The following is a 233,115-nucleotide window of genomic DNA, read 5'->3' as shown; positions in this document are numbered from 1 at the left end:
ATTATATGCCTTGTTCCAGGCCGTAGCTGCAGTGAGATATAGGCTAAGAGAAAAGCATGATGAAATATTTGGCATTTGCATTGAGAGGCCTGTGGAAAACTCCAGCCTTAAAGAGATGGTGCATTTGTCCATAGTGGAAAACCATGCGTGCGTCATTATTTCCCTATAATCTCCCTACTTGCTGCAGAGCCTAATAGCTGGCTTCCCTGCGGGCTGCCTCTGTTTCTAGCATTACCGCTGTGTTAAGAGCTAGGTACCTTCTGGGCAGATCTTAGTACGGGCCTGAACAGGTGCCAAAAAGATGTACCTGTGCTGAAGGGAATAGGGGAGAAGGGGATTAAGAAAGAATTGTAGAAGACTTTAATTTCCTATGGATAACTCTGGAAAGCAGGGAAATAAGTCCAGATACTGAGGGAAGTGGTACCGAGGGGAACTGCAAGTTTAATTGATGCCTATGATAAAGGTCTGCTTGGTCATATTGGCAAGGGGGAGTTGAGCTTTTCAGATTCCTTCTTTCTTATACTGATCAGTTTGATGTCATGCTTAAAATAAAGGCTATCAACGGGAGAAGTAGGTTAGGACATCAGTTCCCAGCTTAAGGTTCAGAGCCGCTTCAGGAGTTAACCATATGTTACCGCCTGATTGTGGACCAGTCACCTATGTGGCATGAGCTTGAGGGTAGTTTAAGAAGAGTACGTGGTGTCCTGGACCATATGGAAGAGCACGGCATCTCATTTTACTAAACCGACCTGCCCCTTGGAGTGCCCTGCTGCATTAGCAGAAGTTGATTTCCCTGGGAAAGGGTTGAGTGAATCCTACTGTCTTGGTGTGAATGGTGATAGTCTCTCTTAGGATCGAAGAGTGAGAGAGCCTGGTTCTCCTGAGGGTGTCAGCCAAGTGAGTGGGCTGGGTATCTTTTGGGAGAAGCTCTGTACAGCTGAGTCCTGCTGGAAAAGATGGTCTGGAGATCGTATTGCTCTTTAGGATCTCTTTAAAACAAATTCATACCAAAATAGGATTGTATCTTTGTCCCTTGCAGCCTGTAGAGTCATACATGCAGCATCTAAAGTATTCTGTTGCTTCCAGCTTTGATGCTGCAATTCCTGTGGTTTAGATGTATTTCTATGTGTAAAGTCTGCCTAAAATGTCTGGCCTCCTATTTTCTAAGCATCACTGGTTGGTGCAGACAGAAAGTGTCTGCCCTGTTTGTCCTGCTCCTGTTGTGATAGCAGTGATAACTGTGAAGCCTTAGATGTGAGGTGGGAGGAACTCTTCTTGGGAAAGACAGGTAAGTCACTCTGAAAAGTACCTGTCCTTGGAAGTTTTTAAGCTGGTCCTTGCTATCAATGCTGGACTCCTGTGATGAAGGATATATTCTGTTGGAGATCGATCCCCAAGAACAGGAAAAATAACTTTTTTATTTTTCTCCCTTAAGTTAGGGAAATAATATGAATGAACACAAGAGAGCCTACAGTTTTTACAAGAGTGAAAATTCAAGGTAAAAATTTAATGGAGGAGTCTAGATTTAAGTTACACTGATTCTAATTCTGAACAACAGCATGGAATAGCTGTGCCTTAAGCTTGCATACTTTCTCTTTTCCATGGTAGCCACCTAGCACAAACTAACACTGACTCTGGTTGAGTGCATTCCCACTCCTGTACCTACGGGGAATACCGTAAGCATTTGCGGAGCACAGAGCTCTCTGTGGGTTGATTTACCCATTTAGTCAGTATCTCTACAGTGTGCTTCTGTGACAGCAGTCTAGACATACCCATGTTGGTATAAGTCACCTTTATGTAAGTCTAACTACACACACTAGGGCTTTTACTGCTAATAAACTGTCTCTCTGTTTACAGATCGTATCCTTAACCAAGAGTCATATCACTCACGCTGTTAAAATTCTTACATTTAGACCCCACCTACAAAATATTGTGTGGAGCGTTCAGTGAAAGCTCGCTTTCTTGTTTTGTTTAACTTGAAAACTCTTTAGGCAATGCAGTCGCTACTGGTTTATTAAAGGACTTTGAAGGTGGCGCTTTAAGGTAAAACTGACAAGTGAGAATTCATGCTGTAGGACTGCTTCATGGCCAGTTCTGGTTTCCATAGAAACAGTCATGGCTGTAAAAGGCAGGTAAGTGAAATGCAGGTTTTAAAAGCAGTCAGCATTTTTACATTACGTTAAAAAGGTATGTTGCCATAGAAATGCAGAGTTTTAAATGGCCAAAGAATTTTAATTTTCTATTCTAGAAAAATGTAAGCTGGTTGTTTTTTTCCGGAGAGAAAACAAAGGACAGAATAAGGCTACCTTCAGTTCCTGCCATCTGCTTAGGTGAGGGAGAAGATAAGTTTGCTTCACGCCTCAGTTTCCTCTTTTGAAAATTGGGGATAGTGTAATTCCTTGGGTTGTAGCTCATAACCCCAATTTTTGTTAACATTAGACATTAAAAGCTCTTGCGATCTGTCAGTGGTAGCTGTTAGAGAAGAACTGTTGCTGAGTGGGAGTGAGGGAATGGATAGATGCTGGAGTGGGACTGAGCTCTAATCCAAGCCCTACTTTCACTAACTGCTTTATCTTTCTCTGCCTCTCTTTCAATGCATATTGCGTTGCCTGTCTTGTCTTTTTGGTCTCCGTGTCCTATGAGGCAATTATGGTCTCCTGGTTTATATTCATACGGAATATTTTTCCTGGAATCCTAAATGATTTCTGAGTGTTCTTGTTCTCAGATCTTTGGATTCTGAGTTTGTATTCATGAGTGCATGTATTTTACACAAACCACCTGAGAAATGAAGGGTTTCTTTCAAAGTAGTAAGTAGGGGAAAAAAGATTGGCTCTGTGACCCTAAGCTGTTACTTCTGTGGATCTGTCCATGCTTGCTTATTTCAGTGGCGAACACCATACACGGAAGAGGTTGCTAATTCATTATCCAGAACAACAATTCATTAATGAACAGCCAGTAAGGTGTGGAGCCATGTGAAGAATTAGGAGACAAAGTACTGAAAATCTGCCTGTCAAAGAAATGCTGTTTGGTTTACTTTGGGAGCGAGCCGATCCTGCGGCTTACTGGAGAAAAGATGTGCCTAGCACAGATCGTATCTTTATCCTTACCTCTAAATGGAAAGGGAGCAAGTTCAGACACCACAGGCAACCTGAATTTTGAAACTTCCTTTTTCGGTGTGGTGCTGTGTTCTTTATTGCTCTTTGAGCATAGTCTCCAGCCCTCCTGCCCCAACAATTGCAGGCTGGTGAGAAAAAAAAAAATTCACTGCAGGAGATAAGAGTAGTTATAATAATTGGATATCATCCTCTAGGAGCTCCCAGCATTACGGAAACATTTTTGTGGATGTTTGTTGGCAGCAGGGGAATGCTGAGTCAGGAATCCTGGGTTTCATTCCCAGCAATATGCCCGGTCAGGCACAGAGGGTTTCTTCCTAATTTCTGTCACCTGTTTCTGCTCTCCACTCTCTCCTCTAATTGTCATTTATTAGGCCTTTCATTGCATTCACAGTCTCAGTTCATCTCTGCACCACAGATCATGGTCAAACCTGCTTCCTCCCCACTTTGTTCCCTTTTTCTTTCCTAACTCAAATATCCTTGTTGGCCTCAGACAGTCGCAACCACCGGTACAATCCCTCTGCCTACCTGACCTGGCACGGTTCGCAGCCCCTTCAGATTCCAGTGGGCTGTTCCTTGCTTCTTCCCAAGGCACCAGAAGGGGATCTTTCCTTCAGCAGGAAGGAGCTGCAATTTCAGGAAAACAGCCTCCTACCTCCCAGGACCCCCGACCTAGTAGCACCCTCCAAGTTTCTAATTGTGGGTTTCTTGTATCCAAGTATGAAAATAAACATAGTTAAAAATTAAAACGCTCGCATTTTGCCCAAACTAGAGCAAGCACACACTGTACTTGCAGATGGCAGAAACCATCCGCCTCTCCTTGACACTTTAAAGTGTCAAATCAAGGCAGCTTTCATCACAGACATGATTGGTAAAGTTGAGGCAGACTTTCAGAAACTTGTAGTTTGCCTATCTTCTAGTTAGTGTCTCCCCATTTAGCCTTTTTTTTTTCTTGTTGTTCCCCAAGAAAGTGGCATTATGCTGTGGTGTGATGGATGTGATTATATTGTGTGTTTGGGCATTTGTCAACCTCTTCTGTCCCACCGCCTCAAGTGATTTTGTAAGCTGTTGGCTGGCTAAGAAGAGTGAAGGACCCTGTGACATTATGGGCTTGCACATTTCAAGAAAATGGATGCACAAATAGAAGCAGGAGGCCCAGATTGGTGCTACTAATAAGGGGGTAGGAAGAAAACCACACAACACCAGAGAAAACACGCATAAAACCATCTCTACCCATTTTTTGTAACTTTTACTGCCACAAGAACCATTAGTTCTTGCATTGCAGTGCTCTTTTAAGAGCTGACTAGGCTGTTTTGCCTGAAGTTGGCTAGCAGAGGTCACCCCAAGGCAGACATTCATGATGGGGAATTGCAAATGAACCTAAAATCTGGTAAAGGTGCAGCATCTGTGTCAGGGTAGAGAGTTGAATTTATGATTGTTAGGGATGCCACCAGCCTATTCCCACTAATACCTTTTAAATGTGCATTGGCAACTATACTAATCCAGTCACAGTAATTTACAAGTTGAAACCGGCCCAGATTAACAAGATTGCCCGAACATAACATAACCTGGAATTTGCTAGTGAAAGAAATAACCTAAAGGAACAATTTTCAGCAAGAGTTGAACCACTGAACAGCGTGGTGCCAATTAACCTGGCACAACATCTCCCACGCTCTTGTTTTAGCTTGCTTTTTGTTATTGATTGGAAGAGTGAGCACTCCTTTCCTACCAGCCAGAACTGGAGCTCTCTGCCAGCTTCGCCTGGCATGAGCGAGCTGTGAAGGCGCGAGCGTGTATGGGCCTAAACATCTGCTTGTCTTGCTTGAAAACTGAGGAATAGCTGCAGCTAAACTCTTGCTTTGATAGAAGAACTAGATGGCTCAGCCTTAATCTTAATTCATCTTTTTTAATTTTCCCAAATTAGAAGTAAAGCAGAGAGGAAAGTAGCCCCACCTCTGCTGGGAGCACGGTAAGATAATCACAAGTGTATGTCACTGTGAAAGAGTTGCTGACATTAAATGAAGCATGCACTGAGGCTGTTACTGAGCTGAGAAGTTCCTCCCAGTAGTGGAGACCTCGTCCAAATATTGCAGTGATCCCTGGAAATAAGAGGGAGGAATCTGTTCCCACAGATGCCTTCCCCAACAATACTCATCAAAGCCCTGCAGGCCTAGCTGATTTTAAAATGTGCTTTCTTGCCAAAATAGAAGGTGGTAGGGAAATGGAAAAGGGGTGTAGGGAGATGGAAAAGGGGTGTTTGGAGTTCGGTTTTTCTCCTATTGCCAAAACTGAAATCATTCCCAGTGAGAGCACAGGAGTTGTCCTTGCGTGTGCATAAGACTCTTCTTTGTTGTAATGTCCGCAAAGAACTGAGCCATGACAAGCGAGCTGGGCTTCTGAAACTGCTGCCTCCACTGCTGACTAATACTCTCCCATTGTTTCCTTCCCTTACCTTGTCTTTTTTTCCCCTCCAAGAATGTCTCTTGAACTTAATTCCTGGTTCAAAGTAGTTAGAGTCTGTCTCTTTGTTCTTCTGTGGGTACGGTGATCCAGGACAAACATAACAGGAGCAAAGTGATACAGAGAGGAGTTTTTGTTGGAACTCCCAATGTAGGAAAGGATGAGAACTACAGAGGAAGCAGAGGGAGGAGGATTTAGCAAAAAGATGTTTGAAATTAGTCCAGCTGAAAAAGGCTAAGAAATAATTGCCTAATGATGCTTCAGACATCTGTTTCAGACCAGGCAGCAGGTGCTGCGTGTAATGAAAGCAAGGACTTGTACTACTTTATTTTCTGTAAATAGAAAGCAAGGAAGGAAATGAGGGCATGAAAAAAAATGGAGTAAGAGAATATTTATCATAAACAGCTGGACAAATTTATCTGGAGCAGAGTAATACTTACATGCTCTTGCTGTGCCTTCCTTACACTGTCCCTTAACAGTTCCTGTTCTGCAGGGCGCTTCGTCTTTTTGAAAACTTTGATGCTCAAAGTTAGAGGCTAAAATAAGAGTTGGCCACCCCAAAATGCCTTTAAAGATCAAAATGTTCAGGACAACGTAATTGTCACCCAGATGCTGTTACTACCTGCTGGAGATGGTCCTGAAGGAAGAACCTGCCCGTGTCCCACAGGTGCTCTCTGCGTTTGGCTGCCTTTTAGAGACCTGCCTGGAGAGGAAAAGAGCTGCTTACAAACACTCTTGACAGTGAAATGGTTTATAGGGTTTTATCTTTCATGCTGCATGGACACAGCCTAATACACACCCAAATCCAAAGAAACAACTGGAATTAACCTGGATAGCATGTCAGCCAGTGGTGCTGCTCCACACTCTGTAGGTGAAAAGCACACCTACACCAGGCCCTGCTGGAGAAACCGTAGCTTTGCCTTCCACAAGAAGTTCTAAGTAATAAAATCAGTGTCGATTCAGAAGGGGTTGCACGAGTAAAAATAGTGAACAAGGAAATTCAAGTTTAAAAGGACTTGGTAGAAATCTTAAATCTATGAGTACAGAGGACTCAGTGTCCATGTATATGCTGAGAGGCCACATGGGAAGAAAATGCAAATGAAAAATGCTTCTTCCTAGTTCTAATTCGGTCGTAACAAGCCTGCATTTTCAACAACAGATTGCCAAGTTTTTTGCAGAGTGAGGCAGAAGATGGCATTGAAATGTCCTCTTGAGAACAGTGAGCACAACTGAAGTCAGGGACAGCATCTGGGAATTAGCCTGGGGAACCCCAATCCAAACCTGTGATCAGTTTGAAAAACTTCAGCTGCCACAAATGTAAGCCTGATGTTTATGTAAGACATAAGAAAAGCATGGCTTGGGCTTGCTTTATTTTATTTGTTTTAACCGTGTCATCAGATATCTACAAAACCTTCATAACAATGGAAAAGTACAAGGTGTATGTCGATGAAAAACAGTCTGCCGGCTGCTGCTACTACCCTAAGCAGAGCGTGTGATGCACCTACTGCTGTTGAAGTCTTTCATCCATCACTCCGGTAAGGGAGGACTGAAAGATAACGTTAGTTATGGACAGGTTAAATTCTAGGAAAGCTGCCTCAGGAAAAGTATAATCCATAATTTAAGTAGAGAGGGTAAAGCAGCTGTTATAGTGTAAGAAAAAGCTTTTAACCACTGGAAAAGCACGTACACTGCTAGTAGAGAGAATATTTATTTTGCTTTCTCGGTTATACTAGGCTGCACATGGGCTGATAAAGCAGCATGCTCTGCTGCAGAGGCTGGGAGGGGAAGGGGCACGCTACCAAGTTTACAGGGCTGCTCAGCCAGGACTGCAGCTGGGTTCCTCAGCTCCCTCTACCACATTAGCTGGGCATATTTATCGCAAGAGTGAACTTAATTTGAAGAGCAGTAATTTCCCAAGAAAATGAGATGCAGTTCGCTTGGAGGGGAAAAAAAGAAAAAAGAAAAAAAAAAAAAAGATTGCATCATGCTTTGTGTTTTCAGAGTTTGAGATTTGAATGCCAGACAGGCTCTACTATTCTTGTCACTCGTATCAAAAGGCATGGATGTTGAAAATGTGAAGTGGGAGAACCGCATGGCAAGCAACCCTTTTAAGAAACTGAGGTTTTGTGAGTACAGAATCTGAGATGGGAGTGTAACAAAGCCTCTGTGTTGCGCTGTTGCACATCAGAGCCAAAAAACCCCTAAGGGGCACATCTCTAGTACCATGTCTAGCAGATTATGCATGCAACTCTAGTTGCCAGTAATGAGTTGTGTGGCTAATCTGTCATGCACAGCACCGAATCACTCCTCTTCCCCCAGGAGTCTGGGCTCAGGGGGCATTTTGCTTCCGCCCAAGGTGCTGAGCACTGTTAGAGCTTCTCATACTTAATGGGACAGGAAAGCATTTGATTGTCGCAAGGGCAGACCTGGCTGCCCAGCCCTGACAAATAGAAAAGCAGAAGCAGGAAGGAAATGTCTTTGAACAGCGACTCGAGACACTCAGAAAAGGTTGTTAGGCTACATTGTGCTGGATGATATTTGGGAGGGTGGGGGTGGTTACTTATCGACAGTGATATGCCACGAATTAATAAGAAGCATTAAATGCTTAAGCCTTAATGGAGCACAGAAAAGCCTGTCCCTTGTTTTATTTTCTCACTGTTTTTATGATCCAAGTGTTTTCAATTTACAACTCTAATGCTTATTTACAAAAAAATTGCCAGCATGACAAAGTTCTCTTGCAATATAAAAACCCAAGTCATGCTCCAGCTCTGAGACCGTCACACGCACACTCTGTCATGCATCAGCTTTTTCTGTAATTGGAGCGAAATTGAGGTTGCTGGGCTGTGGCTGCATGAGGTCCGTGAGGCTAATCTGGTTACCTGTTCAGTCAAAAATAAAATAAAATGAAAATCCTTTGCCCCAGCACTCACCTAGCAAATCAGTAGAAAAATGCTTTTCAAATAGCTTTTTTATCTCAGTCTTCAGAAGTCTGAATTTCCTGGGTAGCTCCTGAGGTGGATTTTACTGGAATCATGAATGTCTAAAGGTGAATTATTAACTCAGCTGTTAATATTGACATTAATATACATATTAAAATTGAAGTGCTTGTTAGTAGTGATATTCCCATGCAGTGACTTGACTTCGGTAAGAGAGACTTTAAGAAAGAAATATAAAAATCAGGAGATTTAAGATAAAAACACTTAAAGTTAGTAATTTTCCTACAAATTTGCCATGCCTTCGTCTGTGTTTTCATGGGCCCAGTCAGGTACCAGCTCTTCAGCACATGGGCCCAGCCATCCAGCGAGCCTGCTGTGCTTTTCACTGCGTGCTGTTTTTCTCTCCTTGAGCCCCAGCAGCTCAAGCCTGGCTCTCCAGGACAAGGGCCAGGCAGCAGTGTCAGCTCCATTTTCCCAGCTGCTGCCTAAGAGAGGAGCCGATTTTCCCAAGCCTGCAGCATAATAAGGGGTTTTGGTTATTTTCTGCCAGTCTTGCAATAGCCTGGGATCAGACTCCCACTAGACTGGGTGTTGTACATATTTTAGAAGAACAATCCATGCCCCTAGCAACATACGTTTTTTTTTTTGCCTATGTAGATGGATGGATGCAGCAAGCGAACAAGGAGAGCAGAAGGTGACAATGAGAGCAAAATCAGCAGACAACAGGAGCGGAGCTAGATCTGACAAGGGCTGGGCAGGCTTTGCAGCTGGAGAAGGTTGTCTGGAACAGAGGAGAAAGAATTAAGTTGCCTCGAACAGAGGAAAGGTGAGAAAGGTGAACAGGGGACCAGATGCCATGAAAGTACAAGGTAGTCACTAGGGGAGTACAAACCCCAAAGCATCATTAAGGTATCCCTGAAAATAGCAGCTCCTTCTTTGCAAGAACAGATGAGAATACCCATAAGAATGTCAGGAAGGATGGGGCAAAGTGTTTGGAGAATGATGTATTTTTTTCTTTTTCCCTTGCAATGAAATGTTTTGAAAGCTGATTTTAAACAAACCCTGAGTGTTTTTAATGATGGGGGGAACCTTTATTCTTTTTTTTTTTTGGATAGGATAATAGGAGAAGGGAATGAAATGTGTAATGTATATTGATAATGGCTCACAGGAAAGAGGCATCTGAGACACAGAAGACTTATCATGCTGGGCATATTTTTATCAATGGGTTATTTGAACATTTACATTGTTGGGGAAGAATTTTCTTTGTTTGCTCTGCACACCAGGGACTTCTTGGCCAGTCTAAACAGTGCAGGTTTCTAATGTAAATAATTGCTATACTGCCTTGTGTCATGCATGAGGGTTAGAGGTGGGATGTCCCTCAAAGAGGAGAGAAAGGAGTGCACTGGAAGAAAAAAGTGACAGTAGAGGTGAATACTTCTCCTCTCCTATCCCAACACCAAGAGTTGGTCTAGCATGTGCTCCATGCCTCAAATGGTGCATCAGAAATTTATCTTGTTCTATCAGCTCGCTAGTTTTGGTGGACTGGGTGTAGTAGCTGAGGAGGGAGGAGGAGGCTGGGTCCAAACATCTTCCTCTCTGCAGGCTGGAAGGAAGGCATTACGCAGCATGTAGCTGCATGATGGTGGCATTGCTCACGTTTTTCCTTGCTTTTTTAACCTGCTTGTAGAAACCAGCTATGGACTTCCTCACTTTGAAACATCAGCCTTCAGGCTTAGGTAGCTGCAACTTTGTGATTCCAGAGCGTATCTTATGATCGTTCCTGAAGGGCTAATAATTCAGTACAAAAGTTGTGATTCAGGAAATGCGCTTGTAGAGCATATAGTGAAATCCCACTGAGACTGACCGTTCTGTCACTGTAAATAGGGGACTTTGTTTTGCCAAGAGCTGGGACCTTTCCACACTCCCAGACTTGCAGGTCTGCAGCTGTCAGCAGCGCTTAGGGAGCTTACTGGAAAATCTGTTCAGGCTGCGACTGGAGACACTACAGTCAGTGGAGGAAATAGAGATCTTAGTGACTTCAGTTCGTTTGGTGAATGGCTAATGAAATTCATAAAGCGAGCTGCTGGCTGGGAGATCACATGAAAGTTCCCTTTACTGAGGTAACTGCCTCCAGAATAATCATATGCAAAGTAATGACATGTTACTAAGTAAGGACACCGTGAAATTTCTAGGGCGAGCTCTTCTTGAAGTATGACCAGGGGAGGGTGAGGGTTGTTTCAGTATCTATGTATACACAAAGAGATGAAATAGGGTTATTACTCTAGAAAGCCTCTGTGCAACCTCCCTCCGCCTTTCATCACGGAGTAGGGGGCCAGGACATCGCCAACCTCCCTCAGCGGCCATAAACCCTAAGCCGTGTGGGCTGAGGGCTGGGCTCAGCCCCTCGTGTTTCTGGCGTGACCTTGGCCATATTTTGGACACTTTTAACAACGACGGAGTGCCTTGAGGGGCCGGGCTGAGGCAGCGGGGCTGGGGAGAGACGTGTGAGGGGCCGTGTGAGGAGACCCCCGGCGGCAGGCAGCGGGCGGCCGCCATCTCAGGGCAGGCCGCGCCCCCCGCTCCCCACCGCCCCCAGCCCCGGGGCGCGGCGGCTCCCGCTCCCCTCAGGCCCCGGCCCGCCGGGGGCCGCCCTGAGGCGGGGACGGCGGCCGAGCCCTGCCCCTGCCGGGACGGAGGGGAGAGAAGGGGAAAGGAGGGGAGAGGAGAGAGGAGAGAAGGAGCCGCCACGGTGCGGGGCGGAGCCGGGAGCGGGGCATCCTCCTCCTCCTCCTCCTCCTCCTCCTTCTCCCTCCTGCCCGCCCTGCCGGCCGGCATCGCGGCGGCCGGAGGGTGCAGGGAGCCGGCGGGAGCCCCGGCGGGCCCGGGAGGAGCGGCGCGATGCTGTCCTACAGCGTGCTGGACGCCAACGTGGTGGATGTGGAGAAGCGGAGGAACCCCTCGAAGCACTACGTGAGTGGCACCCCCCTCTAGGGACACCGAGCCGGGGGTGCTGGAGGAGGCTTTGCGCCTTTTCGCCCAGAAAGTTACAGCGAGACCTTCATTTTTTGGGGGTGGAGGGGGTTTGGGTGGTTATCGAGGCTCCTCGGCGTGTGGGTTCGCTCGTATCTGCTGTTTGCCTTCCTCCTTTCGCACCTTGCCGCTGGCAGAGTGGCATCAGGCGAGGTTTAACAACCTCCCGGACGCTTTGCCTGCAGGAGTTCTCGGTGGAGCAGCTTCTCCCCATCCACACTGTAAGAAAAGAGATGTTTCTTTCGTTTCCTGGCTCCGTTTCTGGGTTTTAGTTACACACAGTCCTTTATTTCTCTTCTCAAAACACGACCTGTGTTTAGACGCGCAGGTTAGGTTTTGTGTATCCTGAAGGTAAATCGCCCAGCTGCGGTAAGCAAAAGCCCAAGGGGTGCTGCAGCTGGTGCAAAGCCCCTCTCGGTGCTCTGTTTGTCCTGGCACTGCACGTCTGCCAGGCTTCTTTGGAGCTGGTCGGTGTTTGACTGGGTTACCTGAAAGGTAAGAGCAAAGATTGGACGCGAAGCTTTGTATTAGCGTTTGATATCACTCAGCTTTCTCCTCTGAGGCATCAACCGTAACCCAGCTCAAGGCTAGAGGGCACTCTGTTGCTGAGAGATGTTGATCTGTGGATGTGAAGCTGAAGCTCTGATCCGCTGTGCGATCAAACGTCTGGTGCCCGATTCATTGGGGTGGGAGCTCCAGGTCTCGCCCGTTGCCAGCTGGACCTGGGCGGTCAGGCGTTATTCATTCCCCGCTTCCTGGCGGGAGAGGCTGCTGCTGCTCTTGGAAATTGTCACGGAGTTGTGGCTGACACCGCTGCAGGCTGTTATCTCACCTGAAAGGTGGCTGCGATTTGGCAGCAGAGGCTCTGGAGCCTCTGTGGAGAAGTCAGTCTGCCAAGCAGCGAGTTATGCAAAGGACCCGGGAGCAATAGCTTCCTGATCAGGAGAAACTGAAGTTAATTTCTTATTTGTTGGAAAATAAACAGAGAGCTGGTATTTAAATCCTGTATTGTGAGGCGTGAAACAAAGTATTTCCCTTGTTCTCCTGCAGAAATGCTTCTGTTTCCTTGATGATTGTTGTTACTGGGTCTTACCAACAGTAACCCGAACTGCTACCAGCAGCTTTCCACAAGACTTCTAGTGGGAAACCTATTTCTCCCCCTTCACCCCGTTCTCCATACACTGTTTCTAATATTGCCTTCTGCACAACAGTTCCATATCCTTGTGCGTCCAGTTCTTGGCCAAAAAAATTGCAAATTAAATGGTTTGTTGTGTGAATAGTGTTGTGTCTGCCTTTCGTCCAACTGACTGATGCTGGCTGAGCAGTGTTCAGCACAATGGATTTTGGTTCACAAACAAGCATTGGCATAATTCAATTAAAAATGATCCATGTCCTTGTGAATCTTTTTCTTTTAGATGAGTGAATTAACCCGTAGGTCCAGAAGTCTTGGCTGCTTCTTTGTTTCCTAGATTACAGTTTGCTGCAGATGTGTGTGCTGCAACCTTTCATCTGGCTCTGGCTGAATAATTCACTCAGGGTGAACCAACGCTGTCAAAGAATTTAACTCCCTGGATCTGATCCACTGGCTGCTAGTTTCTGCGCTCTTTTACACCATGATGCAACTATTTTCTTTCATGATAAGCGTAAAGGTGGCTTGGGATTTAGTTCCTTCCATTGCCTGTGTATACTTGGGTCAGTGCGAAGCTTGGTGTGCTCTGCCCTATGTTGGCTCTGTAATACCTTACAGCCCTTAAGGCCACACAGCACATCGTGGCATCAGATTAATGATGTATTTCTCCAGAGGATGGTGATGTGGGTATTTGAGGCAGTTTCACCTGAGCCCCTTTCCTTTTTAACTGCGATGTTTCAGGGCCGTGACGGAGCCTGGAGAGCTGAAGGCAGATCTTAGGCAGTGTAGGCACGTGGAGAGGGCTGAATGTGAGTAGCACGTAATCCCCTGCGCCGCTTGGCCTAGATGCCAAGGATCGTTCCCTGGAGCAGATGTCTTTGATGATACTGGCATAGCTTTTGTGGCCTTGACTCGAGAAAGTATAAAGCAAGAAGGTGGCTTTGCATATCATCTGCTGTGAGCCCTGTGCGTGAAACTTCTGAAGAGATTAATACCTCGCTGGAAGAGCTGTAGGGCTCTGTGTATGGGAAGAGATGAAAATCTCTAGATCCAGTGCTATCTGATAGGAACCCAGACAGCTGTCCTCCCTGTGGGATCACTGCTAGGGAAGGGGTCTGCAGTGTCTCCCTCTGCATCCCGCTTGGCTTGCCTGGACAGCAGCATGTGGAAGGATAAGGAGGAGGCTGCATTCATAGCCACATGCCTCTTGTGTGGTGTATCGCTAACACAAGCTACTCCTGTTCCTGCAGCTTCTGATTTTCTGCATTTATTTCCTATTCTTTCTCCATGCAGGTAGTCTTTTTAAAATTAATTTGTACTTGATGATACTGTGAAAATGCTAAATCTCCTTGCTTTCTCCTTTTTTTTCTAAAAAACAAGAACAATGTCAGGAAGGTCAAGTCTGGGTTTGATGGAAAGACCCCTGGCACAGCAGGGTCGTGCATTGGCTGAGCAATGCTGTGATGAAGCTGGGTGAATTAGGATGTTTCTTTTAATGGTTGATGGTGTCAGTTAATCATTCTGAAGCAAAAAAAAAAAAAGCTGGTAACAAAATCCAAATCCCTTTTCTACCCTCTGCTAAGCTTTAAAAGATCCCAAAGTGTCTCAGTTGTGTGGAAATTTGGTCTGCTTTGGGATTGCTTCTCTTATTTTTAACCTGAAATTGTGATTGTCTGAAGTAACAACCCCAAACCAGAAACGGTTTCTCTATTTAAAAAGACCCACTGTTGATGTTTGCCTCCCTTAATTCTTCGTAGAGGGGCTTAAAGAAGCCAGGCTCCCCTCCCCTCTCTGCTTCCAGGTTATCTCCAGACAGAAAGCTCAGTTACCGCCTGCCTGCCTGCCTGCGGAGCCCTGCAGGGTGCCTCTGCCTACCAGATGTGCTTGATCCTGCACTCAGGAAGGTGAGGAGGGGTTAGCACCTTCACCTGTTCGCAGCTTCACGGCAAGCTGGCTAATGGCAAACATTCATTAGAAGCCAAATTACCAGGCTCCTCCCCAGCCCTTCCTGACCACTTGCTTTTCCACAAAGGGCTGATTAGCGATGTGCCTTATCTCAGCAGACATTTATATGCCTGAGGTCATTTCTGAGGTCTCTAAGTGTGCCTGTGTTATTCCGAGGGCAGGGATGTGCACATCAGCACAGATTTCCTCTTCCAGCACCGCTCTGCTCCTCTTGTAGTGGGGCTTTGTGTGGTTTGCAGCTTTGTTCAGCACAGAGGGAAGATGAAACGCTCTTGCTTTAGAATTGGCTTCTCCGTCTCTTTCCAGTCAAAAGAGCGAGGTGCACTGCTGATTTTAGTCATAAGATGCCTGCGTACTGCCCCAGCTCTGCTGCACGGTAATAATTTCATAACAGCACCTCTGACTGGCTTGTGATGGGCTCTCATGGGAGCCCCTCTGCTGCATGGGTGCAGTCATGGGTTTAGTGGCAAGGGTGTTTGATCCTGTGCTGGTTTTTCACATCACCGTGGGAGGAGGAGTTGGATTTTCCCCTGCTGGGGTCATCCAGTGCAGCCCTGATGCTTGTGCTGGGAGTGTCAGTGGCTCAGGGGAAGAAGAACTCAGCCTGGATTATTTTTTATTTATTTTTTTTGACTCTTAGTTAGCAGAGTTAGAGATCGTGAGCCACAGTGAGCTGGCCATGAGGATATGATGGGCCTGGAGCTCACACAGCTGGTGGCCTGCAGGTGGATGCTGTGAGGGACTTGATGTGAAGCAGAAGGAGATGTTACGTGAGCAGATGGATTACCTATTTAGGACTTTTGTTCTGTTTTCTGCTATCTCCTTTATCCCTAACAGGAAACTGTCTGTGGCTTTCTTGCAAGGGCCCACGGTCCAGCTTGACTCACTGGTCTGAATTATTACTCTTATTGCTATTATCTTTGCTTGGGGTGCTGGGAGGAAGCCAGAAAATTACGAGGCTTCTCTGTGACTTCATCATTCCTCAGAACTGAACTTCTGAGTACTGGCAAGGGTTATGTCAAAAATGGAGAGGCAAAGGAGAGCACAGAAGGCCAGCCACGTAGAATTGCCTCTCCCTTGCTCTGTATCAGGACCACCACCCTGCTGGGGCAGACTTGTGTCGTTCAAGGATGATTTCCACTGCTCTGCCTGTTGGAGATGTAAATCTCACATGGTTTTTAGGTCTGGTAAGACGATGGGAAGATAAAAAGTCAGTATTTTTAAGGCAGATCTGGAAGCTGTGGATGCAGCTCTCTGCAGGTGAGTTCAACTCTTTGCCCCTGCTCCCTGATGGCTGGAGGAGCAGGAGGGAGAGATCGAACCTCACTAGTGCAAAGCTGCCTGCACCCACGAGTGCTCAGAGGACTGCTCACTTCCTCAGCACTGTAACCACATGTTGATGGAGGTGTTACTCATGGAAGCAAAATTCTCTAACATCAGACATTGCATCCTGTTGCCTTTTTTATTATTTCTCAAACACCACTGTTTTATAATGCCAGTGTAACATCCTTTTTTTTTTTCTGTTCAGTGCCATGGAAAGTTGACTTTCTGCCCTGTCTCAGGATCCTCTTGCTCTCCCAGTGTCATATCTGGAAGATAACCAGCTGTTGAGGTCTTTCCCATGTTACCTTACCTTAGGAAGCACCCAACAGACTCACAGCCCCTTCGAGTTTGTTCAAGGCATACTTGCAAAGCAGCTGAGATACTTTAGGCACCTGCCTGCTTTTCGTCATGCCCTGTCTGGCAGTTATTACCTCGAAAACCAAAAGTTTCTCCGGAGGGCAGCCGGGTGGCCCACCAGGGTATGGGGCACTCACAGGCCTTCCCTTCAACAGAGCTGCGGGTGGGTAGCGTTCAGCCAAGAGGCAGTGATATCTAAATTCACTGGTTTGCCAAGTAAAAGGCTGTCCCTAGCCCTAGAAATAGATTAAAACTGATTGAAACACGAGGTAGTTGGCTGGCTTTGTCGTGCTGAGGACGGGCTGAGATTCTGCAGGAGGCTGTGAGCCCCGGCAGGCCTGCGGCACGTCGGGAGGGAGGCCAAGAGGAAAGGCACCGAAAAGCTTTTAGCAAGCCCGTGAGCCGTGGGTAACAGCTCCAAAAGCCTCCAAATTCCCTTTTAAAAGTGGCCGGGATGCCCCTACTGACTCCGACTGGGACGTGGTTCCCAGGGCAGTGTTGGCCTGAGGGACTTTCAGCCGCTGAGAGCTGCAGGGTGGCCTCTGCGGCTTCTGGAGAGCCCTGAGTGTGTGGGCCCTGGCACCCGTCCACCCACCCACTTGTGCAACACAACGTGCAGGGCTCGGTGGTCAGAGTTACCCCGGTTTGGCTGCTTTGAGCTGAAAGGGAGAGGAGTTGAGGGACTGAAATCATGCCCTTTTCCCAGAGGAGACTGAACCGAGCAGACATCCGAAGGAAGCGAATGATGAAATAGGGAACGGAGCCAAAGCTTCCTGCATCCCACAGCAGCCTGGCTGCCGGTCCCGTGCCCTGATCCACTGCCCTCCTCCCATCCCTGCCAGTTAGTGTGTGTGCTGGTAGTGGGCTCATCTGGGAAGATGTGGCAAAGAGAGTTTAAGTGATCGGGCCCACAGCCACCCATAAAGTGTGTGGAAGCGTTTTCTATTTTTTTCTCTGGCTGTTAAAGCAGTCTTGCACTTTATCTGATAAAAGCGCACAGCCTGAAAAAATACCCTCGTATTCTGCCATTGTCTTCCTCAAAAACCATTTCCCATTTTATGTGGATTAAACAGGAAGAGGGATTCAATGTGACCCTACCTGAGGCAGGAGGTGACGTACGAGCTCTCTAATTTAGTCAACTGGGAGGAAACAGCTGGACCTTCTAACGTGAGATGTTGATTTTTTTTATAATTTCCTTTTTTATGTTGCGTCCTCTTAATCGGAGCCCGCTCGCACAAAGGGAATTGGTTCCCAGATACCATGGAGAAGAGCAGAATTATCAGAGGGGGCTGGCAGCGCCCTACCTGGCTTGGCATTGTGAAGCTGAATGCTTTCTTGTAGCTCCAAGTGGCACCTCCTGGCCTGGAGCATGCTGTATAAATATTGCATGAAAAAGGCAGAGAGCTACACAGTAGCATACTGTTTGAAATTGGAGGTGTCTGCTGCTTAATCAGGTCAAGTCGAGACCAAAATACAGGCATGGCAATGGAAAAACTCCTGGTAGCTTCCCTGGGCTTTGGCTCACACCTTTATAGAGAGGCTTTATTGAAAGTTTGACTCAGAAGTTTGTAAATACCATGTTTGTTTGTTTGTTTGCCTTTTTTTTTTTTTTAATCATAATGCATCTCCTTTTCTCTTTACTATAAAGCAAAGCCACTCTCCAGGATCTTTGTTACTCTCTTCTGGGCAGGGCCATCATCACTTTTTGGGGGAGTGGGAAGAGGAAAGGCAAAAGAAAACAGGGCGGATTTCTTTACCTGAAAGGATTTTGAAGTGAAAATCTCACGAGCTAATTAGAGCCTTCCCACTGCTCACTTTTTCTTTGTACTGCCTTCCATCTGAATACCAACAACCCAGTCGGTCTTTCCGAGTCACGTTCACTACATGTCGGTAATATGCTGTGCTTACTGTATGTATTTATATTTTTTTTGAATATGTAAAAGCCTTTAGTACAAAGCAGGGCTGGTTTTGCTCTGAGAAGCATGCAGACAAACCTGAATGTTTGTCCTGACTCTTGATTAATCAGTGAGCACTGAATTGCAAAGGTGAAGAAGGATCACGTAAGGAAGGATAACGTAATAAGACATCAAATTGCTCCGGAGTGGAGGCAGAGCAGAGAGATCCTGCTCATTGTAATACCTGTAAGTGACTGAACGTGGTGGTGTTACCTGGTGCTGTCACGCTTGGACTGACCTTTCTGACACTTGTAAAATGTCCTTCTCCTGATTTTGTTTAGCTGCTGATTTTTGCCAGGCTACTCCATGTTCCAGCTGCTGGGAGAGGAGCTCGGTGTGTGGCTAACCACCCAACTGCCAGACCGGGAGCTTTCTACTTGTGTGGGCAGAACTTACATCCCTGAATCTGCGCCTTCATCACAACTTCTCGTACTGCTCTATAAAGCTTCAGCGTGTCCTTAGTGGTCTCAGCAGTCCCTGACATGGAGCAGAGGGTCAGGGCGGACCCTGGTTTCCCAATAAGGCTGTGATGCTGCGTAGTCACATTTGTAATCATAATGAACTTCTCCAGTTTGTGGCACTGACTCCCTGGATGGAACAAAATGTTGACAGGCTTTAAGTGTCCAGAAATGTGTGTACAGTCCTGGCTACACTGTGTTTGAAACATAACTAGCAATAACTGTGTTTTGAAATGTTGTCCTCTCAGTTTCTCTGACCAGTGGCCCATGTTTTATTTTCCCTATAAACCATGCTAGCCAAACACAGTGATGCACCAGGCTCCCAGGCCCTGAGCACTTACTAGAACACTTTTATAGGCTTGATACAAGCTTGTGTGTAAGGAAAACATCCCGATCTACGTTCATCAGGAGAAATGTGCAAAACCAGTGTTAACCATAGCCGTTCTTAAGTCCTCCACAGCTGCCCCTGAAATACTGGAAGCATGCCTACAGATCAAGCATTCCTGGATGATTTGCCAACTTCATACATTAAAGTTTGCAGTTACCATTCGGTGTGATACTGAATTCCGTGTTATACTGTGATGAATGTTATACAGTGATGAATGGGCTGATACAAAAGCCACGTTCCTCTCTGAGGACACGCACATTTAGGATGCTGGGCATGCTTCTCGGCTGTCAGCCTGCTCCTCTAGGGCATTCCCTCTTGTCTTGCATCCCGGGGTCTGCGGAAGTATTTGGGGTGATGTGAGGAAGGTGATCTTTCTGGGGAGCTGGCTTGGCAGGAGGCAGGGGGATGCTGTTTGCAGTGCCTGTATCCCCTGTCAGCGAAGCTCAGCAGCCCAGGTGAAATCTTCTGGCCACGTACCCCTCGCAGCAGAGAGCGCCTGAATTACCACTTGCCTTACTCTATGAAGACAAGGATTTCTAACTGCTTCCTCAACATGACATTTTCCATCTCCTTAGCTCAGGCTGTTCAATTATTGCTTATAACTTCACCTACCGAGGTGGTTTCGGTGTGCTGTTCGGGTGAACCTTTAGACCCCTGACACCTCAAGCAAAATATTCTGAGAAACAATTTTGCCATCTTCTATTCCCCTGCCCTGCGAGTGCTTTGTTGCACTGGTGCTGAACTCAGTGAATTTCCTTTGCCTCTGGACGTTTGGCACTCTGCCACCTGCTTCCTCTCGAGCAGGGGACCAGCAATTCGTGGGATGGATGCTGCGATGGGAGAGCCCGCGGAGCTCCCAGCCCCCAGCAGGAGCAGGGCAGCTGGCACAGCCCCTGCTCCCGCCTCCGTTTGGAGGCCTGCAGTTTCCCAGGGCTGTCACTCCAGCAACTTTCACCAGCATTAAAATCACTTAGAATTTAAAAACAAACAAACAAGGATATGTGAAGCATTTTCCTGGAAGAAAGCCACGGAGAGCCGATTCAGTGCATCTCCCTCCCTCCCTCCCATCTCCTGAGCCTGTCGCAGGAGGGAAGCCTGGAGTTCAGCGTTTCCCTAAGTGGGATTAAAACAAGCTCTGGGACTGGTTTCTGGGATAGGGAAGGCAGGAGTAGCAGGGAGACTGTGCACATATATTTGTGTGTGTATGTATCTCAGGCTAAACTATCAGGATCCCTGAACCAACACTGAACATTGGTACTAATGTGTCTTTTTCTTAATGAAAGAGCTGCTTGTTTTCTTTTAATGGGAGATCAGAGCTGTTGGCTGAAGTAGAGAAGGATAAGAAGTGACTAATGCCAGAGGAACTTCCATGCTGGTTTTCCACGTACTGAAAGGTAGCGATCCTGTATCTTCTGTATTGTACAAGCCCTGGACAACCTTTATAAGTTCTTTCCTCTCCCCAAATCCAAATATGTTTTCCTCTAATGCTTCAGCAGGTGATGTTTTATAAAGACAACACAGGTTGTTTTACTCATGTCTAGAGCAGTAACCAGCCTCCGACATGCTCTCACTTGAGGCATATGGAGGAGCCTCATCTCAGCTGTTACTGCTCCAGAAGAAATTTTCTGTTTAATCTTTTGCTGCTGTCTCTGTGATTGTAACAGTCTGTGTCAAAACTCTGGGCTGTTTTGGGGAAGCAGCTTTCCACCTGCTTCTGTGCTGGGCAGCTGGAGCTTGCATTGCATCCCTGAATGTAGACATCCCTGATTTGTAAAGGAAGGTAAGTACCAATAGTTTGTTTTTAACTAAAAAATAGTTGAGGTGAATTTGTCCTGGGTGACAACCCTTGGAGGCTGTAGTACCCATGCTTATGGAAAAAAAAAAACAAGTCAATTGTTGTCTTTAAACCTCTTGCTCTTCTCTTGGCCTGAGGATCAGTGGCTTTTTGTATCGTGCTGGCAATTCCCTAGTGGCACTGCAGAGCGATGCTGCACGCGAGAGGTGCTTCCCTCTCACGTGAAGCCTCCTTTTTTGGGGGAAGAACTGAGATTCCTGCCCAAGTGAGCAGGATCAGAGGTTGTACTGCTGGGGATGGGAGTGAGGCATTGCCACTCAGAGCCTTGGCCTCGCTGCTGAACGTGTCAGCTAGATTGCTTGTGTGGGGCAGCCCTGCTGGTGGTTTCTGCTGGTCTCAGCTGTGGGTAGCACTGTGCATCTGCGTGCCCTGGTGGTGGTGAGGACAAGCATGGGGATCACTGGTTTACGTAATTCTTCCCTTGTTGTGCTGGGGAAGCGTGCAGTTGTTTGGTAGGAACTGGGGTTTTGAGGTGAGGTTTTGTGTGCGTGTGTTGTGCTTCTGTTTTACCATTTGCATGGCTTTGCCTTTGTGCAAGAAGAGGGCATGGCCAGAGAAATGGAACAGAAAGCAGATGTTTGCAGTGGATCTTTAGGTCCTGTTGAAGCTGATCCAGCTTCAGGATCCTGAACAGACCCTAAGAATACTCTTTTACTCTATTTTTTTTCCTCCTCCTTCCAAGAAGGACCAATCTTGCCATGGTGTTGTTTCCTGTTATCTTAATTCTGGAGTTTTGGGTGACCTTCTGGTGTGGTAGAACTGGACTGAAGGGCATCTCGTGAGTGAGCACTGAAGGCTCCCACTGTGTTTGAGGGTCTGTAGGACAGAATATAGCACTGATGTGCTTCCAGCAGCCTTTGTACCTGAAGAGAGGTGGCTCAAAGCTCTCCCTGTGTGCTAACTGAAACTTCTTGACTTTTGTCTTGCTGCATGGCTAAGAGGTGTTGGCTGGGTTATGGTGAAGATTTTGACTCAGACCAAGTCAAGGATGCAACTGGCTGCGTGATTTGGGTCACAGGGGACTTGAAAGCATCCAAAGGAGTCAAACGAAGAAATGATGCCCACTGCTTCTGCTCACAAAGGGCAGAGTTAGGTAGTACTAACCCAGGACTGACAGTCCAAGCGTGATTGAACATGTCAGTTACCGGCCAGCACCCTTCTGCCCGGTCCTTTATCAATCCTTTACATCTGGTTACCATGAGCAGTAGCAAATTTGAGTCCAAGCCCCATTGCTGGAAGGCCAGCACATTGCTTTTGCCGCGTGTTGTGATAGGAAGGGTTAAACGAGTGGTGATGTTGGCTGATGGTTGCTCTCGGCGGTAATGTGGCGGTGAGTGCTGAGGTGACATGGGAACCCTCCTTAGCTGACGTCCTTGCGAGCCTCTCAGTGACATCAAACTCCTGGACCTTGTCCAGGCGCGCTTGGCCTTGCCCCAGTGACAATAGATGTTAATCTGCCGGCTTGTCAGAAAACCGTGTTAGTGGTTTTTTCACAGACCTATTTCCAACCCTCAGATTTCCCTGCTAGTAAACACAGCGTTATGTCATTGTTGTGCCAGAAGCCAAGCTCCGAAGCCAACTTTGCCGTGCTGTCGTCAGCGAATGTCCACTCACTTTGGATCATTAGCTGAGTTCCCAGGCTCTCCCTTCCCACTGTTGGCTGTGTGCTGGTCCCCGTGCCCATCAGAAGCCAACAGGAGCTTTATGGGAAACGTGTAGGGCCTAGAAGTTGTGGCTAACACCTTCAGCCTGAGATGGGGCTCCTGTATCTGCTTAGCAGATGCCTGTTTGTAAAGCCTCGTTTTCCAGTAATTTTAGCTGTAACAAATGCTTAATTTCATGACTTCCCTCGTGCAAGACGAGCTGAGGGGTTCTGCAGCCTGAGTGATAAAATAATAGCCAAGTCATAGCCAGTGGCAATCCTTCTTCTCATGCTAGCTCCCGTTTGTTTCAGACACAATAGCCGAGTTCCTGTTAAATAGAGTGCTTGTCAGATTGCTAACGTTATAAATTAACTTCCTTAGTTTTCAGAAACAACACTCCCCATAGCTGAAATAAGGCCATTCATGCCATTCTTGTAACTATTGTTCCTTGTTTTGCTCCTAGACTTGTTTCCATCTGCCTCTGCAAAGGGTGTGAAAGTAAAGATTTATAAAGTCACCTTCAGTGGTTGGGATCTAAGCTGCTCAAACCAAACAAGTCCTCCAGCCCTAGCTCTAGTTTGTTTTTCTGAGGTTGGCAGAGGTCCAGTCCTTCTCATACTAAGATCTGCCCGAAATGTTATCCTGAATCAGCTGAAGTACTCTAAAAGCAGAGGAAGGAAGAGAGGGAGAGATGCTTGTTTGAATGCAGATCCTGGGTTCTTGTGGAACAGGGACAAGTAGGTGATGGAGAGAAACAGGTTCAGCCTCTAGGCAATGTTGCAGGAATTACGGCATTCTTGGGTAGGAGGTGGGATGAAATTAAATGTATTTTTTCCCCACTATGTAATTAAGCTGAGGAACACCTTGCTGAAAGTCTATATGAAGGCTGAAAATACACATTTCCAAGTTTCTGGGGACAGGGCTGACACCTAGCAAACACGAGCTATGTTGGGATGTTGGGTGAGAAAGTCAGAAATCTGCTGACTGCCGAAGGTTAAGTAAGCAGTGTCCTCTCTTTAGCTCTTATGTAGTTAGTATCTAGCTTCATTGAAAAGCTTCATTGAAAATGGGGAGCTGAGCTTAGATTCAACTTCACTTCGGCCAAGCCTGGGTCTTCTGCTGCTTTCCTGGATGTCCCTTAGCTGTGTGGCACGAGCTCGATCTTCTGAGGCTCGCTGCATGTTGCTGATATTGGAGCTGTTGAGCTGTGGCCAGCTGAAGTTAGGAAGCGAGCCTCCCATCATCGCCCCCCGCTCCCTCCTGTGCTCTGCACGCTGTTCTGTGGATCCCGTCGTGCTTTTCTGGGCTGGTGTCACTCATCTGGGCCTTGACAGCTCGGTTTCTGCTTTCCAGCCCTGGGTCAAGTGGCAATTTATTTCTGTAGAGGTATCATGGCTGGTAGTACTATTAATATATGTTCGGGCTTTGAACTTATCTACTGCCTTTCATGAAAGTATCCCCAAACACTCGATGCATCAGCATCTCTTTGCAAGGGAGGCAGATTAAGCATGGAGAGCAGCGTGCACACAGTAACATATCTCTGGCAGAAGTCCCTTTTCAGAGCCCTCATAATATCAGTGGATAATTTGGGCTGATGGAAGAAGTTCTTTTATGGCTCAACGTGCTGTGAAGTGGGTCATGGGACTGCGGAACACGGACCTAGGACAGCCCAAGGCTGATGGTATGTGAGCGTGTTGCATTCCTGCATATGACCCTTCAAGGTGGTTGGGTTGGCTTGACTGGAAGCCTCAATTCCAATGCAGAAGCTTTTTATTCATGCCCATCCTGATTCTGGTATTGTCTTTTTGCATAAACAGGTCTCTTTAAGTTTGCTTTGACCTCCTGTCCCACTTCTCTGTTTTGTAGAGTGACCGATCCCTTCTTGGCCTTCGTTCTGCTGAGCTGCTCTAACACCCTCCTGTAGAGGAGGCCACTCTCAAAGCCAGACAGACTTCCCCACCCCACACTTCTCAGCCGTAGCAGGCTGAATACAAGTGAATTGGTGAGCTCAAGCACGGATTAGCAGTTCAGTCTGGGCAACTTCAAGCACGTAGAGGGAGAATTCACACCACAGAGCACGGCCTTGCCCATACTGGCGGCAGCCAGATGCAGCTCTGGAAGAGGTTGACCTCAAGGGGAGGTTTGCCAGCTGTAGGCAGATGTGATGTGGAGGAGACGGGCTCTCAGGACTGTCCTGGCCCTGAGCCGTGCGTTGGGTTAGCACGGAGGAGGCTGATTGTAGGGGAGCACCTTCTCTCATGGTTTCGTTTTCTTCCCTTCAGGGAATCTCGGAGAAACTCGTTCCAAAGCCTTGCAAAGTGACACTCCACTTGCAAAAGCAGCGAAGAGAAAACACGGCTGATTATGTTCCCACGTTAGCTTTAATGAGGGTAATCTTAAGCAGATGGCGTCTATTTCGTGTTCTGAAAACACAGACCAAGTAGTTTTCAGCCAGCCTCGGGAGCAGAGCGGGCGAGATGAAGGGCGTTGGGGCAGCAACCGGCAGAGCTGGAGGAGCCCTTGGGTGAGTCCTGGTGTTGGGGCACCCTCTGCTCCTGGGGGACACGTCCCCAGGGCGTCCCGCTGGGGTGAGAGGCGAGGTGGCCTGCGGTTTCTGCCTGAGCTTCACCAGCAGTAAATAATTTCCAGATTGACGTTGTGGAAGCGTGCTGCTTTTGTGAAGGGAGGACAAGGGGGGAGCCAAACACAACAAGAGCTTCTCAGCACTTGGGGAAGAGAGCCAGGGTCACGTTTGGAGCTCGTAGCGTTGGCAGGCGCGGGGATGACGTGCCGGGGCACTGGGGGAGATAACCAGGCCGACTATCAGCCAGCTGCTCCCTAGGTTGTTTGGGGATGCTGATGATCTGAAACTGATGCTGGGGTGTTTCAGACGAATGCGCTCTCTTTTCAGCTTCCATATCTGCTCTTTTTGAATGTTTTTGGCATTTGTCACTGGGGTAAGGGAGAGGCCACAGCGACCCCTGGGATGTCAGTCCCACCGAGGCCAAATCGTGCAGTTACAGATCTGCTGCCATTAAAATCAGCATCACTCGACATTGTCCCCTTTACAGAGCTGGGTGCTGACTGTGCTCCAGCAAAGCTGCATCGAGTTGTCCTCTCCCAGAGCTGTCCTTGGCCCTGGCCAGCCTTCTTGCTGGCTGGTTTCTCCAGCCTCCTTTGCTGGGGAATGTTCCCAGGCCCTGCCATGAGCATTTTTCAGTGTCCTCACTGTTACACTCAGTGCTGGTTTTTACACATTTCTTTTTTTCTTACCATCCAATTTCTTATCAGTGAAATAAGGCAGCTTTATGATGGCTGCAACTTGTTTTCATCAAAGCCATCCGACAGACTCATGTGATTCTTCAATTGTTTAACTCTGTCATGGATGCTGAGGCTCCTTTCTTTGGGAGAACCAAGAGGGGAACACCGTGCCATATATTTTAAAGCATTAGGTTTTATACTAAGACCTGTAGCCTGTTTCAAAAGCACTGGTAAAAGTAACAACTGGCAGTAATTTTGCCTTTATTTGGCTTAAATTCACCATTCTGTCCAACAAAAATGAGCAAAGACCACTTGCTAAAATTATACTTGGTAGTATAGCCCCAGCTGATCCTGGGAGCCCTTGAGCTGCCCACCCCCAAATCCCTTCTGCTCATCTCGACCAGGATCTGGTGACCCCGTTGTCCATCCCCTCTCCAGCTGCTGGACCATGCCGTGGGCTGAGGATGAGGATGGCCCTGCAGTGCTCTCAGCTTATTGCAGAACACGGTAAGGAGCAGCTCGCTTTAGCTGCTAGCCCGAGGGACCAGAAATGGAGCTCCCACACGCAGGTCAAGCAGCTGATGCCCGGCTCCCCCTCCAGCCACCCCAGGGACGTTGTGCCCGCAGAGGCATGGAAACAAAGCAGAAAGCTGGAAGGCAGGACAGCGTTGGTGATAACGGGCTGGAGGCACTGGGTCCATGTCCTGAGGCTGTGTTACCTCCCTGGCAGATGGAGATTAGCAGGAGGATTTGGAGGGATTGCCAACAGCTGTCATTTATTTTTAGAAAAAGGGAGGCTAACGTTCAGCAGTGTAACCCTGGCCCTAAAGTACTTAGTAGGCTTGTTGTTAATAAAAAAAAAAATAAAATATTCAAAGGGGGGCTAAAATTAAGACCATTCATTGCAAAACTGCTCCCTCTGCAGCCTTTTCTTCCAGGTGGTTTTTCAGTAACTGGTTAGCTCTCTGCACTGGGAGCGTGCAGCTGAGGGAAAAAAACCCATCGCCTCCTGCCAATGAACTCTGCTGCATCTGGGTCCCTGCTCGTGGCCATGGGGCTCTGCTGGGCAGAGGAATCGTGGCTCCTCGTGCCTGAGCAGCGAGCTGTAGAGCTGTAGTAGCAAGTAGCAGGCCAGGCTTTATGCATAATTACTGTGAATTAACTAATAAGTGTAATAATGTTAATCATAGAGCTTCAGTGATGTGTCTGATCACTCTGGTGCGTGGTTTAGCGAGCAGGATGAAATGGCTTCGGGGAGCGGGGGCTTTGGGTTGTGTCTCCCCAGTGTGGTTTAGTGTTTGGAAACATGAAGGGATTCATCCGGTGAGCTGAGGGTGAAGCTGAGGTCTTTCTCACAATTAATTACCGCTGCTTCGCTGAGTTGCCTTGGGAACATCTCTTAATTTCTGCCCCGGTTTAATTGGTCTTCATAAAGAAGCGTGCTAATTATGGCCCTGGCCGCGGAGCGCTGTGAATTTGCCAGCAGAAGTTTGTTATCGCAGCTCGGGGTGCCTCCCTCTCCGAAATTACACCTCATTTGATTCAGTGTGTTTGTGTTTCTGCACTCTGTGGCTTTATAATCCCCTGTTTGTTGCTGTCCTCTCGGGCTGCACGAGCATCCCTGCGCGCTGGGCGAAGGTGGAACAGGATATAAACGCTGCTGAAAATCAGCCAGCTTTCAGGCGCGTGGTGGTTTTCTCTTTGTTTTCTTTGGAGATAGGGCAGTGCTCCAAAGGATGCCCTAAAACTCTTTTTATCTGGTGTTTGTTGTTAGCTTCGCACTGGAACTTTGCTAATAAATAAAAGTGATTTATGTTTGATCAGGATGGAGCTGCGTGTTGAGCGTTCCCCGGGTAGCACGGACCGATGCTGATAAAAATGACCCGGGCTCTCCTGGCAAATGTTCCCAGCGCTGGGGGAGACGTGCGTGTATGCGTGCAGGGGACAAGAAACTGAAGCTGCTGGAGCAACTGTTCCCCAAAATCTCCCAGAAGCCAGCAGCTCGGTTTCATGGGGCTCTCGGCTATCCCTGCAGCTGTGGCAGCCCCTTCAGCACATCGCAGCTCAGCTGTCGGGGACAGGACGGGGCAGGGCAAAGCCCCGCGCTGCCTCTGCGTGTGTGAGGCAGAGGAGCTAAGCCGGGCTGCCCCAGTGACAAACTGCAGTTTATTTTTATTTCTAGAGGCTGGCTGGGTAGAGCTTTGCTCCATGTGGTGCTAAATTAAAGGAAGGAACTGCACCCAGGGCTGTGAGCACGTGTGCCTTCAGCTCCCCGCCAGGAGGACGACGGGTGGCAGTGGCCTTTGCTTCCCCCTCTTTCCTCTGAGGGCAGGTGAGTGCTGCTGGCAGCCAGGCTGTGCCTTCCCCTGCCCGTGCTAAGGCTGCTCCCAGCCTCTCTCTGCTCTCTGGAGCTCACGGGAGAAGGGATGAGCGGAGGATGGAGTCACCAGGGAAGGACCCTGCCTCTCGGGCTGCCCCTGGTCTGCAGCATCCTGCTTGGATGGCACATTTTTTGGAAGGTGAAAGCAGGCACGTTTCGTGAGCTGCTCAGCACTGAGGCAAATAGCAGGGCAAGGAAGGTGGTGTCAAATGGATGTGGGAAGAAACAGGTCCAAAATTAAGGTAGGAGAGCTAGAGACAACTACATCACATCCCTAGGCTTGGCTAAAGCTTGCTGGTAGCCAACAGAGCTCGGGGGGCTGGTGGACAGGATGCAGGAGGGAGGATCTTGGTCTGAGCCACAAGGCCACGTCTGCCCTGCCTCTGTAGGGCAGCAGTGCACACACAGAGGTCCCCTCACACTGCTGCATCGAAGCAAGGGCTGTGAGGGATCCTCTTAGGGATCTGCATACGCTGGGGGCTGGCAGCCAGAGCCTGTGGGGCTCCTGGTGCGTAGTGGCACTGGTCCTCTTCCCTGCACTCTCTTTGTCTTGGCATCTCTGTGAGACTGTGGTTAGCCAATTCAGGGAGCAAAAAAAGTCCCCAATTATTTCCTTTTTTGGAAGAAAAGCTCTTCTGTTGGTCGCTGGTAGCCTGAGGCTGTGGTCAGGGATGCTGTCCTGTGCCTGGGGTAAGATGTCATCGCTTCCAGCTACTCCTGGCCAGGGGTCACATCCTCCCACAGCTCCAATTCCTGGCAACCCTCCTTTTTTCCCCAGACAGCAGGGATTAACTCGAGCCTCTTTTCCTCACCCTGATCTTGGGGGGACAGCACACCTGGACCTGGTGGCAGCCACGGCTGGAGGAGAAGAGGCAGCGAGGAGCGGCCAGCTGCCTCCCACGCCTGCTCAGCTGCAGCCCGAAACCTCAAGCGGGCGGCGCTCGCGGCTCCGACCCGCCGGGCTCCGTGACACACACGATGTTCAAAGCTCCTCCGTGCATAGGAAGCAGCTTAACCACGGTGCTGTTCCCTGCTTCAGCAAATCTGACCAGCGTCTGCCTTCTGGAGCGCAAACGTCACGCACGCAAGTGCAGCAACATCTGGTTTAGGGCGAAAAAGGGTGAGGAAATGGGTGTTGTGCTTAGGATGAAGTCTGCATCCTGAAGGCACTCCTCCGCAGCCAGGTTTTGTTTGGAGAGATCGAATGTAACCTGCTGGATCGAGGCTCTGCTTGCGTGTGGAGAACTGGAGGAAAGGTTGTGTTTGCAATAGCCCTGGTCAGAAGCATTTTGGAGACGTTTTTCCTGTCTCTGAACAACCCTTTTAGCAGGTTCTGCTCCAGGATTCACTACCCCTTTTTTTATTCTCATGTGCAGCCCAGTCGGGATATCCTGATTGACTTTGGGTTAGGCTCCGCAGTGATTTACACCATTAGGATGAATTGACCCACTGCCCGCCTCGCATGGGGCCGGCTGAGCAAGAAAACAGCTCCCGACTGCAGACAGCTGTGCGGGGTTGGCTTTCCAGCACTGATGGGCAGCTGCCTCTCGAGGAATTTGGTGCCATGTGCGGAGCTGTCCTGCTTTTCTGCTCCCGTAGGCCAGTGCACAGGAGCACACAGATACGGCTTCTGCAGATCCCTCTGTGCTGTTATCAGCAGCTTCCAAACCGGCGAGCTTTCTCCAGATTTTTGGCCGTCTCCGGTGTCTGTGGAAAGCAGAATTTGTGATTTTGTAAGTTGTACAACATTGGAGAGGCTGCCGTGCTATGCAAATGTTTAACATCATTTCCATATGGCCTAGAAACTTTCAGTTTTAAAGCTGAAATGGGAAGCAAGTCATCTTCCTTCTTGTGCCTCCAGGACAAGAAAGTTTTGGGTGCTTGTGCATCTCTTATTAGGAACCATTTGATACCACTTTAAAGGATGCTAAACACGTACACTGATTACATATTTATCATTCAGATACAAGCCTTGCACTGCCCTGCAGGCCTCTTTTCAAGGCAGCGTTAGCTTGAAAACACAATACAGGAAGCCCTATCAATGTGGCCTATCAGGATAACCAAATATTACGCATGGAGCAAAATATTTCCCTTTCATTATGAAAATAAGTGTTCTCTGCAGTGCAAAGCTTCAAGCCTGTTGTTCAAAAGATGTGATCAAGACATCAAAGAGAGGAAAATTAAGATAGCGCGAACTGAACCAGCTGCCTCTCCTTTGGTAATTAAGAGCCAATCTCATGCATTTGCCTGCTGAAATTGCAAACTTTCTTCTTTCCCCTGAGAGCGATGTTCTGAAGCAGGAGTCATTTTAACACTTTTAAGAAGAGCGACTTAATTTTACAGTCATAATAAGATTTCAAGAAACAGCGGTGAGCCCGAGCACCGTGCCGTAACACGGCTCATTAGTCCCAAGAACACTTTAAAGGATCAGTACAATTTTCTCCCCTGGTTTGGATTGGAAGAGGTGACAAGCTGATGGGTGTGCTCGGTTTGGGAGCCACTTCTTTAGGAATTGGCATCTTCTCCGTTGCTACTGCTACGAGCTGCAGAGCTGAGGTCCAGAAACGAGACAGGAAAGTAAATGCAAACCCTACGGGGGCAGTGATCCTGCATCTCCCAGACTTGGGAGTCCCTGTCTTGGCACGTGTTTGGGATCAGCTGAAGTGGTTCTCTGGACTGTTGGATGTCAGGCTTCATGAATGCAGGATGTAGAAAAGTCATTTTGGGGGATATGTCGGTGTTTTTCTATTCCTTGCCAGGTGCTTTCAGCTTAGCAAATGGAAGGTGTCGTTGCAGGTTGATGTGTGTGGTCACAAATGAGGCAGTACTTGCAGGTTTAGATTTGATCCCTACCCATTTTCCTTGACTGGACATGGAACAGGGGTGACTCTGGGTTTCCGGAGTCATGTCTTAAAGAAGTGTTGGGATTCTGTAGATATGAAGTATGTCTGGGGTCAGACTGAATCTCCCCATTGTATGGTGCTGCCAAATCCCCTGGTCAGACCTGTGCTCTTCCTTCTGATAGCAGCTGAAGTTTCAGGTGAGGCAATTACCCCATTAAAACTTCTTTTTCTTTCTTTTTTTTTAATTGTTGCATCAGACAATCCGTAGCTGGAAGTAGTAGAGAAACGATTGCATGTGCTGTTTTTGGCAGCTCGTTAATTTATTCCTGGAAAAGTTCCTCTTTGTGTTTTCTTCCCCAAAGTTGCTTTCTGTTTTCGTGCAGACGCATGGTAGAGCTCCCTCTCTCAGACACGTTGCATCATATAACACAAGTGTCTGATGTGCTGCAAGGCTGGTGGCTTGAAAGATGTCAGGAAGGAGAGCAGAAAACACCATGAGCTGTTTAAAATTCTGACTGAGGGAAGAAGATGGATGAAAAGAAAAATTCAACGGGAGATGAAGCTGCTCAGGGGAGCTAAGGTTTTGCTCCTTTAATCAAAATTACAGCTCGCCAGAGCTGTAATTGCCAAATGATGCAAACCCATTAACTGTCATTGCGGATTACATATAATCAAGTCTATTACCTTAAAGAATAACTTTATTTCCTTGGGAAAATCAGGTAAAAAAAGGGTTTTCTTTTGAAGCACGCCCTCTGGAATAAAATCCTGCGTCTTGTGCAGAAACTGAAAAAGGCACCACTGAAAAACCCTGAATGCAACAAATAACTCATTTTATTTAGTTGAAAAAAATATTTGGGAAGGAAACCACCCTGAGTTTTGATCAACCCTGACATACAAAAGAAGAAATTATCTTGATGTGTAACATAAAAGGGAGCTCAACCAAAGGCCAAAATAACCAAGCAAAGGGAACATCCAGTGTTTAAAACAAACAGCCCGAGCTTGAAGCTTCCCTCTGATCTCTGCCATTAAAATTCCCTCTTGGAGACTGTTGGGCAGGGAAGCCTCCCGTCCCCGTGGATAAAAGAGAAGGTCGGCTTAAAGGGAAATCTGCAGCGGGCACCCTGCTCGGTGCCCACGTACCGTGGCTCGAGGCAGCTCCAGGCTTTGCTGGCACTCAGTGCTGGTTTCTGGGTTGTGCACAAAGCCCTTCCCACCCTAAGGGGCCGAAGGGGGAATCTGGCCCACGGCTTTCAGGCGTGACTGCTGCCCGTGGAAAAAAAGCAAATGTGTTTTAAAGGGCCTGCGAGCAGAGGGTCCTGTTCAGATGTGGTATCACGCTACTCACCTCAGCCTGGTTACTAATCCCAGCACTGCGTTTGACCCTCGAGCTTTTTGTTTTTATCATCTGCTTTGATACGGTCGTAAAAATAGTGACTGGCTGGCGGAGCTCCAGGGCTTTGCTTTATATTCTAGCAACTGTGAAACGAATGTGTTTAAAGCACTTTTATACTTCAGGATATTGTCCTTTTTTTTTTTTTTTCCTCCTCCCCTCAGGACTATTTTAGAGCTCCCATTTGCTGTTCTGGAGACATCCCTGCTGTCCTCTGCTCGTCGTGCAGAGCAGCTTCTGCCCGGGTTTGTCTTTGCCCTGGCCATCAAACCCGGCATATGGAAACACGGTTTTTGTGGAACCGCTGTGTTCGAGTGGCTTAGGGAGAGGAGAGATCAAGCAGGAGGCAGATTGAGACCTGGAAGCCCTCCTCCCGTGGTAAATTGAATCCTGTGCTGCTTGCCCCGTCAGACGTGACTGGCGTTTGAACTTTCTGAAGCATCCGATACCGGGATATCGCATCCCCGCCGGGCCGGGCCCGCATGTGTCTGAGGAGCAAATCCCTGTGCGTGCCTGAGCTGCCGTCTGCCCATGCCAGGCGAGTCAATGGGCTTTTTATATCCCCGAGGATTTGCCTGTTCCACGGAGAGGCTCTGGTGGGTGAAATTTTGCTGCTCGGAGGGGCGGCTTCTGCGGAGTGGGGTGCACTGCTCGCTCTTCTGCTGCGTTTTAGCAGCAGGCACTCCGTGTCGGTCTGCATTGGCTTCATTTCAATATTACTGACAAGTTGTTGGTTTAGCTATAAACGTCTCCTTGATCCTTGCTTCACAAACCTGTTCATCCTTCGCTTTTTTGAACAGCTTTTCTAGGTCAAGGTAGGGTGTAGGACAGTGGAGCTGGATGTTATCAGCCTTGGCCATGCCCCGAGGCAGGCAGCTCTGCAACACGCTGCCGGTTACCTCCTGCTCGTCCTGCAGCCCAGCCTCAGCACGAGGAGCCCAGCTGGGACCTCAGTCCTGGTCCCTCCCAGGGCAGGGACCAAACCCTGCTGGATTCTGCCTGGGGTGGCTAATTTGTTCCAAGCACTGCTAATAATTAGACGAATAAAATGATTAGTTAGAGAAGGAATTCGGTTTATTGGGAGCATGTTCCAGAGAGGTTTTATAGCTCTGAACTAATATTTGCCAATCAAATAAGGACTGTGGGGCGAAGAGGAGCACAGTAGCCAGTTTGGCAGTTAGCTGGGAGAGCCCTGCCTGCGGCCCATGGCTCAAATTAAACCTGATTGAAAATGCCATTTTTTAAAAAAAGGATTGGAGTTGAAGTCTAGTTGGCGTTTGGGTTGATCTGAGTCCTGCCTGGTTTTGTGGTGGGGAGTTTGGTGAGGTGGTTGGACTCGTGATAGACAGCCAAGCCCATTTCCACAGTTCCTTTTGGGGGGAAGATGGTTTCTTGTCAGTTGTCAAAATCACATGAACACAAAACTGGGGGGAGAATCTCAGCTCATGCCAGCCTAAAAACAAGGAAGGGTGAACAAGTTTCTTTCTACATTACTGTGTTTGTTGCCCAATAGCACACAACAAAGGAGGGGAGAATAAGAACTGCATTCTTGGTACCATGCAGCTGAAGTCAGGATTTCCCTCACCAGAACAGTCTTGAAATTGTCCTTCAGCAGGGGTCACAAAGGTATGTGCAAGAGCATTGACGTGGAGGAAGCTCTCCTTGAGCTGGGTTTAGGAGCAGATCTCCAGGCTCTTTCCATAGATCTCCATCTCTGTTCCTGGAGAATTTTTGTATGTGAGGTGGGAGAGATGCTTTTACCTTCCTGAAGGAGCTTGTAGGTGCGTGGTAGTCAGCTGCTGTTGGCTGCTGCTTTTGGAGCAGCAGCAGTGGGAGCAGCATTTCTTTCCTTCTCCAGCTCCAGGCTGGTCGCAGTAATTGAGTTTCTGCATAAAAGAAGGGAGAAGAGAAGGGGATGGGAATCCAGCTGGTTGGAAAAACGTTTGGAGCCACACATGGGCTGACTGCATCCCTTCCCACTCCCTGCTTGAGAAACAGAGATCCTTGGAAAATGTTGCTGCTGGTTTCCATGGGATGAGGGAAAACCCAAGCCTTGCATGCCAGATGCCCTTTCAAGGGGAAAAAAATAAAGTGACACGGCTGGGATATTATTGGGATTGTGTTTTAATGTCACACCTCGATGGAGTCTGGGGTTATTAACTGGGGGATTGCCTCTCAATATTGTGGCCAGATGCGGCAGTTGGCTGGGCTCCCTACCTTCAGAGCTCACTTCTAAATCATGCTTGGATAATTCACCCTGCCAGGCAGATTTGCAGTTCAGCGGTGTGCTGGAGGCAGCTTGGGGTTCAGAAGGGCTCCCGTGTCCATGAGAAAACCTCTAAGAGGCCTGGCGGGTGTGGCATTTTCCCTTTTTCTCTATTTTTCTTAGTGCAATTTCTCCCCGTGGTAGCGATTTGCCAACCTGGGGAGCCGGTGGCTCGCTCGCTTGCTGCTGCGAGTTAAGATGTGGTGCAGCTGAGAGGCTGAAGCCACGTGGCAGCCTCTTAAGGACTCCTGGCTGCCTTTGCCATCGTGGAGGGGCTGCCTCGCTGGAAATGTGGCATCCGCAGCGAAGGAGGGGCTGGAAATATGTGGAGGCTGCTGCAGCTGTGGCAAGGAGTGAGCCAACCTGGAGCAGATTCAGCCAGCTCCAGCTGAAATGGGGAGTGGGGTGTATGGGATGTGTGAGGTGAGGGTACAGGGGGGGTTTTGTGCTGGAATTGGGGCGAAGATTGGGGGGTACCTGCTCGTCTCCGCGAGGCTGGAGGAGCACCAACGTGCTCGGTCAGGCCGGAGGCCAAGCACACAGCCCTGTTTTGGGGAAAGTCCAAAATGCTGGTGGAAGGATGACAGCCACCAAGAATTAGGATTTTCAGCAGAGCCCACAAATCAACAGTTAGATGAGTTCAGGGGCTGTAACGCTTCTTTGGATGAAGTGACAAAGAGGAAGACCTGGGTGGCCAGGGGCTGCAACTCAGCAGTGAAGTGTGAGCTTCGATTCCATTGAAATCTCTGGCACTTGGGCCCTTTCTGGAAAAGTGGCCTGCCCTTGGCAGTCCGAGCCTCCAGAGGGATCGCTGTTGTGATCTCCCCAGACTGCCCAGTCTCTGCCCTGTGCTTTCCAAGAACTCCCTGTCTTGAGGAGACGACGTTTATCTGCGGGACCACAGCAAAGCTCTCATCACCTCAGTGTTTGGAGAAGGAAGAGCTGCTGAGATCTTCTTGTGACCACAAGGAAATTGAAACGCCAGAAGGTTTTTCTGTAAGACTTGCCTTGTCCTTACAAGGTGCTTACCTTCAGCAGCAATTTGGCTGCTTAACAGGGAGGAGAGGCTACGGGAGCCCAGTGGTGTCTCGCTGGCTCCCAACCCTGCGGATTTGCCATCTGGAAGAGCTCCTGCCTTCGTTGGTCTGAATTTGTCTTCCCTCAAGGCTGTGCCAGAGGGGGGTTGGTGTGTCCTATGGGAGACTTCCTCGGTGTTCCTGATGCACCCATCTGATAGCACCCGGCCTCATGTCCATCTCAGTGTTGTTCTGAGCGGCTTATATTTAAAAAGCATTCACCTAATGGTATTGAAGCCTTCAGAAAAGGTGCCCTGGGCCAAGCCCCGCTAGTTTTACTCACGTTTCACAGGGCTTAGGAGGGGGAGATCTGAGCCTCTTTGGACCTCTCTCTACTCAAAAGATGGTCGCAGGGGAATTACAACGGTGAAAAAAAAAAAAATCCTAGCTCTGCCCTGAGCCCTTTTGCAACCTGTAGTCCCATCAATGTGCTGGCAAAGCAACTGCAAGTTCGGGAGCCGCTCTGAAGCTGGCAGCCCAGCCAAACTGAAGTGGAAACATCTCTTTTTAAAAAGAAATAAAAATAAAAATACTCTGCCTCCTTCCCAGCCTCCAGGAGCGCAGGTTACAGCCTGCCCAAGGCCACGAAAGGCAGGCGCTGGCTTTGGTCCGTGCTGTGCCTGAGCAGGCCGCGGGCGCTGGCTCGGGCCTGGCCGGCTGTCAGGGCGCTGGTTCTTGGTATTATCTTTGCATATCTGCTTCGTGGTAAATTACAGCGGTGCCTCCAGCTCCTTCCTGTGTTAGCACTTCATAAATCGGAGTTTAAAATCGCTCTGGGGACCCAGGTTAAAAACTCTGAATCCTCCAAATGCGGATTGGAGCCGAATCCTCTCTTTGCAAAGGCCTCTGCCCCTGGGAAGCGTTACACCCGCGGCGGCTGGGCCCCGTGGCCGAGACCAGTCTGAGAACCCAAATTTGGGATGCATATGTGTTTTTTTTCCCCAAAAAATCCTGCCTAGCAAGTTCCTGCCGTCTCCAGATGCTGTGTGTGTCGAGTGCAGCTGTATCGGGCCTGCTGGTACAGACAGAAATGTTGCTAGGCTTTGGGTGGTCACTTAAGCAGATTTAATAGTTTCTCTCCGAGGAGCATTAATAATTCCCTTTAAGTGGCTGGGAGTGGGAGAATACTCATGTTTGGGGAGTGAAAGGAAGAGGTTTATTTATTGTTCCAAGGCACTGTAAACCCTGAATTCGACAGAAATGTAAACGTGTGCAGTCAGTTTGCTGATTCGCATTTTATTGCTGGTTTCAGGAGAACATGTAATGCAGGCATGGCTCTAAGAGGCTTATTTTGAAGGTGACACATGCTGACTTGCAGCCGCACGCTCTCCTTCCAAAAATGAGTAACTCCCAGGGTATGTGCAGCTTGTGGCCGGGTTGTGATAGGTAAACGAGAAGGAATTCGTGTGGTTGCTGTCACCATCACCCCTGACAGAGAGCAAGTTACCAACCGGCAGCATGCCCCAGAGCACGAGGGAAGCTGAACGAGGGGCAAATCCCAGCCCAGGGGCAGACAAATCTGCTGAATCCTTCATCTGGAGACACGGAGGTAAACAGTGTGAGTGTCCTCCCAGTAAAATGTATTTTCCTGCCATCTCTGCAGGTTTCCAAGGGGAGCCTGGAAGCCTTCACGCATCCTTTGCATCCCCGACCCAGCTGTGCAAAGCTCCTGTACCCGCAGACCCCACAGCCTGGGCTGGTGAATCAGCACCACCTGGAGACCTCTGGAGAGGGCTGGGGGTGTCTGCTCTGCGTGTGTGGCCCAGCTGCAAACTGCAGGAGCGGGATGTGCTGGGGCTGTCTGCGATAGCCCTGCCCGGCTGGGAAGGGAGAGTCAGAAGGCAGGAAGCCAAGCGTGGGAAAAGGAGGGGAAACGAGGATGGGTGGGAGAAGAGGAGGGGGAAAGGAAAGGGCAGAGACAATGGTGCGGCTTAGCAAAGCGGCAGAAGGGCTGAGGGTGTGAGGATTTGGCAGCGTCCTCCCGACAACCCTCAAGTTCCACAGGAAGAAGGTAATTTTGTGGTTAATTTGGTGCCGTGCCCCCACTGGTGGGAATCTGCCCTGCACAGGACTCTTGCATCAGTTTTCCTGGCTTGGCCAGAAGTATGGGGGGAAATAAGGATGGCTCTCCACCTTTGCCTTTTCTGTAGTGTTTCACAGTGTAATTGAGGTGCTGGTTGCAAAACGAGGATACGAAACCATCTTTCACAGTTCTCTCTGCAAGAAACTTGGATTTCACCTAAGCCTGAAATCAAAGGGCGCTGCAATGAAAGAAATTCTTCACACTGACTTCCGCACTTTCTGCACTTGTGGAGTTTTATTCCCTTCTAGATTTAGTTGCACATTGTCAGTAGTGCCCTCCAGAGAAGGAGTGCATCCAGTGCTGCACACGTATGGTGTGTAGACGGTGTAATAACCAAAGACCTGCATGCATTGCACGCTTGTTGAATGGTGTTTACAGTTTGAGGGTAAGTCCATTTTTCAGGCACTCCTTTAGCATTTTGCAAACCAAATGCAAATTCTCTTCTGTCGGTGCGTGGTGCTGACTGCTCAGTGATGCTCTGTGGGTTGGTCCAGGTGATTTGACCTCAAGTTTTATCCTTCAGTCACGCATGAAAACCGTAGTTGTGCAAACTATGGAAATGAGACGAGCTTTTCAGAGTTGTTTGTTCATGGATAGTAGGTCACACTTCAAGTACTGCGCCCCTCAGCTCTGGCTTTTTGAGTCTGAGGGTCTCGTGGTTTACATGAACTTGTTTCCCTCTACCCAAAACGAGAGGGGAAAAAAAAAAATCCCAGTATTCTATGGCAAAATCCCGGGAGAATTTCCATTATTTGGACTAAGAATGTCCCAGAGCTTTGTCATTGTTCTGGAAGGGCCTGGAGCAGTTTTGCTCCCTTTCCCAGGCCCTTGCTTTGCTTTTCCAGCGCTGCATCTGGGGGTCATATGCAAGGTTACGAATCAAAGCCGGAAGATTTGCATGCTAACATAAACTACATGCAAGCCCTGGTGCAGCGCAGGAATCCCTGCCGCGAGGAGCCCAAAGGAAGGTTGGCTTTTAGGAAAACCTCTTTCCAATTACAAGGCTGCCTGCAGGGAGTTTTTGGGATTGGGGTAATTCAGGTTGTGTACTTGCACTGTGCTGGTACATGAAGCAGGGCCGGCAATATCGTGGCATGCTCTGCTGGGCAGCTGTGAGCTGTGGATGCTCTGGCACTGCTCCAGAGCTGGGAAAAAGCTGCAGGATGGTTCTGCTGGGACGAGGCAAATGGGCTCTCGTTCTCAGAGCAGAAGGAAGGGTGTCCGAGAGGTTTTCCGTGGGGATAAATAACTGTGCAAAGATGTGTTAGATCTGGGAAACGGTGATTTCTCTATATGTGTCTCCTTGGTCTTGACGCATTTCCCTCCATAGCAAGCAGGTTCTTGCGAGTTCTCATGTGCCCAAACTATTCCTGTGTCCCTCGCCCCAGGAAACTCGGCAACGATCGTTTTGGCTCCAAAGGGCTGGTTGGTCTTTTTTTCTTTTCAGAACAAGTTTAACTACAAATCATTTTCCAAAACCAATTTAATGAGATGGATGGAAAATCTTTCAGTTAAATTTCCTTCAAGGACTTAAATCCAAATGTGAAAGGGTCCCTTTTGTCCGATTGTTGCTTTTCCCAAATCCTTCCTTTTTTAAAAAGGAGTTTCTCTTCTTTTACCAGAAAACTCTCATATTTTGGGCTCCTCATGAAGCAGTGATCACCTGCTGGGAAGAAAGACACAAGCACTGAGCTAAAGTAGTTTATAATTCTACTGGGATCCCGATCTGAGATGCAACAAGCTGAAAACTTTACCTTCAGATGCAGTTGGACATATTTTAGTTTGCTTGCCTTAGAAGAGCCTCTTTCAGACCCAGGTGGGGTATTTGAGAAGGCCACGAGGGAGCCAGGTTTCACAGAGAGCCTGTGTGCTCCTATTTCCATTTTATGGTTGTCACTCCTCCGTTCTAGTGCTCTGTAGGTTTTGTGTTTTCGGATGGTCTATCAACTTTTAAATGTCAGAAGCTCAGCTCTGCGCTTATTCTGCTTCACAAATAGCTCCACCACACACGGGAAGTAAACGGAGGTGGACAGAAATGGATTGGAGGCAGAAATGAGTCTGCACAGATGCTCTGTCTTCCTCATCCAAGTGTCTGGGTCTGACGGGTGGGTGTTCTCCTCTTCCCTTGGCTGCCGTGTCCTTGCAGGGAAGCTGCTGTTCTGCTTCCCGAAGCTGGGAGGCGATACCCAGGGAAGCAATGGGTCTTACCACTCCTATTTCTTCTTCTCCTTCCACAAGCTTCAGTTACCGGATGAGTTAGAGAGAAGACAGGAGCCTTGACTAGTCTTTTGTGTGACCCAGGCTATCAGTCAAAAGACAAAGCCCTGTTAATGCAACACAGATGCCAGCGAGAGGTAGGCACATCGTATGCTGCTGTAACACACCTGAGGATGAAGCTAAATGGAGCAATCAGATGAGCCCAGCAAGAGGCTCAGAAGTGGCTCATAAGGGAGCTGCAGAGCTCCAGTTCCAGTTGTGCACCTCCTGGTCAGGTTCTTGTCACTGGCTGTGGGCACCAGTTCCACGTTTTACCTTCTTACGCCTCTCATGGCCGTGGAAATGACCAAGCGAAGAAATACGATGGAGGGTTTCACTCCTTTGGCTCTGATTGCGTGGGCTTGTTGAGCATCTGGTTAGCAGGAAGGTGCTGTGGAGGCCTGGGGAAGTCGCTGCTGAAGAATCCAAATTGGCAAAAACTAAAACCAAACCAAACCAAAACAAAGAAACCTCCCTGAAATGTAAAGATGAGACTAAAGAGAAGTTTGAACCATGGACTTTGAAACCTCATCCATTCAGGAGAAAAATACAGCAGCTATTAAGCATTGTATTGCTCTGCCTGTGTGCACCCAGTGAGCTGGGCTCGTTGTTCAGACACAGCCCTGTTGCTCTCCTGCTCCCTACACGTGAAGCTAGGAAAAAAAGCAAAGCCACAACAACAACAAACTCCAGCCAGGTGTCCCCGTACTGAAATGAGCTCCTCTTCCTGTCTTCCCAGGGATGTCTGCTGGCTGGCTCGAGGCAGTTTGCTGTTCTCATTAGTGTTTAGGTAGAAGTGTTTGGGAAAGAAAACGGGATTTCATCCTGGTTCAGTCTGCCAGGAGGAAGGTCTGTGCCCATGCACGTGAACGCAGCAGTGGCGGGCTTTTCTGGACCAGAAGGGAGCCAGCTTGGTTCTCGCTGTGTGGCTGGGTTCAGAGCTAGCGGTGAGTTTATTTTCCTTGCACACAGAACAGTTTTGATGTGTTATGGCTAGAAAGGCAAGCGGCAGTAATCCTGTTGTGTTGCCTTTCACAGCTGAAACAAGACCCTGAGGAGAAGATAAATGAAGGAAAGTGCTCCTATCCCCCCCCCCTTTTTTTTTTCTTTCTCTCCATATGTTTAATTAGACTCTAAATTAGCTTGCAAATTGTGATTCAAACTGCAATTGCTGCATCCTGGATAAATTTCCTGCGTGGTGGCTGCCCGCAGACGAGACCTGGTGATCTCCAGGGCTGTCTAATCCCTTCCTTCCAGCACCCCGTGGCTCTGCCTTGCTTCCCAAACCTAGGTACGTGCAACACTCGTCCGCTAGACCCGTGGGTCGATTTTTGGCTTGTTCTCAGTTACACTTCCCCCGCCGCTCATGGAAACACGAGCCCTGCAGAGGGATGGCTGTGAAACCACATCTGCTTCGGGAGGCAGCCAGACACCCTGCACCTGCACGGCGCCCTGCCACCGGCACAGCCAGCCCACCACAGGCCTTCCCCTCCAAAGCTGCCTGCGTTTCGTGCTTCTGCTGAGCCTCCTGCCTCTGTTTCTCAGCTCACTCTTCATGTTCCTGGGGTGAGAACAGCTCTGGACTGGGGTTTTTGCTCTGAGTAGCCTCGCTCCTTCAGCTTTGTGGGTACAGAAAGCTCGCTCGGAGCTGAAGCAGACCGGGGAGCGTTCCCGTGCTGTGCTCCACCAGCCAAGCTGGGAAATTTCCAGCTCGCAGGCAGCACCAACATCTGAATACGGGGGGAAAAGGAGAATCTCTTGGTCGTGACTCACTGCAAGACAAACATCCAATGCTTTAATACAAGGCTTTTGAAGGTGCTGATGTTCTCCAGGATAAAAGGCGCTCTCCTGGTGATATCTGCATACAAATTGCACCGTATTGTTGTGTTTCTTTGCATTCATAAAAGCCAGTGTTTACTGTAATTGCTTATTAAAGATTATCAGTGCCCTCTGTTATGGGTATAGGCATGTTTCTAGTCTCTGCTCTGGAATCTTTGCCACTAGCTTAGGTATTTACAGAGATTTTTATCTTGGCCTCATCATAAGGCTGGTTTCAGGCATTTATCTTCCACTCCAGAGCAGCTGTAGAAAACAAAACACTGTCCTCTAAAGAGCCAATTGAAGCATCAGTCACATGAGAGCAACCTGAGCTCTGTACCTCTGGGGTTTGTGCCAGCTGGGGCTGGATATTTTCCATTGAAAACGAGACATCCAGGGAGAAAGTCGTGCCCAATGACAGCTGAATTAATGTGTGTTGTAGTAGGAAGTCCTCTCTTCTCATTGCTTTGTGTAGGCAGTAAAGGGAGAGCTCTAACTTCAGCTGGCAACAGATTTTCTGCTCTGTGGTGGATTGAATGGAAGTTTCCCAGCGCTAGAATTAAACAATAATTAGCAGCTGATAAAATCCCCTTGATATCCTGCACCGCCTTTCATGCAGCGGGAATATTAAGAGCTGCTCATCAAGCACAGCTCCTGATTAATATTCTCCGCTCTGTACGGGCCTGCTGCTTGTTTCCTCGAGGAAGGATTTCTTTTAAAGCACACAGACTGACAAAAGACTTGGATGTGTGAAATGAAAATGAGGATTTCTTTGTAGCCGGGGTGTCCAGTGACCGTGTAGCGAGCTGTTTGCCACTCGTACTTCAATTATTTATTGTTAAGGACTTTTTTAAAGGATTTGGGGGGCAAAACATTTACATATTGGCTGTGTTTTGACCCCTTGAAGGTCATAAATGTGTGAAACTTCCTTGGAAGAGCTTGCTCTTGGCTCTCCCATGGGTAGGAGCAAAGTGCTGGGGAAGATCTCTGCTTTGTCACAGGTGCCTCCCATCAGGGAGATCTCGCCTCCGGGCCCTTCTGCAGCTCTCTGCCCTGTGTCTGGGATACGTGCCAAGACAGTGGCTCGGGTGGCTGCGTTTTGGGGAGCCACCAAATACCACAGAAAGCCCTCTCTCGGCTCTGCGGGCAGCAGCAAGGCCGATGCACGTAGCTGAGATTTCCTCTGCCTCCTCATCCCGCGCATTTGCCTGACCTGGGGCTCCCCCAGGACTGCTTTGCTCCTGCTCCCCCGGGATAGCATTAATCGCTTTCACAGCGACCCCTTTTAAGATCTGAGCAAAAAAATATGATGAGGTAAGCTGATGTAATGTTTGCTGCTCCTGAAAAGGTTACGGGCCTGGGTAAGGCAGCAGAAGCGAACAACCATCAAACTGATCTCCGAAGGAGGGAAATCTGATCTCGAAGGGCTTCTGAAACCTTTGGACCTTGCTTTTAAAATCTGGCATTTTGCTGATCTTTTCTGAGGTCAAGCAGCTCTTATTGCCCATTATTTCAAATGGCTTTCCAGAAGCAGTGTGATTTATGCAAATAAGAATGAAAATCGATCGCCGTTTCAGGTTTTTGCACCTGCGTCCTGCCGCAGATTTTGAGCCCGTGTGTTTTTAGCTTAACAGAGCTCTGGGTTACGATTAAAGGCTCTCCTTGCTGCTGCTCTGATCTTCCCGTGAAAGAGGAGTCAATGCATCTGTACACCACCCAGTTCCTCTTTTGCTGAGTGTGAAGATACCTAAGGCTTACAGCGCTGCTGAGGGTGTTTCTTTTTTTTTTTTTTGGGTTCCTGAAGAGCAGCATGGGGAAGCTCGAAGTGCTGCCAAACTGAAAAAGCTTGGATGGCTGTGGCGTATCTTCCTTGCAAAGTTCTGGAGAAAAAGATGTGTAATTAAAAATTATAAGCATCGTTTAGATGTGCAACGTGTTCCTCCTATCCCTGTCTCATCCCCTTTGTGAGAACCCGGGGCCAGGATTACAGTATCTGAAGTTGCTTTTGGATCCCGGTCAGCTCCCATCTGTCAGGATCTGTTTTTAATCGAATGGGTTTTCCATCTGAGAGTAGCTGTTGGATAGCGAACGAGCAGAAATATTTGTGTTGTGAATTAGCCCAGAGTGAAGCTACAAACTTTTTTTTTTTTCTTTTTCTCACAACAAACACATGGAAAAAAGTATCCTTCAGTGCAGTGTGGCTGGGCTGAAAATTGGCAACAGCGGCTTCCGTCCCAGGGCCTGACCCCTGCCGGGGTAAGATCTGTAAAGGGGGCCTGAAATGCTCATGTCACTCGATCTCACTGCTCCTCATGAACCCGCGTGGTTGTCACCCATGTTTTTTTTTTTTGGTTTTGTAGGAGAAATGTGAAGCAGAGCAGGTGAATAGCTTGGATTTCTGAGAGCCGTGCTCTCTTGGGAGCAGCAGGTGGGTTGGGTAAGGCAATTCAGTCAAATTCAGGCTCCTTACCATCAGTGCTCTATAAAAGGCCCCAGATCGCCTTCCCTGCGTGTCCAGCTCTCGGATATGATGGAAGTGGGCTGGGGGGACAGGGAGCACGTGGCCTTGGGACTGAACGTGGTTGTAATGAGCAGAGAGGGAAGAGAGGCTGCAGGACCTCCGTGCTCCCAGGGCATCAGATGCCACCTCGCTCTTACCAGGAAAGAAGGGGGGAAAAATCCCCTAGTGGTCCTTGGAAAAGTGTTTTTCAACCTGGTCTTTAACATCCCTCCGGGGCTTATCTTTAAAAGCAATAACCCAGCATCTGCACCTTGGCAGATGGGCTGGTGTCCTGCTTGTCCGTCCCCCGTCCCTGCAGGCAAAGGGCAGAGCTCCTGCTGCAGGCAGGGGCTGAGGGAGGAGGGATGCTTGCCTGTTTCCTCTGCCAGATCCTTATCTCGCTCCATATGCGAAACCTGGAAAGTGCTTTAAAGACCCAGGAGCTGCCCTAACTGTGATTTCCATTAGGTTGGAGTCGTGTGGTCACCTTTAGTGACCTGTGTTAGCTCAAGTCTGGTTGTGTCTCGGGTATTTGTCAACAAGGCAGCAGGACCAGCATTCAGCTTGAAAGCTGGTAGGTCTGAGACCAGAACTTGGCTTCTTTTTGTTTTGTTTTGTTTTGTTTTTCCTCTTTTTAAAAATATTTTGGAGGCACTAGGGTCAAAAGGAAATATCTGTGTGCAGTATGTGTGTGTATGTGCGTGCACTTGTGAATCATTTTTCTTCGTGTCTTCTGGCAAAAGTGCTTCTGTAAGGTGATTGTTCAGGATGCGTAACAGGGCTGCGCAAGGGAAACCTTGGGCTTGTTCTGGGCTCGTGTTGTTTCCACAAATGTTAGGAAACCGTCTCGCCCTCACTGACCTGCTTCACATCACCTTTGAATCAGCCTGCTGGCTACCAGAGGTGCTGGGCTGAGCTGTACATGTATGGGTGTGCATCACTGGCTGTGTTTCACAGAGCTGCAATCCCGCAGCCCCCAGAGCTGGGTTCCCGTTGAATATCCTTTTGGAACGAGAGCCGTGTGTTGCCTATGTTTCAGAGCCCGTGTTGACCTGTGCTTTCTTTTCCCTGACCAGGTCTATATAATCAACGTGACATGGTCCGACCTGACTTCCCAGATCATCTACCGCAGATACAGCAAGTTCTTTGATCTGCAGGTAAGGCTGGCTTTCCTTACACAAAGCGTTATTGATGCTCCTACTCCCAGTCATATCTCCAGCTGGGACGATCTACGTTTAAATAAGGCTTTGTGCTTGTTTGGTCTGTTACATGTCACCATCCTGAAACTTTTCAGGCTCTGTCCTTGTAGGGTATGAGAGAAGTGGGTGGTATGCTCACAATGAGTAACTTGCCCTGCGAAGACGTTTAGGGCTGACATTTTCATGAATGGTTCCTATTGAAGAGGGAATCTAATTTTAAATACTTGAGATGCACTTAGACAGGGAGCTACATCTTGGGCCCCCAGAAACTACTTGCCTAAATTGCCGAAAAGAGCAGAGCTTTTGCATGCTCCCACAGCAGTTTAGTAGTGGGGATGGCAGTGGAAACCTTCTGTCCCTCCTCCTAACCACCTCTCCAGCCAGCCAGCCTCCTGGTTCCTGCTGATTTGTTTTAAATACCCAGTGTGGCTCTGTTGCTTTATCCCATGCCAGTCTATTTAGGTTTCATTGAAAGCTTTCTTGCTGGATTGATGCTGGGTGAAGCCTGAAGCCAGGAAACTAGAAAGTCTAAATTACAAAGTTTCAGTGTGGGCAGCAGTTGCTTCATTTCTAGTGCTGCTGCCAAGCACCTGTACAACTTGGGAGAGCTTTTTGGCTGCTGTCCTGTTTAGCCATAGTCCAGATCCATTGTGTCTGTACCTTTCCAGGCAGAAGCACTGTAATTGCCTGGGGTTGTAAAACCTCTGCTTGGGAACAAGCGAAAGCAAAAACTGAGGTTTACCAGACTCCTGAACTTTGGGGAAAATGCTGATTTGGGGCTGCAGCTTGTGCTTGGAACTGGGCTGTGTTCAGAATATCAAATGAGCCCTCACAGCCAGCCTGAAGGACACTCACAGCCGGCTGGGCCTTGGCCTGGGAGATAACAGGCAGCCAATTTGCTGGGATGACTTTGGAAAAAAATGGTTCCTCCCTTGAGTGCCTGGTTGGAGATACCTTGAAGAGTGAGAGTTTCATCATTGCTCCCCCTTTACACTCTGCTTGTTGTACTTGGACATCTGAAGTCTCCAGCCACCTCTGAAAGCCGTACCGGTTACGTTCTTCTGGCTTTGGCAGGGGAAGACCGGACAATTTTTATAGCCAGTCTTGATGTCCACGTTTGCTGTGTGACTGGAAGACAACAAAGGGATGTTTTTAAGCCCCTCTCCGCTTCTTTCTAGCCTGAGGCACCAGGCCTGTCAGTCCCACTGCTATGAATGATGTGTGCAATGGCTTCTCCCTCTCTGATATGCTTCCTAAAGATGCTCTGCTCTGTAATCACAAACATTTGTCGTCCGCGTGGCTTGTGCCCCGAACTGTTTCTTTCTCTCTTCTTTTTCTTTTCGCCCCCAGTTCTGTTTTCATGCGTATGTTCTTCTGGGTCTCCTGGCCTTTCCTGGTAGGTTTGAAAAGTTCCCATCAAGCGGGGAGTTATCAATGGGGTTAGTGTGTTGGACAGGAAATGATGTCTCAATCAGGGAGTGAGCCCTGAAAGGTCCCATTGATAAGTGCAAGGGGGCCTAGCGCCAGTGGAAAACTCCCGCTTGCACAACGCTTCTCCCCCCACGAGAAAATACGACAAGAAAGTAACAAAATTCCCTCCCTTAACCCTTTTTTCTCTCCCAGGGATCCCTGTCGGGGCCACCACCGCCTGAGCAGCGCCAGCCCTCTGCAGCAGCCCCTTTAGCTCGTGCTGTGAGGCACTGCGAGTTCCCAAGGCCCTCACCTGGGGTTTCCAGATCTTGCAGTGTCTCTGGAGGAGCTGGGCAGCCCCTGCTGCAGCTGCTTGCAGTTGCCCACGTTTAAGTGTTGAAGTCCTCCCGGTGCTGCAAAGCAGTGCTGCCAGGGTGTAGCAGTGGAGGATTCCCCACGTTTGCTGTCTGAACTGCGCCTGGCTTGTAGGGGGGATCTGTGCTGGGCCACAGCTCACCTTGCAAACAGCTGTATTAAGGTACCCTGAACAGAAGAGGGATTTTTGCCGTGGAAAACCCAGCTCAGAGCTTTTCACGATGAAAATGGGAGACCAGCATGAAAGCACTGAGCCCCATTCCCCAAACTCTTCAGGGGCTGAACCTCTTGGTCACAGACCATGTCGTTGGTGCTGGAGGTGCCACCAGCTTGTTGGTGATGAAGGTGGTCTCCTCAGACCCCCCTCCTTTTGCTCCCAAAATCTAGAAATCTAGAGCCACGTTTCAGGGCTCCGAAGCCTGCACGTGCCTCCTTTGCTCTCGAGTGAAGTGGAGGAACAAGGGCTGACTTGTAACAGCTTAATCAGGGCTGCGATGCCTGATGTTGGCAGTGACACCGGATAGGACCCATGGGGGAGCCTGGGGGGCTGCCAGGGGCAAAGAGAAAGGAATACAAATAATTAATTTCACTACTGTAATTTCAGGGTTCTTTAAAAAGAGCCCACCTGGCCCTGGTCTCTCTGCGACAAATGGCTCAGAGGTTTTAAGAGCTCTTGTATCATACTGTCGGATGTTGTTGCGGTGTTGCTCTTTTTATTTTTTTAATACTTCTTAGCAAATTGTGCTAAGCACTGAAGGCACTCTGAGGCTGCTCTGTCCCAAGGATTCAACCCCTGGAAGTGTTTAGCCGTGCCGTTTCAGCAGTGCGTGTGCTTGAGTTGTGTGTCAGGAGGTTTTCGAGATAAGTAATAGGGCAGTGGATCTGGACACTCTGTGGGATTTTGAAGCTAGAGTTTGCCCCGTGGCGGTGCGGTGAGTAGAAACCAGACCCAATGCAACGAGCCAAGCGTCAGCTCTGTGCTGCTTCAGTGAGGTCTGGAGATCTCTAAATGCGGGCTTAAATGGTGCTGCAACACCCTGCTTCAATTTAATTGTGCAACCAAGTCACATCTGCTGCTGCGTGTGGGTCAAATCACGGCAGCAGACTACGTGTGGGTGCCAGTGTTGCTGCAAATAGGATTGTAAGTATTGAGTTAGCTCTGCGTAGATGAAAGCAGCACGATAAATGGCTTGTCAGGTCCAATTATTTGTTGTCCTTCACCCCGAAGAGGCATTTGCACCCGAGCACCACGTGGGGTCAGAGCCACCTCTTGGTGTAATATTTTAATTGCCACTTTTGGATGCACCCTGCCCCTGGGTCCTTGGCTCTTGTGTGCAGCACAGAACGGGGGAGAGCCCAACACGGGGAGAGTGGTGTGAGCATCGCCTGCAGCAAGTGCTAAGCCTCATGGCAGGCTGGGGGCTCCTGCAGGCACTTTACCTGGCTGCCAGCTGAGGTTTCCCACCATCAGGGGTGGGTTTGGTGGTGGTGGCAGCAGAATCCTGTCCTGAGCTGGTAGCTCTGGTAGGCAGTGCTCCTGCTGTCCCTGAAGGAGCTGAGGAAGGACACTTTTATCGGGATAGCAGGGATCGTGCCTGGCATTTCCACTCCGCAGTAAAAGACACCTACAGATGTAAGGCCCCTGTTTTTGTTGCTGGAAAGGGCTTTTGCAGGATGGAGATTTGCAGTTGAGCACATGCAGAAATCTCTTAAAGCGTAAGGCATCTTACCCAGCGACTCCAAATGTCCCAGTCTGCTTTTGTGCCCGTGTTTTTGGTGCCTGGATCAGGGTTTGGACAGGACAAGAGCCTCAACAGAGGGGCCAAGCCCTGCAGTCAGGCACCAACCCCTCCATCCCTTCCATGAGGGTCTCTCTGTGTGAAGCTGGGGAAGGAGCCTTCCCTGCAATTGCCAAGTGCAGCTTTCTCCAAGACAAAGCACAGCAGCAATCCCACGTTGTGTTTCTGGTGGTATGAGAGGCGAGCGACGTCCCCGCCAGCGCCGCGGCAGGAATGTGAGGTAGGCAGCTCGCAGTCTCCGCACACAATGACCCACACAGACGTTTTGGCCACAAGGAGACATATGAAATGTCACAATTTTGAAAAGGCAAATAAACAAGGCGCTGTTCAAGCATTTGCTTTGTGTATCAGTTAGCAAAAAATTATCTGGCCGATGCGGTCTGCTGATCTAAGCAGGTTTTCTTCAAAGTGGTGCAGAAAGAGGAACTCACTAGCAGCCAATTAGAACATTAAAGAGGAAAAAAAAAAAAATGAATATCAAGAATTTTATTAGGGAGCGGAAAGAGATGTAAGTTGTTTCCAGCCTGATGATAAAACATCAAGAGCTTCGTTTGTTATTGCTAGGGCCATCCTGATTGTTTATAGTGCTGTAATGAAGTAACTGAGCACTGAAGAGCACATTAAACAAAAATGGGACTATAAAAAATCCTCGCGGTCTGTAACTGTGCTTGTTCAGACCGGAGTTCATCTGAATGCTGCTGCTATCGATCCTTCTCTGATGTGCTCTTCTGTCCCAGCGTCCCTTCTTCTGTTACCCCAAGCTGTATCAAATATTGTAGCATCCATTCTCATTCCCAGTGTAATTCCTCCACGTGCCTGAGGGCTCTGCATCTTACAGGGTTACAGGGATTCGAGGTGAGCTGGCAGCCTCGGGGTTTCGGCTTCCTGGGGCAGAGCAAAGGGGGAATCGGCACGGGGCGCTTGTGGGGTTGCTGCCTGATGTCGCCCTGATGAAAACGCTTATGTTCTCAGCATTAATTAGTTTGGGTTAATTGCCCAAGTGGCCTCACAATCACTAAATCTGGTGGTCCAGCACGGTCTAACTCAGCACCGACTGTTTTTGTAGGGCATACGGTACTGTGTGTTATAACACTCCTGCTCCTAGCTCTGTAGGAGCGGCGGATCAACAAGCTCAAGCATGCGCTGAGCTCCTCAGTGACGAAGACTGCAGGTAAGAATGCAACAGGACGAGCACGTTCCTGAGTTTGCAGAAGGCTCCCAACCACCACCAGGGCTTCCCAGGCACCCGGGGCTGCAGGCTCACCCCGCGGTGCCTGAGGGCGCTCCCTTCCAGAGCTGCCACCCCGCGAGCAGCTCGGGGTGCTGGGGAAGGGAAGGGAAGGAAGGAGGGCTGCTGGCGAGGCCCCGTGCGTGATGCAGCTTGCCCCTCTCGCCGCGTGGGAGGCTCGCCTTTGCGAGATTCCCAGCCTCTGACGAGCTCGGGGAGTGTTCGTGCGGGCTACGTGTGTGTCTGAGGGTGCACACGGAAGCAGGCAGGGGAGGAGTGGGGAGAAAACGGCGTGGTAGAGGGGTGGGCTGAGCTGTGGTGTGAATGCACCGGGGCTCTGCAGTCGAGGCGTGGGCCTCCCTCCACTCTGGGCTCTGCTGGCGTTGGCTGGGATGGTCTGAATTCTCTCAAGGATGGCATTTGTCCTGCTCCCACTCTCTTGGTGTGGGCCTCGGTGTTTTGGCCCCGCTGCAGGCATTGAGAGTGAAACCCTCCTCCGGACCAGGAGGCTGGCAACAGAGCTGACCCGCAGGGTTCAGCCCCAGGGCTTGGCTTCAAGGCCATCCCTGGCAGTCCCGGGGCTGTAGGGGACATAGCTCCAGCAGCTGGGATGCGCGGTGCGGTTCGACAACAGCTTCCTTAAGAACGGCACAGAAACTGAACCTAGCCTGGGAAAAATTGAGAGGAAATCAGAGCGTGGCTCCGTCAACATGTCTGCTCCCCGAGGTCAGCCCCGGCTCCCTGGGGAGGAATGGCACGTCCTTTCCTCCCAGTAAACACTGTCCCAAACAGCTCGTGGAGAGGCCGGCAGAGGTCTGCAGGTGATGCAGCAAAGCAGATTTCCAGGAGAAGCCCTGAGCCACCAGCCGGGAGCGCTGGCCGTGCTGCTGGCATTTTGGCAGCTGTGCTGGAGCTCCCGGAGCAGCCGGGCCCCGTTCAGCTCTCAGAGAGCCCTGCCTGCTCCCCTCCGAAACACAGCCCAGCGGCAAGCCTGTCGGGAACAGGGGAATTGAAATTCCCTTGGAAAAAAAAAAAAAAAGAGTAGCTGATGTGGTTATTGAGCTGGGAGTGATTGTCTTAGATGATTAAAGGCTATATAAATGCCTTTTTTTTTTTCCTTCTGGGGCTTAGTCAGTGCCTTAGGATACCAGCTGGCTTGGGGCAGTATCTTTGTCTTCAGTGAATAAATGGAATTGTTTATAATTCTTATTTCCATCATTATTTAAATGTTTGCTTGGCGAAACAATCTGTTTGGTTTCCAGTATTTGTTTCTAAAGAGCCCGGGCCACGTCAGACAGAGATGAGGGAAATGGCAACGCGCCTGCCCAGCTACAACAGAGGCCACGTTCGAAGCACACGGCAAATAACCAAATAAATAACCTGCTGCTGGGGAAGGCTCCCAATCCTAGAAGTAAAACGAAGTTTAATTAAGCCACTGGCTCTATATTTAGTTAGAGAAAGGAGCAGGTTTTAATTTTAGAAAGGTTGGGGCTGTCACAAAGAGGTGGTTGACTTCTCCACGGGCTCCTTGTAGATACACGGACAGGGCGTGCTCCGAGGTGGGAAATGGTTTCGAAATTGCTGCCTCTCGTGGTGCTAGGGCTGGTGTTTTGCTCCGCGTGGTTTCACGAGGCCTGGATCCCACGTTCAGCGCCCTGTAAATGTCGTCAGCCCAGGCAGAGCGTGAAGCCCCTCTCCGAGGTGTGTGATCGTGCCGGGGTGGTGACGGCTGCCGGCTCTGCTTCACGGCACACAGCCTGGGAGCTTCGGAGGGGAGGGTGCAGCAGGGTGTGGAGTTACAAACTGGCTCACGTTTCAGGTGGAGAGTGAGAGCTCATAAAGCAGAGCTCCCCCGGGAGCCCCCATCTCTGCAGTAGCCAGCGGCGGGGGGAAGTGCCGGGGTTAGGAGCCCCCAGCAAGTGCTGAGGCTGCGGCAGCTTCCTCCGGCTGCTGTCAGGCTCAAGGAAACGTCAGAAATGAGAAGAGCGACAGAGCTCAGCGGTGGTGAACTCTCACTTACTAAGATCCCAGTGGGATGTGGTTTTTAGAAGGTGTATTGTCTTTATGAGAAGGGGAGAGAAACCTGCGCTGAGGGCTCTTGGCCCAAAACTTCGTAAGCGCTGGGAGGGATCGGGGAAAACGCAGCTGCGCTGCGAGCTCCTGTGCCAGCTCCACTCTCCAGTTTGGATCTGACAGCTGGGAAGTGAAGCCACATTACCAGATGCTCTCATATTCATGGGATAGTATTTTTGGAACTGAGCAAAGACTGAAGAAGTGTCTGTGAATGTCGTTTGGAAGCTTTAACCCGATTGCTTTACCTGCTTGCTAGGCCATGCTGCCGTCTATGTGGGTTTTATCAATTACCTAGAAAGAGTTTAACTTGGGCAGATTTTTCCAAACCAGCAAAGAAAGCGGTGGAATTAGTCAAAAGGATTATTTGAATTGTTATTTTTGGAGGTCTGGTTTGTGTAAGCTCTTGTTACCAGCACCCCCATCCCCTACCTCCTGCTGACAGCAGGGGCTGTGAGGATGGTGGGGCTCGTCCGGGTACATCGGCAGGGAGGAGATGCAGCAGGTTCTCCCAGATCAGCTGAGGAGGATTCAGACCAAGTTTCCTCGCTGCTGGTTGCTTTTCACATTAAAACACACACCTCCTGCGATGTCCCACCTCTGTTCCCATTACCCCAGTGCTGGCAGGTCCCATTCAGCCCATTTGGTCTCCCCAGCAGGATTTAAAGCTCAGCCGAGGGAGGAGCCCCCTTGTTTGTTAACCTTGTGCCAGGTTTTGTTTGCTGGAACAATAAAACACAGGAGAGCAGTGTATTTCCTTTTTTTTTATTTTTTTAAACCAAAGATCAAGGTATTTTCTCTGAAAATCACATTCCTTGGCAGGATTTCTCCCTGCCCTTTCTTCCCTGAAGCACCCAAGTCCAAAGAGTTGAGGCAGTGACGGTTCCCCCCAGCTTGTGTTCACAACCATCCGAAACAGCCCTGCAAGGGTTACGGGGAGATGATTTACGTTAATGCATTTAAGTGCAAATGGGGCTTTTTGCTCCTTCCCCGTAGCACCTGAATAATTCTGCAGGAGTGGGAAGCTGGGATTTGCTTCCCACCTTATTCCCTTCCTGCCTGTTCCAGCATTTCCCTGCCTGTTCCCAAGAGAGGCGTGACCGGGTCGAGGGTCCCTCGCTGTTTGTGCCGGGGGGACCCTGAGGAGCGCTGGGTTTGGAGAAGGATCTTTCGAGGTCTCGTGTTGCTGTTTGTTTTCCATGCAGTTTCCCAAGGAAAGAGGAAGCCGCAGTGCTGGTGTCTGGGGTTGGACGAGGCCTTAAAACACAGCTGGGCCCAAGAGAGATGCTTGGAAGGGAAGCACAAACCTGCAGGGTTTGGTTCAGTGTCTGAAGTGCTTGCTGGTGCTAGGTATTTCACGGTACAGGTGATATTTTAAGGACAGGTACTAATCGATTTAGCAGCATTTTTGCAACCGGAGTGAGCGCAAGAGCCCCGCAGCTGGGTCTGGCTGCATTTGTTTGTTTTCAGGGTGTGCGAAGGAAACCAGCGCGACTTGCTGAGCTGCTACCTTCAGCCAGGTGTTTGGAGAGAGGTGTCGGACAAACCACAAAAACCCCGTGAGAGAGGAAAATGCCACATGAGAGGGAATTAGAAAGTAATAGAGAAAAGGACTGAGTAAAACGCCAACAGGAAAAAATGCTTTGGGAAAGCTAAGGTGAGCTCAGTGATTGAAGTTTTGTCTTACAGGGAAGGTGTCTTATTCACCTGGAGCAAATTACTCAACAGGCTGTTCATTTTTTTTCTGGCTAATCTCTGGTTTCTGACAACCCGGAGAGTTTTGGCCCTTGTGTGGTCTGGGGAGCCTTGAAATCCAAGCCCGGGCTCGTCCTAGTCACTGCCGTGCTGCTGCTGCCTGAGCAAAGCTGGTGCGTGGCAAAAACTAGGGGGAAAATACGTTGTGGGATGGCACATGAGGAATACCCGAGTCCCTGTAACAGATGCAGGTCTCCCTGCAGATTTTTTTTTTTTTTTTTTTTTTTTCTGTTGGGATCTGGGAATAAGGAAGATGGAACGTCACAGGGCGGTGTGCTCCACGAAGGTAGTCCCTAGCTGGCCTTATGGAGAGGGAGAAGTTGGCAGAAAGCATCTCCAAGTTGCAGGAAGCCCTACAAAACCTCAGGTTCGCCTGGGGACAGCCCTGGAGTATGTGGGGCATCAAATCCCGTCCCACTCCTAGGTCAGAACAGTTTCATTTCAGTGCGGGGATGTTCTCAGTGCAATTACGAGCCGGGAGTCTGCGGTGTGGGACGAGGAACGGGGAGCTGCTGGGTCGGCAGGGAGGCTATCTGGAAATATCTACCCATAAAACGGGGGCTATAATCAGCCGCCTGGAGAAAGTTTGTTCATTAATGTTTGTGAAGCGCTTTGAAGTCTTTGGCTGGGAGTCCTTTGAACAGAGCCAAACGTTAGCTGTATTGCAGCAGCTAAGCCAGACCCTAATGACCATGTTCCCTCTCCTCCCCCCAAACCCCCAGCCGTTCCTACCAGGGTTTGGTGAAGAAGTGAAACGTCAGCAGGGTGACCAAAGAAAAGCCAAGCGCTCAGCAGAAATATAAATAGTGCTTTTCTTGCTTGGGATTTTGTCCTGGTCCCTTGGGCTTCTGCTGCCAGGAGTACAAGTTGTAGAAGGGACAAAGGGTTTCCTTCCAGGCTTGCTCCATGTTATCCCAACGGGTAACTGGTTTAGGATGTCCAGACACAAAGCCCGTGTGCTGATACCTCTCAGCCTGGTCCTACAGCTGAAGGACGTGGGGTGGGTTTGGTCCATGCCGTATCCCCCGAGAACCTATAAACGGTCTCACAGCGTGGAGGCCAGCAGGTAGGTGGGTGCACCAGGCGTTGCGATGCGAGGACACGTCCCAGGGCTTCAGCTGCTGTCACAAAACCGCTCTCCAGACGTGTCCCCGTTTGCTCTGGGTGGCAGCTAGGAACGTGGCACCGGCATGGCCCTGATGTGTCACAGACACAGCCGATAACCTTCCCGGCCGGTCCGACACCCGGCTCGCTCTGCATCCTTTTCCTGGCCTCGCCCAGGGCTAGGCTGGGACATCTCCTGCCTCGGCTACGGCACCGCTGGTCACTGCCTGCTTTGGAGATTGGGGTTTGTCCAGCCCAGAGCAGGGACATCATGGAAGGGGGCTTGCAAAATAGAAAGGAGCCAACATTTTCCCCCAAACCCAGCCGTTTCTAGTGACCCATCCTTCGAAAGTGCCCTCTGGCAGTGGAGCTCGCATAGTCTGACCCAAAGGCTGACCCGTCCCTCGCCTCTAATCTGCTCTTTCCTCCCCGAGCCCGGTCCCTGGAAGGCTGCCTCTCTCCCAGAAGACATTCCAGGGGGGTTTGATCACTGCTCGCTGCAGCCAGGCTGAGCTTGTGCTCCAAGCACCTGCTGGGGCACTTAATTAGCAACAAATGAGAGGCGTGGGTTGGGGGGGAGAGAGAGCAGCACCCTGGTGAAGTATTTGGTGCGATGTGATGTGTTTTATTTTGGGTTCGGGAGGCAGGCCGTGAGGAACATTTTCCAAAAGGCTCCATAAACCACCTCCGTTCACAGGGTGATTATTTGAGGAGGGAGGAGGGTGTGGATTTAAATCGGTGCTGCTGATTTCTGCAAACAACCACATTATTTTTAATTCATACTCCAGGCTGCCTCCGCCCGTGGCTTGATGTGAGGAGCTGTGAATTTTCCACGTCATAACAAAGTCCCTCTATAAAAGAGAGCCCTTTCAATATATTCTAAAAAATGGATTTCAGATATGTCAGGCTCTCAAGTAAGCCAGTCTTTGGGGTGGAAAACTCGCTTTCCTTCCCTCGTGGTGACCCGTTAATTTATTTGTATTGCCACAGCACAGAGCAGCTCTGAGCAGACGTCGGTCTCCTTGGTGTCTGAGGACGGAAAATGCATGAGAGGCCGCAAGCCCCGATGAATACAAATTGAAAGAAATAATCCCTTTGTTCGTCGTTATTAGCTGAGCCCAGGCGCTCTCTGTTGAGATAAAAGCATGGCATGGCCAGCCCCGTCTTACTGATGAAGGGAACGGAGATGGGCCAGCTGGGGAAACGCTGCAGGACTGTGCTGGATGCTCGCTGTGCTCCTGCCTTGAGAGATGAGCAGTGAGAGCCTCGTGCAGGAAGGGGCACACTCAGCTTCCGTGAGCTCCAGCCCACAAGCACTGGGCCAATTATTCTCCGTGGAGAGGCAAGTTTTGCAAAGATCTCTAGTGATTCTTCCTGGTGCAAGCCATAATTCCCAGTCTGTAGGCACACAAGGTGTATTGTCCTGCATTATTTTCTTAGTCTGATTAAAGTGCTACAAGGAGGAACACTGTATGTTGTTTTTATGTTTTGTCCTCTCCTGACAAAAGCAGAAAAGCTGGCTCTTAGAGATTTTGGGTTTGGATTGCCCATTCTGTAAGAGCTTTCATGGATTTTGAGAGGATAAATCACCTTGTGACCACAAGGCATTTGGATGCAGTAGGGACTGAGGCCATGGTGAAAACTCAAGACTGATGATTTTGCTCTCATTCAGGGTTTTAAATTCAGTCCTGGACATTGGGTTCTGGCCCAAGGATGGTAAAAGGTCACAGAAAAATCTCATCTTGTGAGACTGCTGTCATCCTGAACATCAGAAATATTGTAATAGCTTCTTACTGCAGGCCTGCAGGATGGGCATACAGCATTGCTCTAGAACAAGCTGGTTTGTATTTATTTATTACCTACACAATATCTTGTATTCTCTCTTTGTTGTGGTTGTTGTCTGCACATCTCCTGGACCTGGTGGAGTCCTGCAGGTCAGCGTTTTGCTGAGAACCAGCCCCTCAGCAGTGTCTTTTCCTCCTGTTAACCTTACCCCCTTTCTCCGTACTCTGCTCTGATGTTAGAAATGGGTTCTCGCTGTGTCGATCTGGAAGCAGCACCTCGAGGGACACGTTCAGACTCAGGATATAAAGCTTGAAGTTCTTTTCCCACCTTCTTTGACATTTGAGAGATGCTTTTAAGTAGATGAGATACTATTACAGTGACAGCCTGTCACCGAACGCCTTGACGCTCAAATCATATTCTTCAGCTCAATTTCAACAGCAAGGCACGAGAAGCTGTCTGGCAGTTTGCCTTGTTACATGCCTCAATATCGCTAAGAAGGGAAATTAGGTTTCCTTTTCAAGCCTCTGTTGTGTTTGCACAGTTTAATCCTGTTCGGTCCCACGTCGAGGGCAGGGGATCACCTGCCCGGGCTGCTCCTGTACCGGAGAGCAGCCCCTTTGCTCGCCCCTTCACCTGCTGCTGCTTGCTTTCGAAACATGAGCGTCTTCCTCCAGCTTCAAATCCTTCTCCGCGCTGATGCTAATCTTCAAGGTTCAAAGCAGGGGTGAGATTTCAAAGCCTCCTTTAACCACCTCAGATCTGCAGCGTGGCGCTCAGGCTGCGTTGAAAGCTCGTGTGCCGAAGCACGCCGAGCCGCGTCTCCGCACCTGTTGGAGCGGGGAACGTTTCTTCTGAGTTTCATTGCTGTTTTCCTTAAGCCTCTCTCAGGTTTTCCTCCACCTGTGGCCAGCGCGATGTTCTCCCGCGCCTGACCTCATGGAGAGACGTGCCGCAGCCCCAGATGAAGGGCTAGAAACAATGTCTGCACCTGGCTTAGCAAAAGAGGGTATTTGTGCGTCCGCGTGCGTGCCGGCTAGCGTAATTTATTTGCGCAGTTACTCGAGCCAAGGTTTCCCCCCAAAGGAAGCCCTAATTAAGCGAGATAACTTTGCATCTGGGCTGCTGGCAACGAGCAGCTCACCGGCTCTGCGTGCAGGGCTGCCCACAGGTGTGTGGCTGCTGCCCTCCCGTGCTCTTTTCTCTCCTTATTTGATAAGGAAGGGAGATAAAGGGATCAGAGCAGCAGCATCAGGGTTCAGTGAGGCCGGCGTCAGCAGGATCCCTGCGTGGAACTTTGAAAATTAAGTTGCTCGTGTCCTGGTAGAAAGCATTTGATGTGACATTCCTCCTTCCACCTCCTCCTCACTTCTCACTTCTTTTTGGGGATCAGTTTTTGTTCTTCAGCGGAAGCGTTGCGGCTGGGTCCCGCAGATGGCTGCAAATTCCCTCGCCAGCCTGTACCCTGCTCCCTCACCACTCTGATGCTGAGGTGCTAAAGGCTGATCTAAAATACACCGAAGAGAACGAGAAACTTTGCAAAAGTTTTCCCGAGCCTCAAATCAGGCCTTGAGATTTCAAATAAATTGCCCTACAGATCCCACTGGAGGCGGGGCGGCTCAAAAAAGCAGCAGCCAGTTCTGAATACCAGACAGCTCGGGGGCTGCTGGTGAGGGAATTGGAGGGCACGATCATGGCCCTGAGCGTTGAACCTCCCTGATGCAAGTTACCGTGTTCCTGGGTGCTTTCTTTAATGAAGCATCACCAAGAAATGCATGCAGGGAGGCTGTGAAACGTGAATTCCCTGCCCCAACCAGGGGCTAGGGCAGAAGAGCTGTGTGCTACCTGCAGCTCGTTGGTTAGGACCCATCCGCAGGGGTTTTTCCGCAGTCTGGGCATCCTTCTGGTGGATGTGGACGTGTGGCTTTGTGTGGCTGGGTTGGGTTTGTCCTGCAGGACGTGGTGTCCCTCCTTGTCGTGTCACCTTGGGCACAGTCTGGTCCCTCTGCAAGGCACAGCAGGGGGGCTGTGTGGGTCCCCTGGGGTCCTCTTTCTGGGCACGGGCTGTTAGCATTCAGATGTCACCCAAATCCCTCTTTTTTTTTTGAAGAGTGACCCCACAGTGCTTTAGGGCGGCCGCTGGAAGGAGCTGACGTGGGTTTGGGCACCCAGCTAAGGCGCCCATCCTGTGTACTTGTGCTGGAGTTGTTTTGAAAGTGCTTTTGCTGAATGTTTCCCATGGATTTCACCAGAACTGGTAAATCTGTAGGTAGAAACACACCTGTGAGATGCCCCTGTGCCCCTGTTCTCATGTTCTGGGGCATAACTCCTCCCTCCCTCTGTTCCAAACCCAGGGGAGGAACCGTGGCTTGGAGCCTGTCCTTCCCAGGCACAGATGCAAGATGAGGAACCTCAGCAGATCCCCGCACCTGGCACCGGGCAGGATCTGAGCCTCAGGGCACGCACTGGGGCTGGGAACAGGGAGGTTTGCAGCTGGCTCCGAGCTGCTGGAAAGCTCTGGTCCTGCTGGCTGCCTGCTCGCCTCCCTTGGGGCCCGGAGCAAGATATCTGTTACACGCACAGCCCCGGCTGCCCGCTCGGCTGCTGGGATTCGTCGTCTGTGCTCCTTTGCTAAATTACCCCAGGGACGGGAGACGCATGGGCTTGGAACCAGATCCACAGGCAAAACATCTCGACGGTTGGAGGTAGGGAGAGAGGGAGAAAGAAGACAAAGGAGTCTCCTCCCAGCACATAGTTAAAACCTGTGGCTGTGTTTTGCTTGGCACGGTTTCTTCATTGTGCTGCGCCGAGCGGCCGCTCTCCCCGTCTCCCCAGAGCTACAAGCAGCGTCCCACGGAGATGACTAGATACTCTTGCAGATGGAGCTGCTCAAGGAAAATGTGCCATTGTGTTCGGGGCTATTGTTTCTGCTTTCAATATTAAAGTTCCTTGCGGTTTCCAGGGGACAATCTATCAAGCAGAGCTAACAGGCTGCAGAGAAGATGGAGATGATGAAAACACGGGGATTAAATTTCATACGTTTGGAGCTAAAGCCTCATCTGTCTCGTAGTAGTGCAAGCAGGGGAGTAGCCTTGCGGGTCATGAAACTACCAAATTAACTTAAGAGTGTCTGTTTAAGCAGGTTTGGTAAAAAAAAAAACAGTGGTCATTGCTGCGTGAGCAGCAGAAGCCTCGCTGAGGATGGACTCTGGGTGCGAGATGAGCTGCCCACCGGTGTGTAAGTGGTGTCTGAGAGAGGTCCCACACCAGGAGCTCAAACAAAATGTGTTCGTGTAGATGGGGTCTGTCTGTCTGAGCAGCCCTGACTCAAAACGCCGATGAGAGCAGCTGTTACATCCTCAAGAGGCAGGACAGGGCATCGCTGCGTGAGACAGATGGGATTCTCCAGCCCCTTGACATCTCAGCTGCCCTGGAGGACGGGCTGGACGCAGGGGAAGTCGCGCTGGCACACAAGCAGGCCCTTGGATGGTAAATCAGTTCCCTCCCTGTGAGGTGCTGTCCTTAGCCTGTGACACTGGGGAGCAGGTCAGGAGGCTTGTAGGAATAAATCGACAGCAGGACAGCGCTGGGCAAAACCAAACCAGCCTGCAGGTCGTGCTGACCTGAATCCTCGGTGTGTAATTAGCGCTAACAGCGAGTGTTTAATTAAGAGCAGCGCTCTGCTCATGGCTCTGCTCATGGAGTTCTCAGCCGCTGGAGGAAGCGATGATGAACAGAGGTGACCTTGGTGCTCTGCTCCCTCTGCTTTCGGCGAAGCTCCTGCACTTGCCGCCGTACTTAAAAACGGGACTTGTGCTCTGGCGGCGCTCTCCAGAAACCAGGAAAAGTGTTTGCATCCCCTCCTAAAATGATGAGCCTGCCTCAGAAGCTCAGCTAACTGACCCAGCGGGGCACAGCACCTCTGCCATCTCTGCATGACCTCGCCGTGCCATGTAACCGCAGCGTTCATCTCTCCTCTCTCTTTCTGCAGGCATCACGGCGTGGCCTCGCTTCCCAGGGATGTTGCTGGGGCAAACGCGCTGCAGATAGCGGAGTAACAAGGGATGTAAAACCTCCACGGACAGATGGCAAGGCATGAAGTGGCCTTTGTCCCGGCATCTTCCAGCGCGGTTAAGTCAGACGAGGCCGGTCTGATTTAGCTCTGGGGAAACAAAATGCTTCTGGCGGGGCACATCAATAGCTGCTCTGTGAAGGGGCAGGGCAGGCTTTCTGAGAAGCTCTTCAGCGATGCACCGAGTGGCTCTGTCATCCCAAACCAGCGCCTCTGAATGTTTTGCTGGTTTGTGTTAGCCACAAATGCCGGGCTCGTTTTGCGGAGCCCGTAGAGAAAGCTGCGTTTCTCTAAGCAAAATGCCCACTGTCAGCCGGGAAGCAGCCTCCCCTCTTCTGATGGATGGTGTTGGGGAAACACCCCCGCTCCCTGCTTCCCCCCCTTCTCCTCTCCTGGCTGTTTGAGTTGGATGCTGAAGGGCTTGTAAGATTTCCAAGGTTTCTGGTGGAAATTTTCAGACCTGAGAGAGGCGTTTTCCCCTTTGGGGATTACACCATGCTTTCAGTGTCTGTTCTCTTTATTTTATATGTGTTTTCCTGCTTTTGTTTGACTTTCTCACGGATTCCACGAGATTTAATTCAGAACATATCCTATAACGCTGTAATTGTCAGGCACGTTAGCTGCTTATCCGGACAGTTTTTACTTTAATTCTTTATTTATTTTTTTTATTTCCAAAATAAAAGGGAAGCCAGTTACTGCTGCTTCCTAGCGATCGAATAATGCTCTTCTCTTGCATGCTGTGGCACCACGTAACACCAGGGGAGAGCCAGTGTCTGTGGCTGCCCGGTGTAATCATTCCTGCTGCGTTGGGGAGCTGGTTACTGCGTTAGGAAGCGATGAGTTTCACCTCCTCGTGCTGCCTAGGATATCGGTTATCCACGTGAGTAGCTGACAGCTGGGCTCAGTCTGTTCCATGCCCTCACCCAAAGATCCCCCAGGCCTCTACAAACTCTGGCTAACTGATGCTGTGCTCAGGAGCAGCTCTGTTTCAGCTCGGTGACTTTCTGAAGGGCTGGGAGCTAGCCAGACCTCCTGCAGGTTTGTGTCTGGGGGAGCAAAGTGGCTTCTTGTTCCTCGGAGAGAGTAAGGCAGAGGAGGAACAAACACAAGCGTGCCCTGAGCTGGGGTAAGCCAGGTCCTCCCACCTGTCTCATGGATGCTCCACGGATGAGCTCTGGCAGAAGAGCTGCCCTGGAACCAAAATGTTGAAGAAGGGATCTTCCCTGACCAGGCTGATCCAAAGTGAACCTGGGGTAAGCAGCTCTCGTGTCACCCCCACTCCTGCTTGGTTTCACCTGCTGACAGAGCTCAAAATCCACCGAAATGTTGCTGTGGTACTGGGCAGGATGAGAGCTGTTTGCTGGAGCTGGGGGCTTGTGAAAGACCACCCTGGATGCTCTGGTTAACCAGGGTTTGCCATGTGCTACAGATGGACAAGCCCACAAGTGGGAGGATGAGCATTTCGGAAAGCCACTGCCAATACTTCCTCCATTTGCTTCCGTCCTGCTGATTTTGAAGGAATTCCTTTAAATTTGGCCTCTGCCTCCTGCTCTGCAGAATGAGGCTCAGAGCATTTGGTGGCTCTTGATTAGATCTCCCGTCACCTTCCTGCGATCTCTCCCAATTTTCCAGCTGCGAAAGCAGAGGCAGAGCCACAGAGAGGCTTAGCCATGGGAAAGCTCTGGCAGATGGCAGGATTCAACCTGATTCTGGCTTTGCCCTTCCCTGCAAACCACACCGTGTGTAAGTCGGGATGGAGCTGATGATGCCGTAACCATCGGTCATGTCAGCAAGCAGCACAGCTGGTTTGCATCTTCAGAAGGAAAGGAAATTGCTGCTGCTTCTCCGGGTTTAATTAATAACATTTTCTATTCTGATATCTTACCTCCCCTTCTCGCCTAAGCTTTCATTAGCCACATCAGGTTCTTTCAAGCGTTTTGGAGTGGCAGATGCTCTACCCCCATCCTGGTGAGGCTGCGAGTTTCATTATCTCCTACTGTAGATCCCTGGTAGCAGCACTGCTTTTTTTTCAGTTTCTTTTGCAGCCTTCTTGCAGAAGGGTGCACACAGCACCACACTTGTACTGATGCCTTCTGTCCTCTACCCCATGAGCTGGCTTTAGCTCCTCATTGCTTTTTGGGACTCTGAGCTCAGATGAGCCACACGAGCTCGCCCACTGTGCCTGGTGCCTACCTCTCCTCCTGTACCTTACCTTCCATCCTCACGTACTTTACTTTTCAAGTCCAGCAGTGGCTAGGCTCGTGCTGTTGTTGGCTTGCCTCGTTTTTAATGAAAAGCACGTTTCCTGATGAGCACTTGGGAAGAGAGAAGCCGATCTGCCTCTCTGCATTCAGCGTAGGAAGAGTTGCAGCCTTGGGACCACTCGAGGGATGGAGTGTAAGGTGGCAAACTTGACGGGGTTTCTGGGGGCACTGTGTCAGAAATACGCTGTTCTCGGTCTCGTGGTCATGATTTGCTTTTCATCAACTGGCTATTTTGCTGGGACAAGAGTAAATCAGACACTGCGGAGAGGGAGAGAGGCCCCATCTCTCTGCAAAAGGCTGGAGTCCCGCAGCCCTTTGCAGCTCTGGATGTTGTTTCGCTTCCCAAAGTCATGGGTTTGGATGAAAGTCATGCTCAGGGTCTCTGTTTGTTAGAATAAACCTCCTGTGACTGCAGCATTGACCTCCTGGGGGACTTTGATTTTATCTGTGCACAAGGCAAACCTACATCCACTTGAAAGGACCCAGCGAGATATGCGCTCTGATAAGCAGTTCCGTGGGTGTCCTAATTTGCTCGTTTTAAGAGGTGTGGAGAACTTCCCTCTTGTGACTGGGGGAGAGTTAAAACTGCTGCAGGGAAGGAAGGGCAGGAATTAACAGCCCAGCAGGAAACTCCAGCTTCAGTCCGTAGAGTAAGGCATAAACGGTGATCAGGTACTGCCTATGGGTTAGTTTCAGAGAGTTAGATTTGGTCACATGCTTCCAAAACCTCGAGACCAAATCAAGAATGAATTTCCACTGCCAAATGCTGCAGGATCAGGCCACTAAGCAGTTTATGTTCGTGTTCCCCTCACTAGCTGGCTTGCAGCAGAGTAAAAGTCTGATCTCTTGCAGAAGACAAGTCACCCCTTCGTCTCAGGTGCTTTTCGTCCTTACACCTAAAAGAGAAGGAGATGTTGTTTTGTGCAAGTTTAACCACGGCAAATAAAAGGCGGTAAGTCAATAATTACCAGGAAGCTGCCTGGCTTCTCATCTCCAGAGATGTTCCTTGGAGCGTCTCAAAGGAGGCTTGTTTTAGTTCGTTTGGTTTTTAATCAGGTGGCACCACCACAAGGCACGGGGAGCTGAATCTGAGTTTCACAGCACAACTGATGGGATGCGGTCGCAGAGGCCATCAGCTGGTGATGGCTGAGACAAATAAGATCCTTATTTTGAGGAGCATCTCTTTCTTCACTGCATATTCACCTTCTTGGGTAGACGTGGTCTGAGGCAGAAGAGATGAAAAGGCAATAGCAGCTTTGCTGGCTGCCTCTCCCTCATTTCCCATGCAACTTAAACATGCCAGGCAGCTTCCAGAGCTCTCTACTTTTATACCAAAAGCGCAGAGACTGCGCTATTTGTCTTTCATTTTCGTGGCCTTTAAGGATGAGTTTGGATGATGTTTGAAAGTTTATCTTTTGAATTGTAAAAGCTAGAGTGGTTTTTGGTTGTTTAACAGTGGATACTGATTCTCAAACAATTGCTCGCCTGCAGGAGCTGGGACTTCAGAAAAGAGGCCAGTCATTATGGGAGGTGATACCACTGAAAACCTTTTCCTCTTCCATCCTCGCCAGTCAAGTGATTTCACAGTGATGTGCAGGTAGTAAGGAGAGGAGCAGGACAGTGCTTGGGGACTGAGCTCATTTTAACGAGCAGCACCTCACACAAGCAGTTCTCTTGATTTTTATTTTGATTAATTACATTATTATTTACTGACTACTGCGAGTCAGAAAGTCCTCGTGTGGACCACAAGGTTTACAGCAGGTCTAACGGAGCTTAGTGCAGAAGCGAGAACAAAGCTGCTCAGAGCCCAGGGCAGGGCCCTGTGGAGGACTTACATAGGAAAGCTGTTGGCAAACCCGGCATAATTTGGGGAGACAGAGCCTGGAGAGGCGGTTTTGGTGGCAAATCATTTGTGGACACACATGTGTTGTGCCAGAAGCAGGACTGGAGTGTGTTTGTTCAGCCTGCCTCCAGACGCGCTGCCTGTCTGGGTGGGAGGCTCGTTTCCCAGTTTCCATCTCCCCTCCCTGTTCCCAAACGGATCCCCCACCCCGTGCCAGGCTGACAGATTTCTTTCTGCTCATCCCACTGTTCATGCAATCGGAGCCTCCCCGTGGTGGGATTTATGGGTGAGTGTTTGTAAGCAGAAAAACCGAGCGTGAGCTCCTGGAGGTTTGCTGAAAATGCATCACCCACTTGGTTTTCTTCTCTGCCCTAACTCCACCCATCGGGAAGCCTCCACCTCCAGGCTGCCCTTCTTTCCTTTCCCCCGGGATGCTTTTACTCAAGGCAACAGGAGGTGACTTCTTCATGCAGTGAATCGTGTCCCTACCTTGAATGTTGTGTCTCAAACAATTTGTGGAGGCTGCCAGCTCTGAACGGAACAGCCAGGGGCGATAAATGACAGATATTTATCAGTTTTATGTATATTTGCAAGAAACGTAATGATTTCCTTTCGCGGAAAACCATTTGTCACATGCTAAAGAGTTTTCAACTTCTGGATGCTGTGCAGACATCTAAGTGAACCGAAAATCTCTTTATTGGTCTTCTGCTGTTAATTATCCTCGTAGGGAAAGTGCTGCCACTACCAGGAGGAGCTTCTGTGGTGCAGCCCGCAGCTCCCTGCATTTCGGGCCATTTATCTCCACTGGTAGCATCTCTTCTGACTGCAGATGGGCTTTGGCTTTGCCTTAGGGTGCCCCATCACCTCTGGCAGGTTTGGGATGTTTCATTCAGGCTTGTTGCTGTTTATTTTTTTCCCCCACAAGCCCATCTCTTCCTTGTCTTCTGCTTTGTGTCCTTCTCCATGAGTGTAAGGGCAAGGAATCCTGCTTGTCTGGGATTTTAGATCTGATTTGCGCTGGTTTTGCACAGCAGAACCGATCAGGGAAGTGCCGGGGAAGGATCTGTGCTTCTTTCTGTTTGGCTTTGACATCCTGAAGGGCTTCCTGCCCTGCAGAGCTGCTGGGCAGTCACTGCCTCCCAGTCTGTTGCAGGTTTTCCGTGTCATTAACACTCATTCACACAGCCGTAGTCGTGCTGGGAGTGCTTTTCTAGGCATTGAGGAGAACAGCTGGGTACAGAGGCCGGGACATTACTGCTGGCCTGCTGTTATGTCCTTGCACAGATCCTTTGTAGGATCTCTGTAAGTTCCCCATCTCACGCCAGGGATTCAGCTGCTGGTTCCATCCTGACGGTCCTGCCCAGGCGCCCAGCACTGCCCCATTTCTCTTGCTGGGGCAGGGCAAATGCTCGCTCCTTGTCTTTAATTTTCCATGTTGCCCATTGGGATATTGCCCGATACATCAAAGAAGACGAGAAATCTGCCATACATCCAGGAGATTTCACCCTTGGGGCAGTCTGTGGCCCCATAAATCGCACCGATGGCCTCCGGAGAACCTGTGCCACCCCCAGCTCTGCCATCCCAGTGGAAACGAGAGCTGGGGCAGCGTCGTCTAGGAAAGCTTAGCCAAACTCTTCCAGCTGTCGCTTGGTGTATCTATTTTGCTGATATCCACCCTTTAGATAAATAGAGCTGTTGTACACATTGCGACGCTCTTGATGTGGTTAGCAAGGCTTGTGTTAGCCAAGCTAATCTAACTCCAAGAATAACCATGAGAATTTGACTGTATCGCTTCCAGCCTGAATAAGTCACTGTGCAAGTAAGTGAGAATCCTGGCTCAAAGTGGAGGAGCAGGGGAGTTTGGAGTGAATCGCTGGGGCTTTTCCCCCTCCCCTGTGTTTCTTTGAACAAAACCGCTGCCCGTGGCTGTCCTCAGACACCCGGAGCTCCATCTCCAAGAAAACAAAATTTCCCATTTTCAATAAAAATCGTGGCTCTGGAGGTAGAAAAGTGAGTTAGCGAGCAATCCGCAAAGCTACGCTCTATTTATTTACCAGGCTGGCTCCCTGATGGGGGAACATGTGGGATCTTTTAAGTTTTTCTCCTGCGCAGATGTTCCCTCTGCTCCTGAGTTTCCTCTTGATCTTTGCTTTCCCGTTCCATGTGGGGAAAATGCCGGGGATGTTGTGTGCCGCGGGAGAGGAGAAGGGCTCTGTGTGCTTCAAACAAAAACAGTAAAATAAAATAAAATGTGTTTTTTTTTTTTTTTCTGTTATAGCAAAAAAAATAATATTTCTTAAAGGAAATCTCTTGAGGTAGCAGAAGGGTGGGTAGCTCAGACGGCCTCGCTGTTGGACACACAGGGCTGAAGAGTCCCCCCCCCAGCCAGCTTTTGGTGCCAGTTTGGGTGTTTGCTTTGGGCTGCGTGTGGATGGAGCTCAGGTGAGAAGACAGGGGTCTTGCAGGAGGGCTTGGCTTCCTTCCTCAGGGGCTGCAGGCTGTGGGATGAAAGACATCGCTCCCGGTCTGCTGGGAATGGGTGACTGGGCTGCTGGGATCCCTGGAAGGTAGCTTCTGGTTGCTTGGACAGCAATTTTAGCTAGGCAGGAGGTCTGTCACAGGGACAGGTAAAATCTGCCTCTACCAACCCGGGCAGGCTGTGCAGTAGAGACAAGGCGCATTTGTGATGAAGGATGAGAGCCTAATTTTAGGAGCGTGGCAAGGCCAGGCTCAGATGTCTGCCCTGGCCCCATCCCAGCTCCTGTGCGCTGCCAGAAACTTGCCCTCCCTTTCTTGGAGTGAGCAGGATCGTATCATCGTGTCCAGTCTCCTCTGCAGCTGGGCAGAGGGGTTCCTGCAGTTGCTTTGCTTTGCTAATCCTCTTCCAAGCCATACACGGGCCAAGAAATCCTCTGTCCCTAAGCAGCCACTCTGCCTTCCCCCTAAAGCGTTTCTTCTGCTTCCTTTGCAGATGCAGCTTCTGGACAAGTTCCCCATCGAAGGAGGCCAGAAAGACCCCAAGCAAAGAATCATCCCTTTTCTACCAGGTAATGCTATGACCAAAGCCCTAAAGAAGATGGGTGAGATACTGTCTGCAAAGTTAAAGCAATGCCTCTTTGGCCTGAGCTGCTGTCCCTCTGACAGCTTTCAGAGAGGGCTAGACGTGATGGATATCCTCTCCTCGGGGTAGCTGCACGCTGCCAGCAGCGATTGCGGGGCTGGCACAGCGCGTTGAGCCAGACCGCAGCGTGCTCTTGGAAATGCTGGCTCAGCCCAGCTCCCCATTGTCTGACTGCACGATTCTGGCTGTTGGCTTCAAGTTTGGCTCGCGGCACTGAGCGTGAAGATAAATGGAGTATTTTCAGCCTGTTAAAAGGTCTTTTCTGCCTTTAGCCGTAAAAAGGAGATCCCAACTCTCCCCCAAAGGTCTGTAAAGACAAGCTGGGATGGGAGGGCTCAGTCCTCTCCAGGAGTGTGCCGCGGTCCCTGACGCTGCTCATAGGCAGAAGATCTGCTCCAGATGTGTGGCGAGCACAGCTCCGGGGCTAGCAGGGAGCAGGGCCTTGGAAAGCAGCAGCACAAATACGTGACGCAAGCGTTGGAGCCGCAGCAGGGCAGCACGGCAGCCTGGCAGCCTCCACGGGCCTTCTGGAAAGCAGCCCCGGGGATCAGGGATTGCTCTCTGCAGCTCCCGGTGCAGCATCCAGATCCTGTGCAGCCAGGGGGAGGTGGTGTTGCCCTCAATTTCCAACCTGGAGTGAGAGGAGCCCAAGGTCAGGCTCTATTTTCAGCTGTGCCACCAGCAAACTCGTAGATGAGTCAGGTTGTGAGATGTCTGTACTGTGTGCACGGGTGCTGCTTGCCTGCTCTTCTTGCTGCTGAGCATTTTGAGATCCCTAAAAAGCACCACACAGGTGTTGAAATGACATTGGGGGAGGTGCTGTAGGAAAATCTGTCTGTAGGTAAAGGTTGTTCCTCCTCTATTGACTGCCACTGGCCAATTTCTTTTACTTTGTCTTAAAAAAAGTGTTGGCTGAGCGCAGGTCGCTGCTGCTGTCTGCCTGCAGGTCTGGGTGATGGATGTCCTGGTACATGGGTGGGTGATATTTGCGGAGGAGGAGATCCATCCCATATGCCCGTTATAACACTTCCCACCCTCCCAGAACACGAGGGAGATGGTGTTGCTGTGTCCTTGGGGGGAGAGTTGGATCTGGAAAACATTTGGGTTGACTTAGTGTCCGAAAGAGAGGAGCTGCCAGCAGAGACTGGACCTCATCTGCATTTAATTTAGAACCTATATCACAGGTATTTTACCTTTGATACAGAATCTCTGCCTCTTTCTTGTCGAATTGCTGAAAAGCCCTCGTTGCTTGATCCAGCAACAAGGTGACTCAGCTGAATGGCAAACCACGTCCAACTCTGTTAAACGAACTGGCTGCTGTAATTACAACGTGCCTGGCATTTCTGCTGCCGGAGCTGCGGATCGCCGAGACAAATACCTGGCTACCAGCTGTCTTAATTAAAAAAAAAAAAAAACACACAGCAGGGCAGATGTTTGCGCTTAAATCTGAGTGTTAGGAAGGTGCTGTGATCTTGCTTGCTTGTTGTGGGCCTGATGCAGCCAAGTTGGAGGGACTGCCAGGTGCTGAGTGCCCCGGGCTCGCCATCGGCTCTGTTTTAGAAAGCCGACACACAGCAGCCCGAGGCACTCCAGCAGGTCTGCAGTGCCGTGGTGCTGTCCTAAAAGAGGTGATTTTGGGGGTTTTGCTTTACGCACAGGTGACAGCCCCCTTTGCGCTCACTGCTGCTGTTTTGCAGGGGTGGTATTGCTGCAAATGACCAGGCAGGGCTGCCTCCCCGCTGGGGTAATCAAGCCTCATTACTCGACTGTGCTGAAACTCCTGTACCTGTAGGAACAAGAAAAGTGTACCAGAGTTCAGAGCCTTGCCCTCCAAGGAGAGGCCACAGCAGGGAAGGGCACTTTTCCTTTCCTCCAGACACCTTTTTTATATTGTCTATCAGTTTATTTCTTCAAATATATTCCCCTCTTCCCTCCTACACAAATAAGGACTCTACAGCCTCGTAGCCATGAAGGGGAGCGAGGAACAAGAAGTCCCGTGGGTTATTTTATGGTTTTATTTTACTTCCTGAGGCTCACCCTGCTACCCTCAATTTCTTGTGATCTTTTTTTTTTTTTTCCTTTATCATACTGAGAGGGAAAAATTTACATTTGTATTCCCTTCTCCCCATTGTATCTTCTTATCAGTTCTTCCTTTCTTCTCTCCGATTTCCCTTTTACTGTTGGAAAAGTCTTCATCAGGGCAGAAGAGGCAGAAAAAAACCCCACATAAGAAGATCTTTGTGGAGAGGCCAGAGAGCAGGACGTATTTGCTGAGATGGTGATACGAGATTTTTGTTAGGGAGGATGAAAGGAGTTTGTGGAAGAGTTAGGATAAAATTTGCCACAAAACCCCATTTTAGACCAAAGGCAATTTGTAAAAAGGCAGAGATGAAAAGCACTTTTTGGCTGTAGCAGTGGGACTGTCGGCTGAGTCCACGCGAGGGGCATTGATTTCTCCTTCACCTCTTCTGCTGCCGTCTCTGAAGGGCAATCTTTGGAGGGTGGACTTGGAGCTTTGCTCCCTCCCCGTCAAATACTTTTCTATCTGCATCAGCAGGGAGAAGAGGCTACGGATTTGTCCTCCCTTCCTCTGTCCCCCTTGTGGCCCGACGCCGTGATGGGGTTCCCTGGGGACACACGGGGGGGAAGACGAAGGGAGCTGGTGGGCTGGAGCGGGCGAGGTCTGCTCCTCTCTGCTGCTTCGTTTTGGCCTCGTTCCTATTTTCTCCTCCTGCTTTTGCACCTGAGCTGCTACGAGGGAGGAAAGCACGGCGCTGCTGCTCCTCTCCTCGGCGGAGGCGAAGCTCCAGACGGTGCTGTTGAGGAAGAGCCCTGCTTTCTCCCCGAGACACGAAACGCCCCGGCACCATCTGGAAAGGGTCCCTGGGGCAGCGGGAGCACTTTGGGGCTTTGCCCCCCGGCCCAGCAAGGAGCAAAGCAGGTTTTGGGGGCGCGAGGCCCGTCTGAGGGCGACTGCAGCCTTGCGTGCGCCAGGAGGGCGGTGGGAAGGGCGCGGCGGCGGCCTCGGGCACGGGAGGCGATGGCAGCGCCGCCCAGGCACCTGGGGCCGGCCGGGGAGCGCGGGCGGGAGCCTCCCTCGGTGCTGCACAATGCAGGAGGACAGGACGGGGAGTAACCTCCAGCAAACGCCGGCCGGGACCTTCCTCGCCCCCGTTCCTGGCCGCTCGCAGGCTGCAGCGGGGAGGTAGAGCTCTTGCCGATGAACTGCATCCCAGGTGGCTATGTCTGCTTCTGTTTCGGTTCGGGGTTGTGGTTTTGTTGTTGTTTTTTTTTTTTTGTCTTTTTTTTTTTTTTCCCCTTTCAAATGCTGTCGTTTCTCCGGGGAGGAGGAAGCTGAGGAGAAAGGCTCGGGCCAGGTTTGCAGCAGGATTTTGTCGGTGGTGCCGAGCGGCTGGGTGCGCTCCAGCTTGGCTCCGTCTGTCTGTCCCCGGGCTGCAGGAGAAGCAGCTTCTGGTCGGAGATCCTGGCAGGTTGCTCTCGTGCTGAGGCAGAGAGGACGGGCTCACCCCACTAACCGAGCCTTTGGTGACCTTTGGATCCTGCGGTTCCCCTTCCACCCGTGTAAATCAAGACCAGGATCAGCAAAATTAGGACGTGGCCACGTATAATTCTGTCGAAGGGACTGAATTTCAGCCGTGGTTGGTGCACGCAGGGCATTTTCTGCATTTACTCTCCCCACCTCATGGAGGCAGAGCACACGGGGATTTCAAAGAGCACTCCCTCCCGGTGGTAAGGAGGACCCGTAGAAATCACAGGGGTATTCCAGTTACCGGCTCCTTTTTCCTTTGAAGAGGTTGTTGCTAGGTGGCATTTACAAGGAAATGCATTCCTCGCCCTAATTCTTAGAGGGATTTTCTGAGCGGAAATATATTTATTTAATTTCAGGCTTGTTTTTGGCTTTTGATTATCCTCTCCTGCAGCAATCTAAGCCCGAGCAGCAAGGTATTAGTGAGCTCTTTTAACTTTTCTTTAGCATCGTTTTGAATCCCTGACCCGCATTGAAAGGATCAGCATTGCAGCAGCTCCGAGCCAGGCAAAAAATAGTTTGAAGGTTAAACAAAAAAAAAAAAAAAAAAAGGGAGAGATCAGATGAAGTTTTCTTAGAGCATTCGTATCTGACTTTTTGGATTAAATTATGGATTAAGTCATCCTAAACAGCGTGCCTTTTGTACGCAGGTGTAGTCTCTGCAGGTTTGATGGGCATGCACCCAGACACGTCTCAGCTGGCTGCTTTGCTGAGTAATGCCCGAGTGCCAATAACAATCAGCCCGGGTAGGTAACCAGAGGCACTCCATGGCCTCCCGAATCCAAGGCAGCAAACATTTCCCCCAGAAAAGATCTGCAGTGCAGCAGCAGGTTCACCGAGGGAAGAGGTCCTGGACAGAGCCTGCTGTGTGCATCCAGCCCCTCGCAGCCCATGGGACAGGGGGCTCCTGGTGTAGGATGGCTTGGGAGAGCCTTGTGGAGGCCATGCCATAATGCACGATAATTTCCTTTTAATATAGAATTTGTCAGATTTCATTCCCGTTCTTTGAAAAGGAAGGATGTCTCCAGCTTTAAGATGAACTTCTATTTGGGCCGAGGCAGTGTTAGCCAGACAGCTAACGGGTCCTTGGCTGGTTTCCACTCCGGCTTATTTGGGACTGGCTGATAAAAGGGCGATGCTGTGCCTCTGGTGAGTTACTCTTCAGAAGCTCCTATTGTTCGAGAGAGCGGTTGCTATTGTTTCTTTCTATTTTCTGCTTTGCTAGGAGAGCTATTGCGGAAAATTCATCTCCTGTCTCTTAGCAGAGGAGAATGCATTTCCTGGCGGCTCCAGGCTTGAAGGGAAAGCGAGAAGTGCCGGGAGGAAGCGGCTGTTCCTGGGCCGAGCGGCACGAGGATTGATGGTTTTCAGGGGGGCAAGCGGCAGGATTATTTTCTTCAGATCCCGTGGAGATATTTTTAGGGTTTAAGTCTTTACGGTTGTCAAGCGTGAGGTCATAGGATGCCCTTAGGCTGCTGCGGGTTGAAGAACCTGCAAAAAAAGAGGAAGGAGCTGCCGGAGCTGTGAGGAGCCCCACAGGTGTACCCAGCCTCTTTCAAAGGCACCCTCAGGCCTCCTGGAGGCTTTGGGCATTAACAGGGCTTGAGCCAAAGGCCCAATTTCGTTACAAAAGGGATCAAAAAAATGGTGGAGAGGGTGAGTGAGGTTCTTCGATTTCTGAATGAAGCCGGGCACTGACCCTCTTGCTAGCTGCGGTTATTTGCTGCCAGGACTTTTCTCCCCGAGGTCCTCTGTAGCTTCAGCTATCCACTCGTGTGGAGACACAGTGTGAGCAGAGCCCAGCACGCATGTTGGAAGGGTTTGGGTTTGATTTCTGGAGGTACTTTCTGAAAGACACCTGCCCTTCCACATTTAAAGGGGAAATGATGGTGACTTCTGCCCAAGTACGTGGTCCTTTTTTACCTCTTTCAACCCTTCTGAGTTCTTTTTCAGTGTGTAAATCCCAAATCTACAATCCAGCAACTGAAATGAAGAGCCCATTTGCTACCCATTCTGGAGTAGCAAACCCCTATAGAATATTTTTCTCCTCCCTTACACGTTAAGAGCGCAAACAGAAACCACCTTTGGGCAGAAATCAGCATACGCACAACACGATGTGCCTCTCCTGGACCATCAGAGTCTCCTGATGAGGGTTTTGTAATTACCAAGCCACAGCTTCAAGGGAAAACAAAGGATGGAAAAGTTTTTGTTTGGGGTTTGCTTGAAGCCAGAGCTAATGAGTTTTTGTGTTTTTTTTCGATGCGTGATGCTCAACCAAAAAGGTTTTCAGTGCAGCGTGGCTGCCTGCAACCAGGGCAGCCTTTCAGTGCAGCAGAGCTGCCTGGATTCCTTGGGGAAATATACAGACGGTTTTGCCCAGAAATTAGTTGGATTTCGATTCTTGTTTTTAAAGGCAATAAATAAACACGATTATAGACTTGAAAAGCAGTTTGAGCTGCGCTGGGCTCGTCGTTTCCTCGGGCAGCCGTTCCAGATGAGTGTGCCCTCCACTACTATAATTACTTTTTAAAAATAACTCTGCAAGCCTGTAATCTAAAGTGGCTGGTATGTAGCAAGTCTGAGAGCATTCTGCATTCAGCCCACAGGCTGGGGAAAAGGTGGCTTTATATAAGGGCTTGCTTGTCTTCATCTCTCGCTTGAAATCTGACTTTTTCCCACAATCCATCAACAAATGACCCAGAGAATGAAAGTGCTTTTTAACGCAGGAGGCAGGCTCGCCAGGGACTGCGATGGCTTTGCAGTCCCACAGGCTCTAGAGATTCCCTCTGGATGTTTCTTCGCTGCCAGACCCTGTCTCTGTTGTATTCCCATTTAAGCTGCCTGGGCAATACAGGAGAGCAGAGCCCTGCTGAGATTCGCAGCTAAGTAATAGCCCAGAACTCTGTTTGCATCCGTTTTCATCCCCCTTTGCCTTTTGGCTGGGCCAGCTGATTTATTTAAACCCTCGCATGCTTAAAATAAGCTGCGATTATTTTTTTCCTGAGGATTTGGAAACAATGAACCTGGGAGTTCGCTGCCTGATCACAAGCGATTTCTCCTACTCCGTTTTCTCTATTTACGAAGCTTTTTGGGCGCTGATGTTCTGAAGTGCGCTGTGTTTGCAGACCTTCCTGCTCCACAATGGGGCTATTTTAAGGCTCTCACGAACACGTTTGTTCTTACACATAAGGGGATCCTTACACTTAGGAGTGGAGTGAGGGGATACTGCAGGCAGGGTGTGTTTCCATTCCAGGGAAATAACCTATGGCGGTGTCTAAGCCCCACAACTCTTTTTTTGGAGTTATAGTCCCATTTAAAGGGAAAACTGAACTGGAGAGTGGGAATAACATCGCAATTAGAAAGAGGAAAGTGAGGGTAGGTAGGTGAGGAAAAGAAAGTGAGTCCTACAAAGGGGAAACTCAATCCTCTTGAGCTTCTCCCATTCACTGAGGTGCTAATACAGGCCCCAGGCTTGTGCTCGGGATGAAGGTAATTAATGTTTGCTCTCAGATTTCCTCGGGTCTGCAGCTAAGCACTTCCACCATGTCATTTTCCATCAGGGTTTTGCCACCTCTAAATAAGGAGCAGAAAATGACATTGCTCCTGGTTTTACATCCTCACCACTGGCAGGTTCCGACCCGCAGGTTCCTTCTCCTGTCCGGGGCTGTGAGCAGCACGGGGCTGACCTGGAATAAGCAAAACATCAGCAGCCTGCTCTGGGTTTTTAGCTCGGGTGCTGGGGCTGGATATCAGGCTGGCTTCACTTCTTCTGCGTGCACTGTCAGGGTGAAAGATGCAAGTGGATGTCACCCTGCCCATCAAACGCAGAGTAGCTTGGTATCCTCTTGGGCAAGCAGGAAAATCACCGGATCAGAGTACAAGGAAAAGGCATTTGCTGCCTGTTCCCACCAGGCAGTGCCGTCACCGCTGGTCTCTTGAAGTCAGTAGCTTCCACGATGCGGAGAGGAGAAGGGAGAATATTTCTAGCCTGGTCCCAGCTCCTGCAAAACACAGAAAATGCCAAATTGTGCTTAACACATTTCCTCCTGGGAGGAGAAGTCTCCTCTAGATAATAATCCTTTTAGCAACATCTCCAAAGAACAAAGAAAAAGTCGCGAGCTCGAAATATGCCTGAATTTCCTGAGTGCACTCGCTGCTGCGTGCAGGCAGGAAGCTGTGTTGTTCTGCTATGGATGTTTGCTCTGACGTGACATAAACACAGCGCTGGGTCTCCCGGGATCCTGAACTGACCCGTGGACCAGGGGATGGGGTTTCTCAGCCGTGCTGAGTAGTTGTGCTGCTCCGTGCCTGCTTCCTTCTCCTTCCCAGCCAAATCCATCCCCTGAAGATGCCGGGTGCACGTGGGGGCAGGCAGCAGAGGCAGATGTTGGAGCCGTGGTGCACGAGGGTGTTAAGCTGCCAGCCAGCAGGGAACTCATTTCCTGCCCAATTATGAAAACAGCTGATCTGTGACATTTTAAGAAGGGGGAGAAAATCCAGGGCAGGGGAAGGAAGGCCCCGGCTATGTAAATATTTACTTTTGCACAATGTCCCAGCCACCCCCTTCTCCCAGGGGCTGGGAGAAGAAGGGGTTGCTTGCTGCTGGGTCTGGTAGGTGGTGACAGGGGACAGGAGAGCCACCAGCGGGCAGCCAGCAGCTGGAGGGAGCACGCAAGCTGCCAAGCAAAAGCTTCCCAACTGGAGCTGGGATGCTGCCCCACGTGGCACCCCTTCCCCCTGCGGCATCCCACAGCCGGGGATGTGCTGCTGCAGCACCAGAGCTGCTCAGAGCACCTGCCTGGGCTTCTTCCCACTCCACAGCCTTTAGATGGTGCAGGACTGCACCTTTTTAGCCGTGTTTCTGAGGTGCAGCAGGCTGTGATGGTTGTGTCAACGCAGGGTGAGCTGCATATGAGGAGATGTGCCCGTAACGATGGCACTGACCCGCTGGCTGGTCTCAGCATGTTCTGCTTCCCCGCTGCTGGCTGTGGCACCAGAAGGGTTAAAAGAGGCAGGATTTAGAGATTTGTTTCATGCAAGAGGTTGATGTGGTGTCAGAGATACCTCGAGCCTGTTTGTCCCCACCTGTTTCATCGAGGAAATCTTGGCTAAGCTGCCTCCCCAGGACGTGCTCCATCACTCAGTGAATAAACAGCAGGGATTTTGTGTTGCGGGCTAATTCTGCTGCTGGAAATTGTACCCCACCTGTGGTCAGATGACATCTTTTTTTCTTGGAATGGGACCAAGGTTAAGAAGACGAGGAAGGCAGGTTAGTTAAAACATGGCAAAGTCTCTTGTGTGTAAGTGAAGACTGTAAATAAAAGCTTTTCAACTTGGAAAGGGAACTTTAGAGTGATATGATCGGGTTCAATTTCGTCCAAATATTGCTTTATGCCATTAAGCTGTTACCAAGTTTTGGTTCAATTGCGATAGTTTTATGGCTTTAGCGTGGTGGGAACAGTTGCAGCCTTTATGCAACTGCACCATTTTCCCCTGAAATGTTTGCTGTGAAGACTGCTGCATTGTGCAGGAACCCGAAGGTGAAACGGCATGGAAATGAGTAACAGTGGAAGTGACCTTTCCTACCCCTTTGCATTGTCTGTTCCAAAGTAACTACCAAATCTAAGGCTTTACATCGTGAACAATGAGGGGATTTGAATAAGATTATTTTTACATTCTCATTAATGAGTCCTCAAAGTCGGTACTAAAAGTTAAACATTTGGACTTATTTCCTCTTGAGCTGCAGGCATGCCTGATTCAGCAATGTCTTAAGATGATTTGTCAGGATGAGAAAATAAGTCACATCCTTTTTCCTCTTGGGATTAGGGAACCAGAGCAATCCTGTGCCCATAATATTATTTCAGTTGGGTTTGCATAATAGCCTGGAAATGCTTATACTCCATGCAACGCTTTGTAAGTGCGACGTCTGATCCTTTGAAGTTGGATTAATTCATGTCACAGAGTCAGGTCTGCACAAATACAATAAAATACGTTTTTTTCCTAGTGTTTTTTTTTTTTACTAGCCCTCATTTCCTTATCTGACTTCCACTGTGGTCCATTAGAAGTGAGTGGATTTGAGTGCTGTTTCTCCGGATATCCAGCACCATCACAGCCAGAAGAGTCCAGTCGCACGTTTGGTGCCCTCACATGTTGGTGTGACCATGGATTTAGGAAGGTCCTGGTGCACCAAATGAGTCTTCACACAGTTTCAAACACTGCCTGCATGCATGTGTTTAAAAGCCCTGCAGACCTCGAGCGCTTCCACCAAATGGCTGTAGCTGATTCTCTGCGAGCCAAGGTTTTTCACAAGCATCTGGACTCTTATTCCTGGTTTACATTAGAGAAAGTGAGAGAAATCAGCCCCCCGTAATTACTGTCAAGCTGTGAGCTAGGCACATATGTCAATATTTTCAGGGTCACAGCTCAGCTCTTTATTTTTAATATACTTTGTTATTAGTAATCACTTGGGAAGAGATTGAAAATCCCACCCATAAGTTTCTGTAGCGTCGAGCCCACTCAGCCTTGACCTCTGCTCCCAGCAGTATCCTTGGATTTACTCTTGATTTCGGCAGGAGCAGTTACAGCAGGTCCGAGGGCTTTTGCAAACCCTTTCCCTGTGTTTTTCTAGATAAAGCCCATCGCTGTGGCTGCCAGATTGTGTGACACCAGGTTTTAAAAAGACTTAAGAATGAAATCGAACTGATAAGGAGGCTAAGATGCGGTAAAGCCCAGCAAAGTCCATTTGCTTTCTTTCCGAGGGGGAAAAAAAAAAAAAAGACTTTCACGAGGTTTTAATTTTCTCTCGCCCAAGTGGAAAAACAATCCGTTTGGGTTCACCATGTGCGTGCACGTTGGGTGTGTGTGGATGCTGCTCCCACGGAGCCCCAGAGACAGCTTCGCCGTGTGCGGGCGTGGGAGCGAGGGGAAGGCTGCCGGGGGCTCGCGTTTAACTTCTCTCCTTCCCCCAGCCCTAGGGTGTGATGTGGGAAATCACTGGGTACGGCTGTATGTAGCCATTAATCCTCCCCACAACTCATCCCTGGTTTTTCCTCTGCTGCAGGTGCTTTAGAAGGAGGCGACGGGAGGTCTGAGCACGCAGGTGGGATAGAGGAGGCTCGGCTCTGCTCCTGGCCTCGTTGCGTTTCTTTATGGGGCAAAAAATAGAGACAAGTGAGATTTGCCACATCTCCCCATGGTATATAAAAAGACAAAATCCATCAAACACTGCATGGCACTCGGGTACTGGAGCAGGAAAGACCTTTAGTTACCCAGGTGCCTGCACTGCTCCCTGTTCCCCTCTGCAGATGTCCCCTGGAGCCGGGTGCTCTGTTGCTGCAGCAGCACCGCTCCCCGCTGTGCTCTCATGGATTACATTATTCCTCATCAAATCTCTCTCCGTTTCGCTGGAGGTCAGCTCTACTCATCATCTGGCAGGCTCTTCTCCCCCCTGGGCCCCTTTCTTTCGCAATTAGCCCAGATCCTTTGTTCTGCGGTGTCGGCTGGAGGGACGGTGCTTGGGGCAGCCGAAGGAAAGCCGTGCCGGCGAGGGCGATGCCTCCGAGCTCTGCTCCTGCTCCTCTCCCTCTGCTCCTGCCACCAGCTCCCTGCAGGCGATGCTCGCCCCGTGCGGCACCTTTGTCCCCTTCAGTGTCGTCCCTTCCCTGGTTCACCTCCCCTTGAACAGAGAGGCCAGATGTTGTAATCCTCTGGTAAGCCCTAAAATTGGCAGGATTTTCGTGTGTTGTTTCCCTCCTCCTGTTTTATTTTCCTAAGCCTATAGATCGGCTTTATTTCTCCGAAACGTTTCGAGGCTGCTATTCATCCGCTTTTAATTAAGGCGATAGAGGGAATTAAGACCTTCACAGGGGTGGTTCTGGGGATGGCGACGAGTGTTTTTGTTGGTTTTCCTCCCTTCTGAGTAACCGTGTGGAAGTGAGAGTTTGAGTTTAGGCTTCTTAATTACCGGGGAGTTAAATTACTGCGTTATGGTGAATTGATTCCTCTGCAAGGGAAAAAAATGTTCCTGGCTGCTGCTGCGTGCAATGGCACAAGTAAGAGAGGAGGGCGGGCTGCTTTGTCCTCCGGGGGACAGGAGGGAGTGGGAGCGTGGGCATCAAAGGGCTGAGGGTTGGCACGGGGATGCAGTGGGATCTGTGGCTTTCACAGGGCAGCATGGGGGAGACTGGGGGAACCCAGTCCCGGCCTTTTTCCCACAAGATCTTGCTTTACAGCAGGCTGCACGAGGCACGGTTTCGCGTGACATTGGGACCACAATGAAAGCGGGTGGCGCAGGGCAGCACGGATGCATGGCAGAGCAAACTCCTCTCTTTTCATCTTTCTCCATAAAACCCAGCCTCGTGCAAGCAGAGGCTGCTACAGGCAGGGTGTAGGAACCTCCCATTGGCGTACTGGGATCCCAAACTGGGCTTTTTCTGGGCTACAGCTGCTGGGGCAGCCAGCAAAAGCCTCCTGCCTGAGGCACGATTCTTTTGGGTGGACAAGTGAGCGATCCTAAGAGCAGCTCTCAGGCTGACCCAGGGAAGCAGCTGGCTTTTCCGCCCGGAGTGTCTGAATTATTTCAGGATAGTTTTACAGAGCGACAGGCTCCAGCAGGAAATTTTCCGAAGAGCCCGAGCGTCATCTGACCCCGGCTCCTGTTTTCTGAAGTGTCCGTGCGTTCCCAGTGCGTTTCTGTGTGCTTGAAAATCTGACTTTTGTTTCACATGGGTTGGCTATTTTAGTACGGTGGAAGGAAAGCTATTATCCCGGGCATCAAGAGCATCAGTACGCTTGCAGGAAAACCTGTCTGTACCAGTGGCTCCTTGGGAAGGGGGATAATGGTTTTCAGTCTCCCTAACTTCTGTCTCTTGCTTCTGTTGCTCTTGCCTGTGCTGGTTTCCTGCACAGGGACACAGCTTCTCTTGGCTTCCTCACCCCATAAGCCACATGTAGGGCCTCGTGGTGCTGCAAAGCAGCCACTGTGGGTGCTTGCGCCCCTTTTTGAAGTCCTTTGGGTCCGTCTCAGTGCCAGCACTTGAGCAGGGGGCCATCCCCTCCAGGCTCCTCTCTGTTTTCTCTCCTCTGTAGCCTGAAGCTGGCTGGCGTTCCCCAGAGGACCAGGGATGCTGCATATGTTTCCAATCTCCGCGTGGCAGATCCAAGCCGTGTTCTCACTCCCAGCAACGAGACACCATCTCTGATGTCAGTCAGCTTGCTTTTCCTCCGTGCTAGTGCCGGGGCCAGACTCAGCCCTCATTAATGCCTTTTGCTTTTGGAAATGTGCACTTCCCTTTCCGCAGTGTTCCTCTATCGCAATACCTTGAAAGGGCCAGCAAATTTTTGTGTGTGGCTTTTGTGATGCCTGTGATTCCTCGGGGAATTTCAGGTGCTGTGGGTGTAGTCTGTGATGCGTTGGGTAGGTTTCCTGGGGACTAAGAGATGATCTAAAGCAAATCTGACTCGTTGGGCTGACTCAGGAGTGACCCTCCTCAACCACTCCCAGGCAGCTGAGCTGTCTGAAGAGTTAAGTACAAGGGATCAGATAATGCCCTGTGTGCCTCCAAAAATACCAGAAATCAATTAGAACCTTTGCATTGTGTGTATTTTCTAAGTGGTCATTTCAGTGCCCTCTTTTCAAGTAACAGATTTATAACGAAAATCCAACACAATAGCTGAAATGCACCTGTCTTGTCCTCCTGGCACGTGAACACAAATTAATAAACGGTGAGTTAAAATTAGCTATGTGGAAAATAGCAAGCTTTTTTTTTTTTTTTTAATTTTCTTTGGATGACACTGAAGTACAAAAGATATACCTGTGGAAAAGAGTAGTTTAGCACTTCTGGGTAAATAAGATGAAAAAGAAGGTACGTGAAAGAAGACTGCTGTATTAACTCAGAGTCATTTAAGGATCTGCTTGGGATTCGAACGGTTCTCCTTGAAGAGAACCTAAAATAAGGGCAGTATGCTGGAGAGTGCATACGTAGGCGATGCTCAAGATATATGCAAAGCTAAGGTTTGACCCAGCATCAGTGACTGAATGGGATGGGCAGCCTTTAATGTGAGTATTTCTTGTATTTCTTGCAATCGGGTAGTTTCAGTCTATGGCCTGTGTTTTGTTTTTGCCAGGTGTTAATTCAGGTGCTGTCCGGTGTTTGTGCAGTGGGATGGCAGGTTTCTGCTCTGGGAATAAATATTTTGGAAAGTACCTTCAGGTTCCTTGCAGAAGACCTGCTCCTCTCCACCCTTTTCCTTCTGCCCTCACCCTGTGGGTTGGGAGCTGACATTTCCCCTCTGCCCTTCCGTGGTGTTGATCCCAAGAAGGGACCCGCTCTCACCCTGCCCAGGGAAAAAACGTGGGGGCTTTTTCTGCTCAGATCTCCATGGAAAAATGTTACGTGGGGTGAGGCTGAGTTCCGGTCAAACACAAATAGAGTAGCATACCCCAGAATATCTTCTCAGTCTAAATCCTGCTCAGCAGTCAAAAGTCCCAAGTACCAATAAAGTCCCTGACTAATGAACTTTGAATTTACTCAGTTCCTTTGGGTGCTTGGCGAGGGGCACTCATAGTTTCCAGTCATACGTTTACTCCTTCTTACTTGAAGCCATCCTGTTTTCCTTCAGTCTTTCAGCCTTAAAGGAACATTGAGTAACTTTGTGTTCTGCTTTAATGGCAAGGCAAGGCATCCCAGAGACACCGATCTCGTTGGCTTCCACTCCTGCTACCTGCAAACACCTTTATCTCTGGTGCCAGTCGAGGCATTAGTTTTCTGGTTTATTTTCCATCACCCTTTCTGACTCTTTCTCTTGCCCCTTTTCTACTGGAACTGAAAAGAAAACGGGGGTTTTCCAAGCAGAAGTGTTTCTCTGAGTAGGGATTTCTTGTAACTTCTTGTAATTTCTACACAGCAGAGATGAATCAGCACCAAGGCGTTTGCGCTGCACCCCGCATTTGATGGGCAGAGAGGAAGGGATTAAAATTCAAACCTGAACTGAACCTGAACTGACGTTTTGCAAATGATCTCGGTAAAGGGAAGGTCAGCCACAATTTCTGGCCTGTTCAGTCCTGAATCTCTGGAAAAATAAGAAACAACCAGCCTCCAGATTTGTCATTAGCCTGGCACATGGAGGTCTCTATACTATATTCAGTTTCTTGTGCTGCCTTGCAGGAGCTTGCCTGCAGGAATAAGCATGTGCCTAATGGACGTGAATGGGACCTGCTCTGCCATTCATACCTTGAATACCATTCTTTGCTCTGTCATTCATACCTTGTCACGTATCGTTCAGAATTGCAGCCTGGCACTGGCCCTACATCCCCATGGACCTTGTGCCCAGCCGGAGCACGTTCAGGTGGACACCCTGCCGTATGCTACAATCCAATTTTTGGGCAGTGCCGTGTTGGTGTATTTGACCTGTTTCATCGTGGCCAGGTGGGCACTGCATAAAAATATCACCGGGCAGGGAAGTATCTCCATCGTCGGAGTCTAACACAGTGAATTTTGAACGGCAACACTACACCTCAGATTATCACTAGGGATAAAGAAGAATCCCACGTCCAATTGACCATGGCAAATCCAATTCAAACTGCAAAGGGATATTTTTCCTCCCATTAGGCAGAATGTGATTAATTTCCCATGTGGAAAATTGTTCCAGACAGACGTGCTCGTAAATTATGGCAGAAGAGATCCTATTACTGCAAGCTCCATCAAAACCTACTGTGCCTCCAGAAATAGCAATAAGAAGATAATTATATTAACAGCCTTTGTTGTTATTTGATGTATGGCTGACATAGGCTGTAAGCTTATTTTCTGCCAGATTGGAGCCTCCATTTGAGGATGGATGCTTTGATGTTTGTGGACATGAACAATAACCCTTGGTTTCTGACACTTGAAATTAAAATTGTTACAGGAAAGTTTTTAACTGGGTGATTGAAAGCCAATAGGTGCGAATGAGCCCGGAGTTTAAAATGTCTCCTCTGGGGATAAAGACTTAAAAACTTCTTATCTAAAAGGAAACTCAATTTTACCAGCCAGGATTCTTGAAGGAGCTGTGCTAGGCTCTGTGCTGTTCAACCCAGGATCTGTAAAAGAGGGTAAGTGATATGACTAAAGTAGTTGGTCACACGATTACTCAGGATATTAAAATTTGGAGCTGACTGCAAAAAGCTGGAGGAGGATCTCATGCTATCGATGGCAGAAAGGCAGTTCAGTGTTGGTAACTACAAAACAATGCTGTGGAGGGAAAAAAAAAAAAAAAAAAAGTTGTTGCAATCCAGGGATGAGATTTCAGTAGGTCTGAGGATGATTCCACAAAAACTCCATCGCAGTAGTCAGCAGCAGTCAGAAAGCCAAACGTGGTGTTGTAAAGAATTAGGCAAAAATGGAGAACAAAACACAGAGCTTCAGCTGCGGAAATCCACGATTTCCCCACACGGTGAACACCATGTGCAGCTCTCGTCATTGCCTCTCAAGGAAGGTGCAATAAGCTAAGGTGCTGAGAAGGGTGACAGAGGTGGATTGGCTTCTGTACGAGGAGAGCAAATAGATGAGAAATCTTCAGTCTGGAACAGAGGTGATGGGTGGGTTAGTGTAGAAGTTTGTGAAATCATGAAGGATTTGAGAGAGTGATGGAGATATGATATATCTTTTTTTTTTTTTAATTCTCTGAATGCAAAAACCAGGTGCAGCCTGTGAAATTTGGAAAGCAAGCCTAAAGTGAACAAAAAGGAGTATGTAATCACATGCCAGGTGATTGAATTAGGAAATTGATTTCCAGACATCTCCATGTCTGCAATATCCACGGGTTCAAAAAAGAACAATTTTTGTAGGATATTTTCTAAAAAATATGTTCTAATTCAGAAGATGTCTGAAAAACTGATGTGCAGTGATGGGGAGTATATATCAAGAGACGGATCCCATTACACGTGTCCTGTTCCTTGAGTTTCTTCATCTTTTACTGGCCACTCTTGCAGACAGGGAGCTGGATTACAGCTAGACCTTCACCCCAACCAAATGTGACATTGACATCACTGCAACAAAGTGGAGTAAATCTTCTGTCCCTTGTCTGTGTGCTGAAACAACCAGTGAAACTGCTTTCTTGAACTTCAGCAGCTAGACACGTGGCTGGTTATTCCCACCTAGAAATGGAGGAGATGGCATCTGTCCATTCGCAGCCCTGTGCCTGGAGACCACAAGTCTGCAGGCTGGCCCACCCCAGAGGGGTTATCTGAGGTACCCAACAGTGGGACTTTATCCCTCTGGCCAGCCCTGCGTAGCGCTGCACACCAGGACACAAAGGCAAACAGCGTTTGGGGAGCTGCCATTCCAGTGCGGTGGCACCGAGGGAGAAAGACCAGTTTGTTTGGAGGTGTGTATTTTGCTAGCAGTCGGGCCCGTTTGGCTGCTCCGCGTCTCTCCGTGGCTTCAAATGCAATTAATCAGGGCCCGAAAGGGTAATTATCAGCTCACATTCCTAATTCAGATTTCTGTGCCTATTCATTTTGCTGTTTTTTCTTTAATTCAGCAGTAAAGCTGGGGTTATTTTTATGTTTTTATGCTTCTGGCCCAGTGATCCTTATTAAAAATAAAAAAATAACAAAACATTAGTTTCCAGTCTGCCTTTTTTTTTTTTTTTTTGCTTCTTCCTGGGCAGTAAAAAGGACAGAGTAACCATGAAAGGGAAACGAGAGCGTGCACAGTCCTAGGGCCCTGCTGTCACCTTGGCTGACGGCACTTTTCCTTTCAGGGGGCGAGTAATTGGTGAGGACGTTAATCCCTGAAAGAGGCTTTTGATTCTGCAGCCGTGGATGGGAAAGGCTGCCGATACCTGACAGGGCTGCTTTCTCCTGTGTTCAGATGTCTGTGAGTGCTCTCAGTCGGGCAGCTGATACGGGGCACGTGGGGAGAGCTGGCACCCAGGGAGGTAACGTGGGTGGCTTCATGGTCAGGAGTTAAAGAGGAGGTGCTGCTGGACCAGCATGGGCCTGACCCCACAGGCTGTTTTGTAAGGTGTGTTAAAAAGGTGTGTCTGGAACCAGAGAACAATGCCCTGGGTTTGAGATGGTGTCGTGGGCTGCAGACGAGCCTCCCGTCTCAGAGGCTGCCTTTGGTCTGGTTGTTGTTTGGTGACCTTCCTCCCTGTCTTAGCCTGCTGAAAATTCAGCTTAAAACTAGTCCGAGCGTTAAGCTTTTAGCTTGGAGGGCTGTGGGAGAGCACTTCTCTGTGCAAAGAAAGAACAGCGCTCTGTTTTGCAGAGCACAGGGGATTTTGTTTCTGAATACTGCTCTCTGAAACCCTAGCTGTTGATTTCCAGTCTCTGACAAGCACAGACACCTAGTTATGTTTGCCGCCGGGTTGTTTGTTTGTTTAATTTCTGTGTTAATTGGTGCCTTCCAAATACCACAACTGCTCTAAGGAGCAGTGTCCCTGCCAACCTGAGTGCTGAATTTCACCTCCTGTAATGTGGGACATGTGTACCTGGCAGCTGACTTAATCGAGGTCGACCATAGGAGAGAATTTTGCCTCTTTTATGGCAGAGATTGAGGATTTGTTTTTGATTAGAACAAATGTTTAAAGAGGATTTTCTGGCCCTGAATGTTACTTTAGATGTACTTTTACTCTACATCTCTACATCCTACGGTTTCATTCTACATCCCCCTACAGCAGAGGGATCTATGGACTGACTTCATTGCTGTCATTAGCGTGTGCTCATTCTGTGATCCTGTGAAGTCACCTTCATTTCCCTACCCCTCAACCCCTACCTGCCACATTCCTATGCCATATACACCGTAGCACCGAGTTATTGCAAGACCTACCTCCTAATAATAATAACGAGAGACTTTGATCTATGTGGCGTGAGTGCAAATATTATTTTATTCACAGCTCCGGCTCTCAACCAGCACAAGGGTGGAGCCTCCCAGGCGGCGTTACTGCCAGTCACGCCAAAGGATGTGGCTCGGACCTTACTCTGCTTTTCCAGTGTAGTTTGGCAAGGGTGCGGTGCGAATCCACCTCCCTCCAGCAACCTCGCTACGAGGTCTTTGACCTTGCACGAGAAGGTAGTCTTATAAGGGCTTGTAAGATAGTGGAAATATTTTAATAGGCTGAACTCCTTAAGGCCTGTGATTGAGAAGATTGAGCTGGGACCATATGGTCCTCTGCTGATGGTCCATCCCACCCGTGTCAGGAAGGCTCCTGTTGGCTTCAGCAGATCCCAGCGAGCCAGGTCAAAAAACACACTGAGCGTGGGTTTTGAAAGAGCAGAGGAAGAGTTTAGTTAGTGCAGCAATAGGGACGTGGTCTAGCCCTTCAGGAAGAGCATTTTGGTGAAAAACATTTACAGAATCATGTGAGAGACTCTTGCCTTTTTCCACTCTGCAGGACAAGCTGGAGTAGCTCGGATGATATGGGCATGTTGACCAGCACGTATGTAACACAAACAGGGGCTGCTGGTTCCCAAACCTGTTGGACCAACGAACAGTGATCCACATCATTCCCACACTGTCCAGGGAGAAAAGCAACTCTTGAAAATAGCCATGAAGTAGCCATGCAGACTGTCTGTGGACTGCTGATGAGTTGGAGATCAAGGTTAGGAACCACTTACTGCCTGGGTGAAAGCAGGATGCTGGTGTCAGCTGATACAGAAGATAAAACAAGTGTTTGAGCAGAAGTGATAAGATGTAGTGGTTGGCATATTTCTCATCAGTTTGGTATAAGGTCTTGGAAGTTTGTTACTGAAGCCCTGATGCTTCCATAGGTCAGACGATTTGGTCCTGAAGATTTGTAAACAGATCTTTTTAGAGGATGTTCAAAGAAACTCAGGGTGCAGTGGCTGTGTAAATGTTCAGATTCTTATCTTAGGGAAGAAGTATGCATATAGGCAAGGGAGATGCTCTGGATCTGCATAAGCTTTCCTGTTTTTCCGTGCCTCTTTTTTGTGGTGGAGCAAAGCCTGTATGCAAAGAGGGGGATACTCCCGCATTCTCTGTGTGGGGAAACCCTGCTGTTTCCTAAGGCAGTGTTTCTTAGATGTTTTGAAAATGTGACCCTCTTTTGGCTCCTTGTCTTTGTGGGACTCTGAATTATCATCAGCTTTGTTCCTCCAGGTGAAGGAGTTGCTGGTGTTGGCTGGCTGCAGGTGTAAACACCATTCTCCTCCCTTGTGACAAACTGACTGCTTTCTGCAATTAAAAGCACTTAGCTCTTGGCATTCTCTTTGCATTGTAACACTGACAGCTGGTAATTACAGAAGAGTTCACTTTCCATGTTGGAGAAGCTGAGCTGTGCAGTTCCAGGAGGCACCAATTGCACTGCAGAAACTGAAGACTTCACTCCCTGAACGAACAGCCCAGCACTCTGCAACCATTCCCAGACTGGGAAGTTCACTTGTAAGGAATCTGGGCACCAGTGCTCAGGTTGACATCCTCTTGCGTGAGGCAGATGCTTTGCTTGGTTGTACTCTGGTCATCTTTGTGGGTTTGTTGGTGTATGCAGACCAATAATGTCCAGGAAGCCGTCCCACAGCATGAAAAATGAAAGGGTAACTTCACAGCCTGCCCATACCAGACCAAATGGTGCACAATTTGCCTGCATCACGATTTCTGCCTTGCTTTAGAGAGGTGGGAGACGTGCAGCTGGGGCAGCTGAAGAGATGACAGGAGCAGCGGGTTGTTTGGGTGATAGCAGCAGGACACAGAGCAACATGAAGTAGCTCTTGGCTTATGCAGAACGCTGTACAAACAGTAACAGAGCTGTTAGCTTGAGAGTTGCACCCTGTGGTCCCCATCTGTCACTCCTGAATTTCAGCATCAGTGCTCACAGCTTTTTTCCTTCTTCCAGCTGTGCCTGGTGCTTGAGCTCTCGTAGGCTGTAGTAGCTAAGTTGCTCTAGAGCTGGTGCTGTTACCCCAGGGGATAAGTAGCCAACCCTACAGACAGCTGAAAGCAGCCAGGTTCACAGGTATGATCTCTTTGCTGGTGGGCAGTCCAGCCTCGTCGCTTGCCTGTCTTTGGTTTCTCCTTGTAATTATTCATGGGGGACATATTCTGCTGTATCAGTTCGAATGGCAGAAAATTTCTCTTCCTGGTGATACTCTTATAATCAAGCCATGCTGTTTTCCATCCTATATTGCTTCTCAGTGATTTTCTTATACGTTGCAGCTTTTGCACATTAAAAACAGGATCCAAGTACAGAAGGAAACCCTCTGTCCCCCCCATATCTCAGAGCAATATTATTATTGCTTATGTTGGCTTTCCTGGTTGCTCCATCTGTCTCCATCACCTCTTGTCACCTTCCATAGTAATTCCTGCTGATTAGCAAAGGCTGTTATCAACTGAGGCTCTTTGGCAGCCAAGTTCAGCCAACAGTTCTGACTCTGTCACGAGTCTCCACTTATGAAGAAAGTCCTTCCCCCTCCCACCAGTGGAAACAGTATGAATCATTTCCCTCCCCTTTCTTTGTCAGGAGTAAATGCCATCAGTGTTCAACACTGGTTCCCTGACTCCAGGAAATCATGGATGTAACAATCCATGGAAACTGGGTTCCCCATGTGAAATCAGTTTGTAAGGAACACACCTCTTTTTTGGCCATTGTCAGATTGCCATCTGGATGATAATCACACCTACGTCCATGAAAAGTGTCAGATTGTTCTTCTATCCCATAGTCCTGTACTGCTGGGATACGTATTTTGCACTGCAAGGTAGCAGTGCATATTTATGTGCTCCATTTGGGAATTACATTGCATGACAGGTACCTGAGAGCTTTCTTGCAGGACTCTGGGATGGATTTCACGGTGTAAATGGGTTGAGGAGTCATATCTGATTGCACATTTATGCTTCTTTGATGAGCAAAAATAGTAAGAGCAGCTATGCGTAAGGCGTAAAAGCCTTCATAAAAATACTTTAGCCATGAAATGGTGTTAGTCACCGTGGAGGAAGCTGCTTAGCCCAAAAGGAGAAGCTATAACTGCTCTAGGACTAAATTCTTTTCTCTCTTTCTCTGGTGCAACCCCAGTGTAACTGCAAAAAAGAGTCTGACCTCATCTCGTAAGCAGACTCTCTTTGAGAATTTGATCTTAAGTTGAACACGTTGCTTGGCAGTACTCACACAGGCCTGGTATCGCTCAGGTTCTCGGGTAAAACGAGGAGAGAATTAAGAGCACAATAGCAGTAACAACATAAAGGCACAAAAGCAAGAGCTCTTTCCTGCTTTTAGGAGACAGCTGACTGACTGATGGAGCCCCCACAGCTGTAGCTTCTATAGTTGGAGGCAGCACATGTCTTTTTAAACGTGCATCAGATGAGGCATTACAGTATTTTTAGCATACCCATTAGTATTCAGGCTGTCCATTGAATATTTATCATACACTTTGCTTTATGTAGAGCCCTCTGAAGTGGATTGTCTGTACTTGAGGTAGAAGATTAAATGTGGATATGCATTTGTTCAGCGTCCCTTTTGCAGTGTGTTTGGGCTCTTCCTAACCTCCAACAGAGAGGCTGTCCTTGCATGGAACAACCCTTGGTCAGTCCATCACCCAGACATCCCTTGAAAGGAGAATCAAGCTCAGCAGTCAGAGAGTAAGAGAAAGGTGGATTCATTCCCTGGTAGATTTGGAAAGGAGCTAAACATCTGCTCCCCTGCTGAAGCTCCCTCCTACCTGCCCAGCTCCAAAGAGCAGTGATGCTGGCAGCTTGGGGCTGAGCCACTGATGCAGTGCTGGGAAGATGAAGAAAGACACCTACAGAAGGTCTCAAGGCCAGCACCTTTCCTTTGCAGCGAAAGGTATAATTAAGAGATTTGTTTTCATGGCTCTCAGAGCTTACAAACCACCAGTCTTGAGCAGTGGCTGCTATGACAGCGGGCCTCTACTGTGAGCGTAGGAGTTGTGTGTCATTTGTCCCTCTTCCTTGGAGAGGAAAACGTGGACTCCCTGCTAGGCATCCTCGTGGAGACCTCTGGTGCTTCTCCACCTAAGCTTGCCTGGTGCTGACCTGAAGAAATCAAGTGATATTCAGAGTGATATTCAAGTGAAATCAAGTGATATGCAGATTTAAGCTTGCAGCTGCCAGATAGATGGTCTCCTGGACAGCTTTATTCCTCCCACTTTGTACACAGGATGAAACTGGGGCCCTGTGGGAGAAGAGGTGTGTGGCCATGGAATTAAAGGCTCCATCTATATACACACAGGGAGATGAAGGGATGACTTAAGATGTCCCCTGCAAGGCTGAACCTGATACTTTGCCTCTTATCCACATTAATTTCCTAGGAATAATATTTTCTTTAAAGAAAAAAGGATAAAAATAAATATTGTCATCCTGCACTAGCAGCAGGACTGGAGCCCTGTTTCTTCCCCGTGTCTCTCTTTCTCAGTGCCGCCCTCCTCAGAGGCCTTCCCAATGCACGTGCCGACTTCTTTTGGCCTGGTCCAAGCCCAGTAACATTCACTTGGTCGCTGAGAAAGGAAGCGGTGCTGTATGTACTCGCCCAGAATCAGGTCCCTTCCTTAGAGATGTGGAAACTGCCCAGAGGAAAAGCCGAGGGGTGCGTAAAGCAGCACTCCACCCTCATGAGGAAGCTGCCCGGGCCGGTCTCCATTTACCAGCCGCCACAGCACTTCCCGCCTCACCTCGGTGCTGTGTGAGGTGCTCCCTGCCCCTGCCCCCTGGGGTTTCCTTGATGGGAAAAGCTTGATGGGAAGCTTTCATCTGCTTCCCATTTTTCTCTTTATTTCATTAACAGGCTGATCCTAATTACTTTGGATTTGGTCAGGGTCCCTCCTCACTGCCCACCAGAGCAGGTGCTGCTGACTGTCCTCGTTTCTCTTCTTGCCTTGTGTGCCAACACAGGTCTGAGCTATTTGGCCTTCTCCAGACCTCAGTTCTTAATACCATGGACTGGGCACATCTACCCCACAGTGCTACCCTTTTCTAGCTTCCAATAGCGGAGTGAAAGTCTCCTTTTTTTTGGTGAAGGGATAAAAATGGAAGCACCTCCTGGGCTTTGCTCCGTACGAACACCACAGTCGTTCTGGTATTTTCCATCTCCATTTAAGGACTGAAGGAGAACTCATCATGTCCTGGGGTCTTTTTTGTACTCTGTGTTTAATATAACGTTCTTTATTATATTTATCTTGTTACTTATGTCTGACTCTTTCATTTATTATGTTACTTTGAAGACTGGGCCTCCCTGTAAACTGTCTTTTTAGGAAAGCTGAATGGCATTTGCAGGGGATCTTTAATGTGTTTAAGTCTTTGGTTCCTTTATGTTTTTATATGGTCACCGGTTCTACTTTTGACTCGTGGCTTGAACTGAAAACAGGAAAGCCAGACAGTGAGAACATTTCCAAAACGTCCCTTTTTCTTTGCAATGTATTTATAAAAGTTGCAGAGAAATGCAAGGATCTCCCACAGCAGCATTTGCGGAGCACTGAGAAGGGAAGCAGTCTGTTCCCTGCAGATACCCCATGCTCTCTCCCAGAAAAAAAAAAAAAAAGGGGGCTTACTGCAGTTATGCATTACAAATACAGCGTGATCCTGGAGAAACAGTAAGAAATGTTTTGGAAGTACAGATAATTCCCCCCGTTTACTGGGGCTAGAAGGCAGAAAGCAGCAAGGTTTTGATGTGTCCACAGCCAGGCAGCGCAGGGTAATGGACATGTCAGAGCCGTGGTTAAATCACTTGAACACGGACGAATGTCTCAGCCACCTATTGCAGATTTCTCACATCCTCTGTGCTCTGTTACCACCATGCATCACATCCTACAGGCATGGCTCAGCACCGGCTTTGTAGTGAGATAACCACGTGGAAGCAGAGAGAAATTTATGGCACCTTTGAAATGGTGACCTTACTTCACAGAACAAACCACTTGACCAGTTGTGCTCCCGAATTCTCAGGGACTGTGATAAACTACTTTCTCCTGTCTGAAACAAAAGGCTTTAACGCTTTACAGGTTATCTGTTGTGAAGAGAAAAGGCAACCAAAAGGGCCAGACTCTGGGAGGGTTTAGAGCTCTGCTACTGGGCTGTTAGAGGCTATGCTTTCATTAACCTCTCAACTACTGTAATCATGACAAAATCAAAGCCACATATTCGGATTTTGGGTCTGATTTCATCTCCTAGTCCATTTTCTTATCCCATGATCTCTGGATTAGTATTTCATTTGCCTGTTGGCAGAATAAGTTTGGAGCAGGAGGTGGTATATATGTCAGCATTTTTTTTACGTAGACATTTCATGGATTAAATAATGCTGGCAGATACTGTTTTCTTCCACCACAAGGAGAACATATAATTTATTCTTGTCTCAATACATTAAAAGAAATACAGCACAAAAGAAAAAGGGAAGAAAACCACCAAAAAAGGATACGAAGATAAAATCCCTTCAAGCCAAAAAAATACCAGCTCTATGACATCCTTGTGTGTGGGGAAACTCAGCTCCTAGATTATTTTGATAAACTCTGTTACAATCAGTTTAACACAAAACCCAGCTATTTATTTAATCTTAGCTGACTTGCAGAAATGTCATCCATTAAGGACACTGAGGTTATTATTTTTTCATGTAAAAAAAAAAAAAGTTTGTTTATTTTTCTTCTATTATTTGGTTTCCCTCTGTAGATTTATAAGGTCTCTGTCACCGACAGCCTAATGTTTCCTTGTGTGCTGGCTGTGTGGTTCCCCTACAGGAGTGTCTGTGGTGGGAGGAGGCTGGGTGGGCATGGACGGGGCGTAGATGGAGCTCCAGCACCAATGTGCCAAAGCGGCACCAAAGTGGAAGTGAGTCACAGCTCACACAGGTCTGTGCCAGGGTAATGCAATCACTGAATGGGAACTTGGGAGCTATTTTTTTTAAAACTTTATCTACAGGATAAAATTAGAAAAAGTCCCTTTGCCATACGTTGGAGCTGGGGATGAGACCCCATTTCCCAAACCACATGCCCAGGGCACTGATGGCTGTGGCCAATGTCTGCTCTCTGCTATTGCACTCTCCCCAGTGGTCAGTGATGCTCCTAAACCTCCCCTGTCCTCTGTTCTCTCTGCAGGGAAGATCCTGTTCCGGAGGAGCCACGTCCGAGATGTAGCTGTGAAGAGGCTGAAGCCCATCGACGAGTACTGCAGGGTAAGAGCAGGGGGACAGCGGGCAGCCCTGCCACGGGGGGCTCACAGGCAGCAGCTGTGTGGCACCGTTCTCTAGAGATACTACTAAAAGCTTCATCTCTGCTGAGCCCATCACAAGGAGGGTCTTCTGGAAGCAAGGACAGTCCAGCCCAAGCACCACAGAGGCTGACGGGGCAGGTGAAAACAGAGGCCACTCTTTGCTCCCTTAGCCAGCACTGCCGTGGTGGTTGTTGTGTCAATCCTCAGCTGAGCGTAATGTATACACTGCGCCGGTGCCTCGTTTAATCAGAAAAGGCCATAGGCATAGTCTGCCCTGCTGGGGCTCTTCGCATAAATGCGGATTTTATTTCTACTTCAGTCTCCATGAATGCGAGAGTTCAGCAGGCAGAGAGGCCCAACAAAGATGGCATTTTCTCCTTTTCCTTGCCCGTCTGGGCTGCAGGAGGGAAAATTTGGGTTTGTGCAGAACTGGAGATGGGCTGGCGGCTTTCAGGGGTGTTTCTCATAACGAGTGAAAGTCTGGAAATTTATGGCAGGACAGAAAAGCATGCTGTGTGGAGAAGAGGGTTAAGTGACCTAATCTTTCCTTTCCAGCTTCAACTTTATGATTTGATGATAATTAATCCTCTGACGGTAGATTAAAAGTTGTTTCTACACGAGACCAATACCCAGCTCTTGCAGAGGTATTGAGCACGTCAGCGTGTAATTTAAACCCCAGACTTCCTCTTTTCTTTCCCGTGGGGTTTTCTTTCCGTTTTTAGAAAGCCAGAGGAGCAGGTGGAGGGGAAAACCACCATCCCCGAGAACTGCTCCAGTCAGACATTTGCTCATCCACAACCGGGAGGAGGTCACAGCAGCGCCTGAGGCGCGCAGGGGGCAGCGGTGACAGAGCCGGGCAAAACCCCTGCCATCTGCATCACCCGGGCAAGGAAGCTGCGATTAAAGCCTTATCTCATGAGATCAGGCTCTCTGTGTGACAATTACCACGCTGTCTTCCTGCTGGCGGCCAAAAGTCTCGCTGTAAAATATGCACGGTCCCGCTGCACCCCCAGCCTCCAGCCCTCCGACAGGAACTGCCCGCGACGTGAGCGGCGAGGACGAATGTCAGGGTTCACCCAGCAGATGCGTGGTGGAGAAAGCAGCAATTTACTTGGGGGGGAGCCCCTGCCCCGGGCTGCCCTGCTCTGGAAGCTGCTTATCTGGGACCCCATTGTCTGTGCCCAGACAGACAGCCCCGGCCTGGCTGGCCTAGCGGTGCCCTGCCACTCACCTCTGAGGAATATGTCTTGGAGTCAGCTGCTGACATGATTGCTGATACTGCAGCACTTCCAGTGCTGCCTTCCTCCTCGCTGGGCTTTTCTCTCCACGAGATATCTGGCTCCCCAGCCCCAAGCTGGTGCACGGCCTACAAGTAGGATCGTGCCCACCTCTTTGGCAGCATTAGCTGTTTTCTGCCTTTTTTCCCCAGCCCAGCACATGTTTTGATTCTTGAATTGTACGGAACTGTGGAGCAAGAATATCATTTTGAGATTCATTCCTGCTCATACAAAGGTGCAAAGCTTACATCCCAAGCTAGTCTGAAAACGAGTAGGCAGACGACATGTTCAGTTTTGAAAAATGTGGAGAATGATGCTGGAATGATGTAGGTGAAATTGGCAGAGGAAATCTGATGTGGGATAGTAAAATGAATAAAGGAGACAATAGAGCTTTGTCCGCTGGAGTCTGGGGAAGCAGAGGAGGGAGGCAGATTTCAGACGCAAAGTTTGTGGTGATTCCTTTGCCAGATGAGGACTCTCCATGCAGCTTGCCCTGCAAAAGTGAAGCACAGATGGGCCCTGCCAAATGAGCAGTGCAAATGCTCGACCATTTGTTGTGTTGTTGTTGCAGCCTGTCTCTGACAGAGCACGGTGATTTGCATGGCCAAGAAGCAGCTCTGACTTGGGCTGTTTTGAAGTTTTGTTCCTTCACTGGGCATGGAAGCAATGACAGGCAGGCAAAGGCTGTCCCAGAGTTTGAGGGGAGTTGTGCAGAAAGCGTCGGTCATCAAGGGCTTGAGACCTCTGCTCCCTGCAGCATGGGCCTCCCGACCCCTCGGGCCTGTCTGGTTCTTCGCTGCTGTGTGCCAGCCTAGAGAAATGGCTTCACAGGGCTAATTAGGCCAGTGTCTGTGCTAAGGCCACAAGAAGCTTTGAAGTTGCAATGAAAAACAGACTGGGACATACAAGAAAAGATTTCCAGGGCTTTTGTCATCCGTGCAGGGTCTGGATGTCCTTTGTGGTAACCTGAGCAAGTTAGCAGGCAAACTGAATTTTGCTTGTGAACGTGTGCTGCCCACTGGACTCAATATCTCTGGATGATTTCCTTCCTTGGAATTAGTTTAGTGAGATTTAAAGTCTTCTGGGCTCCTTGGGCCTGGTTTTGTTAACTTTTTAATAAGTTGTTGCCAGTGTGGAAGAAAGAACAACTTCACAGGCTCACCTTGCTGGGGGCATTTTATTTAGTAAGCTTTTCATCTCCCACACACCCCTCTGGTGTGTGCATGTCCAGTATGCATCATCCTGTGTTCACGAAAGGCCTCTCAGGTCAGTGGGTCACCGAACCACCACGCTCTCCTTCCTCAGCCCTCGGGGAAGACTCAGGCCAGCATCTGCAGACTTGCCTCGTCGTGGTTGTTGGTCCTAACTGAGGGAGGCATCTTTGTGCAGGGGAGCTTTCAAGATGTGAAGTCCCATTGTCATAAATACTTGAATTTGTCACAGGCTTTTATGCTGTCCTGACAGGAGGTGTATTTATGTAGTAGCTTATGGGCTTTTCCAAAGGGAGGTTTAAGTACCCGTACGCACACAATCTAAATAAAAATTATACGAGCAAGTTGCATCAGCGCCAGGAAATATTGGTCATTCCTTTATTAAAGTTCGCAGTTTGAGAGACCACACTTCAAAAAGGAAAAAAAAAAATAATTACCTCCCTCTTGGTCTCTCAGTCCGGCCTCTCTTTCAAGGTTTAATCCTTGAACTTGTCAAGACAGACGCACAGACAGTTCTGTCTCTCTCCATCATACGACTAAGCTAGGGCAGAATTAAAATGGAATAGTAGTTAGTCCTATTCAGGAATGAAGGGGTTTAAGTGAAAAACTTTGCAGTGCCCCTCTCAGTACCTGGTATAGGGCCTTGCTTTCTGGTGTCTTGTGGCCCTTTTATGTCAGAGGCTCTTTTATGTCCCAGTTACTTCCAAAATTACACCCGCTTTTCTTCCTCAGTTCTTTATTTATTCCTGCATCTCCCCACTTCTCTTGCCTGAGCCACCAGCACGCACTAGTCTCTGACTGTCAGTGTTTGCCATCCAACCTCCACACTTCATTTCTTGGGGTTCAAGCTTGGAGCTCTCAATAAAACAGATACAGAAAGGTAAAAGAATTTGTTTCTCTGTTCTGAGAAGTGAACTGTTGTAATTGCATCTTCCCTCTTGCTGAACTCGCGGCCATTCCCAAGCATCTGCCACAAGCAATTATCATTAATTAGAATGATAAGCAGTTGAGAACAGGCTCCTTAATATGAAAAGTCAGGGAGCCATAGGCATTCAGTAGTCAGCTGTCTCTGGATCTGTGAGCTGGGCTTAACCCCGCAGAGCATTAGGGAGCTACGTGTCTGAGCTCCCTCAGCGGGCTGTGTGTGGGGAGAGATCACCCCACCCAAAGCCAGATGTCTGCGGTGGGGCAGACAAATCACCCCCTGCAGGTGCTGGACTTCCACCAACGATGATACCAGTCACACCAGTCCCACACCAGTCCCCAGGTTTAGATACGTAAAGTTCAGCGGGGTGAACATCATTGTATGCATACACACAAACCTACACGCGCTGTGTATCTCTATAGAGTCATGTCTCTGCATCTGTTTTTTTTTTGTTGTTGTTTGTTTGTTTGTTTTGTTTTTTTCTTTTGTTTTTTTTTCTTTTTTTTTATAATTGTTTATACATAAACGCAACATGCAGCGTTCAGGGCACATTTACATACCGTGTGTTTTCTCACCCGTGCACATGCATTTCGTGAAGCCATCCACCTATAATACATTCCCACCGAGCTGTTTGCTATCCACATAACCTTAAGCATCCAGCCCTGCCCGCCGCCGGTGCTGTGCTCTGCTTTGCCTGCCAGCAGCTGAGCGGTGTGAATCGGTCGTGCCCGATGCGGAGGGCTGATTGCTAACGCCCCGCCTGCCGTGGAAGCTTTTCTAATAGCTTTTTGAATCATCCCCTGCTCTGCGAGACTGTCTGAAACCTGTAATATAGAGAGACAGACATCATTACAGGCTGAAATAACACATAAAAGCCCATCTCCTAAGGAGTATGTGAGGTCTAGGCGGTGCACGTCTGCCTTCGCTGGCTGAACAAGGAAACTTGCTGTTACTGATAATACTTAGCAGCGCTGCAAGGATGAATTCTGCTCACTAGCACTTTTTATCTTTCACCTTTCCTGTGCAAATTCCGTGCTGTTTCTGGATGCTTGCTATACGTAGCTGTGTGCATTTACCTCTGTTTTCCACGTCCCAGGAAGAATGTCACATCCCTATCCTTTTCCTCTTTTCACTATCTGCTTTCCTCTTTCTCTTCTTCCTTCTTCCCTTGACCCCGCGGTCGTGCCTTCAGCCTGCTGCAGCTCTGTCCTGAAGGCAGTTTGCTGGAAATGCCCAAACTTGTATTTTCCTTGCAGAGGAGTGGTGGTGTTGATCATCTGAATGCACTTTTTGTTCACTCTCTGAAGTTGCATTGCACTTGCCTTGATCACAGGTAGATGTTGTGTGTTTGCTGATGAGGTTTGTTTCTCAAGCCAGTCTTGCTGCTCCCTGCCACTGTCCAAAACAGACCAGTTCTAGTTGCTTTTACACTATTATTTGCACTTTCTTAGCATTTCTTACTCTTTCTTAGGGGTTTTGCTCTTTATAAACAACTAAAAACTGATTGGCTGCAGACTTTACACCTGAGATCTCCCCAAAGCATGCAATGGCAAGTTATTATCAGGTGGTTTTCATTCCACCTCAGTGCACTGGGCTGAAAATTGCAGCACTCTGGGAGGTGATTCAGCAGTGGGAGAGCCAGCCCTGCCCCAGGGCCACTGTGTCGCTGGGGTGGGAGAGCAGGATGGCTGGGTTTGGAAACAGCTTCAGCTGTTTGATTTGTGTCCTCTGCTGCCTGCCTGGGAAAGCCAGGAGCCACAGAAGGGCTTTCCAGTTACCCCCTCTGGCCCAGCAGGACCACAGCACTCCCTTTAGAGCTCCTGGAGATTTCCAAACAGGGGAGCACCAGTTCAAGGGGGTCACATTTCCTTAAGCTTCTGTTGATTTAGAAGCCCAAATCTACACGGCAGCTTACCAAGCTCCTACGTCAAAGAAAACCCACTAACCCACTGTGCTTCGATTCAGTATTGACATCTGCAGCCTGTTTTTTGGGAAGGGCAAACACCTGCAACACGTAGGGAAGTGACAACTATTTGAGAAGGTGCCTGATGTGCAGGACCCCCTGCGATGGGTATAACTTGGGTATTTTATGTTTCCCTAGTAATGATACGTATCGTTTGCAGTGCTTGCTGTTGCCCCATTGACTGCACAAGATCAAGCCCTTAGAGATTTCAAAACACACTGTAGATATTAAATATCTGAGCCTCATAACCTTTCAGCAGATTAGGTAAGTGTTATTGCTCAGCGTCGTAAATGGGTAACAGAAGATAAATCCCTGCTGAATTTCATGGAAGGAGGTTAAAGAACCTGCCCAAACCGAGCAGGGTGTTAGCAACAGAGCCATCGCTAAATCTCAGCCCCCTTACACTGTTTGTTAGGTGCCATTACTCCTCTGTAAGCCTCTCCTGCTTGGGGTGCAGCTGAATAAAACACACTTCAGTGTTTGTGTCCTTGTTGTGTCTGTGCTGGTGAGGCGTTTCTCATTCTCTTTCAACATGCCATGGTTGTTACTATTCCCGGGCAGCTACTGACTTCCAGTGTTAGTCTTCCTTTGCCAGCAGGATGCCTGTGTTTATACACACTGGGAATAAGGGCAGAGAGCTCACACCTCTGTTATGTTTTTAGGCAAGACAGCAAGACTGAGTGGATAGCAGCGCGAACTAAGGCGCCCTTCATTCAAAATAAAGGACTTTAGTTTTCCATCTGTTATATTTCATCGTGTGTTAGTGCAGGAACCAGCTCTGTAAGCACGCCCCAGCACTTGGACCCTCCAGGTACTGCCAAGCTTCTGCAGCTGATGCTGCTTCCTCGTTACAGGGTATGTTTTTTTTCTGCTCAATAGCACAATTGCACATGACCAAAGGCCAGTGTCTCGTTCTTCACCAGCTTGCTGATACTAGATGAATTTTCCCTGCATTTTTATAACATCCCTCAGCCCGTAAAGGTGAGCTGGAGGTCTGGAAGCACTTGGCTTGCAATTTCAGACTACCTAAAAACAGGACCAGGTCACCTAATACCAGAGACCCACAGTTTCAGAGCAGGATTATATATTTTTAAGCTATTTTCCTTGATGTCCCTAAGCAGGAGTGGTCTTGGAAACAGATTTCTTCACTTCTTAAGCTTGGTTAAAATCAAACATGTGGTTAAGAGACTGCCCTGTCCTGCCTTCGTGCTTTGGCTGGGCCTTCTTGTGTGTCTGACCAAGATAAAGCAGATGTCTCACGGGTTAGTATAACCAGTTTGCCGTAATGCACCTTCATTTGGCTCTGGCGTAGTTTTTCATCCATCTTCCAAGATTGTTTGTCCTACTTTCAAGTAGCAGAAGAGCCAGACAATCTCATTTTGTCAAACAGGTTTACAGGACCTCTAAGAAACTTGGTCTATATTTAACCCATGGCCTATTTTCAGCATAACTTAGCACAGGAGGAGGTTAACTCCAGCCTTTTCTCCTCTCCTGCTGGTCGCTTCTGGAGTAAATCTCAGAATCATGACACTTAGAGCTGCCCTCCTGTCTCTTTGTGAGCAGCTATGTGGCTTCTTTTGGCACTGGCAGGCTCTAGAGCCTGAGCAACAAATTCATAGCATGGTTCTGCCTTGCCTGCTTGTCCTGCTTGTTTCCAACGCACTTCTGCATAACGTGGTTCCCTCCCAGACTGCTCTCAGTATTGCTGAGTGTGACAGCGCTGCAGATCTGTACCTTGCAGAGCATACGGGCATTGTTAGCCAGGATGCACCACGGTGAAGCCTTCTTTGTGCAGAAGTAGCCTCCATGCTTTATTTATTTATTTTTCTTCCAGACAATCGCATTCCTTTCCTCTCAGTTTTGGAGCACATCACTGTGTTTTATTTGATGATTATTTTTGAAGCAAACTCTGCCTTTTCTGTTGACAGAAAGCTTTATGGGGAACATTAATCCCTTGTATTAGTGGAGGTTGAGGCTGCAGATTTTCACTGCTTGAATTTGTGTGCACTGACACAGAGCCTGTAAGCCCTCATTGTCTCATGTTCCATGCAAACCTGTCACCAAACAGCCCTGCCACGGAGCACTTATCTTTTCAGCATAATGCTTTTGCAGAGGTGGAACAAGTTCTGTTCTTGTACACATGGCAAAAAATGGCATTGGCCAACTCTAGGTGCCATCACTCATGTAAATTCATCACGCCCTGCTTGACATTTACATTCAAGACATGCTCTTGCCTTTCTTCTCAGTTAAGTAGCTGGGCAGGAGGCTTTCCTTTTCTATTTCCTTCCACCTGCCAAAATGTTTTGTCTCCTCTTGCATGGTAGTTTAGATATTTGAGGACTTGTTTTTAACTTGATTTTTCTGAGCGTTTCTCCCTCTTGTTTTCCTCTGCAGGCACTGGTTCGGCTTCCTCCTCACATTTCGCAGTGTGATGAAGTCTTCAGGTTCTTTGAGGCTCGCCCAGAAGACCTTAACCCTCCAAAAGAGTAAGTGCCTCAGGGATTTCCAGTGGTGCTCAGTTCTTTTTGATTAGCTGGGGAGAAGCTGAAGGTCATTTGCCTTTATTGCTGCTGTAGGTGTGGGAACAGCTTTCAAGCACTGCCTTAGAAAATGCCTGGCAATTACAGCAATTACATACAACCACATCAGGTGTGCGGAGGACAGAGGAGTCAAGCAACCCTCAGACACGTTGTTCAGCCATCCTCTGCCCACTTTTGCATTGTTTTGTGTTGATAGTTCTAATGAGGGAACCTCCCCTGGCTTGCGGGTTTTGCCTGATAATTATCACCAAAGACTCATTTAGTTCCCAAAAGCATTGGCTCAGCAGCAGGGGGAAATCCTGCCAGCAAGCACACCGCTAATAATTACCAGCTGCTTCTTTAAATGTACTCCTGCCCAGAGATACTTAGTTATCTGAAGGGAGCAAGATTGTGGTCCAGATCCAAAATTGTCTCTGGAGAGTCTATTCTTTCTAAGCAGGAAACTAAGAAAAGGCTGGGAAAAGAGTTTCCATTGAACACAAAACAGAATTTTAGCCTTTACCTTGAAATGGACAGGCTGATTCATGCTGATACTGTCAGGGTTCAGAGGACTAATTAATTGAGGGAAAGTGTTGGCAAGAGGGTGTTTACAGGCAACTGTGCTGCCTCCCCTAATATTTCCTATTCTCCTGTATACAGAACAGGATATATTTTGTTGTGCTCCTCTAATGTTTTGACTCAGTCCCATTGTGTTTTGTGCTGCTTTGTTGCATAATTTGAAAGTTCATTGCAGGCTGTGTTTCCATAATTCAGTTTTACGACTGTTAGCACAGCCTCTTGGTAATGAGAAATGGATATAAAGCTTTTCGGAGGTTTTGGCCACTTCAGTGTGTGCAGAACCTGTAGTTAGCAGAAGGCTTTGTATTGAAGTCTGCTGTCTTTGGGTTAGACCTGTAGCTCCAGTGCTCATGTAGAGGAGAGGACATTTGCAGTTTGATTTCCCAAACTTTGTTTTCTGCACGTATACGGTTTTGTGTAACGCCACATATTGGCATTTGTACTGAAGAAAGCACTGCTAGCACAGCTGAGAGCATCCCTTTTGCTTGTGAATGATAAAAGGAGCAGCTTTAAAATCAAAGGTCTGAAAAAAAGAGCTGTTCTTTCTTATTATTTTCTAGCTAGGCTTACTTCAGAGAAATTTCTGGGGCAAGCAGAGAAAGTGATGTTGCATGTTCATTGCTAAACACCTACTGCAAACGTAGAAAGTATTGCAGCAGGATATGCCTACACTCTGGACATACTGACTGTCAGAGCTTCCGTTTAAGGTTTGTAAGGTTTGCAAAGGTTGCTTGATCCCACAACACCCATCTCATGCAAGGAGACATCCATCCATATGTCCTGGGCAGCAACAAACCCCCAGAAGAGGAGTAAGATCTCCAGGGTTACAGCAGAGGTCACCTAGAGGAACCCAAGTAGACCTCAGAAATCTGTATTAAATGCTTTCTAACACTCCTGCCTGCTTTCTGTGCTGATACAGAGCTTACAGAGTTAGGCCTGAGTAAAACAGAGTCAGGACTGAATCTCTGCAAGGTAGGGAATGGGGATCAAGGCCCACCACCAGGCTAGCTCTGCCATGATGGCTTTCTTTTTATTTTTCTTCCTAAATGTTGTTGAGAGCCTTTTGCTGGGCACCCTGTTCAACAGCCTTGCAGCAATTTTCAAGTTACCCATTTGTTTCCCCCAGGAAAAAACAAAAAAAGACTACATTTTCTCAGCCTGAGCCTTGCATCTTATTCCAACCTAGTAATAAGTGTGATTTATTTCCCTGGAAAATGTAGAGCAATAACCTGATTAAATCTCACTTCACTAATGTCTGCAAGACATTAATCTAGCTGGGTTTAAACAAATCCTACCTCGTCTTCTGTAAGCAAACAGATCTTAGGGAAGGTGTCTAAGGTTTCTGCTGGGAGCGCTTCACAAAAGATGTATTGTTGAAACTGCAGATTAGTCTCTACAAAAAGATGATGTAAAAGCCAATGGAAACATCTTAGTGTTTTTCTTCTGTGAACTGAGGGGGGAGGGAAGAGGTATGGGGCTTGCTGGACCTCTGTGTAGGGTCCGGGAGAAGGACACCTCCAGGGAGATTCTCAGCCCCAGCAGCCACTGCACGAAGGAGTGCGGTCAACCAAGAGAAATCCCTGCTTCATTCCCTCATTTCTCCTCTGCCAAGCCCCTCCAGGAGGACTGAGCCAGCACTGCCTGAGCCCTGTGAAATCAGTCTGCCCTGGACCTCATTCACGGCCCCATTCATCTCACTGCGGGGGGAGCGAGGTAGCCTGGAGGCAGCATCTAGACTTCTGTGATTATTTTATCTTTCTCCGGCTGCTTCTTTTAGCCCTCAGTGCAGCGATTGTTCGCGTAGTGATGAGTCAGCAGAGACAAGGCATTCAGCTGCCTGCGTTAAAGGAGAACAAATACCGTCAAGTGAGGGACTCGGCCACCAAGGGATGCTTGTGCCGCCTTCACGTCTTCCCTCTGCTCACAGTAAAACGGTCTTTAGTTTTGTGATCACCTGCTCTGGTTTTCTGCAGAACCTCAGCCTCCTAAGACAAAGCCTGCCCCGCAGTTCCGTTAGCTAATTTTCAGGAGTGTGACCTTAATCCCGGGGGCATTTTGATGAGCCCCGAGAATCGATTGGGATATTGCACGTCAGCAGGGCAGGGACTGAGCACGTGCTTCCAGTCAGAAGAACATGGAAGCTTAAACTTCAAGGGAGGAGGCAAACCCCCCTGATTTACCTCACAGCTGGGCTTGCTGAGAGGTCTCCATGCCCTTAGCTGCTGAGCCGTGACTCACGATGATGCACGTACAGTAACTTCTGTGTTCCTGCAGGAATTCAGTCGTGAATTTGTGCCCTTCGCTTCTGTTCCTGCTGTCCCAAAAGAAACTGCCATTTCCCGGTAGTGCCTGCAGCACTTTTACAAATGAGTTCCTAAGCTGTTCCCTATAACTCCTCACCAACCCTGCTGGTCCTCGCTGCTTCTGCCTTCGGTGCTTTCCACGTTGCGCCTCGTTTGGCTTGCAGGCTGCTCCCTGCAGGCTCATTTCCTACCACTGCTGTGCTCCGGCTTCCCACAGCGCCGAGCAGCAATCCAGCTATAATAAAAGACGGGGTTTCCCAACACTGCTGGGATGGAGCCGGTTTGTTCGGGTGGCTTTGCTGCTTAGGTTATCTCTTTCCTGTTCTGGTGATGATCCAGGCTTTCGAGCCCCGTGACAATAGGCAGCAGGTATGCCATTCAACACCATTAAACCTCTTCCTCGTCCAGCAGCTCGCAGGCAGGTAGCTGGAGAGATGTCACAAGAGATCACAACGTATGACCCAGTTGATGGTCTGCTGTCTGCTCCTGCTGGTGAAGCTGGGCTGTGCCTACGGCGGTGCTACAGCTGGGTCAGGTAGCTCACACAGCAGGTTCCCTTCGTGCAGCATGGGGGAGACAGCAGAGGACACTAAATCCCTCTGGGAGATAGTCTGGGAGCTCTCTCAGACCATTTCATGGGGTAAAAATGTGTCTTTTGTACAGCAGCTGGCACATGTTGGGAGTGTGGCTGTGCACAGCGTGGTTTGGAGCTCAGGGCACCCGAAGGGTTTGCTGCTTCTGCTCTTGCTCTGCTCCATGGATTAGGAGCAGAAACCTCAAACCATGAGCTCTGGTACAGGAGAAGAAGTTTTCAGCTGCTTAGATTTGTGACTTGGAATTTTAATGTTTGAGCAAATGTGTGTGTATAAAGGCAAATGGCTGGGCTTGTGTCTTTTACTGTGCCCATGTAAAGACCAGATCCTGTATTGCAACAGGAAAAGGTATTGTAAAGTAAGAAGAAAGTTTTTTTTTCTTTCTTTCTTTTCTTTTTTTTTTTTTTTTTTTTTTTTTCCAGTATTCTACATTAAAACACCATGTTACTGAAAGCCATGCATTTACTGGACGCTTCTGTTAATAATTATAATTACTAATAACTAAGCCAGAGGTGGATTAATTTCAGACTTCTACTGGGGATTGGGATTCAAGGCTGAGGTCAGGCCAGGGCTCACAGTCAACAAACAAAATCTCAGAAACCATTTTTTAAATTATTCTTTTTTACTAAAAATAACATAAGTACCCGAAGAGTAGTATTAATCAAATAGACATTGCATGTGGTTTACTGCTCTTAGGGTATTTTTGCTGTTTGGTTCAAAATATCAGAGCCAGGCTGTGTGGATGAGAGTTCACTTTTCCTTTCTGGGTCTTCATCCTGTATAAAAAGCAGAGCAAGATCCAAAGGCTTAGTTCCCCAGCACCCCCCCCCTGCAGAAATTCATGCAGGCTCAAAAGAGATTTTGTTTTAAATCACCAATAATAATATTAACAAGTGAATTTAAAGCAGTGCTTATTATCTGAGAATATTTTCCTATAAGAATCATAAAGTGATTTTCAAACACTATGCAAATCCAGGCAAACTAGGGAAATTCTTAACTACACGACATGTTATTATGAGGGTTGATGCAGAGAATGCATGTAATGATGCTGCTCCCTTTACTGAAGCACAGAAATGCTTTATTGTGGTCTGTAGCCATGGGCCTTACTGATCCTGTGTCCATCATATAAGTAAATACTGGTATAACATCCAGATACCCAGATGCTAGGCAGTAACTTGGGAATGCAAGCTGGATTCTTCCTTTATTCTTCACAGGTTACAAACTTCTGGTAAGGACTCTGGACGGAAATTACCAGGGTAATACATTAACCAAGTTTTAGTTTGTGAGGCTACCAGTGCTAAAGCACAGTTCCTTAAGACTATTTTCTACCCATTACTTCATTATTTTAATTGTGTTTACGGACGACTATTCCTGTTTCCCCAAAGTCCTCTGATCTGCCCTGTAACACCTATTGATAGAGGAGGCAGGTTTTTCATCTGGGAACATCTAGTCTGATTTCTTTGCAATTCATCTTTCTTACAGGGCTTACAGTAAAGATAATTTCCGCCTTATTTAGGAAGGTAGTCAGCACCGTTTTGTGACGATCAGTATTACAGTGCGCACTTGGTGATGGTATTGTGACGGCTCAATGAACGCATTTGGTTAGGAACATTCATTCCGCTTGAGAGATGCGGAATGGAAATTAATTTCCCTAAGAAACGCAAAATCAGAACATGATGGAAGTAGTGCTTCGGTATGATTTATCATCTGGGAAGTAAATCACGTTACACAGAGCAGGAAAAAAGCTTTAAAAAGTTATCTGATATTTTTCTGAGAAAGGTTTGTCTGAAGATAAGGCAGTTGAGACCCATTGTTCTGAAGGGCAGAAAAGTTTCACATTTTCGAAAAATGACCTAATCACCTTCACTGAGATTTCAGCAGCTGAGGATGTAATAACCTGTTAGGGCTGAGTTTGCCCAATTACTCGTCCAGCTCTCACTGATTTCAGTAGGAACGAGGTGCCAGAGCCCTTTGAGTATCAGTTTAGCAGAGCACCTGTGTTTACTTTTTCAAAGGTGCTTGTTTTAGAGTTGTGTTTATCTCCAAATATTTGGCCTCAGCCCCTAAATTTGTTGTGAGAATGTTTCTTGGGTTTCCAAGTCGCAGAAGTGCTCTACAATATGCTGCCCGTAGCGTGGGGTTGTAAAAGTCTGGGGTTGAGAGGGGAGGCAGTCTGGGGCCCCAGAGACACCGCAGTGAAGTGTGGCTGATTCCTGGCGTGTCCCTCTGTCCTGGGGGGCAGGAGCTCCTGCTCTGGGCCCTGGTTATTGTCAGATGCCCAGAGAATACACGCCGAATTTTATACTGCCTGCTTTCAGGGTCTATGAGAAGGTCCCACTTGGAGACTGCTGCCTCAAATAAACTACGCCAACGCAGGGATGGAGTAGGCTCTAGGTATGGAAAAAAAAAAAAACAAAAAAGAACTAACAGATGCATCACACATCCTCTTTCACATGGGAAATTCCCCTTTTGTTGACAACCTATGAATGATTTGGGCTGGAATATCAAATGGAGGGGATTGAAATTTGCTACTGGCAGCGGTGTCAATGGCAGCAGCAAATAATGCAGCCTTTCTGAGACGTGATTTGAATCTTTTTGCCACCTGGCCAAAAAATGAAAAGAGAGGTTATATGCAGATAAATATCAAACAATAAACCTGGGGGGAAGCATAATGCATGTTAAATGAAATAGATTCGGCAACCACAAAAGAAGAGGTAGAAGAATGGCAGTGGGAGCAGCATACATCATTGCTGTTGCTGTACAGCGAGAATTTTGTTCCTTGCCATGAATATCACACTTGGATCTGCTCGTGCTTTGTGGATCTGACTGTGAAAGGACACAGGGCTGAGAGGAGCAAAGGCAGTTTAATGCACTGACACTTGGCAGTGGTGGCCAAGCGTACATAAATAGCTTTTGCCTGGATTGGCTAGGACCACGCTGCAGGGTTTAAAAGTGGCGTGCTGTCACGGGCACGGGATGGATTTAGAATAACCAGACTTACTCTGGGTGCTTCAGAATGTGACCGAGGGGGGAGTGCTGCCACCAGGCTCCTACTTCACTGGTGGTACCGGGAACTGGCTTGCTGGGATCAAGAGCAGCAGTGGTGTCAGGATTAGCAAAGGTTTACAGTTTATCAACACAAAATTGAGGCTTTTTTTTTTTCCTTTCTCTCTAAAATTGTTGGGACTGAAGAGGTATTTTGGAAAGCAGACACTGCCTTTAGAAAAACTAAATGCCAGGCCTCTTGGCTCGAGTGTCTTTTTCCTGTCCAGTAATTTTTCCTCATATCCTAAAGGAACAATCACTGCTGACAATTTGCCAGTGCCTATTTTGTAGATTAGAAAGTAGCAGTTTACTTAATGTTTAACTTAACCCATAAAATTCCTTCCGTCCAGAGAAATGAAGTTCAGTGGTTAATTACAGGGGTTTGGAAGTCTGCTCCTTTTTGTCTCATTTATTTATTTGGTGGCATTGGAAAGGCCTCTTACGTCTCCTGGCTGTATCTACAGCATGGTTGTAGATGTACACTTCCAGAGATTTGCTAAGAGGATTTGATTCTGGTAAATAAACCCTGTTCCTCTTGCAGTATAATTCTAGACATGATCAGTTACAAAAATATTTTGATTTTAGACCATTTGGAAGAAACATGACTTCCAAAACCTGTTGGGAAAGCTTGTTCTGCTGGTGCTTCTCTGTTCAAAACCAGTTCGGGAGCCAAAAGAACAAATTTATTCATCTGGCATTGGAGAATGAAGCAGGATTGGAGCAGAAGCAAAATAACTGGTTTCAGAATATACATTGTGAGGAATTTTGGACTCCCGTTATCCTTGGGCTCTCACATCTGGAAATGTTTGACCCAGTGAACCAAGATCTTCTGAAAGCCTCTGTTTAAGGACTGGTGGTGCTTGGTTTGACACCCCAGAATAGGGGCAGCCCAAAGGCTTGGATTGCTGATGTTGATAAGCCCACAAGAGATGTTTAGGTCCATGCAGGAGAGGAGCATCTGGTGCTGCTGTGCTTTGGGGATGGGCCTAGAGCTGAGGAGAGGAAGAGGGATGGGTATTTCCTCGTCTTATCTCCATTCATTGCTCTGCAGCGAGCCCCTGCTAGCAGGTTAATTGCACACACCGGGGTATCCGTCACCCTTGACTCACGACCTGCCAGGCAGGAGGAGATGGGGTGGGGATTTCTTTTTGCTAATGTAACAGGACTGAACATAGCCGATCTCGTTCTCTGTGGGTCACGTCCCTCCAACACCAGAACAGGCAGCTCGGGTTAGAAATGTAATTGCAGAATGGAGAAGACTCCAGCTTGTCATTGCCCTGTCTATATTTAATATCGTCGGACTATTGTTTAATGAAGATCTTTTTCCACTCAGAGGAGGAGAGCAGGAGGGACAGACGTGCTCAGTGGGGTGTTTGCTGCCAGGGTGATGAATTATCCCCCAGTGGCGCCTGGGGTCAGACGAGACTTTTCACTGCTCCGCGCTTCCTATTGTTGATTGCTGTGTAATTTTGACACTGCTTATCTGGAGACTCCCTTTATTTTCAACACTGTTGCAAATGAGTAGGCTCACTGGTTGTAAAAGCAGTGGTTTTCTCTGGCACACATGCCTAATGTAACCATATATGCAATCCTCAACTGGTTGGGGGCGAGGTAAGACATCCCACTAAATTTGATAGGGCTTTATCAGGCTGTGCCCTCTGTGCTATATATAACAAGGGAAGGTGTTGCTTAAAATGTGCTGTAATGCTGTGTTATACAGGGCGGGTGGATGTGACATTTCAAATTTATTTAAGGTGGAGCATATCAAGCAGAGGTGACGTTCCTTGGTAAGCAGGACTTTAAACTTTCAGTCTCAGGTACTGCCCTGAGCATCCAGCAGTTGCCACTGAAGAGAGAGGAAGAAACATTAAGAATAAGAGTGTACAGAGAGAGAGGTAAAGCCAGGAAGGACTCTCTGGAGAGCCTCCTCCTCATGCTCTAGGCTTGCTTTCTGGCTTAGCTGTATCATAACAGCACGTTAGGCAGCTCCTGTGCACGGTGCTTCACCCATTCACTCCTTGCCACCAGAAGGTTTTGAGCTGGAAGTCCCTTCAGTTGCACAGCCAGGTGCTGGGGTATCACGTCCACAGAGTTTTGTATTCGGCTGTCGATGCTGCTGCTGTTTAAAATCTTGTTCGGAGCAAGCCTGGAAAGAAAAGACATTTCTGGCAGTAGGGGACTCTCCCCTGGAGAGCTACACGCACCCAACATGATCTGTTTTGCCCTGTCCTATCTCTTAAGGTGGTGGGATTCCTTCTTTAGGCCTGAGGTTGTATAAAAAATACCAGACCTCAAGTGGCTGTGGCTGGAGGAGACACGGTGATCTAGCGGTAGATTCATTTCCACCCTTTCCATCTTCTTGACTTGTCTGCAGCTGACTGTCTCTCAGGCGTGCTGTTCCCAGAAACACAAGCAGAGGATCAAATAGCAACATGTTTTGACTCCAAACTCCGGAGTGACTTATCATGTTATCAAAGCTTTTGATTTAATTGAAATTTCACAGATAACCCGGGACTTGCTTTTAAGTGTAGACTGGAGAGCCAGTGGGAATTCAATTAAAAGCCTCCCCCTGCCCCTCTTAATGCTTGCATTTTTGTTTAGGAGGTTTATGGAAGGGATTTGCTACTGCTTATCTCCAGCGAGAGCAGCGTATCTGGGTTCAAAGATACCCTTTGTGTTCGGGCAACCTTTTTCCAGTTACACCAGGGTTTGATTGGAACGACCCCGCTGACAGTAATGGCCTATTTGAGATTTACACTGATGTAAGGATTGCAGATTTTTTTTGTGTGTTAAAAGCCGAATTCTTCCCTTCTTTCCATTCACAGCTCTTAAAACAATTGGCCTAAGCTAGGAAAGATGTTCGTTTAAACAGCCCTCAGATACATCCTGAATAGAGGCTTGACTGTGGCTTTGCAATGCTTTAGCCTAATCTAATAAATGCCGGTTATTTGCTGGATTCTTGCAAGCTGTATTTGCTTCCCAGCTCCAAGAAGTTTTAATAGCCACTCCAGTAATGCTGACTGCAATGCGCTGCGGTGAACCTCAGAACATTGTATATGTCTGATTACATTTGCTTTCAATTACCGGCTGGTGGGTTTGAAAAATCAGAGCAGTTCAGGCTCATTTGGGAACCACCGCAAAAAATCACTCGTAACCTGAGATACCTCGTGCTCGAGAATATAAAAGAAGATGTTGGATGCTGGGGGCCAAAATATCTGCGTTTGGCTTTATGAGGGGAGACCCAGTGCAACAACTGCAGGGTTAGGGCGGCAGGGCTGAAGGGGCACCGTATCTGACAGATAAACCTTTTCCTTTCCCATCCCAGTGTGCTGGGAATGAAGTGTGAATGACTTTTACCAGAGACAGAGTTTGTCAGAGACTCGAATCTGTCGAGGTTCACTGGTGAATTAGCAGGGATGCCATCGCTGTTGCTCCCCCTTGGGTAGGTTGCTCAGTCTTTTTTCTACGAGCTGATCCTCACCAGCGTTGTCCTCGCTTGCTGGGATACTTGATTTGAGTTTGTGAGGATGTTGAGATGAGATTAGTCTCATTTTCATCAGGATGCAGGATGTAGTGGAGATGTTGATTATTCTCTAAACCTGGCTGAAAGTGAAGTTTTCATGGACGCGTTTCACTAAAAATGTTCCTCTGGGTTCCTGTTGAAATGCGGTCCCCGAATTTGGATAATTTTCAGCAGCTCTGCTGAGCAGCAGGATGGCTGGAGAGTGGACAGACGTGCACGGAGGCGTGTGCCAGCTGGCTTTGCAGGTGACCCCTTCTGTAGTGACATTCAGGTCTCTGGGTTGGGTCCCCATCGTGGCTGGGGCCGGACCTGCTGCACATGGTGTAGAAAGCGGGCTGTAGGGCTGTCCCCAACCCCCCAATCCTCACCTCCACACACGTCTTTATAACGAAGCGAGGGGCCGGGGGCAGCTGGGGAAAGCTGCAAGAGTCGTTCACGTCCCTGCGAGCGGCTTTAAACTCTTCCAGCGTACTCCGAGAGGTCAGTAGAAAAATATCTGATTGTTTCCCGGGCCGCCTCAATGCACAAAGCGCGGCTCTGTTGGACGTGCACGAACAACGTTGGCAATGTTCGTGATGCACCAGTGTCATCCCCTGGGGGGAGGAGGAACCCCCGGCGGCTGAACTGCGCAGGCCACAGCAGCTGACGAGCTGCTCCTCTTGCCAGCCCTGACAAATAAGCTTCTGTTAATCGGCATTGTTATCGTTTTGGTGCTCATCTGTATCTGCTGCCCTGCGTGTGCTGGGGAGGGGGGTGTCCCGCAGCTGCTCGGCTGAAGGCTGGCCGGCTGCCCCGCTCCGGAGAGGGCTCTCGAGGTGAGCTGAGGCTTGAAGCAGAGGCAAACGTTCAGCAGCCGAGGAGAAAGCCTCGAATCCCTTCAATAAAGTATTATGTCGGAGCGAGCGGCCGCAAGAAGCAGGAGTGCTGCGGAGGACGGGAGATAAAAGGAGGCTTTCAGGCAGGAGAGAGGATTCCTGCCCCTTCCAGATGTAGCATTTGCATTTGGAGAAGGAGAGCTGCCAAAGGGCCAGGCCGATGAAGGATGCTTTGTGATGCTTCCAGCATATGAAACATGCAATACTTGGAAACGGAGGTGCTTTCGGATTATTCGGCGAGGGATGGAGCAAGCATTGTAAAACAAATCCCTGCCCCCTCTCCTTTTGGGAAGCCGCTCTCCAGCACATTATATCATTGTTACCTTTTTTCTTCCTTTTCTATCTGCTTTCTCTTAAGGCTTTTGTTACAAACTCTTGCCTCGATCGTTCAGCATCCTCATAAATTAGGCATTTTTGGCTGTGCCGATTTCTGACGAGTGTTTTTTATTTAATTTTTTGTTGACAGGCATATAAACTACTGAGCCCTGGTTTACTGCCCAATAAGCCCTGCTCCCTGGCAGGATAAATAATGTTTGTGAGAGAAGATTGAATTAATATCAGTGAGCAGAGAATTTCGGGCTTTAACAAACAAATGTTGCTTTCTGACATGATCTTATCTGTCCTAGTATGTGCTCAGAAAATCTCCAGTCTTATTTCCATTTGGGATATGTTCTGTTCGTATACATTCGAATGCTAGGGAGCTGTACAAGTAGAAGACATGACTCTCATTTTAAGAAGGAAATGACCCAAAATAAATAATTTAACAGCTTGGGGCTGTGAGGGTCCTTTGCAAGTTCCCTGAAGAAGTTTTGCCGGTGATGTCTGTTGCTCCTTTTAAGGCTTTGTTCTTAAAACACCAAAGCAAACTCCAGATTTTGAAAGAAGTAGGACACAGCCCTACAGAGACACATGTCAGAAACAGTTCACCTCCAGAGTAACGCAGCCAGATAACATTAAACGTGCTGTCAGCCCCATCCAGAGAGCAGCCCTGCTCCTCCAAGCGTTTATCCACGTGCGTAGTTTTCTACACAGTGAATGATTGTGTTGAATTCGACAGGAGTACACGTGCACCCAAAGTTATTTGTGTGTTTGTGTAGTCATCTGTGTGTTTGTTTGATGGGAATGAGAAGTTCTGGAGAGGGCTGGGATATCCAGGAGGTTCATTCTCCTGTGCCCCCCTCTGCAAATAACGTTGGCTCTTCTCTCCTCTCTTGCCTGGAGATTGATGTGGGCGAGCACATGGGCTCGGGAGCCATCACAACAAATTTAACTTGAATTAAGTCACCAGTTTTCAAGGGATGAGGGTAGGTGACACCTATTCTTGGAAGCTCCTAAACACAGAAAAAACAGCAAAGAAGCTCAACTGTCCCAAACGTTTGTAGGTTTTGTGTAGCAGACAATTTGTGTGCGCAATAAACGCTCTTTTTATAAGAATTTGTTTTTGCTAATACCTCATAAAGAAAACCATAAAGATACTGAAAGCAATTAGGTATGCATTTATGTCTGTATCTTTGAGAGGACCTTTTAACTGTGCAGCTGTAAAATCGAGGGAGCACCAATACAGTCTCTTTGTGACCTTTTCCCATAAGAAAGCTCTGCAGAGAACCTTTCTGGGGCAGTGTTTGCTGCTAGATGCCATTGGCTGCTATTTTCCCCGTGGTTCATTTGCTTCAGCCTGTGCTTGCTCCATGCTCAGGGGGAATTCAGCAGTCAGACAGGGCTGTGCTTTAGAGGCTGTGGAAGGAAAGATGAAGCAGCCCCTGCTGGGTGAAAGAGTTTCTGAGGATTCACTTACTGGCACAGGGAAAAATCCCTGGGCTCCCACTCGTGTCTATAGGGCTTGGCAGGTCTCTATCTGGTATAAAGGACTGGGGCATCCTGAGGTGTCTAGTTTGTGCTGTAGGCAAATGATTTATTCTCTCCTGTTTTACATAAAGAGTTAAGTCTTATATTACAAGACTTTAAAAAAAAATTGCACTTTGTTCTTATTTCTTGCTTTCTTTTTGCTTTCTTACCAACCCTGACTGCATCAGCTTCTCTGCCTCATACTGACATATCTTTTTTTTTTGTGCTGTTTTAAACTGTCCCTGAGGTTTTTACATTCTCCTTACATCCCTTGGATATTGTTTTCTTCCCTCTCGATGCATTCTGCCCTGCTTCTGTCAGAATTTTTATACTCATTTCTTTTTCTTCCACTGGTACTCTGTATGCTGGGTGTATTTGCTGCCTAATGTATTTCTTCCATCACTTTCTACCATATCTTTTCATACCCAAACCTGTACAATATGTAGTAGAGGAATGAAAGGAGTGTCCTGGACACAGACAAGACCCCGAGGCTGAGGGTAATGCGTCCTTGCTGATTTGCAGAAGCCACGTAAATGCTGGATTTGCTGCTAACATAGACCCAATCCGGGGGAAATAAAATCATCAGGGTCCCACACCGGTTCGTAACCTGTAATTTTTGTAGAAGTTGTCTCTGCGGCCTGCCAAACAGAAAGTCGTCATATCTGGCCCGAAGTTAGTGGGTAATTAATCATCCACGGCAGACAAGGCGGGCTGGATTTTCGGTCTGCAGGCATGGGCTGCTATGAGCTAACCCGCAGCCCCACTGAACCTTTTCTCTCTCCCCTACTTCTTCATTTTCCCATGACCTTAGGAAAAAAAAAAAAAAAAATCTGCACTTCGTAGGTCTTTTTTTTTTTTTTTCTTTTTTTTTCTTTAAATCACACGTTATGGAACACAGTTTTAATACTGTACGGTGCGTGTTTAATGATGTCCATATGGGTTTGTGGGTACAGGAATTAAATACATAACGGTTCACGATGACATAACACGGAAATGCAACTCCCGCAGTGCTGGTGTGTAGGCTGTAAAGGGTTATTAATAAAAATGAAGGTTTTAAATAGAAAACAAGCTTAGCAGCACCGTTTTGGCCTCGGGCCCATCTCTGAGTGATGGAAAAAAAAGAGGCTGGAATATGTGGTCTTTCCTCAATACATGAAAATAAATACATTTTACCACCCTCCCCTGTTAAAAGTTTCAGAGAGAAAGCTGCAGGCCCGATGCGGGGCATCTCTCTTCAATCAGAGCATGAGCTCAGGGAGGTCTGGAGGGGATATTTCAGCAGGGTGCAGAACACATCAAACAAGTACTAAGGGGGAGATTGATGCCTCAGATTATTAAAACGGGGTAAGGCCACAATGTTTTGGTTGGCAAAAGCCTTCAACAGTCGGACATTCGTGTTTCAGAAGAGCAAACCGCTCTGTTTGTGGGTGAGCCAGGAAAATTGCAACTCACACAGTTTGGGGGAATGACCTCAAGGAAATCCCATCCCATCTTGTAACCAGAGTTGCTGCATCAGTAAGCCAAGGAAATTACATAATGCGCCTATTAATATTGTAGACAAACACAAGCAAGCTTACTCCTCTGTGTTCGGCCCTGTCCTGTCTGCAGTTGTCCCCAAGCCTTTCGTTTAAGCCTCCAGAATAAATGAGGCAGCAGCGGATGACTTGCTCAGCACCTCCCTCTGAGGATGCTGCGTGTGAGCACCTCTCACTGACGCTTGCCCTGGTCTCTTTGTACTCCCAGCTGCTTTCTCCTGCTCCTCCTGCAGTCCCTGCCCTCTCTGCTCACATCCTTTGCCCCCAGCACTCACTCTCGCCCCATCCTTGCACCTCTGCATCCCCGCAGATGGCCTTGGAGGACGCAGTGGGGCTGCAGGAAGAAGGTCTTCCCACTTTATCGTGTGCTGTCTGGGGCAAATTCCCACCAGCTGCTGGTTCCTTGGTGCCTCAAGTTGCTGTTCGTTGTGAAACACAAATCTCCTTAGCTCTGTGGCCTCTGCCTCACCACTTCACAGAGAAGAACTCAGTCCGTTGTGTGGAGCTGCAATTCACGCAGAATCCAGGGCATCGGCTTTCTTCCCACCTGGCCACAGCCAGGACAGTAACCAGAAATCAGCATTTGAGACAAAATACTGTCTCTGTGCTGCTGTGCTCACCCTTCAACCCCATGGCTCGAAACCAAGATCCTCCCCTAAAAATTGGTTAGAAAAACTGCTCCCTGCTCCTGCTCTGCCGGAGCCATCGCTGTGCTCTGTCACACAGGGTGGGCTTCCAGCTCCTGCTCCCATACTTTGGCTCACTTCGGGCACACCTAAAGCTTTAGGAAAATTATATTCTGTCTATTTTTCCAAATGCCTTTGTTCTGACAGATATCAGTTGTTTGTCTGCTGAAGCTGGAGGGAGCTGGACTTTTTAAAAATAGGTATCGTGTCCCTTTAAATAGCACAAAATCCATGGGAATGGCATTATTTTTTCCCTGGCTGCCTATAATATATCTTCTTCCTTATTTTAGTCAAACCAAAATCTTCCCAGAGATTGCTCCTAAGAGTAAGACTGAAAAGAAAGCATCTTGTGAACCCGGCAGTAGTAACAACAACGTTACTGCTGCACTGCCCTGCTCTGCTAGAGCTACTCACATTGACCTCGAGGTACAGCCCAGACGCTCCCAGCTCCCTCAGTCAGACTGTAAAACACTGGTTTTATTTTAGAACCGGGGCAGCAAAAGCACTGAACTGGTTTGTAAAGGTCAGCTTTGTAAAAGTAGTTTGCCCTAGGTTACGAGGATGCCATGAAATGCAGCTCCCGGCTGCAGGTCGGTGCGGTCGGTGCTGCAGACCTGGCTCCCTGTGGAGACGAGGATCTGCAGATCGAATAATCTGCCCCAAATTCCTGCCTTTGGGGCAGATTATTCCATCTGCAGATCCTCATCCAGAGTCTAGGTGCCTCCTGTTGCCCTCTGCTCACCGCCTTGGCTGCCCCCTCCGCTGTTTGTCGCCGTGTCTCTTAGGGCTGTGTCTGCTCGCTGTGTTGGCGATGCTGCAGGCATTTCCCAGCCACGGGGCTGTTTGCAGCAGGAGGTTTTGCTGTGCCCATTCGAGCAGTTGGGAGTTTGGACCGAGTTTGGACTCCTGGTCTGAGTCTTTGTCCCAAGCAGGTGGAAAAGGGACGTGCCGAACGTGCATTGCCCTTCCTGCTGTGTTGTTCTGTCCCTGCCTGTCCCTCAGTCCTGTGTTTCCCAGCTATAACTCTCGTGATGGCTGTTGCCTGGTGAGCTAACAAGAGCACATCTGCCTCGGCTAGATCTTAAACTGCCTGACCTCCCCTCGGGGAGCTGCTATGGCTTTCCATTGGCGTGTGCTACATTACCCACGCAGTCCTGGCCCTCGCTTCAGCGCATCTTTTCCTCCCGCAGGACCCTTTGCTGCTCCATGGCTCCTCGCTAGCTTTTGCGCTCACCGAGTGTGTGGTCCTTGCAGCAGCAGCTCACACCGTGTCAGACCAGAGCCCCCAGCTCTGTTCTCCGCTGCTGCAGACGATGGACCTTGTCCCACGCAAAGCCCCTGAGCGTGCCCGTGCCAGTGGGTGAGAGAATGCGCCCTTGCATGTAGCCTTTGTTCTCCTTTGCCCACCTCCCCGCGCGGCAGATAAACACAAACAGCCTCCTTGTGTGCTCCATAGGCAGGGCACAGCAGCGCTTCTCGGCAGCTTCTTCAACAGCACGGGCATCTGCACGTCCCGAGCCTCATGTAAGTAAATCCATCGTCACGCTTCGCCCTTGCTTTTGGATGGCTTTACGGAGCAGCTCGTCTTCAGCTCGTAAAAGCGTTTTCTGGGAAGTTAGGCGTGGGAGGTGGGCAACTCCTTCCATGTATTGCCAGCTAATCCTTAATGCTCTCCTTCATCATAACAAATGAGTCGGGTTTCTCAATAGCAGCATCTTGTGCGCTTCTTTTATCTCTTTCCTTTCGCTGTAAGGCTGGAGATGAGGTTCTGCCCTGGATGTGTTTTACAGCACAAAACGGCGGAGCCAGGACTCCTGGCTTCTGTCTTCAGCACTGGATGCTCGCCTTTTGTACCGACTCCGGCGTGTGAAATGTCTTTGTGAGCTGGAAGGGGCTGTAGGTATGCAAACGGCTGGGTTTAACTGTGTTATTAAACACAGAAGAGGAAAAAAATGAGGCACAAAATGCTCAAGATATAAGGAAAGTGAGATTCTTTCAAACTGTTCTTCACCTTGAGAATTAGGGGAGCTTTTATGTCCCACCGGTGCATCGCTCTCCCGCTAGCCCCAAATGCTTTGTACAAACAAATGTTCAAGGTTTGGGGGGATTCTCGGGACAAAAAGTTCCTGGTTTGCTGGGATCCATCATCACTTCACACCTCTTCCCTTCTGGCGAGCCATCACCCCCCCTCCTCCAGCCTGGTAGGTGGCACAGGAGGTATCACATCATCCTGCTGGAGGAAAATTAGCATGGAAGCGTCTTGGAATTTGGCAAAGCGCAGCTCTCCTTCTGCAGCAGGGCTCATCTTCTTCCCTTTAATGGAAATTAAGTGTCTGAGTCTTTTTGTCTTCCCCCCTTTCTCAGTTTTACTGTGTGCCTTGGGATGAAGTTTTGTCGTGCTACATTAATTCCTCCTTGCCAAGACCTTTTTTTATGGCCTCGATTTAAACTAATTCCGATCAGAAACAGTGGAAGGCCGTCATATTCCCGTGCTGGGGATGGGCTTTGGGGGCTGTTTGCCTTTCTTTCGGGGATAACAACACATCCATGTGTGCGTTGTGTGGACGCCTCGTGCTTACACAAAACCGAAGGATCTGATTCTGGTGGGTCATGCTGGCGGGTGTCCAAGCCCCGTAAATCTGGTCACTGTGCTTTTCCAAATGTTTATTGTGCTGTTTAAGCTTTTATGGGCTCTTGTGTGTATGACATATGGTCTGAATAAATGTAACGCGGCATTACTCTGCTTAGCTGAGATGCAGGAGAGCCTCCGAGGGGATCATTAGAGCCGAGGCAGCCATTGCCAGCGTTTGGAGATGAGTTTCTTGGTTCGTCTTTTCAGGGCTGGTGGCTTCAGCCCCGTTCTGCTGGCTTGTAAATGCCGCTTGATCCGAGGTCACAGGGGTGGAACTGGGAAGCCAGGAGTTGCAACTTCTTGGATTGGGGCCAGGATGCGGGCAGCAAACATTCCCCTTTCTGAAACTCTAGTAAAAAGGGACGGATTTTGCACGGGCTCTGTTTCCTCCGCGCCGCTGCTGTGGCAAGATCTGCTCCGATGCCCGTGGGATTCAGGAATGCGTTAAGGAGTTACGGGATGCGTAGCGGGGCAGAAGTCCCCCGCAGAGGAAACACCTACGGGCTCCAGCCAAGAGCCGAGGCTCCGCTGCTCTTGCAGACAAATGGCAGAAAGGATCCTCCCTGCCCCTCCGAGCCTCCCGGCTCCTCTTTGATCTCGGAGATCAAACATGAGCCAGCCCGACTCAGCCGGCCCCACTCCAGCTGCTGGGAGCCGAGGCAGAAGCAGGCACGTGTGGGACTCGTGTTTGAGGGGTGGCTGTGTGAGAGCGGTGCCCAGCACGGGCCTCCTCTCCCTCTGGTCTTATTCGTGGCCCCAGCAGCGTGCAGGGAGCACGCGTGCGGCTGGCTGAGTGCCACAGACCTGCTGCTCGGTGTCCTTGCTCTCTTCTGGCCCAGCCAGCCCGAGGAAAGAAACCGCAGAGAGTCCTGGGCAGGCTCTCACCAGCACTAACAGCTGGCAAAGCAGCCAGGCCGAGACCTTGGGACCTTCAGAGCTTCCTGCAGTTCAGCCCTTGGCTTTCCTTCGCTTGGCCAGACGGCCTTTTCCTCCAGTGTCCCCTAGCATCGTCGCTTCACTTTCCCCACTGACCCCTCTCACCCCGGCAGGAACACGGGCTCGCTGTAAGGCAGAAACGCCCAGGGCTGTGTTTCGGCAGCTGATGTACAGCACCCTGTGGGGCTGGCCATTGGGGCTGGTGTACCAAACACCAGCAATAACTGCTCTCTGCTGCGGGACGTGCTGAAATGGTGGAGGCTTCACAGAGGTACAGGAGAAGGAAGGAGGCAGCAGATGAGATGGGACTGGGAGGGAGGGGGGCAAGCACCAGAAGCACTGGGAATCTGGTGCTCCTTTGCCTCCAGAGAGCTGCATCTAACACTGCAAAGCCTGTGCTGATCGGTATTTATTTCTTAGTTTGCTGCACACTTCAGTAACTGCTAAGAGGGAGATTATTTTTTATCGAGACCAGAATTCAGATATGCTCTGTATCAGCTCAAACATTGCACCAGTGGGAAAACAGATAAAAAAAAAGAAAGAAGGGAAGAAAATATGCATTTGCGATCAGAGTTGGCGTGCTCCTGGCTGTAAAAATGGGAGCTTTTCTCTTCCTTCCCCATTGCTTCAGGCTTGGGATTAAAATGTGGGTTACCACTGGCTCTGCTAAGATAGGAGGCAAACCTCAGCTACTGCTGCTGCTGGGGTAGAGGAGTCGCCTTGCTGGGTACCTGGTGCTGCATGTCCTACAGCCTCTAAAACACGAATGCATTTGATGCAAGGTCATTTACGGAAGAAATCCCTTCTGCTGTGCTCTTCTCTCTTCAGCCTTGAGGTTATTGACATCTCCTGGGTCAATCAGAGACAGGGGAAGAGCAAATGTAAGCAACGGGTAGCACAGCTGCTCGGGGCGAGACGGGCTGCAGCTTGCACGATACCAACGGGTTCGCTTTGCCCTGCCGGGTTGAATAGAGGAAATAATATCAGGAAATAATAGGAAAATAATAATTCTGGCATGCTAGTCCTGCTGGCAAATGGCCTGCACCTAAAATCCTTCCTATGCCACGCTGCGAGGGCTGACCTAGGGCTGCTGTACCGGGCAGGCTGTGACCTGCCTCACCGGGAGACGATCCCCCAAGCTCTTGGTGCTCGCTCCAAGGGTGTCTGGGTGATGTTTGGCACAGCGAGCAGCTTCTTGGTGTTGTATAACGTTACAGGGCAGGCACCACACGCGGTAACGCTGCTGATGTCAGCCGAGTTACCCTGGGGATACACTTGTCCTGAGGTTTTTTGGAGGTATGAGGTGGGGCCGGCTTATTACTCAACTTTGCACCACACCGTGGCGTGCGTCCTGTTTTCTGCCGCTGCGCTTTGGTGGTTGTTGCTGCTGCTTTGACCCGCAGGAATAGTTTGAACCTGCCTGTGCAGAGCTGACAGGAACAGCAAAGTGCTGACACAGCAGCTCAGAAACCTCCTCCCTCCCCTGGCTCAGCCCGGTGACTCCTCGGTGCGTTGGCCCCACCAGAAGCCGTGATGCTACTGCACTTCTGTCTGCAGCTGCTCCCAAACCCGTGGGTGACCCTTCTTTTTCTTCTTTTGGAGAAGAAAATGGTCACAATGGTGGTGACCAAAGGCAGAGAGGCTGGCGATGAGTTATCCGAGATGGGCCATCAGCTGTCTGAGTTATCTGATGGGCTGTGAGTGATCTAAGATGGGCTCAGGACTTGGGATTGCAGCACATTTGGCCACTGGAGCTGATACCTAAAAACAGGTTTTAGGGCACATTACTTGTGTCTTGACACGTCTGGGAGCGGGGTACCAGGCGGAGAAGCACGTTGTGTTGAGTGCCAGCAGCACCAGGGCTCCCAGTCCTCGTGCTGGGAGCTGCATCAGCTTCTGGGCTGCCCCACGCAGCGGAGGAGGAAGGGTAGGGAACGGGAACAAATACAGGATTTACGGTGGGGTTGGTTGTTTTTTTTTTTTTTGCAAACAGCCTGCTGCAGAGCGGTGCTCGCCAAGCAAACCAGACAAGCTCTTTGGCTTTCGTCTCTGCAGAAGCTGTGCTGGTGGGTCCAGCCGCAGGCACTGAGGGCTGCTGGCAGGAGAGTGGCAGGGGCAGGGAGCTCCTCGGTGCCTCCTTCCTGAGCTGTGACCTCCCCAACCTGCAGGGAGAGGGGAGGAAGGTGGGAAATGAGGTGACGGGAGCAAACTTCCTGCGCTGGAGCTGAGCAATGGGGCTGGCTCTTATCACCAGAAAACAGCCCTGATGGGGGCAGCTGGAGAGGAGCCGATCCCAAGCCTGGGCTCGGGCACCATCCACCACGCACCGGCTGGGTTTTGGCAGAGCCGGCAGTGGGTGAGAGCCTCTCCTGTGCTCAGTGTTTCTGGAGATGCCTCTGCTCAGAGCCTGGCTCGTGGTGGTTTCATATGGAGGAACCCATCCTCCTCCAAAGACCAGAGGCTGAGGAGTAGATCTGGCAGCAGATCCCGTGTGGGCTGCCCCCGAGCACAGCTTCCCAGCCTGAGGTGTCCTCCAGGAGCAGCGCCAGAGGAGGACTCATGAGGAGGGCAGCATGATGAAGAGCAAAGTCAGGTTTTACAAAGAGCTTACCCTGGAGAAGCCATCGCGCTCCAACATCCTGCAAAAGGTACTTGTCAGTCTGGCCAAAAAGCAACAGCTCAGAAAAGAGACCTACAAACTCGGGATTTTTAAGGGTCGCACTCGGTGACTCGTGCAGAGCTCTGCCACCCTTTTGCAAAGCCGTGCTGGCTGCTGGACAAATAGCTCCGAAAGGAAGGCTCTGCAGGCAGCTGCTGCCACGGTGTGGGGAGATGGTGCCTTACAGGCAGGGGCTGAGCTGGGAATAATGCCTGGGGGCTGTGCAGATGTTGGGCACGGTGGCGTTGTGCCCAGCCTCACCCCTCGCCATGCTCGTCTGGGGAAGCTGCCTTGTTCGCAGCGCCCTGTCTCAGGGAGCAGGAATTGCTCTAGGCAGCAGGGGGAAAGCTGTGGCATGTTGCTACGAACAGATACAAAATCCCCTTTCCACCTGGCTTCTTATTAGGTGTTGCAGCTCTGTCTCTTTCCATTTGTCTTTTTTTTTTTTTTTATTATTTTAATTTTTTGTGTTTACTAACATTGCATCTCCGAGTTGATGCGGCAGCAGGAAGGAGCAGACTCGCAGTCTTGGACATTAACGCTAACAACTCCAGAACCACACCTGGCTCAGACATTTGTAAGCACGTGGAGGAGCTTGCAGGTTATCTAACCATCTCTTTAGCTGTCTAGTGCTGGGCCAAATCACCTCCCCAAGCCGGGGAAGCTGTGCTGATCACCAGGCTCTCCTTGCTCCAGGCCCTCTAAGCTAGAGACCTGACTTGGAAGGGGAAACCTCTCCCGTCCCCAGCACTGGCTGTGCTGTGGCACTCGGCTGAGTTTCAGGGTGGAAGGTGTCACTGGCTCGCTTGTGTTTTTGGCTGTGAAGTCAGAGCGACAGCTCTCCTACACCCAGATCTCATGTGCGACCCCCTTAGGGGAGTTGTCAGCACCAAATCTGGGTGTTTGCTGTCACCCAAATCATGTTGCCAGCGCATTGCCCGTGCAGCCTGACACACTGCATTATTAATCCAGGTTTTGGCCTGCTTGTTTGACCCAGGAAGGATGTAACCCTGCCACATCTGCTGGGGGCTCTCCTGTGCTGCTGCTCATTCACACCGATGCTCCTCAGCACGTCTCAGAGAAGGCATTTCTCTCCAGAGCTTCCCAGGCACAGCTCTTCCCAAGGAGGCAGGGACTGCACCCGCTTGTCCTGTATGATCGCCACCCATCCAGCCACCCACCCTCAGCAGCGTGGTGTTTGCAGACCCCATGCAGTCCCTACAGGGATCAGGCAGGCAGCAGCTGATCGGTTCCCTGCCAGGCTGAGCTGCTCCCTGCCAGACCTTGCTCCTTGCCTTGGAGGAAGATGAGCAGCTCTCCAAGTCGCTCTCTTTAACCCAGGGTGGGGAATAGATTGGAACTGCAAAGCCTTTGAAAAATGATGGAACGAGGACAAATTTCCAATCGCAGCCCTCCAAACGCTGCTCTGAAGGAAAATTGCTCTTTGTGGGTGAAATGAAAGGCTCGGCGCAAGGGCGGAAGAGTCACAGAATAAAGATTTAAGCACTGAAGAAAAGGAAAGAATGGGAGCTCCCAGGGGAAGGGGAGTGGGGCCCGGGACCTCTTTAACCTGATTGAATCAAGAGACATCGGAGCTCCTGCAATTGCATGAGGCCATCTGACCAGCCCAGAGCTGGGCAATTCACAAGCCACAGAGGTTGAACTGCTGGTAAAAAGCTGTAAGAGGAAAATCCATTTGCAGTTAGGAACTGAAAACCTGAAGAACAGCTCTTGTGGTTTTAGAGCCGTGTCCAGCAGCTGTTGGGAGCTCGGGGTCTGTGCCCTTCCCACATCCTCCCACCGCTCAGCAGGTCTGGGGCAGATCCTTGCAGGGCAGGAGCTGGGGCTGTGTGTCCTGGGCAAGGAGCCCCCTTCCCGTACCTGCACCTCGGGACCTGGGCAGGGGAAGAGGCTGGGAGCAGCCTCCGGCGATGGAAATGCTGACCCAGCCCCAGGTTCTGCGGGCTGACCGGGCTCTGGTTTGAGCCAGCTGCCTTTGGTCTCCTGGGCCTGGGAAGAGCAATTTCTTTGAAGCTTCTGAGAAGAGGCACCAGGCTCAGCCCAGTTACTCTAATCCATGAAATCTGCGTCCACTGGTTTGTTCCCAGAAGTGCTGAGCATTCCCAGCTCCGCCGCCGCTGGTGGCACGGGCTCCCCTTGTTGCGGTGCCAGCTTTGACTGGGATGTGCCTGGCCTAATTGTTTCGGGGTTTGGCCAAGTGGGCTTTTCCCTCTCTTCTGGGAAACTCTGCTGGTTTTGTGCCCGTGGTATTTACAGAGTGCTGACAAACCCCTTTCCTTTGCAGTAACAGCCGCCTGCTCAAGGTGCTGGTCCCTGGGGGCTGGCTTTTTCCTTTCAGGGCGTTTGATCCTTCATCCCGGGGCCAACTTTGCCTCAAGTTACCCTACGTGAAATCTGACCCTCAGGGCTTTCTGGGGAAGTCTCTCGGTCTGTTTTTCGGTGTAAACATCAGCTTTCTTGATCTGGGGTTCTGTGCTGCTATCTGACCTATTTACTTGGAAGCCTGCGAGGAGGGCTGGGGTTGGAAGGGGGCTGGGTTTGTGATCCAAGCGTGAGCCTTTCCCTGTTAATTGTATTAGCATTAATAATTGCGTGCACATTTCTAAACTGTCACGATTGCCACATCCTTTCAAAACACAGGGCAAGACATCAAAAGGGCTATGCCTAGTTAGAGATCAGCAGAGAAGCAAGAAATTAAATTGCCCGATACTTTAAAAGATACGTGGGCTGCTTTGCCCCCATTATATCAAAAGTGACTTAGGAAAAATAAGCCTGAAATTAGACTTTTGGAGCTCGTTAGCCTTCGGGATTTAATTATCAGGAAGCAGGCTGTTTAACAGAGGTGGGAGCTGCCCCGTGCCATCCGTGGGCAGGGGCTCGGTGTGGGTAGCTCAGTGGGAGCCTCGCCAAATGGGGCCACACAGGCATAGGTTTTCTGGGGTGAGGTGGAGGAAAGGGCTTCAGAGTGATATTCAGAGTGATTTTTTCTGAGCTGCTTCGTCTTTGTGCATGGCTAACTCTGTGCTTCAGCTCTCAGCCCAGCTCCCCATGGAGGATGCCTGTGGCTGATGGGCAACGCAGCGAGTCTGGGCTTTCTCCTGTCAAATTTTCCAGAGTACTGCTGGTGGCAGGGTAACGCCATCAAGATGAAGCTTTGGAAATGCCTGTTTTACAAACATGAAATGCATGGACATCCGTACGTGCTTCTCCACCGCTGGTTCTGCCTGCTGGATGTAGTCACAGAGGTTTGCATTTTCATGCATTGCCATTTGTGCTGTGGCACCATCAGGCACAGTGAGCCGAATTCATCACCAGCAGGCCTTGTGGGTGGCGTTGTGCAGTTACAGAGCTCTGCGTGTCCAGATGCTGGCAAAAGAGGTCAGAGCAAAGGAAAGGAAAGCGTTGCGTGTAACAGAACTGCAGCCCTTTTGTTCCTGGAGCGCTTCCCATCCCCGCAGCACTGCAATCAGCCACATCTCACGGCGGTGGCGGCAGGGCCCTCTCCGTCCCAGCTGGAGGCTGTTTCTTCACAGCTCTGCGCCGTGCCACGTAGCCCTCATCTCTCACTTGGGGCTGTCTCCTTTATTCTTTATCCGTGTAAAGCCCGGCAGAGCGGTGCCTGCACAGCTGTTTGCAGCGCAGCAGCGCGGGGGGGAATTACTCGTGCCTGGCCTCCAGCAGAGCGAGCAGCATCGCCTCCAGCAGCACCCAGACAGCGCAGGGAGCAGCAGATGCAGCCGGCAGAGGGAGCAGACCATCGCAGGCTGCCTGCTCCTTGGATCTTCTCGGATGCAGCACCCCGCAAACCGGCCTCTTTCTTCCCTTCTCCCAGCAGCCCGCTAAGTGGGAACGGAGCGACGCGATAAGGGATTGTTTGTTATGGAAACACGCCACTTTTCGTAGATTTACAAGCGGCTTTGCGGAGCTCCTGATGGCTCGGTGTGGCTGTTTGTAGCCCGTTGCTCCTCCTGATGCCTTCTTGGTGAGCGGCTGAGCGCGGCAGTAAAAGGCCCTAGCGGGGACGTGATGGGGCCGACGCATGGCAGACGGAAAGCAGCTGCCAGGAGGCATTGCTTCCAGGGCTTTGAGGCGTACCAGCAGGCTGTGTCAGCCGGCAGGTACTGTTTCGCAGCGGCTGGCTTTACAGTCAGGCTGTTTTGTGGCTCCTTCAAGGCCCCGTGGTGTAGAGGCTGCACAGATGGTTGTGCTGCATTTCGAGCAAAGTGAAATAACACCGGTTCCTTCCATTCCTCGCCGCCTCACCCCGAGAAATTACCGGCCTCTTTTGGGAGCTACTAGTCAAAAGCCCAGCTCTGAACACCTCCGGACTTTCAGCAAAGTTTGAAGCCAGCTCAGGATCTGAATTTCAAGCCTCCTTTTCCTGTGCCAAAACCCCCAGAGCTGAATACCTGGGAACTATGGAGGTGGGGTAACTCACAGACCAAATAACCTCTGAGCTTTTCATTGTCTACCTCTAATGCATCAGCTCTCCCAAAATAATACATCTGGCATGGTTCATACCACAGTCTCTGCTGTAATCACCACTGAAACCTGGATAGGTTAGAAATCCATATGTGGATCTGTGTCTGGGTGAGTTTGGCAGGCACAAAGCAGTCCCCAAAAAGCATTTTCTTCCTAGCAAATCATCTGCCAATTTTAGCAGTCTCGATTTATGTTTTTTAAGGTTATTGAGCTCTTTGCTGAAAAAAGTTGCAGGCCATCTTCCGTGGCATTACTATTGAATGTCTTGCAGACCACAGCGTGGCTGGGAGCTGATATCTGTTACATAGGAGATTCCTCTGCCTGTCTTGTTGGTCTCCAGCACTTCCTTAGCTAAACCAAGTGCTTTCAATTACAGAAAAGTAATTGACATGCAGACATCAGTCCTGGTCGGGTTTTGTGCACTGGAGTTTTATGTGGGGGAGGATTGCCCCTCGGTTGCACTTGTACCTGCACCTTTTTCCTGCTGCTGCACCCTCCAGTAGGGAAGAAATGTGCTGTGGGTGTTCGTAACCCTCCTGGTTTCTCTAACAAACCTTTGCTTTTCTTCTTTTCCTTCCTTTTTTTATTTTATTTATTTGCACCTGATACAGAAAATAGATTAAGCTGGTTGGAAGGACACGAGGGCTGTTTTGTGCAGGGAAAACCCGAGGTGGTGAGCAGCTCCTGGAGCTGTTTGGTTGGAGGAGGAGAGCACGGAGTAAGAGCTGCGAGGAGGTTGTTAGATCGCTTAGAGGGACTGGCTGAGCAGAGCGTAAGCTGAGCGTAGCAGTCTGGAAAGAAGATCATCTTTCTGAAAGGCAGAAAGAGGAAAAATAATGGCTCCGTATTCATCCCTTGTGTAATTCTTTTGAAGTCGGTGATGTGCACGAGGATGATTTAACCCCATCAATTTTAATGGGTCCCTGCCGTGTCCCAAGGGTTTCTTTTCGCCGTGCTCCGTTCTGAGATGGAGACAAAGCAGAGCCTCGGTGTCTGGGCTTGAACCCAAGCTCGGTGTCCCCACGGGTCTGGCTTGGGTCCGTCTGTGTTGTGGCTGCCTCCAGTTGGAGAGGGAGAAGGATGCGAGAGGTGATGACGTGTCTGAGCCCCCGTCCTGTGACGGGACGGCCGGGTGCTGCCAGGACTTGGTAGAAGCCATAACCTGCCTGGAAAGCAACCCCTGGTCGGAAAACCAGGAAGGAAGGGAGCCTTACATGGAGCAGGAACCAGCGCCAGGCGAGCCCTGGTGGGACTCATTTCCACGTCGTGGTGCAGCACTGACCGGGCGAGGGGAAATGAGCTACGGGGAGCAGATGGCCTCTAATGAAATGAAGCGCCACATCTTCCTGGAAATGCTCTCAGTAAGACTGAGGGGAAGGGAGGTGAAGGCTGGGTGTAAAATCAGCCAGAAGCAGCCTGCTGCGGTCAAGGTAAAGATGCTCTTTAGCATCTCGCAGAAGGAAGGGAAGAGGAGCATCGTAAAATTGGGTGAAATGATTTGTGAAATAAAGGTGCATCTGGCCTCCAGTTCTATCTTCTCCAAAAGCAGCTCAGCTCAGGACACAGCAGGTTGTTCTTGCACGCGTGTGAGCCTTGGTGAGGCCGTGCCTGCCCATCACTTTGGTGGAGCCGGTCCCCAACACCTAACAGTGCAACATTACAAGCCAGTGCACCCTGTACGTGTCGCTATCTGTCTTCTGGGGGAGAGAAGTGTCAGATGTACAGGGCAAAACTCTGCCAAAGCCCAAGATAAGGCTGCAATTTGTTCCAGAGGCTGGAACAAGTGCTGCTGCTGCTCTGCAACGCCCGGGGGAGAATTTCTGCCATGCCCCTGCAACGACAGGTGGCAGAGTCCCAGCAAACCTCATTTATCTCCTCGGTTATTTTAAGTAACCTCAGCAAGTCCCTCCCCATCACGCAGAGCTGCCTGCGCCGTCCCTGTGCGGGCTCTTGACGGGTAGCACGGGTTGGCAGCGTGAGGGAAGACGGATGCCACTGTTCTCAGAGATATGAAGCCTTTCCTGGAGCAAATGAAGTGACTGAGAAGTGCAGGTGCTGCTGAAATCCTGCCTGCGTGTCCTCGTCCGTAAGCAGGGTCGCCTGCCCTATTGCAGTGGGCTGGTGCAATTCGCCCCCGAGCTCCTGGGATGGCATCCCCAGAGCACCCTATCTGCCAGTAATCCAGCCTCATTTCCCCAGATTACATAGCTAATAACTTTAAATAAAGGGGAACTCTGGAAAAAAAAAAAAAAAAAGGCAAACTTTACCCGGCAAAGGAGACAGTGAATACGCTGAGCAAAGTCTTTGTTACCGCTCACATGCTCCGCTCAGCCTTAAACGGGAACAGACCGCGGCAGGTGTGAAGGGATGTGATACAGGCCTGGAAATCCTGGAGCGAGCCGAGGGAAGGCCTCCGAGAAGCAGAGAAAAATGCAACGTGATGATGAAACGCAAATATTTTTGCGAATGTGTTTTAAGTGCAGAATCCGGGGCGATCCAGCTGTCCGGGGGCCGCCTTCAGCCAAAAGACAACAGAAGGCAGCAGATGATCTCACCTCGCTCCTCTTAAATTGACAAATCTCCCCCACAGTTGCTTAAGGATCGGTTTCTCTAGAGCTATTCCTCGCCAGCTGTTTGGCAAGCCCTGATGCGGGCCGAAGGTTTTCTTCCCTTCCCTTGCAGCTTCCTTGCGAAGCAGGAAACCGCTCGGGTGCCGGGGGTGGCCGTGGATGGGAGGTAGGAAAGCCCCAGCGCATTTCAGAGCATTCAAAGTGTGTCGGCAGCAAACCCTCAGCGTGAGGCCAGCTTTTGGGAGGATAGCGCTGACGTACGGCTTGCGGGGATCAAAGCCCAGGAGAAGCTCAAGCAGGGCTGCCTTTGAAACGCTGGACCCCGCCGATATAATGCGGTCGTTTTATCTGACCTGTGAACATCTCTGACAAGGCACCAGGTCATTAGTCTTGTGCTTGTTATTGTAACATTCGCTGGAATGAAGCGCTGCCATTTTTAAATCACAGCTATCCAAGCGTATCCTAAATTGTAAGCGGTTTCTTTTCCTTTGTTTGAGTGTATCCCCACGCCAAGTCATTTGGTGCTCATATCTTCCAAATTGAGCGTGACATTACCAGTGAGAAGCTGCAATTGAGCGTAAAATAATTACTTGAAAAAAAAAAATCCGCAAAAAAAAAAAAAAATCCATGCCCTAAAAAAATGAATTGAAAATGACCCCTATCTCATAAAGTGGTTCTGCTTCGAGCCTGTGATAATAATTGTGTGCTCGGTGCCTGAAGTGCTAAAGAGTCTACTTTTCGTAGAGTGGAATTTAAAAGACTGTCACTCGAAGTTTTATATATATATATATATATATATCTCCTGTGCAGTCACTCCCACCCACAACCTGGTTTTCTTATTTCTGCGAGCTGTGACACATTTTTAAGAGGAGTGGTGTATTTTTAAGCTCCCGCTGTGGCATGCGGTGAAGGTCGCCCAGCTGAACTGGGATCTCTGAGAGACCGAGAAACAAAACCCCGGTCTCTACTCTTCTTCTGCCACTTTGGGCCGGGTACATGTTTGTTGCTCAGCTGGCCTTTGTGAAATGCCACGGCAGCTCATCCCTGCCCTTCTGGTGCCTGAGGAGTGAGATTCACCCACATTTCTGGGTGCTCAGCTGTGAAGGTAACGTGGCCGTGGCCATATGGCCCTGGCAGCATTGAGATGCTCAGAAGTCTTTAGAGTGGGGTCTGATCCCAGTGGTTCCCAGCCTGAACTGTGGTTTTGCTGCTGAGATGTTCCTGACTGTAAGCGTTGAGCAAAACTGCTCCTGGTGACGTATTTTCAGCTTTCTTACCATTTTTTTCTTTTAGTTTTCTAGTCTTCCCAGATTTTCTTCAGGGATGGCCTTGAGCAACAGCCCCAGGGCCTGCACATGGGGTCCCCTCTGTGCATGCAGCCTCCTCTTGTGTGCCCCAGGATTTCAGCTGCTTGCTCACCTTCCTCAATGTACTTTGAAGACCCCCCAAAGCAGGGGCAGGCAACAGAGGGGTCAGGGACGAAGTAATGTTTGCAGTTTGAACAGTTCCTCCACTGGTTAGAGACATCCTGGAACCTGCTCGGCATGAGTTGGCCTTCAGACGCTGGGGGTGAAGAGGTAGCCAAAACTCACCGACCTTCCTTCTCCATCACCATCCCAGGTTTGTTTTGGTACACGCAGGGCTCTGAACTACTATTTTCACAGATCTATTGTAAAGGTGTTTCTTGGGTAAAACCGGAGCATTTTCCCTTTTCTTCATGTTTACTGAGAGAAGGGTCTTGGCGTCATTAGCATTACAAAGAAATGAAATTTATTCCCTACCACAAAACCTCGCATTCTTCAGTGTAGAACAAAGGCGCATAAATAACCAGCAGAGGGGACGTGCCTGACCTCCACTATATGTGGAGTTCACTGTTCCAGACCCTTGGTTTTCATTCTGGACAGTGATTTAGAAGGAAAAGCTTTTATCTAATCATGAGCTAGGCCTCAGCACAGCTCCCCAGGCACCGCTAATGGATGGGATGCACAGCGGAGCTTGAAGGATTTTATCCTAGCTGCGTAAAATGGAGAGCTGAGTTTCTGGTGTTGCACGCTAGATAAGGATTGTACCAGAGGGGCCCTGGGAGCTCCCTTCAAACCTCTGCAGTGCCGGGCAAGCAGGGTTTGGCCGCTTGCTCTGGTACCAGCACTGGGAGCTGAGGATGAGCTGGTAGCTGCTGCCGGAGAGCCAGCGGATGCAATGCAGGGAGGCCCTGTTCCAGGAATTAGCTCTGGTCCCAGAGGATGACTGGGGAAGAAATCATTAATAAGTAGGTTATTGGCACCAGGACACGATTTCGCTTTCTGATTCATAATCCCTGCTGCTGCTTCTCACGGCTGATATGCCCGGATTCTGGTTTTTGACCTCGCAGTATTTTACAGCAACGAGAGGTTATTCAAAATAGTATGAATAGTCTGAATTTGGCTCAGTACTTGGAGCCAAGAGCATCACAGATCTTTGTGTTTCACATTTACAGTCGTGTTTATGCACTGTGGTTGCAGCCTGGTGTGATATGCTGTGTGTCTGCATTGGCTTTGGTCTTGCTTGGCTGGACACCACGGCAGAGACCTCAGCTGAGGACACACAGACCTCCAGGGACCACAGGGCTGCTCTCGTTCCCCATCCCAGCCTGTAGGTGCTGCTCCACGTGGAGGAGCTCACAGCCAGGCATGGAAGGCATGCCACTGATAGGAAAGGCAACGTTCCTCCTGAGAGTGAATTCTTATTATCCAGCTTCTGGCATTTTAAGTAAAAAAAGGGAGAAAATAGTGCACACAAGCCGACTGCAGGACATGAGCTGTGCAGAACCTGGTCGATATTCTGAGCTTGTGGGCTCCTGAGCAAGCCGGAGCAGCAGCCTAAAAGAAGGGGGTGTAATTCCCAAGAAGGGATGACATTTTCCTTCCACCCACATCTGCTAAGACATAGACACAGCGTGAACAGTTACAGCAGTAATAAGCTGCCAGTGGCCATTTACCCTAGCAAACATAGGGATCCTTCATATTCCAGGCCAGCAGTACCTGTGAAGCAGTGTGCATTTTGAAGGAACGAGTAATTTCTCTTTTAGCCAAATTAAAAGGTCTTCTTCTATAGCCAGCAGACTGGATGGGAATAATTAAATTCATTCATTATTTCTCTTCACTTTTATGGACTGAGAACACGGAAAAAGATATTGGAAATACCACACACACCCTCTTTGGAGAAGTACGAGGTGAATTAAAAGTTAATGTCTGGACTGAGAATTGTCAGGAGTTACATAAAAGGAACAAGGAGAAACTCGCTGTTTTCTGTGGGAGCGGGTCTGAACAACCTCCAATTTTTTTACCTAAACTGGGCTGTAAAATTCAAGCTCTACTCAGACTTTGCACTGTTTCCTAGTGTGTGATGGTACTTTTGTATTTGGCATGCCTTGATGCTTTTACATTCAACGCAATGCACTTTTGAATGTCTATAAAAGGATGACCTTCTGTTGTTTTTTCCAGAGGTGCTTCATTTTTAATGCTGGTCACCTTAAGAAATCAGTTGGCATGATTTGGGCTGGTTTTGTGCAAGTAAACAGGCAGGTATTTGAGGTCAATATGATTTTTTTTTTTGATTTGCCTTTTAATGGCAGTGCTGTTAAGCTTTGTTTCCTTCCCCAGATGAAGCAGGCACTGACACAAACAATCTCTTACACCATCTTGAAGCAGGGGGCTGTTTTAATTGTGATGTGATACCCAGAGCACACAAATTGCATTGCTGGTCAGTGGGGCACTGCCCTCGGGGTGCTCACAAAGCGCCTTTGTCCAGCGGGTCTGATGCTTCCAAGGACGGAGCACTCGGGAAATGCTCTTGCTGCTTCTTTGCAAATGCCAGATCATTTAGCTCTCTAACCTCTTGGGGAGCAGAGAAGAGTGGGACCTGTTACCAGATTTGGGTATATAAAAGGGGTTATGGTCATTACCTTGAAAAGCAACCCTAGTGTTTGAAAGGTTTTGACTTTGGGAAGCTGTCTCTGTTTTTCTGGCTTAATTGTTGCCTGTGAATGATAATTTAAAAGCCTTTCATGAATTCCAACAGTTATATTGAGCAAGACAAACCCAAGACATCTTTTTCCCTTGATGGTTTTGTGTTAGAACCCCATTGTGTGTGCTTTAAGGCTGCCTAATGCTGGTAGGCAATCAGGGAAGACAAGTCTGGTTTTAGTAGTTGCCAGCTGAGCAAAATTTACAAGATGAATTTACTAGATATGTTTTGGAGCCTTCCAGTTTCTAAAAAAGTTCAGTTCAAAGGACAGTGATTAGCAAAAATTCCTCAAGTTCATGAACTCGCAGATCTTATATGCAGTGATTTATGTCTCTGACAAGTAAATTAAGAAACCCAGTGACGTGAAAGACCTCTCCATGTGTCACTTTGTAGAAACAAGCAGAAAACAATTCCAAGATATATAAATTTGGTGTCCTATAGGGAGCTACACCGCTTTTTAGTACACTGGAAAGATATTTGATGTTGCAAGACAGTTAAGTGAGGACATGCTGCTGAGGCAGCTTTGGGGAATGGCTGTGTTTTAATCTTGCTGTTTAACTGAAAGAAGCGTAACGAGGGGAAGAATGACTGCAGTCACCAGATGAACAAGTTGGAGTTGATACTTTGGGCTTGATCCCGTCTTCCCACGTGTGTAGTAAGTTTTTACCTCTCCTGGAAAAAATATTTACCATTCTTGGGGCCATATGTACAGCAGATGAGTTTAAAAAGTCAGGAGAGAGATGTACCTCTAACCGGGGATGTAAAACTAGCTGGGGCAATGGGGTATTTAGCAGTGCAAAGTACGTACAGATGTAGCAGCCATCTGCTGTCTGTGCACGCTGCTGTCTTAATCCTTCAGGTCCCACTCCCCTTGGACACCCAGCAGGAGCAGCAAGGCCGAGAGGTCCACGCAGCACGTTGCTGAAAAGCCAGATGAGTAAGCAGAAGGGCTAGACACCAGCAGAGCAGTACCAGATAACAGCACAAAATTGTTTAATATCAAGCGTCTGGCAGGCTCCCCTTCGTGCTGGGAGCTTGGAGGTCTCACAGGGTCCGGGCCATGTCTGGAAGTGCCTGCAACTCATTTCTTTACTAATTTAGAGCCTTTAAAATTTCAAAAATGCCCCTGGCAGCCTGGGAATTCCCTGCGAGAGGCTCCAGCACATCAGCTGGTGCCAGCCCCGAGTCGGGACGGGCTATGGGGAATCCCTGGGAGCGGTGCCCAGGCACGGGGCCTGCTGTGGGGACGGGGAGTGGGGTGGCCTGGGGGCTGCTACGGCCTGGGGGCAAAGCAGGGCATCTGGGGGAGGCTGTGTGGTTATTCCCCTAGTAGTTATTGTCTGTGTTCTCTCTGGCAAATGGAAATGTGGAAGAGCTGTTTTGTTGTTTGAGATCCTTTCCTTCAGGGATTTGTCACTTCTGGGGTGTATCTTTGCTTACACGGCCACAGCCTGTCCCGTCTGCACGCTGCCGTGGCTCCTGTCCTTCTGCTGGTGCCAACCTCTGCCCGGGGCTGGCGGGATGCCACCGGCAGGCCAAGTCAGGTCATCCAAATTTTGGCGTTCCTGCTGCTACTCTGCTTACTGGGTGAATTCGTGCAGTCACCAGTTGTGCACCCCTCTCGCCTCTAGACTTGTGACGAGGTGACTCACTGTCATTGAACGCACGCTCGGTTTTGTTAGACACTCATCTCATTTGCTCTCTGTTTAAGAGCCGCGTGTCTCTTTCCTTGAGCATCTTCAGGAAACAATGGGAACAGCTTAAACAGGGGAAGCTCAGCACCATTCACCAAAAAAAAAAAAAAAAAGAAGTCCTATAGGATGTGTCTGGTCAAGTGCTGGATGTGCCATATGGGAGAATTGAGAATGATGAAGTATTTACTCAAATTGCTGCCTTCCGCTGCATTGAAGCCAGAGCCGCTGAAGGCACTGCAGCGTTTATGACTGATTTCCTAAGCAGTGTAACAAATTGAGATGAGGGCCCTTTTCTTGTAACTCACATGTGCAGCAGAAAGCACTTAGCTAACATAAATCAGGATTCAATTGCTTTTAAAGGCTCACAAAACATTTCTGAAAGAGACAGGATGAGGAAACCACTTTGCCACTGCAGAGTGTGTCCCCACGATGAGTCCCATTAAGGCCTGATCAAAGAGCCTCGCTGGCGTTTCATTATGGCCTGGCTGCGTACAGGTGAAACTCAGCAGCCGTTTCGACAGCGTAGGCACAGAAATATGCACAGGAGGTGAGTTTAAGCAGGAATCTGGACCATCAAAGAATGCGATTAAGGACAATTTAATGTGCTGAGTAATGCAGCATGATTTGGATGTAATTTATCCTAATCCGGTCTGATCTTTTACAGGAGAATATATTACCAGGCCACAGGGAGGTGAGACCAGGGTCCCATCTGGCCTCCTGTCTCCAGCAGTGGCTTATCGCCAATACGAAAACAAAGCAAATACAGAGTGAGCTTCCCATGTGCATCCTCTCTGCTTCTGGCATTCAGCGGTTGTGGGACCTCTTGGGTCAGAGCATCCAGAGCGGGGAGTACAATAGCCACCATTTATCCTCTCCTCCTGAATTTATCTCGTTGCTCTTTGAACCCCTGCCTGGTTTTGGTGATTACAGCACAGAACACCAGTGAGCGCCGTGATTAAGCCGTGTCGTATGCAGAAGCTCTTTTCTTTGCTTTAAACTGGTGGTTTGTTAGTTCGGCAGGTTTTTGGTTATGAGAATTAGAGAATATTTTCTCTCTCTCTCTGGGTCAATCATGGTTTTGTAGGTTTCTAGTGTTATTGCTGCTCACTTCTGTCTTTCCTAGTCTGGAGGTTCTTCTGTTTATTCTTTCCCTCTAAGGAGGCTAATCCGATTTGAGGGAAGATCGTACTTTTTCAAGCAGATCAAGAAGCCCCAGACAGTGCCTTGGGGAAACCCTTTTTTCCCCGTTTCCACTCCTCCACCACCAGCTGTGCTCCCAGTATTCCTCCTGGTGCGGTAATTCAGCATCAAAAGCCTTTTTGGACAAGTTCTGTCTGGGCCTCAGCTCGAGGCCTGGAGATCTGTAACTTTACACATTTTCTTCTCTTCCCTTCCCTGTCTCCTTTTCCAAGGACTGTCTTGAACAGCACTTTTGGAGAGGATGCTGGTGGTTCCCATATTTCCCCAGCAGAGGTGGTGGCATCCTGCATCCCACGGGCAGGCTCAGCTCAGTGGGCTGTGGGTGACATCCCTTTTTGGGAGGTTACCCAAAAAGCAGAAGGGAGGCTGTGTCATTGCAGGACAGAGAGGCCATGGAGGGAGTGTATAGCTCCAAGCAAAGCCAGCCTGGAACAGCAGAAGGAGCTGTGTCCCCAGCGGGGTACAGCACAGGGTCTCTGCCTCTTTTTTTACATTCCCCCTTTGGGCCACGGTTTAGAAACCTGCATGGATCGTGTGGTTGCCAGCCAGAGGTGAGACCCAACTCCCCTTTGGGAAACAGAACATGAGGGGCCCACCCTCAAATCAGGAATGGCTCAGCAGAGATGAGATAAAAACTCAAAGCCTGTGCTGCATTCTTAAGCTCTCGGCCAGATCGGTGTGATATATGTGAGAGCTCGTTAGCCTGGCCGGTTCGTAAGGTACACGAGAATTTATGGTTCTGATGTTCAGTACTTAATTGGAAACTGTGATCAGATGCACCTTTTAAACATATCCATACGTAACGTACGGGCATGGAGATGTGTGTAACGAAATCCCCAAGCACAAGGGGTAAAGCTGCACATGAAAGTCGTTTATTTTTATGACCTCATTTTTATCACTCAGCGTTTCTGTTGTAAATACTATAACAAAGTGACACAAGCTTGGTCATTGGAAGACAGAGATAAATTTGGCCTCTCCGTAAGGGACAGCCAAGGTCAGTTTATAGGAGGTGAAGAGCACCTCCACCCAGAGGTCTTGCTAAGGTAAATACATTTTTCTGTCCTGTGGAGAAATTCGCAATCTGAAGGAATAAACAGGGTAAAGCAAAACCAGATGAAGATGTGACTGTTAGGCAAGATCTTGTTTTTATACTTCTTTCCAGGAAAAAGCCTGCCATAAACACTCGTGCTGTCTTTTTCAAGGCCACCAAAGCCTTGCAGTGGAGCATCACATGGCATTAGCTCATTGCCCCGGTGTCCTGCAGCCTCCTGCTCGTGCTGAGCCATTGCTCCCCGGTACTGCCAAGGCTGGGCTTTGCTGTCAGATCACCGGGCTCTCTATCTCACAGCCTGCTGAACTGCTGAATGTGCAGTTCCAAAGCCCCGTCTTCCTCTAGGAGGATAATTTCATCATAAGAAAATGTAATTGTGAACAATTCAAGAGGCTAATTCTGCATTTCATCCGCCCGAGCCAAATACTGAAGCCGCACTCCGGAGCCAAATGAACAATTTCACCGCTGAGGAATCTTGGGACAGAAATCTGCGACATTTCCCAATCGTTCAGGGAAGTGGTGGGTTGCCTTGAACCCACCTCTTGTCCTTCGATACCCTTTGTACGCACAAAAGAAAAGCAAACAGCCCCGTGAACACCAGGTCTGAGGGAGGCTGAATACATCCATGCAGATGTTATTTGTCTCAGAGCACCTCGAACCTGGTGGCAGAGCTCGACAGCTCAAGCTGTCCTCTGTGGGGCTAATTTCCAGTCCCTGCTGAGTGCAGGGCAGAGGGCAATGGTTTTCCTCGTGCTGCACTTCCCCTTTGTGATACAAATCCATGGGTTCATGCAGAAGCATTGCTGGAGAGGAGGCAGCGTCCATCTCCTTCCAGCCTGGGCTTTTCTGTGCGAGCTAAGGTTACCCAGGTAGGGAAGATGTTTTCTGCACATAGGGAAGAGTTTCCAGTGTAGTGCTTTGAGATTCTCGGGGAGAACTTGGGTTGATTTTCACTTTGTTGGCTTGAAAGAAGCTGTTGGAAGCCAGCACTAAATGAGGACCTCCAGCTGGGTCCCGGTGAGCCAAACTGGGCCACTGTTGTTCTGTGATGCTGACAAAATCCCTGCAGCCTAAGCAGAAATATATAACATAAAAATATATACACATTTATATTAATATATATATAAACTGTGCTGGTTTTCGGTGCCAGAGCATAGCCACGCTGTGAAAACAACGGAAAGGTGGCAGGAAGGCAAATTTTTCTCTTCTGCAGTGTCTCCTTTCTCTTAAGGAGCTGATTGCACAACATGGCCCTACCCTCCTCAGCAGCAAGCTACCAGCCAGCAGAAAACGCCTGTGTTTGAAGCCAGGTCGCCAGTTTTGCTTCTTGCCCCCTCAAGCCCCTTTTGCTGGCGGCAAGGAATTCTGGAGTCTCGGGGCTGCCACAATGGGAGCCTTTCTGACCCGGCTGAAAAGCTCGACCTCTGCTCAGAAAGGACAGATTCATGTTCGAGAGGGTTCCACAATGCAACGATTTATGTCAGGAAATGAACAGAATATTTTGTAAAAAAAAAAAAAAAAAAAAAAGCCTCCATCTGTTTATTTGGCTTGGGGAAGAGATCAGCTGTGCCTCTATGATTTCAGAGCATGGAGTGCTGGAGGGGGAGATGTATAGCTGTGTGCATCTACGTTTTTGAGTTTGCCTTCCTGGTGCATAAGATACAGAGCTAATTTTACTTTACTGTGTGTCACGTGGGGCTCAGAGCTCAGGGAACGGAGATACCTTAATGCACATGGCTAAACTTTTGCACTCCTAGCATCGTGAGTCTGAATTTTAACCCTGCCCTCTCCATCCAGCTCCTGTATGTTCGTAAAAGTGGTCAGTTGCTCCTCCAGCTGAGTGGTGGCTGAGCACCCATTGCTAATTCTTGGTCGTGGTTGATTTTGTGATTTTGTGCTTTGTGAAATCAGCTAGGAGGATTTCAAGATGCAAGAACACTCTCAAGGCTCGGATTCCTGTATGCGTAAGGAGCAGTAGCAAGGTATTTTCGTATTGGCTTACTTTAAAAACCCTGTCCCAGAAGCTGATAGTGATGTTAAGAAAAATAGTTCCTGAGAAAGCCGGCAGTCTTCATTACTGACTGCAAACCGTGCAGATGCTGGGAGGGAGAGCGTGGACTTTCTGGTTAAAACATTGCTGTGCTCTTAATCTGCCTGGCAAATCATTGGTGATTAAATGATAATCGGAGCTGTTTGTTTGAAATGTCATACATCTCCACCACAGCCTCTCCACAGCACTAAAGAGTTTTAGGAATTAAGGAGCATGGGAACATAGACGCCTCCAATGTATTTAAACACGAATTAGCTAAAGCCAACAAATACAGAACAATTTCCATTTATGTATTAAACATTCTGGAGGATACAGATTAACCTCCATTACTCAGAGTTTGTCACCGTCTCATCTCCTTTGGACAGCTAACGCTGAGAAACGGACAGAAAGGAGATTTATTTTTCCTTCAGCTTCTGTCTCGCCTGATGAAATGTCTGCTGTGCAGCTCCCCCAGCCGCGCTCCTCCGTGAGCCCTGCCGGCTCCCCACGCTGTGCAGGCACCGCTTTCTCTCACGGCCAAAACTCACGCTCGTCTGAAATCTCTGCGCGAGGAATTGAAGCCAAGCCTCGCTTTACTGGCACACGGAGGCCCTGGGCTTCGAGGTGATGTGGAGGAATCCCACCGAGTAAGTTTGCTTGGGTCCACTGCCCCATAGCGAAGGGGAGAAGCCTTTAAAAGAGCCTTTGCATCCCGCCCGCGGCACAGATGATGTTTCCCGACTGAGCACATCGCCTCCAAGGGGCCGTGCAGGACCAAAGCCACAGCCTCACAGCCCCGCCGCTGTAGCTCTGTTCCTCTGCAAACCTCCCTGGTCCTGCACGAGGCTTCTGCTGACCTGCCAAAGCCCATGGAGCATGCAGGAGAAACCCCCCAGGCCAAATACAAATCCACAGAATTAGGGAGATGGCTGAAAGATGGACCCAGCATTACAGACATGCCTGTTCACCTCCTGTCTCCTCCTCCACTTGGAACACCTCAGTAGGCTTTTATTGAGCAAATACTGAGATACTCACTTGTTAAGCAACTTTCCAATTGTGCCACCGCTTTTTTTGTAGGTATCTCTGTGTATTTAGATAGATTAAAACACAAACATGGCATGTTTATGTCATTAACTCTCACTGAGTACAGCAGCAAAGTTAGACCCTAAAGAAAAGAAGTGCCATAAAGCTTTTCCATAACATTATTAATATATCCATCCAAATTAAGGTATATTCCAAGTGACATATAAATTCAGTGATGTAATATAGGATTATTTGGTCTTTCACAAAATTCTTGACCAACTAACTGTGTGTAGCTTGATGGGATAACAAGGCAATGATATCTGAAGTAATACTCATGGTCTTCCTTCCGTGTTCGTTGATAGGACTCAAATAGGTGATGTTGTCCTGGTGTCCTACTGATGAGAAAGGAGATCCAGCCTCCCTCTCCTTTGGCATTAAAGCAAGAAGAGTGTGTTCAGCCTTTGTGGTGAACTTGGCACCAGCGACATTTTAATATCATTAGCAGAGAGAACTACTTTCCTTGCCAGTAACAAGGCTCGGTGTCAACTAAGGGTGGTGCCCCATGGGAAGACCTTAGACAAAACTTGCTATCTTATAATTAAAAAAAAAAAAAAAAAAGGAAATATGCTATTTTTGGGGAAAGACATTTGTTCAAGTATGGAGTGATCCTGGCTGATGGGGAAGGGACCTGCCGGTGCTATTCTTAGTTCCACCTGCTGGTTTCACTGCTTCTCTTGCAGCTATAGCTGAAAGCGAAATTCGGATGCTCGTGTCTGTGCTCACACAGAAATGGAAGAAGTCAGAATGGAAATATGTGTGTGTGTAGAGATAAAGAGATAAAACGAGCCAGAGCTTAAGGGAAAACAAGCTTCCATGTGTAGCTGCTGACATGACTACACCTTTCCTTGGAAGGGTTTTACTTCTGCAAGGCCAGGTTTCTCGTCTGATTGAAGGGCTAGCAGCGTGCCAGGCGCAGTCCATGCTGCAGGAGATGAGAGTTTCTGCTTGGAAGTTGTTACAGCTAGGAGAAACCGCTGAAGAATTTCCTTTATTGTGTTGGACGCGATCTGATACTTCGGTTTCACAACAATGCTCCTCTGAAAACAGTGAGGCTACGAGGTATTCACCATCTAGGCCGTCACTTGTGAGAGGAGAAAGACATCAATGAATCACATCCTGAATAATAGGACATAAAAAAAATAAATATGGGGTCAGGCAGGGCTCCTTGCTGCTTGCTGCACAAACCTTTCTACATTGGCAGAAGAGAGGAGAACAGCAGGTGTACAAGGAGTGCTTTGCCCAGCCGGAGAAATGATTTGCTATGCCTTCCTTGCTTTCTATTTCAGGAGTGAGATTTTTCTCATCTTTGCTGGGAGGAACAAGTTTTGGCTTTCACAAAAGCACTGGGTTTTATTTCAGAGGGTTTTATTTCTAGGTCCATTTTACTGCTTTGTCCCGATTTTATGAGGGAAACGTGGGTGGAGGAAAAATGTACGAGACAGGGAGACAGGAGGTCCACGTCTGAACTCCCAAATCAGAACATGACAAAACTAGAGCAGGAGCAAAGATTAGCGTGAAAAAGCTCTTTATGGAGTAATATCTCTTGTCCTCATGTGATCTGCATGGAGGAAGAGGAAAACAGTTTCAAATGTCTTTTTTTTTTTTTTTTTTTTAATCTCTGCCTTCTTTAAATTGCATGGATGAGTCATTTATGATTCCTTTATAATTAAAAGGAAAAAAAAAATCATTTAAAAGCTTACTGCAGTCACACACACAGGCCCTGAAAAACAGCTCGAGACTGGGGATTGATGCAGAAGGGCAGCGGGACGCAGGTCTGGGTTTGGAGTGTTTTGGGGCATCTGCGCTGGTGCAGAGGGAGGGCACAGCCAAACCATCTTCTTCCACTGCGCTTTCCAAACCTGAACGCCGACTTTGCCCTGATCTGGTGGGCAAAGACATTCAGCACCATCCTTACCCATTTTTACTTGCTTGCTAATCACAGCCATCCACCAACAGCCCCCTTCCAGTCCCAGGCTGTGCTGCTGGGATGCTCCAGGAGCTCGGCTGCAGACAGCCGGGACAGGCAGCAGGGACTGAAGTGATCGCCAACCTTCTGCACGGTGGGGCATTAGGTTAAAGCAAACGGTGTGTGGGGATCCCAGCAGCGTTTCCCCTCCTCACCATTTAGCACTGGGAAATGTGAGGCAGCTGAAGGCAAGGACCAAGCAGAGGCTGCCACGTGCTGGGGGCACTGGGCTGACAGCAACCGCAGAGCTCCACGCTGGCGTGGGAGCAGAGCTGAGGCTGCTGATTAGATTTTGGGGGTCGTGCCTTCCCCAGATCATTGTGAGGGGTCTCTGTTTTGGGCACCGGATAGTGAGCATTATATCTGCATATGATATCACTTCTGCAGAAGAAGCAGCCTATTCATCAGCAGTAGCATCTTCACATCAAATCCCACAGCAGGCATGACTGCGGGAACAGGCATTTAATTGAAACAGAAGCGACGCTGGAAAATTCAGAGAGGGTGCAAAAAAATCCCGGGTAGCTGTTACTCACTGGAAGCACATCCTAGACATGCAAGGCACGGGGTGCATGCGGAGTGCTGGGAGCAGCAGCTGGTCGAGATGTAGCTCTGCCCTTCAGACACGCGTTGTTTCTTCAGATGATCCCCTGAGCTGGCTGGAAATTCAGTGCATGAATTAAATACGCAGTTCGGGGTAGCTGGGGGCTCCTTTTTTCGCTGTCCCCTTGGAGCACGCAGCATGCTGCAAGGGACAACCCCGCTCCTGGCAGCCCGGGACATTCAGGGGCTGCTGCCGCCCCTGCGGTGGGATTCCTGCAGCCTCCTGCAGGGAGCCTGGATGATTTTCCCACCCTTATCACTGCCGGGTGTGCGGTGTGTGACCGTGCTGCGGGCACTGTGCCTGACACTGATGCCATCGCTGCCTGCTCTGCCCCTGCCCCGGCTCCCGGCTGCGCAGACCCTTTCAGAGCCGGGGCTGAGATTTTCCTGAGAGCGCCGGGGGGAAGCACAGCCCTAGCAAAGTGTCTCTGTCCTTGCTTCTGCTTATCCGAATCAGTTCTCGCAGCTCGGTTCTGTAATTTCTTCCCACTTCTGTAGCAGCTTTCTGAGCTTTCAGCTGCTCTGTCAAAAGCAAAGGTGCCGACACCCTCGAAATCCCTATAGAAAAAAGTAAGGGGTCGCTCCCCATCCCGGAAAAAAAGAAGGAGGGACAAAGTTTGGGGTGATTTTTTTTTTCCTCACGGAAGACAAGTGCGTGTCAGAGATAGCTAGGAGGGGTCTGGAGGTTATGCACAAATTAAGCAGTCCCTGAAAGGAGGGGACTGCAAGCCACGCCAGATAAGCCCGTAGCAGCCACAGCCCTGCAGCAAGCAGCTAACTTTCCCTTTCCTCTCCAGGGGAACACCAGGGGTTAATTCAGTAGCCACGCGTTTAATAGCTCGATTTAAAGGGGAAAAAATGACACCCTTCTCCCCTGCCTTGCTGCTGGTGGATGGTTTGCTCTGTCTAGCTGATCACATGCTCCCCCAGCCCCTGGTGCTGCAGAAGCCCCAGCTGCTGCTGCTGATGAGCCGGTGCTGCTCAGGATCTGTCCCAGCCCTTGCCTGTCAATGCCTTGCAGCCCTGACCTCCTCTTTAAAGGAGGGAGTGGGCAGGATGAGCCCTTGAGCATATGGGTGGAAATTTGGGACGCGCCCCTTCTCTCGCCACCGCTTCCAGCTCTAACCATGTCTATTTGTTGTTGTCTTTTTTTCAGGGACTATGGATCTTCAAAGAGAAAATCAGGTAAGATACCAGGCTTTCTATGTTCTGCATGGTTACAGAGAGGACTTTTTTTTTTTTTCCTTTCCCCTTCTCCTTTTTAAACCTTCCCTTTATCTTGTGCTGCATGAAATTGTGTAGCAGTAACTTTGGGTTGCTGAAGCCTGCTACAGACAGGCATCAGATTATTTCTTCCCTGCTAGAAAGGAAAAGAAACCTGCCTTATACAGTATTGCAATTGAAATGACTGCTTTCCTCTAACTGTATTTATGCAGCTCTCTCTCTAATCCAAGAGGGTAATTGTGTTCAATTTCTTCATATTTTTTTTCCTGAAGTATGTCTTTACCTGAGCTCAGTCAAAATGCAGCCTGAGAGTTGGGGATCCTCTTCATGGGGGTGGAAGAGGGAGGAAATGCTTTTCTGTTCTGACCTGAATCTTATTTTTGCCTTTCTAAAAGGATGTGGTAAGGCTTCTGATGCAAAATGTGTCAGGGTTTGGGCTGAATCAATGGCTCAAGCTCGGTGTTTTGTTTTTAACTCCTGGATTCAGATGTCCTATAAAGCCCTAATCTGAAACTACACAAAACCGAATTTTCTCCTCCCCTTGGAGCTCTCGGTGATTTTTACAGATGTGCTTTTGATAGGGAGTAGGGACATGTAATTACGGGCCTCTGCATTTGGCTGCTCTGGGCTGGACGTGGTCGGCTTTCCCCCTCCCTTCTCCTAAGCACCTGCAACTCTCATTGACTTTGTTTGGAGTCCTGGGTGCCCCAAATCACAATCAGGGCATCCAAAGGGGCCTTCTGGACCATTAGCAACTCCTGGAAAACTCTGGCCTGTGTGGATGGGAGGGGAGGGTTTTATTTCTTTAATTTTTTTCCTCTTTAAGATGATGATGATGAAGAAACACTGCAATGGCTGAGTCTCTGGGCAAGATGAATGCGAAGTACTGATCTCAATGAATGTCGCTACCTAGATTGATTTGCTAACTATGAGAGCTTTTATGCTGCAGCCCTGTAATAAGCTAAGTGATACAGTGATGCAGAGCTGTTCCCTGATGCCATCCTGTGCACTAAATGGCTGTTCCCTTTGCAGGCCGGTGCCTGTGGTGCTCTTCCCCTGAATTCATTCAGCAGTTACTGCAAATGCAGGTGGGGGTGGTAGCGAAGGAGCAGTGTGGCACGAGGTGCTGGCCTGACACTGGAAACTGGAGGAGATTTCATCTTCCCCATGTCCTACAAAACTTCTATCTGCGTTGCAATTAAAACGGGTCCTTTTACAGAGATGCAGGTGCACTTCTAGCATGTAATATTAAGTGAATTTTGCACCGTTTGTGCAAAATGGGCAGTGAATTAAATGGGCAGCGGCACTCTCCAGAGGGGCAGGCTGCAAAGCTGCGAGAGCTCCTGGCTCGCAGTGCCAGGAGGGCTTTGGGGCCCTGCAAAAAGTGCTGAGAAATGCTGCTGAAGTCCCTGGGGCGACCTGATTTAGCACTGACCTAGAACAGCCCCAGAAAACCAGGAGAGCTCTGGGGCCAGTGCCCCAGTTGTCATACACAGGAGCTACAGCATTGCTCTTACAAGGGATGCGAGGAATTGCTCTGGGAGCACGAGGGAATTGTTCCTGCTCCATTCCTGTGGCTCTGTGGAGAAGCTGGGACTGATCTACCATGATGCTGGGGGAAGAAGGATTAAGTTGAGCCTGTGGAGCTGAGGCACCAACTGTTCCTGGTGCTCTCCACTGGCCTCCTGCCCTGAGGCATCCCCAGAGCCGTGCTCATCCATTCAGGAGGCCTGGGCTCAGGCTGGGCTCCCCCTCCTCGTCTCTCCCACCTCTGTGTGCTGCTTGGGCTCCTTTTGGGGCAATTTCTTCTCTGTTTCTTGCTGGCTGACTGCTTGCAGGACGTGGAACCAGTGGGGTTTTCGGGATGCTCTTTCTCCACTGAGGCTGCACTGACAGGAATGCGAAGCAGCTCCCCGACCAAAGGGAGCTGGATAAAGGGGCTCTGTTCTCAGCCATCTTCTCGCCTGAATTTAGGGTGGCGGGGGAATGCTTGGTTCTGCCTGGAGCTGGATGTTGTGGGAGTACGTGCACAACGAGCCAAGGAACATGCCCAGGGAGTTGGTGGTTACAGCCTCTAACAAAGAGCAGCTTTATGACACTTGATCTAGCGAGGGGGTAAATAAGCACAGCTTCCCAGCCTGCGTTGTAAAGAGCCTTTTAAGATAACAAATAACTTTGAAGCGCAGTTTCCTCTGTAGGTGCGAGCACGACTCCATCCTTAAATGGGACAAAGCGGCACTTTTAAGTGCAAACGTCTCCCAACAAATCGGACCTGAGAGCACACATTTTGCCTTGACCAAGGACGAGCTGGGAGGAGACTCCTGCACGTGAGCACAGCCATCCCCTGCTGTCGGGCAGGAATCTTGCAGCTGCTGCATCTCAGGCGTGGCAGGCAGGGCACGAGCGTGCTGATGGCAGAAACATTTGGGGAATGCCTCCGACAGCCAGCGCCACCTCTGTGCTGACCTCTGCCTTGCCAGCGAGTGCATTTCTAGCTGGTCTCGTGCTCAACCCTTAAAGCAGGGAGAAATTGGAGAAGTTCAGAGTTGAAGAGGAGTTATGGAAACATTTATCACTGCAGCTGATACTGGTTGTAAACATTTGGAGACCTTCTGAACCACGCGCAGCAGCGTGGCCCTAGCTTAGCTAAACAGAAGGGTCTTGCACTGATCTGGGGCATCTCTGCGTGCCAGCCCTGAGCCAGGCTTCCTCCTGTGCAAAGAGCTCTATAAACACGCAGCCCTTCCCTGGGCTGTGATCTAATTATAAACGCTTTAACCTGCAGCCAGCCCCGAGAGCTGGAGCTTTGCTGAAGCAGCTGAGGCTCTGCGTAGGCACGGGCATTTGGCGTGACCTAAAGCACCACGTGTGCTGTTACCTTGGATTGCTGGGGCTTTGCTTGACGTGCCGCAGAGCTGCTTTGGAGAGCTGCCTTCATATTTCCAGTCAATTGAATCGTTGCTCTGCGACCATCTGTCAGTGCCCACGAGGCCTCAGTACAACTGTGAGGAGCGGTTCCGGTGGGCATAATCTGCGTGCTCGCAACAAGTGCTCCCATCCAGGTCTCTCTGAAGACCCTCTGTAGCAAACAGGGAAGGAATTCCCCTTCAGACTGATCCCTCAGTCACATTAACCAAGGGAACAGCAGCTCATCTGTCACTCCAAATAGGTGCTAGTTCTGCGCAGGCATCTGCTGGGGCTTTCTCTCCTCAAATCAAAATAAGGGCAGAATGACCTGGAGCCTGGTAAGGGATATTTGCATGGTACATTACGAACCACAAATTAGGTTAATCCACTCTCCCAACCCTACCAGCTCCCATCTGTGCATGGTGAACTAATTAACCCTTGAGACATCTGCTAATCCTGATGTGGCTCGTAAAAAGCAGTTGGAGGATGCTTCTCCCCAGAGATGTCCCCCATATACACACTGCGCTGTTGCTGGCTAGAACAAGCTCCAACCTCCTGGAGTGTGTTTTTTCCTTTGCTGAGAATCTTTCTTTACTTGTTTCATGCCAAAATTGTTAGATTCTCAGTTGTGATGCTGGAGCAAGCATCTGAGACCTGGTATTTGGTGGCAACAGGGAGGTGACACGGGCTCCAGGGCTTTTCCATACTGAATCTTCACGCTTCTCGGTTACTGAGAGTTTCCCTTTTTAACAGAAGATGCTGTTTCACCTCTGCTTTCAAGGCTAAGGAATCTGTTTCTGCCACCTGCCCTGTGGGCAGCCAGGCTCTTGTGCACACTCCTTCAGTGCCTGCTAGCGAAAGCACTGCTGGACTCCCCCTTCTGAAAGCATAACAAAATCCCCCCCCCGCTTGCTCGCTCTTGCTGGCTTTGAGCTGCTGCTTAGTGGCTTTTTCTTACCCCTCGTTGCTGTGGGGTAGGATGTCCCCCTCTGAGGGGAAATAAACCTGAGGTTTATGGCTCCAGCAGCACCGCGGTGTCTCCCCTCTCTAATTGATCGGATCCCGCCTGCATCAAGCTGGCCGGGCTCTGGCGGAGGCTGCCAGCTGAAGGCTGTTTAAATAGCCCCTGGAACTGAGCACTTAGAGAATTAGCTCAGCAGCTCGCTCCAAGCCAGTGGTGCTTTGGTGAGGACGTTGATGAGGCTTGGCTTCCCCAGCACAGAGAAGCATCCTTCAGCTCGGTTCCCACGTCCAGCTCTTGGACTCGCAGAGCGCTGCAGCACCCAGATGACAACCTCCGGTCCCTTCCCATTCTGCAGCCTGAAATGAGGAAGGATGTATCTGCTGGCTAAGTAAATAAAAACTTCAGAGTCCATTTGAAGCCACTTCTCAAATTCTGTCTTTTTATAGATGTCTCTGTAATGCTCTTATCCCTCAACGGGGAAATTAAGCAGAGCTGAGAGAGGGACGGCAACTCCAGCCTGAGGGCCTCCGAGTGAAGGAGAAGCAGAGCCCTGTGCAGGTGTTGCCCCACCTTTAGGGAGATGCCTCAATTGCTGTTTGAGTTATCAGGGATAGATTTTTCCACTTTCTTTGTAATTACAAAGGAGAATGGCTTAACACTTTGCTCTTTTCTGGGTTTATTGTGGAGCTATGCTCATCACCTCAGAGCTCAACCTCTTTGGTCCTGTCACACCACACATCTAGCCTGCGCTTACAGCTCCGTGGCTTGTCCTGCGAGTTTCTTTTTATAAATGACTTTATTTTCTTAACTTCAGTTTGAACTGCCTCCTTTGAGGTAATATGGAGAAAACGAATGGCGTGTGCTAGCCCTTCTGGGCTTAATCATTCAGCGGGCTCACAGATGTGTGAGCCATTAGCTGGACCTGCGTGGCTGGGGCTGTTTCTACCTGTCCCAGGATCTAGGAGTTGACCCCAGGGATGAAGTCTTGCTGGCACAGCTATGAATACGGAGTCCCCTGCTAGCTCATGGCTCTCTGGCAGGCGTTTAGCTGAGCATGGGTATGGGGAGAGAGGAGGACGCAGAGCTTCCAGCCTTAGCAGGTATTTTATGATACTTATGAGATGGGTTAAATGTCTTGATTTCCTTCTGCCCTTCCTCTCCCCCTGTAACCACCAAGAGGAAGACTGAATCTCTTAAATGAGCCTTCAAAGAGGCTAAACCTGAGAGCAGGCTTATCAAGATGTTGGAAAAATCCAATTAACTACCGTGGTGAATCCCACTGCGAGGCTGCGCATCTTCTGTCCGGGTGATAACTCAGCAGATGTCTCGGGGCGACCTGTGTGGAGTGCATGCGTGACGAAGCAGGCAGCTGGTTGTTGCTTAATGAACCTGAGCCGAGGTGAGAGCAGCAGCAAAGCTGAAATGTGGTTTTCAACCCAAATGCTAGTTTCAGGCATTCTGCTCTCATCGTTCATTTCTCTCTGACATCTGTCTCCCTGTACTCCATCCGAAAGGAAAGCTTTGGCCAAGAAGGGTTTTTGTTTGTTTTTTAAGGCAGTGAATGGGGATCTAAGCTTGTCCAAGCTCATGGCAAGTCCCCAGGAACATCTTAAACCACACAGCTTGGGCTCGGTGTCTCAGTCCTTGCAAGAACTCTGTGGTGCGACGTGATTCCTGCAGGCTGAGGCACGTGCTCTTGTTTGTGCCCTGATGAATCACATGTGCGTGCCGTGCTCCTCGCCTTGTTTTCTGCAATTAGTCCATGCAGGAGCAGTGATGGGGGCTGCCTTGGTGTCCTCAGGCTGGGTGCTGGGGCTGGCCTGGGGCTTTTGCCAGCCGCTGCTCTGCAGCTTCACGAACGTGTGCGGACAGGAGTGCTCCTGCTCAGCAATCAGGATCTCCTCTCCCGCTTACAATTAACCTCCTTGGCTCCATGTGCTAATTACCACATGGAATTTAAACACCAGAGCAGATTCTGGCAGAACATCTTGGTTCTCACTTAGTGTTTTTTTCCTTTTTTTTTTTTAAGCAGGAGGATAAAGGGAATTAGTAAGAAAAGAAGGGTAGAGTAAGCAGAAGCGTAGCAACCGAGGCCCAAAACAAAATTTAACATGTGGTTACTGGGGCTGCACATCCTGGGCCTGGGTCTGGAGGGAGCCAGGAGTTCTTGACCCTGATGTGCGTCCTCGGTCCAGTTCCTGATGGCAGAGCTCCCTCTCCTCACAATGGAGAATTAATCCCTCTCCTAGCGAAATGTGCTCCTCTCTCACTGCCGTTCCGTTCACTGGCTTTTGCCTGATGTAATAATTCCCCAAGCAGCTCGCTTTCTTTCCTGATTTATTTTAATCAAGTCTGTGAGTTACCACGTAGCTGAAGCAACGTCAGCTCTGCCAAAGCAGGGCTGTTCGCTCTCTGCTCAGCTGCACCGGCACCGAGAGGGGTCTGAGGAAGAGCTCTGGCTACGCCGGGCTGTCTCCATCCCCGTGTGTGACACCGTTTTGCATCTCTGGTCGTGGTGTAAATCTGTCCAGTCCACCCTCCAAGCCCAGCCTGGGGGATTCTGGCAGGAGGAAGCTGATCTCGCCATCCTCCTCGCACACCACATTTTTAACGTCGCTGTTTAAACTGAGACGCTTTGGCCTTCTGCCTGAGGCTACTGAAGAGAAGAGCAGATAGAGGAGTTTATTCTTTTTCTTTCAGCCTTCCTGCTGACGAGATGTGTAGCCTGCTGGCTGTACGGGCTCGCTGGCCTCTTCTGGGTGGCCCAGATGCCGGGGGGAGGAAGACAAGGACAGGAGAGGAGCAGTTGTGTGTGCCTTGTGTGGGCTTTCTGCTTCGCCGCCCGGCTTTTAAGCTGAAGTGTGGGGACAGGGTGCGGGATTAGGGAAAGGAATGTGTTTGTGCTCCCTGCGCTTCCCAGCTCGCAGCTAACACTGCGAAGAGCCCCGCGTCGGGGGGAGAGGGCCGGGTGGGCAGGGAAGGGCTGCAAGAATGAGGTGTGGCTGGAGCACGGCGATGGAAGGCAGGACAGCGTGCACCCTGCTGAATGCCCCATGTGTGACCCAAAGGGGTGTGATGGCTCTTCTCCTGATTTTTTGGGGAGTCCTCTGTTCTCCATCTGCTCCTGTGCTGCCTTCCTGCTCGGTCTGACAAGTGGCAGATGGTGCTAACGCTGCCTGCGTGGGTTTTTCCTCTCCTGCACGCAGGGAGCTGTGGTATCAGGTTTTCATTTTGCTGCCTTCGATTAGGCAGGTGAGAAATGCACTCAGGGGCTGGAGTGCACCGTGATGGTCCTCAGCCTCTGCAGGAATCTCTGCGTGGCACCGGCAGGCTCCGGCTGCATGGGAGGAGCAGAGCTTTCACCTGGGGGTTGCGATAACAATATCAGGCTGGTGAGCACCTGAAACTCAAATCTTCTTGTGAGAAGGAAACCTGGATGGCAGGGTGCGTGGCCTTAAAATACTGAGAGCACTCAGCCCACAAACAGTGTTCCCTAAGGGCCTGAAGCTTAGGGCATGATTTTTTTTTCACCGTCACATTTGGGTTAGCCTGTGCCCAGCCATGTGACAGGCAAAACCTTTACCAGTCTGACATGGCTGGGGTGGCTCCTCTAATCAGAGGTGGCTGCAAACATTCCTTCTAGGTGCTCAGCAGGGGTTATCACATATGTATCAGTGGGCCAGCTCAGCCTGCTGCCAGCTAAACCAGGCTGCCCGGACACGCTGCTGCTGCACTGCGCTCCCTGCGCTTGGCTGGGGGACTTCTTGCAGTGGGGATTTGATTCTGGCTCTTTTTTTTCCTTTCCTTTTTGAGTGTTTGAGCCATGCACGACTCCTGGCATTCCTACGTACCTGTGACTTTCCAAGTGTGATGGCCGGGGGCTCTCTGCCCTCCTCCTTGGCAGTGTCAAGGACTTTTTCTTACCCCCCTCAGACGAGTGATGCTCTCAGTTTGTACAGCTGTAGGTGTGGGCTGGTGTTCAGATATTCCAGGCAATTTCCAGCAACTCTGGGAACTTCTACAAAGCTGTATGCGCAGGGAGCATAGCACTCATGTGGGAAGCAGCCCTCCCCTGCCATGTGGAAAGAGTTAATGTGCACGATGGCTGCCAGAACAAGCCCTAAACAGCCCTGTGTACTTCTGGGCTCGCAGATGGGATTAGGACGGGCTTTTGCAGAAGTAAACAGAGTAGAAAATTGGGACTCCATGTTTTTTTTTACCCCAAGCTGTTCCTCCTGTAAAGGACAAAGGGCTGAATGAGGCGGCTGGCGTGCAGCGGGTAAGCAGGGAGCTGTGCTGTGTGCCTCACAGGCAGCCCCTCTCACCCCACAGCTCCGTCCCGACTCGGGCAGGGACTCCTCGGCTGTGGCTTTCTCCCCGGCAGGAGCGAGTTATCCAGATGATGAATTTCTGAGTCACGTGAAAGCCAGATGCGAACCTTTTCCAAGCAGCGTGTGTGGGTCCGGCGTGCGCCAGGCAGCCCTGCTTACGTGGCAAGTGGAAGTGGGCTGAGACGGGTGTGCAGCGTGGTGCCGGGGAGGCGAGGAGCCCCAGCAGCTCCGGGGCAGCCGCTCCTGCCCAGGAGGGGATGGAGCTGCCCGGGCTCAGCCCCTCTGCTCCCACCCTGCACACACACGGCCCCTCCGAGCCCTGCCTGTCAGGAGGCTGAGCCCAGCGAATAGGACTAAAATTAAAGGGTTTATTTAATAAATAAACCTGCTGTCAAATCCTCTTACTCCCGTGCTTTAGCTGGATTTGCATATTGGGGAAATGCTGGGGATTATCAACTAGCCAAATATTTGCCGAGATGTAGCTCTTCAAGGGACTGCCTGTCGAGCAGATGGCGTGTGGAGTGGAGGTGATGCTGCTCTGCTTTAGGTGTGTGGGAGAGGAGACATCTCTGTGAAGATGAGAGACTTTAAAACACACCAAGTCTCCATTTGGGGGGAAAAAATACAAAACAGACTCAAACCAATCTCAGTATTCCTTCAAAGGCTATCCTAAAACACTTGCTTTAACGGTGCCGCCCCAATGTCCCAGCCATAAGAACAAGGGAAGCTTATTTCGGCAGCTGTGGGGAGGGCCAGGGTCGTTAGCGGGCCCACCCTGGGTCAGGCACCGGGCACAAATGTTGGTTTTGTTTTGGGTTCCTCTGGGACATCAGTGGCACAGCTAAACAGGATGCCTTGGGCAGCGGGGATTGAAGCAATCGACCAAAACACTCGTAGCCTTTCTGTGCCATCCTCCTGTTTCTCCTGCTCTCTGTTGTTTTCTGCCTAATTGAATGAGTTAATTGTGTGAGCCAGGGGTGTGTGAAAATGGTTCTCATTCAGGCTGAGGCTCGTCTGCTTTTTTTTCTTTGCAATTTGCTCTACAGCCATGTTGTAGAGCTACAGGTGGACTCTGATACAGGACAACTGCTAAAAGCAGGTACTTTGGTTCCTCAGGGGTTGGTAACACCCCATATTTTGCCCCCCTCCCATGGTCTAGCTCTGTCGTATCTCCTTACCTTCCCATTTAACCACTGTCAAGCCCCAGCTGGAGGCAAAGAGGCTGGAAGAGAAAAATGAGGTTGTCCCTCAGCTTGGCTGGAGAGGAGGGAAGGGCAGTGATGAGTTGGGGCTTACCTGTTCTGGGCAGCGTGGTGCCCTACCTGAGCAGCTAGGACATCTGGCACTTCATTTATACCAGCACTTTGGCATGCTTGACCTCGGAAATCATGAATGAAATAAAATTTTAGCTTCTATTTTCAGTTGTGCCCTAGGCGAGGAACGTTTCAGTGAACAAGGCTCTAGCCTTTTCTAAGAATTGGGCAGTTTCTAAGAAACACCCCACTGCAGCTTTTTCTTGCTGATTTATCAAATACCACTGATGGGATGAGAACACCCCCGTTGATCTCTTAGTGCCTTTAATGGTGATGGAGGAGCAAAAAGCATTTACCCCCCCAGCTCCAGCCTGAGAAATCACTGGACCACCAGTAAGTTCTCTGGAGTGGAGCACTGATTGCTGACTTCCCAGGAAGTCAATACAGTGTCAGTTCAGTCTAAAATTATATTACTTACTATTTTCACCCTTCTGGGTAAGTTGGGGAGGGTGAATGGCTGGGAAATGAATCTGCAAAAAGCTCAGCTGCATTCACCACTGCAGCCCTTGGCTATCTGAGCCAGCAGTGTTTGATTTTGGAGAGGACTAATGCCCTACAGAGCTGATCCCAGTTGGAGAAGGGCAGTCCCTTTCAGGTATCAGCATCTCTGCAGCATGGCCACCTGTTCTTATACTCCATTTCTCAGTATTTTTTGCTGTACCCCGTAGCTGCAGAGCTTTGTGGAGACTTCAGGATTCCCAGGTGACGTTTGAGGTAGAGCTTCGAGAGAACAGAAGAGCCTGTTAGTTAAATGTCTCTATTGCTGCTATCTGTGTGGAAGGCAGCTTCCAAAGAAAGGTCATGTCTGTGTAATTAAACTTCTTTTATAATCCTAAGCAAGGCAGTCCCATCCAGTTTCCTCATGAGGAACATCTCTGGCAACAATATGCACCCTGTCAACCTTTAGGCTGGAAGCAACATCTATTTAGCAGTATGAAATAATGGGTGCTGTACTCAGCGTTGAGCTGAGCCTTTGAACAATGCTATTGACAGAAGGGAACCTGCATCAGGTGGGAGGGCTGTGTCTGAGGGCTTTGCACCTGCTGGACCAGGACCCGGCTGGATGTGCAGGGCTGGAGCGGATCACGGGCGTGGATGTGGTAGCTTTGTGCCCGTGCGTTCAACCCTAGATGTTTTCAGGCGTTTTCCCTGAAGCTTTCTCTGTTCTAGCTTTATGCAAGACAAACAGGCTGCTACTCAGATGGGATGAGCGGGGCTGTATCGCTGCGAAGCGTCAGTCCCCAGCAGTCTGGCGCCTCTTCTCTCCCCAGCAGTGGGAGGAGCGGCAAACAAATGGCTCTCGGTGGCGGCAGGAAAGCTTCTGGTGAAACCTAAATAAAATCATGTTTCGTGTGTCTTAGTTCACCATGACGACTGGCTTAATTAAGCCTTCAAAGCCTTTGTCCCTCTAATTCCTTCCTTCCTTCCCTTCCCCACCTGAGGACTGGGGCTGGCCCATCCCGGGGTCCCCCAGCTCCCTCGCAGCAGCTCTGGCGGGATGGAGCTTTTTCTGTGGCTATTTCTGGGCACTGTGGCTCTGAAGGGAGCCTCCTCAGCGCTCTGCACAACTGCCTTGGCTCCGTGGCTTCGCTGTAATTTATGGACCTGTGTTTCTTTGGAGCTTTTAAAAATAATTCCGATCAGAGGGGTTTGTTCTGGCTCCAGCTGAAGGCGGCAGTGAGGACCGGGGGGGGGGGCTGGCGTTAGGAGCAGAGTCAGGATGCCGTTGCCTTAGGAGTGGCTTGCTTTGAGCAGGCAGCTTTAATTTCCCTTCCAAATACTGAGATTTCCCCCCCCCACCCCTCCTCCAAGTCATCTGAGACCAGCCGGCGCTTGGCCGTGCAGCGGAGGGGGAGAGGAGAGGCAGGAAGCGAGGGTTTGTTCGTTTACCGTTACCAATCCCATTGGAAAGCGGCTCCAAGCCCTGTGCAGAATTCCAGTAAAACCCTGTCCTGGAGGGGAAACCCGGGACCGTTGCAAGCTTGTGTTTTGTTGGCGTGGGCACAGCGTGCTTCGGGGCCCTTGACCTCGTCCCCGTACCCCGGATCCCCGCGCAGCTCTCCGTTTGAGCTCTGTGCGGGGCGGAATCCATCCCTAATGTCTGATATTTTTGTTATTTGTAGGGGGAGCTCTTAGAAGCTGGTAGCAATTAGAGCTTAAACGTCTTGGAATAAAAAAAAAAAATCCCCAAGAAGGAAGTTTAATGCTAAGCAGATGTGCGGGAGCAGCTGAAATATGCTAGCTGTCTTCTGCTTCAGGAGCAACCTCATCTACATCTCGCTGCTGTCAGGCTGGGGCAGCCGGGAGGTGCTGCTGCTGCTGCCTAGATGCCGGGGAGCCCGCATTTGGGACCTGGGGGGTTGTTTGCCAGCTACTATTTAGTTTGCCTTCTTATTCTGATTTGGATAAATCAATGGCTTTGACAAAGAGAGAAAAAGGTGGTGTTTAAAAGCAAGGAGCTTTTTGCTTTGCCCCTTTACGGTGAGCATCGTTCCCCATCAGTTAGATGTCATGGGGTGTTTGTAGGTGTGGGGCTGAGCTCCCTCCTTCCCTTCTTGGGCAGGCACATCCAGGGGAGCCCATACTTGTCTGAAGCACAGCTTATTCCCTCTTTTCTTAATCGTTGGCTGTCTCAGCCTCTTGCTGCCAGCTTCGACTGGGGCAAACCAAACCCTTCCCGCTTGTTTCTCCATCTTCCTCATTTATCACTGCCATATTCAGGTTCTTCTGCCTGGAAAAAGATCTGACGGCTGACTGACGTTCGTAATCCTCTTCCTGAAGGCGGTGGAAGTGTATTAAAAAGCTAATAGACAAGTTGCTGACAACAACTCCTTCACACCCTTTCCCGTTTGTGCCCCGAGCCTGTAATAGAAACACGCCGCATATTCCCTCTGTAAGCTGAAGCACGGTCGCCCTGCCAGATGATTTCCTGTTGCACTCTACCAGTGCAGAGCCCTCTCTTAATGACAACCCAGAACAAATCATTGCAACTTATCGTGGTGTATTCTGCGCTGTATGTGACAGTGCAGTGCGTGGCTTTGGGGTCTAGGAGCTTGGAAATTTCTGCCCTTTTTTTTTCCCAGTGGCCACTATAGAGAACTTGCTGAAAAGCGCAAGGCCAAATCCATCTGAATTCCAGTCTTGCTCTAATGCAATTAAACTTGCGGGCCCGATATAAAGGAAGAATTTCAAAACCTCACCATTCCTTTAGTGCTGAGGAAATGCAGCGAAGTGTTTCTTGGACCTCAGGTTTCCAGTGGGAATGTTTGAAAGCTGTTTCTCAGGCTTCGCACTGTGCTAGAAATTTCTCAGTTAAATGCGTGCTAGGGATATCTTACTGGCTGCTTTTCTTTTTCTTTTTGCTGTCTTGATGGTATTGTGTGGGTCAAAAGACAATGTCAAGTCAAGTAGACACGGCCACCAGTACAGATCAACCCTCTCTCCCAGTACCTGAAGGATGCATCGTCCTTGCTGGTATCTGACAGCTCCAGAACTGGGTTCCACATTGCAAATGGGTTTTAAAAAATGTGTTTTGAAGTTGTCAATATTCAGGAAGTTCTCAGCCTGTTGTATGAACACCTCCCCATCCCTTCTCCCAGGCTATGTGGGGGTGACAGCTCTCCTTACGCTCCCTCATCTCCCAGAACGGGAGGGTTCACGGGTTCTTATTTTGAAATGAGGGCCAACCTGTTAACTTCTGAGACATGCTTCCAGTGTATTCAAACAAAAATAGCATTTAATATTTGAAGATTATTCCCAGAAACCCAAGCCAAGTATTTACACCTCCTTTCATGGAGGGGGAGGGAAAACTTTTGACCTTGTTGATAGTAACTGTATCAGCTTTGTCTTTAACCAGATTTCTGCCTTGTATTTTTGGCTAAAAAAAGGGTATTTCTATTTGTGCTTTGAATATACCTTCATTGGAGCTCTGTGCTCTTTTCCATGGGGCATTATTTGACTGTTGTTGCTTCACTTACTGCAGTACCAGGGTAGCAAAATGCTTGTAGAAACGTGAATGGATTTGCTAAGCTCCATCTCTGTGAGTTGCCTGTTGGTCTTACGGGGATCATTAACAGCTGCAAAGCTAAGTACTTTTGCAGGTCTGAGACTTAATGAGTCAAGCTGTCTCTTGGTATGCATTTCCTCTCCTTTTGGGAATAAGCTCAGAGTGTATCTCATTCCCTGATCTCAAATTTGGATCACTACAGATCTTATAACTTCTGTAAGTCACCTAACTTTTGTTTTACCTGGGTAGTTTGTGTGACTTGACCTTTAACTGAGTCCCCACCACGCCAATGCAACTCCTAAAGAGAAGTTTAACGTTTCTTTTAATGTGTTTTCACTAACTTTCTACTTTCAAACTTGCTGCTGTGACTATTCTTGTTTCTCTAATTACTTTCTCTTTTTCTGCTGCCCTTTTCTTGGATTTCAAGTTTGGATGTCCAGTTTGTCTGAGACTCCCAAAAAGAGCGTTGCTCCAGGTAACTTCTCGTGTGTTGGTGTTCTGCATGCCATTGAAAAGTCTGTTTAAATCATGTGGTTTTGGAGTTGTCTTGAATATGGGTCTCTCCTGGTGAGTATCCAGGATCTGTTGTCTGCCTGTGCATATTTTTTATGATGCATGAGTTATGACAAGGACATTGCTTTTCTGACTCCTGTCTCACCCTGCTGCTGTCACTAGATGATAATTTTCCTGTGTGACATCTTCCTTGTCCAGCTCCAGACCCACAACCCAAAGCAGCTTCCCCTCTTGTGGTGCATTGACCCTGGCCTGCAGCTAAGCACCTGCACAGCTGCTTGCTCGCTATCCCCATGGGACGGGAGAGAAGAAGAAGAACAAAAGTGAGAACTTGTGGATTGAGATAAGGGAAATGAACACAAGAGCATGCTCATTCTTTTTCTGTAATTCTCCCTTGCTTTTGCACAGTAGGTAGAAGGGGTGTTTTATGGAGCATATGGGACTGAAGAAGATGCAAAACTTGCAAAACTTTCATGGGAGCCTCAGACTCCGTGTCACAAGGAGTCAGGAGGGAGGAGGGATCAGGGAAACAACTTATAGAAGTGTTAAGGCTTGGGGACAAGTAACCCAATACAAGGCAAAAGCTAAGCTATATAGTATAAAGAATTAGGTTCTTTTCCTGAGTAATCAGTAGATTTCTCTGCAAATATGTGTTGCCTGATATGGGATACCAGAGAATATTCTTTTATTCTCTTCAAACTTAGTCTGTAGCTTGTGATAGTTCCTTTCTGTGAAGGATGCAGGCATGGGCACCCAGTCAGTTAAGGCCACCCATAGGTTTCAAGGCAAGGATAGATGGAAAAACCCTGCTGCTTTCCACACCTGACTTACTAAATATCCAAGCTCATGCCTTGTTCAAAGCATGTAAGCAAAAACCCCACCGTCCTTGATGGATGAGTGCCTGCTTGTCAGAGGCTTTTAGTAAGTCATACTGCTGTGGTTTCAGAAATGCTATCTTTGACAGAAGTTTAATACCCCCCGGGGGATGTTGTCTCCAATCTGAGCAGAACAGGTCTGATTTCAGGGTGGTAGCTGGACATAACAGTGCAGAAATATCTGAAGTATTCGGTCACAGGAGCCTGGTGGTTAGCGGGTCATGAGGGAGTTCAGACAGAAACAAAACGGGACTGAGCAGGAGGGCAACGTGTTGAGAAGGAGACAGAAGAGGTGCTCTTTGGGAAGAGTGACAAGAAGCCCTTGGGTTGTCTGGTTTGGGGGAATTGGGGTTGTTTTTCTGACTTCCTTGCATCTCTTGGGACTATTTTATGTTGCTATCTATAACATGGCAAATTAAATACCAAGGCTTTTAAGCTCTCTGAAGAGAAAGAAGGTAAAATCTTATTAGATAAAATTCCTTCATTTCCATTGACTGCTTTTAGCTAAATGCATGTTGCTAGTTTGGCTCCGAAACCCGTGCATGATGATAGGGCAAATAAGTGACTGATTGCACTGCATAGTGCTCGAAAAGGGAGATGCTGATGCACAGTCTCACAGTGAAGTCACACTGCCCCGGTCTCTACCTCCCTAAACTGTTCCAGTTCACGTGATATATATCTGCTGCCCATCCAAATGACCCCACATTTCTTGCACAGCTACGGTTCAGTTCAGACCTGCCATGGGCCATATTGCAGATTAACATTAGGGTTGTTGGGGGCACCCCAACTGCCGTTAAATTCCTTGGCTGGTTTGCTTGGTGGGATGTGGAGTAACGTGAACGTGTTGCCACGCTGAGCATGACTAGGGAGAATGCCAAAGTATATAGGTGACTTCAGCCTGGTGGAGGACCCGGTCTAGCAGCTGTGTGAAAAATCTCCAAATGGTTTAACAGATCTGTGTGCAAAATACTTCAGTTTTCTTAACCGTTGCTACCTGTAACCTAGTTGGTTGGGATTGCTGTTCAGAAAGCCAACTTTCCAAGAAGGAGTGGAAAGAGGACTCAACTTTTTTTTTTTTTTTTTTTTTTTTTCCTTTCACCCTCCTGCCTCTAATTTTTCTTGGCGCTCTCTTAAAACCTAGCAGATCAAAAATAAAAAAACTCAAAATCCTAACAAGCTCCAGTTGGCAAAGGTCAGCGTCGAATTGCTCCGTTTGTCAGGATTTTATTGGAAATGCTGCTGAGGGCTGCGAAGGAGGAAGAAACAGTAGTGGTGTGCTCACTTGAGAGAGTGCCTGCCATTTACCGTGGGCCAAGCTCGTTCCCGATGCGCTCCCTGTGGGGCTGTGTGTTGCTGCTGCTTTTAGCTGTGCGTCGGACACGTACTCCGGCGCTGGAAGCCAGGCTGCCTTCAGGCTGCCACTTGTCCCAGGCACTTGAAGGCTTACCCAGATCTCCCTTCTTAGAAATGCGAGGGAAAAATAAGCACCCCGTATGCTGGGGAAGGAATCCAGGAGTAACGTTAACTTTCTGCTGGCCGTATTTCCTTCTCGGGGACGGTGCGTGCGTTTGGCTTGGGCTCCCTGTGGCTGTGGGTAGCAGAAACCCGTGGGGCCCAGAGGGAGCTAATGCAGCTCATGGAGTTGCCATCTGTGCCTGGTTTCTGCGTGTGCAGCCAGAGGGATAACGAAGACTTGAGGCTTAGCTGCTCTGTGAGGAACCTATTGCCCCATCACAGAAAGGCTTGCGGAGCTCATAGGTGCTGTGGGGTGGAGGAAGGTGTGTGCGTGGATGCTCACTTCTGGAGAAACTTCTTGTGCATTATTATGGCTGCTATCTCAGGATGAGAGGTGTTGTGCAGTGACTTGGCCATCACTGGGTGCGTGGTGCTCAGCCTCGTGTCACTCTCCTGTTCTGATACTGGGTGTTGGATGAGGTTTTAGGCCAAACTTCTCTGGCTTGGAGTCCTATAAGTCCTAACCCATCCCTTTCTGCTTTTAATCTTGCCATTGTCTAAAAGCAGAACGTCACCTTCTTCAGAAACTCCAAGGAATTGCTTTGTCCTTAGTAAAAGAGCTACCAAGCTGAGCTCAGAAAAGGAGCCATGGAAATAACAGTGTATTAATAACCCATTTGGTAGCCTCTTGCAAATACTAATTTTCATCAATAATGGGACAAAAGGGGGTTTGCCAGTATTATTTTATTGGTAGGAGCCAGAGACTGGGCTGGACTTGTACTGAATTCTTCTCATTATTATAGGTGGTGCTGAAGTTCTCTCTCTGCCCCTAAAGTTTCATGGCTCAGAACTGCTACAGCAGGAGCTGCTCATCTGTAAAACCGAATGCTGCTAGGACGGGGGGATTCCTGCCTGGCAGACAGGATGGAGGTGGATCCCCTTCCCTAATGACACAAGCCGCATCTGACCTTTTACTGCCATGAATAATTGACGTGCAATTATAGGCTGGATTTCGAAGGGGAAGGGGGGCTGAGGATGGCCAGGCTGGAGTACTCATCTCCTGAGTTGAAGGCCTGATTGCTTGGATCCTATAAAGAAACTGAATAGGAATAGAACCTACTTTTCTCTGAATCTGCATTGTCCCCAAGGAGATCTGTGGAAAGCTCCGCTAGTCTCATCCCACGGCTAACTCCAGGAACTGGTTAGTTTGGGAACTGCTTTTGAGTCTACTCCAAGACCCTGAGCTCTTGTGTAATCTCACGTGCTTGTCATGGTAAAGTCTTTTTTATCCTTCGTGCAGTACTTAGCCCAATTTTTAGGCAGAACTAAGCTCTGTATCTTAAAATACTTTGGGCTAGATCACTGGCAGAAGGCTCAAAGAAAACACGCAGCTATAACGTGTTTATTGACCACGGAGGCGTGGACCTTCTGATAAGAAAGGAGAGAGGTAAAAGCTTTAGTTAGGCAAAGAAAATGTGTGTGCTTAAAGCTGAGGGTGTGATTGCTGTGAGGGGATAGACCGATCTGAAGATTTTTAGTAGGCTTGGTGCCGTTCTGGGCACTCTTATTCTTTAGTCCTTGTCCTCTTCTTTCTCCAAAGGAGTTTTCCCGAGATGTGCAAAGGGTTACCCTTGAGGAATCGGCTCTATCAAGAAACCACAGCAGTAGATGTAAGCTCCCACAGCTGTCCCTCGCTCTGACTGTGCCATGTGGCACGCTGTGACACTGGGATGCCTTCCACCAAGCGCCCCGTGCGAGCCCCATGCGTGTCCCCAGCAGTTGTGCCCGCAGCTGAGGAGCCCGACTACCTGCCAGCTGCTTCGTCAGCTGTGACTCACGGTCAGGGCATTTTCTGACCGTTTCTGTGGTTTTGGCTTTCTTCAAACCTTCCACTGACCAGCCCAGTCCGAAGTCATTTAGTCTGGATCTGTAAACACTTGATTGATAATCATACAAGGGCGATATAAAAGCCCGCATGCTGTATAGATTAAAAGAGCAGACATGTTTATAGCCTGATAACAACAGAGTGCTCTGGCAAAGATCGGGAGTCTCAGATTTCCATATCCAGATGATTTTATTTTTGGAGTCCAGTTGGTGGTTTTAATTTTTTGGCTATTGCAAAACCATCATAGGTTTTAGCTGTTGCAACACAGGAGGAGGAGGAGGAAGAAGCCGCTTGGAACAGGCGCCCTGTGCTCTTATTTAGGAGGTAGTTGCTGCTCTCTGAGTACCGCAGGAGGAACGATGCTCCCTCCTCGCTGCCCGGGGAGGGGGACGGGGTGCGACTGTGTCACTTCATAGCACCGGCTCTGGGGGGGGGGGGCACGGACAAGCTCCGATGACATTTCTGCCCGGTCCCGGGAAGGTAACCGCAGAGGTGAGGAGCGGGAGGATTGTAAAGTGGAGCCCTATGGAGAGGAGGAGGGCTATCCTCAAGACTTTAACCAGGAAACGGACTCGAGGCAAAAGTAACCGGAGAGGCAAGCAAACTCTTATTTCAGCCAGCGATCTATCGTGCGCTCTGCTCGGGGGGAGGGCTTGCAAGTTGGAGCTGAACCCAAGCACTAATGCTGCTTTCGGGGGGGAAATGAGCAGGGGGGGCTTTACCGGGCACATCAGCCTTATCCTATCCTCTGCTCTCAGTTTCTCCTGCTTACACTGAAGAAGCTTTAAAAAAAAAAAAAAAAAAAAAAAAAGTGGGTCTGCAATATCCACGGGGCATTGCAGAGTGCATGTGAACTTGCTGGGGGACCCGTGCTGCTCTGCATCCCCTTTCTCCAGCGTGGCTCAGGCTGAGCAGGCTGCGTCCTATGTTACAGCTCAGAAGCGCCCACGGCAGCCAGTGTAATTGGTGCTGCGCTCTCTGCAGTGTTGCCTGCCTTGTTCTTTTTGCATCCCCCTTTTGGGGGGGGGAGGCAGCCTGGGGTCTGACAGAGCAGACCGGTGATGTTTTGGGGATCTTAAGCGTCACCGAGAAGTCACTTCTTTGAAGGTGTGCCCCGGGGATGGAGCTGAGCAGGGCTGAAGTTCTTACCCTGCTGGCTGTGTCTGGAGGGAATGTAGTAACAGCCTAAACCAGACTACCTAGAAAACATTTAAGGCTTCTAATTACTGGGAGAAGCTGTTTGCTTTTCTATTCTCTTCCCTCCCTTCTTCCCTCCTTTGCTATTGGTGAAGTCCTCCCTACTGAGCTGTGCCTACTACTAGGAGAGCATCGCCCTGGGAACTCCAGGGACGCCCCGACATGTCCCAACCCCAAAAAAGAAGGGCATGATCTGCTGTACCTATAAGTGAACAGGTTTATTTGACCTTGGTTACGTCCTAGACCATGGAATTTATCACCCTATTATTTTTGCCTTAATAGGAGCCCTATAGCACTTAAAGAAGCTTCTATTAAAATGTTCTCCTAACTGTACGTGTTGCAGCAGCCACTGCTGTGCCAAAAGCCCTCCTGCGGGGAATACTTCATCCAAGGCAGGGCAGGATAAGCAATATTGCGATGTCCTGCTGAGTTTCAGATATCTGCATGCAGATATCATCTATCTTTTTTTTTTTTGTTTGTTTTCTTATTTTATTTTTGGAGCTGTGGCAGAGGATGGGAAATGCTCCTTCTCTGGCTTCTTTGCTGGCCAAGGTGCTCCCCTGGTGCGTGGTCCCTAGGCCAGCATGGGTGGCTGGCAGTGGGGTGTTTGCCAGCCCGTGCTCGAGCCTTGTCCTCTCTTTGTTCCCAGCAGGGATGCATGCACCTCGTGAACACCAAGCCAATGCTGTGTGGTGTCTTTTCTTTATCTTATTCCTGAGAAGCCTCTAGGAGATTAGAAAGAGAAGGTGTGGAGTGGCTACTTACTAAGTAGCTTCCTGCATGTCCTTTTTTCCCTTTGCAACTGTTCAGTCTCTCCTTTGCCTTTCCATACTCACTGAATTCTTTGCTGACGCACAAACATATTCCCATGATGACTTTTGGTTTTGGTTAGAGAACTGGTATGTGTCTCAGGACAAAAACGAAGCGGGGGTTGTAGGTGCTCCTTGCTTATATAGGTTGAAGGAAGATGCTGCTGCTGCCCCGTTCTAGGCTGTCTGGAAAAAGCAGTGTGAAATGGGGGAAGGCACCACATTGCACTCCAGATACCTGAATTAGCACTGTTTTAATGAGAACAATCATATTAAGTTGGTTGGTTGCAAACAGAAATTATACTTGTTTAGAATGAACAACTATGGTGAAAATTTTTGTTATAAATCTTAAGGTTGTCAGTTCTTTGTTGTGGTCTTTTCCCCCCTATTCATGCTACTGGCTGTGGTTCAGCCATCCACAGAAGAGCTAAATCTCTTAAACACAAGCTTCTAGAGGAGATGACTCCTCTTTGCAGAAAATTAACCTGTGGAACACAAGAAGAGTCAGAGGCACGCTTAGGGAGCAAGGAAGTTGTCTGATTTTCTGGACTTCTTAAGACTGGTCCAAAGGGAGACATTGTGATAGTGCTTCCTTTCAGGAAAATGTTGAATTAATTACTTTTTGTTTAAGGATCTGCATTTCACAGGATGCTGTTCTAATGGCTGATGCACTCTTTACCTCTCTGTTGGCAGGGATGCTAATTATTTGCCTGCAGAATCACTTTGCATCCTCAGCCCGAACACATCCGACCGTGCTGCTTTTGGAAATGCGGCGCTGAGCATCCTGTGCTTGGCTTGTAGTCCCCTGACTTGTCTGGTGGACAGCTTCAAACCATGCTGCTTCCTTCCTGTCTCTTGGAGTTAATTTGTCTTCAGAGATTCAGGAGACCTGGAGCCTGCTCCTGGCTCTGCCCCCGTCACGTGAAATGGGGCTCTCAGAAAGCCATACATCTGCTTCTGTCTCCCCTTTCCATCTGCATCTTAATCTAGAGAGACAGGAACTGCCTCGTACTATGTAAAATGTATAATATGCTGTTGGCCCGAGCTGCTCTGCCTTAATAGACAATGCTGCAATTCAGGAAACCTGTGAAATAATTTTGCAGGGAGCCATGCGGCTGGGGGCTCTTGGTGCAGGAATGGTAGGTGCTTTTTGTTCTGCTCGGACGCTTTGCAGGACGTGAAAGGAGGAGTCTGTGGGCAAACTAAGAAACCCTGATGTCCTGAAGGTTTTCAGGACTTTGAGAGGCAGTTTCCAGGCAGGAGCAGGCAGCCTGCCCTTGCCTGTGCTGGAGGTGCAGGCGCCCCTTTCGTGCTGTTCGTGTTGCATCAGAGCCGAGGCACACCATCAGCGGCGAGCAGCGCTGCGTGACCATCTCCTCCGGGTCTGGTATGGCAGCCTGCCTGCTTCACGGCTCCTCCCCAGAATGCACGATTTCTCTTTGGGGGTGGAAAAAATCAAAAATAAGCAAACAAACAGAAAACCCACCCGAGAACAACCTGAGGACTGTGGGGGGAAGGGAGCAGAACGGTTATTTGGTGCCTTTTTTTCCATCCCTGTTTGTATGAGAGCCGACACTCATTCATAAAGGGCTCGGACAGCCAAAAGCCTTCGGTATGAAACGAAACTGTACAACTGGCAAGAGTGGCTCAAAGAGCTCCAAAAAGGCACCGAAGGGCGATGGTGAGGGAAGGGGGACAGCCGGGACGCCACGTTCAGCCCCGTGCAGGGGCTGTTTCTGCAGCAGGGAATGCGGAACTGCGGCGCTGGCGGGGGGCAGGCGGGGGGTGGCCGTGTTTTAGCAAGAATCTGGCGCTATAACTTTTTTTTTTTTCTTCTTCTGTTTCAAGTAAACACTCTTCCCCGCCCTCCCTCTCTCCCTCCACCCCACCTCCCTCTCTTTCAATCCCGCTCATGTGTTTCTATTTAAGGGCTGCAGTGCAGACGAATATGATTGGCATCTACAGCCCCCTCTTGACTTTCAGCTCAAGCCTTTAGAGTGGAGAAGGAGCTGAGACGCCAAGGGGAGAGCTGTTTTTTCTTTTGGTTTACTGGGGGGATGGCTCAGCTGTGGATTTATGCTGCTTCTGCCCAGGATTTTTCGCTCTGAATGGGAGCAAGGATTGTGGAAACCATGTTGGGAAGAGGTTTATTTTCAGAATCCATCATGAAACTTTGCAACTAATTCACTGTATTTTCAGCTCCTCTTCAAAAAAAAAAAAAAAATATTTTTTTTCTTCCCCTTTTTCTTCTTCTTCTCTCCAATGTCCCTCTGTGCTGCTGGGTTGTGGGCCAGAGGAGGCTATTTCTATATGGCCAGCCATTTGGGGATATGCTGCGAGCCAAGGTTGTTTGCTGATTCGCTTGGCTCTGGTGACAACTTGGCCTGTCGTGAATCGGATGGACGGAGGTCGCTCTCGAGGAGCCATGGCTGGAAGCTGGCTTACGGCTTGCTTTTTCCCTTCCCCAGGTGCTGATGCTAGCTCTGAACCCATGATCCTGGAGCAATATGTGGTGGTGTCCAACTATGAGAAGCAGGAGAACTCTGAGATCAGCCTCCAGGCTGGAGAGGTCGTGGATGTCATAGAGAAAAACGAAAGTGGTAAGACAAGTTTGCTGCTTTTCTCTCTTCCAATGGCCGGATTTTTGCATGTGTTCCTCTCCTTTCGGTTTCTTCACCGCGACTTGCAGCCGTACATTAGCTCCATCTGGTACAGTTACTATGTCTGGCTGAGGATGTTGAAGTTTCTCGATGTTGATTTGGGCTGGAGGCCAAATGTTGCCTTCTACTGTAAGAATGTTTCATAGGTTTTGTGCGTTAATTAGCCAAAGTACACTAATGGAAAACGAAGGTGAGGGAGAGAAGGATCTGCAGCTAATGAAGCTGATGTGTAGTAGATGATATCGTTGCCATGCTGTCTCTTCAAGTCTCTGTCAGCATTTCCATTACTAACTCCCTTTTTGGAGGATTTATAGGTTGAGTGTTTAAAAATTGCTTCGGATGAAACTTGGCTTGACAGCGTAGCCCGTGGCCCAGAGCTCAGTAGGGAGGGGAGAGAATGTGCGTAGACAAATACGTGGCCATGCACGGCTTCAAAAACTTGTTGCAGAAGTGTTAATTGGGGAATTTTGAGGCAAGGAGGCAGAGCCTGTCCTGTAAAAGCGAGATGAAATCCCTCCTGCCATCTATTGAATAACCAGCTTGCACTTGGAAAATGAGCTTTTTGGCAAGTGTTGGCATAGATGTCCTTTGTGTATTTTAACTCTTGGATGCCTGCTAGCTTGGAATCTGCCTGAACAAATGCATGAGGCTGTGTTCATGTGAGTGGCTGGAGCGGGTTAGCAGCTGGTTTAAATAACTGCCTGTCTTCAGCAGCTCCCCCTCCACCCTCCAGCACTCCTTGTGTATTAATCCAGAGCAGTTGTCCAGGACTGTTTTCCAGCCCACTCGTGACTTGTGTGTCCTCATCCAGAGGAGCTGCTGGCACTTGGAGCCACTCGAGCAAAGGCTCCTGGTGTGCGGCTCCACAGCCGGCTGGCTCTGGAGCACACTGGCAGGGGAACCGGGATGCCCTGGTCCCAGCTCAAGTCCATTTCCCAGCGCTCTGAGTCAGGTTATCCACAATGATGACCACACGTTGTATTTATACCTTTTTTTTTTTTTTTTTTTCTTTTACTGAAGCAGTGATTTCTCTGCTGTATGAAAGCCTAATGCTTGCTTGGCTCAGGGCTGCAGGCAGTTGCTGGCCAGTGACGTGGTTTGGTGTCCAAAAGGAGAGTGTGTGGAAATGCACTGGCTAGCAGGAACAGAAATTCTTGTCTTCTGGGTATTGACTGTATCGCTTGCAAAACCAGTAGAAGCCAGAATGCTCATCTGCCCTGCTTCAAAGCCATCCCTGAGATTGTAAGGGGGAGGGGAAATATCTCAATTTCTTCTGGACTAGTGGACAAGCTTCCTCCCTTCCAAGCCTGAGGGTTCCTCGTTGTCAATAATGGGTGTCACTGCTGTCAGAACAAGCCTGGTTATTGTGGCAACTTATATTCATATCCATGATATCCCTGGCTCTGATAATGGCTTATGGAGCCAAGGGAATTGGGTTGTTAAATAATGCAAGAAGTGTCTGAATTTCAAATTACAGCTCCCTTGTGTTTTCTTTTAATGTGGCCTCTCTGCCTTGCGCAGTTCACAGCATATTGTATTGAACCACATGACATGGAGATACAAAAGGGTCTGAGTTTAAGCAGTGGGCCCAGAAATGTGCCTCTTTTAAGAAAACATCCTTGAATTTGGATTACTGTCCTTGAGACAATATTCTGATGCTTAGCAGCTAGATCTCTTAATGTCTATGCAAACAAGAAGAGGGAGTATGGAGCACTGAATTCCATGTTACGGTTCTGCCCATGTGAAAAAACGTCACCAACTGGTGATGTACATCAAGCATCACTTGCTTTGGATGCTTCTCTAAACCGTTCTGGCAAGGAAACCGTGTTTTACTTTTTCCAAGAACAGTACTCTAAACATACACTCCAACTCTCTCCTAGGTTAGGGATACCACAGGAATGACTTCAATACTTCAAATTCTTGTCTCTTCAGCTGAAGCTGTGAATGACATGTAATGGGACTAGCTAAAGTTTTCTGAAGTGTAAGCTTTTGAAACTTGTAACTTACTGTTTGAATTTGGGCATCTGTTTAGTGTAGGCAAGCATGTCTAGAAGACGTGGTTATGAATTCTAAGAATATGGGAACACACTTTTTAAGAAAATATGATTATTGCACTATGCATGTGTGTGGCAATTCATTTTACTGTACAGTTATATCCATAAGTGAGAAACTACAGCTTTTGATTGTATAAACTGGGCTTTTTCCTCCTGATTTTGGCAAGCAGAGATGAAGGTGTTAAGTATGTCACTGCACCAGGGATGGTTTCTGCAATGAACCTCTGTCATGTACAGTCCGCCAGGACAAGAGGGAATTATGACTAGATAGCATGTTAGCTGCATGGCTGAAGTCCTGTTGGACTGGACAGTGTGCTTTGAGTGTGGTGGCTGTTCTGCTGGGCCAGTATCACAAGCTTCCCTGTATGCATACCTGCTTATAACATAGCGTGTGTCTGGTTTGGTTTCTTTTTTTTTTAAACTCTACCTTGGGAAAGCTAAATAGGAAAAGGCACAGCTGACTGCTCGAGTTTTAAAAGCCTTGCCTGAATAGGGTTGCATGCCGATGCCTAGGGACGCTTTAATGGCTCTTTTGTTTCCCAGAGTGGGAGCTGCACAGCTTTGTAGGGAAGAAACACCTTGGCTTTACTGGCCAGATGGCCTTTACACAGGGAAGTTCAAAAGTTGTTTCCAAGCAGTGGTGCCTGTTTTGTGTCTTAGTGGATGTTTTCTTCTCACTGCTTCCAGGGCATGAGCTAGTTACCATGTTTGTGTGCCTCCAAATTGTGTGTCCCCCCCATGGAAAGAAGCACTTGATGCTTTCAAAGGCTGGTGTGCAGGGCAGAAGTAGAGAGGAATAAAAAATCCTCTAGTGTTTGGTTTATTAAGTCTTACCTAGTTATAGTCAGTTAGGTTAACTTCATCTTAAGTGTGTTGCGCTTACTGCACAGCATTACTCAGTGTTTTTGCCACATAAGAGATGGGATTTGAAGCATGTTGCAGTTGGACATGAGCAAACCTATTTGGTAGGGCCTTGCCTCATACTTAGTTTTCTCTGTCAATGAAGCAGAATTGTATAAGCGTGTCTTCATTACTGAGCCAGTGAGAGTTATGACTTGGACATCATTTGAAGTTGAAACTTCTGTTCGGTATTATGACTTTAAAAGCAAGGTCAGTTAACATATGCGGTGAATAAATAATGAAACCTTTCATCTTGGCTGTGGAGACCATGGGTCACTGTAACCTGGCTTGCTGCAGTTGCTGGAGAAGCAAATCTCACTGGACTGAAAGAAGTCTGTAGGACTTCGGTGCTGCAGAACAAATAATGCAGTAACATACCAGCTCTTGGTCTTTGAAACTAAGTTTTTGTAATAAATACCTACCTTGGTTCAACAGAAGTTGTCCTTCAGATCTTCCTCTGAATTCTGGTTATACAAGTGGAAGGCCCACATGGTGCCTGATGTGTCTGAGGGATCTTTGTTTTTTCTCCCGTCAGCTGAGGCAAGAAAAGCTGCATATAGCAGTGGTTACAAATGCATCAAGAGGAAAAATGGACGTTTACATTCTTTCCAGATAGCATCCGGGAACAGGCTGCAGTTACGAGGTCTGTTTCTGCCTGAAGCGACTCATTTGTTTAAATGCACTGTGCAGGCAACCTGCACTGGCTGATGCTATCTAAACATCTCCGAGCAGCTTCAGAAGAATAATGTGAATAGCTGACCTGAGTCTCGTCTGTCCAGCAAATTTGCTTCTTGAAAACCTTAACTGAAAAAGCCTTGTGGAGTGTTTTGATGATACGTATTTGTGCTGCAGCAATGAAATGTGACTTTAAAGCAGGAATCCAAAGCAGATTTCTTTAAGGTAGAAGGGGGAGGGAACTGGGCCCAAGCAACTCCTTCTCTGCCAAGTTTTGCGTGGATGTGGCTTGAAACGGTCAAGTTATGAACTGTGGCAGCAGTGTTTGCAATGGAAAACCTGACAGACGGGGAAGTCTCAGCACGCTCCCGAGCACCTCGGCCTCCGCCATTGCTCTTCCCTCACAGCCCCCGCGAGCTGCCTATGTGGTGGGGAAATCGAGGGGTGGTGTTTTCAGCAGGGCCGCAGCCATTTCCTTTGCAATCGTATAACTGCAGACCAAGTTCTGATATTATATCGCACACAATAAGTAAAACAAAGCTATTATAGCTTTGTTTTGACTTTCTCGGGACCCAGAGGGACCTCTGAGAAGGGAGGCCTGCTCGTCCTGTTTGGTGCTGGGATGTGGGACGCAGCACTACAGTGACACCATAGGAAAGGCCTCTACTTCTTAGGGTGCCCTGGCTCAGGAGTCTTGGGACCTGCTTATTGTCCCCAATGTCAGATTAGTGCCCACCTGGCAATGTGCTGTGTTACCCTGTGGTTTCACTTGTGCCACTCACTGGCTGCAGTGCTGACTGGGGAAGGGGACATAGAGAGGCCACAGCTCTCCTGTGCCTGATTCCTGGGGGCGTGCTGGCTTCCTGACTGCCAGCTCCATTTTATTAGTATGAAGGCTACATCCTACTCATTATTTTGAAGACTTCATCCTACTCATGGGGAGCACTGCACCCTTTATTTGGAGGGTTTCTGGGGTTTAGTAACTGTTCTCAGTCCAAGTAAAGCCAGGATTACTTCCATGATGAAATTCTGCATCTTGGCCAAAGGTGCGACCTTTTAAAGTCATCTAAATAGAAACAGAAACATGTTTTTGGCTTTGTTTTAACATCTTATGGATCAACCTTTCCTCTCTGCCATGCTTGCTTTCACAATTAGCATTATTTTCAGTCCCATGCTTTAGGGTGCTTGTTTTCTTTTAATTCTGTGAATCCGATTGTTCCTGTCTCACATCTGCTTTCTGCTGTCTTCCCCCTCTCTCTGGGATATTACCATCCGCGTGCTCCCTCTTTTGTACATGGGGGAAGTGTGTTGTTATGTGCAATGGTAGCAAATCTGTGTTATCTTGCAAGTTGGCCAAAACACAGTGCACTTGTTTGTTCTAACAGATAAGTGATAAGCGAGCAGTTTCCTGGGCTCCAAGCATGGGTACAGCTCTACACCAAATTGCAAATGCCATTACCGTGTTTACTTATGAAGTATCAATGGCTGTGCATCCATTCCTTGCATGTGTTACCACACACAGTATGCCTAATTGCCAACATCATGCTTTATTTCAGGTGCAATTGTGCGTGCTGACTTTCTCTGCAAAGCTTTTGTGTTGTTTTTGTTTGTTTGTTTTGTTGTTTTTTTTTTTTTTCTTACGGGGTGTTTCAAGAGAGCATGGTCCAGCAGATGTGACTCAGGACTTAATTTCTGTTTGTATATCCAGCCCTGACCTGCTGTTTGATCTGAGAAAACTACTTCAGTTCTTTGCGTTTCCACTTCTTCCCAGCATGGCTGTGTATTTGAATTGCAAACTTTAAGAGACCACAGTTGTGATATAAAAAGTAAATACTGCCTAGAATGACAGGCCATCCTTGAGCTGTGCCTGGAATGTTAGGAGGAGAAATCAAACACTTGGGTAGGTCAAATACTTTTCCTAGCACTGGTGGTTTTGCCCAAGAAGACGTGTTTAGGTGAGCAGCCAACACTAAATACCTAGGACAGCTTGTGCAACTACTCCTGTGTGCACTGATATTCATAGTTCTCTAATAAGCAGAGCTGAGTGTAAGGATGGATCACCCCAAATCCCTTTTTCAGAAAGTGAAGGCTGTGACAGTGAAGTCCACCATCCTCTTCTGAACTCACTGCTGCCTTGCTGTGCTCCCTGCCTCTCTGGGCCTGTCACCAGCCCTGCAGTGAAGGATACTTGATCCACTTATGAATCAGTTCCTGTCCTGCCGTGGTTTTCTGCCCAGTGTGTATGTACTAAGGCAGACAAACACAGGCCATCTAAGGAGGCAGGGTGGGTGAGGAGGAATGTTTGGCTAGAAGTTACTGGAAAGTTGTTTAAAATCCTAAAAAACAGCTTTTGTAGAAGTTTTCCCTCCAAAGAGGGACAATGCTGGCAAAGCATAGATGCTTTTTTTCCTTCAGACACTCGCAGCACCATGGCTGGAGAAAGATTTCTCCGTGTTGGCGGAGTTTCAGAGCTGTCTGTGTTGGGTAAGGATGCTCAGTGGCACTCGCTTGTCTCATTGTAGCAGTGTCTCCGACTCTGTCTTCAGGCTCCTTGGAGCTGGTGATCGAGGCTGGTTGTTCTCCTGTTTTGTTTTGCAGCTGTGTAAGCAAAGCAAATTCGGTGTGTTTGGTGGGATTTATTTTAAGCTTTCGCTGTCTGGAAGCTGGCGTCCGTGGAGGGAGCCTGGATGCCTTGTTTTAAAGTCCTCAGTGAAAATGAGGTCAATGGAGTATTGGTAGGATGGGCAGGAACAGCCCATCAGGACTGATCCAGGCTCTCTGACTCCAGAGGAAGCCTGAGCTTGGAGCAGAGAGGTAAAACTGGATGGGTTGACTTGCTCTAGCCAAGTTCTCACTGGAGATCCGCTCCTTTCTGGGAACAGTGTGGCCGACCAACCCTGCAAAACAGGCACTCCCTCTTCCAGTGGCCTGTTTGCAAAATATTGAATGGACAGGGAGAGAGTTTACGCTCTCACCAGAAACTGCCAGGTCAGCAGGAGATGAGGAGGAGCCCTCCTTCCTCTGCTTTTGCCCCTGGGAGCCCGAGGGTGGGGTGACACTGTCTAATGACTTTAGCAGCTGTACTACGCTGGAAGCAGCCCTTGACAGCCTACCCTGACCTTTCTGGTGATTCTGTTTTGTAAGCTATTTTCTAACCTCTTCTCTTGCTGTTTTTTTCTCCCTTTTTCCCTAGACTGATTTGCTTTTTAAATGTCTCTGCAAGGGTAAGAAGGTGGTAGCTGCTTTTCTTTTCTGACTGTTCAATGTTCAGCAGTCAAGGGATCTTGGTATGGCTCAAGCCCTAATTCAAGCTTTGTGGGCGCAGTAAATCAACTTAAATTCTCAAAGGAAGAATGCTGCAATGTTTCTGAAGCAGTTACTGCCAAGCTGTGGTTCAAGGATGCTGTGTACATGTGCTTGAACAATAGGCTATTTGGGGCTGATGGTTCTAAACCTGCACCAAACCACTTTGAAGTCTGTATTTTGGGCGTGTGCAGGGGGAAGGCTGTGATCTGACTCACAGGAGAGAAGGTGAAACCTGCTTGTCTGCCTGAAAAAAGGATCAGAAATGAGAGAGAGTTTCTTTGAGCTCTTGCTCTTTGTCGTGTCCAAAATTCCTTGCCCTTACCAAGAAGGAAACTCTGCAGAGCACGAAGAACACCAGCATCTCAGCTGAGGTTGGGAGGTTGCTGTATGAAATGTTTGAATTATGGATGTGTTGTAATGTTCATGCTGCTGTCTCGTGGTGTCTAAATATCTTTCTTCTGCTCTACTTAGAAACCTACATGGCAAGTGTTGTGCGTTTCTGAGTTTAAGAGCTTGGAAGGGAATTTGCTATGCTGGAAGCAAAGCAGGGCTGTTAATGCTCTGGTTTCCAGAGCTGTGTGCTGTCACTGTGGGAAATGAAGTTGTTTTCCATTGCTGCCTCTGAGATACCTGTGTTTTGGGGACTCTGCAGAGGGATTAAGTGGGCTCCTGCTTTTCTGCTGGGAATACTTGTTCAGCCCTGTGACAAGGAGAAGTTCTCCCTCCTAATTGTATTGTGATGTTCCCATCTCTATTGGGAATCCATTCTTCATTTTGTGGACACCGTTGATTCACTTGTGCAGCCGTGACTTGCAGTGTGTCCTTGCTTTTCCAATCACACTTCTTCAAAGTGACCAACTCTCTTTGAACACTTGAAATACGGCCGCCTGGTACCTCCGTGCCTTCTGCAACACCAACCTCTGCCGGAGCTTTCAGGGGACACCTCCACACTGCTCTGGATCACTGCTAGCAGGGATGTTTTGTTTGATGGGATGGAGGGATTGGTTCATGGCTTGCTATTTGGGCCCCACTTGAGTTGGGAACATCTCAATATCAAACTAAAGTCAGCTTCAGCACATTTGTAAAACCTCGCTAATGTTGGCAGTACTGCTGCTTCCTCACGTTTATCATGGAGGTTTTCAGTGCAGTAAGGAGTTAATGACTATTTTCCAAGTTATGCTGCCCCATTTAATTTCCCTATGGAAGGAAAAATGTGATTAACGAGTAATAGGGACACAAGATGTCATGAGGTCATACTACTACAAAGCATCTCCTCTTTAATTCTATTTCAGATCCTATCTATGTAGAGTTGGCTTTTAAGGTTTTTTTTTTGTTTTTAAAGGAACCTCTCTCCAGATGGAGACACAACAAAAATGAGCTTTCAATGTGAAATCATTCTTACAGAGTATATTTTCCTCAAATGCCTTGGGCAGGAGTACGTGGTTTGTTTGCACGTTTTTGTCCAGTTTCCATTGTATTTCCATTGTTTTTCTTAATCTTGGGCAACTGGTATTCTGGCAGAGCAGGCTTAGTTAGGCTTTTTTTTTTTTTTTCCCTTTTATGTATCCATCTGAAGTCCAACCACTTTAACTTCTGCATTCATTGGCATTTTCTTTAGCTGATGTCATGTCTCTGTTGGACAGTTCTCCCACCCTCAAAATTTCTCTAAGCTGGGGGGAAATGTTACTGCTGTGAGTAGGAAGTATTTAGGCACATTAAAATATGCATCTACAGAGCTGGCTTTTTAGCCTCTGCTGTCCTCTAAGCATCCTCTTGAAGTAAATGTGTTCCCTTTTAAACTTCCCTCCACCTGGCTTGATGTAGAACAAAATTCTACCCATCTAGGGTTCTGCATTTCTCTAATTTCTCAAGAAATTGGAACTGAAGTCAAGGCAGAGCATTTCCTCTGCCTTGAAACACCCAGCCTGCTTGCAGGGGCACACGGGCAGTCTTGACAGAGGTCCTACAAGGTTACCAGGTCAGCGAGTAGGGACCCTTGTTTGCAAACAAGGAGGAGCATAGTTCAAAGCAGGGGAAAAGTCGATGTCAGCCTTTGGAAAGATTGTTTCCTGGCTGCAGCTGCTCTCACTTCCCCATATTCAAGGGAGTGAAACCCTTGAGAAGCTCTCTAGGAGCAGAGAGGGAACGAGCCTGTCTGGGCTTTGTTTAGTAGGGGTGGGCACGAAATCTGTTCTGGCACTTCTGAGACTGCCCTGCGAGTCTGGCTGCCTTGGGAGAGGATGGGAACTGACTGCCGAAACCACGGACTCTGTCCCTTATTTCTCCATAAAGGCAATTCAGCCTTAGAGGAACAGGGTGTGTCTAGGCGTGGAAAAGGTGTGACAAAAAGCAATGCTGCCTTTAAGTTTGCTGTGCAGCACAGCCAGGTACTCCTGAGCAGTGCTCTGTCCCCCAGACCTCTGAAAACTTAAATCCTGAAGTTTCCAGCTGCCTGTGAGTTCCCTCCTCTTTCCCTTCCCCTCTAATCCTGCCGTGCTGAGCCTTTATAGTCAGGCAGATGGTTAAAGTCATTCTGTTTCCACTGTATACCCTGCTTGGAGCCCGGGATGGCAGGCTGGAAAGGAAAAAATTTTACACAGCATCCCTGATTGGAGCCTTCACTCATTACCGCCTCTGTTTATGCAGTCACTGCCAGTTTGGGGACCCTGAAACCTGCCCCAAGAAAATGTTTCCAAGGAAAATCTGCTTTTCATATTAGAATGCATAAACTTTCTAATGATTGGGTTTCCTATATCAGCCAAATAGGTCACCAGCTCAGCACTGCTGCAAGAAACTACCTGGGGCCAAGAAGATACAAGGCTCTTATGGAAAATGTCCCATCGGTCCCACAGTTGCTTTGTGGGCTACGTTCCTTGGGATGTGGCTGCATTAAAAAAAAAAACAACCTTCAGAATTGTTTTTTTAGGTCTCTGTTACATCAGTTTCTTTTCAGAAAGCAAGTCACTGAAATAACTTTAAATAAGCCCCTAAAACAGTAAACTTAATGCATGGTGACTGACGTCTTCTGCCCTTTGTTCTACTTAATCAAGAGAGCAATTATACACAAAGGCTTTGGCTCTTGTGGTGACTTTCAAGCCTGTTTTTTTCAAAGTAAGCAAAAGCCTGATGGTGCGTTTTTGTTGTGTCAGATGAGGACAAGATTAATAAAGGATGGAAGAGATTTTTTTTTCCCCAAGCTGCACAGCAAATAAGCAGTTCTAATAATACTTTGGCAGTAATGTGGAAGCTGTAATCATTAGCAGACGCCTTTCAGTTACAACCAGCAGCATAGCTCCTTACTTTTGGTTTTCATGTTAAAAAGAGTTCAGTTTCCCCACAAACCAGTGTTTCTGCCCATCTTCAGATGAAGCAAAACCTATAAAAGTAATCGTCTTGCTTCGGACTTTCATAATACAGTCAGATATGGGGGGTACGGCGGGGGGTGGCTTGAGAGCGGGGTGTATCTCTTCCTTTCTGCCCCTCAGGCAGGAACATCAGACTTTCCAGCATTCCTGATGGAGGCTATTTTTTGGTCGAAAGCTGTTGGCTCATGGCTGGATTAACTGAAGTAGTTCTGGAAGGCGCAGGGGATGAGAGGGGCTCTGCTGGATCTCTGTTTTACTGGCTGGCTTCTCTTTACTATTTTTATTGGCAGGTTTTGGTTTTCTGTATCTTGATACTGTGTGACTTCATCTGAAAGTTTCACATGCAATGGGACATCACTTTATTATTTCAAATGAAACTGGACTGTAGTTATATTGGCAGCATAGCTGAACTTCAACGTGGTGATAATGCCAAGTATTTCCCAGCCCTTGCTTGAGTCCATATCTTCTATTTCTCCCCGCAACGCAAATGTGTGCTGGAGAGCCCCCAGCTTGTTGCTTTTGAAAGTTGTTTTAATTCTGTTTGCAGAATCGCCTCCCGCTGCTCTTTTCCCCTCTCACGTTGCACACACGTCCCCCTTTCTGCTCAGTGTGCTGCTAGGATGGGCTTTCATGGATACACTCGTGTTGCAGACCTAGCCTCAGAGAGCTGTGCTTTGCTCCCATGTGATCCAGCTGGCGTGTGTTTGCTTAAGAATCCCAGGCTGGTTTGGTGCTTGGATAAAAGAAAATAAGCTGCTGCATTTGTGTGATTTGCAGCAGCTTGACTAGCTGGACTAACACTGGCAGGCGTACGTCTGCACTGCCTGATGAGTGTAAGATAACACCTTTGTGACTTGATTTCAGGCACTGCAGTGACTTCAGAACGGTGAACATGTGTGCAGGTGAAATCTGTCCTTAAAGGACAATAACTCTTAAGGATGCTGCATACGAAACAAAATTGCCTGAATTTCTTGGAGAGACTTGATGCATTTGTCTGACCTGAGTATACCTGGAGATTTAGGATGGGTAATGTGAACCTTTTGGAGATCTGTCACTGAGCAGTTGAAACCCTAGGATTAAACTTGTTTCCAGGGCACTGAAGAAATTGGCTACCACTTTGAAGTCTGTACTTTGAGTGTGTTGGGGGGAAGACTGTGAACTGACTCACAGGAGGGAAGGTGAAGCTTGCTCGTCTGCCTGAAAACTGGATCAGAAATGTGAGAGGCAGCTTCTTTGAGGTCTTGTTCTTAGCAGTGCCTGAAATTCCTTGCCCTTACCAAAAGGAAGCTCTGCAGAGTATGAAGAACCAAAATTACAGGATGGGTGTATTTTCAGGATGATCTTGCAAGTGATTCTCCTGTTTCAAGTAGATCTTCTGTGACCAGAATGTCCTTGAATAAAAGCAGAATGACCAGAAATGGGATGCTATTTCTGTCACCAGGCAAATGGGACAACTAAACCCGATAGAAAGTGCCTCTTGTTCCTCCTGAGTTACAGCAAGCAGAGCTGGTTCCTGAACCAGCTACAAGTTAAATTATACACTTGGTCATTCCAGACATCTTTGGTGTATTTTTGGAGCAGACTCTGCACTTCCTGGGCTTTCAGCCTGTTAATTTTAAAATAGGAAATGAGCCTCTCAGGGTTGGTATGTGAACCCTTCACTCAACTGAGGAATGGGAAGTTAAGCATCTCTCAAAGGCACCCAGGTTTGAGAACCAACCACATGAAAGGGCATTGCCCTTCCTACCCTGCTCCAAGGGGTGGCCCTTGCAAATGATCCTAAAGAGAAACCCCCATCAGTGAGGATACTCCCAGCAGAATATTGTGTGGGAACTGGGCGACCGGGTGGTTCTGGGGGTGGTTTGTGAGATCCTTGCTGACACTGGTTTAAATTTGGCTTGGGTTAACAGGAATTGTTCAGTGGCATTTGAGGGAAATTGGTTTTGGTTTCAGGGAAACTGCCATTATAGATGAGATGGAGCCGCCCTGTGCAGTGCTTTTTCATTTCTTCTTTGCCTCTTGTTTAATCAGACTCCTGAGTAGACCATCTGGCTGGCCCCAGGTAAATTTGGTAAAAACTTAACCAGCACAGGAGGGGAGGCCTGAGGTGAGGTGAGCATAACCTGAGTGTTCAGGGGGATTAGTGACTTCTTGGTGTCACTTATTCTGTGGCTTTTCTTGTTCCTTTCCACTGATCCCCTGCACGTTTTGCAGAGTTTCCTATGATAAATGCTTTTTGATCTTTTTTTTTCTTTTTTTTTTTTTTTTGGATAGCTAAAGCTTCTGCTAATTTTTGCCTGTCAGGAGTACATTTTGATCTCAGGAAACATAACGCAGCACATTCCCCAGTCCAGGAAACCAAAATGCTGCATTTCTGCAGGACTGAAGCTTTGCCTTAATCAACCTCGACAGCGTGATGCTGCGGCATTTTTCTGTAGCTGCCTCTGGGCTGTGCATTCATCACGTCCTGGTGGATGGACCAGAGCTGCACTTATAAGGTAGAGACCTGGAGTCAGCCCATCCACTGGTACTGGTGTTTTTCTTGCAAGCGAGTTGGCAAGAAAGAGCCTCGATTGCTGTGGTTGAGCACTGACCTAGATTGGTAAAAGCAGTCGTCACTTCAGAAAGCAGACTTCACAGCTGCAGTCTCCCCCATTCAACTGGAGCCATGAACGAGGTCAGAACTGCTCATCTTTGACTTCTGAAGCTGAACAGTAACTTTTTCTGGAAGAACGTGGACTTAAAAGGGCCGTTTTCTGGAAATAGCAAAGTTGCACCAAATTCTTACCCGTGGGCAATGCTCATACTTCAGACAGACCCCAACAGACCCCTTCCATTGGTGATACAACAAATAGCCTGGGGAGAATGGCTGAAGAGCCCCCGAGGTGGTACAGCTCCTGGTGTGGAGCAACTTGGCTGCTTTTACTTCCGTGGTGCGTGCTCCTCTGCAGGGTATCGGGAGTCTCAGCAGTATCCCCTTTCATAGCGAGTCCTTCACTTGTCTTTGGGGAGTAGGGGGAGAATATCTGTGTGAACAATCCCCTGCTTTCCCCCTCTGAGATCTTTTAAAGTGGGATAAAATAACACACGGGAGTGATTCATCCCATGGGCTGTGCTGCTGATCCCATGAAGCTGATGGGAGCAGTATGTGGCCAATGTCTCTGAAAACATTCCACATACATTAGTTACAGGAGGTGCCTTGTGAAAGACAAAACCTTCAAAACTGGCTTCGTTCTGCATGTCTGCTCAAATGTGTCACTTTTACGCACCCCATTCTGTGCTAATTAACTTGTTTCCTTTGCTCTGCAGTGTTTGTTTTTATTGAGGAGGCGGAAGATCAGTCATGTAACTGGTTATGTTTCTCATTTCTTTCTCTGCTTTTTTTGATGCTTTGCATTCAGGGAAGCCAGTGCACAGGAGCTGCCTGTGACTTGTAGAGATTTGTTAGTGCATGGATGTGAGCAAGAGCCTTGCTCAAGTCGGCAAATGGTTCCTGATCATCCCCGTTCTTGTAACAGGGTGCCCAACAGAGCTTTGTGTGCTCCTCTCCATCTCTAGATATAGAATCGCAAAATGGTTTGGGTTGGAAGGGACCTTAAGGACCATCTTGTTCCAACCCCTTTGCCATGAGCAGGGACACCTTCCACTGGAGCAAGCTGCTCAAAGTCTCATCCAGCCTGGCCTTGATCACTTCTATGGTCACATCATACTTCTGTGTTTTTCTGGATGTGTACAGCATCACAATCTTCCTCAAAACAGCAGGGCTGTGCCTCTTATCACTGACTCATGACAGGATATCCCATTGGGATGGCACGCAGGGCCACAAGCTTCGTGATTCAAAACCAGTGGGCACATGACTGGACCTAGCTCCATTCACTGACAGCTGATGAAATTTGTGATGCAGCAGTAGCCAGGAAGCTCCTGAGTGCATAGGAGGCTGACTGCCGTTACGCAGTCACTCTGTTTTGTTTCTCTGTTATCCGGGGCTGGAGAGCTTGGAAGTGGATGCTGGCAGAAACTAAACCTTCTCACAAGACTCTTACTTTGTGCTTGGAGAACTGAAGTCACATTGTGAAGTCTAAATCCGTAGTGGAATTTGATGGCATTGATTTAAGGGGCCCCAAAAAAAACTACGCCAGAAGTACTTTTTTAAAAATAAAAATGCTATGTGTTGACTAGTCAAGAAATGTTGAGACATTAGTGGAGTCTTGTGAGCGAGTGCTTTCAATTTGTATTTGGATGTTTGTCTGTCCTCTTCTGCTTCAAAGCCAGTTGCATCTTGTAGGCGGAATTTTTGCCCCAAACTGTTCAGAATTCACCATCTGAAGGGTGGTAGAAGGCAATAAGAGGCAGAGGACTTCATGGTGTGATCACGTAGGGGCTGCAGAACAGGCAGCAGTGAGAATTTGCCATTTCTGCTCAAAAACGGTTTCTGAATAGGTGGCAAAGGCTCTGGAAAATCCAAGTGGAGTTTCTCGTGGAAATCGGGAGCAGGCCTGGGGTGAAACGTGAGCTGAGTGCTCAGCCTCCCTTTATACAACTGGCATATTTTGGAACTTGACACGAAGTTACCTCTTCCCAACACATCCCTTCTCTGCAGCAAGAGATCCTCGGTGGTAGGAATATGATCAGAGTTTGCTCCAGTTTGTTTGCGTTGCATTTTTTGGGTACATTTTGCTGAAATTCTCGCTCTTTTACTAGCTTTCTATAGCATTCATAGGAATAAGCTGTTACTGTCGTATGGCTCCTGAGCTACACTTAAACAGCTACACATGGGTTCAAGATGAGAAATTAGGTTTCCAATCCAGACTTTCCCAAAATAGGAGGAATGTAAGTTGTGTTCTGTCTGGCGTTTTTGTTTTGGATAGGAGGCTTTTGGTTAATGTCAGTCTTGGAGGAGGGGAAAGCTGTCAGATGCCACAGAATCCCAAATGCTCTTTGTATAGGCCAAAGACACTTGAGTGTCAGATTTCTGCCGAAGTTAGCGAGCGACTTCTTAATCATGTGACAGCAGCAGAAGCATTTCCTGGCCAAAAAAATGGAGAGTAAGCAAAAACCAGCGAGTCCTGATAGGAATGTGCAGAAACGAGTAACATTTTTAAGGTATACACAAATATCAGAAAGCTGCCTTGTGACTGCCTTTCTGCTTCCAGCCTCCAAATTCCTAGGAAAACCTGACTTTCCCATGGAGTTTTAGTAATAGGGCCATGTGTTTTCCCATCAAATATGCCTCCCTTAACCCACGGTAATCCACCCTGAATACACCATCACGAATTTGATGCCTCCCTGTGGAATATGGCAACTGACTTCCTTGCACACTTATTCCTCGAGGCTGACTGAGTAGCCTGATGGCTCTTTGTGCAGGAGCAGTTCACTTGCAGATGTGGTCTCCCTGTAGGGAAGGGAAGTAGCCTCTTCTCCCCGAAACTGAGTGACCCGAAGTGTGATTCTGCTCGTGGTCAGGAGCTTACTACGAAGTGGCTTCTCTTCCTGAGGCACATATCCAAGCCATTGTAGAAAATCCGGGCACTTTTACCAATGGCTTTGGCAAGCTGAGAGTGAAATTCTTGGAGTCCATGACTTTGCTCTTCATCCTTCTCCCCTTCAAAGCCCACAAAACTTTTTTTTTTAAAGTTATTGATGGCTTGTTTCCTGTAACTCAGATATGCAATGTTCTGAAAACAAAAAGAGCCATTTACCCTACTGCCTGTACGATACCTCTCTATGCCTCAAAAGCCTGAATGTTTGGCATGGTGGATTCTGGCTGCAATTTCTCTTGTAAGACAAGCTGGGATCAAGCTTTTCTCCCACAAAGAACTCTTCAAAGTGCTCCAAAAAAGGGTGAGTATCTGTGTGCTGGTGGCCTCCTTGCAGCAGCGTGTCTGAACGTGGGCAGCAGATGGGCAGTGCTTCAGCTGGATGGCCTGCTCTTGGCAAGCCTTGCTCGAGCAGCAGCAGCCTCCCCTCTCCAGCCTCGAGGAGCCATGGTTATGCTATTGGGCTACACAGCCAGAGAAAATCAAGATCCTAATGGAAAACTTTTTGGAAGACTGAAACTGCTCCTGCACATCTGTCCTCCTTTGGAAAAGGTATTATGTGTTGAAGTCATGAAATATTGTCGGAGGGGAAAGTGCTCGCAGCTCTCCAAAGATCCGAGAGCGTCTAAATGAACGTGCATGGGTCAGCAGCGAATTGCATGGTTTGAAGAGCCAAATACCGTGCTCTCCATTTACAGAGAGAACAGAAGTACGACTGTGCCAAAGACAGTTAAGTTGATACCCACTGGCCAGGAGTTGATATCGCTGCCCAACCTCATCTAATTTCACATTGATGTGAAAAGCAAAGATTTGCTCAGACTCCGTGCGACTGGCCTCACATAGCGAAGCGACCCGTGAAGATGTTTGATTTAGCGTATAGCTTTCTGTCGTCCAGGTTTTTGTGCAGTTCCAATTAATTTATTATTATAGATGTTATGCACCCACTTGGAAGCCTGCTCTGTTCATATTTAAAATGTGATTGTATTGTTGAAGCAATGAGAACGTCTTCGTGGTGAGGGTTTTTGTACTGACTAGCCTCGCTTTGATGTACTTGCCAAACATCTGGGTGCTTTCTATATATTTTCCCCTTGCCTTCAGAAAAAGGATGGTTGCGTTTATTTGTGGATGAAATACTTTGCTAGGAATGGCTGTAAATCTGAAGGGCTGAAAATTGTCAAGTGAACTCATAGACAATAGTAACAGAGAATAAGGAATTAAGCCTGGTATGCAGTCTGGAAAAGAATTAAAATTCTTCAGAATATTTTTTTTTTTTTTTTTTTTGCTGGCATAGGGATATCTAGAAATTGGAAATCCAGCAAAGCTTCTGATTTGGAAACTTGAAACCATTGCAAAGTGTGAAACCCTTGCGGAGTGTGGCAAAACCAGCACAAGGGGGACTAGAAGATGCTGGAGTCCTCACTGGCCCAGGCTGTGCTGCATGGACAAGAGGTTGCTGCAGATAGAGAGATGTCTACTGTCCTCCTAAATCTTCTGGTGCCCCATAATACCTCTGATTTATACGAGCAGTGATGCTACTAGTACTTGTTGATGTTAGCTGGACATCCATGTATCATTGAAAGTTTGACTGCTAAATCCATGGAAAAAACAAACAAACATGGTGTCAAGCCCAAAAGAGAGCCTGGTATGCTTGATTTGTGTTTTTGGCTCTCAAGCTGGTTCAGTGTAGGTTTTTTGTACTTTCTTGATGGCCAGATTATGAAGTAGCTGATGTTTAATGAAAAGGATTATAAGGGAACTCCATGTTCTTTTTTTCTTATTTCTTTATTAGGTGACACCATCACAGTAAGGGGTGGTTTCTAATATTCTTCTTCCTTTGAGAAGGAGAGAGGAAAAAATGCGAAAAGGGACAATTTGTAGCTCTGTGTTTCTTGAGGATACAGGCTGTGTAGAGAGCTAATGTGTTTGGAGTGGCAATGGCTTGATTTTGGAGGTACAACACCATTAAGCATTTGGCTTTGCAAGTAGAGCTGCAGCTCTGAGTAGGCTCCTTAAGATGCTGGTGATGCCGATGACCAAGGGCTGCCTCTGCTTGCAGCTGGCTTTCTGTAAATCCAGCCTTTTACTGGACACTTCACTGTGATTCAAAATAAGGATGTTTTTGGCATGTTTTTCATGTTGGAATTTAGATAATCCGAGTGAGAATATAAACCCTTCTAGGGCTCTTCATGACTGTTATTCCCAAGAATCTCCATCTGCCAGCTCAGGGAGCTGCTGGAAGTGCCGTATCAGTGCTGCGGAGATGAGCATCCCTGGTGCACAACAGCCTTCAGCTCAGCCAAGAAACGTGCCCTTAATACAGCCGGGGTGCCCCAGATGCGTTTCATGTAGCAGCACAGAGAAGAGCCGCCTAATCTGCTGTGAGTCTCTCCAGCCACGCGTGTGTTTGGCTTGGCCACCATCATCCCCGTGCTCAGAGCTGGAGTGTGTGTTGGCAGCGGGGAATCGGCCTCACTGAGGGATTCTGAGCACCGAGGAATCAAACCCAAGTTCATTTTGTTCTCTCTTTAAACTTGCGACTCGTTTGAGTGGGCAGGGGGTGCCTCAGCTGCTGTTCTGTCATCTTGGAGGGTTTTTTAATCAGTGCTTCATCTCTGTAGTAAGAAGTCTCTTGCTATATGTGAACCAAGTTTTGTGCTCCTGAGATTTCTGGCTCTGGTTACAGACAGGCATCTTGCTTACGAAGTAAGGCTCTCTATCAATCTCTCTTTAAATAGTATAGCTGCAGGCACAGAAACCGTGATAGGGAATCACGCCTAGCTCTCTGTTATGCATATGTCTTTTATAAACAAAAACCTTAAAACAAAATAGCAGTCACTGAAGTAGTGAAGTAGCAATGCTTTTTTTTTTATTTTTTATTTTTACAAGCTAAGGACCAAAAATAGCCTAAAGACTCAGTGCAGTTTAACTGTGTAGCTATGAGACACGTACCCAGAGGTATGCTAGCAGCTCTTGAAGGCAGTGCTGTTCGTATCCTTTATTCTTGACTTCTGTTGCTGCTTGCTAACTTTGCTCAGGTGAAATGGTGGTCATCACATCCAGTTGCAATAGTGGTTTTAAGCAGCAGATGAGAAATCCCCTGAGCTCCAACCTGAAACCAGTCCCTGACCTTAGCCTAAGGTTTGAGGTAGGCAGATAAGCTAAACTTTAGCTTTCTTTAACAATAAATTTTGGGGCTATAAATGTTTTTGCTGTTGTTAGGCAATACCTGTGTTAGTTGCAAGCCCTCGTTTAGTTCGGAGAGCGAGCAAATGCAGGTTCTTCCTTCACTGAACTGAAATCCTCGTAGCTAATTTCCAGGACCTCATCTGGAGAAACTGCTCCATTTTCTTGGCTCTGTCGCAGAATTTGAAAACTGAGCTGTGAATAAATAAGCGTGGGCTCATCCAAAGGCCTGAGACGTAGCTGGAAGGAAAATGCAAGCCAGGCTGGAAGTGGCAGCACAAAGCTGTGATGGGTTAGAGGCCTAACGGCACTGCCGTACAGGCATGGCCCGTGGTGGGGTACGAAGGGGCTCCCCACAGATGGGTTTTTATTTCTTTAAAATGTTACTCAGGCCTTGGCTCCGCTCCTCAGCTGAGTAAAGTGCTTAAGCCTGCACTTGACTAGAACATGAGGTCTGGGGGCATTTTGCATCCTACTTTTATAAATAAACAAACTGCAGCACGAACCCTGTTAGAGCTCTAAAAATAGAGGTGGGAATGGCAAGAAATGTGAGCAACTCCATTCCTTCGTGGTGGTGGGGAGTGGGCTCTGGCAAGCACCAGAGCTACCTCTGGAGAGAAGACAAGGCCAGAAGTGGGAAGACTGCCTCTGCTCTGCTTCAGGAGATCAACCTCCTCTGACTCCCGTGTTGTAGGGGGCTGCCCTGAAGGCAGAGAAGCGAAACTGATAGGAAAGTGTGAAGTCTACTGATTAATAGTCATCTTTATCCTATTTTCTATGGAAAAGAGGTATCAGGAAGAAAAGAGGAGGATGTCTGCATCTCCTGGTGGAAAAGACTGGGGGGAGAGAGCTTCTGGAAGTAAGTTGTAGCCATGCTGACATTTTTAAGTCACATCAGAAAATGTAAAATGTCATACTGAGCTCTGAATTTTATTTTTTAACTATTATCTTCTCCTTAGAGCTCAGGATTTAAAAGAGGCAAATGTGGGCAAAATTGACTAATTGCCCCTTGCAATAGGAGGGTAGAAATATTTTCCTGAGATCCCCTTCTTCTGTCACACCTCATTTGTTGCATACAGGTAGGAGTAGATCCTATCCTCTAATAGGGTTGGATATTCTCAGGCTGTAGGAGGTTCAACATGAACGTACTGCTTTGCATTTTGCTCACCGTAGAAAACACGTCATGAGGTCAAAACCATGCTCTGAAATGTCAACAGCTGTGGTACTTATGGCCTTGATTTCGTCCCTCTGATGACAGTTGCTGATGTGATAGGCTTAGAGAAATGTCTGTGACTTTTTCTTGGATCATCCTTGTTTTTCCTGGGACTCTTGGAAGCTGTTGCTGAGGTAACTGCTCAAGCCAAAGCGGCAGAGCAAAAAAAAAAAAAAAAAAAAAAAAGGAGAAACAAAACTAAAATCTAGATGGGCAAATGTTGCAAGTTAGGCAGAATCTTTCCACCTTCCTGTCAGCTAAATCTTCAGCAGGCATTTTGGGAAGCAGGTTAGCTGTCTTGTATGATGCTTCCTCAGATGGTGGTTGCTCTGTCTGTGTTTCTGGAATATCCCTAGTACTGTACCTTCAGCTATTTTTAAAAAAAAAAAAAAAAGCCATGTTCCTCAGAGTGAGTAATCTGGTTAAAGTTAGTAGGCACAGCACTGGTGAGCCAGGTGACATGGCATTAATGGCCTGTGGGATGCAGGAGGACAGACAAAATGTTGAATCCCTTTTGGATCTTCAGTTTCCTTCAGCTTCAAGTGTGGACTAGCAAGTAGAGAGAGGCATAGCTTAGTGCTGAGATAGTATGTGCTGGCAGATAACCAACAAATACAGGCTTTTGTAGGATTGAGAGTTAAGCCCTTAATTTTAGCTCAATGTAAAGTTGGCTTCCAAATCTTATTAAACCAAATTCTGGTTCTTGTTTGGGATGTCGATGAATTTGTTCACTAACAGAGCAGATTGCAAAGATTGTTTTTAGAAATAAAATTAACAGCCTAATACCACTAATTAATATTAACTAATGACTGACATGATCTACTGCAAATACAGCGTGTGACCTTTCCCGAAATAAGCACATAAAAAGCTTGTTTTGTGCTCCCAGCCCATACTGTGTGTGCTGGTACTAGGCAACCCCGTGGACTTCCATAGCAGCTGGTGACAGATCCGTCAGTCAAAGCAAACGTGATCTTCATGAAAAACGGATCGTAAGCACAGAACAGTTGTGATGCCTCTTATCGTGGGCCTGAGGAACTTCAGGAGGCATCTCTGAGCCTCCAGAAGGTGTCTTTTACTAGTCCAGAAGCTTGGCCAAGAAAATCATCGGGGACTGGTGTGCCTTGGTGGTGGCTGTGCTGACTCCTGCTGTTGAGGGTCTATGCATAAGGTAGGAGAGCTGGAAGAAATGTCCATCCTTCCCAGGGAACACATGCTGTCTTTGGCCTTCTGCAGGCTGCTCTGCAGCGTTTTGCTGAGCACTGGAGAGCCTGTGCGAACGAGGGGAGGTCTCTGAAGTGCAATGGCCAACCTCCCTCCACAGTGGGGATTTAGCAGCTGCAGAAGGATGAACTCTTCTGTCTGCTCAGGTTGGGCTCTTCGCACTCCATAATCCTTTCCCACAGCCCTTGAGAGGAAAGCAAGCTGATAAACTCCATTAGTCATCCAAAAAAGTGCTAATAGTCCAATTGGTCTTGCTTGAAGGTTCATATTGTGTATACCTCATGCTTGTGCTGCAGTGACCTCCAGCTTACCCTTCCAAATGTGCGTGTAGTTACTAAATGGGATGTTTCAGAATAAATTCACTGGGCTTATAAGGGTTTGTTAAACTTTTGTTAAACTATGGTGTTCCAACGTGGTAATCAGTGTGGCAGCTAACAGACCTACCCCAAGACTTATTTGCTGTGCAGACTTTTACACTGAGAGCCGTGCTTCTGTGATCTGTGCTTTTTTTTTTTTTTTTTTTTTTTTATGGCAGTGCCTAAGGCCCGGCTGAGATCAGGGTCCTGTTGTGCTGTAGCCATTTAGGCCCTGTCTCCAGAGAATGGCTGTCTACAGAAGCCTTAAACAAAGGAAACACTGTTCAGATCTGGATGCTGGGGGAAGGGAAGGGAAGTAACCAAGACTTGGAAATTTGGGAGGGAAAATCTCCCCCCCCCCTACACTATAAGAATTGGTTTGATTCTCAGCTCTCCTGCAGAGTGCTCCCCAAAGCTAGGGCAGCTCCCCAGCAGCAGGACAATCCTCTTTGTCCTCGTGGGTACGTGCTTCCAGTAGGGCTTTCCAGGGGCCATCGGGTGTCACTCTGCTTTGAGCTTTGGTGGGGTCAAGCAAACTAAAACCAGCCAAACCTGGGCTTGCTTTGCTGCATCTGTACTGGGATGTGCTTCTTGTGTCCTTGCCCTCCAGCCAAGCTGTTACTCAGAGCACCTGAGGGTTGCTGCTTTGCCTATGTGTTGAACCAGCTGTGTGATACCCAGCTTGAGGTGAACGTGTAGCCTCTGTGCTCCATCACTGATCTTTCCCAAGATAAAAAGTGGAAATTGATGCATTTTCAGAGAAGGAAGGAAAAAAAAAAAAAGGCAGTCAAGCTACAAGAAGAGATCCTGAAAAGTAGAGGGCTGCAGCCTGCCAGAGTTCAAGGTTTTCTATGATGTTGGCATCAAAGTGATTGTGGAATAACTATCTGAGCAAAGAAAGCGGGATGCACTTGCAGTAGGGTGTGCAGGCAGTCCAATCCGTCTTTTGGTAGCATTGCGTTGAGGGAAGGGAAGGGTTTGATGTTGCAGGCACCCATGGGGTAAGCTTAAGTGCCTGCATGTTGAAAGGATAAACACTACGCCTCTATCATCTGTCTTACAGGTTTAGGTAATCCCTCGCTGTGCTGCTTATTTATTTTAAAGGGTGCTGTATTGTGCAGTGCCTGTGTGTTTGTCATGGAGGGTCTGCAAATCTTAGCTTTTCACCCAAGAACAGCATTCCTCCTGCCCTTGTTTCATGGTTGATTTATTCCTAATGGAAAGGAATAAGCTTCACAATGTTAGATTTGTTTTGTTTCAGCTCTGTGAAACGCAGAGATTGACGGGTTTTCTGTATCTCACTTCATTAATTTTGCCCGGTTGACCCTTATTTAGTATCAGAAGTTCAGCCTCAGTGATTATTGCCAGCAAATCTGTGCTTAGTACCAGCTCTGGCTCTGTTTGATTAAGATTGAATAGAGAGGAAGGAGACTCAGAGGATGAAACTGTTTAAATATTGGGCCTTTCACTTAGTGCACACTTAACCGTGCCTTCCTGGAGGCAGGCTGGCAACTGGGCAGGCGGTAACCCGGCCTTTTGCTATGAAGGAGGTGTTAATAGGAAAGTTGTTGTCATTCCCACAGTGCAAGCCTTAGCGAGGTGTTTCTGGTCTCTGAAGGCAGAGCAGTTCTGTGCTCTGGGTCTAGGCTGCCTCTCGGGTCTGAGCATCAAAGGCTAACCTGGCTGTGAAGTCAGCACTCCTGGTGGCACCGATCTGGGGAAATCATACGAAGCAAAAACCCTGAGAAGGTGCTCGAGCAGCCTTCCTATCCGGGGCTAAGCCAGAACTGATAGAAACAAGTGCTTAGTTACCTGCCTGCATGCACAGCATCTCCTGCAACATGGGAGGAGTGGTTTTCTGTTTAAGGGGAAAGGTAAGCATCTTGCCAGGGGGTTTTGCCTCAGCAGCTTCTCTATATTTGCCTTCTCTTCTTACGCTGCTGATGCACCTTTTTGTTGGAGCTCATGGAACCAGATACCCCAGTAATTTCTGTCTGCTTCTTGAATCCTACCTGGATGAGCTCAGGTTTCCCCTTCCTAAAGGTGAATGTCCTCTTGTTTCTACCTGCACAGGCTGCTCCCATAGTCTGGGTCCCCGTGAGAAATAAAACTAAAAGGAAAGGACTTTTCCTTTTTTTTTTTTTTTTTTTTTTTTTTTTTTCCTCTTACTTTTTTTTCTTCTAGTTTTCCTCAGGCGACTATATTTCCTCAAAATGGGGCTGGTTCAGCTTCGTGCTGATCTAAACATAGCAATGTCTCCGTAAGTTTCTAAATTTTAGAGAAGCCTGGAAAAAAAAAAAAAAAAAAAAAAAAAACCTTCCGAAAACACTGAGCTGGGTTCGTAATCTCTTCTGGGGAGTGTGGGTGATGCTGCCTGCCCATGTATGTCCTTGCTCAACACAGTGCAGTTCATGAACTGGCAGGCTGCTGGCTCCCCGGCTGCTCTTGCAGCCTGCTATTCATCACTCGGGTGCTCATTTCCGAAGCTGTCATTTCCTGCTGCTCTTTGAGGCAGCTCTTTGAGGAGCAGCTCCTGGGGTCACTGCAGAAGCACGGCTTGAATGGAGCTCAGGAGAGGAGCCACGAAGCAGCGTTGGAGGGAGAGCCGAGCATTCAGCTGGGCTTACATCAGTATTCGCGATAAGGTACCATCTGGGCTGCGATCTTGCCAGAGCTAGCTAATGAACAGCGCTGGACAGAGGTTGTGTTTGGAAAGCAGAGCCTCAGGGAATGGCCAGGACACGGAAATGGCCATTTTTGAGCTGGTTGCTGGAGCGGTGCTGCTGCTCCACACGCTGAGCTGGGCACCGGGAGGCTGAGTGCCTCGTTGCTCTAGCAGGAGGAGCTTTGTGGCTCGAAAGCATCCCACAGAAGCTGTTTGTGAAAGGCCGTGGCTTTCATCTGGTGACTCAGCTGCGCTTCAGGCTGAGCTCACGTCATTGTTCGCCTGCTCTGTCCCCTGGTTATAGTACAGCCTTTGTGCCTTGCCTCGAGCTCTTGTCCAGTACTGCTCTGTGTCCTGAGGTTACTCGAGTCCCTCTCAGGGGCAGCTGCTGTAATTTTGACTGAGATATGGGATTCCTGTGTGATTTCGACTCCAGCACCTGGAGTGCTGCGTTGTACTGTTAGGGTCACTCCTAATCCACCGAGTCTCTTTTTCCCTCAATCTGTGTGGTTTTGAGGATTTCCCAGTAAGCAACTGGCACCACACTCTCTATGGACTTCGGAAAAAGAAATTAAAACAAAAGTGACTTTTGTCAGTCTGTGTAGGATGTAAATACTGGCTATTCTCTGCTGCCTATGGAGGCTGTTTCCTATCAGCTGGGGTTTGGGGGCCTGTAACTTTTTAAACCGCTAGGAAGTAATTTGTAATCTTTGGACAAGATTGCTCTGAGGCCCGTTTGAAAGCTTATTCATGTTTTCCTAGAGGAAGGCTTGGACACGAGACGTGTTTGCTCTAAGATTAAGTCCTGTGAATGTAAAGGAAATTACTTGTGAGTTTGCCTGTTGCACCCTGTTGGCTGACCCCAGCGAACACACAACCCCACAGCTCGGAATGACCCAGGGAGTCTCCGCTGGCTCCTGGGGCTGAGATGCTCCTGCCCCCTGGGGTGGAAGGCCGTCTGTTTGCATACCTTTCCTGGAAGCAATTGCTTGTGGCTTTGGAAAATGTGCTGCAGGAGGTGGCGGCACTGGCGTAGCCTCCCTGAAGCCAGTGGGTTGCTTGTCTGCTGCCCCAGGCTGGGCTTGGCCTCTGGGTTCTTGTTTTACACCGTGTGCTGCAGTTTTTGTCTATTCATACCCCAGCAAACCCACTTGTGGTCAGGGTCTTTTGTAAGTCACTGATTTCTATAAACATCGAGGCTATGATATCACTTTGGGTTCATTGGGTTCATCGGTAAAGTAGACATCAACCTGAAGTGTGGGCTGCTGAAGAGGAGGTGGGAGACCAGGCTTGAAGGAGGGTGAGGGGAGACTTACTGCTTAGCTTTCCTACATAACCTAGATCTTCCTAAGAGTAAAAATGCTAAAGTAGATGAAGGACAGAGATCCTGTTGGAAGTAAAAGATGCAAGTCTCCAGTTTCATCAATGAGAAGCAAGGAAAGTGCCCCATGAACTTGAATGATCAGAGAAGCTGTACTGAAGGACATAGGCAGCAGTTGGTATCCTCACTGGTCAGTTTTGGGGACCTGAGGAAGTAAAAACAAAAAAAATGGTGTCGAGAGAAGAAGAGAGGAGGGCACTACCCAGTACCACTTGATGCCTGTACAGACTTAATGTGCAGCTTTTAATACTGGCAGTGAAGTCTGTGTGCTCTCTGGCAATCTCACCTGGCCTTGTGGGTACTAAAATCATAATTTCATTGTCGAGGGGCACATCTGTCACTTTCCAAGATAAAAGAAGACACCGGTACAAGCTGGTAGCCTTTTGAAAGCCATTTGCTTACGGTGGATCTCTTTTTATTCAGTGACTGTACAGCACTCAGCATTCACAGGCCAACAGCTGCAGCCAGGCTGCTTGCACAATACAGCATGCCCACCAAAAGATAGCTTTGTTCCTTGTCGTGATTGATGAGATATTTCCTCTGAGTAAAACACTCCTCTCTTCGTTCCTTTTGTTCCTGTAATGACCAAAGTCTGTGAGCCACAAACTTGTTGGATTATGTGGGATGCAGCTCGCATTGCAGTTTCACCATTAGGTGTTTGTGACACTAAGTAAAGCAGGAAAATAAAAATTATGTTAAATTTATTTTCAGAAGGCGTTAGTGTGTCTGAGGATGTGACTCCCTGTACAACCTGCTGCCTGCTCCACTGCTCTGTGCATCTCCTGGTCTCGGTGGGCTGGGATGCTGGCCAGCACCGTGGGCATCCTGGTTGTGTTTCTTTGCAGTTGGCCGCGGGCAGGCTTAGGAATTGGTGCTTTTTTTTTCTCCTTTTGTCTTGGGGAGGCCAGGGTGCTTGATTTAGGGGAAGCTGGTGACATGGAGCTTGATGGGACCTTGTCTGGGATTTACAGGTAATGTCTAAGGCTTTTCCATCGCTGCTAATGCAATAGGCAGTGCATTTATTTCCTTGCTCTAAGGACAGAACTGGTGTAATTCGTACTGGATTGTACGATGGCCTTGTGGAAGCATGTGCCAATTCCTGAGAACGTGTTTGGCAGATTCCTTCATTCCAGCTGTGTCAATACACAAGCTTGAGGTCTTTTTTAAAAAAAAACAGGGAGGGGAAGCCCCTGGGTAACTATTGGGCCATAACAAATAGCTGCAGATCCAGGACATGGGGAGTTTATAACATTATCAGAACACAAAGATAAACTGTGCGCTTTACACATCTGTGCGCACGTAAATTCACAAATATCATCAGAGATGAGTAAGTGTTTTTCCAAATGTGCCCCTCTGACAGACGTGTCATCTACCAGCTTAGAAGACTTGAAGGAATACAATAACGCGGTATTTCCTACTTGTCTAATACTCTGAATATCCATCGTCTCTACTAGTGATGTAACCCACAAAGTATTAGAGCTGAATTGTATATTATCCAGTTTTTGCTTTTCCCATGAACTTTTCCCATGTTCTAAACACTTCTGTTTTTCCAGAAGTATGGGGAAAAGCAGTTTCAATCCCAACAGAAGAGGAGGGTGATAAGTATTTGAATGCAGAGGTCAGGGTGTGAGTTTCCACATCTATACGTGTATTTGTGCATATGATGTGACGTGAAAGCAGTCCAGGCAAGCTAGATGTTAAAGCCAAAATCTGAGACATGCTCTGGGACTCCGTATTGAGCACTTATGTACACACCTAGTCAGCTCAGCTGCTCTTGGTCCAGGAAAAACTTGTGTGGCAATAGTAACTGGGATGGATATGCTGTCCACACGTGGTGCACCCCCCATGCCAGCCAGCTCTGCAGCCAAAGGAGCTGGAGAACAGCAGCAAAGGGGAGAGATGCTCAAGGCACGGCTGGGAAGCCTCCATCCACCTACCCCACGTGGTTAGTAGTAGAGGTGGAGGAAAGGATAGGATAGCAAATCCATAACCACACAGACTTGAAGCAACAACTTGCCTTACTAGCCAGGCATTGCAGGGAAAAAAACTTTCATTGTAACAGCACCCAAACTTTAGGATTCACTTTTTTTTTCCCCCTCCTTGAGCTTGCCTGCAAACACCTAACGCAGTGCTTCTATTCCTCATGCTGCTGCTGAGCCCTAAGCATCAGCTGTTGCTATCAAATCTTGCTGAGGAACGTCAAACCCTGGTCTCAGCTCATGGCCTTTTGTTCCAACTTTCAGCTCCACAAGGCCAAGTGCTGTTCTGCTAATGGCCAAAAAGTGATATCAGCAGTCCAGCCTTCCAGGAGTCCCCACCTTCAGCTCCCCATCTCCTCCCTCACCTCAGGAAGCTCTCTCAAATATTGTTCCCATCACCAAACTAAGCAAAAACTGCTGCAGCCTTCGCTCTGAAAACAAACCTCAGCTTTCAGGCTCTCCCACAGAGGGTGTGGCAGAGAGGTGTCCCCAGTGGCACTCCACGTGTGCTCTGGGCTGACGGTGTTCTGGAGTGATGCTCTTAAGCTGGGGTTCCTCTTATGTTCCTGGAGGGTCTCAAATGTTAGCTGAACGCTGAAGCAAGGCACAGGGGTGTGCAGTCTCTTTCTTTAGCCTTGAATGTGCTGACTCTTTGTGAAATCATACAAATACTACTCTGCTTAATTGCTTGTGGGGCAGAACGTAGTCTGTGACCTGGCTTCTGTACCCATTGCTGTGCGATCACTGTGGACAGGTGTGTGGTTCCTAATCCATGAACTGTCAGCTGCTGTGGCACATTCAGTACCAGGAGCAAAACGTTTGCTTGGTACATTTCAAATCCTAATTGGGTTATTTTCTTTGAGAAGAGAGGAAGGAAGCTTTAAAAATAATAGTCATAAAAATAGTAATACTGGAGTTTCCATGTTTGTAGTTCATCATTTATCTTTCAGTGATATGACAGAAAACTTGTTTCATGACCCATACAGAAGCAGCAATTCCCCCAGCAGCTGGCACGTTTCCTCCCATGCTGGGCTACCAGGAAAGGAATGACAGGCTCCTTTCTCCTTTCTCTCACATAAGAAATCTAGCAACTCTGCTGCCCCACTGCCGTGCTGTGGGGCTCTTAGGGTATTTCATCAGCAAATTTGAAAATTTGTTGGAGATGGGCTGGTGAGGTTTTTTGTCTTTTTGTTTCCTCCTAAAGTTGTACCTGGAGTACAGGTGGTTGTTGCAAGCAAGGTTGCAACCTTTGTACATTTGACTGCTTTCACAGACATTTAGGGTTGCAGCACTTTGCAGAATGAGGCTCCCACTGGGAAGTGTGGTTGCCCCTAGGAACGTGTGGGTACTGTGCAGCTAGCAGGTAGCTCCAGGACTTGAAGGAAGGATCACGACATGTGGTTGAGCTGAAATCCTAACATGTGGCCCGGCCTGGTCTGGGTATGGCACATAAAAAGGCCATGAATCTGTGCTGTGAGTCTTCATTGTGCTCAAGTGGGATGTCTGGCACAAACGCTTTCTTCCTCTAGCACATCTCTGTTGGAGCCCCGTTTCCATCTTTAAAGCGAGACAAACATTACTTCACGGCTGAGTGGTGGCTGCTGCACAGCCCACAGCACACGCAGGCTGGGAAATGTGTTTAAGGATAAAAGCCGCCTTTAATATTTCACCAACTTGAATAATTCATCCAGAGATGACGGCCCCAGTCTGCTGAGCGTTGACTCATGCACAGACCTCTACCCCAAACTGCAGTCAGGTCCATGCTAGGAAGAGCTCTCGCATCTTACCTCCATATTTAAGGCAAAGATGCCTTTTTATGTGAATTGTGAGGATGACATGCTCAGAAATCAGACACTGGCCTTCACACAAGCTCAACGCTATCAGTCCAGCACCTTTGCCAAGTACGAGGCTGAAGCAGCCTTGTACAGAGCAGAGGCAGCACGTACACTGGTAGTGTCTAACAGTATGGACACTGCTGTAAATGTTTAGGCAGTGGGTATGAGAACATTCCTACTGCAGGAAATCTCTCGCTATGTGCTGCTTCTGCTACCTTTGCCTTTCTGCTCCTGCATATTTGTTAAGAGATCTGTCTGAGGCGATTATGACCGACTTCCCTGTGCGCATCAAATATACATCCACTGTGTGGGAAGTAAGAGCTCTGGAGGGGAGGAAAAAGCAAGTGCCTTCATCTGCACAGCAATGCTCTCAAATTTGAGCTGTTCCTTAAAGAAGCAGATAGCATCTCTGAAAGAAAATGGTCAGCTGTCGGCACAAAAATGTCTGTGGGCCATGTTTTGAAGAGAGCTGATGGCATCTAATATTTTTAGGACATCTCAAGTCGTAGGCACTATCTCTTGAAATTTCTCGATCGAAGTCAGAAGGACTTTAAAAGGGAGCAGCTCTCTGAAGTGCAAGGAGTACACAGCAAATGTACCAGACTACTGCTCGAGTGGGGTTTTTCCAAGGCTCTTGAGAGGTGGAGTGTTGTTTAAGTATTTGTTTAGAAGAAAGTGTAGTCCACTCATGCAGGAGAGATTCCCATTCCCTTTTTACAGCGTTGCTGTCCTTGTTTACTTTGGTTAAGCTGAAAGTTGGCAATAAAAATCTACAGAGAACTTAATGGCTGAGGGGAGAGCTGGAGATCAATGCTCCGCATGTTCGTGCTGTTAACAACAAAAACAAGGAATTTGTAGCACCTTATATGCTACTTCTGTTCACATTGCTAATTTTCCTGTCTGTGTGGAGATACTGAAGCTTAAATATTGCCATGAATAAGGGTCAACACAAACCAAACTTGTACAAAATGCAGCCCTTTGATTGTTGTTTAGTAGTTTCCCATGGGGTGGGTTGGGGCCTCTTTAAAAACCTTTTGGAAGGAGGACTGGCAATCCAATTAGATTTATAGAATCAATTTTTGGTCACTTATTCGTTCTCAGGCACGATCAGTCTGTTCCACAATCATCAGCTAACCATGAGAGTGCATTTGTGTGGCATGTGGAGCCTTTCATCTCTCACTAACCGGTGTAGGTCCATGCTAAAATCTCTCATTCTCAGAGACTAGATGGACCCTGTGAGCGTAGAAACATCTTGTCTGTTGCAGCTGAAGATGCTGACGTGCCAGCCAAAGAATCAATGCATCAGGAGGGAATATTGCATGCCTACAAATTCATATTCCTGGGTTAGTATTAAGGCAGGATTTGGAGTAATGCAGCAAAGCTTGAGCTGAGCTTGGCCTGGGTGCAGCAGCCACAATTCCCCCTATGTCTTCTGAGACTGAAACTCCCTTTGAATCCTCCTCAGGGATGAGGGCTGGGTAACACTCTCAGTCTAGACATCCGTGCCACATCAGCTTCAGAGTTGCATTTTGGTGTCTGAGAGCTAGGGGCATCCGTAAGGGTTAACTTGAGCTGCAAGTCAGTGCCTAATTTTTACAGATGGTGTGAGTGCAAGAGCGAACCTCAGCCTGGCTTGGCAGTGCACAGAGATAACTTTACATAATTCCATGCAGATGTTGCTACAGAATGGTTTTAATAAGGAATTGTGAAGTCAAGCTAAAATCCAGCATAGAGGGAGAACTCAAAATAAATGTGATGTTTTGTTCTGTTTCAAAAGCGAGTTTTCTAACAATGTTCCTGTGAGGCTGCGACGGTTTTGGGGAGGGACACACAGGAGTTTGCTCCGTTATAGCCCTGACTTTCTGCAAACAAAGGCCGATCTGGCTACTTCATCTGCATGAGCTCGCTAAATGAATAAATTAAAAGGTGCCATTGGTGAGGCCAAGTGACAGCTGCCCTAATATTTCCACCTAGGTGGTAATCCAGAGCAAATACTTCGTTATCAGCTGCCAGGCAGTAACTTTCTGCAGTTCGCTGCTGTCATGCACTGCCTTGTGGCACTTATCTTCGCATCAGCCTCTTTCTGCTAGGAGTCTCAGTTCTTGTGCTATGCTGTAATTTCCTTTCTGCAGGGTTATGGCTTAGATGTGCCATCATAATTCGGATTTTATGCCTCAAAAGGAGTAAGTTTTCTCTGTGTTGCTTGCTTGGCCACTCCAAGACCTTGTGTGTCTTGCTTGTGAGCATCCATTTGGACTTCCCACTGTTGGGAGTGCTGCTGGAAGTTTCTCGCTCTCTTCAATTGTTCAGGCTATTTAAGTAAGATGTTGGCTTTGTTTTGCTTTTGTTCTGTTTTTCCTATGAATGGGAATTTGTATTCCTGCATTAAAGCTTTTCTTCCATTTCAAGCTTGGTGGAATTTCAGCGTGGAGCTTGTGTTCTCTGAACCTGGGTGCACACTGCTGATTTCTCATTAGCTGCATGGGTTTCTGGTCTGTGCTTTACCCTTGCACATAGTATATAAAGGAAATATTTAGAAATAACTTTCATGATTTCAGTGGCAAACAGCTTTCCCCTCAGAGACGCCTTGAAGAATCAAAGCTGCTTAAGACCTTAGTTAGTGCTGCGTGCTCTGTCTGCACCCTGCAAAGGACTTGGGAGTGATGGGGAGGCAGGCGTATGCATGCCCAGGTTTGGGGGCAAAGACTTGCTTTTTTAACAGGGAGCCCTTTTCGGATGGATGAGGGCTCAGCTACGCTATGGGCCCAAACGCAGGGCCTTCAGCTCGGCTCTGAGGCAACAGAGCATCTCCGTCAGCCCAGCCAGAGGAGCTGTATTGCGAAACGGTCTAGTGCTGGGCTGGCGTCAAGGCTGTGAGCTCCAGCCTTCCAACAACTGTTTTACCATGGTTTGAGCTTGGCCCAAGCGCACATTTTAAGTGTAGGCAAGACCTTTTGTGCAATTGTATTTAATTTCTTTCTGAGGAAGAGTTTACATAAACAATTCCAGCCTAATTGGTATCAGCTGAAAGCCAGCTTCTGACATTTTGTGCTTAATTATAAGTGTACGTTAAGCTGTGTTCGCTACCCATGTTGATATGTTACTGGTAAAATGAGGAGCGACCGTGAAGATGCATTTTTGAGTCGCTCTGGCAGATTCCAGTGCTCGCTGCTGTGGGCTTTGTGGCAGGAGAATCCACCTCCTGCTGGGGAGGAATAACTAAATTTAAACTTTCCAACCATGAGCCTTGTGAAGCAAAGTTTCCAACCCTCTGCTGGGCCAGAAAATGGAAAGCCATGTCTGAGCTTGGAGAGTAAATAAATAGAGCTACCTAGCAGCTGTGCCGCTGAGGAGCGAGGGGGTTTGTTCCTTGGGGCACGTTGTCTCCCCGCTGCAGGCTCCTGCAAGGAAAATGAGGGTTTATAACTCCTGTCCTCTGGCAGAATCTTTTGTGACAAGTTTTGGAACAAACATGGGTGATTTTTAACATGAGAACTTAGGCATTATTTCAGATTTTTCCTTTTTTTTCCCTTTAAAGTTGCAAATTGCATGGCCATGGAGCCCAGCAGAGTCTCCCTTCCCCTTACTGGACCCAGGGCTTCATCTCCTCGCTGCAGGAGGGCTGCGTGGCCATCACACGAGTCTGTGCTTTGTCACAAAAGAAATAAGTCTTTGCGCCCCCATCTATTTGCAAACCAAGCTGGCTTGTCTCTGCCTTAGCTCATCGCAGGCAGGTTCAGGTTCCTGTGAAATTTCTTGGTTTTATGATAGCCATTAAAGTCTGTAAACCGCGCTGAAGCGCTTGTACAGAAATAACTGTTTGCTCAACTCCCTTTGGGCAGGCTCTAAAACGAGCGTTGAACAATAGCTCGCGCTCTCCTGACGAATCAACTTGCATTTTGGGGGGAGAGACTGGGAGATGATATAAAACAATGGGAATGTTTTAACTGCTTCGCTTTTTATGGTCCTGTGTCTTAACCCTGACCTTACCTGACTGCAGCAGAATCTAGATGTGCTCCAAACCTAGAGCTCTGCAGGCTCGTGGGTGAGCAACTCCATCAAACTCAGGGGAAGGTTCAATAAATCAATGAGGCCAAGCAAGAAAAGGGGTGTGAGGATAGTTGTGACTGGGATGCGTTTAACTGAAAGATGTTTCACCTAAAATTTTATTCATCCATCCATAGATACGACCTAAAGGTTGTCTCAATAGAGCTGGTGATCACTTTGTGTTTTTTTTTTTTTAAAAGATAATAGAAACACAGAGGATCAGGTGGGAAGGTAAATAAACTGGTCCTTATAGCCTGAAGTCCCATTTTGGTTGCCTTTTTCTCTTATTTCTGTTGTGTGCAGTACTTTCTAGGTCACTGAATACTGGTCACAATTGTTGAACGCTGGCAATGGTGATGATAAGTGTGCTAGGAGTGTTTATTTTGTGTCCTATTCTGAAATTTGTGCTCTTCTACTGAAGTCTTTCCTGCTTCCGTTGTTTGACTTCTGAGACCTCAAACATGGATTTGTGCTAACAAAGTATTTCAGTTTTGTAGATGTACATGCTGCAAGACAGGCTTTCAGGAACTCAGTTGGAGAACTCAAATCAGAGTTGTTATGGATAGATTTCAGATCTAAAAATAAACTGTTTGCTCTTTTTACAGTATTTTTTTACGTGTGGTCTGCCTGTGTACTCATCAGGCACTTTGAGAATATCTGACAGAAACAGCCTCTTTTTAGGAGGCTGCAGAGTAACTCAAACCTGCACCAAAGCTTCTGACTCAGTGGGATGCTACTGAGAAGCAAGCACAATCCTTGTTCCTCTTACTTGTTGACTGAGCAACTTCTCTTGCTTCTTTTTGTAGGCTGGTGGTTTGTGAGCACTGCAGAGGAGCAGGGCTGGGTCCCTGCTACATACCTGGAATCCCAAAACGGAACCAGAGATGACTCTGACATCAACACATCCAAAATTGGGGAAGGTATGGAAAGCTTTTTGTTGTCAAAGGCAAACCAATATTCACTTGCTGTATACTTCTCCACCAGTAGGAAAAGAGCGACTTTGAAATCTTACTACCACTCATGGCTGCTAATCCACTGCAGTAATCTCTTCTGCTTTTTTGAATCAGTAAATAAATTTAAACTGTTGAAGAAATTAGGATGAAGTACCATGCCTGTAATTCTTTTGTGACTGTCTTGGACTGTCATTGTGTTTAAAAAACAAAACAAAACTAAAAACACTGAAATGATACCCATCTTAATACCCTTAAACTTAAAAAAAAAAAAAAAAAAAAAAAAAAAAAAACACTCCGGTGCAAGTCCAAGCAGCATGTTCTGACAGAGGTCTTGGACTATGATGTCTGTCAAAGGAAAAAAGTTGCATGGCTTGTCTGCAGAAATTATATGTGAGAGCTTTTATTTGGAAGAATATGCTTTTTGGAGCCACAGGTGATTAAAAGGAGTGAGATTTAACTTCAATGGTGGCTTCTCAGTACATTTTTGTTAAATTAATCCTTAAAACTAGTTTAAGTGCTGGTTGCTGTGGTCTGTGATTGTGTGGAAAGGTAACTTCATTTGGTGTGGTCTTACTCTGTTACAACTGAAGTGCCATTTGTCATGTATATGTATCCAGCTGTGCTGTGTTTTTGGCTAAAGATGCTTAATTTGGGTTCCAGAAATGGAATAGTGCAGCCTCACATGTTCCCCTGTTCCATTATGAAAGACTAACCACATCTTAATGGACTTCTCATGTAGCAACTGTGTACAAAGGACACTTTTATTATCATTTGCTTCATTCTAATGAATCTCTAGATAAATTTGTAGGTGCTTTTGACATGACACTTACGTAAAACGTATGTGGAAGCTCATCTGACCTTTCCTTAGCATAGAGGAAGGAGGTTTAGAGATGTGTCAGGGTGACAGTCTGCCCATTAAGATAGCAAACGGGCAAAACGTTACTTTGCTGGGCCTCAAGGGTGACATCTGTGGCTTTATTGAAATCTTTGGCTCTAACTCATTTTTCCCTGCTCAAAGCTACCCATATCCTGGTTCACTTAGGGTTTAGAGGCTGACTGTAGCCTGGTAGGCAGGGAACCAGTCTGGTATGATGCAACACCCTAGCAGATGCAGTAAAGTTTCCCTGTTAGTATAGACCAAAAAACTTGCTGTTTTCTGAAAGAGCAGAAGAATGCTTTGTCTGTTGATCTGTAGCTGCCTCCCTTTTCCTGACTCTTAAATATGAAGCATGCTTGACAGCCTTATTGCTTAAACTGCTTTCATTTCAAGCTCTCCTCCTCCTTTCATGTTGCTCTCTGGAGTGTACTCTGCTGAGGATTGTTGCTCCGTGGCAATCTGTCCTGGGTAATGGAAAATCCATCAAATGCTCCTTATCTTCTTCCTCTCGGTCCTCTTTAATCCACTACATTGCTCTCCTCAGCTATGGTCAGCAGTCACATTCCCTGCCTTACTGCAAATCCAGATACACTGAAACCTGACACTGTTCTTCCCTTCTTGTTCAGATCCATCCCAGTGACAAATCTAATTGCATTACCTCTGCAGCTGCTTTGATGTGCCCCAGCTTTCCCTTGCTTTTCAGTAACTTTGTTCTATGTTATTAACCACATAAGCTGAGGCTCCTTTTGTTCTTTGTTTTTCTTCCCCTTTCTTCCTCAAGTAAAGATGTTTTACTTGAGCTATTCTCCTCGCCATGTAGTGGAATGGCCTCCCAATAGTTATTAGTAGGAAAGAAAGGCTTCCATAAGAGAGGAAGGAAAAACTCAGTTCACTCTCTTAATGACGTGTGTAAAAACCAAACATTTACACAGACAATTTGCCCACTTTCTCTCAGTAGGCAGAAGGAGACTCCAATGTAACTGAGGAGGACAGTACTTTGACTGGATTAAGTGCCCTAGCCCCTGCATGTAGAGTACATACTACTTTCAGAATTAATTCTGTAGATGTAGACTTCCTGCATCTATGCCATCTGTACTGTCTGCTTTGAAGGGCAGAGACACTACTGTAGGGAACTTTCTTTATCGGCCTCTTGGCCCTCTGCATTTTCAGAGGGCCCAGAACAAGTCCACAAGCCAGGCAGACTCAGAGGTCCTCTGTGTGGTGGCAGACCCTTGTAGAGATAAGGAGGTGCTGGGTGCAAGGTATTAATAATACTACCCCTACATATTAGTATTAATTCTGTGCATCTCTGGTTTCTTCACTGAGAGACAAACGTGTTTCCTCCCTGTGTTTGAGCCTGCACAACATCTTTGGTCAGGATGAGGGTAGAGAGTCAGCTGCTACCTGGGCCTGTGTTTGGAGTAACACCCTCTTACAGAGCTTGGAAAACATTCAGAAAGCAATCTAGAGAAACTTGTGTAGCCGCAGGAGCTGTTAAAGTAAACATCTTAAAATGATCCCTTAAAAGGTTTAGACACTTCTTGATAAATAACCTTTCTGGTGACTAACTAAGGGATGGCCACTGAAGTCCAAGTCCAGGATCGCATGACAAAATTCAGTATTGCTGAAGATGAAAAACTGACTCATAAAAATGTGGCTGAAGTATAAAAGGCTTATTACTAAGGACAGCCTACAACTGTTGTGTAAAGGAGAACACGGTGGATCTGTGTGACCCTCTGTGGGAGACCAGGAGATCCCAAATGGCTGAACCCTCCACTCAGCTCTGCTCTGTGCAAGGAGCTGTGGGTGACTGACCTCTGACACGAGTTTCTCCCCTTTCCACAGCCCTCCCCTTCCTCAAACCTATTAGATCAATGTCCTTAATCTCCTTGCTTCTTGGACAGAAACCTCCTAACACAGTCACAATCTGTGACAGCGTTACTGTGATTTCAGCTATAGCTCCTCTCTCTGCTATAACCTGTATGTCTCCTAAAATGTCTTGTGTTGTCTCTCATGTAGTGTGTGTGTAACTGGCAGTCTAACATCATGTGCATTTGGAGAAAGCTACCAGGTTAAGCCAACATGAAAGAAAAACACCACCAGGAAGGACTGAAGACAGCTACTCATTTGTGCCACTGTGGGCTTCCAAGAGGATTACTAAGTCCCTTTAGCCAAAACCACAGTGATCTATGTAGTTAAAATCTAGCTCCCCAGAAAATTCATGGTGGTTCTCTGCTTTGATCCACGTGGGATCAAAGGAGAAGTACAGAATACCACTAGCTAGACACTGTGCCTAGACACCACACCTCTACTTAGGGTGGCTAGGGAAGGTTTAGGCCTTACAGCAAAGGAGAAATTTGAGGTGAAGGAGCTGGGTGCAGGAATTTGCACTAAGCCTCAGTAGCTGTGAAGGGGAAGAAGGCATCAGCTGCTTTTTTGGGGAAGTTATTAACACTTGTTCAACCAATCCTTCCCCTGATCAAAACATTTTGCTGTTCCTAGTTGTCTGTAGAGCATAGTGTTAGAAGACCACGAGTATGAGGGCATATTCCCAAAATGACTGCAGAGTCAAGCGATTATTAATGAGATAATGAGTTGATGAACAGCTTTCTCAGCATCACTAGGAAAACGGTTGTGGTCGTGCCCTAGAGATAGCTGAAGTGTAGTATTTTGCATTACTCTTGTCAGCACCAAGCATGCTTTCGGTAGTTGCCAAACTAGAGTGGAAGCCCTTACATGGGAAGAGGAAAGCGTTTGTCTGTGTTTGTGCCAGTCCAGTGGTTCCTGTGTTGTTCACATCTCCACAACCAGAAGAAGGAACTGAAGTACGGTTCCAAGTATGCAATCTGGAAAACAAGTGGTGTCCTCTGTGCACAGCTGTTCTCACAATGCCATTTCCATAAGTGTTTTGTTTTTGTTTATATTTTGTTTATATTTTAAGCATAAATTATTGTTTGAATGTGGGACTAATTCTCAGTTCTGCCATGTTAGCTTCTTGAGCCTGCTCAATAACAGGAAGGTTAGTTTGCTCATTATTTTCTCTTAATCATGATCTAGACATCAACTATTAACATAATGAGTATTATCAGCGGTAGTGCTTGAGTTGCATGTTGCAAGCAAGGAGACAGCAGACACTTTCCAGCTGGGTGCAGTTCCTGAGTGCTGTTACAAGTGAACTCACATATCAGAAGCTACCTTTTTTTTCCCTGATTTTTTTTTTGGTGATGTGATAATTTATTTAGAGAGCATTAGAGCCCCGTTGGGTTTGATTATTGCATGCAATGGAGTGAATTCTCCAGAGACCCTGTAGCCTAACAAGGAGATCCAACTGCAGTGATGTTGATCTGTCCTGACCCTGCAGCCACCTTGGACACGTTTTCCTTTGTTGTGCAGCTTGCTTTGTGTCTGTCTGTGTTTTTTATTTTTTTAAATAAAACTAATATCAAGGGTGGCAATTTGTGACAGTTGTAGGTGGTTTCTGTTACCCAGGCTCAAGAAGCTAACTTGTTTCACTGTACTATATAAACTAAACCAAAGTTTCTGCATCCCATCTAACCTGTTCTGCTAACAAGACCAGTGCTTGTAAATGCCATGTTTTGTTTTTATTCCTCACCCTCCCATCATTTTTTTTTTCCTTTTATGTTTTCATCCATGCTCCAAACTAGTTTCTAAGCGACGCAAGGCTCACCTGAGGCGCCTGGACCGGCGATGGACGCTGGGCGGGATAGTCAACAGGCAGCAGAGTCGAGGTGAATGAATAGCTTCCTATGGCACTGGCCTCTAAGGGTGCACCAAAAAACATGCTACTGTGCACTGGGGTGGTGCGGCTGGTGTCCTTGGTCTGCATCTGGTACTCTGCTAGAGATGTGGATTTCGTATGTGATGGCTTGAGGGTGTCTTGGATCCACGTTTGGGCACCCCAAGAGCTGGAGGCTAATAACCAAGTGTAATTCTGCAGTCGGGTTGCTCGTGCAGCCTGGGGAAGCTCACATCTGTTGTGTTTTAACTTCGGGCACATCTGTACTCGTACTTACTGAGGTAGGAAAGACTAAGTGATACTTTCAGGGCTATTAAAATGAGAAGAGTGCCAAAGAGTCACGGTCAGAGATGTGTGTACTGGAAAAGCGTTTGGTGTGGAAAGATGATAATCATTCCACTTGGTCTCCTTTCTTCCCTGCAATAAGTGCTTGGTACTAAAGGCTGACTTCTCTAGAAGTTTTGGGAGATTTTGATCTATGTCCTAGGTGTTGAAAATATCACTACTAGCAGCATATTTTTAGCTTTGCTGGTCTGACAGGGAACATAGGAGGGGAAAAAACAACCCCACCACCTTATGTTTTGAAGCGGCCTTTGGGTAAAGTCTGAGTAACCTTCTGAACAAAACATTTCTCTAGTGCATGCAACGCATCTTTCCCAGAGTAAAAGTACTTTTTTGTTCTCTTTCCCCTTCCTTACAGGATCATCTAGGTGTGGTATTCATTGTACTTTATAACAGGGAAAAAGAAATCACTTGTGTAAGCTTTACATAATTACATAATCTTACTGAGGGATGTGGATCCAGATACAAGCAAAAAAGAAGCTTACCAGTTGAGAGAAAAGGTTCCCTTTTTCTAATAGGGAGAATGTATTTTTAAAGTTTCAAATTTATCTGCCTCTGGGTTTGGTATGTGTGCAGACCCATGCAGGTGTGAAGCAAGGTATGAATTCGGTGACACTTTACCTGTACCTCAAAGTATCACTGAGGGATTTGAAGCAACAAGAATGGTGTAGCTATTGTAGCTTCACCCTGCAGCAGCCAATACTATCCTCAGAAGACATGGTCTTGCTTCTCAGTCACCAAATGTACCCTGAAGGCACCAAAAACAAACAAAAAAATGTAAGCACGGGAAAACAACTTATGCTTATTTCTGTTCCTAAAGAATTTAGGAGCTACTTATTTTTGCATGTCAAAATCTGGCAGATACTTCCTAACAATTTAACTGGGAAAAATTGTGGCAATCAGTTTCCTAAACATTTTGTTTACCAGTTCAAATAAATACATTTTCCTATTCATACCATATTATTTAAAAAAAAAAAAAAAAAACAAAATACCAAGGCTGCAGGGTTGGTCCTGTAGCATAGTGGATTGGTATAACTCAAGGATCTGAGTTCCAGTCCCAACTTTTCCCTCTTATGCCCATCATCTGCATGTGTGTCTTCTCCAGACCTGCCCTCTGGCTGGTGTCGCAGTGTCTTCCCTGGCAGCCTTCCACACCACAGGCTCACACAGTCTCTTCCACCCCTGCCTTTGTCTTGCCTGGTAAAAGTTTCTTTCCTTTTAGGTCAAGCAGTGCTGGGTTTCTGAGTTTGGGAGTGTGTGCTCTATCTCCAGCTAGATCTTGGCACGACCTGCAGCATCTCAAGGGTTGGGGCTCATCCTCCAAGGAGGAGCTGCTGCTATGAGCTCTTTCCAAGGCATTTCAGCCCCAGCTAGCCAGGTTAGCGAGAACTAAGGTGTTCAACATCATCTGAAATAGTAGGTTAGGAGCTCTTACAGGAGCAGGTTAGGAAGTAAAAGTGATTTGAGCTTGAGGGCAGGTTGGAGGCAGTATGCATCTGGCATAGCTGCAGCCTGTACAGACGTTACTGCTTCCAAACTGCTATTGTAGAAAGTATGAGTCTCTTTGGGTGTTCAGCCCGCTGCTCTCTAACAGATCACAGTTTATGTGAGGTCAGGAGAGACTCGTTTTCCCTTCTTTCCCTCCCATCCCAGCCCAAAAGGCATCAAACAAGGCCAAATTTGGGTGGGTTTGTGCAGAAATGACCGAATGCCTGAACTGTACGCACGCTGCTGCCAGCCTGCAGGCTCTTGCTCCAGAGCACAGAAGAAGTAGTGCTGCTCAGACAGGAGGCTGCCAAAACTGTTTAACAGAGGGTAAACAGCTTCCCCTCCCCCACTTGACCTCTTTCTTGGAAATAAATCCAATTAAACATTTTGGCTGAAACTCATCCCACCCAGTGATATTCTGCTTGTGATAGTCCCAGCTTTTGGAAGGGTTAGCTCCAAAAGTTCACTGCAGCTTAAAAGCAACCTGTAAAGGATGCTTCCTTTTATATTTATGCTTGGGTACCATTGATAAGCATTTTTATCTGCCAGGTTTGTGGTCAAACTACTTAAAAGCCAAAATTAAGGATGGGTTTGAAGGCTAGGACTTTCCAAGTGACTCGAGTGTTTCAAGCCCCACGTACCAACCTGGGAATGCTCCCAGTGCTTTGCAAAAGCAGGCACTTGCTTCTCATCTTCTAAAAAGCAGGATCTTAGTGGTCTAGCATGTCATCTGCAGTCAGCCTGGCTGTGCCCCTGGTTATGTGCTGGGAGCATACCCTCTCTAGCTGAAAAAGCCAGTCCTGTGCCAGTCAGGACAGCTCAGAAATATCTACTGCCCTGAGACTGCAGGGATTAGTGCAGAAGAGAGGGCTGTTTGCCTCCCTGGGAAAGACTACTTAATGGGGGGAGGCGTATCACGGGTAATGTATGGCTTATTTATTTCCACCATTTTCAAGGCCATTCAAAGAAGCTAAGCAACCCCGAAATTTAGATATTTGGGAGCAACGTTACTGGGTCTGCGAATAAGAAAGATGAAAGACAAATTATTGAATATCGTGGTAGTGCTCCTTTATTAAAGCTGGAAAAAAATCTGCAGAGAGAACAGCTGTAGCCTGTTTTTACAAAGAGAAACAGATGACATTTGTTGCTGAAGTTTTCTCTTTAAAATGTCTGTGGTGTGCCCAGATCTAAGAGATTACATTGGTTTATGTTTCTTGTATAGTTGCAGAGCTTGGTTGTTTTTTTTTTTTAAATGTTAAATGTTTTTAAATGTGGGAAGTTTTCTAAACTTTTGTCTATACATACCGAAATTCAGCTAGTACAAATACCAGTCGTGAGGAGAAACCTGAGCATTTGTAGTTTGCTTCAATACTGACCCTTGTTGGACCTGCAAGCTACAGTGTTGGTGCTCGCTTGCACCAGGTGAAACTCTGTTTCTACAAACGCGTTTACTTGGAACTTCCCCTAGGAGAGGGCTTAGGATTGTTTACAGACTGACTTCATGAGAAGTCATTTGTGTTGTTAGCGTTTGGTCGGGCAAACTGGGGGGTTGCATGCTGTTTTATATACCAGATATTTGACATAAGTTATGGCTTGCCTGGTTTTGTGCCCAGCACTCAATTGGAGCTGGTACGATGCGGGAATAGCTTGATTCATACCAACAGTGCAGTGACATATGGGCTGAGTTTCTGCCAAATGAGCCTATTACTTAAGAGTAGCTGCTAGCACGAGAAGCAAGCTATTCAATGAAAGAGTTAAAGCTACGATTTGGAAACTGGAGGTCTTCCGACTGCTTGCCTAACTTACGGGGAGGGGGAGAGGGGGCAGAGGGAGGGAAGGCAGCTGTGTAACCACTGAATCGCTCTTGAAGCTCGAACCCCATCTCCCTGCCCAGGCAGGTCGTTCTGCAGCCAACTTTCCAGCTGTGCAAAGAGACCTTGTTCAATAGCAGCAACCCAGCCTGGCTGCTGCGCTCGTGTGCTCTGACCCTTTCCTGCATATTACTGGATCCGCTCTGCCTGCTTCGGCAGCCCCTGCATCGCTCAGCCCGCAGGGCTTCTCCCTTTCTTTTCACTCCTTCCCTGCTTGTCCTTCATCCACTGACACCATTCGTCACTGGTGGCTTCGCAGCCCTAAAGCAGACGGGCACAGCAGCACGTTTGGGTTGTTCTTTCTCCATCCTCCCCCCTTCCACGCTCCAAGGAAAGTAGTAAATGTTTATTACCCCTCGCTGGTTGAAGAAAGAGCGTGTGCAATGCAAAAACTGTTTAGAAGAAACGTCGTTATTGTTCTTCTTTGTGTTGGCATCATCCCTTCTGGTATTTAAAAAAAAAGAAAAAAGAGGGGGACAAGAAGGGGAGAGACAAAAGCCGAAGAGCTCCTGTCTGCAGATGAACGCAGTTGATAATTGGATAGCTATTCTCTCTGCTGAATATTTAGACAAGTAAAACCAAGTCGGTGCTGAATTACTGCCCGGCTTTCTGGAACGGGGAGGCTTTTTCCAGAAGCAGGTCTGACAAAGGGGGGGGGGTGGAGCGGAGGGGTGGGGGAGGGCGAGCGCAGACTGCTGACTGAGGGGAAAGTATTTAGTAAGAAAATTCTTCTTGCGGTTTGGAAGACGTAGGGTTGGGGCTGTTGCGTTTTGCTGAGAAATCGTTAATTGGCTAATTTCTAGCCCGTCTCCCCTCTATCCCCACCCCATCAGCATTTCAAACAAGGCCGGGGTCACAGAAAGTTGGGGGCACGTACAAAAACACCAGCTGGGCAAAGGAAATTGCTCCTGTGCTTGGTCGGCTCCCAAAGTGCTGCCCATAACTCGTCTGCTTATTTGTGGAGACCAAAAAGAGCAAACTTCTAAAATATAGGTGAAGGAGGGGCACCCAAAGCAGGGCCTTCGGATCTTGGAGGCAGAAGCGTCTGAGCGCTGGCCATTTGCCTGGGAGAGATGAGGCTGATTGCGCAGGGCTGGAAACGTGCACGGTATTTTAGCTGCTTAAACGCAAGGTTCCTGTCCCAAATACTTCACAGCCTAAACAAAGAGAAAGAGAGCTCGTGCATCAAAGGAGCCCGGGCAAGTGGCAATTTGGCACGCGTCTTATTGCGACCAAAAGGTTTTTCACAGTGGAAAGTGATACTTGTTTGGTATTTTTAAAAGCTTTTAGAGAAGGGCTAAAGCTAAACTTGTTTGGCAAGGCAGGAAGCTGGGGTAGGTAAAGCTTATTTTAGGAAGGATTTGAGAGTTTGGGGTTATTTGATATGACGGAGGAGGGAGCATGCTCAGGTTGAGCAGGAAAAGCATCATAGGAAAAGCACGGAGCTGAGTGGGAAAAGATGAAAGGATGTGGAGGAGTAGGAAACGCAAAGGGAGCAGAACACTTGTAGTAGGATGTTAAAGCAAAGTGGTAGCACTAAGGCTTGGAAATTCAAGCTGGGACTACTTAATTTGGTGTAACACGTGATAAGTAATCTGGTTGAAGAACCAGAGGTGGTCAAGAACAGTTTGCTGAAAGGCTGGGAGGGGAGCAAAAGAGAGGATGTGGCTGTGCAAAAGAAATCTAAAGGCCAGATCAGAGCTCTAGCAGAGAGGAGCAGCAGTGATAGAAGATTTTGAAGATGTTGGGGAAAGGAACTGTTACCTTGGTGATAGACTAGGAGGAATCTGAAATAACCGGTGCCAAAGGAATTGGGAAGATTGAATAAGGAAGATTTGGAAAGCACTACTGAAGTTCTACGTTACAACTCCAGCAGTAAAACTGCAGGTCTGCTTTCCTTGACCTGACAGTAAGTATAAATCCAGACAGCCAGAGGAGGGACCAAGTTGTTTCTCAACACACCTCGTAATTTTAATGGTGTGTGTGTGAGCACACGTGTAAAATCTGAAGCCCTGGTTTGACAGATGGGATTGGAAGGAACTTCATGGGCTGTTAAGTTTGGTGTCTTGCTCTGTCAGACCATTAAGTACGGCTTCTTCAGGAACTGATGGAGCTTCATCTTAGCTGTTTCACGGTTTTAACTGAGGAATAGGGCTTTTTCCTTTGTCTTAGTGGGTCACCTGATACAGGAAGTGCCATGTCCAATGCCTAAAAATTCTTTGAGATTCCGTTTTCACCAGTAGACAAAAATACAGCAGATGAAACAAAACCTATTTAGGTTTACACTGATTAAAGGGATGGTGATGGAATGGACACACCTGCTGACCCTTTACATGCTGTAATCCTACACACAAAAAGAAGCATGAAGCATTATTGTCCTGGGCTGCCATTATACAAGAGTAAGTGCCAGTGATTTTAAGTCCTTCTAAATTATATTAAGTTAAATGTTAATATCGCTACCTTTTCTGCAGCCAGTATGTTTTATCAGAGCCAAGGAACAGGCTGGGTAAGATAGAAGTATTTCAGTCCCTGCTGCACCGTGGCTGCAAAAATGTCCTTTTGCTGCTTGATGAGTATTGCCAAGGTGCCTGTAGGTCATCTTGCTCTGCTGTAAATCATGTGATGATATAAAAGCAGCTTTATAAATACTATTTACGTATAAAATTGTGCTTTATCAATATTTTTTTTAACCTAAAAATAGATGGGAGAAGACATGTAGGCACTCCTGAATTGTCCTAGCATGGGTTTGGATTGCTTGATGAGAGTTGCTTTCACGCTGCTTCCAGCAGCCTTAGAAACAATCTCTATTCTCAAAACCAAGAGAAGCTGCACTGAAACCTGCCTGGCTTAGTACAGAGAAAGGAGTTTTACACAGGGTTTGTGGTGCCAACACTTCAACATTTTTTTCCCTTCTTTCTTTCCACGAGCCGTTGAGGAACATTGTACGTCTTTGGCTTATGAAGGAATGACCCACAACACTCAAATACCACTGGTTTCCTTGTACCAGGTCTGCTGAAAATAGCATGGCTGCATACGTCTGGGACCACGCTGTGCAAACCACACGCTATACATAGCAGTAATGCAGGGCAATGTACAGCTTAAATGCCTTGTACTGTGTATGGGCACGTGTCCTAGCTGGGCTTCAGCAGCCTGTGTTACACTTACTGGTGGGAAATCTCGGTTGCTAGACAAAGCCTTTCTCCAGTTTTGTGGTCTGTCACATGGCTGCTACAACTGTCTTTTACTATCCACACAATTTTCCCAGTGATCCACCAGGATTTGCATCTCAGTTTTGGCCCCAAGCCTCTGCTGTCTTTCTTGAGGAGCTTTTAGGTAAAACCAGAGTAAAATAGAAGCTTACCTTTCTTTGGGGAGGGGAAAAAAGGAAGGAGAAAGGTTGGTAGGGAAGTGGGGTTCTGCAGTAACTAGTGGATTCAGCGCTGGGCTGTCAGCCTGCCTGGGAAGGCTGGGCTAAACACTTCTACGAGGGGGTGGCGTGGGTCTGGTAGTCCAAACAGCACAGAAATCCTTGTGGTGTGTGTTTTAAGTAGTCCGTGTCTGGCGGGGAAGGATGACACACTAACTCCTTCCTTTCCAAGCAAAGTGGGTTGCAGTTGGGTAATGCATGATGTGACAGACGTCGTAGCTCTTTGCCAAACAGGCTTTTGCTTCTTTGTGCTTGCCTTGTTTGGGCTTACAAGTATGGCTGAATTTCCGATGGAGCTATCTCCTTTAGTTCAGCCGGGGAAGATATCTTTGACCTGCAAATTAGAGGTAAGGAAATACACGTTAAGGTGGCTGATTGAGTTATTAACACATCTCTGGGTGTCACAAGCTAAAAACAGAGGTATCGTTGTGCCATTTTCAGCTGATCCTGAAGGGGGGTAGGACCCTCATCCCATTATTTCCAAAGTGCAGCCTTTTAGCTGGTGTATGTGTTTCGTAGCACATACTAAAGTTTATTCTGCCCACTTGACCTCAACGGTGAAGTTGATGTAATGGAAGCTGCAGCTGGGGAATACAAGTTATACTTGTGTTTGCATTTTCTTCTGCTAATTGTTAAGTCCAAACTTGATGAATCAGAATTAAACACTTGTGAGTTCTTTGCAGATCTGGGCATACAGCTTTGTTGGTAGGTCTGGGATGGTTCACTGACGTGTGTTTTGTAACATCGCCTGTCACAGTATCTGAACAAAACCAGCATATTTCAGAGGTGTCTGTGTAACTCCGTGCAGTGTCTTTTCCCTGGCTGCTGCTCTGCTGATTCTCTCATGAAGCCATTTGTCTGCGTTAAGCCTTTCCAGTAACTTCATGTATCTATCATGAAGTGTCAAATAGCTTCTCTTAACGACTTGTGAGTAGCTGTAATGTGATCTGTCGAACCCTACATCAATCCTCTGAAGCGACACATCCATTGAAAGCTCCTCAGCTCCCTCCAGCAAGCGATGGTTTAGGCGTAACATCCTCTGGCTAGAGGATGTCTTTGAGAAGCAATCCAGAATTACACTTGGGTTGCGAGGGGGCCCCTATCTTCAGAATACGGTTTAAGTTACAAACCTCATGTGTGTTTGTGGTATCCCCTGCACCACTGAAAGAAACCAACCACGTGTAATCTTGGAAATGACCATAATTTTTGCTGTGAAAGCACTTTGCAAGGGGAAATTTTAATGGTGCCTTCCTGTTTTTGATCTGGGGGCTTAAAAATAGAACTGCTAGGCACAAACATTGTAGGGACCCTCTTCTCTGAGTGAATTTTTAACCCAGTTTTGATTTGTCTTGCTTCATGGGAGAAGTTTGGAAAGCTGCAGCTCAGAAAGGCCCACCAGTCCCTCCTGTGCATCCCAGTGTCACGATATGTGGATGGGGCTGCGCCTTCCTTAGCAATTTGGTGTGTGTTTGTAGAGGTGGCCTCTGTCTCTGGTCACTCAGTACCCCTGATGAGCAGTGTTGTGTGGTGTATGCAAGGCAGCAAGGTGAGAGCAATCGGCCAGGCAGTATTGTCATACATCTGTTATCCTTCTCCCTGGTAGCATCTCACCTAAATGTGTAATGGAGGGAGTGATTTGTGTAGAGAAGGAAGGGATTTAATGTTCAGAAAGTGATTGCATCCTAGTTTGCAGAGGACCCTTGCCCCAAACTGTCAATTCCCCTGAATCATCAGACCCAGAAATGTTATGAGGTTGATGGGTGACCACTGTGCCCATTCCTCAGCTACAAGAAGTCGTGCTGGAGCAGGCGTTTGGAAAGCTGTGGTGCAAATCCAGGCGTGAATACTGAAGCCGTGACCTCCCCTGCCCTCTGCAGCAGTAAGGAGGTCGCATCCCTGGAGAGAGAATGGGACCACACTGCCCAGCGAGAGGAGCTGGAGCTAGCTGAAAAGCTGGCTTTAGCTGCAGCAGGGCCTGCTGTTTATGTGAAGGAGCAATAAGATAAACAGAGAAACTTCGGCTGTAGCTGTAGTGGCAAGGGTGAACTCCGATAGAGCAGCTCTGGTATGGGGGAGAGACAAAGCAGAGCCTTCTTCCAACACTAAACAAACGCGTGGCTGAGCTCTGCATTGCTGGCCTAGAAATGGAAGTGTTTAAAGCAATGTGTAGCTGGGAGCTGCTGCAGCTCTGCGCACCCAAACTTCTCATCCCTTTCCTCTTGGGGACAAGCTCTGTGTGCCCAGGGACCTTCCGCAGTTCAGCTCAGTGCTTGGGTTTTGCAGGTGGTAGAAACTGGACTGTCAGCTCCTTTTAGAAGAAGTCACTTTAAAAAAGAGGAAAAATAAACCTGCCTCTACCATGCAAAGCAGAAACCCAGCACGGAGAACTGTCCTGTGACTTTGAAGTTGGGTTTCGTGTCTGTGGGGAAGGTGTGGTATCTTGATGGTGCTAATTACAAACTAACTGAAATTCCTTAGCAGTAATAAAGTGGCTGCATTAACAGGGAGCAGGAGAGAATATTTTCCTCTTGGGGACAAAGATTTTGACGGATTTTATTCCATCAGAGTTAGAAAGCTCTACTGTGACCCGTCAAAGGAAGTTGGCTTATGAGATGCAGTTTTGCTGAATTTTCTGCCACCAGATGCTCTGCCAATGTTTTTTTCCCCCCATTTCAGAGGTATTATTTCTTACTCTGTCTCAGTAAGGCTTTTCTAAGTTTCCATGTTTCTCCCAGCAACAAAATGCATTTGAGCCACAAGACCAAACAGATGGCTGGGTCTGCTTCGCTCTTTCCAAACGAGCGCTTGCCTCAAGCTGCTGCAACCTTTTCATAGCTCCTTTGTTCTGCAGCGATCAGGAACTCTGCATTCGCTTAATTTCCTGCCAGTTCCTGTGCACTGACAGCCCCCTGTTTGTTCCTGGCCATGCCTTGTTGTGACTGCCAGCAGAAAGGGCTAGGAAGGCCGGTTGGGGTGTGCTTTATTGCTTGCCTTCCCTGCCTTTGATCTAGCCACAGAAACTCGTGCTGTTACATGCACTGCAGCCTGGGTTCAGGAGAGGGGTTTGGTAACTTTTTCCACGTCTGCTGCTGCAAAGCGAGGCTGGCACTTCATGTTTTCAATGCCAGTTGTAATTTTTCAAGCTAACGGAGGGAAAGGTTGACCCCAAGCGTGATGGAGGTGTTGCAATAAATGACCCCTGGTGGGCAGAGGAAGATGCTGAGAAAGTGTCTGTTTGCTGAGCACCAGCCAATGAACAGAGCAAAGTCTGCTCACCTCTGCCCAGCCTGGAAAGGAGATAGCATCCCCATCCACCCCCAGCAGCTAAGTTTTTGGCTTAACCCCCCTGCCTGAAATCCAGCCTGTGCTTTTGAAGTACGTGTCTCGGTTCTGGCCCTCCTTTCCCACTGCCACCTGCGTACTTCTCTGGGGTGAGGTCTTGCAGAAGCGTGTTTGCAAACACTTCACAACCCATGAATGCAAGATGATGTCTGGTCTCCTGCTAAATGCACACCCCTTTTGTTCACATGTCACTTCTTTTAATGGTGTCTCAAGCTCGTTCCTGTAGCCCCACGCCGCTCTGGAGCTGCGGGGAGAGCAGCGAGCGTGCTGGGCCAGCCCCTTGGAGCTGGGGAGCATCGGTCCCTCTCAGGATCCAGGGCTCGGGTTTCAGTAACACAATGCTTCGTGCAACCATGTGCGTGTTCAAAAGAGCCAACTGGCTGGAGCTCCCGCGGTGACGCTCGGCTGATTTGGCAGCCGGGCTGATTCTGTCAAGTTACAGTATGGGAGTTAAGTCCAGCTTCAAATCCTCTTTCTTACCCGCTCGAGGAACTTGGGGAGGGGGGGAAACTCTCAGGGGACTTTGTGTCATTATTGGCATGGAAATGCTCGGTGATTATCAGCAGCAGGGCAGTGGCAAGGGGCTGATTATCTATCATGTCGTCAGCATAAATAATCAGTGGGCCTCTGAGCTGGGCTCCGCCTTTTGTAATGGCTCCACGTAATCACTGCACAACAGTTTAAAAGCAAGCAGAACAGAAAAACAGCTGGACTAATCCTGACCCTAACTGATGTTGCCTTTTCTCCCTTCACTAGAAGAGAAATATGTCACCATCCAGCCGTACGCCAGCCAGGGGAAGGATGAGATTGGGTTCGAAAAAGGGGTCACCGTGGAGGTCATCCAAAAGAACCTGGAAGGATGGTGGTACATCAGGTAAAGCAGCTGCACGGCCACATTGCTGCAGAACCTGTGGCAATGAGCTTTTCTGATCGTTTGCTTAATGGTAGTACATAAGTAATTCTTGTTGGGTGAGGACGCCCCTCTTGCATCTTGAAGGAATGTAAAGAAAAGCCTAAGACCATGCTGATTAAAGAAGTATTACAGTGTATGCAAAAGCTGTAGACTTCCAGTGGGGAAATTCCTTAGCTTCTCAATGTTTTCTTCTTCCTTCAAGTTAAAAGCCCATCTCTGAGTTGATACGAGAGCCCTAACAGTGATTTCTGTTGTGTGTGATTTTAATGTGCTTCTGGTATAGGAGGTTTTCTGCAGCCCATTTAAATCTATTTATAGCAACCGTGAAAGGCTGACTGTGGTCTGCTGAGCTATTTGGGCAGGTGGTGTTATTCCCTGGGACAGAAAAGATAACTTTGGCTGTGGCCCTTTTCCAAACGTATTGATGGATTCGACTTATCAACTAATTTGCCTGACTTCTGCCTATCCAGATCCTGCATTCAGGCAAGCAGAGGGACTGTGGTTGAAGGTTGTGGTTATCACTGTGTATCTACCTTTGTTATGTATATGAAATAGCAGTCATAGAGGAGAGACTTGTGACTCAAAGGGATTTTTACAGGAAAATGTAGGATGGGTGTGTCTAAGATAGTGATATAAGGTGTAAGGAGAAGTACTTAATGAGATCTTTCTCCATTTGGGTCCATGCAGCGCTTGGGTTTGAGTGCTCTGTTGTGATTCTGCCCCTTTGTAACATAGACATTGCTTAGATGTGTGGACCTGGACATACTGACACCCCATGCCTTAAAAAGGCACCACAGGTGGCTTAAAAATGCAGGTTTATCTCAGGCAGTGCAAGACATCCCAGCTAGTCATATTTCTAGTCAGCATGTAATCACGATTTTTCTCCTTTCCCTTCCCCAAGCTGTAACTTGCTTTTGTTTAAATTCTGCTTGATTCATCAGCTATGAATGAGGGCTATGAAAGTGCTGACTGCAGCAATGTTTTTGTTTTTCTTGATGTCCTGTACTCAGTAAAGGGATTTTTTTTTTCTTCCATCTAATGCTCCCATTAAGGGAAGAGGCTAATAAAGATAGCAGTGGAGTCAGGAAGGCACTCCAGATAGCAGGAACACAGAATGCCTGGGTTTGGTCAGGTCACATTTTTTTCTCCTTTAATCATTCACAGAAGTGGAATCCAAAGTTGCAGATAAAGGAATCAACAGCACATAGGTTTTCTGGGGGGAGGAGCGTTGTAAGACATCTTCAGTTTATTCTGGTTATTTTTCTGAAGCGCAGCTGTATTACTACTGTAGGTTCCCCTTTGCCATACCAACAGCTGTACAATAAGAAGTCCTTTTTTTCCCCTTTGCCTTGAACTCTGCTTTGTACCAGCCACGTTTTTCTAGAAACAAAAATGTGTGTGTGCTTGTCAGGCTTTCTAGCAGAAGTGCGTGTAAGTGGTTCCTTCACACTGATCCACGTGAAGGGCAGTGGATGCCCCAGCCTCCCCACGTCAGTCAGGGAACACAACGTGCCCTTGGCTTTGTTTAAAGAGAGATTTTGAGTTGAGCAGCCCATTTTTGTTGAAAAGTGTGTTAGCTCACCCTATGAGCATGATGACCACGTTGGGTGTCAATTATCATCCTCTCTGCCACTCCAGGCACTGCTCTGCTGTCTGGCTGGAGAATAAGCAGCTCTTGGAAACTTTACATTTTTTTCGCCCCTTCAGCAAGACTTTGGGAAATGTTGATGAAGCGATCTGTCCCTGACAAGCTGGTCCTTTGCAGCCCAAGTAGCTATCTCAAACTTATTGTGCTGTTTATTAGGTTTAAGCCCCAATGTGTATTTTGCCATACCGCTCAGAAAAAGATTCCCCCTCCTCAGGAATTCCATTTTCCAAGATCTGAGTGCCTTAAAAATAGCAGCTCTTTTCTCCTGTAGTGAACGTGAGGGGAGGCAGGAAGATACCTCAGCCGAATCCTGCTGCCGTGTCTGCGGAGCTGGGTAACAGAGGCTGGACACACAAATCAGTGCTGAGAAATAAAAACAAACCCAGCAGCTTGCAAATGGAATCCACCTTAAAGACATTAGCTTGTTCCACCTTAAATATGTAATTTCCCCAAATTCCTTGCCATGTGCTGATCCTCATTTCCTGTTCTTCTTTTTCTTTTTTTTTTCTTTTTTTCTTTCTATTTTTTTTTCTCCCCCAGTTTGCTTCCCTCTGGAGTAATTCCAGTGCTCTGGAGCTGGAAAGCAGATGTGACTCTCAGACTCACAGAGGCACTTCTGACTTTTTTTTTTAACATTCCTATGGTTTGAATCCATTTTTTCCTTCATGTAATATAAACAGGGAGGGTTTTGGAATCACTGTGGAACCAAATCACTGCACCTAATTCTGTAGCCTTCCCATTTCATTGCTGTAGAAGCTAGAGGCAAGATTGGGGTCTTCCTTTATTTTGCCCCTCATGCGTTATGACTTTTTTTTTTGAATGACTTGAAATATGGATAAATTAAAGCTCTGGCCTGGTACCCTTCTTATTCCACTGGGCTCAGTGGATCTGTGCACCTCTTGTTATGACGAGAGCTGACATTAACACCCCTTATTTAAATCTTGATTTCTAGCCCTACCCTCACCTGGAGGCAATCTTCTTGCAGGCCACAAAAGTAGCAATATGCTACACAAGTCTTTTGTTATTTGCCTGCTTCTTCAGCCTTGTTGGTTCTTCTGAGACCGATGAACGAGGTGCAGTCGGGGTGAAAGTAAATGCACTAGAGTTGAGAGCGATCTAGGATGGGGTTTGAAATGTCTCCAGTAGGCTGTGATTACAAACCAAGGAAGGATATTTGTGATCCAGCTCCTGGATGTGAAAGGAAGGTTGTTACGAGTTCAAGGATTCTCCAAAGCTGGTCAGCCTTCACCTGAGCTCTTGATCTCCCCGTTTCATAGGTGAAAGTAGCTTTATAAGGTGATGTTTGCAAAGAGCTTTGCAATTGCCGAGTTCAAGGGCTAAGGTGAAAAAACATAAGCCAATTTGACTTCCATAAGAATCTTTTATTTGTGGAGTAACACAAATGAGCTGGCAGTTGCTGGCAGCTACTGCTCAGCATTAACTTCAAGTTGAATTTACTAACTCAGAGGAAGAAATAACTCGCAACAGCCTCTCTACTGAGGGTATGTTGCCCAGAGTTATTAACTGCCCAGCTATTGCTGCTACTATTCATTGGGAGAAACTGTGTGAGATCAGAGGTGTGTGAAGCAGCGGGGTTATATGGGCTGATCCAAACACATACAGTTGGCAGGAGAACTAACGAGCCAGTACAGAACCTGCCTGTTGCAGCTTTTCTGATCTTAAACATGTTAAGTCTCCCACAAACTGAGATGGATGTAAAATGTTTTTTTTTCTTGCTGATTCTGCACAATCAGGCTCTGTTGAAAGTAACCTTTGGAATTGGAGCGCTCAGTGCATTGGCCAATGTGGCTTTCTCACAGACTGAAATCTTAACATCTCCAGATCATGTAAAGCTATAAAGTCCTTCAGGAAAAAAAAAAAAAAAAAAAAAAAAACTTCCCTGATGCACATGCAGCAGAAAGCTCTGGGCAGTACCTGTGCAAAAGGACCATCTACTGCAAAACCAGGTGGGGTGAAAAGTCTTCAGGACTTGAAAACAGTACTGAGAGATGCCTCTCCTCAAGGGAGGATATGGCATGAATGGGAGTCTCTTTTTTGAGACTTGATTTGAGGTTTATCCAAAAATCCTCGAAGGGGACAGGACTGCATAGATCCAAATTGCATCCTGATACAGTATCAGTGCCTAGATGCTGTGTTTCTGTTGGAAGCCGCATCAAGTCATTACCACTTCATTATTTTTTGTTAGTCTCGCTGCTGCAAACAAAGCTCAGAGCTATTGAGATGTATTTTTTTTTTTTTTAACACCAGAATCCTTGGAAAACCTTATTACTAAACTCTCTGAACAGAGGAAATCCCATATCTTTGCCTTCACATGTTACAGAGGGAAGCTGCTGTAGGGAACAGCAGCATTTATGCGCGGTGTCCTTGTTGATCTAGATGTGAGAAAAGGAAAAGGCAAGCTTTCAAACACACAGACCCTTCTGCTCCTTGCTGCAACTACAGCAATTGTACTTGCTTTTGTACAGCAAGATGTTAATGAAAAAAGTCTAAGGAAGCAAACATACACTACGTCTTCCTGTTCCCTCCATAAAGTCCCAGTGCCATTCACGAGTGTCTGGATGTGGAAAATGAGCCCAGGATATGCCCTGGTGCAGAAATAGCACAGTGAATCCCAGAATCCATGCTTTGCACGACAAATATACATCCGATAGAGAATGATTTGCTGATATTTTTTCCCCTTCTCCAGCTCCTTCTTCCTCTGCTGTCTGAGTCTCCATTTGCACTGAAGAGCCTTAGAGTCCTACTGTTTTAACCTTTGTGTTTCCTGCAGATTTCCTGAGCACCAGGAATTTAATGGTGCCTGCTTTCCTACTTACAGTTCAAGCACCTGCCTTGGGTATCTTGAGAGATTAAAGAGAGAGGGGTTTCAGTGACTCGCTCTGTAGCAAGTTACGGTTTCATTAGGGAAAGCAGAGTTCATCCACGTGGTCCTCCCTGGAGTCTGATTGTAATCTGAAATCCCTGCTGAGGTGTTAGGAATGGCAGGAGTTAGAAAAAGCATCTTCCCAAAAGCCCAGTTGTGGAAGAATGACTTCAGTTTGAAGTGTAGCATAAGCAGCTCAGCCTGGTGCTCTGGGAGCACGTGCTGGATTCAGGTGCCTGTTCAGATTTCCCAGTTTATTTCTTCAAATAGCCCCTAGCTTGTTCAGGGAAATGAGTCTTCAACAAAGCTGTTTTTTCTAGTCAAATTGTTTCTTGACCTTGCAGTGATAGAGGAAGTACAGTGGTTTAAGAATCCCATTTTCTCCATAAAAGCTGATCAGACTGGACTGGGAGTTATGGGAGGAGGGGAAGTGTTCATTATTATAATTATAAGGAGATAGGATTTCACAAGGGCCTTTTATAGAGCAGATGTAGGGTCTCTGTACTGGGATGAATTTTACTTTTATTTTTAGCCCTCTTTCATTTTGAGTTGCCACTTGGAAGGATTAAAATATTTTTCTCACTGGCTTGCATTTTTGCTGTGTAGAAGAATACCGAGTTTATCCAGTAGTGTCTAGATGTGGCATAAAACAAAATGGTGATGCCCTTTGTCTTGTGAGTAACTGTGTGCCTTACCCAGGGACTCCTTCCTTTATGATAAATGACTTAACAGCAGTCTGCAGTTCGCTACTAACTGAGCTGACTCTAAGATGTCAATAGGTAATACATGAATCCAGACTGCAGAAGCTAGTCTGAGTACTGCAAGTTCAGTTTCAGATGTTACCATCCATCATTTTGCCTTTGTTGTTGCACCTGAAATGCTTGAGAAGGCTGTGTTTGATGTTTCCTTTTGCATCTTCAGGTATCTCGGCAAAGAGGGCTGGGCCCCAGCTTCCTATCTGAAGAAGGCTAAAGATGATCTTCCGTCTAGGAAAAAGAACTTAACCGGGCCAGTGGAAATCATAGGAAACATCATGGAGATCAGTAACCTGCTGAACAAGAAGTCATCCACTGACAAAGAAACTCAAGCAGAAAATGAGACCTCAGAATCACATATCACCAAGAAAGAAATCAGTTTGCCCATTCTCTGCAATGACTCTAATGGCAATGCCATGATGACCCCAGACAAGCAGGCTTCCAAACTGGCACAAGGATCCCCAGCCGTCGCAAGGATAGCACCACAAAGAGCTCAAATAAGTAAGGCAGTAAAGTAGTTTGGATTACCACTGGCTTGCAATGAACTCTTGTTTTCTGTCTTTCAGGGCTGGCATTGCTTAAGGTCAGCTGAGGTCCTGTGTGTCCTGGCCTTACAGCTGTGGCTGCCTGAGCAAATCTTTGCACTTGTCTGTAGATCTGCAGGGACACCAAGATATGGTCGTTTGTTAACAGTGATAAAATTTGACTGCACTTTTTACAAGGGCTAGCTTATGCTTGTTTATCTTAGCCCATATGCAGTCACTTAACAACTTTTTCTGAAACAATATGCTGTTTTTTTCACCCATTTTGAACACCCTAAAATGTGCCACCCACCCTCAGTAATGTGGATAGCGTGATCATCTGTTCAAGTCAAGAAGACCACCTATGTCTTTCCTTGCATTTGTTTTTCTGTTTTCCAGGGGTTGAGAAAGTCAAGTTGCTATAATGTTTTTACTACTTCATCTACAAAATGCAGATGCTAATACTATTCTGTTCAGGGAATGGCAAAATGCTATGATACAGGACAGTATGAATGTTATTAATTTAGCGGATTATTTTTACTGCTGGGGGGAAAGCTAGATACTAGGCCAATTCTTTGCTGGCCAATCTCCAGTGGAGCTGGTCAGTTCCAGCAGAAAATGCAATCCACTACTTTCTGGCAGTGACTTCCTCTTAAATTTGGTAGCTTAGCTGAGATGAACAGCAAAATTACCTTAGTATTTCTAATATAGCCTCATAGTTACCTCTGTGAAACAAGATAGGAAGCTTAAATATTATAAGTAATGATTTCTAATATTCTCACTGTCAGAGAAGAGAGCTGCTGAGGAATGTGTTTAGCAGTAGTTAGAAAGTTAAGTAAACTTTCCCTTCCTCTTTCCTTCTCAGGTTCTCCAAATTTAAGAACAAGACCGCCCCCACGAAGAGAATCCAGTCTGGTTTGTATTGTTTTACAGTATATAGTAGCAGTGGGAAGGTGTGTGGGTGTGCTTTATGAGACTTCCTACATCTGCACTGGAGTGGTGGTTGTAGTATCTGAGACATCCTTTATTTTCATGGCTGTTCATTTTATTGTTTAAGTATTGAACGAACCTAGACATCCTAATGTTAACTGGAGGATTTGTTTTTCAAATCATTGCCCTAAGTCAGCAAGTATAGAACTCTTCTTAAATTGCTGCCACCTCCCAGCTAAGAATGTCTTAGGGCTTTGCTGTGTCTGAACCTAGAAAAAAGTAGGACTTACAGTCCTACTGAAATAAGTACTGTGAGAAGAAGCTCATGTTGGACATGAGGCGTTTGTACAGATCTAGATATTAGAAGTCCTCATGTGTGAGGATGTAGGACTCAAACTGATATGACCCCATAGCTTCATGACAATCCCTCAGCTGTATGATGGCCTGAATATTTTCACAGGAAAAGGATGAATTTTAAGAAGGGAGTGTGTCGTAAAGCTGTTATGTCCTGTGCATGCACATTAAAGCTTGTTTGGCCAACACAGAAGGTTTAAAGTTTCTCTAGGTGTCTTTTGCGAGGACTTTGTCTTGACTTTAAGTGATGACTTGTCCTAACAACTGGGAATCTCTCCCCTCCTTCCATGGCTCCCATCTTAAAGATGGCTAAGTGTGACTGTTTTATATTGTTAATTGACTTTGGATCATATGGAAGGGTGTGTTTTACAGGATTGAGACATCTCCTATGATCCTTTATCCTCAAAGCTGCAAGTCTGCACTAATTTATGTCATTTGGCCCATCATCTTCAGATGGGCACTACTCAGTAATTCATTTGCACAAAAGTCATAACATAAGCTAATAACTTATTTATAGATAGGCAATAAGTAGTATTAAATCTTTGCTGTACCCTTTATGAAGAGTATGTGCCTTGTAGTTCTGTCACCTGAGATGCCTCTCAACAAACTAGATGAATATCATCCTAGCATTTTCTAGACTTTGGCGTTACATATGGTTTTAACAAGACTACTACACTTAATCCCATACTAAAAATAACAATGACAATACATGTGAAACCCTGAACACGTCTGCTGTTTCCAATTATCTTCATTAAAGCCAAACCATCCTATTATCTGAAGACATTTTATTATACTGTACTTCTGCTGTGTTTCAGAATTTATAGTGCTGAAACATCCAATTACAGCATTGTTAGATGCGGTTTCTAAGGTGCAGCGTTGCATTATCTGAAAAATGCCACGTGCTGTGTGAGATGAAACATGGATTGGTAGTCATGGGGATTATCTTAAAAATGGGGGAGCACGTGAATAAATGCAGTATACAAATTATTTTTCTCTTTAATGGTTTAGGATTGTTTTGTCTTCTGCTATCCTGTGTCAGTGGCAGGTTTAGCGTGTGTTCAAGAGATCCTGGCATATTGGAGTTCTTGTGTTAAGACCTGAAGGAATGAAGTGCAAAAGCTGTGAAGCTTCACCATCCTCTAGTCTATCCATAGATACGCAATCTACTAATCTGAAAAGCTTCTGATACTGAAATTCTGGAAGGGACTTTTATCCCATTTATCCTATTTATCGCCTTAAAAATAATTGTAATGAACTCTAAAAGGTGACAGCTTAATGTAAAGGCACTTAGTTCTTAGAGGAGTCTGGTATGCTGCCAGAATGGCTGTAAATAGCAGTGTCCTGTTTCTGGTGGAGCTTTTATGCAGTTTAAATGCAGGTTGTGTTGGTGTGCAGGAATTGGGGTTGAATAGAAGTTCTGGGTCTGTTATGGGGAGGAACCAGAATCTTGTGATCCTAAAGTCCTTTCCCATTCCACTATCACTTTAGCTGAGCAAAGCTTCCCAGGGTTTATATTATCCTTGTTTCTTGCTGTGATAGATGCCTGTTAGGTTGTATCACTGAAGAATTCAGATCATTTAAAATCTATCAGCATATTAGGAGCAGTAATTGATTAGGATTAAGTTTTAATAAAGTAGGATTTTTGACAATGGGCAGAATCTATCTAAATGGGCCTGTTGCAATGCAGTTTTCTGCAGTTGTGACAAGCTATCCAGAACTGAGTGTTTCTGGACAAAATCTCGGAGTAAATGGGCTGTTGTTACGGTGGCTGGAATGGCAGCTTACACTTTATGGCCCGTCAGTTAAATGTTTTACTGTTCAGGTAAAGATTATCACAGTTTTAATAGCTAGTGAAGGCGTCGTGAACAGTGCACATTTTGAAAGCTTTCTCTCTTGTGGCCAATCTCAATACTTCAGCTTCCACTCCAGAGAATCAGGAAGTTGTCGTTAGGAAGTAGCACGGGAAGAAGGAAGAGTTTTAGTGACTAGCACATCTAAGAAGGTAAATACTTGCTTATACTACTGTTCAGCCCACTGTTTCTCAGGTTTAATTGAACAAAACTTCCTATTTGCCATAGGGGTTTCAGTTGCCCAAACCACCAGAGCCACCCTCTGTGGAAGTGGAATACTACACCATTGCAGAGTTCCAGTCGTGCATCTCTGATGGGATAAGCTTTCGTGGAGGACAAAAGGCAGAGGTGAGCCTTAACAGTGCAACTGAAAAAAACGCTTGGCTGTTGTAGGGGACTGGGTTGGAAGGGGAGGAGCGGAAAGCAATTTGTTGAGATTTTTGTGTAAGTAACATGTTCCTTCTCATCTCATAGGTTATAGAAAAGAATTCTGGTGGCTGGTGGTATGTGCAGATTGGAGAGAAGGAAGGATGGGCTCCAGCATCTTACATTGACAAGAGGAAGAAGCCAAATTTAAACAGAAGAACCAGTACTTTAACCCGTCCAAAAGTTCCTCCCCCAGCACCTCCCAGTAAACCAAAAGATTCTGAAGAAGGAACAACAACTGGAATAGTTTCTTCAGGGGATACCCAGGACTCTCCCCACAAGCTCAAATATGAAGAACCTGAGTATGATGTGCCCGCCTTTGGCTTTGAGTCAGAGTGTGAAGTAAATGAAAGTCATCATGAAGAGGGTACCCCTGAAAAACGACTGTTTCAGCCCCTCAAGCCCTCTCCTGTGTCATCACTTCAGAAAGCAAAGTTCAAAGTCGGAGAGTCTTCAGAAGATGTTGCTCATGAAGAAGAGACCATTTATGAGAATGAGGGATTCAGGCGTTATGTGGAAGATACTTTGTCCAATAAGGAATCTAGTGGAGACTCGGATTCTCAGAAAAGCTCCTCTCTCTCCTTGATCCGAAGGAACTCTCCATGTTCCAGCTCCCCCAAATCATCACTTGTGAAGCCCAAGATGGACAAAAACATCCAGCCTGATCTTGGAAAATGTCACTATTCCAGGAATGAGGAAACAAAACCCAGGTCAGCTTCAGATGTCGGCTTACGCAGCATGCCAAGAACGGGTGTGAAGAAAGAGCCTGCACAGAGTCCTTCCATTAGAGCAAAGCCTATTGTTAGGCCCAAACCATTCCTGAACAAGGCAGATTCTCAGAGCCAAGAAAAGATGGATATCAGCACTTTAAGGCGTCAGCTGAGGCCCACTGGGCAACTCAGGGGTGGACTTAAAGGTTCAAGAAGTGAAGAGTCTGAGAGCCCCCCACACACAGCTTCTGAGAACCAAGATGATCCTGTTAGGAGGAGCTCAGCTGACCTCATTACAGCTCCTTCCCGTGCCATTTTCTGCTCTAGCCATCCAGCCAAAACTGAGCAAGAAAATGACTCCAGGTGTTTCTATGTGACCACTGACTCATACCAAAAGGTACAGGATTCGGAAATTTGTTTCCCGGCGGGTGTAGAAGTAGAAGTTCTAGAAAAGCAACCCAGTGGGTGGTGGTACCTGAAATACGGAGATATGGAAGGCTGGGCTCCTTCCCATTATTTGGCTCTCCCAGATAACCAGCGAGAAACCACATCAGCAGAGACTGACGCCTCATTTGCCAGGAACAGGAAAAATGAAAACAAGTCAAACAGTTTAGAGAAGATAGAGAAGAGAGTTCAAGCTTTGAACACCATCAATCAGAGCAAGCGTGCTACACCACCCATCCCAAGCAAACCTCCTGGTGGTTTCTCAAAAACGTCAGGGCCAGTCAAAATGAGGAATGGTGTGAGGCAGCTTGCTGTCCGGCCTCAGTCAGTGTTCGTGTCTCCCCCTCCAAAGGATAACAACCTGTCGTGCTCCTTGCGCAGAAACGAGTCTTTAACATCTACTGATCATCTTAGAAATGTCCGTCGGAATTCGTCCTTCAGTAACACACGGTTGCAGCAGGGTGATGCGAAGGGAAAGCAGCCTGAGCGGTCAGGCACGGATGGCTCAGAGACCACCTCCAACCTCCCCACCCAGAGGAATGGGATCCCCGTGTCCACTGTCAGGCCAAAGCCCATTGAAAAGTCCCAGTTCATCCACAACAATCTCAAGGACATCTATGTTTCGATTGCAGACTACGAAGGGGATGAGGAGACTGCAGGGTTTCAGGAAGGTGTCTGCATGGAGGTCCTTGAAAGGAACCCAAATGGCTGGTGGTACTGCCAGATCATGAATGGTGTGAAGCCATTCAAAGGCTGGGTACCCTCAAATTATTTGGAGAAAAAGAACTAATATTGCAATATCTTTAACGTCCCTAATTTATACTGTTCCTGCTGTGTAAATGTGGAAAAAAACAATTACTACACAAAAAGACGTTTCCCTGTGCCCCAGTTTGTACAAAGGGACAAAGAAGTCTATGCTGAGGACAAATCTGCTATGTTCTGGAGAGGTTTGTGGGGTTAACGTGTTGTAAGCAACTATGAGGAAGATGCAGCATAGTCAAATGCCTTTTTGTGAAGTTGTTAATAATCTTGTATGTGTAACAGGGTATGACATCCCATCTTTCCAGTTATTGACAGGAAACCAAATGTGTGCCTTTCATGAGAGAAATACACATGCATCTACCTGGGGAGTTTTGTGCCAAACTCTTTTACAACCTTGGCTCCCTTTCTCCTCGTTCTTGTCCATACATGGAATACCCAAGAGTTTTGGATGCATTTCCACAACTTGCAATGAGAAGCAAATGGAGGTTTCTGAAACACAGAGGGACTCTAATCCTTTGGAGAAGCTCACTTTTTTTTTTTTTTTTTTAATCTCTTCTCAACAGTTGGTTGGTCCAGAGTTGGAGCCTTTTCATCGTGGAGAGATTTGGTCTCTGACTTCAGCTGTAGTTTGTTGTTACTGATAACTCACCGGCAATGGCGATCAGGTGGTGTTGGTTGGGGGCTCTTTGTTTCCTTTCTTTCTGTCTTGTTCTTTGAGTTGATTTCAGGTGTTCTAGGGCAGCAATGCCTACTGGTGCTTGTAAAAACAAACCTACAAACCCCATGCTTAAGCACGTTGATTACTTTGCAGGCTCCATAATTAGTTCTGTGCTTGACTTCTGCCAGGAGATCCTGGCTGAATTTCTTTACAGAGCTGGGTTTCTCAAAACTTACCATAATATCAAAATGTACAAAAGTCCCTTAAGACACTGAAGACAAAGCTGTCAAATGTGTTGCTTCTGTTTTTTGCGATCTGGTCCAAATTCAAGCGTGCTGACTGCTGGCAGGGCCCACTAAGGTATTAGTTAGAAATAGCCGTAACCTTCTGCAACAGCAGTGTTTACAATGAGGGGGAAAAAAAGCCATCAAACTCAGTCTGCACATCCTTAATTTGTATATTTTTGGGGAATTGTTTTTGTGTTTTTGTCTTTTCTGTGCATTCTGGGTTTACTTTTTTTTGGTCTTGGTTTACCAGAAGAGACTTAAAACTGAAGTAGGAGCCAAATGTGTTTCTGTTCCCACTTGAATCCAAAAAGTATGTTTGTGATGGACAGTGTGCCTGGGCTTTTAATGCTCAGATTTAATATCAAAAGAATTATGTCTAAAATTCATCTAACCAGGAAGCTGCCTCTTCTAGTTCCATTTCTGTTTGCCTTTCTTAACTCAAGCTTTCAAACGTGGCACATGGTGGGGGTAGTGTGGTTGGAAATAGATGAGGCATCCATTGGAAAAGGCTTGGAATATGGAGTTATTCTTGAGGTAGCCAACTCTTGTACTGTAAACATCATTGGCCAAATCCCTACTGTACTTGAGAAAGTCTTGCTTTTTTTTTTTTTTTTTAATGGCCTTGTTAATCACCCAAGATGAATACCTGGTTCCTTTAAATAATAGGCAGTATTGTATGTCTGTTTTAAGGGGGAAGGGGCAGACTATTTCACTACTGGTTTACACAAAATGATACGTGCCCTTTTTTCCCACCAGAGCTTCATACTGATTTGGCTTGGAAGGTAAAGGTTATAAAGACTTCAAAATAGCTGGGATCAAGGGACTGAGTAAAACAGCACAACAATATTGTGTGTTACCGGGGATGTTTCTCTGCCAAAAAAAAATTACACAATTTATATGTTGTTCTTGTCTTTATTCTTAATTTTCTTGGGGGGTGGGGTTTTTAATTGCCATGGTAATATCGAGAGAGTTGCCTACAGCTAACCTGACTGAAAACAGGTTAACAGCTGAAACAATATCCAGGTGCCACAACTGGCTACGAGCAGTGCTGTGGCCCGAGCAGCTCTCTGCATCCAAATAGGGAGGGGAGGGTGTTTGGTTGGGATCCCTTTTAAATTGTGGTGGCAGGAGAAGGAGGTGTATCTGCACAACAGCTCGTATCACAGTGTGCAGGGTCCTCTTTGTACCTTACGTCTTGCTATATAATATATATGTATATATCCAGTTAGCTACATCTTACTGGATGTCTATCCGAGGCATTGTGGCCCTGTCTCTCATACTTCTCCCCATTTTTAGTTGTACTAATATGGTAGCAGCCATAAAAGACTGCTGGAGCTGTTGTGAGATTATAATAGAAGTATTATATTCTTCTGCTGGACAGTATTAAATAGAGCAATACATAGAGTTATCTGCTAGATTGCAGTACTAATAGTAGTGACTTAGTGACTCGTATTAATGTTGTTATGATTTATTTTTAACAATAATGATGCGGAAGTGGTTCATTATTTTGAATTAATGCACTTTAACAATAAAAGAAACCAAAACGGAAGCCAATGCAGAGAACTAAGTGCATTATTTAAAGGTGCAGTATATAATTATCATTTTCTTGAAGCACATATTTATTAAGAATTAACTTATTATTTAAAATATTCTAAAGTTTTGTTTAGAGACATTCCCACTAGGTCATCTCTTTGGGGGGATGTAGAAGCACAGCTCCCAGATCTTCTGCATTGAGCCACTGAATTCTCCACGTGCGGTGCAGCGCGATGTGAGCCGCTGCCCAGCGGGAGCAAAGCAGCACGCGCTTCAGCCAGGAGAGCCCGGACTGCTAGAAATGTTCACGCTTGCATCCAGCAAAGCCGAGCCCAGAGCACCTCTGAACTGCAGGAGTCCTCGCAGGGTTTGGGGAGGCTAAGCTGCTTTTGGTGGCCCTGTGTGACACTCGGCTGCCGCGTGCCTTGCACGATGCTGGCCCCCGGTGGGAGTGAGCTTGCTGTAAGGCTCAGGTTAGTGTGAGGGCTTTTGGATCTGCCTGTGAAACACAAGGCAGCCGTCTA

General features: G+C 47.9%; 1 protein-coding gene across 6 annotated transcripts; it reads left to right on the top strand.

Moving 5' to 3' along the window:
- Positions 1–11,372: 11,372 nt before the first annotated feature.
- Positions 11,373–230,662, top strand: SH3PXD2A (SH3 and PX domains 2A). Of its 6 annotated transcripts, XM_032190924.1 has the most exons (15): positions 11,373–11,479; positions 45,562–45,642; positions 68,358–68,433; positions 94,082–94,158; positions 101,967–102,058; positions 145,160–145,188; positions 159,176–159,223; positions 167,951–168,082; positions 202,666–202,779; positions 207,355–207,438; positions 218,673–218,790; positions 224,283–224,617; positions 225,503–225,552; positions 228,000–228,119; positions 228,246–230,662. In XM_032190924.1, the coding sequence occupies exons 1-15, from the start codon at positions 11,408–11,410 to the stop codon at positions 230,139–230,141; spliced, it is 3,324 nt and encodes a 1,107-aa protein (XP_032046815.1). In that variant the 5' UTR covers positions 11,373–11,407; the 3' UTR covers positions 230,142–230,662. The 6 variants fall into 6 exon arrangements, with proteins under 6 accessions (XP_032046815.1, XP_032046816.1, XP_032046817.1 ...); XM_032190925.1 differs by lacking the exon at positions 159,176–159,223; XM_032190926.1 differs by lacking the exon at positions 207,355–207,438.
- Positions 230,663–233,115: the final 2,453 nt, after the last annotated feature.

The sequence above is a fragment of the Aythya fuligula genome, chromosome 7, assembly GCF_009819795.1.
Source record: "Aythya fuligula isolate bAytFul2 chromosome 7, bAytFul2.pri, whole genome shotgun sequence".
Classification (NCBI taxonomy): Eukaryota; Metazoa; Chordata; class Aves; order Anseriformes; family Anatidae; genus Aythya; species Aythya fuligula.
Note: the sequence above shows the minus strand (reverse complement) of the source record. Positions and strands in the feature narration are given on the sequence as shown.

Coding starts and splice junctions, on each gene's coding strand:
- SH3PXD2A (XM_032190924.1), top strand. CDS start 11,408: ATGCTGTCCTACAGCGTGCTGGACGCCAACGTGGTGGATGTGGAGAAG. Junction 145,189..159,175: donor ATCTTCAAAGAGAAAATCAG/GTAAGATACCAG, acceptor TTGGATTTCAAG/TTTGGATGTCCAGTTTGTCT. Junction 202,780..207,354: donor CACATCCAAAATTGGGGAAG/GTATGGAAAGCT, acceptor GCTCCAAACTAG/TTTCTAAGCGACGCAAGGCT.